The sequence below is a fragment of the Argiope bruennichi genome, chromosome 5 (assembly GCF_947563725.1).
Source record: "Argiope bruennichi chromosome 5, qqArgBrue1.1, whole genome shotgun sequence".
NCBI classification, from domain to species: Eukaryota; Metazoa; Arthropoda; class Arachnida; order Araneae; family Araneidae; genus Argiope; species Argiope bruennichi.
Genome location: NC_079155.1, coordinates 126,468,715 through 126,704,379, shown reverse-complemented (window position 1 = coordinate 126,704,379; position 235,665 = coordinate 126,468,715). Strand labels below are relative to the sequence as shown.

The following is a 235,665-nucleotide window of genomic DNA, read 5'->3' as shown; positions in this document are numbered from 1 at the left end:
GACAGGGCTAAAAAACATAATTAGCCATAATGTCTAACAAAAAACATTCTTTTAAATTCAATTTTATTTTGAAATTGAATAAGCCAGCTGGAGTGATCTTCCCAAAACTTCGTCGTTATGCTTTAATAAGGGCGTTATCCCTTTCTCTATTCCCACATAAAATTGCGGATCTTGGATAAAAGCTTGTGTCTTTGTTATAACATTCGCAAACAACGGTTATGAAATATAAATCTTTAACGTGAATTTAGTATTTTTACTGAATCTATCGTGGGATTTTCGACGGAATTTTTAGAAGGATTACTCCCTAACATGCGGTTAATGGAAACCGAAAATCGAATTTGTGTTTTAGACAAACTTTTCCCCAATCTATTGAAATCAAAATTTGATACAAAACAATTGTAGTCAAAAATTCATAGAGCAAATAGAGTTTACATGCTTGTGAAAATTTTATTTCTAACATACGAAACAACAGACGGTCCACCCCTTGACTGATTTGGTTCCGAATGTGATAGATATCTATACATAACGTTAAATTTATGTACCAAATTTTATCCATCTAGCTCTCTTCCTTTTATCATGTTAATTTATATTAGCATGTATATAGTACATATAATTATAGTTCTCGAATAAATAAACAAAATTTAACTAAATTGAAAATCATGATTTTGATTACTATCTCCGTTTCAGGTCTTTCCGAGTTTGAAGACATGTTTTTAGAGCAAGATAACTGAAAAACGATTTGAGCTACATGTACGAAATTTGTTGCATGGATTTTATAATAAATTTGTAGATTTCTATCATAGTTTGTACGAACTCCATTCTCAGGAAGTCTGTATGGCTATTTGAGTACAGGTGAACACGATAAGTAAAAAAGCCGAAAGAGTTACATAATGTTTTACAGAAAGCACCTACAATATAATTCTATATCATTTTAAATAATATCTAAATGCGATAACTGAAATCAAAATAAATGAAATACGGTAGATAATTTTATTACTAAAAAAAATCATTTGTGTTCTTTTCTTTAAGTCATCGTGTCATCAAATTTTCTTCAATTCAAAAATTAAAACTTTATTACGGGAAAACAAAATAGAATAAAATATCCACTTCATCTACACTATAGATGTTAATTTTACGTATCGAATTGTATATTTGTAGCTTTCTTCGTTTCGTAATTATAGTGTTAATATACTTGAGCAGGCGGACTTTCTCTGAACAGATTTTACTCAAAATTTGACAGAAATCTGCAAATTTGGTGTAAAGACCGTATACCAAATTTCAATCATCAAAGCGTTTTTGAGTTTTTTGTCGCAGACTGACATTTTCCGTAAATGTGTTTTTTGAACTCGGAGGTCTAAAACGTGGAAATCCGTCACAATCTTCAGTTTGAATTATTTGACGATTATATTATACTTTCTTTATACTATATATACGAGAAGGAGGGGGGGGGGAGGATTTGGTTAATTTTTCTGTGGAAGATTTTTGTTCTCCTCCCCCCCCCCGCTTTTTGTGCACGTGTTAATAAAAACTCCAATTTTATTATTTTTACAGAAGATTAATGCTTATCAATTTTTATTTTCAAATCGGAAATATAACACTATATTAAGCTAAAATCCTTTGCCCCCTTTTTGCAAATATTATGAATATCCCTGCTGAATCCATTAGTTGCCAAAGATAATTAGTTATACTTTAAAATAGTAGTCAGCTTCTCTGGCATGCACCATATTATATACTATCAAGAAATATATTTCGATTCTACTGGAAAATAGGTTAAAAGAATGGTCTGTAAAAAAACTTCTAAAATAATATGTCAGATCGCGATTCATACTAGAGATGCATAATCCACGATTTTCAGAATAACAAATAATTTTTCTATTGTTATTTTTAAATATTTGTTCCAAATATCTGTTATTTCAATCATATTATTAATTAAAAATTATTAATTAGTATTAAAAATAAAATATATAAATTTAATTAATACTTAATTTACTAATTTAACCAACGTGTAATTGAATTAATTTATCTATTTCAGCTAACTTCTTAAATTTGCTATTTTCAAAACTAATTTCTTTATTGGAGTAAACCATTTTCTGAAAAATTTGAATTAAATATGTCATTTCTTTAAAATGTTTACTTTAGTTCTCTATTCTACCAATAGATAGCGCCAGTAGTCAACAGAATATATGCAATTACAGCAGCAATTAAAAATGATTTTTATGGAATAGTGCATCGTGAAATGCGAATATCGGAAAGTCAAGGTCACTCCCATGAAGTGGAGCGGTGACTTCACACTTTGCAGTGAAGCCTCACACTTTCCAGTGAAATCACCGCTCCGATAAGCTTCAGTAATATGCAATTCAATGATACAATAATTCCAAGAATAACCGGTCCCTTCAATTCAGTGGATAACGGACATTTCCTATGCATGATTGAAGTCTTGTTCGAGAGCTTCTATTGGACAGATCGTATTACTTTCGACCTGTCCAATGGAAGCTCTCGAATCGATCTTTACCAGTATCGATTGTTTCCTTCTATCGTGATCCAAGACCTGTAATCGGAATATCACCAGTAAGATCGTATCACGGATTTGAATCACACCCCTCTTTAAAAGTATTGATCACTGGTATTTGTGACTTTTTGATATTGGTTACGTAATAACCGCTCGTAAAATATTCGTCATCCCTAAACTCAACTGAACTCGGCACCAGCTCTGATCTCATCACCAAATCCAGACATAACTCAGTCTCCCCTCAATAACATCTACTTCAGTGATGACCCAGCTTCCTGGATGCCATACCAATGCAAGAGTAAAATTTTTATTTTTCTATTCATATTAAAACGCCTATTTAAAGCTTTATTTCCTAATCGAGACTCGCAAAAAATCTTTAAAAAGTTGCAAAAAGTGTTTTTATGAAAATTTAATGTCCTTGTGACTCCACAAGTTGTACTCTAATAATTTTTTTTTATCTTATCTATACCAAAAGACATCTTTTCCACGCTATTATAAATTAAAAATAAAGAGCTGATTATTTCGTAAAAAAAAAAAAAACTTTAAAATATAGAAAAAATTTCAATTTTATGACACTTTAACGCTCCTGCGGCACCTCAAGACGTACTCTAATATTGCTCATATTTATAATTTATTTTATCTACACCAAAAGGCAACTTTTCCGCGCTATTCCAAATTTAAAATCAAAAGTTCATTTTTTCGTTCCACCCCACTATACAGTAGCAAGTACGTACTTGTCGAGAACAAGATCTGGTGTATAAGCTGAAAGAACAGACGATAGCAATCTAATTTTTGCTGATGTGCGACTTACTGAAATTTATGATTGGCCGAGTTTAAATCCACCTTTATTTAAACGTTAATAAAGTCATTGGCTTAAAATGTCATTCAACTAATTAGTTCCTTCATGAAGTAAAATTTCACTTAGAAGTATTAGAATCGAATTTCAATCACAATAAAAATTTCATGATATAAAATTAGATTGGGAGGGATAAACCACTGGCGGAATCTGAAAACTTTTGAGGTAAGTCCTGAAATTCTTAAAAATATATTAGAATTTGGAAATTGGTTTTAATCTAATGATCAGTCAGATTCAAGTTTAATTCTTTGGAATCCAAGTGAAATTAAAATTAATGCATTTATTTTGCTTTTAGCACTCAGATTTATTTAATATGTGGCCCATAGTGGATTGCTTAAAACTACCCGAAAAGATCCAAAATTGATTATATCTCACAATACGAATTTTGGAATGAAATTTGAGGCACATAAAAAAAATACTGGATCGAATGATCAAAAAGCCGGATTCTCGGAATGGAAAAATTCCGAAATTCTGACTAACTCTGTGAATGAATTTTTCTATCTAAATAAACATGTAGCGGATTGGTAGCAACAAAATTGAAGAATCGTTTGTATTTCTTATTTTAAGACATTTGTATTGTTAATTGTGTAGTTTATGCGTAAACATCAACTTAACTGATTAATATAAAACGTTTCGCTTCTCCAGCTTCGCTTGTATTTTCTTACGTATCGTGTTTTTCGACAATTGATATAGAAATGGTTATAGTTAAGACGATAGGAAACGTAATTAAAACAAGTTAATTGCTTATAATGAATTGGACATTTTTTAAGAAGCTAATGCCTACATTGAATACGAAGATCATAGAAACCGAAACTCCATAAGCGTTTGAGTAATTTCCATCGATATCAATTTTCAGTAGATGCGATCGCAACAAATTTACAAGGATTTATTGCAATTATAATCTTTTGAAATTAATAATTTGAGAACTGTACACACATTACATTTAACCCTTGAGTTATTGGGGGATTTCCGAGATTTACAGAGTTTTATTACCTAGAATATGATTATACTTATCAGTATTTTGTTAAATTTTCAGAAGTATCTGAAAATTGGATAATTTCAAAACTTTATACTCTCTCTGGTTAGAGATAATCATGACCGAATGAAAAAATCATCCAAGAAATAGTCTTCACAAAATATTTTAGTTCAGATTAGTAGAGGGAATTGCATTCGTTCGAAATGCTTATTCTTAAATTAAAAATGTTTTGTACATAGGTCTTCAAAACCTCTAAATATTTTTAAAATATAAATAAATTTAAACGCGAAATTTGGTTCACAAGCTAATTTCAGATTTGGATGCAATTAAAATATATAGTCACCAACGTTAAAATCTTTAGTCCGTACTTTGTTTCCGTAATGACTTTACTTAGGCGGCAAAGAATAGAGCTCTTACGATTAATATAAATTAACAAATGACAAATTTGATTGAACAAAACAACTTTATTACACACAGTCGAAGGCACTTACAGTCGGTCTTCTATACAATAGAATTATCTTAGAAAAATTACGGAGTATACAAGTATAAAGGATAATTAGAATTGGTTGTATGCAATTTCTAACACGTAAAACTGAGATTACACACACATTTATAGATATATGCACATGAAAATATTTGGGAACAAAAATACACGAATAATGCAAAATTTATACAAATGCATGGAAAAAATATGACAAATATATCGTTTTAAATGGCGCCATTTAAAACACTTTACACGCACTAGAACTGGAGACACTTTACACGCACTAGAACTGGAGACACTTTACACGCACTAGAACTGGAGACACTTTACACGCACTAGAACTGGAGACACTTTACACGCACTAGAACTGGAGACACTTTACACGCACTAGAACTGGAGACACTTTACACGCACTAGAACTGGAGACACTTTACACGCACTAGAACTGGAGACACTTTACACGCACTAGAACTGGAGACACTTTACACGCACTAGAACTGGAGACACTTTACACGCACTAGAACTGGAGACACTTTACACGCACTAGAACTGGAGACACTTTACACGCACTAGAACTGGAGACACTTTACACGCACTAGAACTGGAGACACTTTACACGCACTAGAACTGGAGACACTTTACACGCACTAGAACTGGAGACACTTTACACGCACTAGAACTGGAGACACTTTACACGCACTAGAACTGGAGACACTTTACACGCACTAGAACTGGAGACACTTTACACGCACTAGAACTGGAGACACTTTACACGCACTAGAACTGGAGACACTTTACACGCACTAGAACTGGAGACACTTTACACGCACTAGAACTGGAGACACTTTACACGCACTAGAACTGGAGACACTTTACACGCACTAGAACTGGAGACACTTTACACGCACTAGAACTGGAGACACTTTACACGCACTAGAACTGGAGACACTTTACACGCACTAGAACTGGAGACACTTTACACGCACATGAAACATATGCCATAAGAATAATACAAAGGCCAAGTGAGAGTTTTGACATTTTTTTTACTTTTAAAGCTGATTAGGGCATTTCCTAATTGAATACATTATTTGATTTGTTTTTTTTTCTTTAGATATGCATATATAATTCAATTAAAATATTACACTTTGACTATGTAAAAAGCTAATAAGTTTGAAATTTGAAGTAATCTAAACAAAATAGATTGAAATTTAAACGATAACAATTCTACCTATATGACGAATTAGACTAAAGTAGTCGATAACCAGCTGTTGTATTAAACTGTTATTCTTAGAAGAGTTTAAAGTAACCACGATATTCTATGCTTTCCATGCATGAATGCAAAGAGAAATTGAAAAAGCTTTTTGCGAATAGAGAAGACCAGATAAGCTCCAAATAGATATTAAGACAAAAGCATGGTAAATAGAACTGAAGTTAGTGAACCGTTGCCGTAATTGGAGAATGACCAGAATTCGTCAGATTCTCGAACACTGGAGACCAACAAATTTTTGCAATCTAGTTAGCATAAGCGTATGCAGAGAAAAATGTGATGAAAAATTTAGTCTTTAGAATTCCACTGATATTGTTACGAGGACATTGAATCTCGTGCATGCTTTAGGTTTAAATACAATTTATTCAAATATAGAAAGACTTGCTGAGATCAACTAATATTGGTTGTTAATCAGTAGTTGCGTTGCCTTTTACAGAACTTTTTACTTGGTTAAGACAGAAAAGAATTACAAGTTATTTAAAATAGTATTTAGATGGCAAAGATTCAAGTTTAAAACTGGCTTATAAAATTGCTTATGGACAAATCTAATCCGATATACAAATCTGTATAAAGAGCCTTATAAAGGGCATCTAATTCACCGAGAGATTCTTATGGACGAGAGAAAATGGCGACCGAGAAAGCCAGTTTCTTCACCTGTAGTCTTATGAAAGTCAGAAGAATCAAAGATCGGGTTCTTTAAGTATTTAAAAGGATAATTTAGAAGGATTTGCCAAACCTCAAATATACAATATTCATCTCCATTACGAAACGGAATAAAATCAGATTCCCAAGAGACAGACTGTTCTTGTCTACCCAATGAGACAATTTAATTCTGGAGACAGAACACTTCCATAGAATACGTGCGACTTGGATTTCAGGCAGTTTTTGGATCAAAATGGCATTTGAATTTTTATTTAGATGCTAAATACGATCATTAAAAACCCAAAGAGGCACCTTGGCTGAATCGGTTAAGAGATTGCGCTAGAAAATTTTTTTAAAACAGGAAGTAAAGCATTGTTTTGTCTGCCTGGGATTTATCAGTCTTGAGATAAATTTCTGAAGATCAGTCAAAATTAAGTAGCTTACCAGGAGGCAGTAAAAGTTTTCTACGCAGTCTTTCTTTTCGCTCAGTCAAATTGAATTCCTAAATATTTTGAACATATTCTGTCCTAAGAATTGATCAATATATGTCCATAACCATGGATCTTATTGCTGAAGTCATTGGTGAAGTCAAACAAGCCATTGGCTTCCAGAGTTTACATTTGATATATTAGTATACTTTTAAAGTTGAAATATTAAACTAGAAACTCAAAAGCAAGTACTGAAAGAATATATATTTTTTAAAAGATGCAATTCCCTCCCACTTTCCCACAACAAATAACAATGTTATCCAACATTTAAAAAATTGCGATAGTATAGACAATTGGAAAGTAGCTGCCTTGGATATTGAAAAAAACTAAAATTCCCAGATGCAAGCCAACTGGAATACTTTCAATGCTAACCATAAATCCTCAAGAACATATAAACAATTCTGAAGCTATTTTAAATTACTGGTCACTTAACGATTCTATACTCAATCTGAGGAGCTTTATCCAGACAAAATTAACCATCGAATGGGAAAGATGTGGAATAGATTTTCCCTTTTAGGGATTATTGCTGTCCAAGTCGCCAAAGAGTTTAAGTGCATTTAAGTGCCATGGATCTTATTTTATTTGTTCGTGAATTGCATTGTTAATAAAAAATTAAATTGCAATATCAATTTTTTTAAAAGGAAATTGCTCGCAATTTTTTCTATAATTTATCTGAATGATCTAGTGATATCCATTAGTGATTCAGAAGTTCATAGTTTTAATAATAGAATTCCGATTCAGACGGTATGGATATACAAAAATGAATTAAATGAAGAATCCCTTAACGTTTCTCTCCGTTTTCATCCCCCCCCCCCCAAAAAAAACCTTCATATTCCATATTTTCAACAAAAGGAAAAAGTCAGCATTATTTCAAAGCACCATAATATAATGATTAAGTCATGGTTATTGGAGTCAAGATCGCAATACAAACTTATGTAAACGACTCAGCAAGACCAAACCAGTCTTGAAAAGGAAAATCCAATAGTCGTCCAATCCATTATATTACTAAAAATGAGTAAACTGTTTTTACTTAAAATCCATTAGTAAACTCGATTTTATCAGTCACAAAACAATGATTTACAAGTAGCAGGATGTAAGCAATCAATCACCCGAGTGTCCATACAGATGGAAAAGATTCAATTGAGACATTATCTATAAAACCAACCAATCAGTCATTTTTACAAGATTATAAAGTGGGTCATCTCCATAAGGCAGGCGAAATTAATAAAACCGGATGGTTTCCCATGGCTTACACGTATAATATTGAACCTAGCAAAGAGAAATGGCAGAAAATTCAGCAATTCAAGCGCTTGTAGGACAACATCCACGATTAGATTATAGACGGCACCATTTCAGACTAATCTCAAGAAATGGAAAATAAAATGACCAGCCTCTGCAGACTAAGACTGTTGACATTAAGTCTAAATAATAAAAAGTCGCAAAGTGGACAGAAAACTCCTTAAGATACCTCGGCCAAGAACAAACCTCACTTGGAGACTGGCATTTTGCAGTTTTACATTGACATGTATACACAGACGACTCCAGGACCCAACTTGTAGTTTGTGTTATGTATTGCATCCAAGAGAAGATATTTCCAATATCAAATTGGGTTTTCGACGCATAATTGGCAACTTTTAGACTTACAACGCACAAAAACAGCTTAATAGAAAATGTATATCAGCAATGCTTCTGAAGCATTCCAACAGAAAGGCAATACGGACAAAAGCATATATCAAATAAAGAGTGAACAAAATAGCTGACAAGCTTTTGAACAAACAACCAAGAAAGACTGACACTATTAAAGTACAGAACTATAGCTGCACAAAAAGAATCTTTGGAACCTAATGATGGAAGTGTGACAAGTACAGGAGAACCATTTCATAGACCAAGAATCAAATTACGAACCACGATTGAGAATGCGAGTAATTTTCACGCATTTGTCCATGCATCAACTGCAGCTGTGTTTGACTTCAAAATTGCATTTTGTTATTAAATGTGTATTGACAGTCGTATCTATGACAAAGTTAGATATGAATATGGAGGCATTATGTTAAGCATACAGCTGACAACCCACTTTTCAGAAAAGTCGTTATCCAAGATTCCCAATCGAGTAATGTGTCGAGTAATGCTTTTTGCTCTCATTTCAGTCAATGTTGAAATACATGAAATTCTATAATTCATATTTTCCGATATGCAGTTTCCTATAAGCTGAAGGGAGTGCCAATTTTTTCTCTAAAGAATGCACGCATCTAACTAGCACGGATTGTTTATTTTTAAGTTTTGCAGTAAATAGGAGAATTTACTTTATCGGATTAAATAAGAAAAACTGATACACGAATTAATTCTTACTCTTAGCACAACAGAAAATTTTACTTCAAATGTTCGTTGCATTTTCGAACTAGTATATACGAGAATTTTCCCTCGACGAAAACTCAAAATTTGCTTTTGAAGACTTATGCTTACAATTAAGGTGTAAGAATAAGAAGCCATTAGGAAAACAATGATTTCGAATTAATGGAACAATGGTCAAAAATCAATGTCTTAGATATCGCAACGAAAAATTAACCTATCATGCAGTCGAATATTTTATTTCTAATGGGGAATTTTGAATTAATACATTAGGTGGAAGTTGGTTATATTAACCGTTTGACGTCTAGTTTGATCCAAAAGAAACTAAATATATCTGAAATGTTACTATTTTACCTATAATCTACATTCACATTTTGCAAATTGTATTTTCTATTATACATTTAATTTTCAGAATTGTTTACGATTTTTAAGATTTATTTTACGATTTTTGTGAATAGTTTGACAACAATTATAAACATTTCTAAAATATGGGCTAAAAATTTCTTTTAGAAGTAACCTGAAACAAACTTTATTCATATTCGTTTATGTTAAACGATTTCAGCAACACTAAATTCATTAATATAGTTTTTCCAATCACAACGCTACTATGTAGATGACCTTTAAAAACTCGGCATTCCATATCAAGACATGGAAGAGATGGCAACATAAAATGAAGACGATACTTTTCTGCTTAATGTAACTTTCCTGTCTCTGCAAGTTGCTTAATTCTCCGTTCGTTCATAAATCCCTTAAACAAATCCATGAACCGACCTCGAACTTCTCTCTTCAATAACGGGTCTTCCTGTAGAAAGGTACAATAAAATCTCACAATATTAATACGACTGAATTTAGAAAGCTGTTATCGGGGGTGGGGGCACAGACAGACACACTCGGGTGGGGGCACAGACAGACACACTCGGGTGGGGGCACAGACAGACACACTCGGGTGGGGGCACAGACAGACACACTCGGGTGGGGGCACAGACAGACACACTCGGGTGGGGGCAAAGACAGACACACTCGGGTGGGGGCAAAGACAGACACACTCGGGTGGGGGCAAAGACAGACACACTCGGGTGGGGGCAAAGACAGACACACTCGGGTGGGGGCAAAGACAGACACACTCGGGTGGGGGCAAAGACAGACACACTCGGGTGGGGGCAAAGACAGACACACTCGGGTGGGGGCAAAGACAGACACACTCGGGTGGGGGCAAAGACAGACACACTCGGGTGGGGGCAAAGACAGACACACTCGGGTGGGGGCAAAGACAGACACACTCGGGTGGGGGCAAAGACAGACACACTCGGGTGGGGGCAAAGACTTCTCAAATTAGTAATCTTTACCACAAAGTAATACGCTTAAGTTGGTTAAACAAAAGGAATCTCCTCCCCAAGAGACCTTTGATATTATGGCTAATTCCCGGATGAATTGTGTTGCACAAATACAATTAAGCATTTTGTAGAGAAAGGAAAATTGCATTAAGCAAAGAAGTATCGCTATTTTCTTTGTTAGCTATCCCTTGCCTTGACGTGGAATATAGAATTTGTACAAGATAATCTACGTGGTAACGTTGCAATAGGAAATATTATGCTAATGAGTTTGATTGTATTGACAACGAATGAAATTAACAGAAGTAAACACAATTCAGTTTTATTTTAGGTTGTCATGAAAAGTGCAATTTCGATCCCATATTTGAGAAATTGTTATTACAAAAGTTGCCTAACTGGTCATGATTTTCCTACAATCACATTTAAAAAATGACATTAGAATTTAGAAGAGATGCCTTGCGTGGTCACTTCTGGAGTACTTTATGAAAGTACGTTTTCCAATGCAGAGAGCCTTGTCCAAATTCGTGGGTTGCTGCAAGAAGCACTACAGGGAATCATCGCAGACTGGTGGAGCACCAGTGCATCATCCATGACAACCTGGCTTGTGTAAAAGTTCAGTTTCGGAGGATGGCCTCAAATTCTCTCAGGATCTATATCAGATTTAACTGCATCCCTACAAAGTTCGCTTTGATTGGCATTGCTGCTAAATATAGCTTTCTTTATAAAAGCTATCAATACCTCCATACGATTTTCAACTCTATCGATGTATACTTTGGATTTTGAAGGTATTGACATAAAACGTGTAGTCAAAAAATCTTGGACACAGGTATTGATCTCCCGAAATCAGAAATTTAATAACCGTAATTGTTTTACCATATCCTAATTCTTCAATGTCACAGAAGCGAAAATTAACGTAATCTTTCATTCTTTGCAATCTTCAGCAATTCCTAAACATAAAAAGCCACGTAGAGGAATCGCACAGAGCTGAAATTAAACATTGAATTTATCCTAAACCTTGCTGGGATCGGTAAAATTAGTCTCGTTTTCATGTTGCGTAAGGGATATTGAAAGACGGACCTAGTAATCTTTCATTCACGCCAGATGACAAGTCTTTAAACCAGCCCTTTCCCGACCCTCTTATACCTTACTATCCATTAAGTTTTTGATTCTTTAGCACTAGAATTTGACGATTGAAAGGTGAAAAAACATGGCATCAAGTTATTTCTACATATTGCGTTCTTAATAATTCCTCACTAGATTAAGATCCTTCGTCCTTATGGTTCTTAAATCTAAAGAAATTTGAAGGGCTGGACTAATATTTTTAATTTAATAAAGATTTTACTTAACTGAAGTAAAGAATAAATTTTTAAAAATTAGTAATTATTTCGGTATAATTTTCGAAGATACTAAAGTATATTGGGAGTAATTCGATTCTTTTTATCAACGGAACAATGCATTTTAGAGACTACCCTATTGAAAGAATCGATTCGCGTTTTAATAAACTGAAACTGTTCTAACTTGTATGTAACCAAGAAGCTATTTTCAAATTTAACCGATGGGCAATTTTAAAATGGACCATTCTGAATAGCGGAAGTCTAGCGAAATGCTTTATATGAATGAAAAAACGGGGATAGGTCAACTTAGAGATTTAAAATTTTCGAGAATGGAGATCCAAAAAGTGTTCCCTTGGTAATTGCAAGCTTTGTAAGAAAATTTATATGACACTCTAGAAGCTAATTTTAAAGTTAAACGCAGAGCGCGCTCTTCAGTTTTTCTCCAAACATTGTTGTGTTCTTTACAAAGCGAGATGCCTTCTGCTAATGAATTAGTATCTACCATTATCATTTATGCGTTCAACTTGGCTATGTTAGCTATATTCAGAGTTCCCCTGAAATATTCATAGAATAAAGTATCTTCTATTTCTCAGCATACTAAACTTATATTAATTATCCACTGGTCTATTTCTGCAATAGTATTAAATATGAAATTCACCTAAAAGAAGTGAACGGTTAAACATGCCGAAACCTCTCGAAATCAGTCGCATCACTACCGATAAATTAGACAATATAGGTTTCCAACACTGAGACTACAGAATGGTGACAATACATAGGATACTGCATTATAACAGTGAAATAGTAACAAAATTCCAAATTAGAGATAAAAGTTCCAAATTGAAAGATGCCTCCATGACTTGGACAAAAGAACGAGACAAGCATGAGAAGCACTAAATCTTTACACAACTGAATAACTGCAATGATTTTCCCAATACCGCAACGAAATTTTAAGTTGGGAATTATTTAAATATTCGAATTTCCAGAAAACCTTTAATGAAATAAAAAAGAACACACTGGATTATAAAACTCAGAATCCAATCGAAAATAAAACACAAGGCAGCTACTATAATTAAACTAGATGGGCATACATTGCTACGATTTCAGGTTGCATCAGATTACATAATTATTGAAAAAATGATAGAGACTCGCAGTTATTTTAAGCTTGAATATCCATGTTGCACTGCAATAACATTTATATTGTTAGAAACTCGATTAAAAGATAAAGTAAGAATTCCATCTCTTAAGATTCTTTGAATTTTGGATATCCAATTTCTACAAAGATTGCAGTTTTGTAAATAAGACCCAGGATTAGACAAACTACTTTATTTCCCAGAACTGGAATGAAGATCAAGTTAATTTCAACTTTGCATTACGCTTATAAAACCAGCAGGAATGGTCTTTCCAAAACGTCCACATACTCTATTAACTTGTGCCAGATAAGGTCTTTCATGACATAATGCACAATAGTAACGAAAAATTAACCTTTGGCTTGAGTTTGGCATTTACTGTATCGATCGTGTCATCCTTGGCGAGTTATTTGGCAATTAATCGTCGCCATGTGTTAATAGTCTCCAAAAATTGGATTAGTGCTTTAGACACTTCTCACCCGATTGAAACAAAACTGCATTTGTAAGCAAAAACCTAAAAGTGATTTGATATACATAAATCATTGTTTTTGAATTGTAGTAATTACATGTTTTTCTGAAAGTACAGACAGACAATTATCCCTTTGTTGGATTTGGCGCAAAATTCCTCAGATGTGTGTCTTAGAGATGTTTTTTTTTTACCGAGTTGTATATATCTAGCTCTTTTTTAAATGTGTTAACTCGAACAGAAAGGCAGGCGGAATTGAAAAAATTTTGCTCGCGATTTCATAGACTCCAAATTTGGTGTGAAGACTTTATACCAAATTTCAACCGTCTAACTCAAAGAGTTTGTTGTCACAGACAGACATTTTCCAAAAATGGGTTCAAACTCAGAGAAATTTAAAACAAGGAGATTCGTCAAAGTCTCGCGTTCGAAATTTGACAATAACTATTCTCTTTATACCTCGTATCCGAAAATGTAATGCAATAGATTTGGTTTTAGATTTTATGATCTAAAAATCTTGATAAAAATATGCTAATTCTTACAACTCCATTCATTATTTCCTATTCAAGGAGTGAAGATTAGCAGCCTGTACTATCAGAATACTTTTAAGACTTATTTAAAACCAGGTAGTAAGCATTACAACGGCTTGATTAATTTGGTCCCTTTCAGAATGGCCAAGCAAATGTGGAAATCCAATCCATGAATTATTTCTACAGATCAACTCAATGCAGAGTAACTGGAAAAATTCGACAAGATTCATTTCTTTACAATATCAACATAAGCAGAAAAGTTATGCAAAGGGGGGGGGGGCAAGAATTAATAAACGAACAAGAATTGGATATATAAGAAGCCTAATTGGAAATTAGATATATAAAAAGATTCCACAGAAGAATTTTTATTTCATTACATATCAAAGCATTTAATCTTCAATATTTGGAAAAATCTCAGTGGATAAGATTCAGCGAATTCGCTGTGCTAAATATACCAACTACTTATTCAATAATAAGGAGTTTTTTTTAAATCTAAATTAAAGGTAGTAAAAACATAACACTAATGCATTGAAGTAACTTTTGTAGACATTACTTTAAAAGTTCCTAGAAAGTTATCCCATCTCAAATTGCAAAATATATAAATATATTCATAATATTTGCTTATACAGTATTAATGACAATGTATAAAAGTGTAAACATAAGTTGAAAGAACTTAAAATTGAATGAAATAGGGTAAAATTATGAAAAATTTCACCAACATTCATCTGCAAATTATCGTTGTATTCATTTTACCAGATCTTTGAATACAAAATGAATACAAAGGCAAAAGTTTGGCTTCCCAATATGAACTTTACAAATCAGTTTATTGATTTAAGAATTTAAAAAATAATGACCCAAAGCAAGTGCTCTGTTCTTTGGAGTTCTATTTCCTCTGACAATGAGTAGTATTGTTCGGAAATAGTTATGAAGAAATGAAGAAAAAATCATTGTCCAATACATCAACTATTGCACCAATAAGTAGGCAATCAATAGCACAGATCCAAAATATTGGAAAAGTTGAACTACTTTAGCCTGATAAAATATAGACTTTCAAAGTCTACTAGAAACTATGTTAGCAGTTGAGTAAACTCTTCCTGCCGGTTTAAACATTTTCATGTAACATTTGCTATCTTTTTTTTACATCAAGCTAATTGTTATAGGATGTCAAATTACGCAATAATTCAACGCTGCTATTTTAAAAGAAATGTTGCCCTCAAAAATCAAAGGCTGCAGCCAAGAACTTCCGACTTGTACGAATTTCTGCATAGGCACTGGGATAGTTGATATTGAGGCACTCGTCTCGAACGAATGCTAGAATTTTAAAGCTTATGTGTTTTCATCTTTAAAATTGACTTGGGGCATGTTTTTACTTTGACTTTAATTTTGAAAGCGTTTCATAATGCTTTTTTCCTCAATAACCTGATTTTTTTATTAGTTATACTTTCTAATAATTCAATAACTTTGAGCACCAACAAATATTTAACAATGTGTTATTTCTAACAGATGATCCATGAAATAAGATGGAAAAATTTTATATCAAACAGTGGGCCAAACTGGATTTGGAAATTTACGCAAGCCATTAAAATACATAAAATTTTCTAAATTCTTTAGAAGAGTGCTTTTAGTGAGAATATTTTTAAAGGGAAAAATTAAGTTGGCTATTGAAGTAAATTTGATTTCAAATACTTAAAATACCACAGAACATAAGCGCATGTCAGTATCCTCCAAGAATAAGAGTAGCGCAACTTTGAATAGACGTTAAATATGTAGTTAAACACATCTATAATTATAGAACTCCCTCATTTTTTGGAAGAATTCTAAACATACTTTGACAATGAAGATGTTAAGAGGGAACCACTGTTAAATATTTAACAAATTAGAAATGGTTCTGGGCAAAATTTAAAACTATTGGATTATGAATTATTTCCATCTAGATAACTGATCAAAAACGGTATAACCGGATGACTTATCAAAAGTAGCCGAGCAGTGATACCCGACTTTACTGCACAAATAAGTATTCAATTGATAGTTTTGGAGTTATACGACTAATTTTTGGAATTTAATTCTGCACTTAGCATTCATCTTTGAAGAACAGGATGTTTCATTGTGTATTCCTAACAACCCACTGAGCCTCAGCCTAACTCAATGAGCCTCAGCCTAACTCAATGAGCCTCAGCCTAACTCAATGAGCCTCAGCCTAACTCAATGAGCCTCAGCCTAACTCAATGAGCCTCAGCCTAACTCAATGAGCCTCAGCCTAACTCAATGAGCCTCAGCCTAACTCAATGAGCCTCAGCCTAACTCAATGAGCCTCAGCCTAACTCAATGAGCCTCAGCCTAACTCAATGAGCCTCAGCCTAACTCAATGAGCCTCAGCCTAACTCAATGAGCCTCAGCCTAACTCAATGAGCCTCAGCCTAACTCAATGAGCCTCAGCCTAACTCAATGAGCCTCAGCCTAACTCAATGAGCCTCAGCCTAACTCAATGAGCCTCAGCCTAACTCAATGAGCCTCAGCCTAACTCAATGAGCCTCAGCCTAACTCAATGAGCCTCAGCCTAACTCAATGAGCCTCAGCCTAACAACTCGTGAAAGTGAGTATTGAAAGCCTATGTTTACTACATGAAAAATAACGTGCAGTCATACTTCTGGTTTGCTTTTATACCTAAGCATCAGAAAGATTGACATTATCGTTCGATATCTTTTTATGAGAAATTTCAATTTTTTTTCCACCACACTGCCAAAACTGAAAGTATAAATTAAGCTTCTTTTGGTGGTAAAGGGAGAAATTGAATTTATAGTTATGAATATTTTCCCACCCTCTCACCAGCCGGCTGGTAGCTAGCCCGTCCTATTTTTTTTTTTAAGAAAAAGGGAGTGGGGAGGATGCTATCCTAAACCTTTCATCCCCAATTTAATGTTAAATATATTAAGCCTTTCTGTTAAATACCTAATCCTAATAGTGCGCGCGCACTTTCCCGTTATTTGAATCTGAATCTTTCTAAAATAAGAAGCCCATCTTTATACTTCAGCGTTGGAACGAGGGAAAGAAATGAAATTTCTCCTTAACTTTCTGAAACTGAAGTGGTGTCCAAGTACCTGATGAGAAGTTATCGAGTTTCGATTTCATGACTCAAGGCTCATATATGTGCCAAGATGCACCACTGCAAATGTATGCTGACAAGTTATGGTTTCATTAAAGAGCCAAATATGGCCAAACTGTGCCAGTCATGGTTTGGAGTTGTAAATGCAATATTAATAAAAGGTCAATGTAGTATATTAATTTTTGTATTCAGCAAATTAAAATGAATATGAAATTCGCTATACTTAAACTGTTAAAATCGATATTGTTTAAGAAATTTTCGAATAGGGACGTTACCTTCATCAATCCGATACGAATTTAGTACGCTTAAGAAACCAGCGGAAGTGGCCTCAAAACATTCTCTCATACTCTAATTAAGGTGATATCCCAGAGAACTCTTTGTATGACATTGGCGTACAACAGATACGAAATATTAACTTTGGCGTGAATTTAGTATTTACTGAATTTATGTCATCCTTGGTGAGTGATTTGTCCATTCATTCCTGGCCTGAGGTTAATAGTATTGAAAGTCTAATTTGTGTTTTAGACGCATTTTTCCAGCCGATTGAAAAGAAAATTTGACACAGAATTACACTTGCAGTCTCAAAATCAGAAACCAAATGATATATTTAAATCGTCGCGTTTGAGCTATCGCACTAACAAGCACAGATAGACGGTCAAGCCATTGTTAAATTTGGCTCAAAATTTGGAATACAAGTCTGAAACGGGGAGGGGAGTCAACCTCGAGTTCAAATTTGTAGCGATTGTTATACTTTATACTACGTATGCGAGAGTAAAAATGATTGACGATTAAAATCGAGACCTTCGGATAAAAAATTAAGTGAATCGACGGGGGTTGATGGACACCGATTACTAAAAAGTTAATGAAACGGTTTTGGTTAATACAAAATTGATTCATTTTCACTTTAAGCTCTGGTACGGGACGATAAATCCAGGAAGTAGGCAATATTGATAGAACGAAGTGCAATTTATTAGAGATTTATAGATTCTGGCCGTGAATTAAATATAATGGTGAAAAAATTCCTTCATTTAAGTATTTGCAATTTTATGTAAATGAAACATTCTTCCCGCACCTAATGCTACTGCTGAAGGATTTTGCAAGAGTGGATTGAGAATTGCGTTCCTGCCATTTTACATTCAGTTCTCTAAACGCATTGTTACTGGTTATTTGAAGTTTCAAAGATTTCGATATCGAGAAAGATGAGCATTAAACACATAGTTAAATGGTCGGAAAATTTATATTTCCATCTTAATTCCATGTCTTTACTTCTGTATTATTGTGGTAGACACCATATTAATTTTTGAACTCCAATTTCAGAATCGTAATTCAGTGACACTTTCTCACAATTGAAAATTAATAAGAAACGCTTAGCATTTCCTACTCTGAGGCAAAATTTTCCTAGGAGAAAAATGGAATCGAGAGGGGAAAAATTATACAATTTACGAATTTTTACCAATACTTAAATATTCGCTTTTAAGTTAATAAATTTCAGTGTATTTAATACCAAAATTAATGTCGCCATTTATTCAGTTTAACCATGTGTAAACTTTTAACATGCATCATATTTACATTCTCGGCTTCGAAATTAAAAATTATTGCTTGAAGAGTCAAGACTCAAGTCCTAAAAGGCAAAAAGTCAGATGACTTGATGAAGTCAATTTTATTCTCAATTTCATAAGTATTGAAATGAATTTTTTCAATCGGACGAATTAAATATCGAATACTATTCGGTGCTCAAAGTATTGAGTTTCTTGTATTGACTTTCTTTTACTCAATGGTATGTTGTGGGTACTTATAGTTTAAAACGGTTTCAAATTTATTTTTTTATTACATGGTCTATCAAAACACAAGACAAGATATCGTATTCTTCACAGACAATAGAATTTTATTGATGCGTCGAGGCTTGTACACTATTCGGAGCAGCCACTTATAGAAGGATTAGTTTCAAATTCTAACCTTAATGGAATGAAGATTTTTTTTTTGGGGGGGGGACGACGAATGTAAATTGTTTCCTAGAATATTTATGTATGAATTCCAGATAGAAAATGGAATACATTGAGAGCATTACTTCTAAAGATTTTGTTTTATAATGATTAATATAAAGAGTTTCTTTTAAGCGAGTGTTATGAAGTGAGGTATCAAATCCAACTTTCCCGATGTTTCTCGCTTCAAATTATTGGGATCTGAATAGCCATCCGAATGCGAAGGCCTGAGGACTTAATTTCTATAATTGAATCTTCTATATTATGTACACAGATTTCTCCAACATAAAGGCCAAATGCCTCATTGAAGCATGTTCCACCAATTAGAAAATAGATCCGAGTTCGATTTTGTACCTATAATCATAATTTTTTTATATTTATCTCACATACATTGTAAGGATTGCTTCGATAAGAAATTGTCAGCGAAAAACCAGATCAGAATTGTTACAATACAATTCCTTAGCGTCAAAGCATGAAATTGCTTATTTGCCAACTACAACCTTAATTTAGAAATCCATGCTCAAAAACTATTTGCTACTGTTCTTATTGTAATGTTGAAGATTTTTGGAACAACTTCCTATTACAGAAACACTATGAATAATCAATTACTAAAATCTTAAGAATTCTGAAGTTCAATACTGAAACACCCGAGTTCATTTGTCAGAAATTCACAAAATACCCTCAAAAATGGCTATGATAAATCATTTTTTTCAGGAATTCATAAAAGAAATACTCCGACTTCCTTTACGATTTCCAAAATGTCTCTTTGCACTAAACCTTCCCAGCGACTTACACTAAAAAAGGAGCCTCTTGACAAGAGGCTGAATAGCCGTATTTTAATCGAAGTTATTTCGGGCCTTCAGAACTGGAAAAATATTCCTACACTACTTCGCAATGAACTACACATACTACTTAAAACGATTAACATACTGAAAATTAGACATCTAATGGACAAAAGAGAATCTGTCATTTGAACTTCTGTATCAAGATCTTTTGCATGCCATTGCGGAAGAAAATTGCAATTTTTTCTGCTAACAAGATCATATTTTTGAAATTTCATTGAGACTCGGAAAAAACTGCCACAGATGTCTGATCAAATAGTAGAGAGCACTTGCTAAGACAGTCTACAATTGGGATTTATGGTCAGTCAAGCTCTTCAAGTATTCATTGCACATGCTTATTTTACGCAAATTTAATATCTTTCGAATCGTCTTATTTTGGATAACATACTATAAAGATTTCATAAATAATCCAGAAAATCTTAAATTATAATTAGAAATATCTTTGAAGTCAAAAAATATTACCGTGTTAAATTCGATTCCTTGGGATCTTGAGGACTGTATTTGCTGAAGAAACTTTCTGAACTGTACAGGAACAACAGATTCATGAAGTAACTTTTATCTGGTCAGGTTCCTCATTCAGAGAGCATCTTGTGGTAGATCTCTACATTCAGTAATGAAAGAACCAACGATCCTTAAAAAAAATTGCTTTATTTAAACCTTTATACATGTAAAATTGAGAAAAATTAAAGTATTATAAAGTTTAATGAGATAAAATTTAATCTACCAAACATTACTTAATCATGACTAAACTAAGAAAAGTGTACTTCAAAAAATTCGAACTAGAGATTTTAACAAATCTGCACTTTAAGCCATTCCATATCTGAAAAACATTTTCGGAATTGTATCTTACTTGAACACTTGCAAACCAAATTAGGTGGATGAAGTTTAGAATGTGGTCTTTACATATCTTGTAAATATCGCAAGATTTCTACAAAATTTGATGCGAAAATGAATGAATACGATAACTACAAAATATAAAGGGCTAGATAGATAAAATTTGGTATATAGAATTTGCATTTAAAGTGCAGAATACAAATGAAAAATTTTGAAATGAATCTATTGAGGTTTTATCAGTTCTGTACTTCCCTATGGATATAAAAGTGATAACTCAAAAACGCAGTGCCATAAACGTCGCATTTATACCAAATGCGTTTTGTCTATGTGATCTTACTAAAATTTAAATTTTGCTAAATTTTGGCCCGAGTCGAACAAAGATTCTACATTTCTGAATATATGGTTTATCGAAAAAATTCGATACTTCTGCAGAGTGAGACTCGTACTGGGGTTGAAAATAAAGTTGAGCATCCGTGGAGTTCAATTTCGTACAAGTTCAACAATTATACGTGAAGGAAGGGGTGGGGGTGACAAGTAGAAAATATGCGAGAAAATTTCCTCAAAATATCGTCCAGTTGGTTCTTATCTGTACACAGTATGCATACCAGTTAGATACCAAATAGTTAAGTTATTTCGAATTGCAAAAATTATGTCAACAGGCTTGTGATTTTAGAAATCTCTAGCCACTCTAGGTGACCAGTACTTCGAACTCGATAAAATGGATTTTATCTTACTAAATGAAATTGATATTTAAGATTATATTTAAGCCGTCAACATTTTTATTGGTTAGATATGTCCGTACATTGGAAAAAAACGACGAAATGACTCCTGAGGGGGATTCTGGGGCTATATCGAAATTTTATATTTTAAGAGCTCCAAAAATTGAAGCGCGGCATGGAGCAAACAGTTTTTTCATCCAACAAAAATTGGAATGGCTTTCTCCAAACTCATTTAATAAACGTTATACTTTCGCATAAAGCAACCTTGGACAAAATAGGTCAAAATTTTGCATGGCATTGGTGATCAATAGTTACTAAATATTAATCTTTGGCGTAACTGGCATTTTTTATCGTATACGATGTATAGATAAAGTATTGTAATCGTCAAAAAGTTCAAACTCGATATTGACGAGTCTCCACATTTTAGAAATCGAATTAGATAAACATTTTTGTAATTATATCAGTCCGTCAGTGTTTTTACAGCCTTAAATCTATATGGCAGAACTGAAAAAGCTTTCAGATGGACGTATGAAAACATTCCTCTGAGTAAACTAACCCAAATTTTAGCAAAGTTGACATTGAAGTTTTATGTCGAGGAGGCATAAAGTTGAAAGCAATTTCCTTAAAGTAACTTATTGATTATAAAGTATAAAGTCAATGTGCTCATTACTGGGGCAATCAAAATACGTTAAATGTCAAAATCAAAGTTCAAATTAACATTACTAGACCATGGTCAACAGATTCGAGCCCTTAATCCTTTCTGTCTAACATTTAAACGAACTGAAAGAATTTGTCTTAAAATTGAGAAGCAACAAACCAGTTGCCCACAGTTAACTCATCTTCCGATTCGACCGAAGAGCTTAAGCCATTTCTCATACTCCGTCTAAAAAAGTACTTGCATGAGGCGAGTTTAAATAGTACCCAATTTTGCATTGCAGTTGTTGCCAACCACTAATCACGAAACTTGCAAAAAGGTCGGGTTCGAATCGTTTAGTTTACTTGAGACTATGGTGCGGAATTGGAAAAACACAAGAAAACCATAAAAGTTCGGATCCGAAATAAATTTTAGTATGGATCTTTCCCAAATGTCCAACAAAAACAGTTTTTACACGAGATTTTTAGATTTCAGTCAAATTTTGAACAAAATCCGTTCAGTGGATGTCTGTTCGAATTTAAGTTAACGCGGTAATTACAAAGAGAAAAGAAATAAATGGATCAGCTTCGGTACAGATATAACATCTGTATGAAACTGAGCCAAATCCAACTTGTGCCTGACAATTTGTGGATTTATACTTTAAGAAACATTGAGCTTAAGTGTTACAAATTTGGTTTGTGATTGTGACTACAAGTGTAGTCTTTCAAAGGGTAGAAAAAATTGCATACAAACAAATTAGGTTTTCAAATACTCTTTACCTCATGCCAAGGATTAATCGGCAAAAAACTTTCCAAAGAATACAAGACAGATTCAGTAAAAATGGGAGACTGATGTCTTAAGTTAATATTTCGTAGCTATACTACACTAATCCCTTGTGGGGCGGTCTCCGAGATTGACTAGGATTAATTTTGTTCAATGGTACCAAGACCAATTTATCGTACGTTATTTTTAAGGTTAAGTTTAATAAACATTGTTAGAAGCAAATCATTTTAAGTCGAATTTCACCAAGAAAACATTGTCGGCCTCAAGGGTGTCAATTAACAGAACGATGCGCTTCAAAATGGCTTGTTTAAGTAAAGTTTTTACATATACATAACACATGTTTAACGCTTAAAATACAACTGCACATGTTACATTTCTCCGAAATAACTTATTGGAGAGCGTGTGAGAAAATTTCAGGGAACTACTCCCGCTGCTTGCTAACCGATTGAAACAAATTTGACGGATATAAATGTAATCTGAAGACAATAGAATTTTGTATACGATCTTAAATTATTGCGTTTCTATGCATGCGACAGTATAGATCGATAAAAGCCAAATTTGGAGACGAATTCGATTCCAAATATTATCCGAATCTATGTTTTAGATCCTAAACTTGTGTATCAAATTATACGTTGGCTGCACTTAACTAAGCGTTGATTCTATAAGTTTTGTATTTACTGCGTTCGTTTTACTCGGATAGCTTCGACTAACTTTCTCCGATTAGATTTTCCAAAATTTGAAACTATAAATTTGATATCAAGTCCCACACCAAATTCATCTGTTTAGCTCAAGGCGTTTGAATTTTCACAGAAAAACGGGAATAAATGATAAAAATGCGATTTGAATTTAAAGATATCAGAAAAGATTCGTGAAACATCCCTAATTGAGTTTTTTTGCAAATTGCAATACTTTGTAAGAGAAAGTAAAGTTTGATGAAATCGGCGTAATGGTTGTGGCTTGAAGATTATCGTGGCTTTCGTCAGAAAATGAAAGAGCGAGAAAAATCTCGCGCTATTATATTCTATTCATGCTAATTTAATATATCTGAGCTACAGCCTAGAACTACCAAACTTCACAGAAATGCACTTTAGAGGGTGGGAATTGCACTTCTGGAAAAGGTGAAAATTTAGTCAGAATTTTCATTAACTGGAAATGAAGCGAAATTTCGGTATCTTTCCTCTATGATTTCCGAATATATCACAAATGGGTTTTACATCATTTTAAAGTTTAAAAAAATCGTAAATTATATCAATGTTAACTTATAAATTAAGTTTCTACTTTAAATGAATTAAGAAAATATTTTAACTATTTTCAATCAATTTATGTCTCAAAAAATTGAAGTGCGTAGAAAAAAGTAGTTCTAATTATCGTGCTGCAATTACGTTGGGGAAAACTTCAATTGAAAGACCGAGTTGACCCTCTGAAATTTTAACCTAAAAATGCGACTTTCAGCATTTTTAGGTATTGCTGTCTCAAAGAGAATACGAGATGCGATATTTTCTAAAAAGGCAATACGATAAAAAGATTTGCGATGATTTGAAATCGCTATCGATTTAATAATTCATTCTTATCTAAGGTATATATAGCTTAATACATAGGATATCCACACTAATCAGGGCCTGACACCTAATTTCCATTAGTTTAATAGATACATACGCGAATTCGTCTAAATGAGATATTTTATATAGTTTGAATCAAATATTCCTATAAATTACATTTACGCAGATTTTTATACATTTACAATTTTTTTTTATATTGATCCTGAATTCTATAAGTCATTTAATAAAATATGCTTGAGACATTAATATTTAAAGTTCCACTCTTTCGCAATTAAGATGTATTAAGTTATGAAAATTTGAAAGCCTATTCTATAACAACTCACTGACTAAGATACGCTATTCAGGGCTCGGATTTTCCAAGGCAGATTGTCTGAAATAATGCAATTTATAATCGTAAAATAATGATATTCAAAGCATTATAACTTGTTCAGGCTTGATCTCTGAAGACAACCATTAAACGCAAGATAATTTTACTGACCATGATTTACATAGAACTGTATAACATTTAGAATTAATAATTGTTTTTTGAAGTACATTTATTAATTGAAATAACGCATTTGAATCTTTTTGAAGAAAAAACTGAATTTGCCGAATCAGAAGTTCACTGAATTCCTTCAAATACTGAATTATAAAATATTCTGCGATACATAAACTTACAATACTGAAGGATTCGATTTTCTGTAATTAAAAAATGACTGGTTTCAGTAAAAAGTTCGCATTTATTAAAGTTCGTTCATTTCTTATTCAAATTTAAATCTTACGGCGAATTGGAGATGGCAGCAAATTAAATATATTGGGTTGGCAACTAAGTAATTACGGATTTCACTCATAGATGGTTTCAGTTGAATTTTTAGGTTTGCAGACGTAGTACAAATGTAAAACACATTTTGTTATTTGATAGTTGGCAATTCAGCTGTCAATCAGTAAAAAAAAAGTTTTTTGATCGGTTGCGTAGTTTTCGTTTGGCGTTCGTTGAAAAATGGAAAAAAGGAACATTTTCGTCATATTTTGCTTTTTTATTTCCGCAAAGGGAAAAACGCATCGCAAGCTCATAAAAAGTTATGTGCTGTTTATGGTGACGAAGCCTTAAAAGAATGGCAGTGTCAAAATTGGTTTGCCAAATTTCGTTCTGGTGATTTTTCACTCAAAGATGAAAAACGCTCTGGTCGTCCAATTGAAGTTGATAACAACCTAATCAAAGCAATAATCGATTCGGATCGTCACAGTACAACACGTGAGATTGCAGAGAAGCTTCATGTATCACATACATGCATTGAAATCACTTAAAACTTGGCTATGTTCAAAAACTCGATATATGGGTTCCTCACGAACTAAAAGAAACACGTTTAACGCAACGCATTAACAGCTGCGATTTGCTAAAGAAACGTAATGAAAATGATCCATTTTTAAAACGACTGAACTGGCGATGAAAAATGGGTTGTTTACAACAATATCAAGCGGAAAAGATCGTGGAGCAGGCCAGGTGAATCAACTCAAACATCAAAAGCTGATATTCATCAAAAGAAGGTTTTTTTATCAGTTTGGTGGGATTACAAAGGAATTGTCTACTTTGAACTCTTACCACTCAACCGAACGATCAATTCTGATGTCTACATTGAACAACTAACGAAATTAAACAATACAGTTGAAGAAAAGCGGCCCGAATCGAAAAGGTGCTGTATTCCATCATGACAATGCAAGACCACACACATCTTTGGTCACTCGGCAAAATTTATTGGAGCTTGGTTGAGATGTTTTGCCACATCCACCATATAGTCCTGACCTTGAACCATCTGATTACTTTTTGTTTCGATCTTTACAAAACTCCTTGAATGGTAAAAATTTCAATAATGATTGTCAAATCGCACCTGATTCCGTTTTTTGCTAATAAAAACCAGAAGTTTTATGAACGTGGGATTATGGTGCTGCCTAAAAAATGGCAAAAGGTCATTGATCAAAATAGGCAATACATTACAGAATAAAGTTATTTAGTTCCATGAAAAAATTGTCTGATTTTCTAAGAAAAATCCGCAATTACTTAGTTGCCAACCCAATATATATTACAGTGAACAAAGGCTAATGTGAGCTATGGGCTGTAAATTTGGAGCTTAATATTTTGATTAAGTCATTAAAAGACCAAGGCACATAAATATTTAACCGAATTCTTTGAGTTGTACACCTGGTGACCCAGCTGGTCAACAAAGGCTGCCAATATTAAATAAGCCGCATCCATTTTAAAACTCAATTTATGTACGAAAGAGCACATCACTGCGTGCAATTGAAGTAGTGGAGTGCATGAGCAGTTTCATCGGCATTTGACTAAGATGGCGTAAATTTACTCCTGAATTCAATCGGTTAAAAACATTCTAGATGGCAACAGATCCATTAACCATTTCGGATTTTAATTAACAGTTTTGAAACATTTGACTGTAATTTTATGAACAAATTGAAAAATGCTGAAAGGATGATTTTAAGTAGTTTACGACTGAAACAGCCTGCTGCCAATTGGCTAGACTGCTTTAGTTGAGTAAAATTATTCGAAATAGCGGTAAATTCATGTTATTCCAGAGAACATGTTTCATGGCATTGGTGTACAATTATTGTACACACACACATTGGTGTACACACACACACACACACATGTTATTCCAGAGAACATGTTTCATGGCATTGGTGTACAATTATTGTACACACACACACACTGGTGTACACACACACACACATTGGTGTACACACACACACACACACATATATATATCATGTTTACGTGCTTTTGAAATTACCGACTGGCTGACCGACGAACCCCTTGGTAGATTTGATTCAAAATTTAATGGACATCTATACTATAGATATTAAGCCTGTACCAAGTTTAGTTTAGCTATATTAATGTCCCGTTTTAAAGCAACACTAGTGTATTAAAATATGTACCAAGTTTCATCTGAACTCGAGAAGTTAGTGCTAGTTTGTAATTAAACAGAAGGGCAGATTTCTTTGGGACGGATTTTGCTTATAATTCGGCAAAAATTTAAAAATCTTATGTAAAAACCGTAGTACAAATTCACTCGTCTGTGTCAAAGAATTTTCGACTTGTCTATCAGACAAAATTTTTCGACGATTACAGTACTTTAGATGTTAGAAAGTAAGAATGACATGGAGTCGCAAGTAAAAAAATTAACACTTCTGCAAAGCACATGCAGCAAACTCTGTAATATACTTAGTATGATTTTATTGTCAATAAATAGCATTAGCAATTGAATATATTGTAATTTTAGGAGACAATTTTAAGTAAGCTGCTTAAGATATAACATTCAGCATCTAGGCTTAAAAGTTAAGAGGAAGTATAAATTGTAAATTAAGAAAAATAATGATATTTCAGTTTACTTGCATTTGTAAAAGTCCCGTACAGGCGTAAAGCACCAGCAGATAACTACGGAAGTCAGCCTCCATTTCGTTTTGGCATTAGTCGATTCTTGCATAGCAAGTCTGCCATTTTTGTTCAGATTTTCTCGACTAACCAAGTATCCAGGCAATATCAGATGAGATGACAGATTGAATCATCTGAAAAGAACGGAAATACATCAGTGAAACGTGTTTAAACTGTTCACAATTTAAAGATATAGAAAATGACATGATCCTTAAAGTGATCTGTTTATAAAACCATTGACACAGTAATTTTACTAATCAGACGATTCAACTTATTTGGGGCATTATTTTAATTTCTATGAAAATGGCATTTGGGTAGTGAAGCGTTTTAGTGATTTGCCTCTTAAATTTATATTTTTACTTAAGTGCAGATTATAAATTAAAAATTCAGTAATTCGATGCAGGAGTTAATCATCGTTTGCGAAACTTTTAATAAAGAATTAAAAGACAGCATACTGGTGTTGAGCTGATGCTAGATAATCAGTTTGAGTTTTTTTGATGGGGAACAAATGCTTGACAAAGCATGCCGAAGCGTCTTCAAGAAATTCCCAATGCAGATGCTATCCTCCTGCCCTAGCATTAAAATTGTGAACCATTGTTAAGGCCATGACCACCACGAATTTTTTTTATTTGAGGTCCGCATATGACCGTTTTGTACTTCAATGGTATAGTGAACCGAGAAAGTAAGTATTTTTTGTCGATCGAAATTAAAATTGTTAGAAACTCAATTTTTGTACGAAAATCACATGCCAGATTTCATCTTACTAAAATGTTGAATTTTTATCACATGCATCGAGGCAAGTATACTTACTGACAGTCAACCCATTGACTGATTAGTTTCAAGATTTGGCACAGATAATTTAGATGTTAAAATTGTACTAAATAGCAAGCGTCCACCTTTTTACGCTTCATAGCTATTGTGTTGCACTCGGACAGATGTTCTGCGAATGGTTTTGATCAAAAATTTCATCGAGATCTTAAAATTTTAGCGACGTTTCATTGTTGTAGCTCACCGAGTTTCGATTATGGCCATATACAGGCATCTCTAAGGACAGTTTCCGAACTCGTGGAGGACTGAAACATGACAATTCATCAAAAACTCGAATCGAATTTCTGCAATTACAATAAGCTATGAGAAATGGCATGCTAAATTAAAACCCATCAAAACGCAAAAGCATAGCTAATTAGATGCGACATAATCCAATCATTCAACTGTCCCTAGATGAAATTTCACTAAGATTTTTCAAGAAAAAATGCAATGGATAATTGCAGCGTGTATAATTTTGAAATGTGAGCTCCACAAAAAATTTCTACATAAATAACTGAACAATCCACAAAGTTAGCGGTGTTTTTCCCTTGTAACCAACCATACGTTGCATTTTCGACATCAGAGTAGCTCGTTTTGGTCCGTTTATCTTCAAAGATTAACACTACGCTTGCATATAGAATCTTTTCATTCAACGCATTAGAGAAGCTAATAAGTTCACATTATAGTTTTAGGCGAATTTTTAAAATTAAAACAATATCTGCAACATTCCAGCTTCAGATGCCCAAAGGATCGCGACTTGCAATTATCAATGACCAATACAGGCGCTTTCAGGTTGGACAGTATTGCAGACTAACCACTAATTGATTTGCTGGGAATATTGCTTTCGTTTTATCTCATAAATACAACTTGACGGTTATGATTCTCTCCTCAACTGAAACATGTTCTTAATGAAGCATAATTCCACGAGATAGTTTAAATGTTTATTAAGTTTCTCAAAATTAAGTTACTGAGTATTCTATATCATATTTCAAGTTATCTTTTAAGGTAATGTAATTACAGTTTGTTTCCGGATTAGCAGAAGCGTTTGTTCCTGAAGCTTCTATAGATTTAGAATTCATAGTGTAGAGATAAAATGCAGTTAGAAAGTTACTGTTTTGCATTTGCGAACTAAAATTGCAGAAACTGATCTAATCATAAAGTTTCTGAACCTAAAGTTTGTGACCCAAATGGACAAGCAAATTGTTTGTCGAGATATGCCGTTGAAACTTTTAATTGATAAATTTCTTATTCAAATTTCAATTAAAAATTCAACAATAAAACCGTTATTATAAGCCAATAATTGGAGCTTAATCCACATATTACGCTTAAATAAGAAGAGTAAATCCTCAAAAGACGTCCAAAAAGGGTAGAAAATGAGATTTAATTTTCAGAACACGTGTTCATTATTACCAATTAGGCATTCAATAAAATTGCGTAACAAAACGTTACAAACGCGGATACATATTATACGCCGGCTGAGAATGAATATTCCATAGATAACTAACTACAGAAACATTAAAAGTTAGCGTCACACATTATTCACTTTCATTTGCAGCAAAATACTTACAGGGTTATGAAAAAATTGACTTCTCAGAAAAATTAGACTTTTCAGAACGGCGATGATTATTAACTATCAGTTTATAACCTAAAGCAAAGTACCAGAAAACATCCGCAACATACTAATTTTTTACCGAATATAATAAACAATTTGCGATAGAAGCACGAGAAAAATTACCTTATTCAGATTAACAAGAGTCTGTCTCAATCCTAAGGCAGTCGAGGTCTCCCCTTTCTGATTCAGACGAAGTGAGATATCACAATACCAAAAATCTTTGCAAATTATAATCTACTTCACTTCAAATCAATGGACTAGAGCATAACTCCTTAAGCTATAGGTCCAGGTTCAAATCGTGATTGTTTGAAAACTTTTTATGCTATTAAAATTTCGTCAGCCTTTGCAATGCGGATTTTTTTTTTATTATTATTTATCCAGTTACGATAAATAACTCCATTTAATTCTAAGAATTTCATTCCAGTTTTACAAATAAGCACAATAAAATATAGTTCTTTTTAAATTCTTTTATTGCAGATCAGTTATTTGTTTTTGTTTTCAATTTCCTTGATTATGAATACACTTGAGAACGCCAATAATATGAACTCAAATGAGGCTACATTTGTAAAAAGTGTTTGAAGCCCTGGCGAAGAACTCTAGGATAGAATAATATTCTATTATTATGTTCGTGACTTTTTAAATTTAAGAAAGAATTTTGAAATCAATAACAACAATAAAAAGATAAGTTAAATACTAAATTGTAATAATAAAGAAATACTTAATACTTAATAACACAAATCGCAATCCAGATGGCACTTTTAAACAACAGAACTTGAGATTATGCACTATTTACCAAAAAGTATTTGGACAACCATGTAAATGAGATTATCTGCGGTCATGACGACGTCACATCTTCTGTACTTAAATATCGTGTAGGATCCAGCAATGTCATTAGCCACGAAATTCAGCTCTGTCAGTCTGCAAGAAAGACGTAATTGTTGGGTATCATTGAACTGGTTCATTTTTGGAAGGTATATATAGCGAGATGAACCATTCCAAAATCGTTAATAGTTTTTGTGGTTAGGAAGTGGAAGGTGAGTGGTGGTCGTCAGAATGCGCTTTCTCTTAGTTGAGTGGTCTACTGGTTTGTAGAATGTACTAGACTAATGGCGTACGTACTCGAAGAGTTCCCATAAGTATCTACGACTAATTAATAAACAACGCCAGGAAGCCTATTTGCTTGGTTTCCATGGCCTGTTGCCGTCCATAGGCTTTCGAATATAAAATCCAACTAACTCGGGTGCAAGGCACGTAAGAATTGAAATGCTATTCCTATGCGTCAAATATTATCTGTCTAGCTCTTCAGTTAGCGGTTAATTTATATTCGAACACCCAGACGGACAGACTTTTTCTGAATGTACTTAAAAATTTTTATAGGAATTTATAAATTCGGTATAAAGACAATATACCAAATTTCGGCCACCTAGCTCAACTTGTTTATGTTCTTTTTTATCAGAAAGATGTTTTCGAAAAATCTATTTTTCGAACTTAGTGAAATATTCAGATAAAAACGTGCAATTTTTGAAATGTTGAATCTCGTCTGTATTTTTTGACAATTACAGTATGCTCCCTATAGTTCATACATGAACAAGTGAGAATATATTCTGCGCTTTGTAATTATCTTGTAACAATATTCAACTTTTTAAATTTAAATTAACAATCAAGGTCTAAAAATATTAGTTATATATTGTTATGGGGAATATGCAAAGAGGCCAAATTTTAGAACTCTGTAGTATTAGAAAAATGAATTAAAATTGGATTGCATCGGTACAAATACGAAAAACGTTAAATAAAAATTTTTATTTAAGGAATTGTGTCTTAGCAAGTACTAACGGTAAAAGAAATGGCTATAAACACGTTTAAGCTTGATTTTATTTTAGCTGGAAGTAAGAAATTTCAATCATGGACATTGTTAATAAATTTTTTCCACATTGCAATAGGTGTTTTTTAATCCCGATTAAAAAAAATCTTATAAAGTGAAAAGAAATTAGTAAAAGTAATGAGAAAATAAAAATTGTACTTTATGCAAACTTAAGTGTTGTTGAACACTAAGGCTTACGGAAGAGCGTCATTTTGACAAATTTCAAATATTATAAGAAAAATTACAATTTCGCATTTCTATTTTATCTCTTACATTGACTTTTATCTGTTTAACGAGGCAAATATATGTTGGTGTCTATTTTCTTCAAACGTATTTGAAATATTAATTCTTTATGAGCATACCTATATTTACGAATGTGTGTCAATTTGACGCTATCGTAAACCTAGTGTTAAAAGACAGTAACAAGCATACCCAGGAAACAATATACTACAATGAGACAAAGTTGGGAGTCGACATAATATATCAAATAGCGCTCAAATATACCATCAATGTAGCATCTTTTCGATGTTCTCTAAACCTGGTTTTCGATTTTTGAGGTTTAGTGGCAATAAACGCATAGATCTCCTACAAAGACATACTATGTCAAAATTATTCTGAAGGATTTTTTATTTCAATTGTCCAATAAACTTGAAACGGAAATTAAAAAAATATAAAAGTATAGATTATGATCTTCCTAGTATTTCGCAAGAAAGCAAGGGTTATCTAATAGGCTTTTGTAAAAAAAAAGTGTGCGGAAAGTGGCCAAACACAATTGAGAATTTCTGTAGAAGATGCGCGAAATGAATGTATAATATTAAAATAATGTGTACTAAAATTTTTCTATAAATAGATATCTCGTATATTTTTTTATTTTTTACTTAAATAAAGTAAAATTATATTGCCTTCTAAGTGGTTTTTTTATTTTAATATATGTAGTCATTCACACATCTAATTGACGCGTGTTGTAGAGATAGGTATATAAGAAATGTCCTCAAACATAGTGTTAAGGAATATTTCATTGAATTTTTCTTTTATTTTACAAAATTTTAGAATTCTAGCACATCAGGAGTGGTTTCTCTCGTACTGTCGTCTATGCTCGGTAACAAAGGTGATGTCCATATCAATCTCTCGTATAAAATTATGAACCTTCGACGGGCCAAAAGTGCGCATATTTTTAATTTTAGTGTTCCGAATATGAGAGTTTTGTACTTTTTACTTTCTCCCAAAATAAAGTTTTATAATTGTCGAAAAAAAATTCGAACTTGGAATTTTTTTTTTGAATTTCCATGTTTTAGACCTCCGAGTACGAAAAACACATTTGTTTGGCACAATGTCTGTCTTTCCACGAACACGATGATTTAAAAGCGCTTTGAGCTAGACGGCTGAAATTTGATATATGGAATTATGACTAAATTTGGAGATTTCTATCAAATTTTGAGCGACATCAATTAAATGGAAAGTCTGTCTGTCTGGCTGTTAGAGAACCAAGTGAATTTAATATCTTCAAAACTCAAAAAATTATGTAAATAAAATTTGATATACAGATTTAGAATCTAAAATGCAGACACTTATTACATTTTGAGCCAAAGCTGTCAGATAGTTGACTGCCCGTCTGTCTGTATTTTAGCGTACATGTAAACGCCATAACTCGCAAAGTTCAATGACTTAAATCTATGAAATTGGGTATATTATCTTGTGACTACAACTTTGGTTTTGTGTCACATTTTGGAATAAATCGGCTGCCAAAGAGACGGCCAAAATACATGGTAAAAATGGAAATGAAATGAAAACTACATGACCAAATGAAATGGTCATAAAATGAAAACTACATGACCAAATGTTATCAAATTTAGTAATACAATGCTCAAAGCAATTAAAGGATATTATAAGCCTTGTATAAAATAACGGTATAAGCAATTTTTTTTGAATAAAATGGAAGAAAAGAGTCACAAATGCAATTTTTTTTTATTTTCAAACTTTGCAATATGCAAATTTTGAGTTTGACGTCGAAGACGTCGCTTTAGCAGCAGCGAATTTGATTTCGCTTTCAACTTAAGACAAAGCAGAAAAGAATGATTGACATTCAGTAAGCACGTTGTTTCGATGAGTGCGATGTCTCAACGAAGTAATAATTTTTAATTAATAATAAGATTGAAATAACAGATATTTGGAACAAATATTTAAAAATAACAATAGCAAAATTATTTGTTATTCAGAAAATCGAGGATTATGCATCTCTAATCGGATATGCCTCTAATGTCCGAATAACGCATGCTGATTGTTTTGAATCAGCTCAACTCGATTCATTTCGAGTCAAAACAAGCATGTTTATTTCCAGGAGGTGTATGATGTAATCAAGTAGTCTTGAATTAAAAAGCCCAGAAAATATTTTTTTTTTTGAATGATTACTAGTAGAAATATATCGTTGTATTCAAAATTTAAATTACTTTCAAAATCAAATTCAAAGTGTAATATCTTGAAATTCGTCTTTTGTTCTTCCTTCTTTACATCTTCGATTAGAAGCATGCCTAAAGATAAAGCAACCCCCAAAACTTTTCAAGAAATAAAGAAGAAAAGCAAAATACATTCAAAAAAATGTAGATTTCCTCCGAGTGAAATATATTTAAGTGTTTTAGGAAACGGTTCTAAATCCTCCTCAAGGGCCTTGTATATGTTCACCGATCATGCTAGGTAAATTAATTTTTGTATCCGATAAATATTAATTATGGAGTCATTTTTATGTTTGTTACAATTTTCAAAAGTTATAGATAGCCCAAGGTTTTTTTACGTCCCCCCCCCCCATTTCAAAAATGTGATAATCGTCGAACAAAACTATCGAAAAATCCACAAATCTCACGAGTTTTGTGAAAAATTATGTACGATTTTAAGTATGCCAATCGATCTTTCTGTGTTTAACATCCCCCTTTTGAGGTAAAATATTTTGTGATTCAACATGATAAATAAATTAGAAAAGGAACTGTTAATTAATAAGGTCTATTCTGTTAACAGAACTCAGTTCCACAAAGGATGAATATTGATACTCACCTATATTCATTATTAGAATTTGATAATTAGTGGTGTTGTTAAGACTAAAATTGCTTTTGTTCTGAATATCATTAATGAGTTTTTTTAAATAAATACTTTTCTTTTATTGTCAACAGCTGCCAATTGATGTAGTGTCAAACTTAATCATAAAATGGGGACTGATTTTGTGATTTAAATATATAACACGACTTGGAAGCATTATAAATAATTTTGCTAATACCTTATTTTGCTTTTGCTATAGTTATGATTAATTTTGCCTATGTCATTTGACTTTGAATTCCATGGTAACAAAAACATGATTTTTAAACCAAGATATATATTAGAAAATTATTAAGAAAATGGGGAAAATATCAAAAATTAATTTTGAAGTATAAATTTTTTGAAATTTGTGAAATTAGGAGGATTTTCTTACTTAATTTTACATACATTCTACTAGAAAAAAGAAAGCTATAAATTAAAAAAAAAATAACATTCAAATAGTTTGATAATAGAAATTAAATGTCATCAAATGTGCTTCTTAAATGCTTAAAAGCTATCAAATGTGTGCTAAATTTGTCAAGAAAATACAAGTACTTTATGCTGATTTTAAGACAATAATTGCCTTTCTTTTTAGAAAAAAAAAAGAGGCTAATCAAATACATGTTTCAGTTGATTGATTATATTTTAGAAATTTTACTAATTTAATTCATGAAATTTTATTTAGTATAGAGTAATTTTCTATATCATATATACCTAATTTGATAGCATTTAAATTTTTCCTGCTTTTTTTCTTTTGGAACTATTATTATAGACTGATAATGAAACATTTTTCTGGTTATATAAATCAATGATCAAAGGTATGAATATGGCTTAGGCTTTGTAGAAATTCACTTTTTATGCACCTTTCAATTATTTAATTATATGGTTAAGCAGGGAAAATTTTTTCATATGATATTACAATTCTATAAATAATATCAAAATTTATATATATATATATATAGTACTAGTAAATGTAAACATCTCTTCCTTTCATCCTTATTTTGGCGGATTGAACCCATCCTAACGCTTGCGCAAAAGCGCAGAGAGTTTTACAATTCATTGCTGAACAGTATATATATATATATAATGCTTATGTGAATGCAAAAGCTAATTTGTTAATTGTTTATGATAATTTATATACCTGGATTATTTGCATGTTTGAATCTGAGACATTGCTATCTTTTTGGAGTTGAAAATTAAATCAATCGGTTTCATTTCTAAATTGAAATTTAAAAATGAAGGTTAAAATGATAGGTTAGGACAAATATAAATATTAAAGAATCATTTGTAAGAAGAATCAATGAAATAAAAATATAAAGCATTTTTGTGTATGAAGTGATGTTTTCAGAACTACTGGAGCATCACTAATTAATTTCATATATTTGAAGCAAAGCTAACCACTTGAGTAATAATGATAGAATGTTCTATCATTATTACTCAAGTATAATTTAAAATGTTAGAATTTTTTGGTGATAAGATGAATTTCATCTAAGTTGATATGCATGGCATATCAACTTAGATTATACAATTATAGATATATAATAGATTATAGATTACTATAGATTATTATTATAGGTTATACATCTTAGATTATACAACAATTATATCTCATTTACTCACCATTATTAGCAATTATTTCAATGTTATTAATATTTTGTTGATCAATTTTGATAAAATATATCTTATTTAAAAAAAAGGAGAAAAAGTGTAATCAATTTTGATTTTTAAGCATCTTTAATCAATTTTGATTTTTAAGTATCTTAGAATTATATATTTTTACTTACTATCATTTACATATATCTTTTTGCTGTTGAAAATTTTAATTTTAGAAATTGACAATTTTGGTTGTTGTAATTAATGAAAAATTAATGTTAGCAGTTCAAACAATTTAAATAATTTATATTTAGTAATGAATGTCTTTATAGTTATAAGGTATATAATGTATAACCATATGGAGCATGAGCAAATGTACCTAGGAACACATCCATAAAAAATCACAACATGATTCTTGAGGGTTGATGAATGGAGCAAGCAGGGGGTGTAAACCTAGTATAATATAATATGTATTTGTTCATAATTAATTTTGTAGGGAAAACATAACATATGATGTGAGTCATTATTATTATTTCATAATTAGTACCAAAGTGCAGTCAAATGAATATATTTATGTTAAAAAAAGAATTTAAATAAACACATTAAAGCCTGAACTTAATAAATTTCAGTAAAGCAGTACAAGCTTACAATGCAATATTATTACATATCCTACATTACTGTAATAATATTATTACATATCCTATAACAATTCAGTCATATCAATGAAATCTAAAATAGCAAGTTGTTTAAATTAGTTATTGTTTTTTTTAATTAAAGAGTCTAAAAAAGTGTTTGAATTGACTACTTTGACTCCTGGCTGAAATTTCTAAACATAGTTATTTTTAGAAAAACGGTACATGAAAGTAAAGAGTCAAGCAAATGACTATAATAAACTGTAGCAAATAAATTTTTAATTGATTTCTTTGATGAAAAAATAGTTCAAAAATTAAAAAAGTGAAATGCAGGTGCATTCAGAATAAAGTGGATTGTCATCAATTTGAATTTATAGTAAATCAATAGTAAATCTATTTCTAACTGTGGACAAAATTTAAATATATTACTTATTTAAAATTCCAATGAGTCTAGTGTTTATTTTATTAGGTGTTATTTAAAATTACTAAATATTGAAATGAACTTTTTATATTATTGAGTTAATTTATTAATTTGCAAGCAAAAATAAATATGTGTGTAAAAATGAAAACTAATTTTTGGAATTTAAAAAAAATGCAAAAATTTCTAGAATTTGAGCTGAGAGGTATTAAAGAGTATTTAAAGAATAGCCATGTATAATCAAAAAATATTTATAAATTTATTCATTTATGAAAGTTAGCATTTACATCACAAATTAATAAAAAAATATTATTTAAATGCTTTTTTTTTTAAATCTAATGTCTCATTAACTTTTCCAATCTATTTGTGGCATACTAATTGATATTGTGGAAAGATTGGTTCAAAAGCTATATTTAACAGAATATAAAAAATTTGATAAAATCTCACATGAAGTTGGACAACTTTAAATTTAATCTTGATGGAAAGATTACTTACCTTGTTCTAAAATGTATAATGTACAAATATCATGCATAAAATGAATCTCAAATGTTTAAAAATTGTCTTTTTTTTTTTAAGAGGCAACGTTTATTGACATTATTTCATTAAAATTTTTAAAAAAATGGTTTAGTTATGAATTCTGATTATCCCTCTTCTACAAATCTCCTTCCTTCATTTCAAAGAAAGAACAATATTGTATAATTTAGTTGAGGGATGCTATTGACCTTTGATGAGTTATCAGTAATATATGCAATGCTTTCAAAATATTTTTTAAAATTCAATAAAATACTCTCAAAACTCATACTTTAATATCATTTGGAAGGTCAAATCTTGTACTTTATTTTATTTATTTATTTATTTATTTTAAAATCATCTTTGTATGATAAATTTTTTGGAAGTTATTGGCCAAACAATGATCAAATAAAATCACTGTCCAATTCAATTGTTAATTAGTTAAAACTTCAATTAAAACTAGAAAAGAAGGCCTCTAATGTATACATCTTTATCATGCAAGAAATTATTTATCATGCTAATTTTTGAAGCTCGAGGTTTGGTGTTCAAAAATATGACAGCACCAAAAATGATCAGTAACGAATGAACATATTTTCATCTTCTTTTTTAATATTAGTGATGCAATATTTATTTGATGTATAATTCAGTGGGAAAAATAAGTTTTTTCTTTGTTAATGTTCTCATATGTAGCATTTAACTTGGAGCTACTAAGGAGTGTGATTGTACTTTAAGTTACAAAAGTTATTATACAATCTTTAGATTCACCATCATTTTAAATAAAAGTATTTAAGAAAATCCTGTTTTCAAAAATCAGTAATCATTTGTTAAATAAATATTCTTTAATTTAATTCTTTTTTAATTGTCATTTATCGGTATTTCATTTTTAAAATAAATTTTAGTGCTTTAAGGTTATAGAAAAGTTTTATGTTTTGAATGGTAAGAAACCTGACAGTGGCGAATTTCTTAAAAATACTTATTTCAGTATTTCATAATATTTATAAAAATTGATTTTAATTAAAAGACTAATTAATTTGAATAAAAAGTTTATTTTTAATTCATTTATAAAAGTCTGTTTGTAAAAATTGTTTTAAATTTCATTTTCAGGTATCTTTTTAATTGTGGAGAAGGAACTCAAAGATTGGCTCAAGAACACAAGTATATTAATTTTATATTTATAGTATTTTCTGATTGTGCAAAATTGCTTGCAGTGCTAATTTAATTTCTCTTCCACAGAATGAAACTTTCAAAATTGGATGACATTTTCATTACACATAAATCTTGGGAAAATTTTGGTGGTTTATTAGGTATGATTATTATATGTAAACTCATTTATTAAAAAAGAAAAGAATGGTATAAATTGAATGGTACATTGTTTGAAGATATCTTGATGAAAATTTTAATGAGATTTATATGTTTTATTAAATATTAATGACAGTAATATCTAATTTTCTCATAAAGTATTAAAAAAACATGTAATCATATAGCAGTATTGCAACAGAATCTAATAATCAATAACCAAAGAAATTTTTTAATTGTATGTATTGTGTTTATTTTAGTGCATACTTTTCTTGACTTTATTATTCTTATTTATCTGAATAAAGTGGTTTGATTCTCCTCTTTAAGATTTTGTTCATTATTTTTTATTTTATTTAACTTATTTTTTCATTTGAAAAAGAAGATAAAAATCCTTTACTTTGATATAAAAGTTTATTATTATTTTGTATTTTCAAAGATTTTATACAATTTAAAAGGGTTAAGTCCACTTACAATTTAAAAAGTTGTTTTCTCTGACCAATTTATAGTTTTTAAAACTATAAACTTGTCACTTATTATCCTAGTATATTAATGTTTGCTGATATTTTTTTAATCTATTTATATTTATTCAAATGTTTCACAACCTAGATAAATAGACTTGCATCACTTTAAAAACAGTGGTTAGTATACATAAGCAGCATTTATCCTTCATCATAACAACAGCTAAAATGCATGCCAAATTCAAAAAATGTAACTACCTTATAAAAAGAAAAAGAAGAAAAAATGGGGAGGGGTATCTTTGTTAAAATCAAAATGTTCTTGTTCAAATTTTTACATTTAACTTTGTCCTGATGCCTTAAAATTAGTAAACACATGTTGCATGCATTATTTCTTTTAAATGGCTTATGTAATAGTGATATGAATATGAATGCAATAATTAACCATAAAATCTCTGATTCTTAGATATTCTTTGATGCTCTGTATTTGAATTGTATGAAAGATTCTGATATTTAACTTATTTTTCTGTTATGTTTTGTTATAATTACATATCAGTATTATATTTGTTTGATATTAATTTGGGCACTTCTTAATTTCTTAGTTGATTGGATCGAACATTTACTATATGATTTTTATATGCCTAAATGGCAATTCTTAGGGCTGTCTAGTTATTTATATATACTTTAGGGAAATAAAATTTTAAGCTATTTGTTGGTATGATTTTCTGATAACTTCACTTGCATTAAACTGTTATACTTGGTAGTTGCAACTGTGACAATAACAGAAAATTGGTAGTAATATTTGTTCTCGACAATAGTTGTTGTCTGGTTGATCATCACTTAACAAGCAACATTATCTATCTCAAATTTATGTGAAAAAGATAGATCTGAATTTTTCGGTACAGATAAAGAATATATTAATCTTTTTCCACCTATGAAATAATCTAAATTCATTATTAATCGAGAAAAATTCAGTTTTCTACCCCTTCACCATTCATGTAAAAGTTGAGAAATCGGGATAACTGGTGTTAAACAATTTTCAGTATATTGAAAGATACGTAATTTTTTTTTAATTTTTTGGTTATACTTATGTAATTGATTCAAGACATTGTGTGAATAATTAACATTTAATAGTTTTTCCTCATGCTTTTTATTTATTATTTAAAATTTTTATTTTAGGTTTATCTCTGACGATACAAGACATGGGTGTTTCAGAAGTAACAATTCATGGTCCTCCAAATTTAGTAAGCTTTTTAAAGCACATATTAGTTAATATTTATTTTTTATTTATGATTTAATTTCTCTTTTATAGATCAAATCTGTAATTAAAAGTGAACCAAAAATTTATTTAAAAATCAGATTAACTAACATGAGATCTTTAAAAAAAATGTAAAATTAAGAATAAGATAAATAGTGTCAATAGTTTAATAAAATAAAACAGTTTCAGGTGAAATTTTGTCAAAATTTGATAGAACAAGACAAATAAAAATCAATACTTAAAAAAGGCAATCAAAGGGAATGAAACACCTTATAAAGATTTTTGTAGAAAAAGTAGGAAGAAAGCAGTGGGAAATATTGATGGATACATTGAGAACATTCTTCAATGATGTTTTAATGGAATACTGATAAGCTGGATAGAGAGGAAAGTAGAGAAGAAAGAAAAAAAAATCAGTAAAACACTTGTGAGTGTTTTACTGATTTGTCTGTCAACTGCTCTCAGTTATTTTTGGAACTCATTTAAAAGGTACAAGAATAGATTAAGCTTGCATGAAAACTGCTGGAACAACTCTCCCCTCTGGTTTCTAATCATTTCAAAACTTCTAACAGCAGAAATTCACATGCAGCATTTGGGAAGACTATTCCATAAAGTACATTTGAATTGAAAATTTGAATTATGTTGTTTCAAAATACATTAAAGATATGAAAGCAAATTATTCATATTAATAATGTATGATAAATTAAAAATGCTTTTTAATGGTCTGAAAATATTATCTTAAAGGGCCTAAGAAAATAGTTTGAATAATTTATAAACTTGATTTAATTAAATTGGTGAATCAGATTTCATGATCTCTTTGCTCAAAAAGAAATCCTCTTGGAAAAAGAAATTGCTGAGATAGAATATAAAGCTAATGCATTTTCTGAACAAGCTGAAACTTTTTTTACAGTAATATTTAATATGTTGTGTAAAGCTATTGGTGAAAAAAACTGAGTTGTTGAAAGAATGAAATAAAAAATTTTTAAAAAGGGTCTGAAAATTTTCCTTGCAAATTTAATAAAATTTTCTAATTTTTTTTTATTTAGATTTATTAATTTTTTTCCAAGGAAATGATGTATTTTAAAGTGATAATGTAATGTTTTTCTTAATACAACTAACTGCTGTACAATAAAATAATTTTTTACACATGCGTTGAAAATATTTTAATAAGATTTTTCATAAGAAATTTTCAGAAGTTTTTTTCTAAAATAACATCATTTTAATGTTTGTGAAAAATATTCATCAATTTCTGGTGATTTTCTATGTGATATATATATTCTGGTGATATATTTGTATGTTTATATTTCATACTTTCTTGCCAAACTTTGTAAATTTCATTGTAATAAATAGTTCTATAATCAAAATTATAATGGTAATAGTAATTCTTATTTTTTTTCTGAACAAAGGCTTATTCCTTTAAGATAAAATTTAACTACACATCCCTGATGTATTTTTCAGCCTTTTTGATGATATTTTGGTATGGTTCAATAGATAAATAATTTATCTTGGATATATGTGAGAAAAAATGTCTCAAATTTCTGGATTTCATAGCTGCTATTTTCATTTTTCTAGTAAACTTGAATAAGAATCAATTGTTGATAATGTAGTAACCAATGTTCTGAATATTCATCCACTAAAATTCATGTTGGCTCGTGACAACCCAAAAATTGTATTATTTAAAAATTTTCAGTTTTTTTTTTTTTTTTTGCATAAAAAATTTTTGTTTTATATTTGTGCATTTTCTTTCTGCATAGAATCTTCTTTATGAACAAGCAGAATCATTTGTTGGCTTGAAAGACTTAAAAATCGGTAAGAAAATTATTTGAATTTCTAAGCAAAGAATATTGTTTAATTTTTTGTTTAAATTTTTTATAGTGAAATTTTTTTAAATTCATTTCATTGTTCATATTATAGCAATATTAAAATTTATAAAATGTAGATAATATCTAAAAATAAATATATATACATTTTTACAAATCTCAAAACATTAATGATTTTCATCAAATATGATTACGTTTTCTACTTCTATATTATACTTTTTATATATACACATTTAGAATTTATGCATATATATATATATCATGATAATCATATGAATAGATGCAACAATTAACAGGTTGGGATGAAACATTAGTGCAATATATTGAAGAAAAGTTTGCACATGTTGAATTTAATTGCATGTCCAGTGATTAATTGCAAAAATAAATAAATAATAATGTATCTAATATTGACTGCATTATCATGCTAACTAAAGCTTGCTCATAACTAATGTTTGCTAATGTCATGTGATTATATATAAGTACCCACTGATTTCTATGATATGCATAAATAATTGAAGAATAGCTACTGAAAAAAGAAATATCAAATATTAATTTTTAAAAATTTTGATTTAAATTTTTGTTTTTATAATAAAATAATGTTACTACGTTTAAGTTTACAGTAAAGGTCCAATAGCTGATATCCTGAAAGTATCATATATATTGAAATCATATTTATAACAACCTGCATCATATTTGTATGGCCATCATATCTATAACATGATGGCCATAGAAACCTTGTTTATTAAATAATACATATTAGCAGAATCTCTCAGATTCCTAAAAAATGTAATTTTAAAATAAAGTAGAGAAATCATCCATAATTCACTTGAGTCAGGGCTCCTCTTGATCCCTATGATACTTCTCATAAATTGCTTTAAATAAGTTTGCACAAATTTGTTTTTTAACCATAATTGTGCTGCAGTATTGATGAAATGGATATTTTACCAAAATCGTATCGTCATCATTTTTTTCATATGCATGTAGCATATTTAAAAACATCATTCAAAATATAAAAAATTATTATCATTTAGATATGAATGAATGTTATTCTAACTTATGTAAACAAATATGATATATTTGATTATAATTTACTGAGTGTATATTTTATAATATTTTAAAGTTTATTCTTTTTAATCTTCTAAATGGTTATTAACAACCTATTTTCTAAATCATTTTTTGTATTAATTGAAATCTGAAATTATTTAAATTTTTATCTTTATTTGGCAGCTTTTTCCCTGAAATATATTAATGATTATTATTATTGTTGTTTTATAATAGTTGTGAAAGGATATAATGATCGTTTTTGTGATGATTGCATGGAGGTTAAGAAGATTCCTATTTTCAAGACTATAAATTCATCATACACTCTTGTACATTCTTCAGTTTCTGACAGCTTTAGTTCATCAGACTCTGATGATGATCAATCGCAAAAGCATAGTAAGGGATATTTTCTATCAGTTATTCTGTTTTTCGTAATAAGTTATTCTGTTTTCATATTTTGTCTGATTTGAAATGATGTCATTCTTTTGAAATAGTTAGAAATTTTTAAATACATTTTCAAATTTTATTTTAAGATCTAAAGTTAGTTTTATATAATTTTGTTTTATTTTGAGATTCTAGCTGTTTTAATAAATTTATTCACAGCTTCTTAGACTGTAACTTTTGCATTACTTGTGTCATATTGATTTTTAAAGTTTGTTTGTAAAAATAGCTCAAAAGATCTTTTTGTTTTTAAAACGTTTTAATAAAATTATTGAATAGTTTTTAATTCAATTTGTTATCAATTAATATTTCATTTTCTTGTTTTTTCAGTTACAGAGAATTTTTTTAAATTAAAGTTCCCAAAAATTATCACTTTTATTGATTGTGATAGTAAAAGAAACCTCTTTTATAAATAAAATATGACTGATAAAAATCCATTTCTGTTAGTTTAATATGTCTTTTAAAAAGAAGATGTAAAATTATTGAAGCTGAAAAGATTGTGGCAGATTAAACATATTAAAATTTTGTCAAAAAAAGAAGAGAAAACATGCTGTTCAGATTTTCTGTATTGGTTTTGTTTGTAGCTATTTTCTAAGATAAAATTATAATTATTTATGAATTCTGTCAATTGATTTGTGGACAGTTTAGTTTACATCAGTTTAGTGCTCATTTTTATTTGTTGTTGACTATTTTCCTTTCTTATATACGAATTTTTCAAGTAGAGTTCTGCAATCACCAAAAAAAAAAAAAAAAGTGAATAAATAAATAAACAACTTTGAGTTTTTGATATATCATCTTTTTTTAGATCTGAATGAAAAGAAAAAATGAAATTATGTCTGTATGTGAATGTGATAAATCAAAAATGAAAAAAAAATAAAAAAAATTGGTGGTTGGAATTTAATATAGTCTTCTGGTGTGCAATATTTCTATCAGAATTTGTTAATCTATCTTCATTATCATCTATTTTTCTGCATTTAGAGCAACCGTATTCAGTTTGAAATATTGTTAATATATTTGGTGTATATATAGATATAAAACATTTTATAAATAATGCTAGTATTAAAAGAATAAAGTGCAGCTAAAACAAGTTATTAAGAAGGAACTCTCGAATTTTGATAAATCGGCTGAATGTAATTTTTCAGCAATAATATTTATTAGTATTTATATATAGAATAGTATTGTTTAGTTTGACCATGTATTTGTAAATGTACAAATGTTAATTTTAGTAAAGTTTTATTTTCTTCATTGTAAATATTTATAAAACTTTTTATTCTTACTTGGTGCATTTAAGGAACATTCTTTATCATTTCTGAATTACAATTGACTTTTTTTTTCTCCTTTTCGAATTTCTGATGAATTAATTTTTGTAGGTATATTTAATTTCTATAGCATTGATTTAATTTCGATGCTAAATTATATAAATGCTGTAGTATATAAATTTACATGCCACATTATGATATATTGAATTCTATGTCTCATAAATGTTTTGAAATTATAATACTCCTTAAGTAGTTACTAATTGATTTACTTTAATTTTATTACTGCTTATTAGTACTTCCATTTTATTTGCCATTTCTTCCTTGTGTTTCCAAATATATAGCAATTTAATGATTTACATCAGAACTTCTTTTTTTTGTTTAATCCTTTTCCAGGCATAAATGAATCGATTTGATTCAACTTATGAAGAAAAAAAAATGTTTAAATGAGCAAAACATTCATAAGTAACTGGTTGGGAAAAATACTGAATATATTTATTTGTATAACATTAATGAAACCTTTCATATTAAAATAGATTTGTGCATTATTTTTATTTATTTATATTGAAAATCCAGCAGATGATTCTTTCGTAATGTTTTCTCATCCTAAAAATGCATAAACGTTCGTGAATTTCTTTACCCAACCTTTGTCCAAGATGATTTGTTAAAAATTTGAATACAAAAAAACAGTGCTTGAAATATTTATTTATTCTAAATTAACAAAATTTTATGCATAGAATATATATATATATATATATATATATATATATATTTAAAGTACAATTTTTTTTATCTGTGAATCATGATTACATTTATTGATGTTCTAAATAATTTTACTGGGACAATATTTCTTTTTAATGTTTTTAAACTAAAATAGATAAGAAAGTTATTTTTATAAGGTTCCACAAAACTGGCTTAGTAATTTTTTGAGTTCTCTTCTTGTTTTTTATTCATTAATGTTTGATTTACTTTATTTTTCAACTGTGGAATTATTTAATGCAGTTTTTCAAAAAGAAATTGAAGAAATGGGAAAAATTTTAAATCTCCTGATTTCCATTGCAGTACAATATGTATATAATGTTTACCATCAAATTCAATCTAATCCTTCTTCCTCCCCTTAAGGATCCAAAAGATTACGAAGATCTTTGCATGAATCTGTTCCTGATGTCAGTATTGCATATGTTTGCAAGGTATATATTTAATTCTGTCTATTTCAAATTATAATTAGTTTTATTTATTTTGGTAAATATAATTTTATTTATACATTTTCATTTAACTAGATTTCTTTCATATTTGTAAAGATAGAATTTTATAACTGATGTTTTGCACTATTTCTGATATGCTAGATTTTTAAAATTTTGTACATTCTTGAAGACAATATACTATTTTAACCTTTTAGAATTTAATTTTCAGTTACTTATTGATATAATGAATTGCTATTTCCATATCCATAGCACCTTCTAGGGGAAAATTTGAGCGAAAAAAAATTGAGTTCAAGATTTCCTATTACTTATTATTTAAAGATATTGAAATATGAACATCTCTATGTTTTGTACACTTATAATATAGTATTTAAAAAAATATTAAAATTATTAATAACCATTAATATTTAATTAGGGTCACAGCAGACCTGGTCAATTATTACTTGAGAAGTGTGCAGATTTTAATGTACCTGTGTAAGTATTTTAATTAAATATTTAGCTAATAGTTGTGATTTTATGATGTTTCCCTTAATTTGAATATGAAGAAAAATGTAAAGATTTTCAAGCACAGATTTTAGATTATAATAGGTATTTCAAAATGAATATTAGGGTTTTAAAACTTTATTATTTTATATTTATCTTGATAAATATTTCATGAAGTAAAAGAGCAACTCTAACAGTTCTTCCCATATGTATTTGATTTGAGCATCATTCATTACATGGCACATATGAAATTGATTGGTAATTCTTATTATATATTGATCTGCATGTTTGGAATATATGAAGAAATCTGTTACTTCAATCCTTGTTCTCTTATCATATCAATCAACTGATAGAGAAAGTGCATACATATGATCTTTTATGTGTATATAAAAAAGGAAACTTAATTTTCTTTGTCTGTTGATGAAACTGTCATGTGTTCAACATTCTCTTTATGATGTACTATTTTCAAATGATTCAACGATCACAGTTGAACTTAAAATGGAACACATTATGAACTTTTAACTATAGATTCACCTTATTATGCTGTGAAATAACTGCTGTCTCTGTTTTTGCTACTAGCAATTTGTAGAGGGTATCGGAACAATTTGTGAGTGTGTGCATCGTTAATACTGATATCTTTGATTTTTCATTTTAGTGTTGCAGTATTATTGTACACCTCATCTAAGATATGCAGTGAATAATTTAAATTCTTATGTTCATTTTGAACTACATGCTGTGTGTGGTTGCATGAATTTTTGCATAATTCTTAGATAAGTTATTTACATATTAGTGTTTAAAGAAAATGTTTTGCCAAAACATTTTTTTACTATCAAATCTTTTTTTGCTATAATAATATGAGTTGTCATCATTTTTAATATTATTTAAAAATCAAATATGTTACTTTTTTCGATTAATTTTCTGTAACTGTTACATTCCATATGATATTAAAAGCATGAAAGCATATAAATAGAATTTGATCAATTAAATTAGAATATTAGTTTTAATAAATGCCTGTTATAATTTTCTTGATAGTGGTCCATTGTTAGGTGAATTGAAAAGCGGAAAAGATGTAGTTTTGCCCTCTGGTATAGTTGTAAGTATACATTTTTAAAAATGTTTGTCCTTACAGTAATTTGAAATCGCAAAATTTATATAAAAACATACATTGTTTTCTAAACTTTTGTAACATCTTTGCTCGATTATGATGCATTGTAATTTTTTGTATACTTTTTCATATAGATAAAAATAAAAAAAGGGGAAGCTGCAATATTAAAAAGCATATCCATATTTTTTTAGCTTAAATACTTCATTTATATATATATATATATATATTAGAATAAGCAAAATATGAAATGAAACTGTTATTTTTGGGTAGTCATTTATTTTTAGTTATTAATTTTTTAAATAAAATTTATAATATATTATTTTCCCTTGGACAAAATATCACTTTGCCCAAAATGTGATATATGTGTTTGTATACTTCACATACATGCATATGTGTGTGATGCACACTTCTGTTGATGCTGTATAGACCATTTGACTCAAAGCTGTCAATTTGGTACAAATATATTTTGGAAAGGGGAAAGTGCACCTGAGATTTCTTTTTAAAGACTTTTAGTGTCATTTTAGTCAAATATCAAGGTAGCAGGGTTGCCATGCCGCCGGGAGAACCCAAGACAAACAAAGAATTTAAAAATCGTCTAAAAAAACCTGAAAAATGCTGGGGAATTTCAGAATTTTCCTAAAAACCAGTAAAATACAGGAAATTTTAAGTTTCTTGGATATATATATATATATATATATATTCTTTCTAAAAAATGCCAATTTGTTAAGATTTTAAGAATAAAAGATCATAGTCATAGCTTCAAAAAACGAAACAATACCATTCACAATTGTGTAATGCGAAAAACCTTTTCTTCTGTGCAGATCAGTCTAATTTGAATTTGCGAGACAGTTTTTCTTTTTCCAAAAGATTCCTGAATTGCAGCTAATGAGCATGCACAAGATTTCTGTAACTGCTTGAAAGAATAGAATACATTTCTCTGGCAGGTGCATTCAAACTAGGGAAGCAGCATGGTGGTGTTTAGTCAACCATACTTGAGTTTATTGAATGATTTGTTTATTATTTGAGAAACTGTGAGCTTATTCAAAGTAGATAAGGGAATTATTTTAAAACAATGAGCTGCTCAAAATCCATATTTAATACAAATTGAATGGAAAGAAATAGTGATCCTGATTTTGCTGAATGAGTTGGAGAATTTACGCAGAATACATTTGTTGCATACTGCTTGCTTTATAAGAAAATAATAAGACTAAGTAATATGGAAAAGCTGACATTTACTAGTCATGCCAAAATAGGAAAACATACTAGACTCCTTGCCATTTCAAAATAGTTATCATTGATGTTGGTCTTAATATCTAAAAGAAATACAGGAAAAGATGACACATCAAATTTGATGTTTGAAAATGTAATGATTTCGAACTTTTTATCTCAAGAACAATAATTTAAAGCTGAAATTTTACGGACATTAAAATTGGTTGCTTTATTGGACATTCATTCTTTAATGCATTCAATAATATATCAGAAATATTTTCATGTATGTTCATCAACAGTGAAATGCCTAAAAAATGCACATTAGGTTTGCAAAAATGTCATATCTTATTTATTAAAGATTTGCTCCTAGAAACTAATGGCTGAAAAATCTGCATAAGTTGCAAAAATTGATGCCCAAATGCTTGATTTGGCAAAAATAAATAAATCAAAAAAATTAATCTTGCTTTGTAATGTTTTTTTTTTTTTTTTTTTTTTCTTCTTTTTTCTTCTTGTTGTTAAGTAATCATTAAATAATTTGTATCATAACAAAAATGTTTTGTATTTTATTTTACTTGAGTCCTTAATTTTGTGTGTCTTACAGTGAAGAGTTAAAGAAATAATATATACCCTCCTCCTTTAATGTATAAATTTTGTCTTGCTAAATTCTAGATGATAAATAAAGAGAAAATGTTTTTGAATTGTATGTAAATGTAAACCTTCTTTTAATATGCAAATAATGTTAAATTGTTACTTCCTTTTTCTTTTTTCACTCCTTATTTCCCCATATCTTGAACATAGGTGCAAATAAAACACAGGGAATTTTGTTTTTTTCCGATTTAAGTGGCAACCCTGAAAGAGATATCAATGTTTTTCCACAGTAACTTTCCAAAATAGTGTTGTGTGAAACTGATTTTTACAGAATTTTAAAATAAAAAAAGGTTTTTAATTATATCAATTTAGTTTTTACATGACTGTTTTTCTTGATTTTTGATTTTTTTGAAATTTTAAAATGAATATTTATGTTCAACTTTTCACAAAAGTTTTCATCATGGTGATGAAATTCAAAGTATTTTCATTATTGCATCAAATATTTCCATGATTTTCTCCCTTTTTCCACGCTAAGGAAAAGAGATTTTGTTCAATTTACATGAAAAATAAGAAAATGAAGCATTAAAGCAAAAGCCATTATCAATTTGAAAATAAATTATGTGTATCGTATATTTACAGTGGTATAATGATGTGATGATACTTGACTTCATTACAAAAATTCTTATATGTAATAAGCGGAGCATGTGTCAGGCTTTCGTGTCTTATCATAATTTAAATTAATGCATAAAATGATTTATTGTGGAAATCATGTACATCAAATTTTGTATGAGGTTTGATCTAGATTGCAACCATTTGTCGCTGAAAGCATCCAACTTTAAATAAAAATGGCATTATAAAATAATTTTCATTTCTTACATTTTAATTTTGCAATTTTACTTTTTTTGTTAACAAACTGCACACATTAAGTTCCAAATATGAATGGATATTATTACTTTTGTATATTAATGGTATAAATAAAACCATTTATTGTATAGATTTTCAGCAAATTGATTACTTTAAATTGTTCATACAGCCAATCTGTGTAATGCAGTATCTGTAAAATTAATTCTATCCTGATAAATATTATTTGATTATTATTTTTATTTTATTTATTTATTTTTGTTTATAGAGATACTTATATTTTTAGATTGAAAAATTTGTATACTTTGTATTGTATTCTAATTTTTTTTCCTTTCCCACACACTTCAGAAGATTTTGAATGTGAAACCTTTTATTTATTATTTAGGTGTTTTATTTCTATAAAATGAATATAGTTAGATTAATATTTCTACAGGTCCATTCAAAACATGTTGTTTCTCCTGAACAAGTATGTCCTCTTTTCTTGGGTAAACAAGATTTTCATTTTTATTTATTTATTAGTATTAGTATTTCTGCTTTTTAAAACTCTTATTGAATTCATTTCATATTATGATTCGTTTCATAAAATGATATATTTTTTAAATAGTTGTAGAATGCCCGTCAGAAGAATTTATTGATCCATTTGTAAATGAAAAACAGTTTGAAGAGTACCAAGCTGATTCACCAGATTCATCTAAAATAGCATCACTTGTTGTACACTTTACTCCTCCTGAAATTTTACATACCTGTAAATATCAAGAATGGATGCAGAGGTATAAAAAAAATAATAATTGTAATTTCTTTAAAAAAATTATTATGTGTGCTTTTATATTTTATAATGGTATAATCATAGTAATTTTTACTCAAAATTCCTCAAATTTTTCTACAAGTAATAAGGATTCTGATACAAAAGAAGCTTTTAAAACATTGAAATATTATTTTCCTTCCCAAAATTTCTCTAAATTTTTATTAAACATATATTTTTATATTCAATATTCTATTTGTGCTTTCTTGTATATAAATGCAACAAAAAAGAATTGTAATGTAAAAAGAATTCAACTTTGAGAGTATGATAAAGTTTCATGTTTTAGATTTCCCCAATTAAAAAAAAATGAAATTAACAATGAACTTTAGTATTCAAAAATACAGTGTGCTTGGCAGTGCAATATTCAAAATTATAAATTTCTATAAAATTTAGTTATTTATTTATGGAAAGTCTTATCTGAGCATATAGATATGCAAAAAAAAAAAAAAAAAAATTTGATTTTATGATCAAATTTCTAGATCTGTGTCAGATTTTGGACCAAATTCCTCAACAGGTTGTCTGTTCATGTAAAAATGAACTCAATAATTGAAAAATGCAAAGACTTGAATGAAAGAATTTTGATATTTGGCTTTGACACCGATTAAACTTTAGATGCAGTTAGTCAAAAAAATGAGATAAAATGCAGATTTAGTTTTTTTTAATGCTATTAAACTTAGCATGCATGTAAGAAATGAAGTGAAAAATTCTCCCCCTAGTTTTAATTTTTCTTATTTTTCCTCCAGAAATGTGTTTTACAATTTATTCAGGTTATAAATCAGACAGTTTCTGCTGCATTAGCTTTACTGGTACTAGCTCTACTGTAAATATGCTAATTCTTTACCTTCACTGATTATTTATGTTTAGCTATGATAATGCTGAATGATTTTATATTATCATCGCATTATACATAAGTAATTCAGGTTATTGTATGCTGTATCCTGCAGCATACAAATACATCCTGAAGTTACAAATTCATCAGTTTTAAATCAATAGCATTTAGTGATCTGTATTATTTTATCATCAGATACATAAATTAAGCATATATATGGATTCTTTTCATTGTTATAGTACTCAAATTCTTTTAAAAATTGAGTTTGTTACCAATGACGTTTAAAATAATATGAAGTCTGCATTTAAGTGATATGAATAAATCTTGTTGTTTTATGAAGTATTTTTTATGTTTAAAAAATAATTTTACAATATTATAAAATAATTGCCAAAACTCAAATTGACAGTCTGATTAAAGTTATGGACTATATCATTTTACCCAGTTATATAGCCCTTAAAAGAATCCTTAATTATCTTGAAAGTATTAATATATATTAAATACCAATAATCAATATTCTGTATATTGAATGTTCTGCATTAAAATGAAATTTGTTTTAACTCATAGAAATCTTGAAACCGTTAACTTGCTGTCAGTTGTAGTTTTCTGTGTGCAGTCAACCTGAGTGTCAATAATTATAATTTAGCCATTTAAGCTGGCAAGTTTTTTAGGAAAAGAGACATGTTTATTAGAGTATTAAATTATTTATTTTATAGGTTTCCTGTTACAACTTGTCATTTGATTTTAAATGGTGACTGTGCAACTGTAAATAGTTTAGCCATTCATCGAATTCAACATCAGTTGAATCTTCTTCACCCTGGAATTTTTTCTTTGCTTCATGAAAATGAGGTTAGAAAATTTTTATTTATTTATTTTTGTTTCATTTCATATCAATTAAATTCTCTAATTATTTATTTTAATTTCATTCTAAACACTCTTTATTTTCTTTTATTGATTGTAATTATTTTATTCCTGCTAAGTGTTTTTAAAGCCATTCTATACTTCTTGCATTGTGATGTTGAAAATAATCTTTATTGAGATTATCCCTAAATAAAGTTTCAAACCAAACCAAAGGATTCCATATGTTGATTATAGAATAAAACTTTAAAACCATGAGCTATGTATAATTTTGAAAGATTTAAGTTATTGGAAAACTACTGATTTTCCTGAAAGAAATTTATTTTTATTTTCACGATGCCAAAGTTAAAAACTGGGTGATGAAGAACTTGGTTGTGAGTTTTAAAATTGATGCTGATCTGTGAATTTTCATCACTTTAAAATATTAACATAGTCAGCATTATTTGTTTGCATTAATCAGTTATCAGCCAAAAATGTAGCAAGGTTTCTTTGGGCTTTTTAAAATTTAAATCAGAAAAATTAAATTCCAATCTTCCATGATCAAGACAGATTAAGAGCAAGACCCTTATGACACCATATGACCCACATGCTATGATACAATGTATAGTGTTTTGTGCCTTGTATTAAAATGAATATGGACTTTAACTTCTTTTCAACCAGTTGGATTTAAATTTTAATTTAGGTGTACAATTTTAAATCACAAAACAGTATATTCGAATTTCATATATCTAAATCATTGCATTCGTAATTTTGTTATTTTGTTTACTTACATATGAATAAACAGATCAACAGATAATCCCCTCTTTTCGAGATTTTTTAAAAATTTAATACATATCTACAACTCTGATGATAAACCTGTATTCAAATTTCATTCATATACCTTTTTTCGTGTGTAAATTATCATGTCACAGGTAAACAGATTTGCCTTTGTGGATTTCATCTAAATTATATCCAAATCGTGACCAAAAGCTACCAATTTGGTATTAAGATTCCATAACAAAATTCATCACTCCAATTCAATTGAGTTAACTGCCTTTATAAGCCGGCATAATTTCTTTAATGTGTTTTTCTGATTTAGGGAGGTCAGAAATGTGAAGATTCATCAAAATCTCAAGCTTTAAATTTTTGATGATTACAATACTTTTTTTTTATCTTCAATATATGAAAATGCGAAAATCATGAATAAAATATATGGTATCATTAGCAGAACATGCATTACAGGTAAATTATCAAGCATCCATTTTTTTAAATTCCATTGTGGTGTTTTTGCAACTTTGTTGGTCATTCATACTCCACTCAACTGACTTCTCCAGTTGTATCTCTTTGTGGAATCTCCTGATATTTGTTCATTTCTTTATCTAGCCATTGTGATGTTTTATTTTTAATTTTCATTACTCATTTGTCTCTCAGTTCGCTATAATATTTACATTTCTGTGGATAGTCAGTGATCCAGAATGGCCATTTGGGATTTGCCCATTATATTTCATATTAATATGATGTCATTAATTATTCTTATTACTCCCCCCCCCCTCAAAGCAATTATTAAGGCTAGTCTGTTGTTATTTTTTTTTTTAATAACACATTTTGTAAAAAGTTTTTATTGAAAATGCATTTTTTATCCTCAGTTACAATTTTGCCTGTTTCTTATAAAAATTATTGGCAAAAGAAAAACTGTGAAGAAAGAAAATTTATTTAAATGTGAATTAATGCTTTATTGATACATATCTTAATTTTAAAACTGATTTTTTGAATAGATGTCATTTAAAATATTTCATGGACAGTATTAGGCAATTTAAGAAAGTCATATTTTGTCTTAAGTTTTAGATTTTATATTTCAATGTTCCCTGATTCTTACAGATTGTACCAAAAAATGTCACTGCTGTACAGAACACATTTCAAGCACAAACTTTGGAACGTTATTATTTGCGGCCGGCAAATGGTTTGGATAAGTATGTTCTTGTCTCACTCGTGCATAATTTTAAAATTTTCATTTAAGTTACAGAAGCCTTTGGTAGTTTTTGAAATATGGGTATGATGGCAATATAATTGCGCTATTTTATAACCATTTAATTGTAAAAGTATTTGCTCATATATATGTTGTGTGTTTTGTATACATAATTATAAAATTCACTTATATTTGCAATGTATTTCTCAGTTTTTATTATTTCTTTAAACTTTAGCATTCAGTTGAAAGTTATAACCTTCCCCCTCTGCCCTTTGGTTCTGTAAAGTAGATACAATAATTTAAAATATTGTTATACAAGCCCTTTTGTCAATTCAAATAGTTGCTGTTAAATAAAACAGTTTGAGGAAGTAAAAGGAAAATTTTAAAAAATATTGATTTATTTTGTTCATAAGTGAATGCAGTTTATAGTATGATTGTTTTTAATATAACTGTACTTGTACATTCTTACCATGTTTCTAGTAATAATTATGATATAATATACAATCACGTATTTAGTCCTTCCTCAGTATATATCTACCATCTACTCAACATTTTTGATTGGCTATAAATTTTGAATTAATTGATATTTTATATTATAATTCAGTAAGTATTCAGATTTCCTATATGTAATTCATATCTGCAAGCAGAAATTTTGAATTATTAAGAAACTGAATTAATTGAATCAGTATAACGCCTCTATTGCTGCTTAATTCTCAATAGAACTGCTACATAATTCTCATTTGTAAAGCTGTAATTGTAACTTTTGATCACTTTAACTTCAATACATTATGTTATTTTATCTTTCACTGAACCATAGAAGAGCATTTTAATTTATTTAGCTATTTATTAGACAAGAGTTGAGAATCCCTTGATTTCTTAAAAAACAGTATTTGGAAGCGTTTTTCCTTAATAAGATGCATACATATCCCAATCCTGTCCATTTCTTGCAAATGCAACTTTATTGATGCAAACTCTGTCTATATATATATATATATAACAATTTTATACATTATTAGTTTTATACATCAATTTTCCAATCTTATTTTATATATATAATTAACTGTCTTTGATGACCATTTTATTTTCTAGAATATTGGCTTTTCTAATTATTGACTTATTAAATCAGGATATTTGAGTATTTAGAGATTCATATTTTATGATATTGAAAAATATGATTTTAATGCCTATTGAAATTTATGAGTAAAAAATTTTTTCTTTTAATTTATTTTTCAAAAGGCATTTTAATAAACATTTTGAACTAAATGTCAGCTTATGGCCAAATTTAACAACAAAAAAAATTAATAGACTAGAAAAATTGCTAAATATTTTCATCATAAACAAATTAAATGAAAGAATAATATGATGTGTTGAAGAATTAAATGAAAACCTGTAAAAGAAATTAAATTTTCGAAAACAACATTAAGAGAGAAAATTTTTTTTAATAACTGTCGGAATTTTCTAAAAATTAAACTTGGTTTTTTTTGGGGGGGGGTCTTTTTTTCCTCCTTTCAAAATGTCTGAAATTGCTGTAATTGAAATTGAAAAATCAGTAAATCGAAACAAATGCAAAAAGCAAATATTCATATTCACATTATAAGTATATTAGCATTATAAATAGATGAATTTGAAGTTTGTATAAAAAAATATTCAACTTTGCAAAACATTTCAAATGAATTAGAAACCATTTCATTCAAAATGTATTCAAGTTGGAAAAAATATATAAAAGGTATCTAATTATGAATTAAAGTAACCATTATTAATTACAGTTTAAATAATGGGAAAAAATATCATTAAAGGATTTGAGGGAAGAAATGAAATTAGCTTGTTTCCATCTCTGTGTATATTTTAAAAAATTGTTAAAATTGTAGATGAAGTTGTATGTAAATTCTCAAAGTCATTTTTGTGAAATAATATTTTCAGAAGATGTTGAAAAGAAGAATTGAATACTTTTCTCCACATAAAGACATAATTGTAAATAAATGCCTTTTCAGCAGTGCAGTAATTATGATGAATAGTTTGTAGTGGGTTATATGCTTCTGTTAGTTTGTTTTTAAAATAATTCCAACATGCAATTCTCAAACCTCAAATACATATGCACTTGTGGGCATTAATTACATTTGCACTGCAAATGTATATGTACAATAATCTAAAATAAATTTAAAAAATAATCTAAAGTGGGTCCTCCTCCCTCCCCTCAGTTAAAAAAAAGAATGTGATTTTAGAGAGAGATTTAATTTTTATTCAATAACAATTTTATTAATTCACTTGTGATCTAATCTATCTGCTAATGAAATTGAACATTGATGTGCTGTTTGTACTACTTGCTTTCCAGTAAATAAATAAGATTTAAGATTCAATGTTCAAAGTTTTTTTTTTATGAATTTTTTGATATGAAATTGAGTTTGATTTTTGATGATAATTTACATATTTTTTCAGTTATTTGATTATAAATATGATTCCAGAGTTATTGCAAACAATTAATGTTTCTCATCATTATTTTGTGTAACTTTTTTTTTTTTACAGAACTCATGTATTAAACTTTCAACCTAATGATTTTATTGAAGAAGCTATGAACACTGAAGGATTTGAAATGCTTTTGAAAGATCTTCATAACAAAATACAAGAAAATGCAGGAATTTCTATGAGTGGTAACTTTTTTTTCCTTGTTCTAACTCTATCTGCAACACATTATTGAAAAATGTCTTTTTCTTTCAGTTAATAGACTTAGCACAATATTTGAAATACAAACTAATACCTAAATATTTTAATTTAAAAAGTTGAGTATTTTAATAATTTTAATTTGAGATATATAACATTGTTTATCAATGTACTTTAAACTGATTCTACATTACTACATCTTCTTCATAAGAAAAAAAAAATAATTGACATTACTAAATATTTTATACACTGTAACTTAAATGAAGTTTAATCATATATATATATATATATATATATATATATATATATATATATATATATATATATATATATATATATTAATTTGTGTTGCTTACAATGCTTCTATCAGTTCTGATTAATCTAGAAACATTAACATATGTTTCTTGAAACAGTCAAATGATGAGGATTACTCCTGAGTTGATGCTCCTTTTTTTAAGATTTCCACACCATACTAACAGAATTATATCGATCCCACAAAAATAGATATAGTGTGCTTCGACCACTCTAATATAATAGATGTTTGGTGAAATTGGCTTTCAAACCTAGCTTCAAAAGAATTCTAGAAACTCATATTGCCATATTTTAAAAGTGAGAAATTCAGACTTAATCAAAATAACTGATAGAACTTCTTATTTTAAAAATTATTAAATGCACTAGGACTAACATTTAATAGCTTTAAAAAATAGTCAAATAAATAAAAATAAGGGAACAGAAACTTTTATTGGCAACATCATGTAAAAATTTATCAGAAAATCAAAGAAGCTGCATATTGTTTCTTCCTTTCTTTTTTATTTGTATATTGAATCTTTATCTTGGATTTGACATTGTGACTTCTTTTTGTTTTGCTTTTCTTTCCCCTTTAAAAATGAGCAGAATTATTTTCTTAATTTAAATTTTATTCAAGACCATACAGTTATTCCAATTTTCGAATTCAAAATCTTTTGCAGATAATAAATACAGAATAGATCCAAAAAAAGTGGTTCAAATGTTTATTTCCTTAACTGTTACAGTCAAACATAGAAAGTTTCATCAAATAAGGAAGGCAAATGTATGGAAATTGTTTATTTTTTGTAGAGGAGAATAATTAAAAGTGGGAAAATTAAATGCTATGAAAAATTGTCCCTAATGATGAACTTTTTGTATAAAGAATGGATTTTTATTTTTCCAAAAGTGATAGTTTTGAAGATTAATGTTTCTATTTCAACCTGTTTCTATATCAATCTTTGTCCGTCCAAATTACATTTCTCCGAAAGTAAAAGTTTTTCCTGGAATTTTACAATTGGGTCTTCCTTGAAGTGGAATCCAATTGTAAAATTCTAGGCACCAATCATGTACCTGTTAATGTAACAATTGTAACCATCCATGACCTCCATGAATGTTATATAGATATGAAATTTAAATATTTTTTACACTATTGTTTTTGATTTACACTATTTATTGTCATGCTATGTATCAGGGAAGCTGAAGCATTGTATATGTGTTTGATTTGACTATTCATACATTAGCATGAAGTTAACTTAAAAGATAAGCCAAAAAGTCAATTTCTACATCACATATACAATGCTTCAGCTTCCCCTTTCCTGTATGGGACAGTCCTGTATGGGACAGATCCTAATAAACTATGAACTATTCTGTAACACTCCCTTGAAGAATGTTGGGCATTTGGAAAACAATACTTGCATTCTTCTGCAACATCTGCATCACAATGACATACTCTATAAACAGTCACCATATCCAAACATTCTTGTTACAGAAATATGTTATTCTTTATTAGCACATGTGGGCAAGCAAATCCCCAACATTCTGTCTCAACATTCCATTACTTCCCTGATAGATCTTAAATGTTGAGTTCCTGTTTCCTTCTTTATAAAATTGATGTTTTAGATGTTGGCCAGTCAATCAAAGTGAACAACATTATGCATGATAAAGGAATTTCTTTAGAGTTGTGATAATTAAAAGATGTACCACTAGACAAATATTTGCATGCAACATTTTTTCTGTATTGTATAAATTTGTTATAGGTCCTTCTAACTTAAAAATTACCATATCTCTGCAAATTTTGTAAGTAGAAATGTGAAACTTTCCATATGCATGTATGAGTGTAAGAGAAACATATTATTAACTAATGCTTTTACACTATATGGAACATATAAAAATATTATTTCTCAAAAACTTTGTACTTTCTATTTCCACAGAAGCCAAAGTATTTTCATTAAATTTCCCATCATACTTAATGAAACTTTGTAATTGGAAGTATATATCTAAGTGCAATATTTCGGGAAATAAAATCTTGCTCCACTTCTTTAGGACACTTTGTATTATTTTATAAAAATTAGTAGTTTATAAAATGCATGTAGGAAAATAGATGCCTTTATTTAAATAAGAAACTATTAAATAAAAATTAATTTTAAGAATTTATGTACAGTATTTTTGTTTATTGTTGTTTTAGGAGAACTTTATCCTGAAACAATATTTTTAGGCACAGGTTCTTCAATTCCAAGTAAGCTGAGAAATGTATCTGCTATATTAGTCAAAACAAGGTAATTTTCACTTGAAAATGCTGTCATATTTCCCTGTCTTGCGTTATTGTAATTATTATGTTTATTTTATCGTTTTAATATTTTGTATTTTCTCAATGCTTTCACTTTTTATGCTGAATTTATTACAACAAACTTGCTTATTCTGAGGTATTGTGCAAATATTGTACGGTGCTGTATAAAATTTATTTTCATAGTAATTAATGAGAATGTGTCTTTTGGTGCTTTAAGATAGACCATTTTATCTGAAGTTCTCCAATTTATTTCGAATATACTTTGGAGACTGAGAATGTGTACCTCAGAATGATTTTTTTTTTTTTTGTTTGAAAAATTTTATTTTAACTTAAACAGAGATTTTATCTTTTTGAACTTGGAACTCTTAATTTATTTTGTCCCATTATATTAATGTCCTATTTTTTAGGCAACATGGAATAGACTTTATAATTTTAAACCTGGTCAGATACTTGAGCAGGAGCTTTCTCCAAACTTCTGCACCACACTACCCGAAGAACATTTGTCTCACAATGTCAGATTTAACATTCACTTGGCCTACATATTGTATGTCTAGTGGTATTGGGTCTTGTACTTCAAACTCTCCGGCCTCAATCTTGGGGTCCTTACCACTAAGTCACCACGTCTTCCTTCAAAGTCCTTAAATATACTTCATGTCAACATGTATGTATTTCATTTGATATTGAGGAAGTTGATTGTTGCTAAAAAGTATCAAGACTCTACACTGTGTGAAAAATGTTAACTTAGAAAAAAAAGATTTTCTTATAAATTTTTTGAAAATCAAAATTATAACAAGCTGTAGCTTTTTGAGAATTCTGGAGATAGAAAAATGTTAGACGTAGTCCAGCGTCTGATTGTGGCATTCATCAAATAATTAAAAAATTTGTGGCAACATAGAATTTCATCATTATTCCTGGTATGTTGTGAAAACAAGTGGGCATTTCTAGTGTTCAGGGTGTTGCTACTGCTGTAGTAGACTTATCAAGTCCATTGCCATATGGAAATGTAAGTTTGTCAGCTATTGCAAATGAAGACAACATACAGATTTCTGATGCGAGAAAAGTGGTGTGTAATATTGCACTGCTATTTATACAAGATTCAGAAAGTGTAAAAATTATTTGCAGAATGAAAACAGAATATTGATTAATATTCATACTACAATTTATTACTTGAGTGAATGTAAATGATATTTTCCCTTTTACCATTTTATCATTACTTTTATGACAGAACCATACTTTTTTAAGGGATCAACTCCTGTAGGACGCCATGAAATGTTTCGTAAATGGGATTGAAATATGTTGTCATTTTTATTTTATTTTTTAAATTTTAGACTTGCTACATCAAGATCACCTTTAAAATATTGTTTTCATACAAAACAGTGCCATCACCTTGCATAACTCATGGAATTCAAACTTTCTGAAAAAAACCATTCCATGCAATTTGGCCACCATTTTCACCTGAATTCCATGCAACTTGAATCGCCTGAATGAAAAATGTTTTCCTTCATTTATTTAACAATAAATCTGGCAAATTCACCTTAGATATTGGCACAGTGCTACCGTTTTATGAAAAATGTAATTATTATTATTGATTTTTATGGAGTGCAATACTAGTATTATGTCTTAATGAAATTATATTTCATTATGAGCCAAAGAAGTGACTTTAGAACCCTCTAAATAGACGAACTTTAATTATAATTACCCACCGTATATAGCAAATTGGACATCAATATTAGTTGGTCTATTCTTGAATTAAAAGTATTTTGTAGTTTCCTAACTATATATTGTCTTAAATTTGATATTCAGTGTTTCTAATTGCATCATTAATGTGTATTGTTTAATTACTGTACAGTTTAGTTAATAGTTTATTTAATATGAATGAATAAAACACAAATTAATTTTATTATTTAGAAATTGTGTTTCCTTTAAAACATAGGACTTAAAATAAAAGTGAAATTTTTTTTCTTTGATGTTTGTTTACTAAAGAAAAATAATTAAATACACTTTAGCAAAAATGAAATCATGGTTATGGATTGTGGAGAAGGAACATATGGGCAAATTTTAAGGCTATATGGAAAGCAAGCTGAAGATTTATTACTTCAAATATCAGTCATTTTCATTTCACATATGCATGCAGATCATCATTTGGTAAGAACATATTTTCATAAGCTACTCTAAAAATATTTTTATTGTATGTTTAGTTTTTTAAAGGTTAATGCTAATTATCTGCTTGGATATATATGGCGAAGAGAATAGTCTAGAATTTCAAATCACCTTGATAAAAATAATAGACAGTTCTGGAGCTTGAGACAGTTAGATGGTATTCATTGATGAGTATAACATTCTAAAATAAAGTTCATATTGATTTCCAAGCCCTGTAGAACAAGCAAACAAATAAATAATATCAAAGTGAATTAGAATTCTGAAGAACTTAAAGTAAAAAAAAAAAAAAAACATATTTATGATGTAATTATAAAAAGAAAAGCTAGGTTAATTTATTGAACACTTTTATTTTGAAGTTAATTGAAATTTTACTTCAAATTAAATCAGATGAACAGATATTCTGAATTGTGGGAGATATTTAACTTCAATGTTATTCATTATTACTACTCACTTATATACCATAGGTGTATTATTTTCTGTCTGTAATTTAGTAATGAACTTACATTTAACAAATTTTTAACATGTATTTCATTATTGACATGAATTTTTCTATTACATAATTTCTATTTCTATTACATATTAATTTTTTTATTATATGAGTAAGAGTTGGAACTTCTGTCTTCTTTGTTGTATTAAATACTAGTTCAAAAAATAAATTATTGCTATTAAATCTTTTTCCCTTTTGCAGGGCCTAATTATGTTACTAAAACAAAGAAAAACTGCTTTAAAGAGGATTCAGAACGAATATAAGCCTATTTTGTTGATTGGACCAAGAAATTTGAAACGATGGCTGAAAGAATACAGCCGGAATTTTGAATCACTAAGCCTATTATATAGGTATATTATTTATTTTTTCTATATGTGGTATAGAGGTGCCCCTGCCCCTTTTTTAAAATAAAAATAATAATAAACTGATCTAAAGTTTAAATTTTACTATGGTAAAAGAAATAATATCTTTTTTTTTTCGTTACTTATGTTTGAATAAGCTGAATACTGAAAGATATGAACTACCTTTTCCATTAATTGTAGAATTCTTAAAATGATGAAGTAGGCTGATGTTGTGAAAAAGATTAGACATGTCTTTAAATAAAAATGTAGTGGGTGCTCCAAAACTTAACTCTCCCTCTTTCAAGTAAACTTTGTTGACATGGTGAAGTTATTGAAATTCAGAATGATTAAAATGTGAAAAATAGAAGTTAATAAAGTTTGTTCAGAAATCTCATACTAGTTATATTTGTGAATTTCTTTTGTTTTGTTTTTAACTAGATCTTTATAATATTATTCCAAACTGTTTCTGTACTAATCAATGAAAGCAGATTTTCTATAATTTGTAACAATATTAATTGATTGTTGGATAGTATTCAATATGTAATTATATTATTGTTCCTTAAAAAAATTCACTACTCTCTTAATTTTATTTCAAAATAAATTTTTTTCTAATCAAAATTTAATTAAAGAACTGAATTAAAATAAAGTGTCATAACTTGAAGTAAAAATATCATGTTATTAAAAATTAATTGAAGATAAAAGGAAATTTTAATTAGTAAGTTTGTATTTTGGTTGTAATTTTTTATAACAAATATTTTTTTTATAATTTAATGATCATTTGTTTTGCAATTTCATCTTTTAATGAGGCTTATAATTATTTTTTAAATTCTAGGTTTGTAGAATGTTCTTCTTTACAACATGATGAATTATTCAGATCTCACGAAAAAAATTCATTTCCAGAATGTCCGGATCTTTCAGTAAGTATGAACTTAATCATTTGCATTGCTTTTTTTAAAAAGGTCATTTTCATATTTATGCTTATGGTCCAAAATTTAGTTGTACACTTCTGCTAAAATATACATTTTATTTTAATTTGAAATTATTTTAATTATCTAAAATAAATTAGATATATGATGTCATTTGGTGAACTAATGTAATTTGATAAGCCCATATAATTTCAATCTGATGATTGAAAAACCTATATTTTTATATGAACTATCACAATGACTACTCTAATAATATTTTGATTTTAGTATAAATGAACTATTTTTATTTCATTTTGCTAAATTGTCATAAAACAATAAAGCTAGTCGCTGGCACAAAACTGAAAGAACTTCATTATCTGACCATGACATAAAATTACAAGGTTAAACCAAAATAGCCCTTGTATAGCTTTAAAGTAGGCCATTAATAAAGCAAATCTGAACAAAACCATGTTCTTTACTCTTTTGTCTCTCTCTTGTGACAGTTTTGGCTCTTTACTTTTGCCTACCTCTTCTTAGTATTCCTAAACTTTTCATGTTTATTTTTGATATTTTCACTATCCTTAAGGAAAACATGCCCTCTAACAAAACAATTCATTCTCATAGTTTCAAACTAGTTCATTTGTCATGATTCAACTGTGTGGATTGTCATTAATTGTCATTGATGTTTCTTATCAGATAATCCAAATAAGCCACTTTGGCACTTTTAACATTATGCATTATTGCTACTTGTAATGATTTTATTACTGAAGATATAGAGTATATTTATTCTGGAAAATATTAATTGCATATTTAAATGTAAATTTATTAATATTCTTTGCACTTTTAAACATTATTGTCTGTTTTAAATTTAATTAGTAGATTTTTATTAGATATCTACTGTTCCTGTCAATCACTGCCCTGATTCGCATGGGATCATTGTGTCTTCTAAGAACTCAAACTGGAAATTAGTTTATTCTGGGGATACAGCACCTTGCTACAAACTTGTTTCAGCTGGTAAGTTTATCACTTTGAATGCAATGCTTTCTGTTGATTTGAGACTTTAATTATGGGTCTTTATCCAAAACTTGAGACTAGTTTGTTTTCCTTTGTTATAATTCAGTTCTGGTGGAAGAGGGTAATATCAACAACATACTTTTTTTTTTTTTTTTTTTTGTAATTCACAAGGGGTGGGGTGGAGTTTACGACCAGAATTCCTATTGCTTTATTTCCTTAAATTAAACACTCAGGGAACAATAATACATTCAGAGATTAATTTATTACAACAGAATGCAAAATATCCTTAAGCATTTATAGCATGGATTCTATGGCATTTATTATAATAAAAAAGTAAAATTTTGAATTCAAAAATTCCTTTTCAAAATATGATGTAAAATATTTTTTGGGTGTTTTTTTAAATAATTAAACTGTTTACCACAATTACATTTAATCTAAGAACTAGTCTCTTTCTTTTAACATTTACCTCTGATGCATGTTGATATTTATAATTAAACTTTTAATACTTGAAAGATTCAATGAAATGGTTATTAAAATGTTATTTTTTATTAATAACATTGAACTTTCTGTTACTAATGAATAAAATTATTAAAATGTAATAATTTCTAGTCACAGACACTCTACTTCTTCATGAACAATCTGAACTTGATAGTTAATTTCATATATTATTCAGAAATTAAAAATATAAATAAATTTATTAAATGTTTCAATGAAATATAAATTATATTTTAATATTTTATAATATGCTGTTTACTTTTCTTATAAAATTATTTGAAAGTACTTATAAATAAAATATAATTTTAATAAAAGTAAAAATGCATAAAGTATTAAGTTTTACAACTGAAATCTTTTTTTTTTTTTTTTTAATCTCATTTGTATTTGTTTCAGAAAAATTGCTTGGTATTTATTGTATTCAACAAAAGGAAATTATGCATTAGAAAACAATAGAAAAGTTTGAAATAAAAAGGCTATATGTCATTATGTTGTCTGGTCTCTGCTATTAGAGTAATATGTTCACACATTACATCATTTAGTTTTGAATTATATTATTATATTAAACATAGCTAATTGGTTCTTCTTTCAGTTCTTTCTATTCTCTATTCATTCCTATTGGTTGTTTTTCAATCCTGACTGAATACATATGAATGTATTCATTTTATCTTCATCTTGTTTCTTCTTTAAATAAAACCTTTTTAATGTAGTGCAACAGATCCTAGAATGATTAATGTTGCCATTTTTCATTAGAATTTAATAATGTTAGAAAGATTTGAACTTTTTTGTGTGTGTCTGTGAAAGTTGATTTTATCAAAATTACTTTTAGGTAATGATTGTACATTATTAATTCATGAAGCTACAATGGAAGATGATCTTGCTGAAGAAGCTGCAGCAAAACGTCATTGGTATGTCCATAGTTTAGATACATTTTAATATATGTCTATGGGGAATATTTTGTTTTATAAATAATTCTCATTTTTTAAAATATAATATCAGTTTGCATAGCACAATATCAATTTTCTTTTCTATTAAATTGATGCTTATTTTTTTTATAAAAAGAAAACTATTTAATGCAGATTTTTTAATAGAAAAACAAGGAATTATTTTTGATGTACAACAGATAGAATGAAAGGGGAAAAGGAATATTTATGTTCCCAAAGATAAAACATTGCATGGATGAATTATAAAAGTGCTTATTTTACTTTATAAAACTTAATAACCAAGTAGTCACAGTTAGTTAATTGGGTAAATGGTGTCTGATACATGTTTGACACTTTGTCAGATGAAAATGAAAGGGTGTGTTTACCTCCTCTCTATATATCTGATCAAGCATTAAAAAACAATTATGGCTAACATTTTTTTTTATTCTTATATTCAGTCCCTTAAAAGTTTACTGGAGCCATAATTCTTATTAAGCTGAATTAATTACTTCTCTGAAGTTTTGGTATAAACAACAATTATAGTTTTTCTATTTGTTACATGATTATGCTATAAAAACTAATGAACTTATCAAACAAAATAAAACTTATTAAGTGAATCCAATCTAAAAAAAACAAGACTGGCAATATGTTGTCTACATTAAAAAATTTTTAATGCTAAAATATGATATGAAAACTGATCAGATAGGGAAAGAAACTGCAATAATTTTAAAAGACTGTGTTTAATTATTGCACATGCATATGAAAATTTTTGCTTTTATTCTATATATAAAAAGTAAAAATGAGAAAATAGAAAACAACATTAAAATTGGTAGAAACATGCAAATAACATAATAATAATGATTAAATACTGAAATAAGTTTTAATATTTAAAAAAAAAGCGAAAAAAAAAACCCTGCTAAAAACTATGTTTAAACTAACTTTGAAAAATATTTCAAATTGGAGAAAATAGTATGATGTCGAAATTAATGTCACTATAAAACAAATTTTGTAAATTTTAAAGTGGTGTAAAAATATTTTTTGTGCAATGATTTATTCAGAAATTATGTCGAAAAACATGCTAAGGAAAACATGCATGTCAAATTTCATTCAAATCTATCAAGAGGTGTGAAATGGTATAAGATTCAAACAAACTGGGAAATGGACTTTTAGTTTTATATACATAAATTGAAATTTTTTTTATCATATACTGTACAATAATTTAATATGTTTAAAATCAATAACATGAAAAATTAGCTCAGATCATATCTAATGGCTTGAATAAGAAAAATACATAGTTATTTTATGATATTTAAATAGTAATTAGTTGTTGAACACTTTCACTTTAGGGACCTGAAAAAAAAATAAGGTGTTTGAAGTAAGTAATCAATTACTTTAGGTTTAGAACTTTTAAAGCAATCTTAGCAAAGAAAAGAGATTTTTAAAAGTACTGTTTAACTCAAGAACACTTACATTCTAACTGTGCAAGCTTTCAGTCTTTGTTTCATCTTTTCTTACCTGCCATATGGTTATCCCCTAAAAAATAAAAGATAACTAAGTAAACATTCAAGTTTTCTATCATTAGATTCCATCTGTTCATATTTTTGAAAAACAGAAACAATAACGATTTATATAATAATGATCAACTTAATTTTTTCATGCCTCTGTAGCGTCAAAAACGATAAATGTAAACTGATTCACGGGATCGTGATTGATAGGGCTCCATGATTCATTGCCATTTTATCGAATCAATGGAAATAGGTGCAGGCTCTAGTTGAAAATAGAAATTAGAATATGAACAAAATCTTAGGCTCATTGTGCCAGTAATTCAAATATAATTATGCAAGGGCTCTAAGCTTTTGAAACAAATAAACAAACAAAGTATTTTTCCTTCCTGAAAGTTTATCAAAACTTTTTTTCAATCGATTCATTTACATGGTGAGTTCATTTTCGTTCGTTATATTAATTATATCTAACAGCATAATTAATATTCTGTTTAACTAATTGAAAAGAAGGCTCAAATGAATCATATTTATTTGCTAATGAGTGGAATATTTAATCATTTAAACTCTTAGTTGCTGTAAATATTGTCAAATTTTATAATTATATAATGTGTTTTTTGAGAGCATTAGAGAAATGTTTATAATAAAACATGGAGCTTATAGTCTTTTTAATGCTAAACAATGCTCTGGTAAGAGTTGTATTCTTAATTATCTATGATGTGCATGTTTCTTTCATCTCAATGTCATGGCACTTTCATTCTTTTCTTTTTAGCACAACTGGCCAAGCTATTGATATTGCTAAAGAAATGAATGCCCAATATACCATTTTAACTCATTTCAGTCAACGATATGCCAAAGTTCCTTTATTCAATGAAAATTTTCACAGTTTGATTGGCTGTGCTTTTGATAACATGAAGGTGAGTTCCATAAAATTTCTTGATATCAGTTAAAATATGTGTTCAATGCACTGACTGCATTTTACTTTGTGATTCCATACCAGATTCATAATTTATAATTGCTGTGTTTGCAGCACATACCTACATTTTGACAGCTGTTTGTTTTATGTTTACTTATAATTCTTTCAATGATCTTGGATTTTGCTAATAGATGAGGATAATTTTAAGATTTAAGATAGATGATGAGGATTTTAAGATTCACTAGCTTCTATCAGAGTGTTTCTTTGAAAATTGTTTCAGTATACATTTATTTTTTAATTATTTTTCTACGTTACTCTAAAAAGTGCTACCAGTAGCTAAGTAAATGTTATTTAAAAAATTAAACATATTAAATTACATGCCTCAGTTTTTAATTATTGTTGCATTACAAAATTATGATTGTATTAATGTTATATATCAGTTTATATTCCAAATTTACTATTCAGGGATTTAATACAAAAATTAAGATAGAAAGTAACATAAATTGATAAAAATGCTAGTTCAGAAGTGCATTATTTGGGCAGTAATATTGAAAATGGATTGTAAAAAATTATATTTTTTTGAATTTTATAATATTTGTTGGAAAAAAAGAGCTTGTTGTTTGTATGATTTTATGACAAATGTCAGCTGTTTCTACTACATTAGAGTGACATATTTGCTATTAGTTCTGATTGCTGACACAGGTTATGCCATAGTCTATGTGGATTACTGTATTAAATGAGTTTCCATTGGTGTCTATGAGAGTGAAACCTCTGTTTCTCTTCCTCAGTACTGTGGACTTAATCAAGATGAATCCTATGAGACGTTTCTTATGAAGTGACATCATCTTTGGATGATGCTACTAATTTATCATTTGGTTTCTTACTTTTAATTAATCTTGCGCTTTAAAGAATAGCGGCAATATCCTTTGGTGTATCTCATTTTTTTTCTTCAATTTTAACTATAGCATTCTTGTAATATATAACTTATGTTTATTCTTTAACAGCTTTTTGTATACTTTATAAACACATTCTTGCCAATTATATGTGTTTATCAAAAACAACTGTAAATATAAATATTAGAATTTAGTTTTAAAATCAAGCTGCATTATATTCATTGGATTTTATCATATATATATATATATAACAGCTTCCAGAATATTCCAGTAATAGCTAATTTATGATCAAATTACTTGATACTGTTTATTTGTTACCATTATACATCATAATCAACAAATCCTAGCATTATTGGAAATTTGTACTATCCATCAAAATGTATCCAGAGTCTTGTTATTGCTTATAATATATAAAAGTTAAATGCAAGGTAAAAATGTCATGCGATTAGGACGAATGTCCTCTTTAAAAATATGTAGTTTGTGTTTGCATAAGGAATAAGGATTTGAAATCCATGTTTTTATTTGTGTACCTAATTGCAAATAAATAATATTTTAAACTATATTATTTTTAAAAAATCAGAAAAATATTATATAAATTTAGCTTATAATTTAATAAATTCAACTTAAACTAAAAAGTTTTTTAACACCTGATAAATAAAATTCTGATGCTTATTTTTCGAAACATTCCTTTATAATTGCAACACACACACAAAGGACCCCCATTAAGTTGTTGATTTGTTGATGCTTATTTTTCGAAACATTCCTTTATAATTGCAACACACACACACAAAGGACCCCCATTAAGTTGTTCAAATTTATAGTAAATGATACTTTAATCCTTTTTAAGCATTCTTTTTTATTTTTTACATTTAATATTTTTTGCTATAAATAAGTTTTTGGCTAAAAAATGTAATTTTTAATCGGTTTCCGTATTCCATTAGCTCTGATGCAATTTCATGCTTCCCCCTAGCATTTAAAAAAAATATTTTGCAGTTTTTTTGTTTTTTTTAATTAATCAAACAATGCATTAAATTAAGTACAGCTGTAAAAACTGTACAGTCTCAATGAACTTATCTGAAAAGTTCATATGGTAATATGCTTTCATTTGACTGTTTCCATTCAACAATAAATAATAAAAACCTCTTCTATGCCACGCACGTTATCACATTTTATGCATAAATAGAAACATAATCAGTGTTTTTGAGATCAAACTAGTTTCAAAGATGAACTAATAAGATTTATGTATTCGAAGCATTTATTTCTGTTTATTTTATTAATATCTGTTATTATTTTTTTTAGATTCGTCCATGTGAATTATACATCTTGCCTTTGTTGATACCAGCGTTGAATTCTCTGTTTGCTGAAACTGTGGAAGAACTACATACAAAAATAAATAAGAGGCGGATGAAATCGGAATTGATAAAATCTTTGTTATCAGAGACTTTGTCAGCAGATATTGTACAAGCAAAAACATAATAAATTATTGAATGTATTTTTGTTTTGATGTATTAAATTATGAAATTATTTGTATATAGTGGTTTATATGACTTGAAGAACTGGTTGTTATGAAATTGGGGTCATAGGCAGTGACGAGGATAACAGTCAGCGGGATATAATGTAATTTTTTTTAGTCCATCCCAATCATAATTAATGGTTTATTAAATTAAGATAATGTCAAGCCAGGGAATTGTTTGTTTTTTTTTGGCTTTTCATGATATTTGATTTTTATAAAAAATATTATATTATCACACTAATGTTTTGTGTATGGTACCTGGTGACCCCAATCCCTGCACTACTGGTCATAAGAACCATGAATTTTGATGCAACTATAAAAATGCATGTTTCATGAGCATTAATCGATTTGACTTAATAACACAGTACATTTCTGTTGCTAAATACGTATAATTGTCGCCGACTTTAATGATATATAGCAAGTTGTATATCTTAAAACTGCTAAATTTCAAATAAAATAAATTGTCGCATGATTTTTTTTTTTAGTGTATTAATTGGGATCTTAGTTACGAAGGCTGTTTTTCTGTAATATTCAGAACCATTGTTATTATTATTATTTTTACTTATTTATCAAAAAAAATTTATTTTTTATTATTCAGTAGTATGTGCTTATTACAGCTACTTTATCTCGATTTCTTTAAAACCATATTTTCTTGAGTTTTTAAAAGTACCGTCTAAAAGGAAATTTTTAAAAAAAGAATTGAAAAATGGTTGTTGACATTGAAAAATAGAAAAAAGGAATAATTTAACATCGAAAAAAAAAAAGATTAATTTTACATTGAATATTACAAAGAAATTTGATTGATTTCTTTTTTGCTTTTAAGATTTAAGCATTTTAAGATTATTTTCTTAAAATGTTTCTGTGATTTTCTTATTATATGTATTGAAAAATGATATATTCCTTTTTCAATACATATAATATATAATATGCTGCAAATCAGTTGAAAATTTAGGTGATGGTGAAAAAATTTGGCTTTGGTTGAAATGGGTTAAAACAGTGGCGTAACTAGGATGAGACAGCCAGTGCAAGTATCCTGTATCCTGGGTGACTTTAACCGGGGTTCACAAAATTATGTGATAAATTACTTGAATGTAATAAAAAAAGTATCTTTTTAACTCTTATTCCCTAACTAAAACAAAACATCTTAAAATTGAAAGTGAAGATTTTTTTTCGAACATTTTAATATTTTTATTAATTTAATTATCTAATAGAATAATTTAAAAATGCATATTACTATTTAAGTCCATCTCGAAATGCTGACATCTTTTATGACACGGTAAATTTTTCCGTCAAGCTACGGCGCGTTCCTGCGTTTCACAACTTCCCTAGTTGTCCGTTCTGTTAAATAGTCGGTCAGTTCATGTAGTGTAGATGTGGCCAAATGCCTGTCCGCATAAATAAAGACCAAGCGTCAGATTCTAGGCTATAGATTTAATTACAATTAAATTACATTAAGTACAGGGATTAACATTTGAGGAATATACAGAAGTGGTGGCTCAAGAATCTTTTCTAATCCATCAACAAACACTATTGGACATGGTGTCCCCTACTGTTCTCTCCTTGCTTCTTCACAGCCCGTCCCTCTCTTTCCGGTCAGTGCTCTTAGGGGCGACCTTTGGAACCCGGGGTACAAAATTTGGCCGAATATTGCCCTGTGGGTGAGAGAACCATGGCCGATCCTTACTGATACAGACAGGCGAGCCATGAAGATCGCCATTAAAGTATGAGCGAATCGTACGAGAAATATTTGATAAATTACACTTAACGTGAAATCAAACTTAACATAAATAATCTCGGAAGATCATATTTTTATTCACTATTCATATTTCTATTTAGTAATATTTCATATTTCTATTCATTTCAACACTCTGATCAATAAACAGAATACCGATTAGTATTTTGAAATGCCTTCTGGGTTATACAAAATTGATATAAAATAAACAGAGTGAGAAAAATTGGCAATAAATTTCATTAATATTAAAAACACCATGTTTAGAAATTATAAGCAGTGTGTGTGAGTGTAAATTTCGAAATAGCTTTTAAAATAGTTTTTTTTAGGAAAATATATTACAAATATTCGAAAAAAAATTTTTCATCGAATTAAATTTAAGGCAGTAACTCAGTATTTAATGCCATGATTGAAAATATCTTTTTAAAAAAAATAAGAATAGAATATTGATTATAATTTTTACTTTTATAAAAAATTTACCTAAATATTTTTTTTTTTTTTTGAAAAAATTCAAAAATATTACTTTGAAATTAAATGAAAACAATTACTTAATATAGGGTATTTAAAAAATAAAACCCTTTTGAATAAATGAGATAATATGAATAAATAATAAATATTGAATGAATAAATGAGTTCCAGCTTGAATAAATGAAAATATTTTGAATTTTTAAGCAGTTTAATGAGATTATACAGTTATGTAGTTTAATAAGATTATATAAATGTAGATGTATATTTTTATTAATTACTTTTGCTATGCATAGTTAAAAATATATCTAGATTTTATTATTAATAGATATAATTTTATAATGAATATTAAATACAGACGTCTCTTTCATTTAAATGTCATTGTAATAATATAAAACATGTTACTAAAAATTTAAAAATTGCTTCAAAAGCTTTTAATAAAATTTTGCTATCCTTGCTCGGGAAATGTGTGATGTATTAATAGCTTAAACCGCCAACAAATAGTTATGTGAAAAATTTGATGTATCGGAAAAATATAAAATCAATATATATTTCATTGATCTCGTCAGAGCAGAAATAAGCTTAGTGAAGATCATGAACGCTGCTTGAGGGGGGGGGGGGATCTGAAATATGCGCATATAATGTACATTTTGATTTTGCAGCCATTATGTTTTGTCAGCTGTTAGGTTTTGAAATATAATTTCAAATGCTTTTACACGATTTAATTATAGTTTTGTTAATAATTGCCTTTATAACTGCTTATAATGCTTAGTTTTTTTTTATAAATAATTTAATTACTTTGCTTGAATAATTAGGATATTTTGAACAGCTACTAGACTATATTAGTTCAAAAGTGTCTTATATATCTGCATGATTTTTCAAAATTTTACAAAAATAAGACTGAAATTTTCAACTATTTCTCAGTGTTGCGGTGATTCATTTTAGGTAAACAGGCATGCGCATTTTTTTTTTTTTTTAGGTGCACTACTGTGCATACGGTTTGCACTTTGTGACACAAAACATCTAAAAATATGTGGTAAATCCACAATCTCCTCAATGTTTGAAATGCAAGACTAATTACTGAGAACAATTTTGTTACAAGACGTCATTTTGAAAACTTAATTGATAAAGCCGTAATCATCATTCGTTCAGTCAATTATTTCGTCGCAACAGAATTTGCTTTTCACTTGCAATTTGGTAAGATTTAAATATAGGAATTCGTAGAATTAATTGTATTTGATAAGATTTTTAATATACTTGACAGAGGAGTAGCCTTACATTCAGTTGTTCGCGTACAAAAAGTTTGCTTTCATCTTCGTTAATGATCAAAAGAATTATATGTGTGCATTTCGCAAGAAAGAGAAAGTCTAACTGTCATTCTTGATATTGTTCACTTTCTGTTTTGAAAACTTTCCAGTGAAAAATGTGACAATAATATTTTCAATGTTAAAAAAAAATTAAAATAATAACATTAAATATGTAATGCTTTGAAAAAATTATCACTCTTGTTATTAAAAAGAAAAACCTGGTCGTGAAAAAATCAGAATTAACATTACAAAAAAACCTTTTTTTTTTTTTTTTTTTTTTTTTTTTGCTTCAACTATGTTTCTTCCTCAAACGAAACTGCATTTCGTTCTTATCATGTCTATAAATGCAAATCGAAATATTTATGCTCCCAGTTGTGGAAAGAGAGATGCTACTTTTCACTTTCCTTTGAATTCCACTACAGTGAGGGGCCACGATGGCCCGGTGGTAAGATCTCGGCTTCGAAACCGAAGGTTTGCAGGTTCGAGACCCGATTCCACCGAAGAACCGTGGTATGAGCGACTCTGGTGGACCCTAAATCCGTCGGGACCAAACGTCTTCCTGCTGGTGTGGTGTGGAAGCTTGGAGAAGGGGATGACAGCTCAGGTGCCCTCCTCGTCATCTGGCAGCGGTTCAAAATTACGAGGTCCATCCCAAAATAGCCCTAGTGTTGCTTTGAAACGGGGCATTAATAAAACTAAACTAAACTAAATTCCCTACAGTCCAAACATCTTACATTGCAATTAAACTTCCGTCTCTTGAGCAAGAGTTTTTACCGAACCAAAAAATTAATTATTTCCATGAGTATAAATAGAGAAGTGCGTTATTCGGTTACGACAGTATGCCTCAGTACCTATAAAACAAGGAATTTGCATCCTGTCAAAACATTGTTAGATTCAGCAAATACATCGTGCTTTTAAGCACAAGTTGCATGGAAGCCTTGAATTTGGAAAAAGAGAATACTTAACGTTGATGTTCTGGAATTAAATAATTTATGATTTGAGCGAAAATTTCTGCATCTTTTAGCATTTGTAGTAAGTGGTTATGGCCAATGGTTCAATACCACCCTGTTAAAAATTATGAAGCTGAATATTTTAATATTTTTAAGATTTGTAAGAAAGAAATGAAGTATCCAAGACTATTATATCCTCTATTGTTTTATTTTTCAATGTTTATATTGGCAAAATTTCCATGCTGATATGCATAATTTTTTTTTTAATCCTTTGGAATTTATATAAAACTCGAATACTATATCGCAATGAAATAAAGATTTATTACAATACTAGCCGCCATTGGCGACCAGCCGGTTCGCTATTATTAATTATCGCTAAAATTTTCAATTAAAGGCTTTACGTAACTTAGTCTCTAATAGCTTTTTCTATAAAATATTTTTAAGCTTCAGATTTTGATAGTTGTATAATTCAGTCATACTAGTATGTAGGTATTAAACAGTTCTGTTCATTGTACTACTTATCTCTCTCTCTCTTTAATTTTTTTGTCAGCGTCCATGAAATTTCAACTTTAATTTAAATTGAAAATGTTAAACTGCAGACACATTTAAAACACACATTTCAGTAAAAAACATTTTTTACTGAAACCAAGCATGTCTTTCTTTATTTAAAAAAAAAATGAAAATTGAAAGCAGAGTCATTCGGCATTGAAGTTGTATGTGCACTATAGAATAATTTTTGTAATTTATATAATATCTTAAAGAATTATTCAAGAAAAATTTCTCTGATTCATCGTAAAATTCAGTTTTTAATTTTACTTTCAAAATATTTAAGTGATGTAAATAAAAGTATTTTATTTTATTTCAGTCAATAAATGTACTTACAGAAAAAGTATGAAATTTAAGTTTTACACAGTCTTTTGATCCTAAGGATAATTCTGCGAAATACTCTTGACACTTCAGCTTTTAAATAAATAAATAAATGTTTCTATCTTCTGCTATCAAATCTGACCGATTTAAGAACTTTTTATATATTAGTTTTAGAAGCAACAACAGTTTCATAATCATAGGCCAATCAATGTCGAGTTGGAGTTGGATTTTAATGGCGCAAAAGTCAGACATGGCTATGCTGCGCCACTATCAACGTCGCGAAACCCTTGCAGAAAATCGGCACATCTTCTTTGAGACGATCGATGAAGTGGTCTAAAATCGCCAGTTTTTATAGAAGAGTGATATTCAAATTTCATAAATAAGTCAGTTTTAGTGACTGATTTAGTTCATTGGAGTTATTTACAAAAAATTTTATTTAAAATATTGGTGTCTTAAGAATATTTGTTAAATACGAGGGGTGATCCAAAAAAAAGTTTACAAGCAGCAGTATTTGGAAAGCAGAAATTGTGGATAGGAATATTCTTACCCAGAGTGGAGACAGATGGCGCTAGTTGTCTTAGACCGATCGTTCGAGCAGATTGTTTTACTGAGACCTGAAACAGCGACAGTAATGGCAAGACGTCTGGAGAAGTGGTGTCGCACAGAGGTGCGAGCCGTGATACGACTTCTATGGGCTAAGAATGCATCCCCATCGGACATTCACAGATAAATTGTTGAAGTGCACGGGAGTGAAGCAGTGAGTAGACAACAGGTGGCGAAATGGTGTCTTTCTTTTGAAGCGGGCAAAAAGCAAGTGGGAAATCGCAGTATAGAAGCGAGCGGACGTCCAACTTTTGAAACATCCGAACTGAACGCGGCACGTATTGAAGAAATGATCCAAAGGAATCGACGAGTAACCGTGCGTGTGATCGCCACACAGCTTGTAATGAGCTATGGTACCGTTCAGCGTATCGTTACGGATGTTTTGTGTGGATAACTAGGATACTTTTGTATCCTAGTTATGTTACTGGACTGCGAACCACAAGGCCCCAGGTTCTATCCCCGCGCTTCTCATACCGCCAGATTGGTGATCTCGGACGATGAACCTTCAACCTTCGTAACAGCTGTTGTGGCGCCATCTACCCACAGCAAACCAAAGTCGTCAGACTCACTTGACGCAGCAACCCAAAGTCGCCAGACTCACTTGACGCAGCAGCAACCACTCACCCACACACACTCTCTACTTAACTGGGTAGAGGCCCATTAGACAACAGCTAAAAAAAATACATCACCACTCAACAGCCATATCGTTCGTCTCACCTCCGACTCACTGGAGGGAGAGTCTGTGGTGAATAGCATATAAGCCAGTTAACAACTACGCTGCACAGACAATTGCTTTTGCATAATGGTTTAATCACTGGACCGCGAACCGCAAGGTCCCAGATTCTATCCTCGCGCATCCTAATCTGCCACAGTTGCAGTATTCCAAAATTTGTGCCCGCTGGGGTCGACATGCGTTATCTGAGGAGCACAAAGCCACTCGAATGATGTGAGGCTCACATTTCTTCCGTGATATCACTCACATAGCCAAAAAATCATTGATCACATCGTTACTGGGGACGAAACATGGCTGCATGATTTCACCCCCACATCCAAAACAGCCACGATGGAGTGGAAGCACGCTGGATCACCAATGAGGAAGAAGTTTAATTTGACACCCTCTGCCAGCAAAGTTATGGAAACCGTTTTCTGGGATACGAGTGGTGTTATCCTAATCGAGTATCTGGAGCGTGGCCATACCATTAATGTCAACAGTTATTGTGGCACCTTAGCAAAATTGCGTGAAGCCATCCGAAGCAAACATCCTGGATTGCTGACGGAAAGTACGATTCTCCTACATGATAATGCCCGGCCCCATACAGCTCGCCAGACTCAGCGACTGCTGGAAACATTTAGGTGGGAGGTCTGGAGCCACCCCCATACAGCCCTGATTTGGCTCCCAATGACTATTTCCTTTTCCCGGTATTGAAGAAACACTTATCCAAACAAGTTTCATATCAGACGGTGATGTTCAAAAAGGTACCGAGAATTGGCTCAATAGCCAGGCGTGTAAAATAAATTGGTCCAGTGGTGTGATATATGCCTCAACAGGTTTGGTGATTATGTAGAGAAGTGACCGCCGCATATGTCTCTTAATTACCATTTGTATCCTGTGTCTATTGTTAATAAAGCATTTTTCCTTTGCCTTGTAAACTTTTTTTTTTTGATCACCCCTCGTATGATTCAATGAGCAGAGAACCTGTGTAAAAATTTGGAATTCGTAATTCATCAGGACATTTATTGACTTAAGTTACATAAAGTATAATTATTTAGTTCATGTAGCAAATGTATGCCCCAAATTAGCTGATGGGCGCTGATTAGAGTGATTATCCTATATATTTTAAACCATGTTTGGTGTAAATAAAACTGTTTTATTTAATTAATAATTATGATATTTTTAAAGGCCACAGAAAACTTTTCCTCCATTTACTTTTTAGAAAATATCATATTTAATTTTTTTTTTTTTTTTTTTTTTTTACTTCTTAGAGACACGTGCTGAAAAATCACACTTTTATATATTTAATTTGTAATAATAGTTGATTTATTTTTTAATTTCATCTTTTATTAATGTGATGGCAACACGTTGATAAAAGCTAATCCCCCCCCCCCATTGACTTGCTATTGGTAAATTAAATTTTATTTTTATTTTGTGCGAAATATATTGTTGAAAAACATGGTTAAAATATTTCTAATATTTATAATAATTTTATAAATATTTATTTATTTTAAAACATTTTCTTAAAATATTTCCTTAAAAATCGAAACTTAATTTATAGGTTAAAGTATTGGTATTGTTAAAAAGATAATTTTTTGTGCTTTAACTTGTAAAAATCAATTTTGTGCTGCAATATTTTAGAAAGTTATAGCGGAAAAACGCCAACATTTCGCTTAACTTTTCATTAATTAAAATTCTAATTAAAAATTTTAAAAAATCGCTCCAAGAGCACATTCCTGGCTTTCAAGGTATACACATGTCAAATTTGGTAGCTGTAGGTTAAACGGTCTGGCCTGTAGAGCGCAACACACACATTGAGCTTTATTAATATATAGATATAGAGTATACAGATAGATTTACTTTTATGTTTAATAACAATTTATTTCTATTTATGGAAGTAATGAATTTTCTATTCTGATAACCGATTATAGATAAACATTACTGATGTACATTTACATGTCAAAAATTACCTGGACAGGCCCCATATTTTAATGCCCTGTTGAACGTAATCTGTAGGCATTATTTATTGCATTGAATTTTGCAACAGTTAATTTAGATATTATGCGACGTTTGACAGAAATAGTCAAACGTCGCATAATAAGTAACACAAAATGAAAAAAAAAAAAAAAAAAAAAACTTTATGTTTGCTTTTGCATTTAGTAATTTAATTTAATTTAACTTTTTTTTTTAACTTCTCGTATACGAAGTATGAAGAAAGTAATAGAATTCATCAAAAAATTCAAACTCGAGATTTTGACCTTTCAGACCTTTTGACATTTCAGACCTTTCAAGGTCGAAAAAGACGTTTTTGGAAAATGTCTCTATATCTGTCTGTAACAAAGAATATTTAAAAACGCTTTAAGCTAGATGAATGAAATTTGGTATCTGATCTTTACGCCAAATTTATGGATTTCCTATCACATTTTGAGCAAATTCAAAGGCAGTCTGTCTGTAATTATTAAACTAATTAATTATTATTAAACGAAGAGAGCTAGATGGATAAAATTCGGCACAAAGATTTAAAATCAATATTATAGACACTTATCAAATTTTGATCCAAATCCCACTAGGGATTGACAGTCTGTCCATCTGTACTTTCATAAGCATGTAAACGCGATAACTCAAGACCACAATGATTTAAATATATTAATTTTGGAATGTGATTATTTTGCGACAACAATTGCAGTTCTAAGTCAAAATTTTGATTTCAATCGGTTGAAAAAAATAGCGTCTAAAACCCAAATCCTATTTTTGGATGCTGTTAGCGTCATGCCGGTGATTAATCGCCAAAGATCATAAGACAAAATAAGTAAATATGCTGAATTTATTCCAAAGGTTAATATTTCTTAACGCCAATGCCATTCAAGGCATTCTCTGGCATAACACTTTTATCAGAAAGTATGCGGGAAAGTTTTGGGGAGACAATTTCCGTTGGTTATAAGACTCTATTACCGCGGCAACTGAAACGAACATTTTTGTTTCAAAGTGCAATCATAACGAACAGTTGACGTTGACAGTGTTCAAATGATTTAAAAGGATGCAAAGGCGTACCTATATAAAAGAGGGTCAAGGACAAGCATATCGCCCTATTTAATTAAAGTGCAATCTTCAAATTTCGCACTTTTCCCAGAAATTCTATCCCAGGGGTATAGAAGTTAATCTTAAATAATTACATATGAAACATTTTTAACTGATACAATCTAGCTACCGACCAATGCATTTTAATTATCCAGTCAGATTAATTGGCCTTTTCAAAAATGAATGATATAGAAATCATAATGGATAATTATTAATAATAAAAAATGTGGTTAAAACGTGTAGAAGCATTTGAAATTATATTTTAAAATGTAATGACTGACAAATCGAAATGCATCTTATAAGCGATTGTTTCAGATAGACTCCCAAACAATAACAGCACCAGAGAATCCCAGCAACATGATTATTCATATTATTATTATTGTTCAAGTGTTTTTGTCATATATTTTTCTATTAATATTCAGCTAATGAAACTTTTTAAAAGAGGGTCACGAGAATTTAGATGTTTACAATCTCACGTGATGCTCTTTGGCATCTGAGCTTCGAAATGATGTCATATCAGTTAACCTAATCCTATTGGTCGAGAAAGAGATTTCGTGGACGTCAGTGGGTGCACAAAGTCGGCAATGATATTTATCGCATTCTTTGATTGAGGCTATCATGTCTCTCGAGTTCCTTCTTGAATGATGGGCATGAAATCATTTGGTGCGTCCTGTCACAGTTTATTTTTGATAAGGCTTATCGAAAATTCTTTGCTTTTCGACTATATTACGTTTTAGTACTTATCTAAAGAAGAATACCTGGGGCCATGTTGGAATTTGATCTGTTATGTTTGCTGGGCTGGGAGGATGTCGTACGAGTTTGATGCCCCTAATCTAAAGGACAAAATCAGATCTACAAACGTAACGCGTAGAAGATCGAACTTATTTAATATATTTAAAGACCGTGAGACATTAATATCCTTTTATTTATTTACTCACTTGAATACTTTCTCTCAACTTTTTTAATGATTTTAATGTAGAATTTTAAAATCGAATTTTAAGTCCCCTCTTGATGGGCTAGTAGTTTTTTTTTTCACTCATCCCAGTAAACTATTATTTTTTCTTTTAATTATCAGATAAACGATTTATTCCTTTGAATTTTAATTCCATGAGAGTGCCAACACCTAAACGCAATTTGTGAAAGAATAAGCTTTATGATATATCATTATATGTATATAAATGAATTATAAAATAAGGATTAAAAAGAGAAAGATGACAAAAATGTAAAAACACTGGGTTTTTGTAAAGAAAATAATAAAAATATATTTTTTAAACTTATTTTCATTATCTATAATTCTTGTTTTAAAACATTGCTCTGAAATATGTAGACCAAATTTTATTTTGCCGTTCATACACTGAAGGAGTCTGATCAAGGATTGAATAATTGTTGATTTCATAGTGTTGGCTCTTCGTCAACTCAGAAATGAGTTGTATTTCAAAACACATTACTATTTTTATTGTGTGTGTTTCATCACAAAGTTGAAACACACAAATAGAACGAGTAATTACATAATTTTACATATTCGTCCAATAATGTTCATTTAAGGTATTATTTTTTGCATTTTAAAAGCATTAAATAACCTTTATTTATTATCTGCCATATAAAAAAGGTTATCTTTAAGGGAATGTTGACGTGACTTTCTTCAGACACAGGTATCTTTTTCTCTCTCCTCCCATCTGCTAGTGAATCTTATAGCACTGGTCTAAGAATGTGTGTCAAATGGATGACATGTAGGAACTTTTCATTATACTTTAATAAAATAATTAAACATCATACAATTTCCTTCATTTACTTCTCGTAATAACAATTCTTTGCCAAACAGAATTTTCATAATTTCATCTGAACAAGTTTTAACGAAAATAATGGTATGCTTTTATTTGAATGAATGATTTATGATTAAAAAAATAAAGAGAAAGTTAAGTTTAAAAAATGCATTAAATCAGGAACATTTCTTTCCATGCAGTTTTAAAGAGAAAAGAGTAAATAATAACAACAATTCGAAAAACAAATCTTTAGGAGGAAGAAGAAAATAAATACTGTAGAACTTCCTTAATTCAAATGTTTCGAATTATTGAGTGATTCGAATTTTCTTTAATCTTTTTAGTTTCCTTTTGATATAACCGTTGCATTTTTTAATTAGAAAAATCAAAATTTAATTGACATTTCTGAATTCTTTTCATCGATTAAATGCTGCCTTAATTTATGTCCTCAAAATTGGAAAGTGAATAAATTTTTAGATGAATTGGTAGATGAAATAACTCATATGAGGATTTTCGAGTCATGAGGAATTAATTTTTGAACGATTGTCAAATTCCTCAGAGAAAAATAAATTCCTAATTTAAATCCTTGTCCGAAGAAGAGTTGAAAATTTTTTCGAACCAGATTCATTTTTTTTCATTAATATTCCCCCCCCCCTTTTTTTTTTCACCCTATAACTTTGAAGATTTATCCCCTTAGAATAAGTTATGAGGGTTTTAAATCAAAAAAGAAGTTAATTTTTTTTCCTTTTAAAAAAATTGGAACTTGATAGATATAAATTTCACTGCTCTTATTTTGAAATTTTTTGTGTTTAAAAAAATTGTATTAAAATCTCTTATTCATTAATTGATTTTTTAAATTATTAGAAATATTTTAAACAGATAGATTAATAGCAGATATCTATACTTATAATAAAACTCAATGTATGTGTGTGTGTGTGTGTGTGTGTGTGTGTGTGTGTGTGTGTGTGTGTGTGTGTGTGTGTGTGTGTGTGTGCGTGTGTGCGTGTGTGTGTGTGTGTGTGCGTGTGTGTGCGTGTGTGTGTGTGTGTGTGTGTGTGTGTGTGTGTGTGTGTGTGTGTGTGTGTGTGTGTGTGTGTGTGTGTGTGTGTGTGTGTGTGTGTGTGTGTGTGTGTGTTGACGCTCCACAGACTAAACATTTTTTAAGTAAATCAGATTTTTTTATTACCTTATCAACTTCAAATTAACCAAGCTCCATTGCAAATAAAGAGTTAATCAGAATTCCAAATTCGAGCTGCTTAGATTTCAGCTCTTATCGTTCAAATTTTGTAAACTGTAAGCAATTCCACAAAGTGCCTCTTTACTACGACCATTAAGTAGTGTTTTTACCATTGCAATTGTTCCCAATGTATCATCATTTTCAAATGCATTCTTTTTTCTTTTCTCCCCCCCCCCACCTTTCCCCTTCTTTTTTTATAGTTTGATTGATCCTCCAATTTTCAGTATAGAAAAGTAAGCAAAGAAAAGAATTTTAAAAGACAATTTTAAAAAATGCCGCAATTTGCATCTTTAATAGATGGGCCAGCATATTTTTTACGTATTGTTTAGGTACTGCTATTGTTCATTTCTGTAAAAAATCGAATTAATGATTATTTCACTAAAATTTTAATGGATTGGCTGTCTGCATTCATTATCGGCGTAAAGAATTTTCCTTTCTATTGGTGGTAGGAAATGACGGTCAGTGGTGAATTAGGGATTCATAAATAATGTGCAATAAATTAATCACGACTGTTTGAAAACTAAGGAGTGATATTTTCATTAAAAAGTTTATTCTTTGCTATTGTGTTTGCTGGACTGAAAAGATGACTTGCGAGATTGAAGCCCTTTTATGCAAAGGATAAAACAAACGAGGATCCACAAACACGAGTAAATATTTCTGTACATTACATCTTACTTCGCAGCTCATCGCTTTCCTCATGGTTTGAAAATATGGAAATAAATCTATTCTAGCTGCAAGAATGGGTATGAATAACCCATAAACTTCTAATTGGTTTGGTCTTTTTTTAATTATCGAATTAGATAACACCTTTTGTTTCGAAAATCTTGCTGATTCAGGTAAGAATCGTTAGGTGCAATTTACATAAATCAGTTTTACAGAAAACAGATAAATTAATAATATATTAATATTGATTCATCTTTGAATCAGATGTGAGTATATATATATCTTAATATATATAAATTACGTGTCACGTTGTTTGTCCGCGATGGACTCCTAAACTACTTAACCGATTTTAATCAAATTTGCACACCGTGTGCAGTTTGATCTAACTTAAAAGATAGGATAGCCCTTTTTTTGAATTTTTAATTAGAATTTTAATTATTAATTAAAAACTAACTTTCCCGCCAAAAAAATCTTTTCATTTTCCCCACCGCCAAATTAGTAAGGCTTCAGTTTTTTTTTTTCAGTTTTCAGTTTGAGGCTAGGCTTAAGATTTTTCGGCTGATTATTTGAAACGATTCTATTTATTTTCTTAATGTTTGATGCATTTAAAATTAAACATTGTTAATTAATCGATCTTTCAGATTCATTCTTAAGTACTTTTGAATTAAAATAAAACAGAATAAAGGAAATTAAAAATTTCTAATCTGCATAGCGTTACCCCAACTGGCGTAGAAAAACTCACGCATTTGCGTTACGTTTCGAATCCGAATGTTCGAATTATTTATGATCCTATCCGAAAACATTTCTCAGGAATAAGATATCATTTTCCACAATTATTTTTTAATGCATACAATAAATTTGATACGTTGCAACGGATAAAGTATCACGATCTTATGTTTGAATTTTGTATTACTGTGCACGGTGGCAATTCTTAGAAATAAGATATTTTATTTGAAAATGATTAATTACAAACGTTTTAACGGATCACTGATTAATATAACATACTAAAATTCTGCTTTTTTTAAATTATAAAGAAGTTTGGAAAAATACTTGGAGGTGCACACGGATAATTATTACTTTTCGTTTTGAATGAATTCCGTTTCTTTATCTGACTGTTTACTAAGAAAAATGTTGCACGGCAATAACATTTGTTACCTTCATTGAATTTTTAATTAAATGATTTTATTTCTTTTGTTAAGGATATCGTAAAAAAGGTAAGTGAACGAGCCAATAATAATTTCCTCTAATCGGATAATAAAAAAAATATTAAGTCATTTGTATGCTAAATGAAATTTAATCTTTTTTTATATAAATTAATGAAGATATGATAATAAAAAATGGTTACAATAATCATTTCAGTTTTTCATTTCTTTACTAATAAACTGCATGTACGTATCAAGTTATGTCGGCTATCATTCACTTCAGCTACAATGCTTATCATTATTTAATAAATGTTTCTGAAACTGATTTCATTTTGTAAATGAATTTTGAATTATTGCAAGAGACAAATGTATCAATGACGGAATAAATCTCATGGCAACTTCATGTGTGGAATATAGAACTTTTTTTTAAAAAAAATCTTTCCTTTAAGCTGAGGGAGCCAGAATCTGTATCACTGAAGTTAGAGGATTTATTATACATCATAAAGGGTTTATACTAAGAAGGAAGGTATTAAGAAGGAACAAATTATTTGTTCATTATTTGACAGTCACAATTATCTGTTAGCTCCAAGCGATTCTAACAGATGGCGATATCTGTTGACTGGATTGAGTAAGTATTCTAACAGATGGCGCTGTGTTAAAAGTACCAACGTTTCACATAAGCTACAATTTAATGGCATAACCACCACTTGTTGCTGAGGCTAAAGTATAAGTTAAATTTATTTCGTAGTAAACGCAATACAATGAAATTCAATTGTTCTTACTTTTTCAATTTTTGGTATTAGCATAGCCGACCACGTGTTATTTAGACTGAAGTATAAATTGAATTCATATTATAGTAAAAGTAATACAGTGGAATTCTTCTTGCTTTTTAATTACTAGTGCTTCATTGTTCAACAATCTTTAATTAAAATGCATGTTTAAAACAATCATTCTTATGGCGAAGTGTTGAAACACTTCGATTGGCCATAAACATGCGCGTACAATTGCAAAATGATCCATCAGCCCAAATATTTTCTGAACAATTACTAGATATTGGGAACGGTAAAATAGAACTGCAACCAAATACGCAATGCATTAAACTGCCAGACAATTTCTGCACTGTTCTTCAGGGGAAAAAAATGAATAGATTCAGAGTATTTTTCCGGATATACAGAGTAATTACTTGAATCATAACTGGCTCAGTGATCGGGCTATTTTGGCAGCCAAAAATTTTGATGTTGACGAAATTAACTTCCAAATACAACAGTTGTTACCAGGCGATCTGATGTCTTTTAAACAAATCGATACTGTTGTTGATGAAAATGATAGTGTAAATTTTCCAATTGAATTTTTAAATTCACTAGATATACCTGGAATGCCACCACATAACCTTCGATTATAGATTGGATCACGTATTATTCTCCTGCGTAATTTGAATCCACCTCGATTATGCAACGGTACGCGTTTGGTCATCAAAAAGATCACCGGAAATATACTTGAAGTTACCGTTTTAACTGGAAAGTTTAAAGGAGAAGTGGTCCTGTTGCCACGTGTTCCGATGATACCATCAGAATCTACGATACCCTTCAAAAGGTTACAGTTTCCAATTCGTTTAGCTTTTGCCATGTCTATAAATAAGTCTCAAGGCCAAACAATATCCATTTGTGGTTTAGATTTGGAAAATCCATGTTTTTCTCATGGGCAACTATATGTTGCATGTTCACGTGTAGGAAAACCGTCAAATCTATTTGTGTTAGCTAAAGACAGGTTAACCAAAAATATTGTGCACCGATTAGTGCTAAATTAAATTGAAATTAAAAGTATTTATAATTCAAAATAATAAACATTATTGTCAAAGATTTAAAACTATCTGCCCTACCTACCTCATTTATAAGTTTAAGTGTTACGTGTTTTTTACTAACAACTTTGTAATGTACTCATTTGTTACAAACTTGAATACAAAAAAAATAAAGAAATTTAAATTTATTTTTTTGTATTGATTTTTGCTTAATATTAATGGTAGTAGAAAATCAATCATGGAGGTCCCCACGTTTTTACAAATGGCATTTGTGTAAAAAGGCATGGTGGTCCCCATGACTGGTGTTCTACCGTTTCCCTTGAATAGTTTACTACTATGTAATATAACAAAAACCTTAGCCACAGAAACGCGTGGCCGGGTCTGCTAGTATATATATATATATATATATATATATATATATATATACGGTATAAGTAGAAACAATTTTCGATTTGTATTTCTCTGATACATTAAAAGTTCCAAACAAACAAGTATTTGATTTCTTTTAATTTGCGCTTTGTTTATCTTATTAAAATAAAAACGGGTAAAATTTTCTGCATAAATTTAAAACAAGATTTTCGGGCTGACTATAAAACTTGTTCGCCAAACAATTTTTTAAATATCCTTGCGATACATTTTATTTTTAAGGGCTGTCCATATACAACGACTATTTTAAATTATTTTCAATGTTCAAATCATACCAATTCAGATAAGTTTTATATATTATTATTTAGGTTTGATTGCACTTTCAATCTTTGGACTCTCCAATATAATCATAAAAATGAGATTCACATTTATATAAACAATGAGATTTTCAGTTAAGATATTCACTCTAGACATCATTTTATGCAGGTAAGCCATTGGTTAAGAGGAGTATTGTTATTTAAATGAACGTGTACATATTCATGAGTAAAATTACTCTAAACTATTCATATCTTAAAAATGCATTGTCTTGCTAGAATGCATTTTTAATTACAGTAAAGAATGGAGTTTCAGACTTAATAATTCTTCTCGTAGAGGCCATATCGGATAGAAGATCGGGTTTTACTAAATTCTGTATTATATACTCTAAATTTTGACTCGTTCGTGATTTGGAACTTCTCAACTTAGTGTTTTTTTCAAAAAATCAGGTTTAGAGAAAAAGTTCTATCTCTTAAAAAAAAACTCTAATTACTCCGATGTTATTTAGAAGTAGAAGAAAATATTTATAATAAAAGTTATGTAAAATTCTCCTCAGTATCTTCATGAAAGCTTCCTAGCTAGGTGAGCCTAATTAGGGTAAATGTTTGTCAAGATAAAGTGTCTTCAAGTTATCTCAGGATAAAATATCTTGCATTAATTTCCTTTTTAATGAAGCATGTTTTCAAAATCCTTCGTAGATTTAAAAATAACACCTGAAAACAACTTTTTGGAATGACAGATGAATTTTATTAGCACAATTACTGTTCCTGTTTCCTGTCAATTCTTATGCCGATGAGTTGGGAAATACCACACTGACTGTTCTATAAGCCAGCTTATTATTATTATTATTATTATTTTAGATTCCCTCATTAAAATATCGCCACATGATAACGATTCAAGACAGAATGGTGTTATTGGATCTCTGATTTGTTTCTGAAGTTTAACATCTGCCTATAACGAGACAGGTTGTTTCTTGGTGATGTACTGCAACGTTTATTGGCAAAGTTTGACAGACAGTAAAAAAAAAAAAAAAAAAAAAAAAAAAAAACTAGAAACAGTTTTATTATTAACGAAAGTTATAAATACTGCACATCAACATGCTTATTTTGTTAATGATATAGAGTTTCCTTCTAAAAAAGAAGAAACTGCATACATCTCATTGGTACTGAATTAAGAAATGCTTCTTTGAAGGTGAGTTACATTAATATATACAATTTCGAAATATTTTTATATAAAAGATGTTTGTTATGCTATTCTCTTTTATTAAAATTTCATTTTTTCCCCTTTAACACAAACTGTAGACAAATTATAGCCTGTGAACGGATTCTCGGTTTTAGGACCGTACATTGATTCGAGATTCCATGAAAGATATATGGTGTGCACGGGCGGAACCTTCGAGAAAGCCATAAAATCGTTTAGGTTGCATTTTCATCGTGGCTGCTCCGCGGTTGGGCATAATGCGACGTTAATAAATATCCTTGAAGTTGGTCTTTCATATTATTTTAAAAATAAATAAAATAATATAATTGGACTAGCTCACCCGACAAACGTCACTGCATCTGGGTTATTTTGAATATTCAGAGGCAGCTTCAATGCTGAATGAGCTGTTCTGCCTCCATCCAATAAAGTTGCTGCAATGCCAGATGATGCAACGGCCATTGCGATGCCATTGTTAGACCGTATTTCGGCGAGAATTAGCATAATGAGAAATGTTTTGTCAGTTCCACCTGGTGCACCCGATTAAAAAGTGGGAGGGTGGGGGTAGGAGGGTGAAAATTTGGGGCTATAGGTATTTTTTAATGCCAAATAAAAAAATAGAAAAAAATCTGGATAGAGACACCCTAATTATCTAGCGTTATGAAATATACTTTACGACCTATTCTCGTATCTACCAAATACACATGAAAAATTTCATACAAATAGGTTGAGCCGTTTCGGAGGAATACGAACACTAACACCGTGACACGAGATTTTTGTATATTAGATAGAAATTTGTATTATACACTTGATGCTTCAGGGAATCTCCGAGGATATTTTTAAAAAGAATTAAAGTATTAAATATCATCATTAAATATTATTCAATATATATATATATATACACTACCTGACCTGGCAAACGTTGCTCTGCCATATAAATTATTTCTAGTGAATATTTTGGTTGTTAATTAAAAAATAACGAATGTATTGTAAGTGTGTGGGGATGGGATCTATAACAGAAAGAGGAATGGAGCGCTTTAAACGATGATCGTCGATAAAAACACCAACAAAAAAAACATTCATTTTCTCAATACTATGTATTTTATTAACGTAACGAACGTATACATTGTTTGATCTCTTAAAATTTAAACGTAAAGTGAAAAAAGCAATATATTTTTTATCCTAAAGTTTCGAAGAGCAATTGAGTTTACGATATTTTTTGTCAGTCCATCTTTAGCCAACACAAATAAGCTCGATGGTCTGCCCACGGATAACATGTCACATGTGATGTGCCCAAATTAAAGCCGCAAATAGACATAGTTTGGCCTTGCGACTTATTGATTGTCACTGCGAATGTTAATCTAATAGGAAATTGAAAGCGTTTGAATTCAATTGGCATGTCTGTGAGAATCATTGGAATTCGTGGCAGCAAAACATTTTTGGCTCGGAATTTGTCATTCAAAATGGTGGCTTCAATAACGTTTTTCATCAATTTTTTAATGACCAATTGTGTGCCATTGCACAGCCGTGATGGGTTCCAATTCCAAAGTAAAATAACCGGAGATCCAACTTTCAGTCGTAGAAGGTGTGGTGACATGCCTGGAAAATTCAGTGAGTTTAAAAATTCTGTTGGATAACTTACAGCTTCGTTAGCATCGCAAGTTGTGTCGATCGACTTGTATGATACCAAGTTGACTGTCTACGACTGCTGTATCTTGAATTTTGAATCGTCGACGTCTGCATTTTTTGCTGCCAAAATGGATCTTTCTGCCAGCCACGCATGATTTATGTATTGTATGCGTACATCGGGAAATATGCGGGCAATGAGAGCATTTTGCGAATCAACGATAGTGCAGAAATTAGTGGGCAAATTTATGCATCCAGTATTTTCATAGACAACAACTTTTCCATCGCCGATATGAAACAATTGCTTCGAGAATGTGTCAGCAGATGGACCTTGTATCATTTGAACGCGAGTGTTTATTTTTAGCTGGACTTTTTCAACATTACACCACCGTGGCGATGATTTCAAGCAAGCGTTGATCTCATCAGCGTACGTTGAATGTGGAATGACGGGAAGTGTTTTTCTGAAACCACTTAAAAGGAGTAACAGAGTGTCGCCGAATAATTTATATATATATATATGTAGTGACGAGCGCCTGTTGGCGAGCGCCATCTGCTGGTTGTTAGACGGAGTTGACGCTGGTTAGACGGAGGGCAGATCAGACGGATCTGGGCGAGAGTGAAGACGTAGCAGATCAGACGGATCTGGACGAAAGACGAGACGCGACGTATTCGACGAAATCTACTGAATGTTCAATTCTTTTATGTTAATGTATATATATCCTAAATGTCCTAATCGTCCTAAATGTAATTAAATGTGCGTTCTAAAATAGTAGTGATTTCTGAGTCCTACAAAATATGGGGGTTCGGCCGAGATATTAATGAAGACCGGTATATAGACGAAAGAAGAGCCTAACAGGAGTGAAATTTGACGTAGAGCAATTTGACGTGCTACAATAAACCTTTTGGATACCAACTCCTTGTAGACTGACGCAGTGTGGATCGACGTTGAAGAAATTGTGAGTACAATTTTGATTTATTCTCAAGTATGGCATTTCTTACACGAGCACGAAAGAGCGACTTACTAACTTTAGTAGACGAATTAGAACTAACGGCACCACAGGATGCCAAAGTGCGACAGTTAGTTACAATGATAACAGAGTCGAAAGACTATGACGAAGAGTTCGTAAAAAACTTACTTTTAACTATCACTCAGGAGCGCGAAAGGTTAGATGCTGAAAAAGCCGAAGCCGAAAAGATAGAGCGTGAATATACTTTGAAAAAGTTAGAACTTGAGTTAAAAAGTAGAGAAAATACTTTAACTGTATCAGATATGCCTAAGTATGATATATTAAAATTGCTAAAGAATTATGATAATAGCGGAGACATAAGTGTTTACCTTTCGTTATTTGAGAAGCAAATAAGTAGGGCTAACATTGCAAAAGAAAACTGGATTTCTTATTTACTCGGGTTATTACCATTGGATATAGTCAATTTAATTGCTCGCGAACCTGATCCATCAGCTAATGACTATGATTACATAAAAAAACTGTTGCTTAAAAGATTTAAATTAACTTCCGAACAACTCAGGCAGAAGTTCTTTACTCACAAACGAGATTCTTCTTCATCATGGCGGGATTTCGGTTTTGAACTGAATAACTTTTTTGAGGAATGGATAAATTGTTTAGAAATAACCGATTTTGAAGATTTAAAGCAGCTAATGGTCGTTGACCAGTTAAAGAGTAAAATACCAAATGACGTACGCGATCATTTTCTCGACGATTTGCCCAAAATAAAGAAAGTAGAAGATTTGGTTAATAAACTGGACGAATATGAAGCTGCACGAAGTCACCTTAAAAAGGAAACAAACAGAAATTGGCGTGTTTCCGAAAACAGAAGTAAATTTGATATCGCGAAAGAAGCTAAAAATTCACCATTGCCGTTCGTTCGTGCTCAAAAGAATTATGCTGATGATAATTACTATAACAAGAGTAATAATAAATGTTTTAATTGTAATGAGACTGGCCATAAATCAACTAATTGCAAGTTTAAAAACAAAGGATTGAAATGTTTCCAATGTGGTAACTTTGGCCACAAAGCCAGTAACTGCCCGCAAAGAGATTTTAAAGTGTCTCTCTCTAATAAAGTATATACTCGTAACTCTCCAAAAACTGTAAATAAGCTTAGTAAAAATGTTGAAATAAATGGTGTAAATTGTGATGCATTAATTGATACTGGAAGTGATATTACTATGATTAATTATGATTTTTATTTGAAAATTGGTAAACCTAATTTAATGACTGATAATGTGAAATTAGCTGGTATAAGTGGAGATAGCATTACTCCTCTAGGTTTTTTTTATTGTGATATATTAATTGATGAATATGTAATATCAACTAATGTGTATGTGTTAGAAATAATGCCGAACGACATAATCATTGGCATGGACGTATTAAATAATCTAAGCTTTTCATTTCAAGAAAATCAAATTATCATTCATGAAAAAAGAGCCCAAATAAATTACACCCGGCTGGTGAGAAACGAGGTCAAGGTCGTATCACTACGTTCCTCGGAGCTGAAAAGAGACAGTCAGGCACCTATTTTTGCTGAGACTGGCAATAAAATAAATACACATCCTCTCCCATACTTCATTCATTTAACGGATTCGATAAACTATGATGAAATCGACATGAGTCATGTAAAAAAACCGTTGAGACAGGAAATAAATCGTCTTTTAAATAAGTATTCGCCAAACAAAACAAAAAGTACGGATTTGCAAATGAAAATAATATTGAGCGATGATATTCCGATTAGTCATAACCCTCGAAGGTTGCCCTTTAAAGAACAAAAATTCGTTGAAACTCAGATTGATAAATGGTTACAGGAAGGGATAATAAAACCCAGTAGTTCAAATTACTCTTTTCCCGTAGTTTTAAGCAAGAAGAAGGATGACAGTTATAGGTTATGCATTGATTATCGTAAGCTAAATAAAAAGATGATTAAAGATCGGTACCCTTTACCCCTCATAGAAGATTTGCTCGACAAACTTGAGCAATCAAAAATATTTACTACTTTGGACTTGAAAAACGGATTTTTTCATGTAGACGTAGAGAAAGATAGCACAAAATTTACGTCTTTTGTAACACATCATGGCCAGTGGGAATTTCTTAAAGTACCATTTGGACTTTCCAATAGTCCGAGTGTATTTCAGCGTTACATTAATGTGATATTCAGGAATTTGATGCTAGATGGAACTGTACTGATTTATATGGATGACATTATTATTCCATCCAAAACCGAGGAAGAAGGGCTAGAAAAATTACAACGTGTTCTAAAGGTTGCATCAGAGTACGGTTTGGAGTTTAATTTTAAGAAGTGTCAGTTTTTAAAACCACAAATAGAATTTTTAGGCTATAGAATCCAAAACGGAACTATACAGCCCTCTGTATCTAAAACGGTAGCTGTACAAAAATTTCCACAACCACAAACTGTTAAACAAGTACAAAGCTTTTTAGGCCTTACTAGTTATTTTCGGAAATTTATACCCCACTATTCAAAAATCGCAAAACCGCTTAGTGATCTACTAAGAAAAGACGTTGCATTTAAGTTTGAATCTGAACAAAAGGAAGCTTTTCAAAAACTCAAAGATATTTTAACTCAGGAGCCAATTTTGCATCTCTATCAACAGGGATCAGTTTTAGAACTTCATACAGATGCTAGCAGTCAGGGATTCGGAGCAGTGCTGCTGCAACAGGGAACCGACAATAAGTTTTATCCTATTCATTATTTTAGTCGAAAAACATCTCCACAACAAGAAAAATATAGTAGCTATGAATTAGAAGTTTTGGCTGTGATCGAAGCGTTAAAAAAATTTAGACATTATTTACTGGGTTCTAAGTTTAAAATTGTGACTGATTGTTCCGCTTTTCAACAAACTATGAGTAAAAGAGATCTTACACCAAAAGTTGCAAGATGGGCTTTACAATTAGAGGAATTTGATTACCAAATTGTTCACAGATCAGGAAAACAAATGGCACACGTAGATTCTCTTAGTCGAAACGCAGTACTTGTTGTTACTCGTTCATATAGTGAAGTGACCACTAAAATAGCCAATGCTCAAAATCAGGACGAATTCCTTAAGAAATTGAAAGCTTTGATAGATAAACAAGAAGACGGTGAACACATTGTGAGAAATGGAGTTTTATACAAATACGATAATGGTAGAGAATTGCTCATAGTCCCAGAAGCATTACAAAGAGAAATTATTCGAGAAATTCACAATAAAGGACATTACGCTGTGGCTAAGACGGAAGAAATTTTAAAGCAAGAATTTTACATACCAAAGTTGAGGTCAAAAATAGAAAGTGTGATTGCCAATTGCGTGGAGTGTATTCTTTGTAATAAGAAACGTGGGAAAGGTGAAGGTTTCCTTAACCCCATCCCAAAAGAAAATTTGCCTTTAAGTACTTATCACATAGATTTCATTGGCCCTATGCCTTCTACAAATAAGAACTATCAGCATATTTTTTCAATAGTCGACGCTTTTACAAAATTTGTCTGGTTGTACCCGGTTAAATCAACATCTACTCAGGATGCAATAACTAAACTTAAGCTTCAACAATCTACTTTTGGAAATCCGACGAGAATAATAACAGACAGAGGTTCAGCTTTTACCTCAAAAGAATTTGAAACATACTGTCAGGATGAAAATATTGAACATTTCAAAATTAGCACTGGAATTCCTCGCGGAAATGGGCAAATTGAAATAATGCATAAAATTTTAATACCCATTCTATCAAAACTCTCAATAACAGACCCTACCAAATGGTATAAACATGTTGCATCAGTGCAAAAAATAATCAATAGTACTGTTTCGAGGAGTACAAAGTTTACCCCGTTTGAGCTTTTAACTGGTGTAAAATTAAAAGATACAACTGATTTACATTTAAAGGAAATATTGGAACAAGAATACACAAAAGCAATGATGGAAGATCGAAATAATATGAGAGAAGAAGCAAGGGAAAACATTTTGAAGATGCAAGAAGAGAATCGGAAAAGTTTCAACAAACGAAGAAAAGTGGCGCGCATCTACAAACTTGGTGAATTAGTGGCCATACAACGGACGCAGTTTGGAACTGGACTCAAACTAAGACCAAAGTTTCATGGACCATATCGGATTGTTAAGGTTGAACCTAAGGATCGCTATGACGTGGAAAAAGTTGGATGTCATGACGGACCAAATACAACTTCCACAGCAGCCGATTTCATGAAAGCATGGTCTTCAGACTAAAAGAAAAAAAAAAAAAAATGTTTATTGTTTTTTCCAGATACTGTTTTCTTTTTTTTTATTCTTTCAGATTTTTCTACTTTAACTTTCGAGGACGAAAGAGACGTCAGGATCGCCGAATGTAGTGACGAGCGCCTGTTGGCGAGCGCCATCTGCTGGTTGTTAGACGGAGTTGACGCTGGTTAGACGGAGGGCAGATCAGACGGATCTGGGCGAGAGTGAAGACGTAGCAGATCAGACGGATCTGGGCGAGAGTGAAGACGTGGCAGATCAGACGGATCTGGACGAAAGACGAGACGCGACGTATTCGACGAAATCTACTGAATGTTCAATTCTTTTATGTTAATGTATATATATCCTAAATGTCCTAATCGTCCTAAATGTAATTAAATGTGCGTTCTAAAATAGTAGTGATTTCTGAGTCCTACATATATATATATATATATATATATATATATATATATATATATATCTTTGAGTGTTCTGGTCAACGCCTCGAGAGAATGTTTGTGTGCCATAGTGCATTCATTCCAGATGATAATTTTGCATTTTTTCAGTACCGTGGTCATGGATGTTTTATGTTGCACACTGCGTCTGGGTTATTTTGAATATTCAGTGGCAGCTTAAATGCTGAATGAGCTTTCTCCATTCAATAAAATTGCTTCAATGCCAGATGATGCAACGACCAATGCGATGCCATTCTTAGATGGTATTTCTGCGAGAATTAACGAAATAAGAGATGTTTTGCCAGTTCCACCTGGCGCATCAAAAAAAAAATCCACCTTGTCCCGCCGAAACTGCCAGCATATTGCGGTCGTAAATGATTTTTTTGTTCATGCCTCAGTAGTGGGACACTGCGAGTAACAATTGCTGCCATTTCTGCAGTATCGTTCTGAAGTTCACGCTACATTTCGGTGTCCATTAAATCAGACGCACTTCGATTTGGCGAACTCATACCGAAATGAGTGATAAATTGGCAATGAAAACGCAAAGATCCTTGATAGCAATCAATGCTTTATTGTCCACTAGCAGACCCGGCCACGCGTTTCTGTGGCTAAGGTTTTTGTTATATTACATAGTAGTAAACTATTCAAGGGAAACGGTAGGAGAACACCAGTCATGGGGACCACCATGCTTTTTTACACAAATGCCATTTGTAAAAAAACGTGGGGACCTCCATGATTGATTTTCTACTACCATTAATATTGAGCAAAAATCAATACAAAAAAAAATAAATTTAAATTTCTTTATTTTTTTTGTATTCAAGTTTGTAACAAATGAGTACATTACAAAGTTGTTAGTAAAAAACACGTAACACTTAAACTTATAAATGAGGTAGGTAGGGCAGATAGTTTTAAATCTTTGACAATAATGTTTATTATTTTGAATTATAAATACTTTTAATTTCAATTTAATTTAGCATTAATCGGTGCACAATATTTTTGGTTAACATGTCTTTAGATAACACAAATAGATTTGACGGTTTTCCTACACGTGAACATGCAACATATAGTTGCCCATGAGAAAAACATGGATTTTGCAAATCTAAACCACAAATGGATATTGTTTGGCCTTGAGACTTATTTATAGACATGGCAAAAGCTAAACGAATTGGAAACTGTAACCTTTTGAAGGGTATCGTAGATTCTGATGGTATCATCGGAACACGTGGCAACAGGACCACTTCTCCTTTAAACTTTCCAGTTAAAACGGTAACTTCAAGTATATTTCCGGTGATCTTTTTGATGACCAAACGCGTACCGTTGCATAATCGAGGTGGATTCAAATTACGCAGGAGAATAATACGTGATCCAATCTATAATCGAAGGTTATGTGGTGGCATTCCAGGTATATCTAGTGAATTTAAAAATTCAATTGGAAAATTTACACTATCATTTTCATCAACAACAGTATCGATTTGTTTAAAAGACATCAGATCGCCTGGTAACAACTGTTGTATTTGGAAGTTAATTTCGTCAACATCAAAATTTTTGGCTGCCAAAATAGCCCGATCACTGAGCCAGTTATGATTCAAGTAATTACTCTGTATATCCGGAAAAATACTCTGAATCTATTCATTTTTTTCCCCTGAAGAACAGTGCAGAAATTGTCTGGCAGTTTAATGCATTGCGTATTTGGTTGCAGTTCTATTTTACCGTTCCCAATATCTAGTAATTGTTCAGAAAATATTTGGGCTGATGGATCATTTTGCAATTGTACGCGCATGTTTATGGCCAATCGAAGTGTTTCAACACTTCGCCATAAGAATGATTGTTTTAAACATGCATTTTAATTAAAGATTGTTGAACAATGAAGCACTAGTAATTAAAAAGCAAGAAGAATTCCACTGTATTACTTTTACTATAATATGAATTCAATTTATACTTCAGTCTAAATAACACGTGGTCGGCTATGCTAATACCAAAAATTGAAAAAGTAAGAACAATTGAATTTCATTGTATTGCGTTTACTACGAAATAAATTTAACTTATACTTTAGCCTCAGCAACAAGTGGTGGTTATGCCATTAAATTGTAGCTTATGTGAAACGTTGGTACTTTTAACACAGCGCCATCTGTTAGAATACTTACTCAATCCAGTCAACAGATATCGCCATCTGTTAGAATCGCTTGGAGCTAACAGATAATTGTGACTGTCAAATAATGAACAAATAATTTGTTCCTTCTTAATACCTTCCTTCTTAGTATAAACCCTTTATGATGTATAATAAATCCTCTAACTTCAGTGATACAGATTCTGGCTCCCTCAGCTTAAAGGAAAGATTTTTTTTAAAAAAAAGTTCTATATTCCACACATGAAGTTGCCATGAGATTTATTCCGTCATTGATACATTTGTCTCTTGCAATAATTCAAAATTCATTTACAAAATGAAATCAGTTTCAGAAACATTTATTAAATAATGATAAGCATTGTAGCTGAAGTGAATGATAGCCGACATAACTTGATACGTACATGCAGTTTATTAGTAAAGAAATGAAAAACTGAAATGATTATTGTAACCATTTTTTATTATCATATCTTCATTAATTTATATAAAAAAAGATTAAATTTCATTTAGCATACAAATGACTTAATATTTTTTTTATTATCCGATTAGAGGAAATTATTATTGGCTCGTTCACTTACCTTTTTTACGATATCCTTAACAAAAGAAATAAAATCATTTAATTAAAAATTCAATGAAGGTAACAAATGTTATTGCCGTGCAACATTTTTCTTAGTAAACAGTCAGATAAAGAAACGGAATTCATTCAAAACGAAAAGTAATAATTATCCGTGTGCACCTCCAAGTATTTTTCCAAACTTCTTTATAATTTAAAAAAAGCAGAATTTTAGTATGTTATATTAATCAGTGATCCGTTAAAACGTTTGTAATTAATCATTTTCAAATAAAATATCTTATTTCTAAGAATTGCCACCGTGCACAGTAATACAAAATTCAAACATAAGATCGTGATACTTTATCCGTTGCAACGTATCAAATTTATTGTATGCATTAAAAAATAATTGTGGAAAATGATATCTTATTCCTGAGAAATGTTTTCGGATAGGATCATAAATAATTCGAACATTCGGATTCGAAACGTAACGCAAATGCGTGAGTTTTTCTACGCCAGTTGGGGTAACGCTATGCAGATTAGAAATTTTTAATTTCCTTTATTCTGTTTTATTTTAATTCAAAAGTACTTAAGAATGAATCTGAAAGATCGATTAATTAACAATGTTTAATTTTAAATGCATCAAACATTAAGAAAATAAATAGAATCGTTTCAAATAATCAGCCGAAAAATCTTATGCCTAGCCTCAAACTGAAAACTGAAAAAAAAAACTGAAGCCTTACTAATTTGGCGGTGGGGAAAATGAAAAGATTTTTTTGGCGGGAAAGTTAGTTTTTAATTAATAATTAAAATTCTAATTAAAAATTCAAAAAAAAAGGGCTATCCTATCTTTTAAGTTAGATTAAACTGCACACGGTGTGCAAATTTGATTAAAATCGGTTAAGTAGTTTAGGAGTCCATCGCGGACAAACAACGTGACACGTAATTTATATATATTAAGATAACGTCGCTGAATGTAATCGTTAGATCGTTGCACCGTGTACGGATTCGATGCAATATATCACCAGTCATTGAATCTTTGTGCTTATCCCACAACGTCCCGGGAAACATGTAGTCAACACTACAGCGAATAGTAAAAGAATTTGTGTTGCTCCAGCAAGCATATCGTCCAAGGATTGTCGTCTTCGAGCAAGCCGAGTGCAAGGCATGCATCTTTATATGTTGGGTACTGTTGTCCATTCACTTTGCGTATATCTTGGAATGCCAATGGTCCGGTAACATTAACCAATAACAGTCTCACACCCTAATTACCTAGCGTTATGAAATATACTTTACGACCTATTCTCATATCTATCAAATACACATAAAAAATTTCATAAAAATAGGTTGAGCCGTTTCGGAGGAGTACGAACACAAACACCGTGACACGACATTTTTATATATTAGATTAGTCTTATAAGATTGAAGTGATTTATGTCTCCCACACCAGATGCGCAGTTTGTTTGTTATAGCAATTTCCCCTTTTTAATTGTATATGTATCTAAAATAAACTGTTCTTCTACCTTACAAGGGTGCGGTAGTGTAAATTTCTTTCTCTTCTTATAATGTGGCATAATTTCCCTTGAATCCGGAATCGGACAATCTAGAAACGTTTTCAGTCCAAACATATCCCATTGCTCTCCCACTTTGCGATACACATTAAGTGAGCGTAAAAAAACGATTTGTTTTATGTCTTCACTCATATGCAGATTCGAATCTAAACAAATATTTAACTTTAAAAGAGGGGTGCAGTTATAAGATAATTTGATTGCCATTCATTCGTAATGATTTCAGGAAAGTATTTCGGGAGGATGCACTACAGCAGTTGGAATCTTGCTCATGCAAAGAAACAGTATTTAAGACAGCACTCTCTTTCACCAATTCCAAACTCACAGTAACAAAAATTCTTTTCACACTAATGAATTTAACTTGAAACCAACGAATTTTGGAAAAATCGAGTTTTCACTCCTCAACCCTTTAATGCTAAATCTACGTTTTCGTTACCGAGATTCCAATAGGATTGTAATTTATTTATTTTTATTATTTTTGGTAAGAAAAGATTTCTGAATTAAATGCTTTTTTTTTAATTCTTGTTTATAGCTTTCGCATGAAGAAATATCTTATAACCCATTGCGTTCTGCAGACGAACATTGTATTGAGGATTTGCATGATCACTGTAAATGATTTGTACAAAATTATTTTTCTTACAACTGTCAACAAATGCTAGGGACATAAAATCATTATTATTAATGGATATTATTAGATGAGTATTTTAATTTATTCCTTTTATATAATACGGAGAATTTCATTCAAGTTAAAGAAATTTGAAAGTAATTATAAATATAATTATAATATTTTATCTCAAACTTAGTGGTGTAGCGAGGTAAATGGCACTAGAATGTAATAGTTTATTCAATCATCGTGTTTAACTTTAATGAGTGAAACAAACGTGTTATAATTTTGAAACTATGCTACTCCCAAAAATTGAGTCGCCAAGTACATATTCTTTTACTTTTCCCTTACTCTATGTCTCTGCTTGGCCGTGGTGGCCTGGTGATAAGGTCTCAGCTTCGGAACTGGAGGGTTTCAGGTTCGAGACCCGATTCCACCTAAGTACCGTCGTGTAAGGGGGGTCTGTTGCACGTTAAATCCGTCCTGACCAAACGTCCTCCCGCTGGTGTGGTGTGGAGAGGGGGGTTGCAAGCACAGGTGTAGTCCTCGTCATCTGACCGTGGTTCAAAATTACGAGGTCCGTCCCAAAATAGCCCTAGTGTTGCTTCAAACGGGACGTTAATATAACTAAACTATGTCTCTGCTCAGAGCCCTTTTACGACCATGCTGATATTCTTTGGGCTAATAATTGAACGCCATCTTTTGTTAGCACTATTAATGAAACTATTTAGGAATGTAATTTGCATTTTGGAAAAAGTTTACAAAATATTAATTTTAAATGTTAAATTACTAAACTCATATTGTTAATGAAAAAGATAAGACTGCTGTTCTCCCACAAATTTCAAAATATCAAATCTAATATTTTAAAATATTAGAAATTTGAAATGCCTGCCCATACAAGCACATGATTCTCGCCACTTAATATTTAACAGAATATTGCCTTGTTCTCTTTCTTTTGTAAGAAATACGGCGGATTCCAAGCTGTAATTGCTGTAGCGTATTTGCTGTTTTTTCTGTGACTCCATTGCACACGTTGTCTGGTCTTTTACTGCATCTTATAAAATTATATAAGCTCCAAAGTTTTGAAGGGAGAGGAAAAAAAGCCTCCGAATTAGGATGCTGATAAAACATTATGATAGACCTTTCTTTCATTCTTCATTATTTATTCCCAAAAATATTATAGGAAATTTCCTATCATAGTTACCATAATTTTCTGAATATTAATTGTAAGTGGATTTCCTTCTAGTCGTTATTCATGAATTCTTCATTTCCGAATTCAACTGGGATGATGGTTAAACATATCTGACGGAAACAATGTCGAAAAATTTTTCTATCCTAAAAACATTTACGAATGGGGAACAAAAACATTTACGAATGGGGAACAAAGGGCTCTAAAAGTTTTGTTTCTAAAACTAAAAGCAGGAAATTTTCAGAACGAATATTATGGATCAAATTTAAGTGTTCCTAGAAGAGATGCAACACTGAATAATTGGAATCCGCAAACTTCAAGTATTTTTGATTTAGGACATTGATTCTTTCTGTTTGATGTTTCGTATATCTTTTGATTGATTTAAAACGATGATCATAAAATACTTATATATCATGTAGAGATAAAAAGTGTCACTCTAAGCATGGCTCTTGGCTGTAGTGGCCTATAGGTAAAGTCTTGACTTCGGAAGCGGAGGATACCAGATTTGAGACCCGATTCCACCAAAGAACAACCCTGTAAATAAGTATGGTGCATTTTAAATTCGTCGAGGCTAAATATCCTCAGGTTGGAGATGCGCAGAAACTTAGAGAGGAAAGAGATGTTAGCTCAGGTATCGTCCTCGTCATCTGACTTTCAAAATTATGAGATTCGTCCCAAAATAGCCTTAGTGTTGCTTTAAAACGGGACGTTAATATAATTAAATTAAACATGGCTCAATAGATTATTACTAATTAGTTGAAAATAGACATATAGATCCTGTTGGAAAAAATATGTTAAATGGGAATTTAAAAAATTATTTATCGTGCCCTTTGGCTCAATAAATGGAATGCTAAAAAATTACGAAATCAAAATATTTATACATTCCTCCTATCTTATTATTCATATTTAGTATTATCTATTCATATTTCATTCTCAGCACACTAACATTTTAAACAAAAAAAAAAAAAAAAAACTTCCACTCTTCTATGGCTTTAAGAGCTCTATGCAAATTGATGTTTTGCATTTAAGGTCTAGATTTCTTTTGATAGCTTGATTCTAAGAAGAATGATTCTGCTACGAAATTACTAGTAAAATTTAACTATTAGCTTAGGAGGGATTTAATAAATCGTATTTTTTTAAGCCTTTGATGGGCATAACCTTTGAATATCTGCAAGAAAAAGTTAGGAGGGGCCTCATGGTAATAAACTGGGTTCGTAAATAAGGAAGTATCAGTTTGTTAATTTGCAAAAATTTGCTAACTAATTAATTTGGGAAATTAGAGATGATAATTACTCTTACCAACAATTATTCAAGTCAAACCTTGATAGGTATGTGCACAAATATCTCAGAATGCTCTTTGTCAAGGAAAGTTGCTAATTAAAACTAAGCAAATTGAAAAAAAAAATTAATGTAATTTTTTTTTGGCAAAAAAAAAAAAAAAAAAAAAAACTTTCTAAGAATTGAAGATGACTTTTTAATTAAACTAAATTTTGAACTCCTTTCAGCATTTAATGGGATGGCCATACCAAAGATTGTATTGTAAGGGGGAAAACAGCAACAATGTAATCTATTTTAATTTCATTAATTATATCTTAGCCATTTGTTTTATTGAGAAACAAATATAACCAGCGGAAGTGGTCTTTCCCAAACTTTCTCGCATATTCTGTAATGGAGGTTGATTTTGTGATGTAGACGTATTTTTCTTAATTCAAAGAAACTACAATTATAGTTATTAATCTGACACAAAAATAAATTATAGTAAAAAAATTCCATATCAAATTTGATATATTTAAGTTCCGTTTATAAATTATAGCGTTTATTTGCTTCTGAAAACAGAAACCATCTCAAACGATCGACCTTTGGGAAATGGTTCAAAATTTGATAAGTATCTGCACTATAGGTGTTATCTGAGTACTGAATTTCATCCATCTAGCTCTCTTTATTAGTTATCGTGTAAACTTATATTCAAGCAGACGGACAGATATTTTCTTTAAATTGAGTTTTCTCAAAAGTTGTTAGAAATCTACAAATTTGGTGTTAAGACCGTATACCAAATTTCATCCGTCTAGCTCAATGCATTCTAAGTTATCCTTGTCACAGATAGACAAACATTTTCCAAAAATGTGTTTTTCAAACTCAGTGAAATCTAAAACGTGGCAATTCGTCAAACACTCGAATTCCAATTTTTTGACGATTACAATGTTTTCTCCATACTTTATATACGTGAAAATAAGAAACAAAGAAATACAGTTTTTAAATATTTAATGCATGTCAATTAATGTATAAGACCTAGAATTTAAAGAAAAGCCTATTGTGCTGCATTAACAATATGTGTTTGATTATAGAGATTCACACTGAACATAAATTAAATATATTTCATTCAAAATATTGAAAATTAACTGTCAGAAAACTTCAGATAAAATATTTTAGGAATTATTCTGTTGGTTTGTGATCATTTTGTTTGGAATGTGAGTATGTGCTGTAATTGGTCATGATTTTCAAGGATGGCTTAACGTTTGCTAAATATGCGGCTATTTTATATGATTATTTGAAGGAAACTATTCCCAAGGAGTTCGTCTAGAATATGGTTTCATCGTGATGTACTTACAGCTCCGAAATATTTTAGTCATAACTTGTTTATAAACGGCAGATTTGTATATACTTAGAAATGGGAAATCCGTTCCATGTTATTTTTTTTTTATCTGTACAGCCAATTGATCGTTACAACCGCGACCACTACAAGTAGTGTCGACAGTATAAAAACTTTACTGTCCTAGTAGCACAAGATATCATACGATATCTCCACGATGTTTCTCAACATTATAAATGTTAGTCCACAACATATAGATATCGTAACAATGCTGTTCGGTATTTTAAGCTAACAGAAGTGTCTGTTTATGCGAACCGTAATTTCAACTTGCAAGTTCAGTATTGCTTATTTAAATATTTCTGTTGTGCAGTTTCTAAAAGACGTGAAATGCAGAAACATCTACAGCAGTTGATGGATCACGGAATTTCACTTCTCAAACGTAAACAATCAAATGTACTATAGTTTTAGCTTTCTTTTTGGTTAATAATTAAATATGAATTTCAGCCATGCAGTTAAAAGCTAACGAGAGAAAAATTTATTCAGCCTGCAAATGCGTCAATTGAAAAAAAAAAAAAGTTTTGAAAGGCATTAAGGAAGAAGAAAAAGTCATTTGTTTCAAAATTCTCAATTTACTTGCATAATTATATTTTGAAAGAAGCGTAATTAGCAGGAATGTAATCCGAATAAGAGAATGAGATAGATAGGTACATAATTTGCATTTCGACATGTATTTTTTAAATGCCTATAAATTGTTTTGGAAACTTTTCAGACACTTCAAATTGATTATTTACATAACTGCAAACATGATGTTCATCTTAAAATTCCATATTTATCACTCTTTTTACATCATTATAATTTCTTATTCTCATTTGCTTGTTGAATACACCTTCATAGTGCCTCCTATATATAAGAGAAAAACAAAACAAAAAATCAATTTAGGATTTTTCTTAGTTCGCAGATTCTTTATTAATGAATCTAATTTGTTTATAAGATTCTTTTTACATCTTGAAACTTTTATTTACTTTTTTTATACCTTTATAACTTTATATCTTAGTTTCATTTGATTATTGTATTCTACCCCCACCTCCTTTTTTTTTCTTTCTGAAAGCTTACAAACTTAAAAGAGCAAAATCATTTTCAAGGTGAAGAAATTTTGTTCTCTGCATATTTAAACTAAAATATAAAAGCAAATAGATTCACTTGGCCCTTAATATTTTTCTATTATAATCGTTTTAAGATACCCAGTGTCATCATTATAGTGAATAAAATGAGAAGATTTGGACAGCAGATCCGAGAGGATTGCATAGCAGGTTAACGACCGTTAATGAACATGCGCAGATATACTAGTTGTATTAATTTTTACAGTCAAATAATATTTTTAAAATGAGATCGGTTTTTAATTACAAATTATTTCTTTAAATTATTAGAGTTTCAAAACGATTTGCAGTATTGAATTAGATGCATGAAAACATTTAATACCTCTTCATATGAAGATTTCAGAATTTTTAAAGATCTTCAGACAATAATCTCTAGAATGCTCCTTACAGAATTGAATTTTTGAAGGTAATTTTCTTAATCTATTTCCTATTTTTAAAAAAAAATAATAAGTGAGACAGAAGAAAAGCTACGTTGAGGAAATATGGAGACTTCCGTCACTTTCTCGTATACGAACAAATTGTGTCGCATTATGAATACAGAAAAAGAAAACTGAGAATCGATTTAAAGTGTCTCTTTTATCACTGATTAGCTCTAAAATTTGATACAGACCAACAGTATTTGTTGAGACTCTACCTGAATTTCATTTCATTCAGTCGTTTCTCCGCTAATAAGATTCAAAGATGTGGGATCGTAATGTGAAATAATCCACTCGTTATTAATCTGACTCCATTTTATTATCTATCTATCTATATACAATTCTATTTACATGCTATATATAATTTTAAAATGCTTGCTTTTTTAGTTGCCATATACAAAAACATACATTGGTTTCGCGCGCAGTTAATTCTGATTTTAGAGTTGTAAAAGCAAGTTATAACTCTAGTATGATTAAAGTTAAAATTAGTTTTTTAGCCAAAGGCGCTCGTAACAGTATTGATGACATGATCAAATACTAAATTTTTTTTTTGTTTAAGTTGTGGCGCTTCCGAGTGATCGATTTCTCACTTCTGCAAATAAATGTGCCGAGAGACAGTCAATCCTTTGACAGACTAGGTCAAAGTTTTAACAAATTTACAATTTTATCAATCTGCATGCAGTAATGTTGTAAAACTTTATATGCTTACTTCCATCCTTCTAATTCCTTCGCATGATCGTATTAAGAATTTGAATTATCGTATTTAAACCGACAGATACGAATGATTCCTACCGTGTTTTTCGGTCATAATTCTTGTCAAATGTTTTCGACAATTCCAATACTTTCTTTTCAAAAGTAAAAATTAAAAAAAAAAAAAAAAACACACACACACACACACATTCATCTTAAAAATATAAACCATTTATCTCCTTAATAATATTTTTTGCAGTTGTAAAATCCTTGATAGCACCTTTTACAACAGCACGAAAAATAAACTCTTAAAATTTAGTAGAAAGCTCACGAATTGGATTTTCCCCGTTATATTATCGATTTAAAGCTAATACTAATTTTAATTTTTGTATGCAAAGAATAATTGCTTATTTTCTTTTAATGCATATAGAATTATTCTGTTTCTCTTCTGCACAAGTCTTATCTTGTTCATAATTATCTATTGTAGGTTACCTGACGTTTCTAACAATGCTCTTTTTTTTTTTTTTTTTTTTTTTTTTTTTTTTTTTTTCGACAGCGTGACTTTAGAAATATACTTGCTGAATGAAACTGCCTTGTCACGAGACTCAAATAAAGTCGGAATGTACATAATTATCTGTTGTTTGGTTCCGCTTTTTGTTGTTGTTGTCATTTTTTAGATGTGCTGACCAGACTACAATAATAATAATAAAAAAAGACGTCAACGAATAGGTTTATATTAATGATCCCGCATTTCTGAGGTCATCGTTATAGAGTGAAAAGCTTGTCTAACGATAATTGAGGATTAGTTTTTTTATAAGTTTCTCTGAGAAACAAAAACAACCAATTCGTCTCTTTCGAAATGTTTTGTTTTTTTATAAGGCAAGCCATTAAAAGCGTATTACGATCAGCAGTTTGTAAGGATAACACGTGCTTCGAGGGCTCCTTTCCAGGATCTACGTAATACGCGTTTCAGTCATCAAGCGGTCAACTTGCCAAGAATTTCAAGGCAAAGAGTACGCACACCACTCTATAACCTTGAATGAGACCGCTTCCGCTCTTCAATCAGTAACGTGAAATTCTGAAATATTCTTGAGGTTTGAGAGAAAACGGAGAAACATATATATGACGCACTGAGTCCAATTAATTACAATTGGGGCTCATTAGTTTTTAAGTCATTTCTTTTCTTTTTTCTTTGAAGGCAATCTTACTGCTAAAAACAGCTTTGCTTTGGGACATTTCAAAGATCAGATTTTATTTAGAGTTCGGCAACACCGGCTAATAGTTCTTGTTTAGGTTGAGTGCGATGGCCGCACGCAAGAAATTCAGCAACGGAACAAAACCTTTTCCAATTCGAGGTAAGTACGTGCTTTTTTTATTCTAAATTATATTTCATTTGAAAAAATAAGTGTTTAATTTTTATTCCACGTGCATTTGATTATTGAACTTGTATTGTCTGTTTGTTCTTTGCCCAGACTTCATTCGTGAGACTTAATAAAGTTTGTTTCTATTTAAATTTCTCGAAATTAACTATAATAATTTTCGATGTTGCTGAAAATGATGGAATTGGAAAAAAGAGGGAAAGCAACTGAATTATTCTATATCAAAAAGTGAAAAGGGCCTTGGTCCTGGCTCCATTTTAAATTATTTAATTATGTATTAAGTGTGATGGAAGATGCGTATGAATTTTAGATAAAGAAATGATACCAATTACTTTATTTATGAAAACATGGAGTTTTCTAGATAGTGCGAATTCAACATTTCTTAAATATTGTGTGATTTTATACATGTTTTTGTTACGTGAATAACATTTTAGATTAATAAATTATTATTATGAAATATAACTGTATTTTTGCATGTTTTAGTGAATTATTTCTTTAAAAGGCATATGACAAATTATCATTCTTTATACAAATATTCCATACCATAGAGGAAAACAGTGAATATCAGTATGATTGCAATTACATCTGTACTGAAAAAAATATTTACAATTCTGATACACTGTTTGGGGGGAGGGATTCTGATTTCCTTGTTACATGTAGAAATTTTGTTTTGTTTTGTTTTATGTAGCTTCAAATCCTGTAGTGCAAGATTTATCATTGAAAATTATTACTCATTCAGACTTTGACAGCCTTAAAAGGGGAAAAAAAATGTATTTTTCTCTAAGAAAATTAGTCTTGAAATATATTTTAAAATATAACAAAAGTAGCATTTGATTGTTTGTTTATTAATTGTTACTGTAATATATTGTTTAGTCTTCATACGAAAATTAATATACATATATATAATATACACAAAATAAGTATGTGGAAACCAGATAAACTTTCTCTTTTCTTAAATCTAAGTTTAAAAAACAAGCCGGCAGATATATACATATTATGCTTCTTTGTGTGTAGGATATATTTCATATTGATAATTTTTACCAAACCATAATCTATAGTGTGGAATTTTATTCTTATAAATTCAAATTGCAAATAGAATTTTAATTTATGACTTTAGGATATATAAAGAATAAATTGTTGTATGTTTTTAAAATTTTTATTAGATAAGAATTGCTTTTACTAAAACAATGTCCTTTTATGAACAAAAATAAACTTTAAATACAGCACCTTTAGTCCATATAACTTGTATCCAGCATTTTGTTTATACTTGGCTTTATCAAATACATATAATTGTTTTTTGTTTTGTTTTCTTTTGTCTAGAAATTATAGTGCATTATCAACTTGAGCAATTTTCATATATCGTATCTAATAATTTTCATAAGACATTTTTAAGTAAAGGCAGTATCATTTTGATTTTTTTTGTTCTATTTGTTAGGGTAAATCAAGGAATCCAAAAAGTAATTGTAATTTTTAGATTTTTTTTATTGTAATTCAAGAATATAACATGTACATGTATTAAAAATTTAGGCCATACAGTAGAATTGGATACACGATGGTGAATGTTGCTAAGTTTTAACTTTTTTTAAGATAAGTTGTCAAATATGTTATTTTATAAAATGACTTGTTATATCATATATCTTGTTGCTGAATTTTATAGGAGAGTTAGAATTTTTTTTTGCCTTGGTGAGAAATCTGGTACTCGATTCTAAACTGTTTACCAAAATTTATAGTGGATATTTATTGATAAATTTTTTTCTAACAAAATGGAAGGGGAGATTTAATTTAATTTTATAATTATATTAATCATAGTGTATTTAACTTGATATAAAAATATGAAATCTATTGTTTAAGGTTCTTTGAGTTAAGCATTATTGGGTTAGTAAGCATATTAAACCAAATTCCTCTATTATTATAGAGTGCATGAATTCTGAAATAAATTGTTAGTTTTATGCAGTGAAACTTGTGTATATTTATAGCAATAAAAATAAATAATTGAATGATAATTAATATAAATAGCAATTTTAGCAAACTGATGTAATAGCAAAGTCATAAAAATTAGATGAATTTTCTTATGAATCATTATGTCCATTCCATGCTAAGCTTATGTCATGATTGAAATTGTTCTTAATAAATTATGTTTCGTATTTTTTAACGTAGGTTTTTTTTTTTTTTTGCACTAAGTTAAAAATTTTATATATTAATTGAATTACTGCTCGATTAAATTTTTGATGTTGAACTTTTCTGATATTTAAAAATTAGTATGTGGTATTTAAATGCAAATTTCATATTATCCTTGTATTCTATTTTGAATGAAATCTTACTTTTGCTTTGCACTTTTTCCAAAATTCATTTTTGTCTTATTCTTTTAAAATGGTCTTATTTTATTGATGTATTTGTGTAAGAAATATGGTACACTTCTCCTTTTTTTTTATTCTGATACTGTATATTAAATTTTATTATATACATACCATCCAAATAAAAGGGATTGAGAGATAATTGTATAAAAAAATCTGGGAAAAAATGCTAAAAATCTTTTTAACATTATAAAATTGTTAGTTCAGACGAAAGACTAAGCATAAAAGTTAGGAATAGAAAAATTAACACTTGCTTTTTAGTATAGTGGTGTAACCCTCCAACAGAATTTTTTCTTCTGCATATAGATAGTTGTAACTGTGTTATTCCTACTAAATGATTAGGATTTTGCTATCATTGTGAAGCTTGTCTCTCTTCTGGCAGTTAGTTTTCTTTCCTTTTTAATATTATCTTGCTCTATGAAAAAAGTAGATTGATTATTAATGAGGGAATACCAGAATAATAGCATCACAAATATTGTATTTCGTTCACTAAGTAAGAAAAGTACTTCCCTATTCTTTGTATGTAGCTACTACAGTTTTACATTTTGCTTTTAACTCCCAACTTTTTCAGTGTATAAATGTAGTAATTTAATTTTGCCTGCAACATTTAAACAATTCCAACAATTTATTATAAAGGGAAGACATGTTATAGAAGGTGAACTTTTTAAGTACACTCCTATACGATTTGTAATTTTAAATCTGAACATTTTTTAAACAAAATTGTGTGATAGAAATTTATTTGAGTTTTACTAAGAAATTATTTTTTTTATAAGCAACACAAATTTTATTGATTTTTTTTAATATTATTTTTGATCCTCTTGCTGTGCAGTCAGTTCCTTTTGTCTATCCACATATTCTTAATTTTGAAGTTTTTTTTAAAAGCATTTTTGATGATAAAAGACCAGTATTTCATGAAAACAATGTTTTTCATTTGAAAGTGCGTTGAAGTAAAAGTGCTTAAGTGCCTGGGGAAAAGTGTAAATAGTTTAAATGAATGTAAGGAATGTGGTAGACAAAATAATTAAATTTAATTTTGAGTGTAATTTTTAAATTTAATTTTATTAATTTTTTTGTTTTGTTAAACAGTTAAAAGCAAAGATGTAATAATTGATCTGTAGTGAATATATTTTAAATTATCTAAATTCAGTTAGAAAAAAAATAAGAGTTAAAAATCAACATTATGCATCTCATTTAGTATATCTATTGTATTTTGTCCTATTGTTGATTTGTACTTCCAAATTTAATTCCCAACTTTACTGCCAGTGTACATGGAATGATGTCTTCTCGTCTAAATTAAGAATTTGATTTGTCACCAGCTATTAACATAATTTCAAAATACATTAATTTTAATTAAATTATAGTGAATGACCATGATTGATTTACTGATGCTTCCTTTAAGTTTTCAGGCTATAGAGAAAATTCCTTATATTTGAGCATTAAGAATTTGTCAAATTATTAAGCATTATACCTCTCAGAATATCATTGTAGTATTTCAAAATAGCTAACCCTGTTCAGATATGAATCTTCTATTCAAATTCTTTGTTTTATGGTATTGGGAACATATTCCAGGTTTGCGACGTCACTGGAATTGGGGAAACACAGTGAATTTAAAAATCGTCTATAAAAACAGGGAAAGTTGATAATTTTTGTGAAAGCCGGGAAAAATACAGAGAATTTCTTAATTATTTTTTTCCCATTTAAAAAGTGCCAATCTCTAAAGATTACAAGAATGAAAGATCGTAGTCATAGTTTCCAAAAACTAAAACGGAACAATACCATTCGCTCTTGTGCAATACGAAAATTTGCCTGCTTTTTGCTCTCTTCATTTTTCTTTTTAAATCATTCCAGTTTCGATTTGCGAGACGGTTCTTTTTCCGTGCGATTCTCGAATTGAAAGCATGTGCGAGACCTCTGTAACTGGTGTGAAAGAATAGAATACATTTCTCTGCGAAAGCAGCGCGGTGATGTTTAGTCCATCATACATGAGTTTATTGAATGATTAGTCTATTATTTGAGAAACTGCAAGCTTATTCAAAATGGATTAGAGATTTAAAAAAAAAAAAAAAAAACATGAGAAATAATGCGAATACGAATTGGATGGATAAAAAAAATCAACCCTGATTTTGCTGAATGGGTGCGAGAAGTTTTGCAAAATTCATTTGTTACACGCTGCTTGATTTGTAAGAAGATAATAAACCTAAGTAATATGGAAAAATAGGCACTTACTGTTCGTTTCAGTGTTCTGAGACGACCACTTTCCGACGATTCTATCTCATTAAGGGGGGAGACGCTGAAGGATGAGCGCATTTCCGGAATTTTTCGTCATTCTTTGACCTTGATTTTCGCCCTATTAGATACTTTTTTTTTCTCAATTTATTTTCACGTGTATGTGAATATTGTGTCGTTTCTGTCCGTATTATTTTAATTCAGTCTGTGAGTAATCCGAGTTTATTTTACTGTTAAATGTAAACATCTCCACTTTTCATCTTTCCTCTCACCCCTATTTTCATATTTGTCTCATCTTTTCATGTGTTTTTATCTCTATACCCCTGATCTTGTTTTTTAATAAAAGAATGTTTTATAAACCTTTTTATAATTTTACCATTTGATTGGCGCAGCATAGCCAGGTATGGTTCTTGCGCCAGAAACCAACACAAACCAAACCTCACCCCTATTTTGATTAATTAAACCCGTTCTAACGCATGCGCAAAAGCTCGGAGGGTTTTAGAATTCGTTGTCAAACAATACTAGTTATGTTAAAAGAAGAAAACATACAAGACCTCTTGCCAGTACAAAGGAGTCATCATTGATGTTGGACTTGGTATCTAAAAAGAATACAGGAAAAGATGACATGTCAAATCCGAAAATGTCAAATATAATGTTCGAAAATAAACCTATTTCGAACTTTTTAGTTCAAGAACAATCATTTAAAGTTAGATTTTAATGGGCATTAAAAATTGTTACGTCACATTCGTCCTTTAATGCATTGAATGATATATCGGGAATATTTTCACATTATGTTCATATGAAAATGAAATAGGTGAAAATGTACATTAGGTCGTACAAAAATGTCGCACCTTATTTGGTAAGGTTTAACTCCATGAAATGGATGCCCAAATATATGAATTGGTAAAAATGAATAAATAATAATTAAAAATAAACCTTTAATATGCTATTATTTCGTATAATATTAGATTACCTACTTTCCTTGCTTTTTCCTCTCCTTAAAATCATTATTGCACATGAAATGCGTTGTGCTATTCTCACATTTCCTCGTACCTTGAATATACGTATAGGTAAGAAACAGGAGAAACACAGGATTTTTTTTTTTTTTTTCAAATTTCAGTGACAATCCTGATATTCTCATTTAACTGTATATAATGAATGATGCACTGTTGTTTTCACTTGATTCTATAGACTTGAGTTACTACTGAGTATAATCGAAAACAAATTATTTTTTCTTCTAAATTACGAATTTAACTAAATTTGTAAATTTATTCTGAATTTCAATTAGCCATAAATATTATTGAATGATTCGGAGTAAAATATTAATGTGAATAAAAAATCTCAGTCTAAAAAGATCGAAATTATGTATCAATTCTTTCCGAAACTCTGTAGTTATCTTAATTTATTGTTTAAACTGTTTATATGAATTGATTTTTTTTGTCTTATATTTTTTAAACTAATAGGTGGTCTCTCTAAATCAAGTACATTATATTGTTCCATTATCTATTGTTCATTGCAGTTCGTTTGTTTCCTTAGTGATTCTGTTAAAAGAAAAGATAGCTGTGAACAAACAATTTCAAGTCATGATAACAGTTTCATTTTATCATTGAACTAAAACAAGTTTGTATAAGTTGTCGTGAGGGTTATTTATAATAAACGTCCAACCCTTGGCATTCATTGACTAAAAAGGATAAAATAAAAGCAATTTCCAATATGGTTCCTAATGGTTATGGTATATATCCTTATGGTTCTATAAAAAAAAAAGTGTAAACTTTTAAATGTCAGATTTTTTTTTTTTTTTTACATGTGTGATTTGGAAATGTCTACAAGCACATCATAATTTTTCTTTAACTTAATTCCGATAAATTTGTTTTTCTTATTTATCTTCATTTGAAAATTGATCTAATTAAATATGTATTTGATTTTTTTTAATATGCTTAAGGTATCCGACTAGGTTGAAAACATGCTTTTTCCAGAAAAATGTGTTATTTTTTTATGATCTGAAAATAAAGTCCAAACATCGTAAACAGAGATTGTTTTTAATATATGTAAGATAGAACTATAGATACAGTAGTTTCAATTATATACAACAAATAAAAATGAAATCGAAAACGTACTTTTAACCGAAAGTGTTTTATTTTATTTTTACAGTAAAATTCTCCAATATTTTATATGTTTATATTAATTCTCTATCTACTCTACCTATGCTTATTTTTGGCATTTTTATTTAAAAAGCGTGAAAACTGCATTTTTTCCAGCGCATTTGGATGAACAAATTTGTGAATTCAATATCTAAACGTATTTTCTAAAGAATAAATATTTCAGTGTGATTTTTCACGGAAAGCATATCTCAAAATCAATTCAATAAAATTTCATGAAATTTGTTATGCTTATATCCAAAGCTTTGAGTGTGTGATAGACTGCGGATTTTCAGGAAGCTTTATTTAGACATGTTTGAAGACAATTTAATTTTGAAACATAGACAAATTTTGACAAAAAAATCATTAACGGCAACTTCACATCCTCATAAAATTTTTATTTATTAAAATAGTTATCTTGCGGTCTGTTACATTTTATGTCATTTGAGCTATATATAAGTGAAATAAAAATTAAGTATTTCCATTATTTTTGAACTTTACTTTGTTTTTCCTAGTATTGAAAATTTTGCTAAATTTTCGTTAAATAAAGTGATTTTTTTTTCCTTCCAAAAACTGAAGGCAATGAATGTTTTTTTTTTTTTTTTTTTTTTTTCTAATAGTGACTTTTCAAGTATGTTTTAGCTATTTGGTATAGTAAAAAAATGTTTATGTATCTTTTTTTTTTAATGCGCTTCCCGAACCTAGTCGGATACCTTAAGCAGTATAACACCAGCAAACCGAACTAAAGAGAAGAGCGGAAGCCATTTTGGATAAATATTTTTTTTTATTATCATGAATATTTATTACTATTTTGTTGTAATTATAATATGCGTTCTGAAATATTTTGAATATAAAAGAAATTCGATGCTCTTTGTAAGCTTGACTTAAATTTTTTAAAGTTAAAATTACTTTTTTAGAATTACAGTAGACGTATCAGTATTTATTTAGTAATAGTAGATAGCATATTAATTTTCACTCATCAGACATTGTAATTTTGCGGTTTCATGGGATTATTCAAATGCAATACTGTAATTTTTTTTTTTTTTTTTTTTTTTGAATTTACGATTGCATAGGATTTGGATTATCCAAAGTTCGGTTAACTATTCTACTGTATGTGTAAAATCCATCGTGTTTTCTTTATAATAAAATAACCGCATTAAATCGTGGCAGGTAGAATTTCCATACTGGAGAATCGTAGATTTTAGAAACGTTTACTTCGAAAATACAGCGTTCTTGCGTTTAGTCCGTCGATATCGACTGTTATTGGCTGGATGTGAATACTTGAAGGATAAGAATGTGCCAGCTGAGGAGCTGTCCTCGTCATTTGAATATCAGACCTATTTCAATACACAAACATATATATAATATGTACTTTTCAGAAATGGGACATTAATCCAGTTATGTTAAATTAAACTGTGCTAGATGCATTCCTATGCAATCCTATTCACATGCACGCGAATACATGTAAGTCAAAAAAAAAAATATATTTTTTTCAGACTCTTAATAATCTGAAAGGAGAAAATTCATACAAGTTTCGAAAGTTCTGTTGTTGAGTATTGCAGTATTTTTGCTGTTCTTATATAAGAAATCGGTGATCTCATTCCTCTATATTTTGTTTCCTTTGTACCTGAGTTTGCCAAACTTTTTACTACTGCAACAAGATGCTCTAATTCAAATTTTGAACTTCCGTGCGAAGTTAGTTTCCTGGTAAGGAAGAGTATTTACATATAGTTCTAGCAAATGGATCTGGTATGGTACTGGATGACTTCTACTGTGACTTCTGGTCTTGACGATAGAAATAAAGATCCGAGAATATTTGAGAATTTTGGCAATAACTCCATTAGAACTCCAGTTCCGACATTTATTCTAGAACATTCGATAACCTGTCAAGGTGGCTATAAAAATCCAAGAGACGGAATTGTGAGCAATCAGGTAAGTTGAGCTGAAGCCAGTAGTTGAGGGAAGTCTCTCTTTGGAGTATTAAGCTCCTGCAAGTTCTCCCTGAGCGCTTGGGGTGGTACGCTACCTATTTTCTGTTTGTGTGCTGCTGTTTACTACAAGTGATGTTTTACGTACTTTTCATCTGTATTTTATTACCTATTTCGTATTTTATGTTGGATGAAACTTCATTATCATTTATTGAACCTGTTGGATTTAGATTTTTCCAGCGTGCAGCCCACACACGGAGTTTCAGAAATTTTCCGTATCAATATCCTATCATTAATTATGCATCTACAATTCACGGTGGAAAGGGACAAGAACTTTTTCAATACAATTTCTAACAATTTTTTTTCTTTTTTTCGAAAAGCGGTTTCGTAATACTTTTATTTTCTATTAAGATTCAAACGCGTTCCATTTCTAATAAAATCCTGTTTTTTTTTTTTTTTTTTTTTACTCATAAAACTTGTGCTGCCGATAGCGAATTCTGTTTCAACAGTTACTTCTTAAAAGGATATCACTTCTGCATTAATTTCATAATTTACGCCTGTAGTAATGTGCCTTCTTAAACCTGTCTTTTAAGAGTTTTTAATTCTTATCATTTTTTAAATGGGTAAAATTTATCCAATTTTTTAAAAAAAACATTTTAAAGCTCTTTTTTGCTTTTTTAATTTTCCAAGTGTTCAATTTATGAATTACATCTTTTTAAAGTATGTGTGTCGGCGCAGGACAAACTTACATCTAGAGATTTAAAATTTTGTACAGACATATTTTGGGAGGTGAGAATGTGTAACTTAGAGCAATATTTTATGAAATTGTAATTAGAATGTTAATTAAAAATTAAACGAAATTATATAGTTTTCATCAAAAAAATTTACAAAAATTTGTTACGCAAAAGATATTTTTCCGCCAATTTTAAATTTAAAAAATTATATTTTCAATGATATTATTTATGTTACCGTATTTTTTCATCTCATTTAAATTAACTTTTAATAATATTTTTGAGAATACTTTGCAATATTTCCATCATCATATTCAAACCCGAAATTGATTTTGTTGTTGCTACTAATATGTTCTGTTTATTCTCATGTTTTGATGAAGATATGAAAATAGTGTTTATTTTTTCATATTGAACAGATTTCTGTTTGCTTCAAACTTTTTATATTTTTTAATACTGTTGCAGTTATATTCAGCATTTAACTTCCTAACTAAGCAAGAACGAAATTTTCTAATGTTCGCGCATTTTTAAACATTGTCGATCTTTTTCGTAATTTAATTTTGAATATATCAAATTCTGGCAAATATTCTGCCGCTACCAGCGAATTTCGCTTATTTGTAAGTGACCCATCATTTACCGAATTTCACTTATTTGTAAGTGACCCATCATTTACCCACTAGGGCTACTACGCGTACCATAAGAAAGGAACCCTTAGAATTAAAAGAATTTGTTTGCATTTTATTTTTTATCTGCTTTGTGTTTAGAAAAACTGTTACCAGTGCGTAATTTCCCATTCGCAGAGACCACTTTTCTTTCTCTGCATTTTATTATTACTATTTTTTAAAATCCTATTTCGAGTTTATCCGTGCACAAGGAAAAAGCTTTCATTGAACGTTCAGTTCACGTAGCTGCTGATTGCAAAGCTGTATAAATTATTAGTGCTTTCTGTAACGATTAGTTTCAAGTGCATATTTGTGGCCTGAATCTCTTGCTGAGTTGTCCGCTGTCCTTGGATATTCTTTTCTTTAATCTCCAGTATTTTATCATTAAGTAAAATTTAAGTAACTGTAAAAATGAGTTTGTCTGTATTTTAAAAAGAGTTTTCGAGCAAAAATTATACTTTTTAAACCAAGATTTTTAAATTATGAATCGTCGCTCTAAAAGCTTCATAAAATGTTAGGTGTTTTACAAAAATTGCATTGCAGAAAGCAGAAATGTCGTAAGAAGTATTCGAGGATATCTTCATGAGCTGTAATGCATGCTTTCGTAATGGTATCGTGAGCAGTTGGAAAGCACGTTTTGTATACGTTTTCTTTGATGCGATTACTTACGAGCACTGCATTGTTCGTTGAATCTAAAATAGCTTGTTTTTGTGTTTGTTAAAACAAGTTTGTTTGATGTTGTGTTGTTTTGTGTTTGTTAAATGGTTAATTTTGTTTATATGTCACCATGTGCCAATAAATTCATTGTTATAAATATACACTTAGAGTTGTTTTTTTTTTTTTTTTTTTTTTTGTCACTGATTAAATTTTTTCTTTAGTATTATTATCATCTAGGCCAAGGATGGCAATATCATATGCGAGCACAGATTAAAGAAAGAAAATCTAAATTTAGATCAGCTGCAATACACATACACACGTACGCAAAACACACACTTTAGATACTTTTTTTATATAAAAATTAGTTTATATTTAAAAACACAGTACTATAAAAAGAAACCAGTAGAAACGTTATCATATCGCATACTCTCTAATAAAGGTTAATTTGTATTTTAAGTGCTTTTTTTCTCAACGGATTGAAATCAAAATTTTGACGCAGAACTACAAATGCAGTCACAAAATCACATTTCAAATTTGATATATTTAAGTCATTGTACTTTTGGGTTATTGCTTTTATATGCTTATGAATACAGACCGAAAAACGGTCAACTCCGTGTTGGATTTGGCTCAAAAGTGTTTACACTATAGATATTGAATCTGTGTATCGAATTTTATCTATGGTGTCTTTGTTTTGTAGTTAATGTGTTGACTTATATTCGAACAGCTAGAAAGGCAGACTTCTTCGGAACGGATTTTGCTCAACATTTGATAGGAAATCTACAAATTTAGTGAAAAGATAAGTACTCCAAATTTCATTCATTCGTCTGGCTCAAAGCGTTTCTGAGTTATCTTTATCAAGACGGACAAGCAGACAGATATTTTCCTAGAATGTGTTTTTCGAATTCAGAGAAGTCTAAATCGTGAAGATTCATCAAAATCTGGAGTTCGATTTTTTTTTATTTTTGATGATTCTGATGCTTTCTCTACACTTCATATGCGAGGAAGTGTAGCCAGCGAGAGTGGTTTCCCTCTTTTCGCATACTCTTTATTAAAAGTGTTATCCCATAGAATGCCTTGCATGGCATTGGTGAATTATTACGAAATATTGACCTTTGGCGCGAATTTAGCATTTTTATTGAATATCTCGTCATCTTCGACGAATTTTTTTTGGCGAATAATCCCTGGCATGCGGTTAATATTATACAAAAAGCGAATTTGTTTTTTAGACGCATCTTTACCAAACGAGTTAAACAAAATGTTGACACAAAACCACTCACAAAATGTTATATCAAATTTCATATATTAAAGTCTTTGCATTTTCAGTTACCGAATCTGAATATTTTTGAAAATACAGAACGACAGATGACCAAGCCCTTGTTGTATTTGAAAAGTGCCTGTAATATAGAGGCTAAATCCGTGTACCCAATTTTATCTATCCAACTCTATTTTTGTAGTTATCGTGTTAAATTATATTCGAACAGCGGGAAGGGGTTTTGCTCATAAGTGCATAATAATCTACAAATTGAATATAAATACCGTACACCAAATTTTTTCCGTCAAAGCGTTTCTGACAAACGGGCATTTTCCAAAAATGTGCTTTTCGAACTCGGAAGTAGTCTAAAACGCGGAGATTCGTTAAAATCTCGAGTTCGAATTTTTTGATGATTACAATACTTTCTCTGTACTACATATATGGGAAAGTAAAAAGGGCATAGCATTAAAATGAATGCTTACTTCCTGACGTTTGCCCTCTCTTCTTTGCTACTACCATCTTTCCAACTTCGAGAGATATCTGGTCCAATGTGATTTAATTTCAGAGCTGTTCCGGAATGAATAAATTTGGATCTGAAGAGGAACTTATTTCCCTTTTTAAGTGAAAATAATTTCCCTCGACAGTAAGTCCTTTTAAACATGAAAATAATTCATTTGTGTATTTTCGAGATCTTTCGAACTTGGCTGACAAATATTAAATTTCGGGTCTTCATATCTAATCAGTATTCGATTTGGATTGCTTTCAGTTGCATAAATTAAGGATTGATTCTATATCTATGAAAAAAATCGAGTTATCTCCCTGAAACTTTCTGGCATACTTTATAATATAGGTGCTATTCTTCTTCTGAAAAAAAAAAAATTGTAAATCTTGAGCGTGGCCTGGTGGATCACATGTGAACCGTGAGTGAAGCCGTGACTGCCACGAAGTCTCAGATTTTTATGGGACCGTTTTGTGCTTTGTAGTGTAATAAAGAACCGAATATCCATTTTGGAAGTTTTTTAATCGGTTGAACCAAAATTTGACTCGGAACTTAAGGCACTTTTAGTTGCAAGATCATATACAAAATTTAATTTATTTAAGTAATTGCATTTTTGAGTTATTGCGTGTACAAGCATTCGAAAATACAGACCAACAGACGGTTGACACCTTGATAGATTTTGTACAAAATTTGAAATGGACCGACTTTTTAGATTCTATACCTGTGTTACAATCGTCAAAAAAAAAAAAAAAAAAAATCCTTTGTAACTTGCTTATATGCATCTTCATAAAACTGGTATCCATGGAAATGGTTTAAAGGAAGAGGTTTGTTGAAATAGACAAAGTGATTAACCGAATTAATTTATATAGTTAGCTAACTAATATGCCGAAATTTTTACATTACGGAAATAAAAATTTTTTAATAATTCGATTCTGCAGGTCTTTTTATCAAATGTCGTCCCAAAATGCGCTGTAGTTCTTGAGATACACTTAATTTTATTTGCTGAAAACTCCGCTCAAAAAGACCCAACTCACCGGGGACCGTATATTAAATAAGTCGCAGCTTGTTATTAGAAGAATTATTTTTTTCGTATTTTTATCCGAGGAATTTCGGTGGAGCAAACAACATAACCATATTTATCCTTAATCTAAGTGTGTGTTTTTTTTCAAAATATGATTTTTTAAATTTTTTATTTAAATATTGAAGAATTTACATTACTATGTCCAACTGCCGACACACTACTACACGACTGGCTACTCCTCACTGGATTCGATGCTGCTTCCACAAAAATCACAAGGACTCGGCACACAGCTCAGTTTAGCACTCACTTGAACTCCACACAACGCTGGACTATTCCGTCTTTGCCTCGTTATCCTGTCGTCAACTCGTTTCACGATTCCAACTCCGACTACGATTCATTGCAGCTCACAAGGACACAAGGAATTGATTAGGAGCGCCGGCGCCCATAGGGCGCCATCTCCGATCGGCTGTGGCTTGGAGCATTGCGATGATGGTTTAAACAGGAGTGGGAAAGGACACAAGGACACAAGGAAAAATTTGGAGCGCCGGCGCCCGTAGGGCGCCATCTCCGATCGACTAAAACTTTCAGCAGAACGATGGATGGTTTGCACAGGAGTGGGAAAAGGTCTTGAATGAGGCTGGTGGCAAGGAACATCGGCTTAAGTACTATTGATGGGGTGGGGTGGATTGGCGAATCAGGCGTCTTGGACTCGGCGGTGGGCGTGGTTTTCAAGGAGTTGGTTCTTCGGCGATGAGAGCGTCTATGAAAATGAGAAGTTTTTCTTGTTTACTTTTGGCTTTTTTGCTGAGTTTAATGGCATTAAGAATGTTGGGGAATTCGATCAGGAGTTCTTTGATTTCTTTTAGGTCGTTGAGGTGGTTTTTCAGCTCTTTAATGTCGTTAACTTCGTCAGATAAAGTGGGTTGGGGAGGCTGTGGTCTTCTGTAATTTGGTCTTTGGGAGGTGACTTCTTGTCTACTTGGGAGGGTAGGATTGATGTTATGGCTATTGCTTTTATTGATGATTTCGGCATAAGATCTTCTGGGGTAGTTTGCAGTTTGGGTTTGGGCTCTTGGTATTGCCGGACATCCTTTCCAGGCTGCTAGGTGGCCGGTTGCGTTGCAGTTGATACACACAGGGTTTTCTATTTTTTCTTTAATTTGGCAATCTCGGGTGGGATGGTTACCGTTGCATTTAATACATCTGGGTTGAATTCGGCAGTTTCTGGCAGAGTGGTGGAAACCGGAGCAGTTAAAGCAAATGGTAGCGGTATTTTTTGACCTGTATGGCTCTATTTTCACGGACAGGAAGCAGAGGTGATTTATATTGAAGATGTTTTTGTAGTTTCCGGTCTTCCTGACTTCAACGAGAAATAGTGGGAGGAGGGTTTTTGCTCTGAAATTTTTCATTTGATTAATTCTTGGGATTTGATAATTGTTTGCTTCGAGTTCTTTTTTAATGTCATCTATTGTGGTGTGGATCGGGAGGCCTCTAATTACGACTTTGATGGGTCTTTCTTCGGGAGCTTCGTTGATGATGAAGTCTTGTTTTTTGTTTTGAAGTAGGGTGATTATTTCTTGTCTGGTTTCTTCTGATTTAGGTTTAATTTGGATATGCCCTCTTTGGAAGTGGTTTTCAGTTTCGGGATATTTTCGCATAATCTCTTGAAGGATTAGGTTGTAATTTTCTTTGATGACTAAGCTGATCGTTGCTATTGATTTAGGTGGCCTATCGCTTTCTTCCTGTAGATGGGAGAAGGAGTTTTCCGTGGTTAATTTGAAGTTTTCTTCGGTGCGGGGCTTTTTGGCTGCTTTTTTGGGCGAGACAATCTGGAAGTCGTTTTGGGGTATTTTTTGTACCTGGGATGATGGAGAAATCATTGAGACATCAGGGTTTGGAGTTTGAGGAGAAATGGGATTTTCAGTCGGGATGTGGCTGGTTGAGGTGGGTGCAAGGGATTTGGAGATCTGAGTAGTTGGTGTGGATCTATTTGCCCAGTTGTCTTGGGTGTCCATGTTTATTTCAGGTGTTGGGGTTTCTTGGAGTCTAGAGAAATCAAATCCGACTTCTTCTAGTAATTTCTTTGGAAATGGTGTCTTGCAAGCATAGCAGTATCCAAAACTAAAGTTGATTGCGATTAGTTTCCCGCAAGCGGGGCAGTTTACTCGGATGAGAATGCCAATGATGTTGGGGTTCTTTGGAAGCGCCTAGGCTCGGCGGCCTTTCATCTTCCGCTCAGCTGAAATGGTTATTAGTGACAGACAACTTATGTTGAGCATAAACTAGGGTGGAATTAAATAACAATTTACAGATATTATAGCTATTATTTATGGGTATAAGGACATGGACGACACAGGACACACAACAACAACGACAAACAAACAAAACAGAGAATCTATTACTATGAGGGGTTTTAAGTTGTCCTAGAGGGTTCCATTGGCTAATTGGCGTGGGTGTAAACTGGTTGGGGCGTGGGGGGGCTAGGTGTTTGAAGGAGCAGGGATTTGCATGAAATATCTTTATAATTTTTTTGTTCTTCCTATTAGTCCATTAGCGTTCCAAGAGGTTGCAACTACCCCGGAAGTATGTGCAGTCATCGTTAATTGGTATTGGGGGACCTCAGTGCTTCGGCAAGTATCATAAGCTTCTCCCACGCATTATCTTTGCTTTGCATAGCCTTAAGTGTTCCTGGTATGTCACTGATGACACTAAAGATTTTGTTTACTTCAGCGGCGAGCGCCAGAACGTCTTTCAGTCCCCCACGTGCTGAGCACGTGGCTCCTGTTATCAGTGCCGTGCTATCTTCCTTTTCTACTCCCGCGGTCGGGGGGGAGGGGAGTGTATTTACTCTTCTCTCTATTGTGTCTGTCGCTTCCTCTCTGGTGGGGTTGCTCTTGCTTGACTGGGGGTTCGCTTGTCTCCTAACTGCCTCGGCGAAGCTTTTCCCAGGTTGGATGGCTCTATTGTTCGCTGCCTTAGGGTATCGCGGGCATCCTCTGTAGTTAGCTGTGTGGGGTCCTCCGCAATTTGCACATTTTACCTCTGTTTCTTTTTTCCCCTTCTTTGGGCATTCTTTAGATGGATGGGCTTCGGCGCAGATGACGCACTTAGGTAGCAGTTTACACCCGTTTGAACCATGATTCCAAAGCTGGCAATTATAACACTGGTGGCTCTGCTTGGTGACATATTTCTCCACCCTTATCATAAAATACATTATCGTGTCTAGTTTATAAATTTCTTGAATATTATCGGTTTTGAACAGATGTATTTGATAGATCGGCAGGGGCTCTTTGGTTTTAAATCTTCTAAGCTGGTTTATTTTGTCTACTCGGAACCCTCTCTCCGTGAGTTCAGTTTTTAATTCTTCGGTATCTAAATTTAGTGGCAACCCTTTTATTACAACCTTGACTGGTTTTTCTGCCCTGTCAGCAATAACAAAGTACTCCTTGCTTTGTTCGTCGAGATATTTGGTCAGTTTTCTGACGTCGTCTGATGTCTCTGCAAATAGCTTGATAAATTCGCCCGCTTCTTTTGCCTTGCATTTTATGTTGTAGGTAGTGTTAAGTCTTTTTATGATTTCCCTATATTCCGCCGTTCTTCTTAACATGATGGGTGGGATTTTTGGCGATATTTGTGTTTCTTGGGAGGGGTTATCTACTTTATCCACTTCCAGTGGACTGTATCTATTTTCTGTTGCTATGGGGTCACTGGCTATCATTTTTTTATTAGGGATGAATTCTTTGCTATTTTTAAGACTGCGTTTACGCTTGGGCAGTTGGAATCCGTCACTATCTGTGTTTACGCTTTTTTGGTCTGATATTTCCCTCACTAATTTAGTCTCCTCGTTATTTTTATGTTTTGTTCCTTCCTCCCCCGTGGGGGTAGCATTTGATTCTATTTCCTTAGTTTTACTTAATTTGTTTTTATTATTTTCCTTTTCCTCTCTATCGGGCTCTTTGCCTGATTTTTTATTCTGGCGGTTGATTTTGGTTTTGCCCTTATTGCTATCACCGGCCGGTTCATTTTTATTCTTATCCTTGGGGTCATTTTTTGGGGTTGCGTCCTTTCCACCAATTTGCTTTTGGTCGGAATTTTTATTTATTGACCTACATACATCCTGCATCATTTCTAGTACTAAATTTTTCTCATTTGGGCTAATTGACTCATCCTCATCGCTGGACTCACTCATTGGTTCTGTATCGGAACGAAAGCCGCATTCGAATAATCTATCTTGGAACTCTATACAAGTACTCTTAAAATTTTCATTATCGTACAGGTTTGGGGGAATGCTCAACATAAGAGTCTGCCACTTACCCATTTGCTGGTGGAACAGTCTGTAGAGTCTCTTCATCAGTCGGGTGGGGTCCATTACGTAGTCCATACTCTTGACGTCCTCCATGTCTTGTAGGATCTTCCTCATGCTTGCTTGTAGCTCGTGGTCTCGATTAAGAAGCTCCACGAAATCCGGGGAGGCCTCCGTCATGATTTCTTGGTCTGCGTCATCCATCATCTCAGGAACGTTTGGCCCTTCCGACACTAGTCCTGAAAAGGACGGGTCGGGCCTATTAATCGTCTGCGGGTCTGGCGCTAGCAGGTTGGCAAAGATCAGAGCGGCTGAAAAACACGTCCGTTCAGTTCAATCCCAAGCACTCGAAATAAAATGCAAAAATGCCATGCAAAAATGCCATCTGCAAAAATGCCATGCTCGGATGAGAAGGTGCTCTGAGATGGAGCAGCGTCTTATGTAGATCTTGCTTGAACCGTCTCTCGTCCAATGGGAGGCTTCCGTCTGTCGGCGAGGCCGTCTTGGATCGGCTGGAGGGTTGGGCTATGGCAGAGGTGCATCCTGGGAAGCAGGTGAGTCGAAACACAGATTGCCGGTAGAGTGGTTGTGGGGGATGGGGTGAGAATCTATTTGTGACTGCCAATAGGAGGGGCAAGATGGAACATGGATGGTGGTTTTATTAAGGTTTGATAGGAGTTTAATTTATGGGATTAAAGGGTTAGAAAGGGTTGAGGATGATGATTTAATTGTTAATCTATTGATCTGATTAAAGTAGAATTAGTCTGGGTCTTCTGGAGTTTGGGTTTGGGGTGTAGGATTCGATTTCTTTTATTGCTGGGTTGTCAATATTATTTAAATCTGAGAAGAATTTAGTTGCTATTTTTTTGATGAATTCTTTTATTGATGGTAAATTAAGGGCATGTCTGATGTCTTCGTTTTTCATGAACCATCTCGCCTTTGTAATTTGTCTGAGAATAATGTTTTGGCACCTGTCTATATGGTTGAAATTTTTTGGTGCAGCATAGGCCCAGATTGGGCACGCGTAAGTTAAGACAGGTCTTAGCATCGCAGTATAAATAAGCACTTTATTGTCCCTACACAATTCGGAATTCCGAGCAATTAGGGGATATAGTTTACGCGAATTATCTCGGAATTTATTTCTAATGTAATTGATGTGAGATTTCCAAGTTAAGCTTTTGTCCATTATGACGCCGAGGTATTTTGCTTCCTGAGACCAGGGGATTATTGTGTTTTTAATTTTAATATTGAATTTTGGTTTTTTGTTTCTCTTGGAGAAAAATACGGCTTCCGTTTTGGAGGTATTTATGGCGATTTTCCACTCGTGGAACCAGCTATCTAGGTCTTTGAGGTGTTTATTTAGGGCGTGTGTAATGTATCTTATGTTTCTGTTTTTGGCCGGTATCGCGGTGTCGTCTGCAAAAATGCAGAGTTTAGTATTTAAATTTTGTGGTATATTATTTATGTAGATGGAATAAAGGGTGGGGGACAATTTTGCCCCTTGTGGGACGCCTGCTTGTATGGAGCGAAGTTTGGAGAGTGTGGCATTTACTCTAACTGTGAATTTTCTATTGAAAAGGAATGAATTAATGATCTGAATTAGTGGGGGTGGTATGTTGTATTTTATTAACTTGAAATTCATTGCAGCTCGAGACTGCCGTCCTTTTATAATTCCCCGGAGGCGGGCCGAGAACTTTCTGGGCCAATCAGGCGTTTCTCAATTTCTATTGGATGGATCGTTAAAATTCTCGAAGTTTCTAGCATTATCTATTTTGTTGCCAGATTTGTCGGCAAATTTATCGCCAAGCTCTGGGATTACTGGCTCGGCACCCGAGTAGCACTCAATACATGATTGTAAATCGGTCTTTCCGGTGATAGAAATCGGTCTTTCCGGCGTGCTGGTAGGCAGCATTATAGGTTTGTAACATTATTTTAAGCCAATGCAGTTATCGATGTTTATTAAAAAAATGGACTTTTGTCAATTGGAAACAAGTGTTAATCGGAAAGAAGATTTATTAAGTTTGCTACTGTAAGCTACTATTAGAATAACAGAGTGACGGACATTCTTTCTGTTGTGCAATGTAATCAAGACAAATATAAACGAATTAAACCAAGCACATTATCATGCTACCTACCTTATCTCGAACTAGAGGTCCGAAAACAATGTTTTATCATAAACGCAATTCTAAAGAGGAGATTATTTCATAATATTAAGGGAGTCATTTTAAGGATATTTCAAAAATATTTTCCACCACTAAAATTAAAGAAATTTATGAATTAGTGCTCAACATTAAATATAAATAATTGGTGCTCCTTATTTTAGCTTTAATTAATTTACTGCATACTAAGAAATGGTACAGATTTCTTTGGACCTCTATTTCATTTACTTGCAAATGATAACTGCCTGTAACGAGCAAACATTAAAAATAAACATTCCAATAGTCGATCTATGCTGCAATCTAATTTTATAGCGTTTGTATAGAAAAAGCATTCATTTTTTTTATAAAGAAAGCACAATTCATTCCACATTGAAATCGTTAGATTTAGAAATAGATTTAATATGATATTATAATGGCGTTAAAGCTCGTACTTCATAAAATGTAGATCTATAAATACAAATAAATTTAGTGTACGGTCCCTAAAAAAGTAGACATTGCAAATCGACTGAGATCGATTTTACAATTTTTGTGACTATTTTCAAAACTATTTGAGGTATGCACACAATTTTTTGGGATTCTGCCATATTGGCATCTTATCATTATTCACATACAAAAAAATTTTCTATGTTGCAATTTGCTTTTTTCTTTAAATATTAAAAAAAATATTAAATTTGTGCTATTTATGCATTTATTTTGTCACTTAATGAAATGTGATAATTTTCCCGAGGTGAGTGAAAAAAATTTTGAAAAATATTCAATAGTTCCCGAGATTTTGCCAAAAATTCATAAGATTTATTTTACATTGGAATCATCATTTTTCGAAACCTTATAACTCTCGAAATTATCATTAGAATTCCATAAAATTTTATTGAGAGGCTAATTTTATTATTACAAATCTATTCAGTTAAAAAAAAAAAGCCACACTGGGAAAATTTTGAGATATTGATTAATTAATCATGTTAATTAACTCGGTTAATCAATTTGCCTATCTGAACAAACCTATCCCCTCGAGACATTTCGATCGACACCAAATTTGTGAAGATGCGATAATAAATAACAAAGAAGTTTTTTTTTACTATTGTACCAAATTGTATCTATCTAGCTCTTTGTTTTAGAGCCATCACGTTCGCCTGTACCTAGAAGGCCGGTCAAATTGACTTCCTCAAAATTTGATACAAATTTACAAATTTATAGTAAATGTGATGTACCAAATTTCATCTATTTAGCTGAACGCGTTTTTGAGTTTTGTTCACAGAGAAACATAATACTAAAAGTATCTTTGATACTCAGTAGCTCTGAAAAGTAAAAATGCGTCGAAATTTCGAGCTCGAATTTTTTGACGATTTCACTTTGCTTGCTTCATATACAAAAAAGTGAAAAGAAAAGATTTTTAGAATTTGCAAGGGAAATTGTAATTCTGATGAACGATTCGGCGCTGTTTGATGGCTAAGTTGCAGTTTCAAATTTTTGCCTTAGTAAGTAAGTATAGATACTTATTTTACATTACGAAAAAAAAAAAAAAACTACCCAACAAAATTTAATTGATTCATAATAAAGAAAAAACTGTTAAAAACACAAACTTAACGAAGTCTGAAATTTTATTTCTATTATCAAATAGAAATTTTAACTTTTAAAGATGTTACTAACGTATAAAAAAAATAATCAACGTATAAAAAAAATAATCTAGACTTATATAAAAGTCGATGTGTGTGGTGTGTGTTGGCGCTCTACAGGCCAGACCGTTTGACCTACAGCTACCAAATTTGGTACATTTATACTTTGGAAGTCGGAAATGTGCACCTGGGGTCCCTTTTTTTGAATTTTTTAACTAGAATTTTAATTATTAATTAAAAACTAACTTTCCCGCCAACAAAAAAAATCTTCGTTTCCCCACCACCAAATGAGTAAGGCTTCAGTTTTTTTTTTCTTTCTCCCCACGCTAATAAGGTTAGGCTTAACATTTTTTGACCGATTATTTCAAACGATTCTGTTTATTTTTGTAATGTTTGAAGCATTTAAAATTAAACATTGTAATTAATAGATCTTTCAGATTCCTTCTGAAGTACTTTTGAATTAAAATAAAACAGAATAAATTAAAAATTTCTAATCTGTATAGCGTTACCCCAACTGGCGTTGAAAATTCACGCATGCGTATTGTGTTCTGATTGTTGACAACTTTTTTCAACGGATGCGGACTTGATTTAAATTATTTTTAGGTTAGTTGTATGCTTTGTATTATATTAATTGCAGATTAATCCTTTCCACTTTAATTTAAAGCATAAATTCTACGGGAGCTAATAAAAAATTAGTGAGATACATATGACGTTATGACTGAAAGCCTTTATAATATTATGAATGAATTATATGACTATCAAAATTTGAAGTTTTAAAATATTTTGATGAAGAAGCTATTAAAGTATTAATTACATAAAATATTTAATTATTTAAATTTTGCCGAGCAAAGGTGGCTAGTAATAAATAAATTAACGATTCGTATTCAGTGATTATTTCCTACTTTCATTTTAAGCAATTTCATTTTTTAATCTATTTTGCGAATGTTAATGGTTGCATTTTAATTTTACGAAATAGTCTAGCCTAATGGCACTGTAAGAGACTTCACTTCCCAGATGTTTCCTAAAATGCAACTCTCTCGTAAAATGCAATATCCCATCTATCAGCAATCCAGGAAGCAGGAAATGAGTATCGTAGTGTTGCGAATGCAGTCATCGATCTTGTTCCTTTTCCTCTATTATTAAGCAACTTGCGAAGTCACTGTTTCGTTTAAGTTTCGATACTATTAGTTTCTTCCAAATATTGGAGGACTGTAAAAATTGAAAGGCTATCGAAGACATTTTTATCAGGACAAGATTATCGAATAGGTAACTGCTTAAGGGTGTCGCAAATTTAGAGGTGAAGGTGAAATTCGAGATATTTTTGCAGTCATTTTGGAGCAATCTAATTTTGTGCCATCATTTAATTTACTGAGGTCTTGTACTTGAGGATAATATAAGTAAATCAACTGTAGCTTAAGTTTCAAAACAGTATTTTTCTTTCGCAAATCAGTGTTATTCTTTTATTTATTTTGCCCCCACTGGATGGAATGATTCACGAGTCAATAACCCTTACAAATTTTATGTATGAGTATTTAGAATGTTTTAAAAAGATTTGTAATTTTTTTACCATTTTGTTTGAAATTATGCTTAAAATTTTTTATATGTAAAATGCTGTACTCTGTAAGATGATTCTAATTAAATGCTTTATTTCAATCTTTCGTAGTAGCTGTTGTTTAAAAACTGCTTATAAAGATACTGAAGTAAGCTCAATGAACGATGTTTATTGTGGAAAGGGAACTTGTTGCCCGGAATCTTGCGTTATGTGAAAACACACACACACAGTTTTATCTATTTCTGCATTTCGTGTGTTCATCTATCCATGTAAGCAAATATATAGATAATGCTAATATAATTTTAATTTTTCTTTCATTTGCTTTTGTCAGTGTATCAATATTTCGCTGTGAAAATAAGTGTTCGATCGCCAGTATATAATAAAACTAAATTGCATGGTTTTTTAAAATTTTTAACGCTATTTTTATGTACGAAAATCGACTAACTGCTTAGTAATCTATCTACTTCTAACTCTGAACAAATGCGACTTTTCCCACATAAAAAAATGTTTATTGTTATCTTAATATATATAAATTACGTGTCACGTTGTTTGTCCGCGATGGACTCCTAAACTACTTAACCGATTTTAATCAAATTTGCACACCGTGTGCAGTTTGATCTAACTTAAAAGATAGGATAGCCCTTTTTTTGAATTTTTAATTAGAATTTTAATTATTAATTAAAAACTAACTTTACCGCCAAAAAAAATCTTTTCATTTTCCCCACCGCCAAATAAGTACCACCAACGATGTGCTTCGTGCACGGTGTAGGGGTGGAACGCCGCCAAATAAGTACGACTTCAGTTTTTTCCCCCAACAGTCATGAGGCTAGGCTTACGATTTTTCGGCTGATTATTTGAAACGATTCTATTTATTTTCTTAATGTTTGATGCATTTAAAATGAAACATTGTTAATTAATCTTTCTGGTCATGATGAATCTGAGAATATTTTGTTGACAAATTCTTGAGATATTACATAAATTAAGAAAGATATTCTTTAGTGCCCATAAAGTTTAAACGCTCAGTGACTCTGTTATCAGTAATCATATTATAAAAAAATACTTTGTTTCAGCAAAAAATATTATTATATTAATTGCAGATTAATTCTTTCCACTTTAATTTAAAGCATAAATTCTACGAGAGCTAACAGAAAATTAGAGAGATACATATTACGTTATGACTGAAGGCCTTTATATTATTATGAGTGATGACTGAAGACCTTTATAATATTATGAGTGAATTATATGACTATCAAAATTTGAAGTTTTAAAATATTTTGATAAAGAATCTATTAAAGTAGGAATTGCGTAAAATATTTAATTATTAAAATTTAAACCAACATTAAGATTGGCGAACCGACTGGTCGCCAAAGGCGGCTAGTATATATATATATAATATTCGTTGCTGTGGAAACGAAATTACTAATGCATAAAATGTTTTATGTCTGTTTAATTTCGAAATCCCTTGCGCATCTTGCAGAATGACGCTACCGGACAGCGCGATACTGTTTGTAGTTAGGTGATGTAAAATGTATGTTTAAAGTTCGTATTGTGAATATGACACTACAAAATGAATTCAGCTCATCATTACCCCTACTCAAAATTCCGGGCTCAAAATCTGACTGTTGTACGCTAAATCTGACGTCATGGCTCAAATGTTGCTCTGGTGGTACGGATAGAGGGTGTCAGCTTCGATACCGTCCTCGTCATCTGACCATGGTTCAAAATTGCGAGGTCTGTTCTAAAATATCCTTTGTGTTTTGTGCACATGAGTTTCCGTTATCGATCTTTCTGAGTGCGAAAAATGCAATTTTGAAATTTTGTTCATGAACACGTAGCTTAAAGCGCAACTTGAAAGCGAGATAGAAAAACGAAATTTTGTAAGCCGTATTTATATTAAAATCTTGTATTTTTGTCGGATTTCGGACAGAAATTCAGATTGAAATTGCTGCCTGTCTCTCTCTACCTTCCATGTGAATAGGATAGTTCAAAAATCCGACGAGCTAGATGAATTAAATTTTGTGCACATCTTTAAATACGACTCACTTCGTCATAAGTGACTTGGATGTAACTTGAAATCAAACTTTTAGGTGTGTCAAACTTTGAATCAGATCCCCAAACAAGCTGAATATCCGTCTGTCCGTGTGCGTATGACCGTGATGATTCAAAAACACTCGATGACATTTGATGCGTGAATTATGCCATGCAGTGTTTATGCATGAATTATCGATGATTGTCAAATTTTGAGCCCAGTTCAGCAGCGAATAGAAGAAATACTTTTTCAAAATGCTTGTTAGATTCTCTTAACATAAGCTTCAGATTAAACACTAAATATTTCAATTTAATGTAAGCCAAAGATGTCAAATTCAAATGCATGGCATATGTCAAATAAACAAGTTTCAAGTTAATGTGGCTTACATAAGATAAAAAGTTTTACAGAAACGTAGATTTACTTTACAAACATTTTATAAAAATGAATAACGGTAACGGTAAAAATCTTTTTTTTTTTTTTTTTTTTTTTTCCCAGACGCTTTGCATATTTTCTTTTATTTCAGCAGATTTTTTTTTTCCCGCAGAAATTACTTTTTAATTAATTAAAGATGAATCCTAAGTATTTTGCATTGGATTTCGATTGCTTCCATTTGCATGTGATTAGGTATTGCTTTTATATCGATGAAGAAATTTAAGAAAACGAAGAAAGCTTTTTCAGTGATATTAAATTTTCAAGCAGTTCCAAATTCATTTGCAGGGCTTAAAATTTTTTCCGAATATTTTTGAGCAACACATTTCCAACTTCATTTTTCAAATTGCATGTTATATAATACATTAAATCTTCCTATTTCAACAATCTTTCTGTGAGAAGTAGTTTACATTTGAAACCTTTTACTGTTTTTTTTATCTCGCATCATCGTAATGATCTGAGCGAATGTTGGGGTCGCTTTGGTAAGTCTCAGATCTCAGCTTCAGAACCGGAGGGTTTCAAGTTCGAGACCCGATTCCATCGAATAACCGTCGTGTAAGCGTGTCTGGTGCACATTAAATCCGTTGGGGCCAAACGTCATCCCGCTGGTGTGGTGTGGAAGTTTAGAGAGTTGGTACCAGATCAGGTGTCGTCATCTGACCTCGGTTCAAAATGACGAAGTCCGTCCCTGAAATAGCCATAGTGTTGCTTTAAAACGGGACGTTAATACAACTAAACTAACTGAATGAATGTTGTTTGGATTGCATAATTAGGAATTTTGAAATTTATATTGTTGCATGTTGCTATGTTTGCTGAGCCGCAGAGATATTATCTGTAGGCCATGAGTTTCAATCCTTGTTTAAGTATGCGAGAAAGCGTACGGGAAAATACTCTTTATTTTTTTTTATAATATGTTTGCATTTACTTTCGTCAAGAAAGATTAAAATCAGTTATCGAAACTTGTTTCTGTTTATAGTATACTTTAAACCAAGTTATTGTTTGCCATATGAATTCGTTCTACCACCAGTCTTGGAAACATATTTTCCTTATTTTAAGCAATAATATATATGCCATAACATTAAAATTTATAAGATTATGCCATGCATTTCATTCTGTATTGCTTTAATTTCTTTAAAATTTTATGCGCTTTAATTACTAATTGATTCGTTAAATATTTTCCTTTTTTTTTTTTTCATTTCATCTTTTAACGTCTTAATTGCGCCATAAAGAAATCAAACGTCATGTGTTTGTCCCATTGTTTGCTTAAAATAGTAATTCACATTAATTTAAAATATTTGATAGAAAATTCTCCTTTTCTGCTTTTACCACTGATACTGACTTGTTTTAATGTATATGAACTATTCAATAACTTAATTTCTACAAATATTGTTAATTTCTGTTTTACATAGAGTCTGGTTATCAGGTATCTTGGTTCTCTCCACAATATATAGAGTATAGGGCTTTGATTTTTCCCAGACGCGTCACCATTTCTGTTAGAAAAGTTGTGAAATGATTGCAGAGTAAGAAAGTAAGGAACTGAAGAGTTAATGATAATTTAAAGAAAAATCACTTCAAAATAGTTATTTAGAAAAATTTTAAATGAATCTTTCAAGTCTAAACTTTCCTACAATAAATATTATAATTTCTGTAATTCATTGCTTAAGATATTTAGAATATGAATCTTGTATATATTGAAGTTCAAAAGATTTTCACCGTTGAAATAATGAAATAATAATTTTGAAATATTCCTATTAAAAATAAGTTTTTGGTGTGCAAAAGTAAGTTGGGCCTAAGGCATCAATAACTTTTTCATCCCTAAACAGTATTTTTGATTCAGCACATGTCATCAGTTCCCGATGTTTGGGTTTTTTTTTTTTTTTTTTCCATCGCTTCTTCAAAATTGTCTAAAAAAGTGACACACGTGCTCTGATGTTTACTCTTCAGTGCCGAGGCAAGATACTATACGTGTTCATTCTATCACTATGCCCCTTGATTTCGTACATCATGGTGATTGTTATGTGAGAATGAGATAAAATTCTGTCTCTTTTGAAGACATATTGATAAGGAATTGGATTAACATTTTTGCCACCCCCCCCCCAAAAAAAAATCCTGTTTTTGATAATAGTATCATACAGTTTAGTGTAGTCAGAAAAATCACTCGTGGTATTTTAAATTACCGACACGATGTGACCTTCAAAATTGACCTTCCTATGTCGATACGTGTAAAACCGCGAGTTTCCGAAAAACAACCAACAAAGTGAAAGTACCGACCCCAACCCCCTTGCATTCCTTTCCTTTCTATTCAGCTATTCGCTGTGAGGTTCCTTCTATTCTGTCTGGTATCTTCTACCGGGGTTGTGATTTTTAGTTGAAGCATTTGCTTATCGTTTAAAGAACACGTTAGTGATACTGGCAATTTTGCTGAATTCTAACGATTTTTTTCCTTCGTAATTTCTGCATTCATTCAATTTTTAAATAAATGAAAATGGAAGATTTAACGCACTACAAACAACTTCCTGTAGAGATCATGGAAGAAAGAATCAAATGCATCGGCCTTAGTAAGTGGTTAATTTTAACTGTTATGCTTTTATGATGGTTCGATTTTATGATTAATTTTAAATAGTTAGAAAGTATTTATTTGATTTTTGATATTTTAAATGTATTTGATTGTATTTAAATCGACTTAAAGTATTTTTGATATTCTTATCAGCAAGATATTGTTTCATTTCTTTCTTTCGGATAATAATAAAAAGTTGCAGGTAAATAAACATTTAAAAAAAAATTCTTGTCATTTTTTCGATGATCCCCCCCCCCACACTAACTGGCTTTCCTTGATTCGATTGTGTGATTATTTAATTAAAAAAATAATAAAAACTTGAAAGAATATTATCTGAAATTCTGTGAGATTATTGTTATTTTTCGAATCTGCAAATTTACTTACATCATACAAAGAGCGAAATAATGAGTAAAACTAACTTTGAATTATCTAAATTGATTTTAATCAAAATGAGTTACTGTAATCGATAGATAGTGGTATTTCAAATTGATCGTACGCGGAAAGTTACGGGAAGCAAAATCGCCGTAACTGACGTGATACATATATCTAGAATATAAATATAGAAAATTAGACAATTTCACTTTTAAATATCTCATAGATCTGTAATTCAATGTTTTAAAAAGAAATTCATTGGTGCGAGTGTACTAGAATCAAAAGCGGACAAAAAGCAATAGGCAAAATTATCATAATATAGTAACAATTGACTTGATATACATTATGCAAAAAAAAAAAAAAAAAAAAAAAAAAAAAAACCTTATGATGGTATAAATTTTAATGGCTTAACTTGTACGAAAACATTTACTGCGAGTTTCCTATTTAAAGCCTGTTTATGCTGAAAATTTTACGAAGTTTTACTCGTTGGATACAGTACGACATGGGAAAAAAGAAAAACCGTAGACTAAATTCAGCTTTATACAGATGTCTAAAAAATTGTCCAAGATTGAATTTAAATTTAGAATAGAACACGGTCAAGTATAGATTTAAACAGTTGATGAATTCTACTGCGAATTTGTTGAAAAGAAAGAATTTACATTGAGCTTATTCACATATTCCCTCGGTTTGTGAATCATAATTTAAGAATATATTAATATTATTTAAATTGTTAAATTTTGTAAGCAGTTGATAACTCTACATTGAAGAGCGATTTGAATTTTTTTAAAACGCTATCTTTTGTAATAAAATTAATACAAAAATCCTCATGTTGAGAGTTTTATGTGCCATTTCAAAACAATTTTAGAATTTCTGTTAGCCGTGCAGTTTTTGCCTTAGCCAGGTTATTTTTAAAAGCAGAATGGTGTTTGACTGGCGCCAAATCATAATCATCCCACTACTGCCAAAATCTAGTCTTTGTTTTTGCCTTTCGAATAATTTTTAATGTTTTCGGAAGGATTGCACCTTCGTTGCTCTATTTAAGGATTTTCTTCTCACTGCTGTTCTTTGTAATGAAAAATAGTGACTTGTTTACTTGATAACTTTAATTTAGCAGTTTAATTTTAAAATCCTTTGCTCTTCTTGCAAGAGAAAAGTTTGCATAATAAGTAAATAAAGCAGATACACTTTTTCAATGTTACTAAAATAAGAGAAAAATAAAAAAAAATGTGCATGTTAATTAAGTTAAAAATGTGTTGAAATAGTCAAAAAGAGGGTCTTCATAATGTATACTCTTTGGAGCCGCAAAATGTCTAAATCCACCCCTGCTAAATACTTATATCTATAGAACAGGACTTTTTAAATCTTATATGTTTCTAGCAACAACTTAGCCGAAAACAATTTAGCGATTCCAAAATTCGAGAATGGAGCAATTTATTGCAATCAATCCATTATTAAATTTTATACGGAAAAATGCATCGTTTTAGTAAAATGCTACAAATCGGAGAAACTATTGCAGCAGTTTTTACTTATAAAAATTGGAAGTTAACTTGACCCCGTTGAGTATGGGATTCAGAGTTAAAGGAAGCCTCGTGTAGTAGAGAGCAAATAATGCGTGCCCCTCCCGCTCTTCTTGTAGACCTCGACAAATTTATTCATTTGAATTCGGTTATCTGCATCACATATTCTTCAATGGAATTGTTCATCTTATCGTCCATTGTCAAAAGTGAATGCTCTGACTCACTTCCTATTAATCTCAGCAAATGAGATCCACGACCCGACCATGTGGTGAGAGTTCCCGTAACCGACTTGGAGGACTGTCGCCCATAATGAACTTGACAGTTAAAATAAATAGCTTCTCGCTAGGTTCCCAGCCGGTTGAGCTGTTGCCAGATGCCGATTTCTTTGTTTTTTCTTCATGATCATTTTCTAAAAGCCTGCACACAGCAATGACCTTTTCCTCCTTCCAAAGGTCGTCTGGTTGCATTAAATGAGTGGCTGTTAAATTATCTTTCTTTCTGATTATTATAAAACGAGTCCCAGCGATAGTTATTTTCTTTGCACGAAGAGGAGGAAAAAAACGACAGCTCAGCAAAATTTAGTTTTGTTTCCTTTTTATAAGTTTCTTCCTACCTGCCATACTTACCTTTTCGTAGTGGTAGAAAGGCAACCATTTCCTGTATAACTTCTCAACTGTTCAGTTGCGATCAAGATGAATTCAAAAAGAGGCAACTATTTTCTACGTCCGTTTGATAAGCGAAAATATTCAGGTATGGCAAGACGTATTTTTGATTTTTTTCCCCCTCTTTATAAACATGTATATTAATGCATAAAGTTCGTTGTTTCGTTGAGGTGTTGCTTTCTGTTGTTTGTAAAATTCGTCTGTTCATCAATTCGGCCCAGTGAACTGATGTAACTGCATCAAATTATAATTCTCTAGTACTTTAAATCGTAAAATAATAAGAGGGAAGTAACCTATGTACAGTATACTCTCGGTTATTCGTGGGCGAATTATTTGTTATTGTTAATTCCAGTATTTTGCTGAAAAAAATTAATCTGAAATTTAAAACATGGAGTTTTGACAAGAAACATATTTGCTGTTTTTAATAAAAAAGAAAGAAAAAATTACTTACTGAAGTACTGAAATCTATTATGAGTTATGAATTGTATACTTAAGCCCATTATTGCAAGTAGAATATGTTCCGAGGCATTTTCATGTTGATTTGTATCCTGTTTCGATCATTTTGTGCATTTTTCGCGGAATTCGACATATAATCTGTAGTTTATTGTAAAAATTTTTTAAGTGGATTGGAACTATGAATTCACAAATAATGCGATCAAAAACGATTTAAAGAAAAAAAAAAATTGAATCTACCCAAAAAAGGTGAGTGAAGGAGAACGTTAAAAGGAAAGTGTTCTTATTTTACAAATGGGCTAACTAGTAATTGAATTTTAAAATAGTTAATATTTCAATTATCAATTGAGTTGAATGGAGTTGTTAATTTATTAAACGCAGGCAATAGTATATTTGTGTAATCGTATATTGTAAACAATGAAAAGTATTTGAATTTCATTGCAGCGATGGAAAGTATTGTAAGAAATAGAGTAATTTTTAAAATTTAATGATGATGCCAAAGTCTTTTTTGTAATATTTCGGGCCGATTAATTTATATACTTAATTTTTTATGAAAAATAATTTTTTTCCCTGATTATTATTCAAATTTTAAAAACATAGCTTCGAGATGCTTATGCGCTTAATATATTAATGCGGTGTTTTTCGATAATCAATTGGATTAACAAATTCTTTTAGACATATTTTCTGTTCTTGACTTTGTGGCTGTAAGATGACAGTTACTTCGATAACAACATAATTCCAATCGCTCTGTAAAATGCTGTCGTTGCGAAATATTTATAGCATTTCAGGTAATTTTTGAATTTCCTTCTGCTATGAAATAGCTCGGGAAACTCGTTTAGTTGAAAAGTATGCTCATTCTCAATTAGACAACGGATGTACATATTACAGGCTCAATTGATTCCTGAAATATTACATCGCCTTATCACAATTGAATTGTCTTTAGGCAGAATCTGTAACAAGAATTAAAAGCGAAATAATTTAGAGTAATGCGAGGGACATTTCCTCATTTTTTAGAGACTGGAAGAAAAGTTAAGACGGTTCGGAAAATCTAGAGATAATTTCTAAAATACGGAAGAGAACATTTTTAAAAATGTTAGTCTATTTTAAAAAAAGAAATATCCACTCCCAACCAATTTTTGGACTTGTAATTTAAGATGGAACTTTGGGAAAATGCATACTTAATGATGAGTTCTGTTACTTAGTTCTAAATATTTTTTTTTTAAATGCTTATTTAATTATGATTTCTGTTACTTCGTTCCAAATATTTTGAGACTTAATATTTTCTAGATAATAAAAGAACAATGGCATTTCCCACTGTACAAGGAAAAATAATCGTACAGCTACGAATTACAGGCGTAATCAAGTAATCAACCGGTTTTATAAGTATAGTAAATAACTCATGATTACAATTATTCTGAATTTCCCGTCGTGGAGAAAAGATGACGAATTTCACTTAGTGTTCAAGTATCAAATTCTGTGTATTGCCAAGAGTTTGTTTTGCTGTGATTTTTCAAATGAACATCAGCTTATGGTAGAAGTGAGTTGGATTAGAGTTTAAGTGGCGTCGAAAGTTCCAGAAAGGCACAGTATTGAGGTTGAAAAGTCGGGAATGTGGTAACCTTATTTAAGTCTTGAATGGTAGGGGGAAATTTATTGAGCGCAAGTACCACACAACCATCCCGTCTGTAGGACCATCCCCGCCTGTGGATCGTCGATCGGGAGCTTCCTGAAAATTGTCCGCAAAATGAACAGACATAAAAAAAAAACCCCGAAAAACCACAAGAGAAGGAAAAGAGAGCAAAATGTGCTTATCTCAAGACGTGTACGGGTTGTTCGGAACGGGACTTGAAGCTTAGCGAGGGTAACAGGCATTCAAGACAAAATATAAATTTTTCATCATCAGTAGTTTAATAAATATAAATGGCACGCAAGACATTGCATTATATTTTGTCCCTTCACAATATTTTATTTCCAAGAATGATATAAACACACTAATCTCTCGTTCCGATGGCATCCCTATGACTGGTTGCTTAGAAATCGAATATTTTATTGCCTTCCGGTTACTATTCCACTGAGGGCGATCAGGATTTTCGACGAGACAGCTAACTAAGACCGCTACCCTGAATAGGGTCCGCGGGCATTCGATTAAAAATGCTGTTTACGTAATTGTGAAACGTACGTAATTGAAAAGGAACATCAAATAAATTTTTTCAATCTATAATCATTTTTCCATAATAAAATAACAGACGATGGCAGCGTACATTTTAGTTTTTAAAAATTGTTCTGACTGGTGATTTTTTTCTTGAATTTTAACAATTTTTAAAGAAATATTTTTAGCCTTATTTCAAACAATTTGCTCTGAAATTCATCTGTTTTCATTGTTTCATTAAATATTTAATCTCGGGATTTTCTTCTATTGTTGTAAATTAAAGAAGAACCCTGTTTAATATTTGTGTAACTTAAAAGACAAATAAAAAAAAAAAAGTGAAATTACAGTACTCCGATATTTAGAAGCGAGATAAACTGCACAATTGCATTTTTAATAGCACTGTAATGTCATGGGACTTGTCTCCATTATGGTCATGTAAATACAGAACATACGTTGTTGTTGCTAATCTCCATGGCCTGACTTAGTCAGACCAAATCCAAAAATCCGTTGACAAGAAGAAAGTCAAAAACGAGGAAGGGAGAAGAATAAATTTCTCCCCAATGAAATTCTAGACAGTCCAGAATATGTTCAGCAGAGGCCTGATGCTGGCAGCATTTCGGGCAAAGAGGGTAAAACTTTTCACCCTGAGAAAAGAAAAGACATTTAAGGTGGCCACTGGCAAGGCGCAACAGGCAAGTGTTGGTTTTTCTATCACATACGTAAGACAATTAAACCAACTTTAATGTCTGACAACTCAACAAAATCGTACAAGTGAAGCTATATCAATGATTTAACTGAAATAAAATATAACCGAAATTCCCGGCATACTTACTAATAAGTAATGTGTTTCGGATCTCTACAGTATAGACCATTTGAAACTTCTGAATTTTGTGCAGGTTTATTATGGAAGGCGTTAAATGTGTACCTCAAAACGTTTTGACAATTTTTTTTATGCAATATTTTTCAGCCATTATAGCAAAAAATTGCTTTTTACGCCATTTTAAAGTTTAAAAAAATTGTCTTTTTAATGATATGTTTAATTGCCACGCAAATTTTCCTTAAATTTTGGCGATTCTTTAAAAATATTTTTTTCCCACAATTTTCAACAGATTGCATTGATAAACTGAAATTCAAATCTTTCCGTTGTTCCGTCAAATATTTAAACGTGTGATTTTCTTCAATTGCTGAAAAATAAAAAATAAAAATGCTCTCAAAGGCAATGTGCCATTTTTCGATATTTTTAAGGAATTTATTTGTAAATTGTTTTTAAACTTTTTTGGAATTGACGGGAATTTAATTAAAAATTTTGTACCAAAATAGATTAGTCCCATGGCATTTCTATTAAAACTAAAGCTATGGAGGTAGTTTCATTAAAAAAAGATCATAAGCATAATAAACTAAGCAAGTATTGGGCTATTAAAGTAGCATGGCTTTATGCCTGTCACAATTTGGTGTTTAAAACTATATTTCAGAAAGGGGCAATTGAACACTAACTGTAGTACTTAACGTTATTTATTAATTATATTTATATGTATATATTTGTGTGTGTGTATTGTATATTTGGTTTGTGTATTATATAAATAACCTCTAAAACCACTCTTTGCATTAAACTCTTTAAAAGTAAAAAAAAAAAAAATTAAATTAAAATTAAAATTGCATTAATTATGAATTTGAACTCATTTTATAATGATATATGCCGCATCTTTTGAATTTTTTTTCTACGAAATGTCTTTTTTTTAGGTGATCGGACCAATTATGTTAATCTGCCACATGTCATTGCCATGGTTGGATTGCCCGCCAGGGGGAAAACTTACATTGCAAAGAAGCTAACCCACTACTTAAATTGGATTGGAATCAAAACAAGAGGTAGCCGCGCTGTTTACTTGATTATTCCAGTAGGTGCTGCACTGTCAGAATCATCGTTCAGATCTGCGAATACTCCTGCTGTTATTTAAAAAACTATTCATTCATTCTTCCCCTTTGTAATAATTGAAGATTTTTCTTTGAGCTCTCCGTGATCTCATATAATAAAATATTTAAAGAATTTTGTTAATATAATTGTTATAACGCATTTTTATTCAACTTAATTATTTTATTATTTCAGTTTTAATTGCTTAGCTATTCAAATTTGTACCCCTTAATATATTGAATTTAACTATGTCTTTCTTGAATGTGTCTGTTCTTGATGGCAATACATTGTTTTTATGTTAAGAACTTACGACTTAACCTTGTAATGAATATAAAAATAATTTCTTTCTAGGTTCCTTAATAAATATAAGATTGGATGGGAAATGGTCTCCCCTAAACTTTCATGCATACTCTAATACTGGTGTTATCCCAGAGAACTTGATGGCATTGGCGTACAATAATTATGAAATATTAACCTTTGGCGTGGATATGGCATTGGCGTACAATAATTATGAAATATTAACCTTTGGCGTGGATTTCGTATTTTTACTAACTCTATCGTGTGTTCCTTGATGATTTTTCCGGCGATGAATTCCTGGCATGCAGTTAATAGGATCCGAAAATCGAATGTGTTTTTCATAACTGACTGAAATAAAAATCTAACACAGAGCTGCAATCATAATCACAAGATCTCATACCATATTTGATATAGTTAAGTCATTGCGTTTTTCAGTCACCGCTTTGGGTGCTTTTAAAAGTACAAACTGACAGGCCTCGTTCGATTCGGTTCCAAATTTGATAGGTATCTACACTATAAATGTTAAATATGTGAACCGAATTTTATCTATCTTGCTCCCCTCGTTTTGCAGTTATCATGTTAACTTGTATTCAAAAATCAGACTTCTTTTGAGCAAGATTTTGCTCAACATTTCATAGAAATCTGCACATTTGAAGTTCATCTATCCAGCTCAAAGTGTCTTTGAGTTACCTTTGTGACATGCAGATATGATGCAAAAATCTGTTTTTCGAACTCAGGAAGGTCTAAAACGTGCAGATTCGTCAAAATCTCGAGTCCGAATTGTTTGAAGATTACAATACTTTATGTATACAAGGAAGTAAAAAGAGATTGTTACGATTTTTAAACAATGTACACATTAAAAGGTGTTAATGAAACCTTTAGATATATTCTATAAGTAGTAGAATTGATTTTAGAGTTTAATAATGCTTTTATTCAAAATAAAATGCAGAAATATTTTTTTTATTCAGTTTATTTAATTTTGATTATATTCATTTATCGAAATTTTGTATCAAATGATTGCTTTAAGTTGCAACTTAGAATTGCTCAAAATGTCGTAAGCACTTGACAAAAGGTGTATAGATTGACGAAGCAAGATTTTTCATTCTAATTGCTGAGTTTATCAATCTCTTGGTCATAGAGAAAATTAGAAATGACATTGTTTTTGTTTCTTTTTGAGCTAATTTGTCACTAATGAGTGATTGTTGGGCACGATCGCTTAGATCATGCAATAAGAGATAGGACAAATACTAAAAATTTTAGCAATGAAACAATAATTTGATAATCATTGAAGTATGCAAAAGTATGTTTATAAATAACTAAAAATTTGAAAAGCTTTTGGAGCAATTTTATTAATTAATGCATTTAATAATTTCTTTTATATCTGCTAGACTTTCTTATAAATTTGTTTCATGTTATTTCTCAGTTTTTAATGTTGGAGAATATCGAAGATTAGCTACTGAAGCGTACAAGAGTCATGATTTCTTCCGTCCTGACAATGCAGCTGCAATGGCAATACGAAAGTAAAAAAATATTGAATATTTTGTGTTTCAAAATCGGAAGTATCCATTATCCGATTTATTTATTTTGTATATATTGTCTGTAAATTGGCAGATTACTATATTTAAAATAAGTAATATTATTACATTGGAACTTATTTTAGTTCTTTTACTCTGATCCATTGAATTAGTATAATGCTAAAGTATGTCCAGTAGTTTTAATTTGAAACCAAAACTAAAAAAATATGTTTCCCTTAATTGTTTTTAGTAGTTAAATAAGTTTTTAATGTGTTAAAACTGTTAGATATTAAAAATTAATTTTGCCTTCATTTTAAAATTGCTATTTTCTTTTACTGCATCATTCTAAGATTTTTATTAATTCAAATAATTATTATGGAATATTACAATATTGCAATTTGAATAATTACCTCTCTGAATCATTTATGATCAACAGAAATAAATTGAATTCTGTAATACAGTAAGTGTAAAATTATTTGTGTTGTGTTCATTAATTGCTTCACAATAGCACTCTTTGGAATTTCATGAATAACTGTGCAAGTGATTTATTTTGACCCCCTCCCCCCAAACATGCAAATATATATAAGGAGTGATTTTTTTAATGTATTTAATGATATTTTATCATGAATTGGAGAATTTTGCTGAATTTATCTAAAAATTCTAATGTCTTATGAATTCTTTTTTTTTTTTTTTTTTTTTTCATAACATGTACCATTTATTCTAATTTTTAGCAAATGTGCTCTTGATGCTTTAGAAGATGTTTGTACATGGTTAACAAATGAAGGAGAAGTGGCGGTATGGACTTTTTTTATTAAGTATTAAAATTATGTGGCATTTTTGTTTAAATTCATACAATGCATTGTAGCTAATCTTTAATCTTGTAAAATAATATTTTACACCAAATAATATGTAAAATATTTTGCATCATTTATTAGATTTTCTTTTATAAATGTTTTTTTGTCGCATATAAATCATTATGTTGTATATTTTGATTCTTATTACTTTTGATAGATATTTGCAAAATATGCTTAACAATAGTGAAAAATTTTGTCCAAATTATCATATTAATATCACTTTTCATAAAATTTTACTTAATTATTGCTAAAATTCTTTAATATTTGGACTTGCAATTTCATTTGCAGTCATTGCAAATGAAATATTATAAATGGCAATAAGATACACAACTCTTAATGAAATTTAACATTAGAAAGTTTTGAAAAATCTGAAATGATTTAAATTTGCGAGTTAATATTTTTGACAATTTTTAGAATTTTAACAATTTTTGACAATTTTTAAAAGTTTAACTATAATTTTTTTTAAAATCAAAAGCTATATTTCTAAAATGTTTCTAAATTTTTACTTTTTGCTGGCTGATTTTAATAAAGTTATATTTATCACCATATTGGTGAAGAGAAAATAAAAAAAATATTCAGTTGACTTTGGGGGGGGGATACATTTATTTGTTAGCATTTAAAAGGTTCTTTGTGATAGCATTAAATTCTAGTTACTGAATAATCATTTCATTTCAGGTTTATGATGCAACAAATACAACTCGTGACAGACGTAAAATGATACATGATTTGGTTTGCGAAAAATATGGTTTCAAGCTGTTTTTTATTGAATCTGTGTGTAGTGATCCTAGTATAATTGAAGTTAATATCAGGGTATGTATGCAAATAAAGTATATTAAATAATAATTAAATTCTCAGGAATATTTCATTTTACTTTGGGAAGCAGCAGCCTTCTTGCAGAGTTCCATTTTTAGGATCAAAGGGTGATTCTCTTGAGATACATTCCACCAAAGCGATGCTATGTACTTGCACATGCTGATTGTCAGCTTAGTCTGGGCCACATGTTTCTTGGCTGATGAGGTGTGAAAGTCCGTTACAATCATAGTCTTTACTATTTGACCATAGTTAAAAATGAACAAGTTCATCCCAATATAGTCTTGTTTCAAAATATGTCATTAGTTTTTTTAAAACAAATCTGATTGATCAATCTTGGATCTACTTTTCTGCAAATATTTTTAATAAATGCCCTAATTCTGACAAATAATGAAGACATCTATGTTGTATCAATTTTTGCAATGTTGGTGATAAATTTTTTTATGTAAAACTTTTACTGAAATTATTTGCTGAGTCTTTTTATTGATTGATGCAGTCAAAATTTGTATGAATTATATTCTGGCAGTTCAAACTCTATTATTTATGATTAAAACTATTTAAGTCTAAGCTTGCTGTTGTTGATGCTATATGTAAGCTTAAAGTCATATGTTCTCAAGTTTAATCATTTGATTTTTAATTTAGGCACATTAGCTGTTTAATTAAAGGTTCATTCAGATTGATTCATTTTGAAAGTATTGGTGTACTTTACAGATAAAGAAAATGTTAAAATGCAAATCAGCAATGCATAAATAATGTTTTTATGTGTAAATTTTCCAGTTGCATTTAATCCATTATAAACTCTTTTGTTTCATTAAATATAACACCTCTTTTTGTTTCAATTAATTTGATATCAAAAATTCTAACAGTCCATGGATTGCTCTATCTTAAAATTCCTGGGTTCTTTTGGTTCATTTGGATTCATATCTAAAGTTGATTTGCTTTCTTAAGTTTGGTGAAAAGATCTTTTAAACTAAAGTTAAGCATCTGTTTGCCTGGTGCCTTTAGACAATATATCTGATAAGGAGGTAGACTATCATGGTTTAGGTTTCTATTTCTAGATAAATTCTTTGAAAAATATTTTTAATTTAATATTATTATTATTGTTTTTGATAAAATTGACTGATATAGTAAGTCATTACATATCAAAATAAATCTTTAAAAAACGAAAGAGAATCCGGATTTCTAAAAGGATCATCAACAATAATAATATAAATCTTTTTAATGTTCAGTCTCTAAGTACATATTGGCACAAACACTGTATATATTTTTATTGATTTCAAGATGCGAAACTCTTTCCACTGATCTGCTTAAAATCTTTTAAAAGAATTTCATTTCTTCTATCATTAAAAATCTTGGATAAAAGTTAATCATTTGTCCCCCACCCCCTTTTTTTACTTGCTCACATACAAAATGTACTTAGTAAAGGATATTGCAATCCTCTAAAAATTTAATGTAAATATAAATGATTCTCCACAATTTAGACTTAGCTGAAGTCTTAAATGATCATCTTGGATATTGTTTATCCATGTGCATGGTGACATATATACTGAAAAAAAATATTGAGATAAATTAATGAAATTAAACATTTGTCTATTGCAATAAAATTATAGATACCTTAGAATTTGTATGACACTCACCATTGGGAATTCCTCTTACTCCCCTTCAAAAAAAATTACTCTTTTTTCATTACACCTTTAAAAAATATTTAAAAATATATTAATGCAATATATCTGGTTTGTTTAGTGAAAGTATAATATATATATTGTTTAAAATTAAATATATTGTTTGGTGATATATTTGTATGCTAGTTATCATAGCTGTAATTAAAAGTAAATATCATTTAAAAAAATTCTACAAATCAAATGTGGGGGAGGTAATCTAATTGACATCATTGAAGAAAGTTTTCATTTTTAAAAATTTTTTTAACTGATATAAAAGGGAATTTTTATCAATAATGTGAAACCATCTATATAAAAGAAAATGTTAATTCTGTGAATTTTTTATTGAATGCAATGCATGATGCATCATTTTTTACCTATTGTTATAAATGATATTATTATGTAGTTAAAATAAATGTATTATTATGTACATAATTAATATTTTTTTAATGTTTTAGGAAGTGAAAGTGCACAGCCCTGACTACAAAGACAGTGATAAGGATGCAGCTCTAAAAGATTTTATGCAGCGGATAGACCATTACCAAAAGGCTTATCAGACACTTGATGAAGAATTAGAAAAACCTTATTCATTCATGAAGATATTTAATGCAGGAGAGAAGGTCCTGGTCCACAGGCATGAAGGTAAATTTTCAAGAAAAATTCTTCTGGTTAATATAATGGAAGCATTACTTTTTGCATTTTCAATGATAATATAATATGGCATCAGCTTGACACCCGTTTCAAAATTATTTCAATTTCAAAGTGTTACTGTATTATATTAATGTTGAATGATATAACTGTTTTGTCACTATCAATTAACATTGAAAAAAAATAGTTTTCTCTAAAAATTAAATTAAAATTTATTATTTTTGGTAGATTTTTTCCTATTACCAGTACAAGAATTTAGTATTAAAAATTAGAAAAAGAAACTTAAATTGTGGAAAAGCATATTGTTCTTATGTTTAAATTTCTATGGTTTTAATTTTCGTATATTTTCCTGTTACATTTTAGGTCATATCCAGAGTCGAGTAGTCTACTATTTGATGAATATTCATATTTTGCCACGTTCGATATATATAACAAGGGTAATGAATAAATGATTATTTCCTAAACACTTTTTCTTTTATGTTTAAGCATTTAAAAGCTGAATTGTTCTGTATTTTTTCAGCATGGAGAAAGTGTCTTGAATTTGAAAGGTCGGATTGGGGGTGATGCAGAGCTGTCGCCTAGAGGATGGGAGGTAATTATGTTAAATATTTCCAGCATATATGAATTTTTTTTTTTTAATGAAGCTCCATGTTTATGTGAAAAGAGTTTGCAACAGGACTGTTAAACTTTTTTGACCCCATAACTTTTTTTTTATCGCAGAAATTTTAACAAAAAAAAATTGGGGGGGGGTTAAAAACATTTATTTGCAGGTATTAAATTACTTATTGATGAATTGTTTTAAATTAATTGTTAAAGAATCTAGAGTCATTGTGCAATTCTGAAGGGAAAAGTTCCTATAAGAATTGCATAATACCATTCTGAATTGAGATTCTAAATAAAGAAATCCTCATTTGCAGAATTGTTTTTCACATAAATATTTACTGAATATTTGTTTAATTTTGTCAATTATAAATGTATAATCACCTGTGAGCAATATAAAAATAGTTTCACAACAAACCTAACATGAACTGTAGGATTGAGGAAAACACTATACAAACTATCTATCATCCCTAAGCAGTTGCCATTGGATTAGGAGGTGAAGAATCTTTGGAAACACTTGGCATAGGAATTGTTTTCCATTTCTAACTAAAATGAAGAATGAGTAATAATGTCTAATTTAAAGAACTATTGAATTTACTCTTGGATTAATTGTACAGCTAATTTTAACATACTAATTATAAGTTGTAAGTTCTTGGGCAGTAGCTGCTTACTAAGCTAATCAAAATTTTAATCATACTTTAAATTAACAAGTTTAATTTTTCTTTAAACAAATTATTGTTCGAAAACCCTTCAGAATACTAATCTTACCTCATTCGTTTTCTCATTATTTTAAATATATTAAAAATATTTTTTGCATTAGTTTTAAATGTTGGATTTATAGTCTTGCAATGATATGAATTACACTTAATGTGCACAATATTGCTCTATGTAATTAAGAAAAAATTTTGAAATAAAATTTTATACAAAGCGAATTTTTCATATTAGATTTAAATTATCTCTCTCTCTCTCTCTTTTTTTTTTTGTTACATTTGACTATACATTGACATTTAATCCCAAACACTTATTATTAAAATGCTTTCTTCAAAAGCTGGTTCATAATTCCATGAGAGTCATTTAGGAAAAGTGGTGCAAAAAAATATTATTAAAAAATCACATTAATTCTAAAGATAGTAAATGTATTTTTCAAATAAGTTGAAATAAAATGTATTATTATTTACTGTCAAGTTTTAATTTAACATCCCCTATAACACTGTTTTCCTCCTGCCTTTGGAAATCACAAATTTTTACAATCAAAATTGCAAAATGTTTTTGAAACCATGTTATAGACTGAAAATGAAATGAAGTGGAAAATCTAGAAATTTAGAAATAATTTTATCTTTTTTGATAATGGAAGTTCTAAATATCCAATGCATTAAAATAAAAAACTTTAAAATTATTATACTTTTGAATTATTCCTCTTGAAGTGTGAGATTATTGACATGTATTTACAGGGTGTAGCAGATAAACCTGGACAAACAAATTTTAGTGTATTAAAAATAAATAAATTAACAAAATATAACAAATACTGATAATAGTAAACTTTTACTAATAAATAAATTCAATTGGTTTCAAAGTGGTCACCTTTTGCAGCGATGCAAAGGCGCAAATGCTTATTGAAATTTTCAGCAATGGGTCATAAGTCTTCTACCTTTAATCTATCCCATTCCCGTTAAAGCCCTAGACTTCAAAATGGACCATACATTGTAATTCATAAGACTGAGATTCGGCGAGTTTTGTGCCCACTCTGTTTTTGCCCTTGTGAGTTGGTGCGGAGTCTTGTTGAAATGTCCATTTTACTTGCTGAAGTGCAGTTTGGCTTGCAGAACTACAACAGCTTCTAGAATGTCCCACTGTTGCACTTTTTGATTTATTTTAAACCAGAGGTGTTTTGCTCTTGCACAAATTCCACCCTAGACAAGGATCGACTTAGGATGTTGGCGATGTTCAACAATTGCCGAGGTGCTTGGAGTGTCTACAGACCAGACCCTGTCGTTTTGGGAGTTATGAGCTCATTGGATGATAAAGAGCTTCTCATTAATGAAAAGGAATCTCTCCCATCACTCACATGCGGCCCGTCTAAAAAAGATTTTGGTATCTTTGGAGTCGCACGAGTTTGTTTTCTTCAGTGAGAAGCTTTTCGTCACAATACTCAGTCACTTATTTACATTTCATGAGCAATCTTTCTCAGGGAGACCTTCGAATTTGGTTGAATTAGCTTTTTGATGGCCTTATGGCTATTGAAAGTAACTACTGTCTGTTTACGTTCACTTCCTGGACACCGACCATCAAGTTCTTTGAAACGACAGATTGCCTCAGACACTATTTGCCGAGACACATTAAGCAAACGATCTCGCACTGTTGTTTTCCTTGTTCTAAAATAGTAGATCTTTGGCTTGACGTAAAAAAAGCCAAAAAACGATATGTAAACTAAAAGATATTTTGTAAAATATCTTGTAATTGAAGTGGGAAACAAAAAGAAATGAACACAAATTAAAAAGAAATTAGTTAACTTTTATTCTATGATGCAATAATTTTGTCCGAGTTTTTTTGCCACACCCTGTAATATTTAAAACAATTACAAAAAATTTGAAAGTTACATTTTTATATTCTGTTTTATTTGCTTCTATATGTCTATAGAGCATATCTTAATCTTTCCCCATTCTTTACGAAAGTTTCTGATTCCATTTCAATTCAAGGTTTTGAACCAAACTTAAAAAATAAGTGAAAGTGCAAAATTTGAACTATGAATAGATGAAAGGAGAATTCAATCAAATAGTTATTTAATTAGCAGACAAAAATTTTTCAGCTTAATTATTTTTGCTTGCAGAATAGTTAAGAAAAATTGTGAGTGTTTTAGCAGTTCTATGTGTTTCATAATTTATGTCCATATGTGTTTTGTCATTCGTCCAGTGCTCTAAAGTAAAGTATTTTAGTAATTAATTGATGAATCAAGTAAAATCTGAGCTGGAAAACCTTATCTCATAAATAAAATGGTTCTGAAATTGATATTACATAAATGAAGTAGTGATAAATTATACAGATTTTTAATTTATATTATTGTTTTATACATTGGAAATCTCTTTGCTTTATTTTTATAATTATTGTTGCTGAAATTTTAAAAAAAATAGCTATCATGTTAGATTACAGGAGTAAAAAATATCTCAAAATTGCTTTTTGGTTGCAGTATGGCCGTGCTTTGGCACGTTTCATTCAAGAGCAGGATATTCCACGATTACGTGTTTGGACAAGCCAGCTTCAAAGAACCATACAAACGGCTGCAGAAATTGATGCCCCTCAAGAAAGATGGAAAGCTCTAAATGAAATAGATGCTGTAAGTCTTTAATTTTAAAATAAGTAAACAGAAATATAAGTTCTAGTTTTTTGATATAATTGTGTGGAGAGCTAAATAAATAAATAAGAGCTTATTAAGTTTTGCTTGTTATAGGAAGCTTGTCCATCCTGATCAAAATTGATCGAATTTTCAAAGATTTTTTTTTTTTAAATTTAAAAGGGATTTTTTGTTATTGCTATTAAAAATCTCTCCTCTTTTAAATAGTTTAGTTAATACTGTGAATACTGCAAAACTGAAAAAAATATGGTACTTATGAGCTCTATATGTTCTGCATAATAAATTGCTCAGTTGATTTTTTTTTTTTTTAAATCATTTTAGTCTAATTTTTTTAGTTTAATTTATTGTGAAACTGTCCTCATTTCTTTTGATATTAGTATTATATTATCATAAGTTTAAATTTCAGTTTCATTAAAAATTAAGTTGCTAATTTTTTTTTCCCCCATTACAATTTTCAGAATTTTCTTAAAAATATTTTTGTGATTGTTAAAATTTTTATAGATTTCCTACTGAAGAACTGCTCATAAAAAAAAAAATACTAAATTGAAATCTAATATGATCTGGAGTTTTTGTAATTAACAGAAATTAAAATAATTGCCAGTACTTTCAGTCTTACTTTCTTCTTGATCTTGATAGTGCTTTGTTTTTCTCCCTCCCTCCCCCCATAAAAAATGGGGAGTACCTACTGTTAGAAAACTAAGATGCACTTTGTTATATTTAGCTAATGTCTAATTTACCGAGTTAACTTGTTTTTGTGTAGAATGTATGCTCAAATTAGTTGAAAGAATTCAACTAATTTGAAATAAAATAAATTTAAATTAATTTATTTAAATATAATTTTGTTCTAATTTTAACTAACATTGCCAATATAGATTTTGTTTTAAAAAATTTGAAATTTTTTTTAAAATTAAATATTTAAGAAAAAAATAGAAAATGAATTTGTAATTGTAATCAATTTTCTCAAATCTGTAAGAATAATTAAGACAGTCAATTCACAATTCATAAAGCATTTGTGCAGTTTAAATATTACCTTTTTTCTTTGCTGTCTTAATTTAATCAGTAATTCATTCTTATTTTTTTTTCAGAAAGCATTTATTTTGATTTAGTGGAATTGATAAAATAATTACAAGTTTAAATTATTAAGGGTTTTTTTTAATGTTCTCATATTACATTTTAATTTGATTAATATTGGTTTTGATATTGCCTTAGCTTAGTTTGTAGTGAATGTTCAAAAATTAATTTAACATGGAATACTATAGTGTGAATATTATTTGTTTGTAGGGTATCTGTGAAGAAATGACTTATGAAGAAATTCAAGAAAGATATCCGGAAGACTTTGCTGCTCGTGATCAGGACAAATTCCATTACAGATATCCCAGAGGAGAAGTTAGTTTTTAAAAAATATATTAGCTTTTTTAAAAAATCTTTTTATAGACTTTTTGTGATTCATGTATCATATTAAAATAATTTGCTAGACATTAGATGAATGATGTATGATTAACTATTAATAATTTTTTTAGGAAGACTTTTTCAGTTTTTATCAAAATAATCCGCTCACCTTAGGCTAGTTACATAAGACAGTTATTGATATCCTAATGTTTGAACCAGTAAAAATAGTAACAGTTTTCAAGATATATATTTAGTTCTAAATTATGGTGGGAATAAATTATTTGTTAGTTCTTTAGTTAATAATAGTTAAAATGTTTCCTTATTATAATCATACTGAAAGTATTATAATAAAAACCAAATGGTTTCATATGTAGTACTCATTACCCTCATTTATATATTATATGTATAAGAGTTGATAAACTAAAAGTTTTATGTCTACATTTGAGAATTTTTCCTATAGTTGCTTTCAATATTTTAATTGTTATGGTAATTTGTGACGATGTGTTCATAATGAACATTTTCCAGAGTTTTTAAAATTAATAACCTGTTCTAATGGAATCATTTAAATGGTGTTGCAGATGATTTCAACTTGATTTTACTATTTTTGCTGTAAATATATATATCAGAAGTAATTCTTCTAAAGGTATTGGTAATTTCTATTCACTGTATGTGCATTATGAATGACTTATCCAGGTAATACTAATTTTTTACATAAAATATTTATTTCCTCTTGAAACTTTATTACATCCAATTTTAAAAATAAATTTATTCAAATAATATACATTTTCATATTTTATGTTATTGTTAGAAAGTGTAAATTTTAGGAAATTATATACATGACTAGATTTCATTTTCCAGTGAAAAAAGAATTTCAGTCAAAATTTAAATTTGAAGTTTTCAATATTACTGTTTTTTGCTAATTGATTTTTTTAAAACCTACCTCAACCAATTTTTAAAAAATATTCTGCATTAACTGATGTAGCCTATCAATTTGTTTTTAGAAATACTTATGCCATATTAAAATGTTACTTCAAACTTTATGAAATATTAATGTTTGTGACTTTCACAGTAACAGATTTTTAAAACATTTCCCTTGGATAAAATATTTTAACAAGTAAGAAGTGGAGCTCCTTTCATTAGATCTAAATTTATCTTTCACACATATTATAAATTTTTTCTGAGACTGTATGAAGTTTTGATGTCATATTCTGTTTTTGTTGTATGCTTGCATATTTTATTCCAAAATTAATGACTGCTATATAAGATGTCTTATTATTCCTGAAATAGCAATTTAATCTTCATATTATTAGCTGTATTTGATTTCATGTATACAATATATTATCTTAAAAATAAGCATGTTTGTTTCTAGTAATAATATTTTAATTTTAATGAAATCTGTTCATTCTTAAAAAATTATGTTCATATTAATGTTCAGTTTGCAGCCCTTAACATCTTATTGTGAGAAATATTTGGTATACTGCTTGTTCTTTTATCTGAAACTCTTTTATTTCAAACTAAATCATGCATTTGAGCATGGCTATGATGAATTTGCTTTTTGTATTGTAAATAAATATCTGTTCCTTTTTACAATTTTTATCAATTTATTTTTCATAGTCTTATGAAGATCTTGTTGCAAGATTAGAACCTGTGATTATGGTAAGTCTTGAAAGTCATAAAAAAATATTTCAAGTAGCATTACAATGTATCCATATTACCTGAATAGTTCTGACTTTTATTTTTGTTCCAGATTTGAATTGAATATTCTAGTTCTGCTGTTTTTTACTTATGAAAGTAATAGTTCGTTTTTAAAGGGGGGTGGGTGGGACAATAGAAAATGAACAGATAGATTTCATTTTTGAAGGGAGTGGGATTCTTTCCTTTATATCTATTTTTAAATATAAAGGAAAGAATTTACAGAAAATCAGAATTTATCCCTGTATTATTGATTCATGTGCTTGAACTAGTCTGAAAAAATTATTAAATTATGTGGTTTAATTTATTCTAAATTTTAAAATTTTTATTAAATAGCCTTTTTTTTATTTATTGAATTTGTCAATCTGTACACCCACTTTCATACTCTGCACTGCATTTTTGTAGATATCTGCATTATGATAGGTAAATTGTTTCTTTTAATGCTTTTTAGGAACTTGAGAGACAAGAAAATGTTTTGGTTGTTGGTCATCAAGCTGTTTTGAGATGTCTTTTAGCATATTTCCGAGATAAAAATTCAGGTATGTAAAACTTCTATGCTTTTTTGGAGGGAAGAGGCTGAATTTTTTCCTATTCTTTGTATTATTTAATCTATTCAATGATCATGTAATTCTTCATACTTTTTCATCAAATAGTATCGGATTTATCAGTAAAATTCAGTTTTACTACTAGTAATTGGGGAACAAAAGTTATGCAGATTCATTCAAACGAATTGAAGCATGTCTATTAATATGCACACTTCTGTTCTAATTTTAAATAACCGAGCAGTAAATCTATTTATATATGTTGTATAATTTTGGCATATATGTGGCCGAAAGGAAGTGAATTTTTGTATGTTCAATTTATTTTGCCGCAGGAGGCACAATTTTTATACAGGAAGAAAGATGCTATGTGTACGTTCACACCAAAAGACGAGTGAATGTCACAATTTTCCCCTTTGGTTAGCTTATTAAGAGTTTCTGAGAGGGATTTCTTTGACATATGTTTGTTTAGGCAAGAGAATTCTGTGTATTTGAAAAAGATGTGCAAGTTTACATGGGCTTTTCTTAAACTGGGTCACAACTCCATGTCAAATCATGTATAAAGATTCTGAGAGGAAAATTCTTACAGGTTGCTCTAATTTAAAATTGTCATTGGCAGACAAGCAATTTTTAGAATAATCTTGAGAGATTTCATTAAAATTTGTGAATTAACTACCTTTTAATTAACTTTTGTTTCATTTATTATTTTCTGATTTTAATAATGTAGCAAACATTTTCACAAAGAAATATTTCTGTATACAGAAAAAGTAGGAAGTAAAATTTATTACAATATAATCATCAAGACATTTTGCTTCCTTAACATATTTCTGTTCATGCTGAATTTTCAATTAATAGCATGAAAATGATATAAACAATATTTTCTAAAAGTTAAAAATTCATATAGCAAGCTAAATTTAGCAACTGTAGTTTCCATAATTTTTGAAATGAAATTACAGTCATCTCTGATTATTTAAGTTTGTTTAATAATAAGGGAAACATTTTTATATATAATATTGTCTAGAATCTTTTGTTACAAAGGTATTTTAGGGAAATTTTGATATATTAATGCCTTTCCCCCGTTTGTGTTTAGAAGAATTGCCATATTTGAGGGTACCCTTGCATACCGTGATAAAACTAACTCCAGTCGCTTATGGTTGTGAAATGGAAATGTTTACTCTTCCTGTTGATGCTGTGGATACTCACAGAGAGAAACCGAAGGTATGTGCCAAAAGCTATAGCTACAGAATGTGATAGAATAAGTCAAAGAAAAAAGTATATAAATATATTTTTGTAGAATCAAAGATCAAGGCACTACAGATTTGTAGAATCAAAGGTCAAGGCACTACAGATTTGTAGAATCAAGCAAATAATTTCAGATAAGTTTTGAAAAATGTAATGGTTTAAAATTTAATGTTATAGCCTTTAATTACTCAAAATCTTAAGTGTGGTTTGATTTATTCATTTTACTACATCAAAATATGTAATTTCTTCTATTTATCGAATTTAATTATTTAAAAAATGGCACTTTTTAAGTGACAGTTCTCATCAAGCATAAATGCATCATGAATAAATGATATAAAATGGAACTTATCTATTGACAATACAGCAACTTTATACTATGAAATTTGTAAAAATTTACAAAAACTTTCCAACTTAAAATTTTATATTTTCATTGCTATTAGTCTGATGAAAAAGTACTAAATAATTGATGCTAATTATATTTTTGAAATTAATTAAATGTACTGTAAATGTACTAAAATGTTGTATAAATAATACTAATTCATGTTTATAAAATAAATTTTCATGAGTTGGGCAATAGAATTTCCTATGGAATTCATAGCAAATAGTGATTAGTATTAAATTATAGTGAAAAAGAGCCAAACTTCCCTTTGCAAAAGGAATGCTTGTCTACTTACTGAAGAGAAACTTACATTTTTGCTTTAAACTGGTGAAATAAATGCATTTTTAATATAAAGTTTTAAAGGCAATTTATGACTTAATTAAAAATTTTAAAATGTGTGTGTGCACTAATATGCAAGTTAATGAGTAACTGTAATACATAATTTTACATTCCTTTTAATTGAGCTTATTACTTTTTAAGTGCCATCTTGAAATGTTTTATTTTTCTGTGATATTGTAACTTTGCTTTGAATGTTTTTGTGATTCTTTTAAAGTTAAGCCTTATCATATTTGTATATTGCATTTTAAGTGTTTTATATTATTCGAGTCAATTTTTAAAGAATTTTTGTTTTTAAAGAATGTCTTACTATTTTTGTATTGATTTGCTCTGGTTGTATATTACTTGGTTATTTCAATAAAGCTTATCATTGTGATGTCTGCTTAGCACGCTTATGTGTTTGTTTTTGTGATAGGAGATAAATTAATCTCAAACTTTGCAACTTTCAATTTGAAAAAAAAAGTTCGAACTCGAACTTTTTCCTTTCCTTAATAATTCATAAGAAAAGCACTAATTCTTTCACTTGAATGTTATGGAGTTTTTTTCCCATTAAAAAGAATTTTTTAAGAAACCACATTTTCTTTAAATTTCAAATATGATATTTAACATTTGTTTTCTTTACATCTTTTTTTGTATCTTTAAAATTATTTAATTATACTGTGTACATAATAAAACTCTATGTAAAAGTTCATAGCTTTTAAAACAATTTTGTATTAATTTCGTTTGTGTTAATATAATTGATTTTTTCCAACATTCAATATGTTTAAATTGGAAATAAATTTATAAAAGTTTTATTTGTCCAAATGTTGAAGCAAAAAAAAAAAAAAAAAGAGAGAGAGAGAGAAGAACAACATATATATAGAGAGAAATTTTTTACTTTAGATGGGTAAACGGACAAATTATTATGGAAGTAAGTTTTTTTGTAAATGAACGAAATAAATTGGTACAAGAGAACTTCATCAAAATTTATTCAGTGAAAAGGAAAATACTGCTGTAAAATAATTGTTTAAATGCAATATGCTTCTGCTATTTCTCATTATGTATCAAACTGTGCTTTTCTTGTCCTGTTTTGTTTTCCATTAATATGGTAAATAAATTATTAAAACTATTTCTGTGGAAGTTATCTTTCTTTTTAAGTGACATTTTGTGTATCTTTTTTAATTTGCTGTTTTGAATACTGCAATTCAATAACAATCCTTAGAAAAGCTCTTCAATGCAATAAAATGTGGCCAACATACAGCAGTTATAACAAAAGCTTTTTATGTTATAAATAATTTGGGAATTAGTGTTTCGTGTTTTGATATTTGAATCTTAAAAAGCAGTTTCTCATATATAATATAATGGGTGTCATTTAATGTGATCATGATTAATGTTATCATTTGCTTTCTATAAACACAATACACTGTTCCCAAACAGACTTATTCAGATGCATTCAAAAATATTTAGTGGTGTCACTAAGTCGTTTAATGTTGTCAGATTTGAAGTACAAAATTAATTGATCCTTCATTTTCATCTGACCTTAGAGTGATGTTCATGAAATTTCCTACTTCTCTTATAAAGGAACATCTGGAAGCCATTTCCCCCATGTCTTAGGATTCTTATTCTTTTGTCTTGACTAGAGCTGTTTGGATTGGTTTAAATGAAGTTATGCAACTCGTATCTGATTTGAAATTTGTTGAACAGCCATAAATTGTTATTGAGAAAATTGAATTTAGAAATCAGAATGGGTTTTTTAAAGAACAGTTAAAAAATTTAAAAAAAGAATTAAAGGAAAAATTATAATTTTTGATATATATAAAAGTTTTCTTTTTAATGTGTCATTGGAACACTGTGGTGCATTTAAAAATTTCTGAGCCTCTTTGCAAATTAAAAAAAAAAAAATGATAAGTGATCAAGACCCAGCAATAAATATTGACGATTCTAACAAGGATAAATGTATATAGAAAACACTTCAGTAATGCTGAAATGAGCTAAGCATTTAGTAATGTGAAATCTGGCTTGCAGCATTATGCGACACATTTTTTTAAAAACAATACAATGCAAAAAATATTATATAAGTGAACAGTTAAGGAATAATTTGTGGTAAGCAACAATTAAGAAATGTTTTTTTTAAAAATAAATTATAGATAATTCTCAAATAAGTCAGATTTTTTTCCTCCTTAATATGGTTAAAATATAGTTGAAATAGTTCAGTTATTGTTATCAATTCGCTAATGTTATCAAAATTCTTAAATATTGAAATAATTGCATTAAACTGCAGCTACTATAATTTGTACATAATGTCTAGAAAAATATATAGCATTATAAATAATAGAATTTTAATCAAGTATTGAGAAAATTTAATCGGAATCAATATTATTTTTATTAGAAATTGTAAAAAGTTATTTATTGGTGATAAATGAATTTATGAATAAGAAATAATGAAACAAAATCATAATTAATAATAAGGAGGTTGGGATAATTATATGTTGTTAAAAATTAGAACTTGAGACCAGTCCTTGCTTTGCTTAAAGACTCATTGCTTGTTTTTTAAAAAGTATAAGAAGGCTGTCTTTACTAAGTAATACCATAAATTATGGTATTTTCATCATTAACAGCTAGATATTGAAATAAATTTAGAAAACACTTTTATTGTAAAGTGTCTGCTTACATTTTAAAATTCTTCTCTTAATTTAAATGCATTTAATTATAAATAAATATTGTTACCTTTTAATAAGAAATAAATACTTAATGCAGGAGCTTGATTTTATGTATATGTTCTTTTAGAAAATCTTAAGAATTGCAGTATGTTAAACATAAAAATTGAATATGGACTCCTTTTATAAATGCAATTTTAATAAATACATAAAAAGGTGAATTATGATTTGAATTATAATTTTCCCTTTGTTTCCTATACAAACTTGAAATATAAATAAAAAAGAGAATAAAATGTTTCGAGTTGCTAGCAGCTTTGACCGTCTATTTTTGGAATATGAATGAATGAATTCTTATCTATTGACTTTTCTTGAATTTTTTACTTTTAAGCAATTCAGATAGATTAATATTTATATAGTTGTAAAAGATTGTACTGGTCTTTTAAGGATGCTCATAAGCTTCCAATAGCTTGTGCAGAATGACACTGAAATTATTTTTTTAGATTCTCATTTATTTTTTTGAAACGGAAATAAATTATTGTATTCAGTAATGTAATTATTCAAGTGAATTTTATTTTTTTGACCATTTGAAAGGCAAAAAATTTAAATGAAATAAAAGTGACAGTAAAATCTCATTTGGGATGACCGTTAAAATTTAGAATATTTTTAGAAATTGATATAAATTGAATTCTTATTTGCACAGAAAATTTTAAGGTTAAAATATTTTAGTATTGTTATAAGCATTAAAATTAATTGCTGATTAGTGATATATATGATTAAACATAATAAAATCATTCATAAAAGTGAGCTCATTTCCTTTTTGATAAATTTAGTTAGTTGGGGAGGGGAAAAAAAAACGTTCAAAATAATGGTAATTTTTAATGTGTAATTTTCATTGGTAGCCCAAATAATTAAAGATAAATTGTTCATTATTCATCTCTCATTTCCTCCCCCTAATGTTTTTTTTTTTTTTTTTTTTTTGTAAAATAAATTTTATTTTAGTTGTTTGATTGGTGTTTGTCCCTGCATTAGATAAATCTAATGCAGGGACTTATCAATAAATTTTATTTTATCCTGATTTTAATAAAGAGATAAAAAGGGAAAATTTCTTAATTTCTTTTAAAAAATAATGAATGTAACCCTTTTTTGAAATCTAATAGTTAACTTATACATTTAGAAATATATTCATTGAGTTATATTATGTATTATCTAGTTCAGTTACTTCAACAATAACTTTCCATTTTTCAAACTTTATAATACTTCACCCATTTTAATTAGACTAAAAATCTCCTTCTGTCAACAAATTTATTTTAAAACTAGTTGAAGCTTTACACTTTTTCTTTATTTAGTGGGATTGTTGTATTTTCTTGGTTTTTATTCAGTAATTGCATCAAGCTATTAACTTTTTATAGTTAACATCAGAATGGAATTGTGGAATGTGTTTCTTGTTTGTGTTTTTTATTAAAGAATAAATAACATTTTTGTAAATAGATCTCAAATTTCCTGTTACTTATGACAATTATAACTTTATTTTTTTACTTTATTTTGTTTATAATTAAAGATATGTGAAAATAATTAGTTCTATTGTATTTCTATAATACTTTATTCAAGAGTAGATTCTATTTTTATTTATAATAGATAGCTTTTCAGTTTATACATGTCTTCTGTAAAGCTTTTTTTAAAAAAATTAATCATAACATACAAATTTTGCATAAAACAACTAATGGCTGTTCTGTATTAGTCACAAAAAGTACCAGTTTTCGACTTTTTCAAAAGAATTTGCTTCAAAATTATATTAAGTGGCAATGATTGCTCTATAGTTTACTTTATATGTAAATTATACATATCTAATAAAAGTAATTACATTTTATTATATTTATGAAAAAGTATTAGAAAAACATTATGTTGATATGTATATGTTGTACATACATATATATTTATATGTATGTGCAATCACATAATGAATATAATTGCATCTTTTCTTTCACTATATGTGTGTGAGGTCACATGCTCTTTCCTTCTTCAAGACACAATAGCTTCAGTCAGCATAAATGGTTGCATTCTCTTTCCCAGTTATGTTGCACATGACTGTTTTGGTTGAATTGGTCTGAATAAAGAATAGGAAAACTAGCTCACTTATTTTTCATTTCTCTTCTTTCGATTCTTTTTCACTGTTTCAGAATATTTTTTTTAACATTTTGTCACACTGTGTGCAGCTGCTAGCCATGGGCTTTTGTTTCCACTCCCTGCTATATCCTGTATTAAAATTAAGAATTCTAATCGCTTTATTTTACATAAATTGGAAATTACCTTCTTTAAATCCACATTTTAAATGTCGTTATTTGGTTCGAAAACCATTTACATCAGTTGATGGGAGCTGTGGCTCTTAAGTGTTTGATAATCTTAGATTATTTTGTAGAATACCGACCTGAAAACAAACAAGGAGAATGGATGCGCCTCCACAAGAACTATTCTGGCGAAGTAGAATGTAAGTCATAGTTCCTCGTTTAAGTCACCTGATTTTTATTTCCCCTTTTTCTAACTGTGCTAGCTGTTCATACATTCTTCATTTGTTTTGCTTAGTTTAGTTATGCTTTTAATATTGCTACATTTTTATATAAGTTTATTTATTAAGTATACAGCTGTTAATCTTTGCTGAAGTATAAACTTAACTTTAGACTATAAGTATTCTAAATTGCTCAATTTTCTACTTTGATCAGTATGATTACATTTTATATGTTGTGTATTGTATCATTGCTTTAGTGTATTTTATAACACTTTATTCAAATTACTACTTCTCTTCCTCTGCTTAGTACTTAATTTACCTGAAAAATGCTCCATGAATTCTAATTTACTATTTGTATTTAAAGGTTATTTCATTATTATTCTACAATTTAAAATAGAAGGCAAAGAAAATGAGATTTCATCTTTCAGTATTACTTCAAAGGTCATAAATATTAATTTTTTAAAATTTAGTTGATTTTTGAATGATTTATTACGTATTTTTTACTATACTTTGGCCTTAAGAGTAATGCATAACTATTTTGTACTAATTTGCTATTAGTAAAGGTCTATCAGAAAGTATTATCTTTCCATTATCCTCTCGGATTGGAATTCTTTAGTTATAGGCAATAATATAGATCTGTTTAAATTTAGTTAAAAATGTTTTTTCAATGTATCCTTCCCACACACATATAAATTCTTTTATCAAAAAAAATTTTATAAAAGAAGATTTTTTTATAATATTATGTATATGGATTTGTATTGTTTGAATATTCCATAATGGCAATAATAATAGATGGAAAGAAAATGTATGCTTGCCTTAATTTATTTTCTGGATTCTTTTTAAATACCTATTGACTATATTATTGTCCATGTCATCTGTGTCATCTCACTCAAAATTTGGGATAACTCATGAATAATTCTTCTGGAAAGCAGATAAAGTATTTAGAAGGGTTTTTTTTAGATTCTAACAAACCAGAAGGTATTCAAATTAAATATTGACACTAATTTTATTCAGAGATAAATTTTGTGCTTTTAGTTAAAATCTCTGTGTGGAATTTGGACTTCGCAAATTAAATTTTCAGAAATATTTCGTTGCAAAATCAAATTTAAGAAAGTTATTGTTAAGTAAATTCAGTTTCTATGATTGGAGTAATTGTGTTTTTAGATTCTTCTATTTGTTTCCATTCTCCATTGGCTAAATAGTAAAATAGACTTGGATTTTAGAATTATTCAAATTATGCCCTTTTACTACGCTGTTACAAATTTAACTTTTCTTTTGTAAGTATGTATATATATATATATATATTGAATGGAAATTTGTGTGTGTGTTTACTTATATGAGGCCTATGTTGTATAAATATTAAACATGATTTCTTAAATATTTAAATTACATCAAATTGTTTGATGTAAGGAAACAAATTCAGCTTGATTTTGATATTCAACTATTATTAACATTTTAGTTCCAAAAATCACTATAAATAACTTCAAGACATAAGGGGTGGCTTTTATTGAGTATAATTAATTAAATGAAAATGTGGTTTCTTATTAAAATAAATTATAGTGCAGTTTTATATTGTGTTTGAAATTTTCTTGTTACCATATAATTGCTGTTATTATGTTATTACTGCATGATGCATGCAGCAAAATATTTGATGTTAAACTATGTATTTTCAGAAGTTATATAATATTATATGTATATGTATATATATACAATGAAATAAAACTTTCAATTTTAGGTTCCTGGATTTTTGGAAGACAAGTTCAAATTTAAAGAACTGGAAACTGATCTTGGACTTCAAGTTAAAGAGTTTGATGATAAAAAATTGTTTCTTTATGGCTCTGCAACTACCGTATATTGAGTGTGCCCTTTGGATGTTCAAATCAACTGAGCTTGATTGTTATATCTTTTAAATCTTGGTTGTCGTAGAATTTTATATGTTGTAGTTGTATCTTTAAAGTTTTCTTTGGCTTTGAAAAAATTTATATTCTTTTGATTTCATATCCAAAACTTTGAATATTCAAAATTGTATTTTTGATAGATGATTTTTATTGTATACTTAATTGTTTATTTATGTTATAAATTACTATTTGTTTGTGAATTTTATTCTTATAATATTTTTGATTTTATATTTAGTTCTGTTTTATATATTTAGCAAATATTATAAATTTTGGCTAAGAAACTTAATTTTGTAATTGAGATGACATTAAGACATGCAAATAACCTATAATTTGTTTAATACATTACAATTCTGAAATGAGAAGTTCTGAATGAATAATCAAAATTTTACATTGTGTACAAGAAAAGGTTGTCTAGTCATTTGCAAAATCTAAATTGAGAAAACAGAAAGTTGTTATTGTTTTTGTCTATTTTTTTAATAATCCATATTTAACTATTATCCTATTTACACTGTTTTATATTAATATTATAATTCTGCTTTCTATATCTTGCTGTGTATATAATTCTATATTTTGTTGTGCTTTATTTGTTTTAATTTATTAAAACTAGATTTATCCACTTTTTATTCTGGAAATTTTTTCCAGAACTTATTTATTGGATATATTCAACAATCAAAATTCATTTTCTAAATATTGGGAAATTTCAGTATATTATCCTTTTCATTTATATTTATTCTGACATAATTTTTGTATACATACAAGAATCAAAATTCATTTTCTAAATATTGGGAAATTTCAGTATATTATCCTTTTCATTTATATTTATTCTGACATAATTTTTGTATACATACAAGAATCAAAATTCATATTCTGAATAATGGATATTTTGAGTGGTGTTGATTGATGTTTTTTTTAAGAATTAAGGCTATTTCTGATGTTATAAAAATTGGGTGAAAAGAAATAAATGCAGTTCCAATACTTAAAAATACTAAATTTTTCAAACCAGGCATTCTTATTTACTACATTTTATCCTAAGTTATCCAGATATTGTTGTTATGTATTTTGAAGATTAAATGAATTTCACATCCTTTTTTTGAATGCGATTACAATTGATTTTGTGTGTTAAGGTAAAAGGTTCTGAAGCAGTTTGTTCCAATTCATTATTAAATTATAATTTATACTTACAATTTTTAAGTTTTCAATTCAACAGATGTTGAAAAATAACAGTTTTCTTCTTTGTTTTATTAAGAAAATTGGCAGGTATTAAATTTGTTTTTTTATATATATATATAATAGGAAAATCTATCACTTTTGCTTAATATTGATGACTTTTGGAAGCATGTATTTTTCTTAATTTAAAAGTTTTGATGATATATATAATACAGAAATGCACTCCAAAGTCTAAATAATTTGTTATATGATCTGGGATACAAAGAATAGACGATTTTTATCATGGAAAGAAGATTTTTCTGCATTTATTGAATTTTCAGTTTTCAGAAAGCAATATCTCTGTACACTTTTCTGGTGTTCATCACCTCTTTGAAATAGTTGCATCCGTCTCTTGATTTGCATCAGAAGGTGCCTGTATCATTTCACAAATTTTTTTACCTCGTTTTATTTAAACTTTTTGGAAGTATTCTTTCAGTCTTTATGTAACTTCGGTTATGGTATACCAGAATGACTTATTAAAGAACTAATGAAATATTTTTTGCATACGAATTAGCATTTCCATGCATTTATAATGAAATATTTATAGATTCCTCTATATGTTTCTTCTTCTTCTTCTCTCTCTCTCTTTCTTTTTCCAATATCTTCTAAACCTAAGATTAATGTTATTTTGTGATAAAAATGTGCCAATTTGCTTAGAAATTGCCTTTGTTCATTTTATTATTCATAAAACAGAGTGCTATAAAATAAATATTTGTATGAAAAAAATTATTATTTTTTATTCTAAGGGAATAAGCTGCACATATTTCTTTATTCCTTCATGGCTTATTGTCATTTTTATCTTAACAAATAGATTCATTCAAAATAGGTACAATGTTATTTCTTGCCTGATTTTAATAGATGCAATTTATATTGCTTAGTTTTGCTTATATGTGTACCTCAAATTCATGGTGTGGCGAGATAGAATTGAACCAATCAGATATTATTTATTACCATTTTATATGTATTTCTCATTAATTTGTTTTGAAACTTAGATTTATTAATTTTCATCTGCTGTCAAATGAATTGCTGTAATTAATTTACAAGAGTTGCATAGTTGCATTATTTATTTATGGGTAATTAAAAATTATTGAATGCATTTATGTATTATACATACATCTTAAAACTAGGCATTTTTATTTTGAATCTTACTTTCTTAATAGCTGTCAATTATCTTACTTTAAGACAGTGACTGGCATTTATTATATTCAGGTTGCACTATTCTTATTCTCATAGGGAAATTTTTGTTGCTTCTTAGGATTGTAAAATCCAGTTCTATTACAGCTTTTATTATTTTCCTTCCTCTCAGTTATAATATTTGCACATACTCCTATTGTTGTCCTCATACAAATATTCAGTTAGGTGATATGTACCACCATTGGTTGGTTGCAAGCATGCATTGCATTTAATGTATTCCTTAACATCATATACGACACGTTCTTGAGATTACAATAACGAATTTGAAAAAAAATAATTGGTAATTGCATGAAAGGATTATGTCTCATAAATGATCATTATGGGATCAAAATAATTTGCCTCTTAATGACTTATGGGAATTTCATAAACTTTTTTTTTTAATGTTTCTTTGTGAAGTCAAATAAGGGTTCGTATTCCTTGATACTTATAATAGTTTCATAATTGAATATTTTTAATAATTTTGATGCTTGAAATAAAAATATTGAAAAATGTGAATTAATAATAAAATATTGACATGTGAACATTTGCAATGAGTCTTTTGGTGCATGCAGCCTGAAGGGAACAATTCATTGGCATTAAACCTTTGATATCTGAGTGCACCAAATAGTGGAGGATCTGCTTTTGTTGATTAATTTGCATGGGCCACTTTTAAACAAAAACATTATTATGCATTATTATAGACTTTTTTTTTCAATATCTGAGAAATTTATAAAAGATTTGAACATTTACTCTGCAGTTAGTTATTCATGAATTTGAAAGTGGGATTTGTGGGGGATTTTTAGTTATTCATGAATTTGAAATTGATTTATTTTGAGAAAATGCAGAATCGTGCAGTAATTTTTGTAGAAGCAGGTTTATATTTAAACTTTTTCATTTTAATTCAAAGATAATGAGGAGCAGCCTAGTTTTCTACTATTTTTGTAAGGCAAATAAATCTTGAACATTCTAACGTTTGAAATTGTTTTATTTGCATAAAAGTAATTTTTATATGCTATTTAAAAGATCTGGGACTGTATTTTTAATACAGTTTGAGCTTAAAATTCTATTTAATAGTTTTTATTCATGTACTAAAAGTAATATAAATTTTTTTGTAATTTAAAGCCATTCAAGAGATTATAATTAAGTGTCTAATGGTATATATTGTCTCTCTTGCAAATATGTCAAAAGGAGAGGTTAATGACCAGTCTTGCTTATTGAAGAATGTATATGTAATTTTAGATTACACAAATGTCTCAAAAAATACTTTATTGCTCTGTATGTATAAATGTTTATAATAGATATTTATTTATAGATAAACATTTTTATGTTGAGTAATATGAAAGGATTTTTGGGGGGAGGTAGGTGGAGATAATTTATTTCTGTGGATTTGTTACATGGAAGACTTTATTTATCAATTGCCTTGTAAATTTTTTTAAAGTTATCTTTTATTATAAAGAAAATATAAATTATGCATTGTTGACTGAATTTTTTACTGTGACTTAGCTTCCTTTTGATAATTAGTTATATGTGGATGATTTATAATTTCTGTATATTATGTAACTGCAATCTAATTTTAGCATTGGTAAATATTATCATAATGTATAAGGTAGTACAAATATTTATTTTCCACATCAAGTCATATAGATGTATTCCATTTGATTTTTTTTTTTTCTGTGATTGTTTTATAGTAATGTTCCTACAAGAAAAAATGAATGCTTATTTCTGTTTTTAATAGTTTAAAAATTGGTGATAGAATTTTGTTGAGTGGAATAATATGAATTTAGTATTTCACTTTTACTATTGCATGTTTAGATGCAATTGTTTATTTTAGTGTTTGACATTCCCTTTCTTTTAAAAACCTTGAGTAGTTATTAGTTTTCAACTCATAATTATTTATTTTAGACAAGTAGAGTTGTGAAAGCGTTAAGAAAGCTAATAAGTGTTTCGTAATTAATGCCAATGTTTTTCATAATAGTGTAATTTGGAAAATTTTATAACTTTCTTTTTAAATATTTGTTGCTTTAAAATTCGATTGGTATTATTTAAAACTATATCCTATTTAAATATATCCATTGCTTTAATACATATCAGAATCATATTCAAGACTATTTGGCTTGTTGTAACAATATGTTGTATAGCATTCTATATTGCTATCAGCTCTGAGTTGACATTGACAGTAAATATGGAATTATTTTTCAAAATCAATATATTTCAGAATTTTTTGTTAGAAGTATCAATTTTTTGTATTCAAATTGAAAGTTATAAGCTTCTCAAAACTTGATTTGTTCTGTGTCTGAAATGAAAAAGTAAAAGAATGCTACATGCATATTTTTAAAAACCTGTTGCCATTTAAGTGAGCAATTTTTTCATAAAATATTTAGATATTTCTGAAAATAAAATATAAAATCAGTTGAAACCAGTTGCATATTACTAATTTCACTCATTATTCAATTATCCTATATTCCTAATTGGGTGTTCTATTAATTAAACTTTAATAAATCGATTATTGATATTATTTAATGTTTTTAAGATTACTTTTTTATTCAGTTTTAATTCAAGCATATATCATTAAAAAAATTTATTTTAACTTGGCTTATTAGTTTGAATGCTATGCAATGATCAAATGTTTGATAATCATCATAATTATAAAATTTAACTAATATAAGAGTTATTTTATTTTTTTTGCTTTTTTTTTTTTTTTTTTTTTTTACTACTTAGCAGTTGTATATTATTATTATTATTTAACTTATTTCAACGAACACAAATATACTCAATGCTTTTACTGGCTTTTTCTATTTCCTGAAGTAACTAGGTATTTTATGCCATAACAACATATCCATGATAACTATATTTATGTTTGAAACATAATTATATTGCAATAATAAATTATGCATTTCCAGATCATTTTCTTTTACTGTGATGTTGTTAATTTGATGTATGTCTATTTATTTTTGGAATTCTAGAATTTTTCCATTCTGTTGATGGCTAATAATTTCTATTGCCAAATATATCTGGCAGCTGGGCATTTATTGTTAAATCTGAAAAAATATGTATACTATGCATGGAATATCAAATAAAATTATTTGTTTTATATTTGTTTTGCTTATTTCCATGAATAATTTATTAACCAATTTACTATATTTGACAGTGATATCATTATTCCATATCTCCATTTGGGTGCGTTTATTGTATATGCATGTTTTAAGGGGAAAATTTTTATTTATGTAATCGCCAATTTTAGAAGGAAAAAAAATGAGCAGCTAAATTATTTATATTTTTAAAATGTTTATTCTTTAGAAATTGTATTATTTTGTTGAAGTTTTGAAAGTTTAATAAAAAAAAAAAAGAATTCTATTATAAATCTAAAAATAATTTGTTTAAGTTTGTTAGTTAAGTTGTAAATTTATAGTAATTTATAATATGAGTTTTACCCAGTATCAGATATATATATATATATATATACTCTTAGTTATTTGAATCTATTTACATTTTTAAACTAAATGTTATGAAACTTTTAACTAACCATTCAAAACTGACTAATCAAAAACTGAATTTAAAAATAATTATAAATGTTAAAGATTTCAATAGATTTAACTCAACATATTATTTAAATATAATTCCATTGTACATTTTTTTGTTTTCACCAATGAATAAATTATTTTTGTATATTTCTTTTGTAATAATGATGGCATGTTTTTAATTTAAAATGAATCAGTTTGTGAAATGTCGAAGTTGGGACAAATATAAGTGCAAATTTCATCTTGCATTTTATGCATGTTATCTTATATTGCACTATATTTCCTGCAGTAGATTCTAAAACTGCATTAGATGAACCTGTAATAACACTAGCCGTACAAATTGTAATTTAATCAAAAAATCATATTGGCAGGTTTTTTTTTTTTTTTTTTTTTTTTTACCTGCATGAGTCTATAAAAGCAGCTTATTTGTATATTTTTTCTCTTTGAAATTACAAGAATAGAATGAAGCAAGAGTTTTATCCAAAAAAAGATAAATGTATGTTTATTTTAATAAGATTTTTTTTATAACAAAAGTATTTTTAACTCTTATCTGTGAATTTTATGAATCATTAGAAATATGTTGTTATGACTTTTCTCAAGTGTAATGAAAGAAATTACTTTGTAATTGATTGACTAGTTTATAAACAAGCAAAAGCTCCAAAAAGTCAGCTTTTTAATTACTCAAAATATTAATACTTTGACAATATATAATATAGACAATAAGTAGTGGTTTCTGTTTGAAAGGATAACTTGATTTTAAGCATAAAATAGTATAAAAATTATTTTTATTTTATAATGCTAATGATACCAATTATTTGAGTTTGATTCAAAATCATGCAGAATTTTGTAATAGAATAAATTATATTGGAATCAGTTCCATGTACTCAGTCGCATTTGAAACATCATCATGTATATTATCTAATTGCATGTTGAATTAAATGCTGTTATAATATAAAATTCTTTTTCTTGCAAAGTGTGCTATGAATTCCAAAATTAAATTGGTATACCATATGAACGCTTGAATTTATTTCATTGTATAGTTGTCTTGAAACTTTAGATACAGGTATGTAGCAAAGTTCCATTATACTTAATTTGGGGAAGATGCACATCCATGCATCATCATATAATTTATACTGTTTATGAGCAAGAAGTGAATTTTTCTGTAACGTTATTGATGTGCTTAGTTGTATTTTTAGACGCATCTTTTGTTATAACAAAAGCATGTGCTGTGAGTTGACTTCATCCTACGTTGCTTTAAAAATTTGGCTTTACCATTTTCCATTAATAATTATTACTTAGTTATAGCATATTTCATAACAAATGAAAATTAATTGTATCATATTACTCTATGTGAAATGGCATTTGTTTCTATATTTATTCTTTTTATCAAAACTGTTTGGTAAGAAGAGTTATTGGAAACAATTGATAGAATTTATTCAAATTTCTTTCTAAATGTATTTACTTATGTAATATGGGTTTTGAATTCACTACTAAAATCTCTGCCCAATTACAATTTGCTCTTAAAATAGAAACTGTACACAACAGAATGCTTTGAATGCAATAATTAATCTTGAAAAGAAAAATTCAGTATTAGAATTCTCTATTTATTACAAAAATATCTGTATCAGAAAATTTTGTTTTGGAATTGGTTCCATATTATATAACTGTATTCAGATGCAATTGGTTTAAATTTCTGCTCAAATATAATCCTTTCCTTTTATTTCTTTTCAACATCTTTTATTAAACATGGCTTGTTTAATATTTGATGGATAGAATTTTGTAATCAGTTTTCCTTTCTTGATATGTTGGAATTTTGACATTATTATTTTTTTTTATATTCTTAAAGATAAAACATTATTTAATATTTTCAGAATTTAATTATCTATTTGTTGATTCATTAAATTTTTATCTCATTTATGTGATGTTACCGGGTATTGAATTTAGAAGTAAACTCACTACAGTGTTTTGTAATATTTATAATAATGAATTACAAATTAAGGACTAAAATGTAGAAAATGATTTAAAATCTTTTGCTTTTAGTGCCGTAATGAAAGTTGTTTTTAAAAATTTTCATTAAACTTAATGGTTGTATACTGTTCTCTATGGTACTCTCAGCTCTTGAACTTCATTTCAGAATTGTGATCTCCAAAGATCTACAGAAGATGCACTGCAAACAGTTCCTGAACACCTGTGATTCAAAATAATAGATCTGCATCATATAGACGCTTCTACAGCTAAATGCATCGAAATTCTGGAGTTACCATGTCAATGAATCATAGGAGATCCCTGACCATTGTACAAATACCTTTTAAAGAAAGAGCAATGATTGTTGAATTTTGCTTGTTATATAAATCATTAGTCCAATTGCAACTACTGCTAAAAATTTTCTCAGTATATGATGTCACTTTTCTGTTAGCATATCAATCACCAAAATATGCATTAAGTGTAAAACTTTTTGGAATGAGAGGTTACTCTACTTGATGCATATAGGTAACATGCTAATAGAAAAATATCTCTTTTTGTGTTCTACGAGGTAATAAAATGTATCCTAAACAGAAAAAAAAAATTGTGGTCGTATGTAATGAAATGTCATTTATTTAAAGCTTGCTGTAAACTGTTTGAGAGAAGTAGTGTTGCATTTAGCAAATTACAATTTTAGTTATTTCTACTTAATTCTTGTAATTTAAATTGCTCAAGTTTTTTTATTTGATTTTTATATTTCACAATATGTGTGCCATATAAATTGTTGGAATATTTTAAATGTGTTTTTTGTGTACATAGTAATTTTAATTGTTTCTATTTTCAAGTTTTAAATTGTAATGTGATTTACATAGAATGTACTATTTTATATTATTCTTTTTTCAAATTATTAAAAATTTTTAACAACATGTGCAATATAGTTTAGAATGTGTAGCAAATTGTGTTATAAGGTAGAATATGAACAAAAGATTATACTTAAAAAAGAATTTTATTTTAAACTTTTTTTATATCAGTTACAATATCTACTATGAAATTATTAGACAGTCAAATTTCTTTTATAGCTTTTAAACCACATAAGTACAAAATACCTCAATTTTTCAAACTTTTTTGACATCACTTTTTCAAAATACGAATTTTAATCTTTCCTAAAAATTATTAAATGTAAATTATTTTTAATCTTTGGGATTTTTTAATTTATTTTTGTGATGTTTAATTATTATAGACATCCAACTCTTTCTATATATCCACTCGATTCTTTCTTCTAAAATAGCAAAAAAAAAAAAAAAAAATCAATTTTCCTTTTTCAATAAAAAAACTATATAATAATTTTAATACATGCCTCCTTTTAAAATCCAATTTTATTTTATTAAGTTAGATGAAATTTGTTTATTTACCAAACGATTCTGTTATAGATTTAATTCTAATAACTGTTTCTTTAAGGAATTGGTATCGCAGACACTGCCATGCTCTCTATATTACATTCGTTTGTACCTCTTCTTATTCTAAAGTAACCGTTTTCACCCCATGCCGTACCCCAACTATTTTTAACTATCCAAAACTTTTCTCCAGTTTTATTATCTATACCATATCCTGTTATCAGCACTCCATGATTAACTAGGTGGAAAGGATTAAATTTATCTCCAATGCCAGTATGGTGGTAAATTCCACCACTGTAGAGTTGGAAGTCTGGATATACCTCAAATGCCACTGTTAAAGGTCCATTCTTCACCAAATCTAGCTTCATTAGTTCTTCATTGCAACTGAAAAAGAAAGTTAGTTATTTCTATTTTATGAGTTAAATTGTGTTGTGAGGAATGTTTGTTTTATATTATTTGTAAAGATTTGGAATATTGTTATTGATTTTAGAGTTTAATATATTTTGTTCAATTTTATTCCATTTATGTATTCAGAAGGGCTCAAAATTAAATATATTTTTATTTTTAAAGTGGATTTGTGTTTTTATTGACAGAAAAAAGAGCATTTCGACTATTCATTTGCTATTGTTTAATCCTGGAAAATTTTGTCTCTTGTAACTTACCTAATGATTAAAGAAGATGCTTACACTTTGATTTTGACAAAAATTGAAATTTAATATAGTAACTGAATATATATATATATATATATATATAAAATGTAGTTGTCAGTACATGATACATGTTCGTAAACTGTTTTCTTTAAGTTGAATTATTCTGCATTGGATTATGATGTGAGCATATAGTATAAATGTAATATTTTGATATACAATATTATAAAATTTGCTTTTGTTACTATAACATTTTTGTGACTATACCTTATAATGCTTTTTAAATCAAAGCACCATCCATATTAATGTCTGTTTTGTAATTATATTTTCTAATGCTAAAAGAGGATTTTGTATTTGTTGTCTAATCCTGAATTAAAGGTAGACCGTTTGAGTTCGAATTAGCAAATGTGGCATAAATATCTTTAGATAGAATATGTGTGTCATTGTTTCGAATCTTTAAATAGAATTTCATGAAATCAAATTATTAGAGAAATTTCAAAACATGATAATATTTTCTAAAAAATTATCGAACAAAAATAATTTTTACTCTATCTTAAAATTCCAAAATTTTATCTTGTTAGCGATTTAGATTTAGTGTTTGATTTTTTTCATATTTCAACCTATTTTATAGATGCGATTTGCAAAAATAGTTTTCATTGTTGAAATTTAAATTTCATTATTTCATCGAGTTTATACATCATTTATTTTCTCTTCTGCTGATAAAGATCAGCTAATTTTTTTAATCAGTAATTTTACTTTACTTTTAAGATATAAAAATGTGTAAGAAGTGATTTTTTTTTTTTTTTTTAACATATAGACATCATATATGATTTTAAGCGTGAAGTAGTTTTATTCAGGTTTAGATTTCTCACGTGACATTTGTTAAATAGACATTAAAAAAAAAGATTCTTCAACTTTTTAAAGCAACAGATAACAGATTTTTAACAATACATTTCAAAAGAAACTGTCATTTCTTCATATTTTAACAGTACCAGCAACTATAATTTGTTATTCAGAAATTTAATATAATAAAATATAATTTTTAATGACATGTTTAAACTAGTAATGTATTTATTGTAATAACCATTTAAATTACACATCATTTCAAAGACTAAAATTTTTTTTATATAAATATTTTTTTTGCCAAAAATTTAATTATTATAGATATAATCATACGAATATTAGTTTCTTTCCCCTTTTTTTGTTATTAAGAGCATATAATCATTTTTTTATATATATTTCAGAATCATATTTGGTATGTGATATATTTTTTTACTAGGCAAACCAATGATTTAAATAGTAACAATGACCATTTTCTAGATATATGTATATGGCATTTCATAAAGTGCTAGCTTTACTTAGTTTCAAGATTAAAGTATTTGCAGTAGTTAGTTTGTTATTCTGTTGTAATTTATTTAAACGTGTATTGCATAATTAGTTATGAAATGTGAAGTTATTATTAGTTAAATGAATTGCATTCTTGGTCCAAATAATTTATAATCTTAATTAAATGTCAAATTTAAAAAAAATTGAAGGACTTAAATCATTACCTAATTAACTACAGAACGTACAGGAATTTTCTCTTTATTAATGCATCAAAATTCATTTTAAATAATATATTTTTTGTGCGCTTCTTTTTTTATATTTATCCGCATTTAATTCCTATTTATGATTTTTTTGTAACAATTTATACTTTTAAAGTGCCAAGGATTAAATAAGTTCAATAAATAATATGAAGATAGATAGCATAAAGAAATTACTGTTGGTTTGAAAAATATAAATCATACAGGCTCAAAAATATTTTTAATATTTGTTTTTAGGTTTCTGCATACTTTTAACTTTAGTGCTCCCTGGTATAAAGTTCCATGGAAAGAGGAGGAATTGTGTAAAATGTAATTTAAACAAAGAGGGGGGGTGCGCGTTTTGACCAAACAAACCTCTCAATATCATGCGCCGATGGTCCATTATTTAATCTCGATGAGTTATAAAAAAAAGCATAGGAATGCAAAAGTTGGAAAACTGTGAAAGAAATTTGTTAATGTGTGTTTCGCGATGCAGAAATGGGTTTCGAGGGGGGGGATACTGAATTCTTGCAAATGGTTGTATGCAATACATTTTTATTAATTGAAATGACTTGATGTTGAATTTGCAGCAATTCAATTGAGTTATATTAACGTCCCGTTCTTAAAGCAACACTGGGGCTATTTTGGGACGGATCTCGTCATTTTGAACCGCGGTCAGACGACGAGGACGACACCTGAGCTGACACCCCCTCTCCAAATTTCCACATCACGCCACTGGGAGGACGTTTGACCCCGACGGATTTAACGTGCACCAGATTCGCTTACACGACGGTTCTTCGGTGGAATCGGGTCTATAACCTGAAACCCTCCGGTTCCGAAGCCGATACCTTACCTCCAGAACAATTAATTACCAGATAAGAAATGATTGCAGCAGATGTTGACACTTTCCTTCCTTGCTGGATAATTATAAAAGATAAGGTTTAAATTGGTGTTATGGGAGGTAAGAATTACATCGTCTTTCGCAAGAAGCTCATTGAGAATCGAAATAATTTATTAAAAAATTAAATAAATGCCCTAAAATGTTTTCTTTTTAATCAAACACTTTTATTTAATTCGTACTTGAAAGGAGGAAATTTTTGTTCGATTTTCCACTCATTTCCTCATTTTAGAGATCTGAAATTTTGTTCATTTCCTATAATAATAAAATATTTTTATAATTTGAATATTTAATTATCAATTAATATATTAAACTAGCTTAAAATCAGACATGAAACATTTTCGTATGTTGCAGAGTTTTCAGAATGGAATATTATCATTTTTTGAAATCGATTAATTTTCTTTTATGTAATAAATTTGCCATCTTTTTAATATTTCATATTTTCTGTATAAATTTATTCTTTTTATTATTCAATAATTCATATTTTTTTCTAGGTGTTTATGTTTAAACTAATTCATTATTTGTAAAGGTTTATATATATATATATATATATATATATATATATATATATATATATATATATATATATATAAATTGTAAGTCTGTGTCATATCCGAAAAATTTATTTCATGAATTCATGAAGGTAGACCATATAAAAAATAAAGAATAGTTCATTTAAGAAATGTCAATTTTTAGGTTTCATAATATTAGTAACCAAGAATTACGAAATATGTTAGACTAAATGGTAAAAAGCAATAAGAATTAAAGTACCATTTTACTATTGTAAAAAGTAGTGAATAATATTTTTTTTTTATTGAATATTGAAAGAAATTAAAAGATAGCGTAATCAGAAAAAAGGAAGTCATTGAAAGTTAAAGCATTATATAGATGTGATTAAAATTTTAATTTATATAGAACATTTCCATCGGAAACTCCACAGGATTCAACGATTTTATTTTCTCATCCTTATTTTAGATTAAAAAGTTATTGAAAACTTACTTTTGATTTTTAAAAAATTAATCAAATTATTAAAAAATAAGAAATTTAGTATAGGAAAATAACCCATTCGAATTTGCATTCTCAATGACCATCAACAAGGCACAACTTCAAGTGGAGATTGAACCTAGAAAATTCATATTTTTTTCTCACAGGGCCAGTTGTATGTTGGATGCTCACGAGGCGGATAGGCAAGAAATTTATTTATTTATTTTTGCTAAAGATGGAAAAACAAAAAAATATTGCCTGTACTAAAGCACTTGAATAATAAAGTTTAAAAAAAATAGAATAATATAATTTATACTTCTTCTTTATATATCATTCAATTTCAATGAATGCATTCATTATCGGCAAGAAAATAAATATTCTTTCTGTCATTCTTAATTAAACAAGGTAGCTATTTCAAACGATGTTTCCAAAGTTATTTTTTCTGCAGCAACAACGCGCCGGATACCAGCTAATTTGTTATAACCTGTCTGAGGGAATAATTGATTGGCCATTCCGCCTATCATTTATAAGATGTGTGGTGAAAGCTTATAAGTCAATTAACAGCTACGCTACACCAGCAATTGCTTTTGTATCATGGTCATGTTACTGGGCTGCAAACCATAAGGCCCCATGTTCTATCCTCGTTCATCACAATCCACACATTGGTGTCCTCGGACGATGAACCTTCGTACAGCTGTTGTGGCACCATCTACCCACAGCAAACCAAAGTCGTCAGATTCACATGACGCAGCAAACCAAAGTCGTCAGACTCACTTGATGCAGCAACAGCATCAGAAACCACTCACCCACACACGCTCGCCATAACGCTTGGCGCTACTCAAATGGGTACAGGCGCATTAGAATCAACAGCTAATACATCACCACTCAACAGCCATATCGTTCGTCTCACCTCCGACTCACTGGAGGGAGAGTCTGTGGGGAAAGCTTATAAGCCAGTTAACAGCTACGCTACACCAGCAATTGCTTTTGTATCATGGTCATGTTACTGGACTGCGAACCACAAGGTCCCAGGTTCTATCCTCGCTCAATTCTTCAACAGATCTTTTCCCCAAATGCCTTTCTAAAGGAATTTAAGAACATGATACGGACCTGTCGTCAAATTTGCAAAACTTGTGCCTACCATTAAATTTTAACCATATTAAATCGATGCCAAATTTGGCGAATTATCCCTTGAAAGATATTAAATTTAGAAATCATGCCATACTTTTGATTTTCACTTTCAAGCGAATATTTGAAATCGTTTTCAATGATTTCAATAAAATGGATTGCAAAAGTTTTATTAAGATCGTTGACAACGATTTCAAAAATTCGTTTGAAAGTGAATCGCAGACTGCAAAAGTTTTATTGAAATTGTTTTTTTATTCTAAATATAGCCGAAAGTTAACCATTTATTCTACTTACCCTCCAAACAAGCCTCCTATGTAGTTATATTCTGCAACATAAAATCTTTTGCAGTCCTTTTTGGGTGCGCAGCTGCCGTCGCTACCTTCATAAGGATAGCATTCCTCTGGCAGAACCCCGAAGTCTTGTGCGTATTTGCCGGCTATCGCATACGGAAAGCCGCCTTCACAACCTGTAAAAGAGGCCACCGAACCGATGAAGTAAATTATTGTTGAAATGAAGATCATTATACAGGGTGTTTATAAAGTCCCGGACCCATTTTGATGTTTAATAACTCATAAAATAATAAAGATGGATTTAAATTAATAACATAAATGGTTAAATAGACTCAAAAAGTTTCATGACCCTTGTCAATGAACTTCCACGTGTGCCCCCTTCGTCGCACGGAGAATATCAAGTCGATAGTCAATTTCACGCCAGGCAGCGACAAGCATGTCGGCATCCACAGAGCCATTTGCGCACTTTATGGCAATTAACAATGCCAGAAACATGAAAGGATGCTTCATCGGAGAACATTATGCTCTTCAGAAAATCAGGAGCATCTTCTATCCTCCTTAGCATATCTGTTGCAAAGGCCATCCTCCTAGGTCTATCGTTCGGTTCCAAAACTTGAACAATTTGAACTTTGTATGCATGCAGTCTTAATTTTTTTTTAATAACCTTGTACACCGTCGAAATTGGCATATCCAATTCTGTTGCCGCTGATCTCGCAGATATTCTAGGATTGTGTAAAAATGTCTCTCTGACACGCTCAACATCAAAATCACTTGTGCAAGGACGTCTGGAACGTTTCTTATCTTCGATACTTCCAATTTCTAGAAAATTCTTTTTCCACCGCAAGATGCTGTTTTTGGATGGAGGATCTTTTTGGTAAATTCTTCTGAAATTTCTCTGTGCTTGCACTATCGATTTCATTTCTATGAACCACCATAAAATCTGTGCTTTCTCTTGTGGTGTATGCATTCTCCTTAATATCCGCTCGAATAAAACATCACATACAAAAGTACTACATAGAACAAACACATCAAAAGTAAACATAACATTGCAATAGTTGACAAAAACAAAAGAGAGAAAAGTGCAATTAATAAGCAGACAATATTTAGAAAAGTACAGATATTTAGACTGGAAAATGAAATTATCTGAAATTAACCACACGCGCAGACGATATTTACAAAAGTAAAAATATTCAAACCTGAAAAGGAAAATATACGAGTTATTCCATTAATAAATGTCATAAGTGTGTTTATATCTTTATTATTTTATGAGTTATTAAACATCAAAATGGGTCCGGGACTTTATAAACACCCTGTATATCCGCGCAGTGGAAGCAAGAGGACGTATGTTTTCCGGAACATTTCTTTAATTTTTTTTTCCATACATGACATAAACGCGTGCACCTTACGAAACAGCATCTCATCTCTTTTTTATAATAATCGCAGTGCATTATGGGATGCGTACCTAATCGAGTATCGCTATCTATTATCAAAAGAGAAGATAGAGTAATGCAACTGCTACAAATTATTAAGTTGGATAATTTTCTAAAATTTTTCCAGCGGTGGTGGTTTAGAAAAGAAAAGTACAGAAACAAAATTAAAAGAAAAAAATGTATCCTCATAAAATACAATAAAAAATAATGTTTTTTTTTTAAAGTAGTCATACCTTTCAGTAATCCCTAATTTATAATTTGAATTGTATGTAAGAAAAGTATCGACGCTCGTTTTTTCAATAAATGCTTTCTAATAAGTAACGGAGAAGAAAACAAAAATTGCACTAGTCAAACCAGAGGTTTCCGCCAGAACAATATGAAAGAAAAACTGATTCCAGACTAGCGAGCGAAAGAAGAGAAAAAAAAATGGAGGAAGAGAGTGAATCTTGTGTGGGAGAGAAAAGAGGGAAGGAATATATCAATTGGAAATGAACTGACATTTTTCTTGCTCTATCAAAGTGAACTTCAAGAAAACGTGGCTTTTCGCCTGCCGATGTATTATTTTATTTTGAATAGTAAATGAATTTTGAATCTTTCCAGTATTATACAATGCAGCCCGATCCTATATCTCTCCTATTTGTTGATTTATTCTCTGCAGTTTTTCTTCGTTTTTATGATTATTATTTTAATTTTCGTCGGTTTTCATTTTATCTGTGTAGTATAAATAACCAAAGAAGATAAAAAAAAAAAAAATGAAAATTCAAGTTTTTAAAATAATTTCCACAGTTTCGCAGAGACGAGCCATCCCTGATAAAGAATGATCTTGATTTGGTATTTTGATTACCAGTCAAAATGATCTAAGGGTTACCGAACCTTTAAAATGCGGTTGTATGTTTGTGTGGGTACGCGCTCGTCCATTCGGACATTATATTGTCCAAATCGGATGTGGTGCAGTTATTAAACTTACTGAACATCTACGTGTTTTTCCATTAGACTATTCCTCTGCTTTGACGAGCCAGCGACCTTCACCCTCAGGTAAATGAGTGCATTTGCTGAAAGAAGGAAGAATATAGCAAGTTGCAGAGAAATACAATACACTCCCGGGTATCCGGCTCGTGATTATCCGACTTCTGTATTATCCAGCCTAGTTTTCTTTTACATAATTAAATGAGGATGGCAAGGCTTATATTGGCAACATTGCCAAAGCATTGAACTCGGGCGTCTGCTACGATTCTAGTAAGTGTCGCATGCAAAAAAGAAGTTGTGACAGAAAAAGAGCAACGTTCTGCCCGTTGTTCGTTGTTTCCCCAGAGTGTAACACGGACCTCAATTGTTGCCGCTGTTTTTTATTATAACTGCACAGTACCTGCAGTATTCGTAAATTGTTCTTCGGGGATGCTTAATATTTTTTTTTAAGTGTACCACAGTAAAGATTTCAAAATGGGGGAGGGGGGCAACCGAAAAAAAGTTGTAGTGATCATGGAAGCGAAATTACGCTCTATACAACGTCTAGACCCTGGTGTAACAGCAAAAACCGGCAACTGCTTTTAAAATTCGCCGGGCCGCATTCACATTCTACTTGGCTTGAGATAAATGGAGGGCTTAGTACTCAGTAGAAAGTGAGAAAATATGTATTATAACAGTAAGTATTGGTATAAAAACTTTGTCTTCTGGTATTGCTGGATAAATAAATGAGTTCCTTGAACTCCGGCCTATCCGACTTTTTTGTCACCCAGCCTACCCTTCCACTACATTAAGCCGGACACGCGGGAGTTTACTGTAGTAAAGATTTAATAAACAAGAATGTATTGACGACTTCCAATTCATCAAAACAGACTTGTATATCTCGTGACATCTATAACTTCTCAGGGCCAGGGAAAACTTAACTGGGATCCTGTCATTTGATTGTAATAATTGTCGTTAGTGCTTTGATATATTATTTAGTCTGCGACGGTACATAAAGATATAACAGGATATTTGACATTTATCTCAAAGGTGTATGTTTCAGTAGAAGCCTGCTTACCTTGGGAGTATTTGGAGCAACTCACGACATCTTGAGGCGAGAACTGGACTTGAAGCGTGTTGTTCGTGATGATTCTGAGTCGGGCCTCCAACATGGCGAGGGAGGAAAAAGCGTAACAACTGCCACAGGGGCCTGAATGCGACAAGAAATATTTGAAATATACACATAATAATGATTTAGATTACTTTTTAGTATTCTTTAGTTACTTTTTTAGTAATTTTTAGAATTTAATTTAATTTTTTGTTAACTTAAACTTAATTCAGACATAATGTCAACTGATAATATATTGGTCAACTTTCAGCATACAATGGAACCTACAAAAGGATTTCCTAAAATGGCGTACATACATTTATAGTAAATTGCTATTGATGATGAACCTATTTTATCAGTTCACAAATATTGTACAAATATGGATTCCACAAATATTACACGAATACCAGTTATTACGTTGAAATATATTCTATATTATCGGTTTTAGACTGACTTCGCGTACATTAGCATGAGGTAAATTTTTAAAAAAATAAGGCAAAATGTCAGTATCTGTATCACACAGAAAACACCACATTCTCTTTGTTCTTCTCTGAGAAAGTAAAAATCCTGTAGTTTGTAATTACTGAACTGTTCTGTAAACACATTTCCTAAAAGTATGCCGAGAATTCGGAAAGTAAAGCTGTATTCTTCTATAGCTAGATCGGCAATACGATTGCATACCGCATATCGAAACATTCCTTGTTATTTAAAAGTGACTTTCTTTTAGAAAGCACACGTGCGAGCAAAGAATTTTATTTTTATTCTTGACATTCCAATACTTCTCACAATTAACTTAAAATGTTCAGTTTCTAAATTTTCTCTTCTTTAGTAAATCAATGTTGCAATAGTCGACCAGTCAAAGTGAACGGTAATTATGAGGTTGTAAAATGGACCACTAGTCAAATATTTACGTGTGATAATGTTTCTACATTGAATAAATTTGCATTTCTAAAATAAGTGCTTTCATCTAAATTCGGGATTCGTCCTTCTAATTTTTTTAAAAACATATCTTTACAAATTTCATAGATAGAAATGCGAAAGCTTGTATGTGCATACAGGGATATAAAAGAAATATTTTACTGACACTTTTATACTAAGGGGAACGCATGATAAAAATAATTTTTTTTAATCTTTTGCTATCAACTTCCACATGAAATAAGATATTTTTATGCAATTGCCCATCTTATGAAATGACTGTTATTAGAAGTATATACCTAAGTACAATATTTAGGGAAATCAAAGCGGGTTGCAGTTTTTAAGACCCTCTGAATGTGAGAAAGGTAGAAGATAGGTGCGCGCGTGTATGTATGAAATAAATTACATTTATTCTTGTTTTTAAATTTCATTGAATTCTAACCAAACTTTTAAAAAAAAAAATACTTGAACAGTAAGTTGTCAGGACATATACCTTTCTCACGCTTCTAATTTCTAATTCTAACAAAGCCCTGAAGTCTAATTAAGTCCGAATTATTTTAACAATTCATTGTTAATATGCAGTACAACGTAAAAAATACTTTCCTAAAGTGTATAAGTTTATTCCGTTACATTTCGGTAATATTTCTTCTCGAAATTTCATAAGATCAGAATATGTCCCCACAATCTCTTTTTGTATCACCTGTATCAATGTGGTGAAAGTTCCTGCTCATGGTTTAGGCAAAATAAATAAAATAAAATAAAAGATGGGTGGGGTGTTTTTTTCCCCCTAACAATGAAGAAAAGGACAGTTCAATTTTTGTTCCTTTTTAATACGACATTTGAATGCCTTTATATTGTTACGCCCAACCAATCCAGACAGATGAAAAGACTTAAAAGAATCACTGGTACTTTATGCCTTTATATTATTAAAATAAGAAAAACATGGCGAAAAAAGTACCATAAGTTTTTTTTTTTTTTAGTTTGTTAATTTCTTATGTATTATAGAAAAATGGCGTAGTATATATATTTCGTCAGCAACGAAGTACACTCTTTTATGAAAATGTGCAAAAATAAACTCTAGGAACCTAATAAATAATAATATAAGAACAGGTTTCAAATTAATAACTGATATTAGAATTTAAATATTCATATACACTACAAAAAGGCATTTTACGATATAATTTTTTTATCATTAATAAAGCTTTCCTAGAAAGTGCCCCCAAAAAAATTTTGTGAAAAATCCTTCACTGAATAAAAGGTATTCACAATTTAGGGTAAGAAAAAAGTTCACAATTTTCCATATGTGATCTCATAGTGCCAAACTCTGTCATTGCCTCGGGAAAATAAATAAATAGATAAAAATCAAAGTTCACTTATATTAGAGGATATGCGAGAAATTTTTGAGGAGAGATTTGATACAGTTTTATTAGTTTATTATTTTATGATTTAGTTTATTTATTTTATGATTTAGTTTAATTTTGTAAGATATCAGTCATCGAAAAATAGAACATCCGTCATTTTCTAAAATACAAATCAAATCATTACAATTAAAATCTTTGGACCACTCAGAAGTAAAAAAGTTTTTATATTTCATTCTTCTGACATTTTTTTAGCAACACTGTTCGTATTCTGAGTTGCCTGGTATATTTAAACTTAAGCCGAGTTCCGTCGACCTGTGCCCACCTTGAGTCTGGCACATTTCCCCTTCTTTCCCCTCCATTGTGGGTTTAAGGGGTTCTTTTATCTCTCTTCATTTTACCGACAGTTTGCGGAAAGCTTCTGACCGACGTTCGGAGGCGGGAGTGGTCCTACAATGGGTCAGTTGGCAGATTTATAACCAAATCCTTAAGATCACGGCTTTAAATGGTCTGACGAAACGGCACGCTCTCCATACAGCAATAATATATTTTGGAATCATTTTTCATGCAACTATACTAACCTGAGATAAAAAGATTGTACCTTATGAGAACAAGTGAGAATCCAGTAAATATTCGAAGAGTTTATATGTGATTTTTGCAACGAATTGTAGCGTCTTTCAGTAATTTTATTTCTATTTATGAGTTTGAGAAAGAGGGAAAAGAATATCGTTTAAATTCTCACCCTGGTTTCTGACGGGAGAGACGTAGTTGGTTCCGCTCACGTTCCTCCAGTCGAACTCGGTGGGGAGTCCGAAGGAGGCTTTCAATACTTTGAAATCAATCGGAGCTGGGACTGGAGGCCTGCAAAACAACAATCAAAGTAATCTTGTAAACTCAGTTTAGTTTAGTTAAGCTTAGCTATATTAATATCCTGTTTTTAAAGCAACCCTAGGGCTATTTTGAGACGTATCTCGTAATTTTGAACCAAGGTCAGATGACGAGGACGACACCTGAGCTGGCAACCCTCTCTCTAAACTTCCACACCACACCAGTGGGATGACGTTTTGTCTCGACGGATTTAACGTGCACCAGACCCGCTTACAAGACTGTTATTCCGTGGAATCGGGTCTCGAACCTGAAACCCTCCGGTTCCGAAGCAGAGACGTTACCACCAGACCACCATGGCCCCTTACAAATTCAACTTCATAGTATAGAAAGCTATGCGACTTATATCTGCGTCCAAACAAATAGTCAAGTATATTAAACCCAAAATTTACATCACTGTTTTAATTTTTCAAAAATTAATTTTAAATTATTTAAGAATGAATTATTATTTATGTATCACACTTTAACAACAGTGACAAGAAAGTTTTGTAATGAAATCTTTTACTTCAAAAACTAATATTATAATATTTTTAAAACTATTAATTTAAAATAAATGCTAATTTTTGAATAAAATATTAAATTAATTTTCACGAACTCCTTATATCATACAGATATTATATAACTTTTATTTTAAAAAAATTGAAAAAAGTTCGTGATTGGTAGAAGCAAAAATAAATATTAATAATCGATTTTCTGTGCACTAAACATAAGTATTTAAAAATTACAATCAAAATCATTGAGAGGAAAAACAAAGCACAAAAATAGCATAAGACTATTTTCTACTGCTCTGAATCGGATAAAAATACAAATCTTATCGTTCTTTAGAGAAAGACTTTCCTTAGCTTTTTATGTTTCTCAACCTTTCGGCTATAATATAACAAAAATAACAGCAATAAGGAAGAATCAATGAAAACAAACACATCAGCATGGCACAAACCTGAAAACGCGCGAAACCAAGCCACCTGCTCTTCTTATCAAGGCATCGAGGGGTGTATTTTGCAGCTCTGAGTACATGGTTGCCTTCCATGACTTCTGAGCCCTATTGATCTGATTCACCAAACTGTCAGAGAATAAAGATTCTTTTGGTGGATACCTGAAATACGGAGATCTGTATTTTAGCCAATTTATCATCAACATCTAGTAGACAGACGATTAAAGAGCACAATCTTTTCAGAAATTGCGCTCAGCGAGTTATCGCAATATATTCATTCTTTCTTTCCAGATATTCAAAATATATAAATAAATAAATTTAAAAAATGATGAAAAATTAACAAAAGTAAATTTTGGTATTAAAATCTTTTTGAAATATATTTATTAAATTTTTACTTTATCATATACGAAGTATAGAGGAAGTATTTTTCATCAAAAAATTCAAACTCAAGATTTTTGGCGAATTGCCACATTTTAAACCACCCCGAATCCAAAAAACACATTTTTGGCATTATGCCTGTCTGTTAACACGGCAACTCAAAAGCGTTTTCAAGTAGACGGCTGAAATTCAGTGCATGTAATAAAGAGTAAATTTTTACATCAAATTTTGAACGAAATCCGTCTGGTTAATCGAGTAAAAGTGAATTCGATAGTTACAAAACTCAAATAAAATTTGGTACACTGGTTCAGCATCTAGAATATAGATACCGATCAAATTTTGACCGTCTGTCAGTCTAGTTTCGCATGCATATAAACATAACTCATGAACCAACTTAAAACGAGTATCTTGTGAATGTAACGGCAGTTTTCTGTTCAATTTTGGTGTCAATCGACCGACAGAAAGACATATTCTCGTGCTAGATTCTGTAAAAATTCTATATTCACACCAAAAATTTATATTTCATACTATTATTTGACAACGGAATCTAAACCCTCCACGATTTTGCGCATGCGTTACGATGGGTTTAATTCCTTATGAGAATTCCTTCTTCCCTTAATGAGATAGAATCGTTGGAAAGTGGTCGTCTCAGAACACTGAAACGAACAGTATCGTTTTCCAATGCTGTGCAAGGTATTCGTGGCCTTAGATAAGGTCCTTGATTTTATGAGGAGTAAAGGGGAAAGATTTTTATGGAAGAGTCCGCGAGAAAATTTTAGATAGACCACTCACACTGGCTTTTTTTTTTCCTTCTCTATTTTTCAATATTACTTATTTACGAGGTAGATTTCCGACAAAAAAGCGTCAAAGGTATAAAAACTCCAGCACATCAAAAGAAAAGATAAAAATCAACTATAAGATTCTATTTTTCGAGCGAAATGAAATAAAAATATATGTAATAAAAATTAATTACGCAGTAATGGGAGAAGATCGGACCAAACTGGATACTCCAACTTTGTGCCCATTATAGCAAGCCCAGTTCTTTCCCAAGACGTCGTGGCTCCAACCTGGAAGAATTTTATCACATTCATTGGTGTAGTTGCCGCTCGAATCCTTCCTGTAGGACGAGAAGGCGAAATATTTCCGATAATTGATCACGACTTCAAAGCCCTGATTGTACACGATGGTCCAGAAGCCTCTGTGCCCGAGGCTGTCGAAAGCGATGTTTGGAAAGTCCAATCTTATCTTCAAAGTGTGGGCCACTGAGCCTGAAAGAAGGAAAGATAAAATTCTTGAACTTATCTCTCTTAATTCCATATCATCTTCAAGCAGATTGATCGCGATTCCCGAGGATTAGACCTCGTATCATGTTCACTTGTTCCAAGAAAAGATAATCCTGTTATATATATTTGAAATTCTTTTTTATAAGTTGAGATAAAATGGCCAGACGTCCCGAAATTTCGATTCCTTGCACCGGGGGGGGGGGAGAGTATGCAAGATTTGTTCTGAAGTTAAATTGAATACTTAGGTTTCCCAATGGCTCTATTTTTTACTTAAAAGTGAATAATTCATATGAAAATCCAAGAAATTTTCGCTTTAGAGGAAAAGTACGTTTATATTAAAATTCAGTAATTTAGTAAAAAAAAAAAAAAAAAAAAAGTACTGTTTTTTCAGAGAAAAAAAATAATAAGCTAAGGTTTTTAAGATTTTATTTGTGTCATTTTAAATAATATCTCTGAAGTCCCTGACATTCTTCATTTTTGGGAGTGCAGAAAATTGCATTTTAGCAATAAGAATATGGACTAGAGATCGTAGATTTTAAAGTGGGAATAAACCAGGGCTAAAGTTTAAATGCTTTAACCACTTCATTAATTATCCAGTATGGCAGTCCTGACAGGTAAACTTTGACTACTGAGTAGAAAAATGTGAAGTGAAAAGCGATGTTTTTCACTTTTTGACAAATAACTCGAAAACATGGAGAAGCCGTTGGATTTTGGCGTTGTTGACGTTGAAAGAAAACGAGATTTGCATTTTGAATAATTTTATGCTGTTATTTTTGAAGCAAAAAGAATTTGCTTCTTGTTCCTTTAGTTTGTTAGAAGTTCTATTTTCAACTGGTGTGTGATATAGTGCTTTGAAGTCAGGTGAGACCTGTCCATTTTTCTTTTTTATTCTACTGTTTCAAAACTTAGTTAAACTGAGCCATACAAAGGTTACTGTAGTAGAAGAGAATGATATTTGCTATTCTATAAACATCATGCAATTTGAAATGTCTGAAAAATTCTCCAAGTGTCGAAAATCCACAAATGAACTGGTTTTACGCCTTGGAAAAAATGAATACGAAGAAATTAATATTGTAATATCAAATGCGGACTCTAAATTACGAATTCCCCAAATAAACCCATTTATCCTACAATCTTTCATAAAAGAGAAAACAAAGCGTCATGCAAAGATACAAAATATGAAATTTACTCGCAAAAGAAAATTCCTGTTTACAACCCAAGATCCTGTTTGTGCAGCCAAATTACTTAATTTAGACAGCATAATAAATATTCCAGTTGCGACGGATATTATATGGGGAAATATAACCTCCCGATTTCTACTCTATGATATCCCAACAAAAGTCCCTCTGCTAGAAATTGCTGAAGAGTTAACAAAAAATAACGAATTTTAAATTGTTGAGATGAGGCGATTTATGAAACAGAATGAAACCCGGAACATGTTTGCTGATATAAGTAAATATTTGGTTCACAAATCAAAAAATACAGACATTTATTGACAAGCCACGGCAGTGCACAAATTGCTGTAGTTTCATGCACCCATCAAGGGTATGCGAAAAACCAAGGATTTGCCATCTGTGTGGCGACATTCATGCAGGCATTTGCCAGTCCCCGCAGAAATGTATCAATTGTAAAGGCGAGCATTCGGCTACATCAAGAGGATGCCCTTTTAATATCAAGGAGAAAGACATTTTAGAGCTCAAATGTAGAAACAATATCACAACTGCTGAGGCGAGAAGAATCTACAATCAATCAAAGAAACCTAGCTACGCGACAGCTGTCAAAATAAATACTCCTATAAAAAATATCGAAGAAGAAATAAGCGAAAAAATGGAGACTATGATCATTAAAATAAATGAAAGGATAGAATCTATCATTAAACAATGAAAATTAAAATGGAAGAGCAAATTAACATGATCCTTTGAATGTTTGAAAAATTGGTGGAATCGCTGTCACATAACTTAACAGCCATCAGTAACCTTGGCAGCGAAAATCTTTCTCCATCAAGAAAGAAAAGCATCTGCTATTCCAATGCAATTGGATGCAGGGGTTTTTGGTTAGTTCTTGGTCTCGCTCTTCCCCTTCTTTTTCTTTTTTCTTTTGTTTTTCATGTGTGTCTTCAAACTTTTTTTGTTTGTTTTCCCGTAATTCTTTAGGGACTGTTTTTTTCTGCGTTTCTGTCGGTTTTTATTTTTTACAATGACTTCTGCTTAGCGGAACTGTAGAGGCATTCCAAAAAATGCATCTGGTAGAATTATTCGCACTGGTAGTGGTATATACAATAGTAATCATGAAATTCTTGCAGTTCAAGTTTATCATAAAGGCTAAATTTTATTATCATTAACTTACTATGTGCTCCTCAAGGACTCAAAATAGATAAGGTAAAAGTTTATTTTGATTTTTTTCTCCATTCCTGTTTTTATATTTGGTGACTTTAATCACCATCATCCTCTTTGGGGATCAAATAAATCATCTCCTCTAAGCAATGATTTCGTAGAATGGCTTCAAAATTCCAGTTTTGTCCTCCTTAATACTTCAAACCCTACGTTTGCCACTTGTACTAGATCGAATCCTTTTTGCGTTTTGTCCTTTTTAAAGCCCCAAGCCTGGAGCAGTTTCTAATAATCCTTTTAACTGTCTTTGTTAATGATCTTTCTGCAATGGAATTGCAGGGTAATTAAAGGGAAAAGGCTCTGGCTTTCAATTCCTCCTTTTTCTGCCTCTTCCTTTTGGGTCTTTCAAGAGACTTTTCTTTCCGAAACCGAGATTTTTTCCTTTCCGGACAAAAATTTTTTTCCCGTACACACAGACAAAATTTACCGGGTTGTGGTCTTCTAATTGGCATTCCTGCTAACATATCCGGAACAATAATTCCCAACAATATTAGAGAAGATTTTAACTTAGAATTTTCTGCAGTTGAAAAACAATTCCAGAATACCAAATTCAACATTATTAATTTATATGTTCCACATGGTTTTGATATTGATCAAGCAAAATACTTCTTTGATTCTCTAACTTTACCTACTTTCAACTTCGGCGATTTTAATTTGCACCACACTCTTTGGGGAGCATCCCCTTCGACGGCTCTGAGTAACGATTTCGTTGATTGGCTAACGTATTCACATTTCATAATTCTCAATACAACTATTCCCATGCATAGTTCCTTAAGAAATCAATCCATCTTAGATCTTACTCTGTGTTCATTTGATATTCATAATCAAACCTTTTGTTATGTAATAGATTCAACTTTCGATAGCGATCACGACCCGATAGTTTTAACCTGGTCGGTTATAGAAAATGTCAGTCGCAACTTAAAAACAATTAATTGGATGAGGATCACACAACATAAACACGAATTTTTTTAATAATACCAACCAATGTCCCATTGGAGGAATTATGGTGAACGCAATTAAGATAATAACCCAAAATACTCCATTTAAACTATTGTTGCATAAGTCTTATCCTCCTTGGTGGAATCTTTCTTGCCATAATTATGAAAAACTCAACAAGTACTTTTGGAAAAATAGCTATCAGAAACATTTCTGAAACAGATTGGATAAAACACAAAAAATTTTCAAGTCGGTTTCGTTTTCATGTTAAAAAGGCGAAAAGAGAATATTGAGAAAAAATTTTCACAATATCTCGTAATCCAAAAATGTTCTTTAAAATTCTAAATAAACTTTCGAATCACCGAACTCTAAACACAACAGCATTATCATTCAAAACAATCGCTATATTTGCGATCCTGCTCATCAAAGTGAATTATTTGCAAAGACTTTTTTTAATTAAAATACAAATATGAAGCCTATTCCCTTAGAATTCTCTGGAATAAATTCCTTCCTCAACAGTAAATTTGAAATTTGGGAACTTAAGAAAGCAATCCATAAAACTAAAAACTCTACTCTTGGAGCTGACAACATTCCAGCAATCTGGTTCTAAAGTCTCAACAACGATCAACTTCAAATTATTTTGAAACTATGTCAACATCAATTTGATTCAACTGGCATCCCCAAACAATGGAAGCGCGCTCTAATTATTCCGATTCCGAAACCTAACAAAGACAAAGTTTCTTCCTATCGGCCCATTGCCCTAAACTCAGTTTTTTGCAAAGTCTTTGAACGCATCTTCACTCAACGCATTACTTGCTATCTAATTTGTAACAAAAAAACTTCACAATAGCTTACATGGTTTCATACCCTTCAGGGATAACCAGACTGCGATTTACAATATTCAAGCAAAAATTACAGAAGCTTACGAATTTCGTTGCTGTTAATCTCGATATCAAAAGTGCATATGATTCTGTTCATACTGATAGCCTTATTTTTAAATGCTTACAGCTTGGTATAACAGGAAACATGACAAAGTGGTTATTCAACTTCCTTCAAGCTTCCTGCAACTTCCTGCTTCAACTTTCCAGATTCGCTGGAGGCACTCCATTTCTAGTAATAGAATACATAACAGGTTACCTCGTGGTAGTGTTCTTTAACCAATTCTATTCGCTATTTTTATGCATGATTTCCATGAAACCATAGAGAAAAGGGTCGAATGTACTCTTTTTGCAGATGATATCTTTGTCTTCTGCAGCCATCATTCCTGGGAAATCAGTATTAAAAAAATACAAAATACAATGGAAAACATATACAAGTGGTGCAATTATTGGAAACTAGAAATTACTCCAGAAAAAAGTGCAATAGCTGAACTGTCCAAGAAAAAAATTGCAACTTTTCCACGCATTTCTTATGCGGGACATCCTTTAAAATGGAATGAAACAATTAAATTTTTTGGTATTCTTTTTCTAAAAAGAATCAAAACTCAGTTATCTTTAAAAATCTTAGAAATCAGAAATTTATCAAAAAGATAAATGGTATCAAAATATTCGCATCGAGAGCAATGGCGCCAGAACTAAAGATATTATCAATATCACAAACAATAGCATTTTCAGCATATTTTATTATGCTTTCACTGTAATCAAGAGGTTTTCCGAGACTCAGTTTAAAGCATGCAACACTATCCAAACTATAGCTCTGAGAATTGCTTCAGGCCTCCCAAAATGGATCCCGAATGTTGTCCATCTGAAAATTGCTTCTCATGAAATTCTTTCAGAAAAAATCAAGTGACTAGCTTCCTAGTTTTTTATTAATCAAATAGCTAATGGTGTACATTCCCCACTTTTAACAAAGCACTCCCATAATAATCGAGAAATTCAATTAACTACTAAAGACAAAAAATCCATTTTGTTTATTCTCAAAAAGTTAAACGCCTCTACCAACCAAATTATCACCTTGCCTGAAAACCCAACGACTAACTCTAATCATTTTGAAATTTTCCTAATGGATTTTAAATTTCAAAATAAAAATCTACCTTTGATTGAAATTAATAACTACTATAATGAATGCATTCGGAATTTCTTTCCTGGTCATTTTATTATTGGTATTGATGCATCCAAAACTCTCCAGCACACCTCAATTGCTGGTTTTTCTTCTATTATCCATCCTGTCAATTCCCTTTTTTACTGCAGAAAGTTTAACCATTTCTCAAGCCCTAGATGTTCTCCTTGTTCCTTGACAAGATTGTTTGATTCTTACAGAAAGCTACTTTGCGCTCACGTCGTTGGAAAATATTTCTTTCCAGTCGCCAAAAATTATCCAGCGTATAGCATCCATAGTTGAAACTTTAACCAAACTAAATAAAAAAATATCCTTCCTGTGGGTACCTGGTCATTCGAATATAATCTGGAACGAGCTTGCAGATCGCTTAACCAAAGAAGCTACAGAAAATTCACCTTGGACTGAATGGATCTCTCCTGAAGATATTATTTCAAGCCTCCAGAAAGAGACGCATCAGATCACAATCAATAATTATAGAAACATTAAATATTTCATTTCCTTAGGTGACATCCCTAGCATTGAAGCACTGTCTTCCTGGTCCAAAAATCGAAGGGAAGATGTTGTCTTGGGCAGACTAATCAGGAAAACAATTATAACACCAGGACTGTTGAATCGTTTTAACCTTCATAATGATCCCCTTTGTCACGAATGTAATAGCATTAATGATATTGAACTCATAACTCTCTCATGCAAAAAGTATACATATTATAGAGACAAGTTGTTGTTTTTTCTACAGTTAGATAAACAAGATATCTCCTTCAAAAATGTTCTGGGTAAAATAACTGCAAACAAGACCAATCTGCAAGTTTCTCTTCAAGCGATGAAGCATTTCAATATTTGCTAACTTTATTGACCACATTCTGTTGAGACTTTTTTTAGACTCTTTAATGACCATTTCGTGTTGCAGGAACTGTCCGCCTTATTGTACCTCTTCTCTTCATTGGAACTTTCGAATCTCAAATGTGGACTAAATCACTTCACCGGAACTGCTTTGTTACTGTTTACTGACTGAAACTTCATCTGGAAACAGGGGATAACAGCCATTATTGCTATAACTCCCAATCTCCTACTTCAAGTTTGGTTTACTCGAAAACATTTCTCAATCTTAAAAATACCAAACAAAAATGTTGCAGGGCATAAAAATTCCGCAAAATAAATTTAAAAAAAAAACTCTTATTAAAATTTTTACGGATTTTAATAATTTAAAAATAATTCGTTTTTCTGTCGAAAGATGACGCAAAATATTTACTTTATATGTACATACGCTGGTACACTAACACTTAAGCGTTTGGAAGTTTGGCAAGGGAGTTTGGCGCAAAATAGTTTCCATGTAATATCTAAATGGGACTTTAAGACTTGCTAACACTAAAAAATTACTTCATCAACGAACGAATGAAGCACGAACAAGAATACAAACGAAGAAATGTTACTAGAGGCATTAGCAAAATGGTGTAAATATAAAAGAAAACTTTAAGCGATAGGACACTTTATTCAAATGTATTCTTCATTCAGGATTTTTCGTTTTTAAACTTCCACAATTCGCCAAGAGTAGAAGCGCGCATGCATTGATACCTAAGAAAACAATCTAAATTCTATGATGCTTTTTAAGGGAAAATGATGGGATGGGTTACACCTCTTCTTTGAGGGTTACAGAGGATAGTTGGAAGAAATAAGTTTCAGTTTGGCGCTTATCAAATTGTGCCGTGTGTCTGCTTTTATCTATCTCTACTTTTCCCCATCACGTGCGTAAATGGCTAATTTGTGTCTGATTATCGGAAATGTTTTAGTAGAAAGGATTACTGTGATAGTAAAGTGTGTGCTGCATACAATTTTAAGTAACGAGTATTGAGAAAAAAAAAATGGAAAATTTTCATTATTACAAAATAAAACTTCATTTGAATTTCAAAAAAATTGGCTGAATGACTAAGTTCATTGCACAAGTTTAGCCGCACTTATTAGAAACCTATTGATGAGAAAACAGGTATATCAATAAGTCTTAAGAAAACAAGAAAGTACTCACGATCAGCATTCAAATTCGATTTCATAAATTGTTTTTGTAAGGGGAGGAAAAGGATAGGAAGTTGTTGAAGAAAAGAAAAAGAAGAAAATACACGAACTCCGAGGGAAAAAATTTTTAAATGTTTCTACACATGAGTTTAAAGGTGCTCTGTACTTATTACTATTAAGTACTGTTTCATCAGCCATCAGATTCCTTCTTTGAATGTAATTGTTTCATACAGATTGTTGGAGACACAATGAATGAAACAGTTGATGGTCAACAATTGATAGTCTAAATACATTTCATTTAGTGGGAACAATCAAAACTGTTGCTTCTCGTGAACAAATTAATAATTTCCTACATTATGTACTAAGATTGAAAGAAATATGAAATGTCTCAAGCTAACCAAAAACATACAAATACTGATTAAAATTTGTATCGAGGCGCTCAAGGGCTTCTAAAGATTATTCTAATATAATTTGACTATAATGCAACCCCTATCTCTGGCCTGCGGAATTCAGATGTTTCTGAATTTACGTGAAATGCAAGAAAGTATTCCGAATTCCTGGATGGAGTGGTTTCTGGAAGCTATTGACACATAATATATATTGAATGTAAAGTACCATGCGTGGAAATTGCATTTTCTATTTTTTTAAATTCAAATAATAAAACATTAGTAAATTTGTTGAGAATACGGGCTACTGCTTTAGAATAGATCAAAGTTCCATTTAAAAGTTATTTTAGAATGGATTTTATAATTGGTATCGTAAGATTAAATTGGGCAAAAACTAGCTATATATATATATATATATATATATATATATATATATATATATATATATATATATATATATATATATATATATATATATATATATATATATATATATATATATATATATATATATATATATATATATATATATATATACAGAGAGAGAATCTTTATTTATACAAGTGTCTCTGTATGCATCAACTTTCAGAGGAAAGGATAATGTTTTGAAAAAAAAAATCAATTAGAACTTTAATAAAAGCTAATACTTACACCTCTGTAGAAATTTATATAATGTTAGTATTCATTTTAAGCTGAGTGCAACATTTTAAAAATTGAATGTGCCATTTTCGAGTAATATAGAAAAAAAAAAAAAAATTCCTCATTTCACTTTACTTTTTTCGAACTAGTCCGCTTCTCAATAAAGAGAAAATTAGGGCAATTATAATATTTAGAACATGACTGAACTTTTATTATAATTTTTTTTCATATGAAATTCTAGAACACTAACCTATGCCCAAAATATTAAGATATAATTTTCTTAACTCACCAAAAGTGGGGAAGCTTACAACAGAATGTCGGAAACTTTTGGGACATTTAGAATAACATAAATAAAATATTCGCGAGGGGAAAAAATCACAACCTTGACTTGAATTTTTTCAGAAAAAGAATGCTAAAGTTACTGGACTATTATGTCAATTACTATTGGAAAAGGAAGACTTCAAACAGAACTGAATTATAAAACAGTCAAGGTAGACAACTGCCTAGGGGACTTGCAATTTTGATGAGATTTGTAAAGATATTTTCTGAATGATCTAATTTTTAGTTTTCATTTGATTTACGTAAGCCAAATATTCGAAATTATTCAAATTAAATCAGATATTGTTTAAATTTAAGAACATTATTCTCTTCCGAATCAATGGTTGAATAACTTACTAACTAATAATAGATACATGATGATATCCCGGGAAAATTTTAAATTAAAGTGCTTCGATTGTGTTAAAACAATTTTATAATTTTTTAAACATTTAGTTTAAAATGTATTTAAAATGTGAACTTTTTTATATGAGAGATACTGAAATTAACTCTCTTGAATGTGATTTGCAATCAAATGTTTTATTTTTATGACTTTGGCAAGATATTTTTACTTTAAAAAATACTTTATTAGATCTCAAATTAAAGTCAATAAAAAATTAAATTCAGATAATCTGGTTTGATAGTTGAGATGGTTGAAAAGATACCTGTAACTTGCCACCTCATAGGTTAATTTGGCTTTGACCTCGTTCCAGCTCACATGCCCAGCGATGATCAATGACATATAATTATTTCATCTGGAAATTACTTGAAGTTCTACATATAATGTTGTCCAAAAGGTTTAAATAAGATTAACAAAGGGACAACGAATGCAGATAATAATTAATCTAAATGTCAACACTACTAATGCGAAAAATCAAAAGACCGCTCACCTGTGAAATTAGAGCAGTCTATACTGGCATTCGATTCCCTACGCCCTTCTTGAAATATCCATTCACCTCGGATATCTTCGTACGTACAGTTGGCCGGGGTATCGCATTTTATGTAACTAAATAGTGAAAAAACACTCAAAAGTGCAAGAAACTTCATTCTGACCAAAACTTGACACTCACACTTTGCGAATCTCAGAAATTCTCTGGCCTAATGAGTTATTTGATATTTCCTTCGATATCTCAATAAAAACACCTCTCATTTTTTTCATATGTCCTTTAACACCCTTCTGCGAAATCAAATTCGAGCTTTATCGGCTGATAATCGAATTTTACACCTCATCTGCCTCACAATAAATAAGGAGATAAACGCGTTTATTTTTGCATGAAATTGAGCAATCGAGTTCACAACCTAGTGTTGACGCATTCTGACCGAGTCTTTTAACTTAAGATAACGATCAACATATCAAGGCCTCGTGCTCCGGCTGAGACGCCAGGCGTGAGTTGCCTTATCAGCAGTATTATAAAGCGAAATATATCTTATCCGCCACTTGAACGTAATTTTAACCTACTCGTTTCGTTTCATTGATTGGAAAAAAGGTTTCGAGATTATATTCTCATAAAAAATATTTAATATCAATTTTTTTATATGTGTTTCGCAAAATTTATAGAAGTCTACAGAAAAAATGAAGAGTGGGAGGGGGGGGGGGGTTCTAAAAACAGTAAGAAAAAATATTTAGACTTAATCAGAGCGAATGCTTAGAAATTTCAGAATGATTAACTGAATTCGTTTTTCTTCTGCTGTGAGGCCAAACTCCAGCTAAATGGAAGAGGGATTTCTTCATCTAATCTATCGCTTTTTATTCTGAGAACTGAAACAAAATATGCTCTGAAATTTCATTTTGCCTACAATTATTACAAAAGTGGCAAAGGAGTGATTTGGAACTTGTAAAATTCAACCATCTTTGGATACACTTTTGCACGAAAATATAATAATTTCGAAGATATTTAAGATCGGTAGATTATTTTAATATTTCCCAATTAACTCTGACTTTTGATTGTATATTTTTTTAAGCAATGAATAAGAGCCTTAGGTGAAACTAGACACTTAATAAGCAACTAAATCACTATTTCATATTCCTTTTTTGGTCCAAGGCTCAAAATAAATTAATTGGAAATATTATTAAGAATAGCTTTCAAAGATTCAAGGATTTTGAAACCAAAAGTATTAGTAATTCAGCTTTAAACATTTATAACAACTTTGTCACCTGGAGAGGAACAAACTGGACTTCTGTGATCGAATAAAAGAAAGAATCGGTCAATGTTTGGTCAATGTTTTTGGTGAAAGTGTTATCAAAATTTTAAAAAAAAAAGTCTTTTTAATAATATCAATAGTCGTGCCAATTTTTGCATTTATTTATCTGTTTAATTTCCAACATTAGATTACATTGTTGCCCTGATATTCAAAGAATTTTCATTATTTCTACAAATATTTAATCACGTGAATTTTCCTTTTGTTCGTGGGTAATCAAATAAAAGGGATCTGATCTGTCTTTTTTTCCATTTATTATACGTAAAGCAACTACTGACGAAGACATCTAAAGCAGGGGTACAACATGAACATAACGTACACATACATCACATAAACACACACAGCTACAGGAGACACATCTTTTCTAGCGTGGTAAAACAAAAGAGTACTCTGGCGGAAAAAAAGTTGTTGCCAGATCAAGATTAAAGTTCTTGCGCTGGCTCTGCAACATCTTTATTGCTGAAAACTGAAGAAGAAGGATTATGTTAATATATGTACAATTTAAAAGACTAATTAAAAAAAGTGAAGTTACTATATCCCGAAATTCAGAAGATAGTTGAACCGGATAATATTAGACAATTTTAGCGGAATCATGGACATGAAGTGATATTTAAATTATCTTTGAATTTTATCTGAAATCAAATATAACCAATATTATCAGGAAATCCGCTGGTTGCCCAAGGCGACTAGTAAAAAAACAAACAAACCTACATTTGTTTATTAAAAATTACTAATGATTTATTTTTAAAAAATTCTTAGATGACTTTTTTACTGTCTAGTACCTCCCTCTGGAGGCCTCTTCGAAATTGATGGATGGGAAGCATCCGGCATGGTGGTTGGTTCTCGCCACTCTTGTGCGTGCATACATTGTGTGGAGTAAGCTACTCCCTCCAAATAATGAGAGAGGTTGTACCGTGACGGTGATGGACTTTAGGACCCATTCTCAGTTCCTGTTGTGGCGTCCGATCTTTCAGTTTTATCCACGTGCCTTTGGGTTGTTAGGAACAGCTGTCTATCATTTTTATTTTAATATTTCTATGTAAGCTTAAGAGTTTTCAAGAAGTTGATTTCCAAGTAATTGCTTGTATTATCGCTTATTGATTAATCGTTTTTATTTTGTGATAAATCCTAATACCATAGAAGTAACGTATATTTAAACAAGAAATACGAGTCATCTGCTTGTCAATGCAAAAGTAAACTATTCTTCAATTGATTATAAAAAAAAATATTTTGAAGAATGCGTTAAGAATCACGTGAAATAGAATCGATATTTCCCCCGAGCAATAAATATCATACATGCCGAATTCGTAGAATCAAAAAGTTTTTTCCTTTGATATGTTTGAACAAAATGTAGTAAATATTTCCCAACAATACTGATTTGAGAAAAAAAATTATACTCTTTTTTTTAACACTGCATATCTAAATGTCACTGATGTACCAAATAAATTATTGTATTCGAATTTAAAAAAAATGGCAATGAAGAACTAAGCTCTAAATGCTTCTTCGCTTATTCTTAGTTATAGTGGTCAGGGCAGAACAAAGAAGCAGAAAACAATGACAGGCACTTTGCCATGCACGTTGAATGCATTCAGGCTCAATTGATACTTTTATTAATCTATTATGTTGCAACTATTTAAAAAATTATTACATGTTTTTTTAGTTATTGTGCTTATTTAGAAGTTATTGCTATTCCATCAAGTGAAAACATTAAATGCATTTAATATGCAAACAGGATAGTAAGGATAAAATTAAAAATAATTTTTTTTAAAGTTAATATAACCAAATACAATTACACGATATTCAAATCTAAGTTTGAATAAATAATTACTTAGAATTATGCAGTTTTTTCTTTTTCTTCTCTCTCTCTCTTCCTTCTTTCATATTATACTTTCCTCAGACAACAACTTAAAAATCTTAAATGCCACAACTAAAAGTATTTTATTGATGCCACTGGAGTGCAGAGCCCATACGCCCTTTTTTTAATCGCATGTTCTGAGGGGCATTTTTATATCGAAATATATCAGGAAGTCTCAAAAGAGAGCTAACTGTGATTTGCCAATTTTAACCTTTATTCCCCCTGTTTTCATGAACTAATAATAAGATATATAACCACACCATTAATAATTATTTCTTCGTATGGTGTTAATCTATTTATTCTTCAATTATCTTGTATATCGTGTTACTACTCGGCCCTACTGTATCACAGGTATATTGTGCCACTTGTTGGTAATGAGAATAGAAAATCCGATGAGGGATACATTAAGTTTGCCTTTCAACAATTTTTTAAAAAAAGATGAACACATTTTTACTATTTTAAAAACAGATTTTGATATTTTACGCTCTCGTAACGGTCGAAGAAAGTAAAACAATCATCTGAAGTAATGAAATTTTTAATCTGAATTCTTTTTATCTTCTGAGCTGAAATCAATAATAGCAAAAAGGAATCTCATTCCTCTTTTTCATAGCTCGAAATTTTTCACACTACGAAGCCTGGAACTTCATCAGTGGTCTATCACTTGATGATTTTTGTTTTGCCGCGACTGTTTATGAACTACTGATTAAAAATGCTGTTTTCGAAGATGACAATAGGTTTTTTTTTTTTAAAAAAATACACTTCAACTTGATTTGAAGCTTTTGTAAAGATGAAATTTTAAAATCGATTTTTCATTCGCTTTCAGATGATTTAGAGTTTTAGAATTTTGTATAGTTTTATGTTCTTGACAATGACACAGTATTTCAATATTTTCGAAACTTAATAATCAATTTATCGATTCATTTATTTAAATTTTGATATTTCATGCGTAACGCCAGCTGGTAAGCAATTTAGGAAAAAATTGATTTCAAGAGTCCATAATATTTATAACAATGGAACTAACATAAAAAAAAAAATCGAACTAAGAAATAATTTTTTTTGTGTGTGTGTGTGTGTGTGTGTGTGCAGAAAAGTGTATTTTTAAGAAACATTTTCATAAAATTTATTCAATAGAATGTTCAGAAAAAAAATTAAGTCTTTTTTTTTAATGAGGCTTTGAAGGTGAAACTAAAATGTGTTTTCTCAATTATCTGCTCAATTCCTTTTAAAATTATCTCCCATATTCAAAGAATTGGCAGAGAAATATAAATATCTTTGGAGATTAGAGCGGAATGAAATCTTCATAATCTGCGGTCAGTAAAATTTTCTACTGCTACAACCGCATCTGTTCGGTCCATAAGGAACAAGTCTCTATTTTACTAAGCACGGCCACGGTGAATCCTTTATTGAGAACACCATCAAAGAATAAAGTTTTTCCTATTAAAAGTCTCAAATTCAGTATCAGCTTATTTAATGCATTTTGGCATCTTTCTTCAGTTTTATTTTTAATTTAGCACGCATAAAATTTTTTCGTAATGTAAAGAAAAAAAAAAAAACATTAAAAAATTAAATGCGCTTGATAATGTATTCAGCTCAAAGAACATGCCTTTGGGACACGCTCACTTTCAATCACCAAGAAATTTCGTCTCTTAAAATTCAGATCCAAAAAACTGTTTTTCATAACCGCTTTCTTCAAATTTTTCTTCGTTCACAGAAGTTTTTTGATATTTATTAACGCTGACTATAGTATCAGGGAAAAACAGCCTTTGCTGCTAAAAATCCAAATTTTCGATTTCAATTTAATAATTAGATCACTAATAGTTTCGTTTTTGTGATCATTACAAAACTAGCATAGATTGAATAAACCGAGACTGAAACACCAGCCACACGTAAAAATATATATTTCATGTTTTGGTGTGAATAAATTATCTATTTACCGATAAGTTGTTTTCGGAATCACAAATAGATAATACCCCTAAACTTACAAGACCGGTAAAAATGCCTAATCGGTATACGATCTTTGGCCAGAAGTCTGGTGACCTGATATTGTGATAAATAATATCGTCTCGGGTACTGATAAAATAAAACTTTAAAAACATTGGAAATCGCAATACTTTTTTTTTCTCTTCGTAGCGAGATGGGTATGTTATTTGTTTCCGCTCTGTTCGTCCTTCATTTTGTGTACGCGAGGGCCGATACGCCTGCAAATTGTACATATGAAGATATCCGTGGAACATGGGCATTTTACGAAGGAGAAAGAAGTGAAAACAGCAGCGTGCAATGTTCGAAATACAAAGGTAATTTATTTAGCAAACAAATGTGAATTCGAAAACAATTTGATGCAAGCGATTTTGCATTTGATGTTTATAATCGGTGGCGATATGCGTAGAAATGAATTTTTGTTTAAACGATTTTGCTGTTGTTAGGTCAATAATGGATTAAAAATTAATATCGAATATAGCATTTTTGTTTTGATATATTTTAAATATAAATTTTTTACTAGATAATCTTTTAATGCAGCCTTTAAAAAATAAAGTTTAAAAAATTAACTAAATAAAAGAAGAAACAACTCATTGGCATTATACTACTTAATCATGTAAATGAAAGCTAAAAAACCATAAAAATATTCACTATTAGAATGAGTATAGGGGGAAAAAATGAATAGATTTGTAATAATTCTCTATAATATTATGATGTAAACATAAATAAAATGAAGTAGTTATATTCACATTGGATGAAACTAAAATTGAAAAGATAAATATTATTTCCTCTATGGAATATATAATCCTCAGTTTTACTTATCACTTTTACTCATCATGCTTATTATTTTATAATTTTTTAAAGTATATTATATAATTTGGGTGTTAATTTCAATATTTTTTAAGATTGCCTCTAGTGAAGAAATAATATTAAAAATTGCAAGAATCATAAATTGAATTTTTGAAACTTCATTTACTGAGGAATACAAGAAAAATCTACTTTCTTCTATATAAACAATATTTTCATTACAAAGATATATTTTTCAGCTACAAAATTTATTATCTAAATTTAATTAAGAAAAAAGTCCAAATCTTGTAATGTTAATCATGCTCTTCCAATATTTTATTATAAAATAAAAAGAGAAAAAAAACTTTTTTTTTCTGTTCATGAATTATTAAATAAATATTATCAATAGAAAAAAGTGTAATCTGCAGATTTCTGTATATCCTTGTAATGAATATTATAAGGATAACTAAAAATTTATTGATTGAATTCTATTAATTTGTTTTATAAAGGTGCAAAGGTCTATGGTTTTATACAAAATATTTTACAAAATGGAGTTCAAATAGTTCTCCTTCTTTTGAAAGAAAAAAATATGAAAAACCTAAAACTAAAGAAAATTGAGGTAACCAGTTACAAAGAAACAATTATTATTAGATATGCTTTCTAAATCAATAAAAATATCTTTTCAGGGCCATCTGTAAATATTTTTAAAATTGAACTACTGTTCCCCGACATAGCTATTGATGAATCAGGAAATAAGGGCTTCTGGACCTTGATTTATAATCAAGGTTTTGAAGTACACATCAATTATAGGAAATATTTTGCCTTTTCACTGTACAAAAAATCAAGTGAAGGGAATATTACAAGTTATTGTGATGCTGTGTTGCCAGGATGGAGTCATGACATCCTGGGAAGAAATTGGGCATGCTATAATGCTCGAAAACTAGCACCTCTGGTTGGCCCTAAACATCATGAAGATAATCATTTGTAAGTACTGTATTTCCACTAACATATAAAAATACTGATATAAAGTTTTGCTGTAACGACCCAAATCTAAAATAATAACATAACATTTCATAAAAACATTCAAGTGATGTATTATTTGAAAATTAATTAATGATTTATAAATAGTCTGTTAAGTTTTGGATACTAATAAATTTACATGGCAAACTATATATTCTTAAGATTTAATCTTTAAGAGTAAACCTGAAATCCATAAAATTATGATAATAAGTCATAAAAACTTTTACAGATTCTCAATTTTTTTAAAATTCTTAAATTGATTTTTTCTTCTTTTCAATTTGGGACTGGAAAATTTTTTCGGATAAAAATTACATTACATTCAAAAGGTAAGGGGAGGTGAACAGCCTTACTTTCGGCTCGAGATGTTTTCACAGAACTATTATTGTCAGCTAAATGTTTAATGGAAATTTAAATGGCCTTTTCCTTGTTTTTTTTTTAATTATCATTAAACAATCAAGCATGAACAGTTCTTCAGATGTGATAAAGTTTGCAATTTTTAAAGATTCAGATTCTTCTTCATAGGACAAGATTCATTTTTGTATGTTAAAAAACTTATTTACAGTAACTTGACATTTAAAAACAGTTCATATAATTGATAAAAAATATACATTAAGTACTAGTAATTGACAAAACTCCATATTTAAAACAAAAATAATAAAAGTATTTAAAATAAATTATTTCATCTTTAGAAATAAATATTTGTCTTTTGTAATATATTGAGTAACTGTCACCTAATATAATAATAATTCAAACACATCACAATAAACTGAAAAAGTTTTTTTCATTGCATTTACAAGAAACTAGTCTCCTATCATTATATTTTAAACCTTAGATTACCTATTTTTTATAAATAGCTTCCAAATTTAACTTTCATTCAGTTTTAAGAAATAGTCATTAGTAAATTGATATTCTATTAATTACTTAAATGAAGCAAAATTAAATGCTTATATTTTATTGAGGAAAAATTAATGACTAGATTTAAGAAAAGGCATAAAAAAATCAGATAAGAACAAATACACATTCCTAAACAAAAATTTTAGCTTAAAAACATTATGGTTCTATGAAAATCCTAAAATATCTTCAGTATAATTTAAGAGAGCTATGAAAAAGCACCCGACTATTTATAATGCCATTTGAAAAGCAAAACATCATTAGAGCAGTAAAATTTGAAAGCACAAATTCATTTTTGGTTCTTAAAATTTATTGTGAATTTAAAAACTTCCTTACAAAAGCTATTATGATTCCATTTAGACTGTTAAAACAATCTTTAAAAAATAATGGTTTTAGTTATCTATCTAGTATTTTAAATTGGTTAAACTTAATAGGCATATCTGTATGATCACTTTAAATTATTTTGAATAAAATTCAGTATGACAGGCAAACCTGAATCTCCCTCCCCAGGTGATAACTTATCAGATTTAAGAAGACTATGATTTGTCAGTTGGTTAAAGTATTGTAAATTTCCAATGAGACTATGGTATGTTCATTAATTCAGCATAAATATTTATTTATACATTTCTTTAGACTGTTTTTATTACTGCAATTGAATTAGTAATATCAGCCATGAATATCAACATAGCATAAATCTTTCATTTTAAACCAAGTTAACATTAAAAGATATTCAGTACAAGCCATAATGTTAGTATTAAAGTCAAGTGCATATGTTGATTTTCCCTATCTACTTGAATTTTACAGAAACTAACAGTCACTTATATATGTGACTTTCTCTTTAAAAAAGAAATATTTAATTAATATAAAATTGTTAAACAATATTGATTTTCACTTTATGTGTGGTATGATAAGGATATTAATTTATAGTGATAGCACTTGAATTTTAATTATATTTATCTAAGGCAAACCACTAAAACAGACTTTTTTTACAATTACAGATAGAATCAAAAGAAAATACAAACTGATCCATTATATATATTTATTGAAAAAAAACCATTAATGAAATGATCAAGATTATAAGACAGTAATATATATACAATAGCTGACTGTTCACAATAAGGAATACATTTGTTCCAATTAATAATAATAAAAAAAACTATAAATAAAATTTTGCTCTGCAAAAAAAGTAAATATATGCAAAAATAATGTTTAGTAAGAAATGAAACAATTAAAAAATTATCAACATTTACACAGAGTAAATGAAAAAAATATCCAGTAGAAATACCCTTGAATACAAAATTGAATATATTTTACATTAGGTGAAACCTAGATAATACATAGATAAGATAAATATCACCTAATTCTTAGCAACATAGTATTTACTGGATATTCTTATTATGCCTTCAGCAAATCTTAAAAACAAAGGAAACATTAATTCTTCTTTGTAGCTGTTGCCAATTTATCATTCTCAGAAGATATTATGTCTTTATATAATTTCTCAACCATATTTTTAGCATAGCGCAAACGCGATGCTAATGCTGAAGAGCAACCATATTTTTCGATTAGTTGCAAAGTGTATACCGTGAAGTCGCGATGTTCATCAATTAATGAAACAGCACTCATTAGAGGACATAAAATTATCTTAGCATGGTCTTTAAAAAAATTGGCTTGGAATGTACCATTGGTCAGATGGAAAATGATTGCAGACTTGGTTCTAAACCATGCTCGTAAATGAGGTACATGGGCCATTTCATCACATTCTCGAGGTTTAGCACTTTCTCCAGCCTTCACTAAATTGTCAGTCATATAAGTATTGAAGTAATTCAGAAGTGTGATCTTTTTATTCATCTCTACTGGATGATTATGCATTGTATAATACTGCTCTTCATTATTTCGTTCAATATATTGGAGGCTTTCACCATCTGCAAGCAAAACTAAATGTGTACCATCATTAAAGAATACACCAATGCTGTTATCACATAATTGGTAACCAATTCCATATTTGTCAGTATAATCAACCCATTTGCTTATCCAAACAAATGGAACTGCTGAGGGATCTTGGGCATCTTCAGGCTGACCAGTATAATGTGACTCAGGTTTAGAATCAATTACCTTCTCTAACATTTGTAATAAATCTCCCAAATGATAATCTTTAGGCATACAGCTCTGGTTCTTGAAAACTTCATCTATTTTAGCTGCTGCTGTTTGCATTTCGGCTGCCTCCAAGGGTTTTTCAGGAATTGCTTTAGGTACATTCACAGTATCTACCAGGGGTGGACGACTTGAAATTTTAGAAACCTCACAGAGGGACATGTTGTGTGAGAATCTAGGTTGCATGGTAAGACAGGATGTTGGCAAGCGTGATGGAATGTAGCCAGATGTCAGAAATTCATCCATAAGTATTGTGTCTGAACTTGGTCTCATATCTGGATCAGGATGAAGTAGCTTTTGTATCAACAGTCGAGCACTGCGATCCAACCTTGGAGGTAGAAAGTATTCACACTTCTTTATTTTTTTATATGTACTCTGCAAAGTACTAGTTTCAAAAGGAGGAGAACCAACAAGCAAAGTATACATAATGCAACCAAGGGACCATATGTCGACTTCATAACTATGCCCTCTTTTAGTTAAGATTTCAGGTGCAATATAATTTGGGGTTCCACAAAGAGTCTTCTTTCTCTCTCCATCATGATTAATACGAGTGGCTAATCCAAAATCTCCAACTTTGATTTCCATTTCATCATTTATGAACAAGTTTCCAAGCTTCAAATCTCGATGGATTACCTTATTGTCATGCATATACTTGCATGCCAATACTATCTGTCGCATGAAATAGCGAACTTCAGGAACGGTAAGAGTTTTTCTTCGTTTATGCATTTCCATCAGCGATCGCTTTCGGCAGAGTTCCAAAATTATATACATATTACTTTCATCTTCAAAATAACTGTGAAGAGATACGATGTATTTATGAGAGAGGGAGCTGTGAATCTGAATTTCTTGAAACATTTTTTCTTTGTGATGTGGTTTTATCAGCATCGTTTTCGAAACGACTTTTCCAGCGAATGTTTCTCCTGTTGCAACATTTTTGAATTCGTAACACCTGGCAAATCCACCTTTTCCTAAAAAGCATCCTCGACGATATGTCACTTTTGATTTTGGATTAGTTATCATCTGTTGAAGTTCTTCATATTTCGTTCGGTCGCCCATGATAATACAGTTAAAAAGCTTCGAAATTAAGCAATTAAAATATCATAAGCAAATATCAGTATTTAAAATACGCAAAAAATTATGACAAGATAAAACATTAAGAGTTAAAAACATCAATTGGAAATAAACCTCACTTCCACTCGATAAACAGCTTCAAATTTACCTCTAACCGATTTTTCGTTTTAAAAACTTGAATTTAAGTGACGGTTACGACAATTAGATCAGTTACATACATTTCAGACATTAGTATTTGTTTGAAAAATATTTAGCTTTGAATAACAACCGAATTTATGTACAGAAATACATCTAATTTTATATTTATAACAACTTATTGATTTTTATGAAATTATTTCATAAGGATTTAATTTTACTGTTTTATCAGGAAACGGATTCCACATTTTCTATAACTGTAACCGTAAGTTTTGGAACATTTGTTTACAATAAAATGACAGTATTGGCAGGAATTGCTGCCATATATTTCACTTTACTTAATCTAGATCTCTTATTAAAATTTTCAGATAAAGACTTCATTTAAATCTTTTAATTATTTAGCTTAAATTTTAGAGTTATTTATATTTGCAATTTCATTTCTGCTGTCAGGAAAGTCTCTGTCATGTTATCAGATTTGCATTAAGATGTCAATTATTAGAAATAATCTATTTTGCTTTACTTCTAATATTATTTACAGTCTAGATCATCCTGCAATACTATACATCCCATTTTTTTCCTGTACTATATTTCGTGCACTAATACTGTAAATTATATTTTAAGATATTTACAGTTATTGTGAAATATTCATGATGCAGCATATATTTTATTTATTAATTTTCAATGAACATAAATCTGAATAATAGGTTATATTAAATTATAAAATGTTTAATTGATTCTGTATATGTATTAATTTTTATAGCAGAAATATGATTTATTTACATAACTTAATGTATAAAATAATCTTTTCAAATATTTATCAATTCCCTTCCTCTTCCCTAAACTATTTCAGTGGCATAACTTTGGTGAATAACATCTCGGGTAAGTAGTTTTGATTAGAAATAAGAATATGATATGTCTGCCATGATCTGAACTGAACAGCTAGTTCAAAAGGCTTATGATTAAATAATTTCAAATCATGTCTACCAAAAGATTCTATGTAAGAGATATCAGATTTGTTATTAGAATTAATGCATTTAAGACCTAATGGCTACCAAAAGTGTCAGAAACTTAGTGACAAAACCTTTCCATGCTTTCTTTTGACATCTTTTTTATAATGGAAATAAATACATTATTATTTTTTTTTTTTTTTTCAATTTTGATTCTTGTTTAAGTTAATTATATTCTGATTCAGTATGTTTTTGTATTTCTACATTCTTACTTAAATTCAACGACATTCTTTTGTTAACATCTTTGATCAAAAGAGAAATTTATTGAATTATTTAATATTTTTTATTATTATCATTGAAATTCAAATTATATTGAAAATGTAAAAAGTAAAATTGCTATATTTTGGAAATTCATAATTATTTTTGCGTATTTTATGTCATACATTGTTCATAAATTTTAATGGGAAAAAATAATATATATATATATATATATATATAAAGATTTTACAGGATTTTGATATTGCATTTTATCCTTGCTTCATAGATGATATTTATCATAGAATAAATGTGTTGAATAAATTCAAAAAAATTGTTTTGAATACTTTTTTTAAAAAATTCAATGCTTTTTAAAAATTTATTTTATCAAATCATTTTTTTGAGTCTACAAATCATTGAAAAACAATTGTATTTAGTTGATCTAATCAATGTAGGCTTGAAGGAAGTGGCTTTTTCCATCAAGATAAAAACTTTATCAGACGTATTAATGCTGCTCAGAAATCATGGACAGCAAAAGCTTATCCAGAATTTGAAGGTATTCCAGTTGCTGATATTATTCGAAGGGCAGGAGGAGTAAAATCTCGAATTCATCAGTAAGAGCATATTTTTGTTATTATTATTATTTGGTATATATATTAAAATATTATTTGGGTTATTACTTTTCATTTCAGGATTCTGACGCTTGCACTTTTTGGCAATTGTACATTTCTAAGAGGTGGTGCACAGAGCAACCTGAATTCATCCTATTGTTAAATATAAACATTTCTTGCTTCCAACTTTCCTCTCACCCCTTTCTTTGATAAAATAAATACCTCTTGACCCATATGCAAAAGTATGAATGATTTCCTAATTCGAGAATGAATAATACATTAATCTTAGAATATTAAAGGAGTTTTCATAAATACACTTTTCTAAAAAATTACTGATAAATATTTCAAGCTTTAGCTGAAATTTTGCTTATTAAAAATTCAGTATACTGCAAAATGAATTTTTAAAAAGTGATAATGCATTGAATTGGGCATTTATTTTTATAAGATGGATAGAGTTCTCATATCACTGAAAATTCCTACATTTTTCTTTATGCATGATCCTAGAAAAGTATTTGAATTTTGATCAGATCCTTGGAAAAATATACATTATTTTTCAGTGAGAGGTGAAAGGTAGTTTGTGATTTAATTTTACTTTGACAATTCCTTCAAATATAACTGCAGCAAAAAAAGTTATTGATATCGAAACATTGTCATTCAATCTTTTTATCTCCGTGTAGTTGGAAAAGAGCAAGCATAATTATCACTACAACTGTCAAAGAATCTTCAACATACCTAGCAACTGGAGATGATATTATGCCAAATACAATATCTTCCTATTGCTTAAATGCAGAACTATTATGACCATTCAAATTTATAGAAAATTATTTTTCATATAATTTTAAAAAGAGTTTAAATTTATACCAAGAAATTTGCCAAAAAGTTTGCAAAATCACAGGCCAAAAAGTTTGCCTGTGACCAAAAAAATTCTTTTACATAAATTCATTTAGTATTGTTTCATACATTTAGGATGTTTTATTTAAGTGTTTGATTGATCTTAAAGTGCATTGTCTAATGTTTGGTGAATCAATCAACAAATTTTTTGAAACAAAGTAAAAGGAATTAGTCATTCAGTTTTGGAATGAAAGAAACTAGAAGATTGCTATCAGGTATATGGCTTCAAATTACCGTGGCCATTCGATATTTGAAGATAATTTACTACAGTTTAATAGATCTACAGAAATATTTGATTTAAGAAACATTTGATCAGTGAGGGTAGGCTAAGCAGGGGATGTACCCTGGGCACAAAATGTATGAATTCATTTGTTGAATTTAAAAGTAAATTAAATTTCTGATAAACTCTTATTCTCAAAATTAAAACGGTTGTAGCTAAGAAAGAGACAATTAAAAGCTTTCAAAGACAATGGGTTTTGCTTATTAGGAATAAGGGCTTATTAGAAACTTGAGGTTATCAGTGTATGGCTTAGAACTAATGATTATTTTATGTCTTACACAGAATAAATTATAACAGAACTCATTAGGTAACTTCCATTTTTTCCCCCATAAAAAAACAAGGAGCAGAGATTTTAAATCTCTTGGATTTATAAGAAAAGTAGCTTTTCTTTTCGATTCTTGGAGAGGCAATGAATACTCAATACCAGTATAAGTAGAGATTGTATAAATTTCCAAAAATTTCATGAAAGTATCTTATGTGTTTTAAGAAAGAAAAAAAAAAAACACATTTTTTAAATATTTGTTCATTAAAACAGATTATTGGAAACTACATTCCTGAAACTCAAATAATGAATATTAGAAAGTATATTTATAATTGATATAACTGGGACATATATCTCAAGATAAAATAATGAATGAAAAGTATTATAGAACCAAATTTGTCAGTTTTTTTTATTTGGAATGTCAATAGAAAAAGTGAGGAGGGAGAGGGCAAGCCACTAAACTAGGTGCAAATAAGCCCAAAAGATAACATTTATTTTCATTCATTGAAACCTCTAGTAATCAGAAAAAAAAAAAAAAAAAAAAGGCAATAGCATTTTGAACAGCTGATTATTTGGAATTTCGATTAATGCTTTTGAATGTGAAAAACCAAGTATAATTTTCATTAATTATAAAAGGAAATTATAAGCAACATAATTAGAAGAAATAATAAGCAACTTATCAAAGAAATTATAACCAACAAAAATGGATGCTGTGAATTTAAGATGGTTTAAATATAATAACCAAATATCAGTCAGATATTTTTACAGAGTTACCTCACCCCCGGGAGAACAGAGAAAATTTGTACTTATTTAATATAATACCGAAGAATCTTTTTAAGTAAAAATATAAATTCTAATCTTTAAAAGTTCCACACTGACTATTATTTGTTTTTTTATCTAGACCCTTTTAAAATAAAAACATAAAACATTTCCTGTGTAAGTTAAAACTTTCCTACTGATTTTATAAATTGGCATTTTAAATATTTTTATGATACATTTTATACATACAATTTATACATATTGTATAAACATGCAGTTTATACATACAGTTTTATAGTATATTCATGATGATATTATTTGTAAGGTTTAAATTATATTAAATTCAAAAATTTAATATATTAATATTTAGGTTTTCTTATACTTACAATCTTTACTTCCTCAGTATAAACTAATCAGAAAAAAATTAGTTTCATTAAAAAAAAAAATAATAATAATGGGAAATGGCACAATTTGGTATTTGCCCTGAACAATGTGACCTTATATGTAGGTATACAACTGTATTTGATCACTCACAGTGGAGGTCTATCTATTATTTTGGAAGTTTTTTGACTTATTATATGATAAAATGCAAAAAGAATCTTCAGCATTGGAAATAAGTATGAATAGATGTAACTTGCAGATTTACTAAAGCTCATTTAGGCATTGGGAAATAATATCCACATGGGCGAATGGGCACTATCGAGATTTCAAGCTTGCTATTCAATACTTTATTCCTAGAAATGTGAAATTATATTCTTATATTGATAAGTCCTACATCTAGGTGCATTCCTTATAAATAAATTTACTAGTTTAAAAGTTTTATTTGTGTAATTATGTAGCAAAGAGGGATAGACATTAATATCCAGAATATTAATCTTTAAGGGAAGGAATATGAAGATAGAATATTTTTATGTTAACAGATACAGTTTTCATGTTAACTGATAAAGAAAAAAATACTTCTATACTTTGAGTGCCATCTGCTTTCACTTTATTACTAGTATTATAATGAAAGCATTATCAGTTTTGAAGATTATGAATGAAATGATGAGTCTGCTAAATATTCTTATTCTTACTATATTGGAAAAAAAATGAGTTGAACATTGCATTTTATAGGATGTTTCTCGTTAAATTTATTTATAAAATTGATGTTTTTTTATAGATATCCACCTGTTCGATCTGAGAGTGCATTTGATTCTGAAGAAATCTTCCAAAGTTTACCCGAGGAATTTGACTGGAGGAATGTGAGTGGAGTGAATTATGTCTCTCCTGTTCGAGATCAAGGTTTGTGAAAATCAAAGCAATTTCAGTTCTTAAATTTTGTTTAAAATCATAGTTATTTATGAGAAGAAAGTTTTAGTGTCAGTTTTTTGGGCTGTAAGATAACAAATTATTTTTATGTATGGAAATTAATGTTAATTCAATTTTTATGAATGATGAATGAAATGATTTAAACTAATGTGCTGAATAATATTCTGTGGATGTTTCATTGGGTTTGGCTATTCTTGTGATCTAAGCATTTTAGGGATAAACAAAGAATCCATTTCGTGTTCTAAGACTAAAATATTATATTTAAGGTACTAATTTTCTGTTCTTTTATATTTTAGTAATTTACTTTTTCAACATTTAAAAATCTGATCACAAAACTCCTAAGTGTATAAAACTCATGAATATCATATATAATATCCTATAATTTCAAGCCTAGTTTTCTGGACAAAATCACTGTTTATCAGAAACAACAAATTTAAAAAATATATATCAATATCTGTTTAGATTTTGGAAATTTCATTTCATACATGATAGAAAATTTAATAATTAAAATAAATGTTTATATTTTCACAAGATTTTGTATGAAAAAAAATGTGGCTTTGGAATTAAATTAATTGAATGAATATATGAATTGGGGTGATAGTAGTTCATATATAACTAAATTTCCAATCTTTTTTTTTTTTTTTTTTTCTTTTCCTAAATTTGGTTTAAGAAATAATTATAAAATATAAAAAAATCTTTAACTATTCATTACCTAGATGTTTCCAGGCTACTAAAATTATCCTCATGTAATAATAAAATTGCAGTTGAGGTGTTTTTGTCAGAAAATTTTTCTTAAGATCCTATTGATTAGAATTTTTGGATAAGCTTTTGTAATAGTTGCATAATTTATCAAAATTCTTTATATTTTATTTGTCTCTTCTTGTTGACAGTTTTCCATGTACAATACCTGTTAAAATTTATACTTTTACTTTTTATCTGATACTTGAAAGATGAAAATGAAAATCTGCTATGCATGTAAAAATGTTGAAATTAAAGTTTTAAATGTTAGCTAATAAAAAAATATTAATGCAGTCATATCCAGAATTTAAGTCCATCAAAAGAGTTAAATTAGCATTAGAATAAATTTTTTAATGTTTAAAAGCCAAAAAGATGATAATTTTGCAAAAAGATACAGTGAAATGTAAACTAGTTTGTAACAAACTTTGGAAAATAAAATTCTTTACTGTTTTATTGGTTTAACTTTTTTGAAAATATATGTGTATGTTTTTATGTATCTGTGTCATGTCTGTATTCTGTTTATCTGAAATTATACTTGACTTTCATATTAAATTTAAGGTTTTAGAAATGAAACTATTACTATCCCTACCTTAACATGTCCCCCCCCCCCAATAGAAAGCAGCTAATTAAATCCATTTTTGAACGTAAAAGTTGTACATGATGCATTTAAGAACTGTACAAAAATGGCGAAAGATTTTAAAATCTGATGTTAGACAAAACAAGTAATTTTTTTAAAGATTTCAAGATTCTGATTTCTGAAAAATTTGAGCACTTTAAGCATTCTGTATAGTATTTTAAATGATTGTTTTGAAATGCTTAATAAATAATTCTATTATAATAACAATATTGAAATTAATTAACTTAAAATGATGAAAGAAATGTAATGATTATTTATTTGAAGCCATAACTTTTTTTACTATCAAATTTAATATATGAATGGATATGTTATTCTTTTTATTTTTAAAATGAAATATTGAGTTCAAATTTATTATTCATTTGATATGTTAGAATTTCATCCTAATCAAGTTCATTTGCTTTTATTTTATAGGAGATTGTGGCAGTTGCTATGCCTTTTCATCCATGGCCATGTTGGAATCTCGTTTAAGAATAGTTACTAATAATAAAGTGCAAGTGACATTTTCTCCTCAAGATATTGTTGGTTGCTCAGAATATTCTCAAGGTAAATAGAAATAGTCACATTTAAATTTCACATGCCTATGATTCGTTAAAATTGTAAAGGCTGTTATAATATAGAAATGCATAAAAATACTTTATTAAAATATATTCAAATTCTAGTAAAATTACCCATTTTAATAAGTTGTGAATTTGTTTAGTATATGTTTTGCTTGATTTTAATTTTTTTGTTATAGAAAATTAGAATAATACTTTTTTTTTTCAGTTAATAAATTAAAAAAGTTAATTCAAGGAAAATAACTAACAGGAGTAAACTGATCTGAATTGTTTTTAAAAATAAATATTTCTATTTCTCATCTATTGATAATTTATGAAATATCTGAAATAAAAAAATTAGTCTGAATTGCATATTCAGACTATTCTAATAACATTTCTCCACAAAAACTTTTCTGAATTTTTTACTCAACAACTTGGAACACATTTTTAGAGCCAATTATGTTAAATTTGTGCTGAATTTCTGTATGTCTTACTTCTTTAAATTGTTTTTGAAGGCATTGAAAAGAAGTTTGATTTATTATCAGGCTCTTCATATCATGCCCAAAAATCTTTAGCAGCAGCCATCAATATGTAAACTCTATTTCTATCTGTGATTTTGCACCCATTAAAAACTTCAGAGAGATGAGGAGTAAAAAATTGCATTGTACCTTGAGTTTCTGGAACTGTTATGGCTGGCAAAAGAATTTGCACTGTCATCATGACTATCACTGCTTAGGATGCTTGGTGGTGTTAAGTCATCAGTTTGTGCAGTATTTATAAATTATCATTTCATTTCTTCTAATTTTTTTTTCTCCCTCTCTTGGAAGCTCCCCTTTTAATATGTTTCCATGTATTTTATACCAACCATGGAGCTTAGTTTTCTTCTTTGATATTGAATCATTAAGAAATTCTTATTCTCGTGTTTCATCTGTTCCAAAGCATCTGCATGAGCTATGTCAAAGATTGTCCACCTCCTCCAACTGTGAACAGATTCTTGGTAGCAAATCTTCTTTGCGCAAAAAAGTATAACACGGTCACAGAAAGGAGCATTTTTGGCAGAAGAAAATTTGTAAAAGGAAGGAAGATCACCAACATTGCAAATCTCTTAGGAAATAAAAAAATAATAACTTTAGGGGTGAAACTTTTATAAGATAAGAGTTGCCTTGCAGTAGTCCAGCAGAGCTTAAATTTTGAATTATATATATATGTAATGATATTTTAATTCTAAGTTAAATTTAATTAATTTCCAAGATTTTATCAATTTAGCCCATAGTAACTTCATTCGAAAAATATTCTCTTCGTGATCTAATTCCACTTTCGGTTTAATTAATCTCTCTGTAAAAATAATGCACCATCAGTACTATATATCAAATGAAAGTAATACTTTCGTTGCCCTTGTCAGAGATCAACACATGTATTCCATCGTCACGTGGCCAGAAATCGTATGTTGTATTAAACTAGTGATCATTTGTTACGCGCTCTTCTTTACTTCTGCTTTTATGTTCAACTGAGCCTTCTTGTATCATGCCTGCTGAGAGAGAATAAAACGAAATTAAAAATAGAACGTTTCGTCTATGTCTTCAGCTTGCATTCTGCTTCAAACAAAATATGTTACATTATAGGGATGGAAGTTAAACTTTTAGAAAGTTAAAAAATAATAGCTTCCCTGTTATACATGCATTACATTTCTAAAAGCTTCCTTTTTAGTGCATTTTATCCTTTTTTTTTCTATTATTTACTGCAAATTATTAATAAAGCAAGATTTTTTTTGTAAAATAATAAAATATAAAATAACAGAAAAATAGTAGAATAAAATTTTGATTACTAATACATCTGCTATTAATATTTGTTTTAAAATTATATGCATATTTTTTGTTATATTAAATCTGTTATATGTAGGGTGTGAAGGAGGATTTCCATATTTAATAGCTGGGAAATATGCCCAGGATTTTGGGGTTGTCCCCGAACAATGCAGTCCATATGAAGGCAAGGATGACAAGTGCAAAACAAAGAAATGCAAGAGATATTATGTTGCAGATTATAAATACATTGGAGGATTTTATGGAGGGTAAATTTTTGTTATAACTTCTGTATATTGTATAATAATGGATATTATATATTTCATTGTTTATTGTTTTGCAACATATACTACATTAACGATGGATTTTTCAAATAATTATAATTTTAAATAAGCATTTCCAATCTTTACTCTGTTTAAGGTATTTATATATGTTAAGATTTAAAAAAGGATATGGTAACAAGTCAAATTTTAATCTTGTAACAGAATGTTCACAAAAACCTCTACATCATAATTTGGAATAGATACATTAAATTTGTTTTGTTTCATGCAACTTTTTTTTTTTTTTTTTGAAAAATAGGTTAGAATCAAAATAAAAACTATTTATATGGAAAACTTGTATTTAATGAAATTTTATGTCTTGCTAATTAAAGATTGATTCTAGTCACTTTATTTATTTGGTGAAATTATCATGTAAATATTTTTGATAAGATTTTAATTTTTCAGACTACAAAATGGTATAATTAATTCTCAGCCTTTTGAAGGATGTTAAGACAGATTTAGATCTGCAGGATCATAAGCTGTCGTTGATATACCTTTTTGCAAATCCAGAATAACTTTTAATAAGCTTTTCTAAAATCCAAAACAGATTCAATTTAGAAAACATCATGAATAATTGTTTTAATCACATATTAGGAAGCAGATATTGCTACAGTTTGATTTATGAATTAAGAAGTAACAGAGAAACGTCTGGTAATACACAGAATATGTCAAAAAATACTGACAAATTTCAAGGTAAATAAAAAGAAATTTGAAAAAAAAAAAAAAAATTGTTGCATATTTGTTCTTTTTAAAAAATGCTCTAATTATAGAAGGTTCTCAAAATTTAGGCTCTTAAACTATTTAGCATAAAATAAACAATATTATTAAAAGCACCATTTTTGAAAATATTTGCATAAACTACTTAATAAATGTTTGAAATCACCTAAAATGAAAAATTGCTTTTATCTTACTAAGCAAGTCATGATTAAAACGAAAAAAAAAAAAAAAATCAATATGTTGATCTGAAATATTAATTAAGTAGAAGTTTGGTTTTCTTATTTAAAAATAACTACGATTTATATGAAAAAAAGATACATTCAAGAATTGCAAAAAATGTAATTTTTATTTAAAAAATAAAATAATCCATCATGTAAAAAAAAATTAATGAGTTATTTATTACTCTTTCAGTTGCAATGAAGATTTAATGAAATTGGAACTTGTGAAAAATGGCCCTATTGCTGTATCATTTATGGTCTATTCTGATTTCCAGCAGTATAGTGGTGGAATTTACCATCATACAGGAATTGAAAATTATCGCTTTAACCCATTCTCAATAACAAACCATGCAGTTCTAGCTGTGGGTTATGGTGCTGATAAGAAAACAGGCGAAAAATATTGGATTGTGAAGAACAGCTGGGGGCCAGAATGGGGAGAAAATGGTTATTTCAGAATTCGTCGAGGTACTAATGAATGTGGTATTGAAAGCATTGCTGTTGCTGCAAAAATCATTCCTTGATATGTGGAATGTTATACATATATGATAACTGTAATTTTGCAATTTTTGTACTTAAATAAATAAAAAAAAATAAAATGATTTTTATCTTTCAAATAATGTAAATATATTTTTGACAGATTTTACATTCCATCTTCCTCTATTTTAAAAAACTTTAATTGACTTAAAATTCTTGATTTTTTTTATTGTCAAAGAACAAATAAATAAATAAAATATCAACCAGAATTTTGAAATACAAATATTTGTTATTGGGGTGACAAATTGCACCCTTCCTTTTTATCTTTAGTTAGCTCTAACCACTTAATTAAAAAAATATTCTATAACAATGGAATATAAGACAAGAGGTTAATATGTCACATTATAAATATGAGTTGTGTGAGTAAAATACAATTCTTATTTAAGGAAAGTTTAAAAACTATAGAAACTATAACTAAAAAGATTATAAAAAGGCAAGTAAAGACATCCAGAAACAATTTTTTATTGATGAAACATAAGGTACATGAATACAATGAAGACAATTTGTCACATAATGCTGCTCTGAGCAAAATTTACATTTTAATTTCCATTTACTTGATGATACAATTTCATATTGTCCCTGAAATGAGAAGTACCTGTTATATTATCTATCACATTAAAAAAAATCAATTTAAATATTAAAGAATTAAACTGAAATTACAGTTATCGTAACAAAATAGAATAACTTCTAGCACTCTTAGGTGAACATGACTCGCTCTTTGTCATATTTAGAACATTAAAAAGCTTTGAATTAATGACAAGCTTTTAATTAACGAGTACTATGCATCATGATGGTCTATTTTTGAAATAAAAATATTTTTTTAACCAAAAATTTAATAAATTTATCAAAAATGGGACGACTACCAAAGACTGCAACTTATACGAGTCTTTATCACAAAATTCAAACAATCAAAACTAAGTAGAAGTCATTTTTCAGATACTGATATAATGAATTATGCAAATAATTAAATAAAGTAGGGTACTTGTATATTACTGCAAACAATTGTTTGAACAAATTACAAAATTTAATACCATAATCTAACATTTTCCATAAAAAAAGTAATTAACTTCCACTAACATAGCTGGAATAGTACACAAGTATTAAAATTAGGTATGATTTCAAAAGGAAGAACAAAGCATTTTTACAAGAGAATTGATATTTCATTAACTACATTCGTACAAGATAAAATTAATATACCTTAACAAGCAAGTTTCATTTGCTGTGTTGGCAATAAATTAAATCTCTTCTTGATCATGATTCTCTGTCTACTATAAGGATCTACTGGAGAAAATCGAGCTGCAGAAAGAAAAAAATATAATCAGATTCATATATTTTCAGCTATTTATACAAAATACATTATAAGGAACTTATCCTAAAGACATATCTGATCAGAATTTTCTTTAATTATGTTCTCCACTGGAAGAAAATTTTATTTCATTTCCCTGAGTTTTTCACATAGCTCTCATATGTATATTAACAGGATATATGTATTCAGTTCTTCATTTATGATGTTTTAAGTCAGAAAACAACTTAAGTTGATAATTGCAATAAAAACTTGATTTTGGAATTTATCATCATATAGAAAAAAAGATGTGAAGCTAATTTTTTTCAGTTTCCTTGATCTGAATATATATATATATATATATATATATATATATATATATATATATATAAATGAAAAAAGTCTGTCTAATAGTACAATGCAAAATTATAAATTCTCTAAATGTAAAAATTACAAAATAAATATTTTTTTATAAATTTGTCTTCACAAAATTATTTTTTGAAATTAAATATATTCTTTTAAAGATCTGAACAATAATTAAGTGGGAGTGATCTCAAAAGTTTCTTGCATAATCTATAATTAAGATGTTATCCCTCCCTCTTCAAATAAATGATAAATATTGGACAGGGCCATGAATGCCACAACTGCTCAGATTTTTATTTCCTTCATAGCACAATAAAGGAAATCAATACTTTTGTATTTACTGCATGGCAATGGTGAAAAATAGCAATTAAATATTTATCTTTGAGGAGAATCTAGTAAATTTACTGAATTTAGCATGCAATCTTTAATGATTAATCATTGGCATGCAGATAATGTGCAAACAACAGAAAATAAAATATATATTTTGGATGCAATTTTTTAAAAAACAAACAAATGAAACCAGAAATTTCCTAGAAATGCAATTATAATGACTTTATCATATACCAAATTTCATTCAATTCATTTTTGGGTACTTACGTATTAACGCAACCAGGCCAAAATTTGCATAAATCGCCAAATTTGGCGACCCTACTTACGGCAATTATCTGCAATTAATAAATGTACATTTTCTTTCTATTCATACTTTCTTACTCAAACTTTTGCATAAATCGCCAAAATTGGCAACCCTACTTACAGCAATTATCTGTAATAAAATAAATGTACATTTTCTTTCTATCATATTTTCTTACTCAAACTTACAAATCGCACCAACCTGGTTGTGATAATACGTAAGTAATGCATATAAATGGTTTAATTAATTTCATTTAATTATACCATTTATATGTATACAAAACTAACAGACAATCAATCTTTAGACAGAGCCAGTATCAAATCTGATATAATTACAATTCTAAAACGTCTGTACCAAATTTCATTCATCTATGTTTAGTAGTTACATTCACTCATATTTGAGTAACTGGACAGACAACCTCTGAATGGATTTCATTCAAAATTTGCTAGAAATCTACAAATTTAACTTATAGTTCATTTATCAAATTTCCTCCATTCAGTTTAAATTCTTTTTGAATTATTATATTTATAGACAGACAGATGCATTAACAAAATGTGTGGTTTGAACATAGGAAACTCTCAAATGTGAATATTCATCAAAATCTTAAGTTAATTTTTTATGATGATCACAATATTTTCTTTTAGCATATTTTATGTATGAAAAAAAAATAATTTGCATGTAAATTCTGATTTTGGTTAGAATATTCAGGATTAATAAAGGAAATTTCATAAATTTCTATGAACTGCAGAAGCACAGAATATCATCAATGTCAGAGGACCTCAGTTCATGCAGATTTAATGCACATTAAATCCTTTATGGGTCATAGTCGTAAGTTTTAAAAATGAAGTGCTTTGGAAGATTAACTCTTGATTTAAGCTTAAAATTTCAAGATCCAACAATTCTCAATAGCCTTTGCTCATATATATATATACATACACACACACACACAAAGAAGGGCAAAAGATTCATATATTAAAAAAATCAATCTAGTTTGGAAACACATTACTAGGTTACTTAGCTGTTGGAATAAGTAACCTAGAATCAAGTTTTAAAAAGATTAAATATTAAATTTAAAAGTATTTTACTGTTTTAAAATTAAACATCACATACCTGGGTGAGCAGAAAGGGTTGGTTTTCCAATGGGATCCACTTTCTAAAAAAAAGGTGGGAAAAAAGATTAAGTGGCATTTTATGAAATTTTTCTGTACAAAACTACTGTAATTTTTATCCTCCACACTTCAGAAACTATGACAAGTGTTCTATGTACATATATTTATTTAGTCAACAAAGAATTTATACAAATTCTTTTAATACAAAACAATATATAAAAAGTGCATGCATCAAAATTTCATACTAAAATCACAAGATAAATTTATAATTTTTCATTGGTTGTTGTATTAAAAAAGCCATTTTAGACAAAAAATATATTTATAGCACAAAAAAATTCAGATAATATTTCAAGAATAAGTAATTCCATCTCAATTCCAAGACAGAATATTAAGAAAATTTTAAAAGAAACACCATCTGATTGACAGAAAAAAAATTATGATTATCCTGGACATCCGATCATTTCACATGAAAGCATCATCAAATAATTATTGAAATGAGTTATTGAGTTTTGTCAATACTGGATTTGAATGATAACAGAATACATACATTTAGTGTATAAACACGATCTCCATTTTCGTTCAAATAATACATCAACAACATTTTGTATATAATTAAACAGCTGTAACTTGAAATAACCAATTTTTAGCGAGCAATCTCAATCAATCTCGGAGCACGTTTTTCACTGTTTCTTCAGCTTAAATTCACTTCACTTCTGAAAATCGTGATACCGCTATTTAAAATTTGATTACATATCCTTATTTAGAAGCTCTGATTGAATTGCGAAATGAAAATATTATTAAAAAAAATCCTTGTTTCAACTCAAGGAAGCCCATAATTTATTTAATGTATTTCAATCGAACATTCTATTTAATAAGGATGCTAATATTTCGAAAAATTTTAAGACGTTTCTATCTGTCACTGTAACGATGATTTTGTTTTGGTTATTCCAACCGTGAGAAAACATTACATTTGCATTTTACTCTTTCTGGATCGTGCGAGACAAAATTTCAAACGCTTCGCTGCGTTTGAATCATGTATTGGAGCATTGAACTTTTTACTACACCCAAGTGCTGATTATTTTTGAAATATTTTGTGAACGTGTGGAATAAAGGCAGTAAGTTTGATCAAAACACAAATCTGTATGTTATCTTAATTCCTATTTTATACTAAAATATTTATGAAATCAGAGATACTAACTCACTGTCCCATATTTTGCGTTGTTGAATGACATTTGATTTCTTTTAATTTAATTCTGCTATATTCAGGTGCTTAATTATCGATGGCTGAGGTCACTCCAACAACAATTGAGGAAGTAAATCCTCCTAAAGAAAACGATGGCAGCAAAGCAGATGAAACTACTTTTAAAGCAGATGATGCTGTTACTACTGATGGAAGAAACGTTAAGCAAATAAAATGTGACATATGTCAATCTACAATTTTAGTTCCTGGAATTGCCACCTTAGTGACACATGAGGTATCTAGTTATCATATTTAATTTAAATTAATACAATCCGGTGTTTTAAAAAATTCTCTAGTGTACTATACAAACAACATATTTGTAATAATCTAATTCGAGTTTTTTTAAATGCAATTTCTTTTATGTTCCTGATGCCAATTGCTTTTCTAAAATATATAGTTTGATAAAGAAAATGTTATTTTCATATAATGGAATTCTGTTCTATGTATTTTGTTCAATTTCACAATCCTAATATTACAGCTTTATTAAAATGTTAAAACTTTGGCATTCTTGGCAAAAAAGCTTTTTTATCATTTTATAAGCCTCTTTTTCTGTGTTGTGCATTTCTCTAATTTGCTGTCTATATTCAGTTATATTACAGGAAAGAGTAAAGGTATTTTTTAAAAAATGGGTGCACTACAAATTTTTTTTTCACCATTGCTTGGTTCTGAAGTCAAACATTGAAACAAAATGTCAAAAACTCTATTAAAGGCATACTTTATGCTGAAACCTACCCAATATGGGATTATAAGCTGAATCTTTATATCTTGATCAGGGATAGTGGAAAAAGGACAAAATAAAAAATTAGTAGTTATGACGAAGATAATTTTTTTACTTCAACATTGTAATATTTTGTTGTAAAATATGCTTCAGTTAGAAAGAACTCCCCCAAAATTAGTATGATTTAAAAGATAATGTTTTGAATTTTAAGATAATGCTAAGATCTTTTTGCTTGCATAATATTTTTGGAAATTATCACAGGAAAATTTGCCAAGATTCTACTTATGTTTCTTCTAATTAGAATTTGTAAAAATCACCTAGATTCACATTTTTACTCTCCAACGTATATATTTAAATATCAAGTTTGATAGCTCTAGTTGTAATGGTGTGATCCATTGAGGGTCAACATAGACAAACACACATTCATTATTATTATTAATAAAGATAATACATTATAAATTTTATTTTTAGTAGTTTAGCAGTTAAGTTGAATACTGCAAAGTTAGAACTTGAAGATGCACAACATTGAATATTTATATTATTATGTTTTTAGTACATTTAGTTTCTGTATTACGTTTTTATTATACATTAATATTATTAAAGACATTTTATTTATTCATGAAGTCTTTATCAGTCATTCTAAAGTTTAATTTTCAATTAGATTTTGATTGAAAAAAATTTAAATGACTGCCAAATTAGGTTTCTTTTCTTTATTTCTTCTCAATAAAAAAGAATTGATTTTATTAATGGTATATTGTTATACAAATTTCTATTCAGAAATTAAAAAAAAGGTCTATGATCATTGCGATTATGACTAAAATATGCAGTTGCTAAATTTCAGCTAAGATGATCAAATATTATATCAAAATACTATGCTTAAAGCTAAGAGTTCACCCATCCTTGATATCTGAGTTAGACTTAAACACTAAACTGGAAATCTTCATTAATAAGTAATAGATTATATAGAAATTTTTTTTTAGTATTTATGTTATTTAAACTGTGATAATTTATGATCACGAAGATAAGTTGATTAATTAAGGAGACAGATAAATTGAAGAAGAATAACTCAAGATTTTGTAGAAATGACATACCATTACTAATTTTGATGAAATTTTGTTTACTTATGCAAGTTTGGTGTTAATTCCAAAGTATCAATTATTGTGAAGACTGATGCAGAATTTTAAAATTTTTATATATTTGTGAAGATCTATCTTTGATGGCGATTTTGAATTCTATTATAGGAATGTAAATATTGTAAATCCTGTTAAAATTATATGATTGCTTTAATTTTTCTTAATAAAATAATCTTTCATTCAAATTAAGTTTCATTTGAATACTCCCATTACAATTTTAGCTTGTACTCTCATGAACAAATGTAATATTACCTCATTAATTTGAAAGCACAAAATATTTTCTAACAAATGTTAACTTTTGTTAGAGACATACACATTTTTGAATACATACATTATACACATTTTTGAATACATACATTATACACATTTTTGAAGAGCAATTCTAGTTTATATAACAAAGAAAAATGTAATGGATAGTGAAAATATAAGAAAATCTGTAAACCTGGACATTTTGTAAAAATTTCAAGAAGCTGTTTTAATAAATAGCACTACTTCCTAACAGATACCATTTCTTATTTTCATTTGAACCCTATGAGCAGTAATTGAAATTTCAGAATATAGAAATTGGTTTATCAAAATCTTCAAAATTGTGACCAGCAAATTGTCTATTAGTTTCTATTATTATTTTTACCAGCACTGACCTGGTGTCTATTCAAATAATACTAATGTTGATTTGTTAAATATGTGTAAGGACAATGCACTATTATGTTTGTTTATTTTACTTAGGAATTTTTGTTTATAAGAAAATTAAAATTCCATGGTCTTAATTTCTTTCTTTCTTTTAGTTTAAGTTGCCTGATCTAAAAGGAGAAAAAGCTACTAGAGATGTAATCAACAAATATTGGTGTGTGGAAAACATGTATGCATTTGAAAACGTTGGTTTCAGTAATACTGTAGATGGTGTTAAATATTTGGTGTGTGCTGACTGTGAAGTAGGACCTATTGGTTGGCATGACTTAAATACCAAACTTTCTTATGTATCGGTATGCAAGATTAGTTACTGTTAATATATCTATTTTTTTTAAGTATTGGATGGTTTTGAAAAAACATCTGCACTAAGAGTAAATCTGTGATTATTATTATTTTGTATGCATGTGAATTTTAAAAATCATTCCAATATTCTGGACTTGGCTAAGGAAATGGTTTATAAAGTGATATGTTCCTTTTACCCAATGTATAAATATCATTATTTATGTAAAGGAGATTTTTATTGGTATCTGTCCTAGATATTGCCTTAAAAATACAAAGAACTACTTTTTAAATTCAATTTCATTTGTATTATATGCATTTTTAGAAGGAAAAAAATGCATATTTTATATAGTGATACATAGAAATTTTGAATCATCCTCTTTGAAGATAGTTATACATCTGAGATATGTGAGACCTTCAATAAATAATGATTCAGTGGATACCCGCATCATGTAAAGATTTGTTATAGTTGAAGAATATTGCTAAGATATTTATCTCTGCAGGAAATCAAGTAGACAGTTGCATTCTCTTTTGAAACCACCACAGCATTGTACTGTAGAAGCATTTTTGGATTTTTGTTCTGGGTGAGCGTTGTCATGGTCAAAAATGATTATTTTATATGAATTATCCATTGTAGCTAGATTAACTTTTTTCCTATAACATTCTTTTTTCCCCTTTGTATTCTCGAAATTCATTTCTTTGCTTGATGATCTAAATTTGCTGAAAGCATAATGACTGGTTTGGATAGTACAGATGGCAGTTGAGCTCTCTTGGAGGCTTTAATTAAATTCTTTCAAATTATTATCGCCCATAACCTCAATGGTTTGTGTTAACCTTTGAATCATTATTTATTAAATGTCTCTTAAATCAGTAATATTCTTTTTGAAATTCTGTAATAAACATTTTCTGAAGATATTGTCATTATTAAATATGTTCTTTGTTTATGTATAGGTATCTATTAGATAAATAATAAAATATTATTCATCTTTTAAAGAGAATTGGAAAAGTAAAAGTACAACAAAAAATGTTGACTGGGTCATTTTCAAAGTTGAGCATTCAGATTGAAGTTCTTTTGATGTTAACAATGCTTTTTATTTCCTTCTAAATAAAATAATTTAATTTAAGCATATGTTCTTAAATGATATGACTTATCAGAAACCCTATGCTGATTTTAAGTTTGCTTCTTTCTAAGATATGAAAATGTATAAAAGTTTTTTTCCTTTTATCTTTTGACTATGACATACTAAATTCGTCATTTTTAAAGTTGGTGATTTAGTTAAAAAAAAAAAAAAAAAAAAGTATTTCACTCTATTTTAAGTATTAAAAACTTGATATTTGTTATTAACTTGAGACCTATGTAAATTTAGGCATATATAACGAGTTTCATACAAAATTCTTCCAATAGTCTTGCACTTGGATACCTTTCGATTTATACATTAATTCATAGTTCTGTTTAATATTTAAATAATGAATAAGCAAATATTGGTTGATAAGTGCTTTTCTTTCTTCTTAAAATATTGGAAAATATATAAATATCTAGTTCCTTAAGATTATATTTGCAATTGCATATTTTTGTCATTTCTCATTAGCAATAAAACTTTTTCATCATGTTGTAATGAAATAAGGGATAATATTATATGCAGGGTCATTAGAGATCCAACAGATTTGTGTAGACATGGATTCCTAATGTCTGGACTGTATATTCATGGGATTGGTACACTGGATTTCTCAAAATCCAAACAGCAGAGGTAAAAAAAAATCCATTGATACAATTTAGGTACTACATATAAAGATATGATTAATAATGAGATGCATGATCAAAGATTGCCATGTAATTTAATCTATGGCCACAAAAGTTTTTAATTAATTAGTAAAAGGAAGTTTTAAGAAAAGGAGTTAAGTTTTTAGCTAGTGTAATTAGTCTTTAAAAAAAAACTTAAGTTGAAAACATACAGTGAATAAAAAATTGCCAGTATTGGCAATTGCCTATAAATGATCATATTTGCTAACAAAGTATGTTTACAAATTTTATTTTAACATAGCAATTGCAGAAGGAGAAAAGACAAACAAATATAACGAAATTTCCATTTAAATATTTTTTTAATCAAAATCTACGAGAAAATCCAAAATTTACATGATAAAAAAAGTATTGGCAAAATTATGTAATTGACAAAATTATGAGCGAAAACAAAATCAGTATATGTTTAGTACTTTGTATGCATACTTTCTGCATCTATAACAGCTTGTAATCTATTTCTCATAGAGGAAACTAAGGTCTTTGTTGTACTGTTGGGAATTTTGTGCCACTCTTACCAGAGTAAACGTTTGAGGTCGTCTTTACTTTAAATTTTATGTTTCCTGATTTCTAGATCCAGCAGGTGCCATAAATTTTCAATTGGATTGATGTCAGGCGATTGAGGTGGGGTTTTTAACTGGCAATGAGCGTTGTAGAGTAGCCATTCATGGGTGAGATTCGCTGTATGCTTGGGGTCATTGTCTTGTTGAAAAACGAATGATGTTCTCAAGCCAAGATTTTGGGCACTGATTTTTAAGTTATGGCGCAAAATGTCAATGTATGTACGTGCTATCATAATACCATCAATAAAATACAGGTTGCCAACTCCATTAGCTGCCATACAGCCCCAAACTAAGACGCTGCCTCCACCATGTTTTACAGTAGCAGTTAAATGTTGCTCTTCCAATTCAGTATTTGGTCTCCTCCACACATATCGTCGTCCATCACTGCCAAAAATGTTAAACTTTGATTCATCGGAAAAAATAACTGTGTTCCAAAACTCTTCGGATAAATCAACGTGGGATTTTGTGAAATCTAACCTCTTTCTCCTATTTATTTGCGAAATGAATGGTTTCTTTCTAGCTGCCCTACCATAATAACGTCCCTCGTGTAAAACATTCCGTACAGTCTGTACGCTGAAAGTCTTTTGCGAAGTGAAAGCAACATCTCTAGCTATCTGGGGTGCACTTATTTTAGGTTTTTCTTAACCTTGTTAATAATGGCATGTTTTTCTCTTGTAGAAAATATTCGAGGTCGTCCACTTCTAGTCTTATTTTCCGTTGATCCTGTTTCCTTGAACTTTTTTACAACACTTCTGACAGTAAATAAACTTATATTCAACTGCACTCTTATAGCACGATAAGTTAAACCTTCATTTCTGAGCCTAATAATCATGTTTTTAACACTAATGTCCAACTCCTTCGATTTCGAAGTCATTTTACTGCAGTAATCGCAAAATAATGCATATGCACTTTTGGAGTAGTTTTGCAGACTTTATACCGGTAGAGTTTCTTATCAGTCGAAACATGTGACTTCAATGTAACAAAATTTGCATAGCAGTTAAAACTTTGCCAATATTTTTTTGACATGCAAATTTTCGATTTTGGAAGAAAAAATCGTAGAAAATGCGAATTAAAATAAAAGTTTTACTATTTTTATATATCTAAGATGTCTTGTATTTATTTACGACAGCTAAAATTGCATAACATTTTATTTATTTGTCAATATGAATAAATTAAGGCAATTGCCAATACTTTTTTTACCCACTGTATATAGGGCTTTTTGTATGTATGTCTAATTTGAACATAAGAATTAATTCATCTCTATTAAAATCTTATGATTTTTTAATGGTAATTTTTTTTCTCTCCAAGACCTGAAATCTTTTTTTATTTTCTTTTATTTAAATGAAGTTGTTTTGATTTGTTGTGATGGAACTATGTATTATTTTTACAGTTTATGGAAATTTAATGAAAAAAGTGACACAGGACTTGTGGATACAAAAGAATTATATCATGTTTGCATAATTTTTAAAATAAAATATACAATTTTAAGTATTAAAACTGAAAATTTTATTTATATTTTTAAAATTGTACTTCAGCCTGATTAAATGCTAAAGCAATTTCTTTTATTTAATCTCAAATGCTGATAAATATTGATAATACAAGGAATACTTATATTTTTAGAGTATGAGATAGTTACTTTTTTGTATACTTGCATTATTTCTACAAAACTGTATATTTGCTTTTACATTACCTGTATTATCAAAATAAAACCATTTGTTGAATCTCCCAAAAAGTATTAGAACATATTAAACTGTTAATTATCATTTATTAACAATATATATATATATATATATATATATATATATATATATATATATATATATGAAAATTATTTATGATGATGAGTAATCCATTCACATTTGAATTTTAACGTTTCAAACTATTTTATTGAATGTTCCAGTGAATTGATCACATAAATAATTATTTTATAAAAGGAATCTCATCTGTTTTTTAAAAAAAATAAGAATTTAAACAAGAATTGGCTTCTTCTTTTCTTTTTAAATACATATTGGAGGAAATGTTTATAATTTGATAATTGAATATATTGGACAATATTTTTTATGACAAGCATGATTTGAAAACACACAGAACAATTTTAAACACAAAGTTGTGCAATTGGTGAAAAATTATGTTCTGAAAATAAAGAGAAAAAAAAAATTCATACATTAATAAACTAAAAACTAGAGAAAAGATAAAGATTGTAAAGTGACACTTGGAAATTCTGAAGTATCTTGTTGACTCATCAATTTTGGTCCTTTCTTTACTTTTAAGCAGATTTGTTTTGACAATGTTTACCTCTCATTGTGGTGCTTCTTATTTCAACCATGTTTATAAAACTTAATAGCATAGAAACTATATTTTAAATAATCTTGCCTCTAATTTTTTTTATTGCAATCAATCTCGGATTATACTGCCTTATGCATTGTCTAGT

The 235,665-nt window shown here is 29.7% G+C and overlaps 8 protein-coding genes across 17 annotated transcripts; 4 read left to right on the top strand and 4 right to left on the bottom strand.

Moving 5' to 3' along the window:
• Positions 1-10,419: 10,419 nt before the first annotated feature.
• Positions 10,420-11,493, bottom strand: LOC129968403 (uncharacterized). Its single transcript, XM_056082261.1, has 2 exons — positions 11,395-11,493; positions 10,420-10,911 (listed from the first exon to the last, which is right to left on the bottom strand). The coding sequence occupies exons 1-2, from the start codon at positions 11,491-11,493 to the stop codon at positions 10,420-10,422; spliced, it is 591 nt and encodes a 196-aa protein (XP_055938236.1).
• A 23,335-nt stretch (positions 11,494-34,828) lies between these two features.
• On the top strand, positions 34,829-72,527 carry LOC129969203 (zinc phosphodiesterase ELAC protein 2-like). 2 transcript variants are annotated; one of them, XM_056083649.1, is made up of 22 exons: positions 34,829-35,207; positions 39,837-39,887; positions 39,966-40,036; positions 41,663-41,727; positions 43,493-43,547; positions 44,837-44,995; positions 47,419-47,486; positions 47,914-47,972; positions 49,014-49,074; positions 52,178-52,229; positions 52,349-52,514; positions 54,089-54,221; positions 56,088-56,179; positions 58,699-58,823; positions 61,334-61,394; positions 63,412-63,550; positions 64,254-64,402; positions 65,226-65,310; positions 66,189-66,312; positions 67,634-67,712; positions 69,999-70,143; positions 72,335-72,527. In XM_056083649.1, exons 1-22 carry the CDS (start codon positions 34,918-34,920, stop codon positions 72,509-72,511), a joined length of 2,406 nt encoding a protein of 801 aa, XP_055939624.1. In that variant the 5' UTR covers positions 34,829-34,917; the 3' UTR covers positions 72,512-72,527. The 2 variants fall into 2 exon arrangements, with proteins under 2 accessions (XP_055939624.1, XP_055939623.1); XM_056083648.1 differs by having other exon boundaries at positions 61,304-61,394.
• A 37,343-nt stretch (positions 72,528-109,870) lies between these two features.
• On the top strand, positions 109,871-177,455 carry LOC129968615 (6-phosphofructo-2-kinase/fructose-2,6-bisphosphatase-like). 8 transcript variants are annotated; one of them, XM_056082688.1, is made up of 15 exons: positions 138,222-138,406; positions 145,299-145,424; positions 147,188-147,284; positions 148,010-148,073; positions 148,808-148,942; positions 151,059-151,242; positions 151,612-151,685; positions 151,769-151,840; positions 155,033-155,179; positions 156,479-156,583; positions 158,201-158,242; positions 158,730-158,817; positions 159,908-160,035; positions 165,827-165,895; positions 167,649-167,786. In XM_056082688.1, the coding sequence occupies exons 1-14, from the start codon at positions 138,328-138,330 to the stop codon at positions 165,890-165,892; spliced, it is 1,407 nt and encodes a 468-aa protein (XP_055938663.1). In that variant the 5' UTR covers positions 138,222-138,327; the 3' UTR covers positions 165,893-165,895; positions 167,649-167,786. The 8 variants fall into 8 exon arrangements, with proteins under 8 accessions (XP_055938661.1, XP_055938666.1, XP_055938659.1 ...); XM_056082686.1 differs by lacking the exons at positions 138,222-138,406; positions 165,827-165,895 and adding an exon at positions 109,871-110,274 and having other exon boundaries at positions 167,649-173,281; XM_056082691.1 differs by lacking the exons at positions 138,222-138,406; positions 165,827-165,895; positions 167,649-167,786 and adding exons at positions 109,876-110,274; positions 175,843-177,455.
• Positions 177,124-201,817, bottom strand: LOC129968616 (dipeptidyl peptidase 1-like). Its single transcript, XM_056082692.1, has 7 exons — positions 201,428-201,817; positions 191,497-191,791; positions 190,152-190,307; positions 189,072-189,190; positions 186,027-186,158; positions 182,578-182,749; positions 177,124-177,448 (listed from the first exon to the last, which is right to left on the bottom strand). The coding sequence occupies exons 1-7, from the start codon at positions 201,582-201,584 to the stop codon at positions 177,124-177,126; spliced, it is 1,356 nt and encodes a 451-aa protein (XP_055938667.1). The 5' UTR covers positions 201,585-201,817.
• A 4,506-nt stretch (positions 201,818-206,323) lies between these two features.
• Positions 206,324-223,514, top strand: LOC129968477 (dipeptidyl peptidase 1-like). Its single transcript, XM_056082394.1, has 7 exons — positions 206,324-206,885; positions 208,041-208,338; positions 214,280-214,438; positions 217,787-217,908; positions 219,722-219,853; positions 221,743-221,911; positions 223,091-223,514. Exons 1-7 carry the CDS (start codon positions 206,726-206,728, stop codon positions 223,416-223,418), a joined length of 1,368 nt encoding a protein of 455 aa, XP_055938369.1. The 5' UTR covers positions 206,324-206,725; the 3' UTR covers positions 223,419-223,514.
• LOC129968476 (serine/threonine-protein kinase PLK1-like) lies at positions 210,443-212,653 on the bottom strand. The gene has a single exon (XM_056082393.1). It carries the CDS (start codon positions 212,470-212,472, stop codon positions 210,697-210,699), a length of 1,776 nt encoding a protein of 591 aa, XP_055938368.1. The 5' UTR covers positions 212,473-212,653; the 3' UTR covers positions 210,443-210,696.
• A 363-nt stretch (positions 223,515-223,877) lies between the features above and the next one.
• On the bottom strand, positions 223,878-227,517 carry LOC129969055 (H/ACA ribonucleoprotein complex subunit 3-like). The gene is made up of 4 exons (XM_056083464.1): positions 227,364-227,517; positions 226,818-226,860; positions 224,629-224,727; positions 223,878-224,010 (listed from the first exon to the last, which is right to left on the bottom strand). Exons 1-3 carry the CDS (start codon positions 227,415-227,417, stop codon positions 224,630-224,632), a joined length of 195 nt encoding a protein of 64 aa, XP_055939439.1. The 5' UTR covers positions 227,418-227,517; the 3' UTR covers positions 223,878-224,010; position 224,629.
• Positions 227,518-227,753: 236 nt separating this feature from the next.
• LOC129969165 (guanine nucleotide exchange factor MSS4-like) lies at positions 227,754-232,782 on the top strand. 2 transcript variants are annotated; one of them, XM_056083601.1, is made up of 3 exons: positions 227,754-227,928; positions 228,083-228,291; positions 230,693-232,782. In XM_056083601.1, exons 2-3 carry the CDS (start codon positions 228,097-228,099, stop codon positions 230,912-230,914), a joined length of 417 nt encoding a protein of 138 aa, XP_055939576.1. In that variant the 5' UTR covers positions 227,754-227,928; positions 228,083-228,096; the 3' UTR covers positions 230,915-232,782. The 2 variants fall into 2 exon arrangements, with proteins under 2 accessions (XP_055939576.1, XP_055939575.1); XM_056083600.1 differs by having other exon boundaries at positions 227,755-227,931.
• Positions 232,783-235,665: the final 2,883 nt, after the last annotated feature.

Excerpts from the sequence above, each read along its gene's own strand:
- LOC129968403 (XM_056082261.1), bottom strand. The coding sequence starts at position 11,493 with ATGGATGATGCACTGGTGCTCCACCAGTCTGCGATGATTCCCTGTAGT. Across the intron at positions 10,912-11,394 it reads GGCTCTCTGCATTGGAAAAC|ATTACTAATTTGAGAAGTCT; the intron begins GTACTTTCATAA and ends TTTGTGGTAAAG.
- LOC129968477 (XM_056082394.1), top strand. The coding sequence starts at position 206,726 with ATGGGTATGTTATTTGTTTCCGCTCTGTTCGTCCTTCATTTTGTGTAC. Across the intron at positions 208,339-214,279 it reads CATCATGAAGATAATCATTT|GCTTGAAGGAAGTGGCTTTT; the intron begins GTAAGTACTGTA and ends TAATCAATGTAG. Across the intron at positions 217,909-219,721 it reads CTCTCCTGTTCGAGATCAAG|GAGATTGTGGCAGTTGCTAT; the intron begins GTTTGTGAAAAT and ends TTTATTTTATAG.
- LOC129968615 (XM_056082683.1), top strand. The coding sequence starts at position 138,328 with ATGAAAATGGAAGATTTAACGCACTACAAACAACTTCCTGTAGAGATC. Across the intron at positions 138,407-145,298 it reads AATCAAATGCATCGGCCTTA|GTGATCGGACCAATTATGTT; the intron begins GTAAGTGGTTAA and ends TCTTTTTTTTAG. Across the intron at positions 158,818-159,907 it reads TTTCCGAGATAAAAATTCAG|AAGAATTGCCATATTTGAGG; the intron begins GTATGTAAAACT and ends GTTTGTGTTTAG.
- LOC129969203 (XM_056083648.1), top strand. The coding sequence starts at position 34,918 with ATGATTACTAGTAGAAATATATCGTTGTATTCAAAATTTAAATTACTT. Across the intron at positions 35,208-39,836 it reads ATGTTCACCGATCATGCTAG|GTATCTTTTTAATTGTGGAG; the intron begins GTAAATTAATTT and ends TTTCATTTTCAG. Across the intron at positions 52,230-52,348 it reads AGTATGTCCTCTTTTCTTGG|TTGTAGAATGCCCGTCAGAA; the intron begins GTAAACAAGATT and ends TTTTTTAAATAG.
- LOC129968476 (XM_056082393.1), bottom strand. The coding sequence starts at position 212,472 with ATGGGCGACCGAACGAAATATGAAGAACTTCAACAGATGATAACTAAT.
- LOC129968616 (XM_056082692.1), bottom strand. The coding sequence starts at position 201,584 with ATGAAGTTTCTTGCACTTTTGAGTGTTTTTTCACTATTTAGTTACATA. Across the intron at positions 189,191-190,151 it reads TTGGTTTCGCGCGTTTTCAG|GCCTCCAGTCCCAGCTCCGA; the intron begins GTTTGTGCCATG and ends GTTGTTTTGCAG. Across the intron at positions 186,159-189,071 it reads CTCTCCCGTCAGAAACCAGG|GCCCCTGTGGCAGTTGTTAC; the intron begins GTGAGAATTTAA and ends TGTCGCATTCAG.
- LOC129969165 (XM_056083601.1), top strand. The coding sequence starts at position 228,097 with ATGGCTGAGGTCACTCCAACAACAATTGAGGAAGTAAATCCTCCTAAA. Across the intron at positions 228,292-230,692 it reads CCACCTTAGTGACACATGAG|TTTAAGTTGCCTGATCTAAA; the intron begins GTATCTAGTTAT and ends TCTTTCTTTTAG.
- LOC129969055 (XM_056083464.1), bottom strand. The coding sequence starts at position 227,417 with ATGTTGTTGATGTATTATTTGAACGAAAATGGAGATCGTGTTTATACA. Across the intron at positions 226,861-227,363 it reads ATCGTGTTTATACACTAAAT|AAAGTGGATCCCATTGGAAA; the intron begins GTATGTATTCTG and ends CCTTTTTTTTAG. Across the intron at positions 224,728-226,817 it reads AACCCTTTCTGCTCACCCAG|CTCGATTTTCTCCAGTAGAT; the intron begins GTATGTGATGTT and ends TTCTTTCTGCAG.